Raw genomic sequence first — 287066 nt, 5'->3', positions numbered from 1 at the left:
CATTGCAGTGTCTTCAATTAGCAAATCCCATGTAAAGTGACATCTCAATTGAACCAGGCTAGCTTCAATAAGATTCCCCTTTGATTCCTCACTAGAAAAGCAGATAACAATAATTTATACTTTTTAGGAGCATTCAGTCTAATGGGAATGAAGCAAGCCTGTTGAGTAGTGAAATATTATCCCCCAGTGTCTGTGCCTTCAGTATTTTTAGGCTCCCAGTGTTTTATGGTCATGTTGTTAAGACAGAGAGCAGGTTGACATAAAAACTTTGAGGAAATGCTAGTCATTTTTGGTGCCAACAGGCAGGTTATGTGAACTCTAAAAGGCAACCCAAAGGAGATTAATTCTGCTAATGTCAAAATAATATCAGCAACATCCTCAACCATGCAAATCCCTCTCTCTTGCTGCTCCTTCTCAACACTGTAGCACATCACTAATGCTATCAGAAGAAATGTGGAGAGAGGGTTCATAGAAGGGTAGATTCCTTACTTGTCCTTTCCATGTTCCCAACATAGAAACGTGTTTTGGTTTTTTCACTGCAGGAAAGGGTTCTGAATGAAATATAAGAGCCAAATATGTTTCCAAATGATGAGTTTCATGACTGCTTAAGCTGAGATGGAGAATGTCTAGAGCATCCTGCCTCCTACACCTGTATGAGCTCAACGAATCCCAGAGAGATTGAAAAGTGGGTGGAAACATCTCACAATGACGGGCGTACTGCATGGGAACAGAACTAGGGGGATGAGTGAACATTGCATGAGGTCAGATGTGTCTATGCGAAGTAAGTCAGTCAGTCCCATTTTTGTAATTCAGTGACCCCGATGTCAGGTAGCCCTGCAGTCTAGCGGATGACAGGTATTCAAAATCCCAACAATTATAGTAATCTTTCAGCAACCCATGAGGAAGAGAGAATAATAATGGGTCAGCGGGACCCTAAGTTTTCTTTCCAATATTTCACCCTTGTATGAAGTAGAGCTGAAATCCTGTCTCCCCTACAAGAACACGGGAGAAGAAAAATAAATGTGAAAAAAAAAATCTCCTCCTCTTTTGGCTGAGGAAGACTGGCCCTGAGCTAATATCCGTGCCCATCTTCCTCTACTTTATATGTGGGACGCCTACCACAGCATGGCTTGCCAAGCGGTGCCATGTCCACACCTGGAATCCGAACCAGCGAACCCTGGGCCACTGAAGCCGAACGTGCACACTTTACCGCTGCACCACCAGGCCGGCCACAAATATGTTCCTTTTTTGCATGGTTTGGTTAGAACTGGTGAACTGCAGAAAACGTTTTCTGCTCAAAAGGGTTCTCACCTAATAGAGTTCTCCCATCTGAGGTTACAATCAGTGGGAGAAGAAAGGCGTACAATAAAAACGGCCCTCCTGCAGGATTCCTCTCCAGCACACATCTACACCTGTATTGCAAAGAGACTGCAAGTGAGGGATTGCAATGGAATTTATCACAAAGTCTCTGGGTCTCTCTTTTTAATATAATGGACTGCAGGTCATAAAATGATGTTAGTGATGTCTGCAAGCCCTCCTTCTCCCCCAGCTGTAATAGCGAGGCTCCCCAAGAGATTTTGCAGTGGCCTATAGTTACGTTTGTAGAACCTCCTGACCTAAGGCAGCCTAAGGGAGCTCTGGAGTATCCTAGTTTGAATAAAACCCACATTAAAATACCCCTGATCCCAGTGGTACAGGGACAGAGAAGCCAAGTGAGCTCCTCCTTCCACTCAGGCTCATTAACCAAAATACCTTACAGGAAAAGGACCCAGGGAAATGCCTGACGACTAACGTGTATCTGCCACATACATAGGTCATAGGGGGGTGTGGTCACCACACACATGCACATACTTGTAATTTCATAGTAACACTAAATTCTGTGTGCTCACTAAGTAACAGGAGGACTTTAGGTTCTCAGGGTTCCTATTACAGAGAGTGAGGATACCTCTGTGACAAAATTCTACTCCATAGTCTACCCAGGGCCCAAGCCAAGAAGAAGGTGAAAAATGACACATGTTTATGAATGACAATCTATACAAAATAATGATAGAAAGAACAAGAATTTTCTTCTGACAGGTTGGCAGGGCAGCCCTGTAAAGTTGTTCAAGTCGTACACCTGAAGTTCTGCAGTCCCAGTGAGGGCTGAAAGCCAGTATAGTATACTTTCCACTCATCAATTCATGACACTCTGGCCCTCATTAGATCACCCAAAAGAAGGAGGGCCTCTTTCTACTTCTCACAAATGCTTTGGATGGGCAGAGATTGGGGTACATGTTTAGAGTACCTGGAATGGTTTATCCCAAAATATTTTAGCAGCTCCCTCAGGTCATGTCTCTCTGTGTGGGCGATCTTCCCTGAGCAATGTCTGTCCTCATCATACCATAGACTGCAGTGAGCAGAACGGGAGCATTTGGGTCAAAAAGTTCTTCCTGATTCCAACTCCTTTGGGGATGGTGACTGTTACAAACTCAGGTCAAGATGTCACCCCTAAGATCCGGTGAGGATAGCTTGGGAGAGTGTGAAGTTTTTTGAGGGGGAAACTTGGAAGGAGATGAGAGGCCATATTGAGCGCCAGCTGTATTCACAGAGGAGCAATAAGCCTGAGAATCCTCTGCTCACCTGGATTTTGTGAATTTTCTCTCTTCCTTTATTTTCAGAAGAGAATGTTTCATCGTCTGTTTTGTGATTAATTATGATTAGATGTTATGAGCCAGGATGATAGGATTTACATAAAAATTTATTTTTGCTAGATATTGGGATAAAGAAAAATTCACAAAGGTCCCCTCTGGGATCTTCCCTTAGGCCTAATGGGTAGAAGAGATGTCAAGTATGGAAAGTAAGATAATTGGTTGAGGACACGGAGGCAAATATACCTACGTAGCACGTCAGGGCCACTTTTTCAAGTATCACAGAATATTTTCAAAAAAAAAAAAAAAGAAAAATAGGTATTCCTGATTGGCAGCTGGCTCTCCCCCATACAGTGATTCATGGACTAAGACTCTTTATTTTCTTTTGACTCCACCATCTTTTTTTTTTTTTTTTTTTGAGGAAGATTAGCCCTGAGCTAATATCTGCTGCCAATCCTCCTCTTTTTGCCAAGGAAGACTGGCCCTGAGCTAACATCCATGCCCATCTTCCTCTACTTTATATGTGGGATGCCTGCCACAGCATGGCTTGTCAAGCAGTGCCATGTCTATACCTGGGATCCGAACCAGGGAACCCTGGGCTGCCAAAGTGGAACGTGCACACTTAACCACTGTGCCACCAGGCCGGCCCCCTATTTTTCCTTTTACGTGAGTGAGAAGTAAACTTTTATGTTATCTCCTAAGTTATGTTTCAGAGTTAATGTGTGATAACAGCTTGCATCATCCTAACTAAGAGAGATGATCAGAAAAAGTTAAAATTGTATATACTTTTCTAAATCTCAGATATCATCTGTTGAAATTCAGGTTATGTACTTTTGTTGGTCTAGACAGTACTTTAATTATAAAGAGAGAATTGCTAAAACACTGAGAGAAAGAGACTTTTCAAAAATGTTTCCTGTGAGCTTTTAGTTACTATGGACTGAAATGCCCATGCAGGTTAGATATTAGATATTTCTTTAACTGTTTCAGTGTTTTTTCTTTTTCTTTTTCTCCCTGAATCCCCCCAGTACATAGCTGTGTATTTTTTTCAGTTGTGGGTCCTTCTAGTTGTGGCATGTGGGACGCCACCTCAACATGGCCTGATGAGCAGTGCCATGTCCACGCCCAGGATCCGAACCGGCGAAACCCTGGGCCACTGAAGCACAGCACGGCAAACTTGACTGCTCGGCCACAGGGGTGGCCCCTTGGTGTTTTTTCTGATGGTCGGAAATTTCCAAATCTATCTTGGACCTCTGGCTGGTCTTGCTTTGCTGTAATTAGTGATGGATGAGGGAAGGTGTCTACAATGAGAACTGAATGTTGTCAACATCAACTCCTCTAACTAAAGACCACCAGGAACCAGTCTATGGTTGAGCAAGTTGGATATATTCCCCATTGCAGCAAGGAAGGACAGATACCACAGGGAACCATCGGATGTCTCAATAAAGGTATTAGAAAGGACTTCTCACCACACAATCTTGAGGCTATTCTCTGAGTGGGCAGCCAGCAAGACTAGGATTATGCCAAACACTTCAGCTTAAAGATCAAGAGTTAACCCAAGAAGTTTTTTCTGTACCTCAGGAAAAGATAAACATCCCATCCTCTGTGATTACAAAATGACACATCTACTCCTTTTGTTACAATTAAATTAAATGCTTATGGATCTGTCTCTCCTGCTAGATGGTAAGTCACCTGAGAAGAGGAAATATATCATAACCAGGTCCATACAGAGTGCCTGGCATGTAGCTAATGATCATTTATGGTTTGCTGCCTTTAAAATGATTTAGAACTAATGGCAACAAAGGCTGCCTTGGACATGTCAACAATATGTTTGGATCACAGGCTTCTTAAACATCTTTAGGCTTCCCAGAGCCTTGGGAATGACACAAGTAGTAGAACTTGTTTTTTCAGCCCAATTTAGAATTCTAAATTTCAGTTGCACCCAGAAAATATCTTCACCTCTTTTCATTTCTCTTAGTAGACATGGATTCCCCAAGTCCCAAGATAGTTCAGACAAGTCTAAAAACTATTTGCCTCCGTTTCTCATAGACATTATAGCAGCAGACTATGCAGTGTCTTGGACCTAATTCAATGGTACAAATGGTCTTTAAATGTACATTGACAATCCCAAGTGAATGAATGCTTGACATCTAAAAATGAGAATTCAGTTAGAACTGGAATATGTGGGAGTCAGCCAGAAATGAAAAGCTTAGTGTGCCAAAGATAGCCATCAAGACTCCTGGAATGGTATGAAAATTACTGGACCTTTCACACTAGCGTAGTTCTTGGTGGCTGAGTATTTTCTCTGCGGATGTGATTGGCACATGTTTGCGAACATGAGTAATCTCCAAAGCAAACGTCAGCCTTGCTGTGTAGAGGTCAAAGCAGTTTGATCTGTGATTCCTTTATCATAATGTGTGGATTACAAAGGTGCACACAGGGACACCAAGGCACAGAGAAATGAAGTTACTGACTCCGAGCCTCATACAAAGATAGGTTTGTACTGGGAATAAGTACCTCTCCACCCTTCCATAGCATTTAGGCCTGAGAGGGACCCAGGAATCATCTAAGAAAGTACCTCTCAAACTTTAACACAGGAACAGATTACCTGGACATCTCATTAAAAGGAAGACTAATTTACTAGGTCTGCGGAGGGGCCTGAGAGTCTGCGTTTCTAACAAGCTTCAGTTGATGCTGATGGGGCTGGTCCACAGACCATACTCTGAGTGGCAAAAGCCTAGCTCAGTCTTTTCAAACCATGATTGCACAATAAAATTACCTTGGAATTTCTTTTGTTTGAATTACTGATAATACCTATCCTGGGCCTCACTCCCATAGATCCCAATTCATTAGACTGGAGACACCAGTTTCTTGAGTGTGCAGCTTTTACATCTTAGGTAGTTCAATAAGAAACTTGCCCTTATCTTCTGGGCACAGTGATCTTTGGCTGTATGTAGGGAATATATGTATGTATCTCTGTTCAAAAGGAGCTTAGAAATGCTATTCTCTCTGCCATTCCTTCCCTGTATATATCCCAATGAATATCTCTTTTTGAAAGATATCTGTGTGCTTGTGTCTAAGGAAGACTTTATATTCAAGGTAGAACTTGCTTAGAAGTAACAGATGATGGCAGTAGAGAGCACAGGTAGCTAGCTTTACTTAAGAAACTCTTTGTAAGACTTCATTAAAAAGCATTATCTGTTGTTCATAAGATTCTCCAACGCTTTTTCTTTAACCTCCCTCCTTCAGTTTTTTCCTTAACTTCTTGAAGTTTCTTGGCAAAGATAACTTTAACAAACCAGTTTTCAGGACTCAGCTCTGTGGCCTAGCTCCTTGGGTGTATCATCCAGATGGTTCTTTGAGATTGCCAACAACCTGGGTTGTTGGGTTTATCTTCTAGAACTTCCTTGAAATACATCTTAGCCCTTTCATTGTTCTTTCCTCCACATTATTATTTTGCCAATTCTTTCTCACAAGTGATCTCTGGAGACTGGATTCTCTGACTTGAAAACCTGTTTCGAAACTTTCTGCCTTGGCTATCTGAGTCTGTGAGTCTGAGAATCTTATGTAAGATGAGAAGTCTAAGATAAGAGACTTAGGCAAACATGGTGAGCCAATCATGCAGTAGATTTCATTCCTATGCCTTGTCCCCTCAGACAGTGAATAATCTGAACAATAATGCTTGGCTGCTTTGGCACCAAGCAGGAGAGATTTTCTTTTCTTTGAATATGGGTGTGTCCTCCCTGACATGGATTGTCTTTCAGGTTTGAGATTTTGAGCCATAGACACACTATGAGGTGAAATGTCATCAAAGATCTGTCTTTACTCTCTAAATAGGATGCTAAGCAGTTAAAATTTTCTAGGTTCCCATTCCTTTGCAAAACTGAATAAATAAAGAGCAGTAAGATAGTTCATTCTTGTATGCCTTTGTGATTGCAAAGCGTAACATCAGAGGACCTGTTTGATGAACCAGTTCTACCATTTTCTAGCTGTCTGACTTTAAACAATTAACTCCAATTTCCAAATACTTCATTTGTGATATGACAGTAATGTTTATATTATTGTATAAATACATAAAATATATTTTTATATCTATATAAATTTATATTTTTATACCTAATATACTTTTATATAATTTTTATATTATATTTACATATAAATATAATAATTATTATAGTTCTACTTACAGAACTATAGTGAGAATGCTGAGGTAATATAATCAAAGATCAAGAAAAAGTGAGCTAATGACCAAGCAGAATAAGAAATTAGTTGTTAGCGTTAGTATTGGCATTATCATTTTTAGTGTGTGTATCTGTGTGTGTGAGAGAGATCCAGGCACTCAGTGGATGGGGCAGAGGAGGATGTCCATCAGCAACCAGGTCCAGGCCTTTCCCCAGGTGGTTTTCCTCTTTGGCAATTTTTAGCACTGGTGGGAGGAGCAGCCTAACCTGCCTCTGAGCCGATGGCCTCTGGGAACAGTGGCACCTTGATGTGAGCTTCAGTCAAGCATAGTCCAGAGAGCCTCTCTTGGGCATCTTCAGGTCAGGGGGCTGTGACACACCCAAGCACAGGTCACTGCAAAACCTCTTGGGCAGACTCGCTGTCAAGGTGCTGGGCATCGCCAGGTTTTCTGGTCAACCCCACTCATGCAGGCACATTTAACATCACTCATGACCAGGAATCCATTATGTAGAAAAGCTTAACCTGGGGCACTTGGCAGTGAATTCCTCTTACCATCCCCAAATATGAGCCTGCAGAGCATTTGGGAACCCTTGGGTCTTCCTTCTCTCAGTCACTGAGTGGTCACTAGGATCCTCCATCCCCAGGCAATCAAGCCCTCAATCCCTCCCCATAGATGTTTGGTGGGAAAGCCTTCTTTTTCTCTCATCTCTATCTTTCCTGAGGCTCCATCTGATGGCAGAATTTGAGCGTGTGTATATGCATTTTTAAAATCAAGTTACTAAGATTATACTTTGCATACAATAAAGTGTACCCATTTTAAGTATATAATTTGATGAGTTTTGAGAAATGTGTATACACATGTAACCACTACCACTATCTTTTTATAGGCTCTTTGTATCACCCACAAAGAGTCCCGGGTGTGCCTTCCTAGTCTATCCCAACCCCACCCTCGACCATCCCCAGGCATCCGTTGATCTGCTTTCCATCACTAGAGATGAGATCAGTATTAGAAAAGAGATTAGGTCATTATCTTTTGAAGAGAAATTATTTCCTGCTGCTAGCCAGCTCTCATCAGAGCAATATAAAGTAAACTATATTTTGGGTTTTGTTTTTACAAAAGAAATAGAAAAACCCCCAACTGTGGGAATCATTTCTTCCACTTCCCACCTTGAAGTGATGAGACTTGCAGGGCAAAATTCTACTCAATGTGAGTTGGGTTTGCTGTACCAATTCCATCTGTAATAATATCTGCTGAAGAGAAATGCTTTCTTTTAAAATAACAAGAAGAAAACCTCTTAATCCTTTCAAAGAAAACAGCAACAACAGAAAAGCCCATAGAAAGTAAGTCCCTTCATCTAACTTTGAATCAGCAAACATTGTGCTTGAGTGGATCCACCCACTCCTGCCAAGCCTCTCTCACATCCCAGCTTCTGCCTCCCAGCTCCACCCAGTGAACAGTTCTAGAAGCTTAGGGAGCTTGAGTGTGTATACTAGAAAAAAACCACAGGAATAAAAAGTGCCTATACTGATAAAGGTATGTTTAGTCCATAAACAACAGGACAACTCAGAAACATGCCTACACCAGAGAAACAGCTTACAGTTTGCATTCAAGATCAAGAATGCTTATACATTGGTATTTCACTGACCTCATGACTGCGATCTGTTTCTCTGCTCTTCTGAAAAGCCAGGATCCAAGTCGATTTGCTCTTCGGAAATCTTTCCAGTCTGGCTCAAGTAAGTGCTGCAGGAGCTATATAAAGGGAAAGTGGGGGTGGTAGGAATGCATCAGCTGATGCTTTCTCCCTGTTTCTGAGCTGTTATGAAAGGGAAGGGGAACTGGAAAGTGAAACTGATCTAAAATCAAGAGGAAGGAAATGAAACTGAAGGTTGAGATCTGTGATTACTCAGTTGAACTGCAATGGTTAAAATCATGACTCTGGAACTATAGTTTGAGGGAATGTGAAAGCACTCCCAGACTCTAACCAGAAATCTAGAGTGGGCCCTAGTAAAGTCTGTGGGAGATGCTGCTGCTGGGGTTTCTGGGACCACATAGTGAGAAAAACCATTCCAGAATATTTTGTAAAAAGTAGTTTCATCCAGTAAATATACTTGTGGGAGACAATTTGCTTCTGGAGACCTGGGTTTAATTCTGTGTTCAGTTTACTAGCTCTGGGGTTATCCATGAGTCAAATCACTGAGCCTGAATTTCCTTTTTGCCCCATACTCATCTAGGAAGCCACCTTGGAGTGAACCCCAAGCAGTTTAAATCTTGGAGTTCTAAGGCAGTCATTTAGTTTTCCCAGCTGTAAAATGGGAAGTAGTAAGACATGTAATATTGTTTAATGGCTGGCTGGCTAGCTGCTAAATTTATGTATTTATGCTTCGAGCAGTGAAGGAATGGTATCACTCGGAGAGACTTTGTTTTTCATTTTTATAAAATTTCCTAGCCATGATGTAAATATTCATAAAAACCTAGGGAGTATAGTCCTCATGTCTGAGTTGATGAAGGAATTGTCAGTTAGGTAGGAGAAAGACTCTGTAGGGGAGGAAGAACCATTCCCCTACCCTCTAGGTCCTTCTGGCTGGTCTAAGAATTGAATGGACATGAGACAGAATAATAGGAGAAAATTACACAGAGATGAATAACATGCGTACGTGGGAGAAACCCAGGAAATCTGAGTAAGTTGCCAAAATGGTGGAAGCCACTACCTTAAATACCATCTTCAGCTAAGGACAAAGGAGGATGTTGTGGAGAGTGGTTTGAGACTTCAGAGGGGCAGAAGGCAATTTACATGGAGGTGGAAAGGCAAATGTTGATAAACAAATGTTGACCGTGCCTTGCAAAGACAATGAGAGTTGGAGAGGACTTTCATTAAAAAGGTTCTTGTTAGGTTCCTCCCTGTCTATCATGCCTAGTTTATATTATGCTATAGTTATCTTACAGTATCAGCTCCTTCCAGGAACAGGCCTTCTCTCTTACATTCTTTTAGGCAGTTAGGGGGAAGGTCAAAGTTTCTTCCTGAGTCTTTTGTTCTTAAAAATAATCAAGGCAAAGAGATACATTTGGAGGTGGCAAATTCTGATGCCCCACATCTCCTTCCATTCTGAAGCTGCAGAAGGCAGAGACTTCTGTATAACACAACTGACACACGTTTTTTTTCCAACAACTGGAGTATCGTAAGATACTTTCAGTTGAGAGGTTGTTGTCATGTCCAGTGAAAGTGAGCTGCAACTTGGAAGGACCTATAATTCTGATTGGTTGTCTTCCTTAACAGTTTGTTATCCTGGTAGTAATAAAGTGACATACCTTGATAAAAGTAAACAATACTTGATAAATACTGTGATACTATGAAAGGTATAAATACCACCCTTACACCCAAGTAAGGGGACCCTGCCCTTGGTGCTGTGCTTTAGAGGGCCCCACATTTCACAGACACAAAAAATGTAAATTTTTAAAAGAACACATGGCATCTCTGTTACTCAGAATCTGTTGCTTAATCCTGGCATGGTTGGACTTGGTACCCTGAACGTCCAGCTCAGGGAAAACGTATGTCTATCTCTTGACTTCTTGGCTCAAAACGAAAGGAAATTGAATTGTATCATGAAAGTTTCTGCATTGTGAGGATGCAGGTTTTAGAGACAGACACTGCTTGGAGTACAGAGAAGATGTGAGCGGCAGAAGCAGTTAGATCAGAGTAAAGGAAAATTTACTGAACTGGTCAAAGCCTTCCTCTCAACCTGGATGTAATAGGTTCTTGCATAATGAAGAATTATTTTCCAGCACAGTAGCACCAGCTGCCTATTTTTTTGCTTCTCTTCTTATTCTAATTCCTGGCTCAAGAAGCACTCATGAATTAGTGTGGTGTTTGCAACAGTTGCGTATGGTGGTTGAATAACATTCTGCTTACTAAGAAATTCACAGTACTCTAAAACGTGTACACTTGTAGATTTAGATTTAGACATTGAGTCAAATTTTCTTCTGCATTTGGACTCTTCCTTTGTGGGAATTTACTGATGAATGGTTCCTGGGTGTGGGTGTTTAAAAATAAAATCATGTGGGAACAGATTTTCATACCCATACACTATTCAGAAAATAGAATACAGAATATCTCTAACATATCTATTGAGTGAAAAGCAATGACATTATTTGAAAAGGTGATAAGAAGGGCATGATACAATGAAAAAAAAAGTTAAAAATAGAAGATGATGAGAGAAAAGCTTGCTTTCTTTTTATACATTTGAAACAAGAGTGCTCATTCCCTATTCTATATTGAAATGTAATTCACATACCATACAATGCAGCCATTTAAAGTGTACAATTGAATATCTTTCAGCATTTCACAGAGCTGTGAACTGTCACTGCAATCGTTTTAGAACATTCTCATTACCCCCAAAAGAAACCCCATAATCCTTTGCTATAACCTCCACTCCTCTCATCTCTCCCAGCCAAAGGCAACCACTAGTCTACTTTCTGTCTGTATAAATTTGCCACCTCTGGACATTTCCTGTAAAGAGAATCAAATAATATGTGACCTTTCATGACTGGCTTCTTTCATTTAGCCTAATGTTTTCAAGGTTCAGCTGTGTTGTGCATGTATCAGTAAGTACTTCATTTATTTTTATTACCAAATAATACTCCACTGTATGGATGTACATTATTTAATATATCAGTTCATCGGTTGATGCATCCACTTTTGACTGTTATGTATAATGCTACTATGAACATTCATATACAAGTTTAGGTGAATATGTTTTCATTTCTCTTTGGGTATACACCTAGGGATGGAATTGCTGTGTCATATGGTAACTGTATGTTAAACCATTTGAGGAACTTCCAGACTGTTTTCCAAAGTCATTGCACCAGTTTACATTAGAGATATTAGTCAGCTTCCCTGTTTGCAGCCTCCCAAGAAGGTGTAGATTACCAGCAAGGAGGCAGCTGCTCTGTAAATTCTAAGGAAAATGTCTAATTAGTCAAATTAAGTTAGTCTCTCCCCCAAAATAAATGATGGGGGAAATGGTGGAGGGAGGGAGGAAACAGGAGCATATGGTCTCTACTTGGAACCCACATTTCCCAGATTGGCATCCAAGGTTGAAGATACACATGGTAAGGATCCTAACAGTCTTATTTCTGTTTATCTTTAGGATTCTAACACTTCCATGCTTCTGGTCTTAGTGGAAGCAGATTGTGCAAGTCAGTTGACCAGAGGTGGGAGGAAAGATGAAAGTGGAGCGTGACTCAAGGTTGGCTGCCCCAGGGACTGTGTTTGAGCCCTACGGAAAAAGGCGCTACTAGCAGAGGCTGATGAATCTTTCACTGAGGACTCTGAGGCTGAGGAGTAATTAGTAGTACTTGCAACACAGACAGGAATGAGAGAAATGTTCCTCCCGCCTTCATGGGCACTGAGACACTTGAGAACATTTTTGGCAGGGATATCAGTACTCTGAAGGTGGCAGTCAAATACAGAGAATGATGAGATGTGTTGAAGCAGTTTTGAGGACAGAGGACATTGATGGGTGTGGGTGCTGGAGCAATACCAATAGCAGATGTGATTAGATGATTCTGACGGACTTGTTCATCAACACCGAGGAGACACCTACTGGGGGCTTGTTATCTACCTGGGTGAGGATATGAGGGGAGTCAAATGTCCTGCACTGGGAGGTGTGGTTAAGAGCCAGGGAATTCAAGTCATTCCAATTGATGTGGCTCATTTCTTATCCCTGATAATGAGATTTCAGGAAACATGAGCTACGCACATAATTTTCCTTATTGTTTTTCAGTCATTTCTGTTAGCTTTAAGTCTTCAATTAAATATCAAGTATAATATGTCATATATCTCTTCCCTAGCCTTTCCTCCTCTTTCCTTTCAGGGTCCTGTTCCAGCAAGGGTTTGGGTGGCATGCCATGCAATGACAAGATTACATACACCTGGTGTACCTTCTTTAGCCCTCTACAGGTGCCAGTGGTCCTCTCTCATGGTCAGCTTACCTGCCCATCTTACCTTCCACTCAGAACACTCCTGGTTTTCCTCCCCAGGCACCAGATCCAGTAATAAGTTGCTCAGGCAAAGTGAGCTAAACCTTTCCCCGAGATGGACGCTTGTCCAATTCAGTCCAATGGAATGAGTTTACCTTTGCAGCTGGTGTGAATTGTGTTTTCCACCAGAGGCCTCTTGACAAACAAGAGTGACTTCAGGGCTTTGTGTCTCTTTCTATTTTGTACTTAATAGGGAAAACTCTCCAACATCCTTTAGAATGCCTCCAGGAGGGGGCATAACAGAATTGGCCACACTTCCTCATTCTCATAATGAAGGCTCAGAAGAGGACAGAGAATGTGGACACAGGATGTTAACAAGATATAACAGAGAAGGGCAGCAACCCACCCTCTGTCAGTGTGGGGACAGGGTATTTGTGTATATGAAGCTGTGTGGTGGTGGGTGTCAGGGTAAGCCTGGACTCTTAAGGCTGTAGAAAAAAATGTTTCTTTTGTTCAGTGGTCATGATAGTAGAGCAGTCTGGGTTCTGTGGAGCCAGTTCATCCCCAGGGTAATGTTTCATTTATGCGTAGCTGAGTCTGGAAGACTTAAGGTACAGCAAAATTTCAGAAAAACCAGAACACTTGTTTATGTTCCATCACGCCTAAGTTATTCATTAATTAAATCTGTGTATTGTTTCAGGAATCCATACTTTGCATATTGATGATCTCAAGTGCACACACACTATTTTTAATACAGATAATAACATGAAAACCGTGTTACAGGTGTTGAAATTTTTAATTTAAAAACACCTTGTATTTTATGTTTTAATTGCTTAATAAAATAATATCTACTTAAACTAATTGAAATATAATTTGACATATAACACTGTGTAAATTTAAGGTGTACAGCATGTTGATTTGATGTATTTTTATATTGTAATATGGTTGTCATTGTAGTGATAGTTAGCACTTCTATTACGCCATGTAATTATCATTTCTTTTATGTGGTAGGAATAATTAAAATCTTGTCTCTTAGTAGGTTTGATGATTCTAATACAATATTGTCCCTATAATCACTATACTGTGCGTTAGATCTCTAGGACTTACTTATCTACAAGTTTGCAAGTTTCTACCCTTAAACAACATCTCTCCCATACCTCAGCCCCAGCCCCTGGTAACCACTATTTAAATTTAAGCTAATTCCAACAGGTAAACATTTTGCAACCCAGAGGGTGGCTGGTGATCTCATGATGGCCCAGCTGACTCTGTTTTGCTTCACACTAACCTTGATGTTTCAGGTCATGCAGTATTTACCTAGAAAATCCGAATGACCACATGCATCCCATGAATTTTGTGGTTTCCCTGAAGATTTTCAGGGTTAAAAGAAATATTTGTATCACCTAATAGGCAATATTTCTAATGGGGGAGAAAAACCCTTCATTATTACTGTCATTTCCCAAGAACTCTCACTAGATCTTTAGCCACCAATGATTCCCCTCTTCTGTTGCATTGCTATCATCTTGAACCTGGGCTCATTAAAGCATTTTTGAACAAAGTAAGGCAGAAGTGAGAGAGGGGACACCAGCCCTCTCTAACCTTTGCTCCCTCAGCCATGGATGGACACAGCACATTAGTGTCTCTGCAGGATCTAAAATGACTGTAAGATGGAAAACATTGCAAAAATGGACCACAGTGTTACCAGTGTGAGCAATCTGGCTGCTTTATATCAACATAGAAACATACCCCAGGCATCACCCTATGCAGGGTGACTAAGCAAATGTCCCTGTGCAAACCGATCCCAAGAATTCCATTGGAAAATAGCCCCTTTACCAAGCCCCAGGACCTACCCCCACCCTAATGCCTCTCCCAGAACTCCATGAGCAATTCAAGTATTAACACCTGGCCCAGTAGAATTCTCCATAACCCTGACCTAGTACGGTGGCCAGTGTCTTAGTGCATGCCTATGCCACACCAGTTGTTAAATATTTTGAATATCAACTTGGTTGAGGGGTTTCAGCTCCCTTCTAGCAGTAGCCCTGAGGGCGCCATGCCCGGGTTCCTCATTCCTCAGCTAAAGATGCTGAAGGGATGAGGCTTCCAGAGTCCAAATCCCTTTCAGAGTTTTCATCTGCTTGCCCCGTTTCTCCATTTACCTCCTGAAGAAACGCCAAGAGATGCAAAGCCTCAGAATCGGCTCTGTTTCTAGACAGTCTGGTTTGGGCAATTTTTTCCAGCTTGTTTTTCATCTTTTCTTTCTCCTTGGACTCCTGGTTTATTTTCACACCCTCTATAAAATGGAGGATGGCCTTGTCTTCACACTTCATTTGATACAGCTGAAAGTTCCCATATCGCAGATGGAGCACTTGTTTGGCTACAGAAGTAAGCTCTTTGCTGAATTCTTTTTGGAAGTAATACTCTGCTTCCTCATACTGCCCTGCTTGTGCATAGAGGCAGGCAAGATAGGAGCAGGCATGAGAGAGATTTCCATTGATCTCATCAGCTTTCTTTAAATGATCCACAGCTCGTCCTATTAGTTCCTGTACCTTCTCTCTTTTCCCGTACACCTCATTCTCTCCTACCTTCTGTATTTGGAGGACTTTTGCCCTACAGCAGCACCCAGTACTTATTGAATACCTAGAATATACTTGGCACCATTCTGGGCACTAGGGATACATCAGTACACAAAGATCATTGTATTCATGGAGCTATATTGTAGCAGGAAGAGAAGACAATAAAAATAATATGGACAGATTTGTGCCCCTCCACCCATTCTTATGTTGAACCCCTAACCCCCAACGTGACTGTATTTGGAGATAGGGACCTTAAGGAGGTAATCAAGGTTAAATGAGATATATAGGTTGGGCCCTCATCCAATAGGCCTGGTGTCCTATCTCTTTCTCTTTCCAAGCACATTCAGAGGAAAGGCCATGTGTGGATACAGCAGGAAGGTGTCCCTCTGCAACTCAGCAAGAGATCCCTCACCAGAAACCAACTTTGCTGGCACCTTAATCTTGAACTTCCAGCCTCCAGAACTGTGAGAAAATAAATTTACATTGTTTAAGCCACCCAGTCTGTGGTGTTTTGTTTTGGCAGCCCAAGTCAACTAATACAATAATAAATAATTAAATTAGATAGTGTGTGATAAATGCTACAGCAGAAAAGAGCAAGGAGAGAGGGTAAGACTAATTCTATCTGGGGGGAAGAAAGGAGTCAAAGTCTAACAGCTGCTAAGTGATAGAGCTAGAAACCTTTCTTGGCCTCAATTTCTTCACTGGTAAAATGGGAGTTATATTAATTCTTACCACACAGGATTTTATGAAGATTAAATGGACCATTATATATAAAGCCCTGAGAACAGTGCCTGTTACATAGTAAATGCCCAACAAAGACTAGCCATTACACCTACTACTGCCACCACTACCATCTGGGAATGGCACTTACTTCTAGGGCTGGGGCATTCACCTAAAAGTGGCCTGTGCTGTAATGTGGGGCTTTAACTACAGTGTGGTCAGATATTGGTCACTGCCATTGGGTTGCCATTTCCGATTCTCTTTTTCTGTTGATCCTCTTTCTTGGCCATAGTGAGAAACTGGGATGATACTCCAGAGGAAGAAGAGTTAGGCCTTCCGTACAAAGGAATATTTGTGTGGTCAAAGAGCAGAAAAGTTTAAATCAGACCCAAAATATTTCAGAGTTGGGGAAAATCAAGGTTTGGGAACACTTTAATAGAAAAGAAATATTGCTCTCATAGGGCTAGCTTAACATGGGGCTAGCAGCTATAACAAAGAAACTCAAAATATAAATGACACTGTAAAAGAGGTTTATTTCTTGCTCACAGAACTGTCCAGGGGTGGTGTTCATCGACAGCTGGTAGGTTTTCTCCATGCAGGACACAGGTCTCTTCCATCATGTGGCTCTATCATCCCCTACAGCATAAGAATTGAGAGTAGAGAAGGCACACGTGTTTCTTATCCTCGAAGTGACACACATTCCTTTTACTCATATTTCATTAGGAAGAACTAGTACATGGCCCACTTAGATGTTCAGGGAAGTTGGGAAATGTAGTTCAGACTGGAAGGTCCCTCCCACTGACAACTTCATGGTATGGAAGCAGGAGCACTCATTTGGGTGGGCCAGAGCTGTTTTTATCACAGTATCCTACTCTGGCCCTAAGTATCTTGGACCCTTCTTCCCAAATACAGAGCATACTAAGACCTTCCCAAGGGAGTCAACACAGAGTCAAGGCAATCATTGCACCAGCTCATAGTCAGGGATCTCTGGGTAATGCACCATTCTCCCCAGTGGTCTGGGTGTGACTCCTTGTGATAAAAAAACTAAAAGGCTAGATGAGACTGGGTAATTCATGTGAACCACGTGCAATGGTGGGGCGTGATAACCATAATACACACTCCAAATTGAAAAACGGGAAGAAGGAGGCAACTCAGAGGTCATGAGTTGGTAGCAATGATGAAATGCTGCTGGATAGGCATTTTGAAGATCCTCTACCCTGGCAATGGTAGAAGTTTCTCAGTTAGACCCTGATTCTGCTCTCTGATGGGAACTCTCTTGCCCTCGTTCTCCACATCCCTGCCTCCATCCCCTGGGAGGTTCTTTTTGACATTGATCCTCTCATTCTGACCTCTTGTGCCATGGGGCGGGGGTTCTGTTTTTACCTTGTTGGCCCCAGAGACCCCTGTCCTCATGTAGAAACTTTGTTGATAATATCCCTTTGGAAAGCATTTATTCAAGGCATTAGTGCCCTCGAAGAATGCCTCAAATATTTGTCAATGTTTGATTCTGAGAATAAAAAAGTTTTAGAAGTAGATTATCATGGAAGCATTGGTAGGTAAAAGAGAGGTGAAAAAAAGCCACATAAAGGTACAAGGGACAAGAAGGGTAGTCAGAGGAAATGTGTGGAAATGTTTGTGTTCTTTGCTTGTATATGAATTCTGGATTTCTTTTGATGCTGGCAATGGGAATATTTGCACCTCTCTTATCAGCTACCTCACCAGGTCTCTGGAAGCAAAGCTTCTAGGGTCTTTCACAGTTTCCAACCAGCCTTTGCACCTTTCTTTAGACTCCTTTTGTACTTCCTAACGGGCTAGAGGCAGTGCCCCCCAAACTTATGCAAGTCCAAGCAACACAGGCTAAAATTGCATCTCAGTGTCAGGGGAGGAAGGTATCACTATGAAATAAAAACCCTGGTCCCTGCCTTTCTGGAGTTCCTAATATGATTGCAAGATTAAACTTTCACACACGTTTAACAACAGAGAGGAAAGCCCTTCAAAACTGGAAAGCACATGGAATGGATGAGACATGAGACCTGAGGTGGTGTGTGTTGTCAACAGAAGTACAATATTGTAGTGTGAAATGTTAAAGATATGTACCTTTCATTTTGGTACGCTCTCATTTATCACATTATTGACACCCAGTGGGAGCCCAGGAGAAGTTTGTTGCGGTAAAAGTAAATTCCCTGATACTGATGGTGAAAGAGACAGAGGAGAGTGGTCAAATGGAGAACAGTGGTCAGAGCAAACTTCCAGGAGGTAGTTAGATTTTCAAAAATTAATTTTGCTGAACAAGCTCATGGATTGGTGAAAAGAGTTGGAGGACATTTTGTGTATTGTTGAGGTGGGGTGAGTGGGTGGGTGGTGGTAGAGATTAAGTCATGGGGAAGGACCTGGAAATAGACACTAGTCAATTATGTGCAGAGATTTTCAAACATTGATTAGTGTGGTCTGCACATGATAGGAACTAAATGCAGAGTGGACACCAATGAGGTGGTCACAGCATTCTGCCCTGACCATCTTTGTTTTGAATTTGTTTTGTTACTTACTTTATTTCACTATGTAATATTTGCTCTTGGAATCAAACTCAAAAAGATATACAGTTGAAAGCAAGACTTCCTCTGATACAGACTCCCAGACAACCACTTTCCTCTTTAGAGGCTACTCCAGAGGGAATATATCCTTCCTAAATATTCTGTGCATACTTGTGATATGCCTTTTTTTTCTTTCCTCTCCTGCCCTTCCTTCTTTTGAATAATGTTAGCCTGCTATACACACTCTTCTGCACTTCTCTTTTTTACTTTTTAACATGTTTCAGAGATAGTGTTCTATGTTTTTATATTTAGAACTGCCTTATTATTTTTGACAAAGCTGCTTGGTTGCTCTGTGTATGAAATATTAAAGTTGAGTTAATGAGTTTCCTCTTGATGCATATTTGAGTTTTCAGTCTTGTTATAAACATAGCTTCATGAATATCCATGTACATGTCTTTGTATGTATATGCAAATAGAGAATCAGTTAATAGGAGTGGAATCACTGGGGCAAAGATTCATGTACACTTAATGGCTAGCAACAAATTCCCTCATCTAGACAATGTACAATCTCAATGGCAATGCACAATAGAGCCTGCTTACCCACATCCTTGTTATTACACTCTTAGGGAAAGTTTTTCTTTATTGACCTGAGATGGTCTCCCTTGTAGTGGATTTGCTTTGCTCTTAATAGGAATGACATTGATAATCATTTCATAGGTTTAGAGTCATTTTCATTTCCTGTTTGTGACTTTTGCCCATTTTTCCACTGAGTTGATTTTTCCTTATTGATTAACAGTAACTATTTCAGTGTTAAGGAAGTAAATCTTTTACCTAGTAATGTGTTGAAATAGTATTTTTAAGTTTGTCATTTATCTTTTGACTTTCTAAAGGTATCTCATCTATGCAATATGTTTTAATGTAGTTGGATTTATTAATATTTTATGCCTTCTATGTTTTGCTTCATACTTAGAACTTCTAGACCCCATGATTTAAAAAGTTCTCTCAAGAATTCTTGTAGTAATTTTATGATTTCTATTTTTTAAACATTTACAACTTTGATTTATATGGAATTTATTGTGGAGTTTAAGGAGCAAGGAAAGAGGACCAGTCATCAGAGGCATTCTATTCACACATTCACACAGCAAATATGGAGTGTCTGCTGTGTGCCAGGCCATGTGCAAGGCACAGGGTATGAGTTGGGAATCTGGGTGATGCAAACTGAGAATAAACCAGCATCACATAGTCCCAAAGTAGGTGCTTTCCCTCAAAGGAGCTTTTGCTCAAAATATCTATAGGCCAGAGGAAAAGTGATACTGTATTTCCAGATCTAGATGAGAGAATTTTTGGAACCTGGAAAAAGAGACAGCTGTGTGGCCCTGCTCCTGCAAGTTGGGGCTTTTTCCTTCCCTGTTGTGACCACCAAACCAGGCCACCTACCATCTCTCTTGCTCTCCCTCTTCTCTCTCTGAAGCCCAGAAGCCTGATTATAGACTCTCTTGAGGGCCTCTGCTCTTCTGGGTGGTGGGCCTCACTTGTACCCTTGACCATTTCCTCACTGCCCTTCTCAGCCAGAGATGCAGGGGGACAAATCGGCCAGGGTCTGAGGCTGGATTGTTCAGCAGACATCCCAGTCCTCTCAGAGTCATTAGCCGTTGGGTGCCCTTTTCTATTGGTTCATGAATGAATCTGGAGAGTTGCCAACCTACAGCATCTGAGGCATTTTCAGAGAGTTATTTCTTGGCAGTTCTTCTTAAATTTATGATAGTTTTTCCTTCTCAGTCATTGTCCCGTTTATGTTCAAACCCTCCAGGTAGTGGTGGTTGACAGTGTCATCGCACATCCTCTGGTGCTACTGAAAGTTGCTGTAGCACACGTGGAGCACTTGTCTCTCAACTGGAGTCAGATCCTTACTGAATTCTTTCTGGAAGTGATACTCTGCCTCATCATACTGACCTGTCAGGGCCAAGAGTCAGGCAAGGTCTGAGCAGACATGGGGAGGTTAATATTCAACTCAACAGCTTTCTTAAAATAATCTATAGCATTTTTCATTATTTACTCTAGTTCTTCTTCATTGTCATTAGTTGAGCACTTTATTGACCTCACTATTTGTCTGATTTTTGCTCTGTGGCAGCATCCAATCTGAGATGTTGGCAGACATTGTTTGGCACTGATTCTAAAGCCTCTTAAAGTAATTCTACAGCTGGGTCCAGAGTAACTTTATTGTGGTAAGATTTGGCTGCACTGCAGAGTACATCTGTTGGATATGGTGTTTTCTTCAAGGCCTCTTCCACTAGCTTTTGTCCTTCTACTTCTGTCTTGATCTTCTGAAGAGTCAGAGCCAGGAGAACATTCATATACTGCGGTTCTCAGGGCTTGCCTGGATGGCCCAACTCAGAGGGTAAGTGGTGGTCTCTATTGCTGGCTTTGTTGCCCAGATGACAAAGTGTGATTGCCAATCCCAAGGAGAACTCTGGGTTGGTGGATTGCTTTTCCAGAGCCTTCTCAAAGCACTCCTTAGCCTGTTCATAATACTTTTCTCCTCATTTTAAAAGCACCCATCCTTCTTCATAGTCAATCTCAGGGCATTCAATTCTATGGGAGCTTGCAAACTTCTTGCAAACATTTCCCCCCTTCTTGATGTAAGCCTGTGCTTCTGAAAGTTGGCCCCTGTGATAGTATGCCCAGGCATAGTTTTCCCGGGTGAACAGACTTCTGTTTTTGCCTTGGTGGGCTTACCCTTGCAGGACAAACTCCTCTGCTTGGTGTAAGTATTCCAGAGTTGCCTTGTTCTGGCCTTTGAGGTGTATAACGTAGGCAAACAGAGTGTACATGATTGATTTTAATCAATCTTTAAACACTCTACCTGATCGTACACTCTGTCTTGTAAATCATCTAAGGAACTCTCTTCATCATATAAATACCAGATGAAAGGGCCTTTCGGTTGTGGTAAGACATTTTCCAAGGAATGTTTGGTGATTTCACTGTAGGGGAATAAAAGAGAACATTTTGGGATGTGAGTGAGCAGATGTACAAAGCAGCAGGTTTGGGGCAAGGCCATCTGACCACTTCTGAGAAGAGGTTAGACATGGAGAAGATGAGGAACTTGACAGACCTCTACCCATCCTCACATGCTAGTAACCTAAGCCATGGGTCTCACGGCCTCTTTTGCATGCAGTTTCAAGGTGTCTCAGAGGAAGCGGTGAGAGGATATTATCTGATGGACCAGCCATGGGTCCATCTCCCCACATCTTGTCATACTGATGTGGAGAGTTGGCACTCATCCTGAACAACACTGACTAAAGATTAGCTCAGCAGTCCTGGCCAGACCAACCTATGTGCAAGAGACCATTTCTTTCCACCCAGATTAGGTTCATTCCTGGATTGGACTGAACAGTTAGTTCTTCCTGCTAGTCTTTCTAAATGCATGCATATTAGTCAGGGGGCAAGAGGGCAGAGAGCGAGAGAATGAAGACAAACATGTATCTACTCAGAGTCAGGAGGAAGAGATGGAAAGGGGAAGAAGGTGAGAATGAATCATTTGCTTTTGACAAGTGACTATCCCCAAGGGAGATGAGCACAGTTATCAGTAAAGAGGAAGAGCTCACAATTTTGCTCAATGCCCAAAGAATGATTTTGATTTTTAATGTTATATTTGAATCTAAGTTGTTTTATAATGATTTTGAATTCTTTAACCTCCTAAAGTACACAGTGTGCACCCTTCTCACCAATAGCAGGTGTGCATTTCAAAGGTGTTTATTAAACATACAGAAGCACATTAATTGATGTAAGGAGATGATCAAGCTCTATATCTGAGACAAATGCAGGTTATCATGTATTCTGTCATATGTAAAATACAGTAGAACCTTGGGAAAGGAAATACATAATGATAATGAAAACAAGACCTAACGTTGATTGAGCACTAATTACATGCCAGGCACTGTTCGAGGGGCTTTACATGTATTAACTCACATAATCCTCACCTCACCCAATGGGGCAGGAGGTATTATTATCCCCAATTTGCAGATGGGACACTTAAGAAACTTGTTCAAGGTCATATAGTTTATTTAGTGGCAGATGTAGACTTGAACCGAGGCAGTCTAGCTTCTCAGCTTACACTCTTAACTAGCAGTCTAAAGCTATAGATAGTGGTTATGTAAATAAAATTCACTTGTTAAACAAGTATTTGAAATACACATGTGAGTGTTTGTGTAGGTACATATACATAGCTACGAATGTTTGTTGAACAAGTAAATGAATTTATGTGTCTATCTATATCTCTGTCATTCAGTTCAATAGATATTGGGGCAGGTGTCATTTTAGGCAGTAGGGATAAAAAATAGAAGAAGACAGGTCCTTAGTCTCTCTTGGCTCACATTCCAGTGGGAGAAGACAACAAGAAACTACAAATATGAGACTGTACAAGAAAATATCCTGTTAGGACACTATCCAGTCATGATTACTGCTGTCCTGATGAAATTAAAACTGAATGCATTGGTCGGGATGTGCCTGAGTATTTGGTGGTGATCAGGCAGGAGCTAGAGTTACTTTAAGTAGAGTAGTTGGAAAAAGACTCTCTGAGAAGGGCAAATTTAAGCTGTGACCTAAATGACAAGAAAGAACTAGGTCTTCAAAGATCTGGGAGTTGGGAATCCAGGCATAGAGAAGAGCAATTGCAAAGGCCCTAAGGCAGGAATGAACTTGGCTTGTTTAAGAAAAAGAAGCTGATGTGGCTGGTGCAGGGGGAGGCTCATGTGAGACAAGTGTTAGAATTACACAGGGTCAGATCACATGGGGCCTGTCAGAGGGGATAAGGAGCATGAATGTTGTTCTAAGTGACACATAAAACAATGGACAAGGGTGTGTGTTAAGCAGAGGACTGACTTGATTTTGTATACATTTGAACAAAATCATTCTGGCTGCCGTATGGAGAATGGATTTTAGGAAGTCAAGTGTGGAAACTGCTGGAGCAGTTAGGGAGCTATTGCTGTGGTCCAGGCAAGAAGGGGTGGAGGCAAGAACTTGTGTGATAGCAGAAGAGAGAGAAGTGAACAGATCTGGGATACATTTGTGAAAGTTGGGTCAATGGGACTTGCTGATGTTTGGATTTGGCGTATAGGATAAAGAGAGAACTTAGGATTTCAGTAAGTTTTTGGCTTGAGCAACTTATTGGACAGTAGTAATGCTTACTGAGTTTAGGAAGACAACAGGAGAAATAGGTTTATTGGAGTAGCCAAGAGTTCTGTTTTGGAATAAATTGAGATGCCTATTGGACATCCAAGTGGAACTGTTGAGGCAATATCTGGATAGATGAGTCTAATATTCAGAGGTCACTGCTGGAGTGATAAATCTGGAAGTCCTGACTATGTAGGTAGTTCTGAAAGCCTTGGGTCTGAATGCCATTACCTATAGAAAGAATGTCGATGTAGAAAAGAGGGCATGCTCAACAGAGCCTTGGGGCACCATGACTTTCAGAGATTAGATAGAGGATGAGAAGCAGCAGAGCAGGCTGAAGAGTGGCCAGTGAGGAGGGAAGAAAACCAGATGGTGGTGCTATCCTAAGAACTAGTAAAAAATGTTTCAGAGAGGAAGAGGTGAGATTAGTTCTTGAGAAAGGACTAAAATGAAGTCCTAAAAGTGACCATTGAATTTGGTAACATGTTGGTCATTGGTGACTTTTGTAAGAGATGTGTGTCAAGAGTAATGGAGGGAAATGATCACTTGGAATGAGTTGAGAAGGAAACAAGAAGTGAAAGGGCAATTCTAAGAAGTTTCACGGTGAAATCAGAAAGTTGGGTGGATATAGCTGGAGATAGATTTGGGGAGATTATTTTTGAAACTTGGTGATTTAATGAGTATTTATATGCTGATGGGAGAGATTGAATAGGGATGAAAAAAATGATGATACATAAGAGCTGATAATTACTGGAGAGAAGTCTTTGAGTAGCTCAAATACAATGTAAATCAGAACAAAGTGGTGACGCTTGACTTTTTTTTTTTTTTCACAATACGGATAATTCATCCAAATTATGGAGGGGAAGGCAGGCTAAGGGCACAGATTTAGGCAGGGTGAAGATTTAGTAGTGACAAATGAGGATGGTTTTATAAGTTTGCTTCTTAGGGAAGATATACACCAAAATGTTAGTGATACATTTTATGTTTATTTTCTTTTTGTTTCTCTCTTCTCCACCCATAAGTATTTACTTTTGACCATGCATTTCTGAAAATCAAGTAATATATATATCATAAGATCATGAAATCAGTACTAGACAATTTCCATTTCCTCCTCAGATCTATTCTTCATCCTTCTCCACTTACCTTTGTAAATATCAATGATCTCCACTGTGGTGCCTTCCCAGTGGGTTTGGCCAAAAGGAAACATAATAGGAGATCAGAGGGAGGGAGCAGTATCCTCAAATATTTACTTCTGGGGCTTCCACCCTCCAGAACTTCCCTCTAATGATGTCCACAGTTACTGTCAGTTGTCCCTCTACTTATAATTCTCTCTCTCTTTTTTTTTTAAATTAAGATTATGATAGTTTACAACTTTGTGAAATTTCAATTGTACATTATTGTTAGTCATGTTGTACGTACTCCACTTCACCCTTTGTGCCCTCCCCCCACTACCCCTTTCCCCTGGTAACCACCAATCAGTTCTCTTTGTCTGCATGTTAACTTCCAGCTATGAGTAGAGTCATACAGAGTTGGTCTTTCTCTGTCTGGTTTATTTCACTTCATATAATACCCTCAAGGTCCATCCATGTTGTTGTGAATGGGACGATTTTGTCCTTTTTATGACTGAGTAGTATTCCATTGTATATATATACCATATCTTATTTATCCAATCATCAGTTGCTGGGCACTTAGGTTGGTTCCACGTCTTGGCTATTGTAAATAATGCTGCGATGAACACAGGGGTGCATGGGACTTTTGGAATTGCTGATTTCAGGTTCTTACGACAGATACCCAGTAGTGAGATAGCTGGGTCATAAGGTATTTCTATTTTTAACTTTTTGAGAAATCTCCATACTGTTTTCCACAGTGGCTGCACCAGTTTGCATTCCAACCAACAGTGTATGAGGGTTCCTTTTTCTCCACAACCTCTCCAACATTTGTCACTCTTGGTTTTGGATATTTTTACCATTCTAACAGGTGTAAGGTGATATCTTAGTGTAGTTTTGATTTGCATTTCCCTGATTATTAGTGCTGATGAGCATCTTTTCATGTGTCTATTGGCCATCCGTATATCTTCTTTGGAGAAATGTCTGTTCATGTCCCCTGCCCATTTTTTGATCAGGTTGTTTGATTTTTTGTTGTTGGGCTGTGTGAGTTCTTAATATATTATGGAGATTAACCCTTTGTCGGATAAATAACTTGTAAATATTTTTTCCCAATTAGTGGGCTGCTTTTTTGTTTCAATCCTGTTTTCCCTTGCCTTGAAGAAGCTCTTTAGTCTGATGAAGTCCCATTTGTTTATTCTTTCTATTGTTTCCCTCGTCTGAGGGGTTATAGTGTCCGAAAAGATTCTTCTGAAACTGATGTCAAAGAGTGTACTGCCTATATTCTCTTCTAGAAGAGTTATTGTTTCAGGCCTAATCTTTAGGTCTTTGATCCATTTTGAGTTTATTTTTGTGAATGGTGAAAAAGAATGGTCAATTTTCATTATTTTACATGTGGCTGTCCAGTTTTCCCAGCACCATTTCTTCAAGAGACTTTCTTTTCTGCATTGTAGGCCCTCAGCTCCCTTGTTAAAGATTAGCTGTCCATAAATATGTGGTTTTATTTCTGGGCTTTCAATTCTGTTCCATTGATCTGTGTACCTGTTTTTGTACCAGTACCATGCTGTTTTGATTACTGTAGCTTTGTAGTATGCTTTGAAGTCAGGGATTGTGATGCCTCTGGCTTTGTTCTTCTTTCTCCGGATTGCTTTCGCAATTTGGGGTCTTTTGTTGCCCCATATAAATTTTAGGATTCTTTGTTCAATGTCTGTAAAGAATGTCATTGGGATTCTGATTGGGATAGCATTGAATCTGTAGATTGCTTCAGGTAGTATGGGCATTTTAACTATGTTTATTCTTCCAATCCATGTGCATGGAATGTCTTTCTATCTCTTTATGTCGTCATCAATTTCTTTCAAGAAAGTCTTGTAGTTTTCGTTGTATAGATCTTTCACTTCCTTGGTTAAATTTTTCCTGAGGTATTTTATTCTTTTTGTTGTGATCGTGAATGGGACTGAGTTCTTGAGATCTTTTTCTGTTAGTTCATTGTTAGCGTATAGAAATGCTACTGATTTATGTATGTTGATGTTATACCTTGCAACTTTGCTGTAGCTGTTGATTGTTTCTAATAGTTTTCCTATGGATTCTTTGGGGTTTTCTATATATAAGATCATGTCATCTGCAAACAGCAAGAGTTTTACTTCTTCCTTTCCTATTTGGATTCCTTTTGTTTCTTTTTCCTGCCAAATTGCTCTGGCCAACACTTCCAGTCCTATGTTGACTAAGAGTGGTGAAAGTGGGCACCCTTGTCTTGTTCCTGTTCTCAGAGGGATGGCTTTCAGTTTTTGTCTGTTGAGTACGATGTTGGCTGTGGGTTTGTCATATATGGCCTTTATTATGTTGAAGTACTTTCCTTCTATACCCATTTTATTGAGAGTTTTTATCATAAATGGATGTTGGATCTTGTCAAATGCTTTCTCTGCATCTATTGAGATGATCATGTGGTTTTTGTTTCTCATTTTGTTAATGTAGTGTAGCACATTGATTGACTTGCAGATGTTGAACCATCTCTGTGTCCCTGGTATAAATCACACTTGATCATGGTGTATAATCTTTTTCATGTATTGCTGTATTCGGTTTGCCAGAATTTTGTTGAGGATTTTTGCATCTATGTTCATCAGTGATATTGGCTTGTAGTTTTCCTTCTTTGTGTTGTCCTTGTCAGGTTTGGGGATCAGGGTGATGTTGGCTTCATAGAATGTGTTAAGGAGTGCTCCATCTTCCTCAATTTTCTGGAATAGTTTGAGAAGTATAGGTATTAACTCTTCTTTGAATGTTTGGTAGAATTCTCCAGAGAAGCCATCTGGTCCTAGACTTTTATTTTGGGGGAAGTTTTTGATTACTGTTTCTATTTCTTTACTTGTGATTGGTCTATTCAGATTCTCTATTTCTCCCTGATTCAGTTTGGGGAGGTTGTAAGAGTCTAGGAATTTATCCATTTCTTCTAGGTTGTTCAATTTGTTGGCATATAGTTTTTCATGGTATTCTCTTATGATCCCTTGTATTTCTTTGGTGTGCATTGTGATTTCTCCTCTCTCATTTCTAATTTTATTTATTTGAGAATTCTCTCTTTTTTTCTTAGTGAGTTTGTCGATTTTGTTAATTTTTTCGAAGAACCAACTCTGTGTTTCATTGATCCTTTCTACTGTCTTTTTTGTTTCAATATCGTTTATTTCTGCTCTAATTATTATTATTTCCCTCCTTCTACTGACTTTGGGCTTTGTTTGTTCTTCTTTTTCTAATTCTGTTAGGTATCGTTTGAGGTTGCTTATGTGAGATTTTTCTTGTTTTTTGAGGTGAGCCTGTATTGCAATGAATTTCCCTCTTAGGACTGCTTTTGCTGCATCCCAAATGAGTTGGTATGGTGTGTTTTCATTTTCATTTGTCTCCAGATAATTTTTGATTTCTTCTTTAATTTCTTCAATAATCCATTGTTTGTTCAGTAGCATGTTGTTTAGTCTCCACATTTTTGCCCCTTTCCCAGCTTTATTCTTGTAGTTGATTTCTAGTTTTATAGCATTATGATCAGAAAAGATGCTCGATATTATTTCAGCCCTCTTGAATTTATTGATGCTTGCTTTGTTTCCCAAGATATGGCCTATCCTTGAGAATGTTCCATGTGCACTTGAGAAGAATGTGTAACCTGCTGTTTTTGGATGGAGTGTTCTATATATGTCTATTAAGTCCATCTGCTCTAATTTTTCATTAATTCTATAATTTCCTTGTTGATTTTCTGTCTGGATGATCTATCCATTGGTGTTAATGGGGTGTTGAGGTCCCCTACTATTATTGTATTGTTGTTGATGTGTCCTTTTAATTTTGTTAAGAGTTGCTTTACAAATTCTGGTGCTCCTATGTTGGGTGCGTATGTATTTATAAGTGTTATGTCATCTTGGTGGAATGTCCCTTTTATCATTATATACTGCCCCTCTTTGTCTTTCTTTATCTGTTTTGCTTTGAAGTCTACTTTGTCTAATATAAGTATGGTGACACCTGCTTTCTTTGGTTCATTATTAGCTTGGAGTATTGTCTTCCATCCCTTCACTCTGAGTCTGTGTTTGTCTTTGGGGCTGAGGTGTGTTTCCTGGAGGCAGCATATTGTTGGGTCTTGTTCTTTGATCCATCCTGTCACTCTGTGTCTTTTGATTGGAGAGTTCAATCCATTTACATTTAGAGTGATTGTTGAAATGTGGGGGCCTACCGCTGCCATTTTATCACTTGTTTTCCAGTTCTCTTGCATTTCCTTTGTTTCTCGTGCCATGATTTTTGGATTAGTAATTCAGATAGGTAAATTTCTGTATTGGCTTTCTTCTTATTTGTAATTTGTGTCTTTATTCTTGTTATTTGTTTAGTGGTTACCAGGTGGTTTGTATAAAACCTCTCATAGATGAGATAGTCCATTTTCTGATAGCCTCTTATTTCCTTAAATTAAAATGGTCCATCCCTTTTCTCTTCCCGTTCTAGGTTGTTATTGTAAGAGTTTTTTTTTTTTTTTCCTCTTCCTTCTTGTGCTGTGAGTTTGTGGTTAAAATGGCAGGATTATATTTATTCTTGGTGTTTCCTTCCTTTTATCTTTAATGTTTTATTTAACTTTTGCTAACCTGTTCTGATGGAGAGCTGCTATTTTCCATTATTGTCCTTCTACTTATCTCCTTTGCTCTGGGTTTTGTAACCCCTTTCCCTTTTTTGATTTTTTAGGTATGAGGGTCTTCCTGAGCATTTCTTGAAGAGGAGGTCTTGAGGCAATGAACTCCCTTAACTTTCGTTTATCTGGGAAAGTTTTTATTTCTCCATCATCTTTGAAGGATATTTTTGCTGGGTAGAGTATTCTTGGCTCCAGATTTTTGTCCTTCAGAGTTTTGAATATATCATTCCACTCTCTTCTAGCCTGTCAGGTATCTGCTGAGAAATCTGCTGATAGCCTCATGGGGGTTCCTTTGTAGGTTATTTTCTTCTGCCTGGCTGCCCTTAGTATTTTCTCTTTGTCATTGACTTTTGCTAGCTTCACTACTATATGCCTTGGGGTTGGTCTTCTTACATTGATAAAGTTTGGAGATCTATTGGCTTCTGTCACCTGGAGTTCCATCTCTCTCCCCAGGTTTGGAAAGTTCTCAGCCATTATTTCTTTGAACAGGCTTTCTGCCCCCTTCTCCTTCTCTTCCTCTGGTATACCTATAATACTTATGTTGCATCTCCTAATTGAGTCAGATAATTCTTGGAGAGTTTCTTCATTTCTTTTTAGTCTTAGTTCTCTCTTCTCCTCTGTCTGCCACATTTCTATATTCCTATCCTCCAAATTGCTAATTCTGTCCTCCATATTATTGTCCCTACTGTTCAGAGAGTCCAGACTTTTCTTAATCTCCTCCATTGTGTTCTTCATCTCCAGTATTTCTGATTGGTTCTTCTTTATAGTTTCAAGCTCTTTTGTGACATAGCTCCTGAACTCATTGAGATGTCTATCTGTATTCTCTTTTAACTCGTTGAATTTTTTAATAATGGCTGTTTTGAATTCATCATCATTTAGGTTATAGATTTCATTGTCTTTAGGATTGTTTTCTGGGTACTTGTCATTTTCTTTCTGTTCTGGAGATTTAATATATTTTTTCATACTGCTTGATGGCATGGATTTGTGCCTCCACACAGAGATAGAGGTTAGTTACTGCTTCCACTTGTTTCTACTGGTGTGTGGGGGGGAGCATCTGTTTAGACTGCACTGACCAGGAACCCTGTCAGCTGTTGCTGACTGGACCTGTGGAGGGCCTCGTAGTCACAGTGGTCCTGTGGGGTCCCTCGTCAGCTGTAGGGGCATTCGCAAGGGGGCCTCAGGCTGCTCTTGCCTACTGTTGCAGACCACCTAGATGCACTCTCTCCTTGGGGTCTGCAGCAGTGTTATGGGCTTTTCCAGTGGCCGGAAGCAGGATCACCTATATTCACAGCTCTGTCACTGTCAGAGCCCACAAGATCTCACTTGTCCACTATAGGTCACAGCAGAGTTATGGGTATCTTCTGCAGTCTTTGGTTAGCTCACCTAGCTGTGCTACTTTTGCCCCAGGGCCTTCCAGCCTTGTGATTGCCAGTTGGGGCCTCTCCAGTAGTGCTGTGCAGAAGCTTTCCCTGCCGCTGGTGCGGGATCCTGGAGTTTCCCCCTGGGCTGCTGAGCTGGGCCACTGGAGCTCCACCCAACCTCCAACCACTCCCACGGTATCTCTGGGTGCCCCCTGCCCCCTCTGGGACACAGCCAGAATCCCTGAGTCTGGCGGTAGCTGGCGGGCTGCTGCCCTGCCCGGGATCCTCCTCTTCGGAAGCCTCCCAGCATTCTGAGTGCTGGGTGGGGCCTCTCTGCTAATGGCCAGTAGAGGCTTTCCCTGCCAGTGGTGCGGGACCTTGGAGTTTCCCTCTGGGCTGTGGAGCTGGGCCGTTGGAGCTCCACCCAGCCCCAGACCACTCCCACGGGATTTCTGGGAGCCCCTTGCCCCGTCTGGGACACAGCCGGAGTCCGTGAGTCCAGCAGCGGCTGGTGGGCCGCTGACCTGCCTGGGATCCTCCTCTTTGGGAGCCTCCCAGCATTCTGAATGCTGGGCGGGGCCTCTCCGCTAATGGCAAATAGAGGCTTTCTCTGCTGCCGGTGCAGGATCCTGGAGTTTCCCCCTGGGCTTAGGTGTAGTCATGGGGGGCTTAGGTAGGGCTGTAGTCACCTGTTTACACCGTCACTCCGCTGGTGCGCACACACTCCCGCCCTTGGTGCATGGCAATGCTATGGGGGAGTCCGCTGGAAGAAACTTGCTTGCAGGTACTAGGCTGTCCAGGGGTCGGGGGTCAGAGAGTTTTCACCTATCTCCACCTCCTCCAGGGGGGAGGTCCGTCTGCTTTCCAATGTATACCAGCACGGGTCTCTCAGGCGTCCTGAGATACTATATGGATATCCTTTGTTAACCAATGAATGTCCAATTAGTTGTAGATTCGAAGGGGGAGAGACAAAGAAAACTACTCACTCCGCCATCTTGGTGATGTCATCTCCTTACAATTCTCTTTTTGTGTCCCAGTAACTTCTCCCTTCTCTTGCCCCTTAGGCTTAGTGTATTATTAGCTTCAGGTTATTACATCATCCCTTATTATCTCTAAACTCAACCCACCTCTTTATTCAGCTTTCTTTAATTACTTAGCTTGATTTTGACATCAGTTTCCTGCTAGGAACCCAACTTATACAGAAAAAGAGAGGAAATTTTAAAAATAAGAACTCAGGGCCTGAGGACTTCATGGCAAATGAAGTTAGCACATTCTCTTTGTGACCCTGTGTAAGTTGTTTAAACTCTGAGCTTAGAGTCCTCATATCTTTTGTGAGGACATTACAAGGATAATAAAAGAATATTATGAACAGCTCTATGCCCACATTTTTGATAACTATTGGAGATGGTCATCAAGAGGACATGACCACAAATTGACCCATAAATCGTACCTGGGCAATTGGAGGCTCCTCACTCCCTCCCCTTTCCTCGGAATGTACATTCTGCCCACCATTCCCACACTAGGAGTTGTTTCAAGGCATAGCCTTGAGAGAGTGATGTGTTGTTGAGACCATCTGGACTGTGTATGTGACTGAACCCAGTTAAGGCCTCTATATACACTTTTAATATTCTGGCAGGTGGGTGCAGAGATACACTTGTGTTGCAGCCACCCAAGGCAAACCTTGTCTGTAAGTTCTCTTGCTTATTAAGCCTGCCACCTAAAAATCTGGAGTGGTTTGTCTCTTTCTCTGGTCTCTCCTTGCTCTCCATATACCAGGGATAGTTTGTGAACCAAGACTAAGCTAGATGAAAGGGACCAGTTCCTTGAAATAAACAATACCAAAACTCACACAGGGAGAAATAGATGATCTGAGTGGAATTATATCTATTCAAGAAATTGAATGAATAATTAATAACCTCCCAAAACAGAGAATACCAGGCCCAGATGGTTTTAGTGGTTAATTCTACCAAACATTTAAGAAAGAAATGATACCAATGCTTTACAATCTCTTTCAGAACATAGAAGCAGAGGAAATACTTCCTAACTAAATGTACGAGCCAGCATTCCCCTAATACCGAAACCAGACAATAAGAGTACTGGAAAGGAAAACCATAGACCAATATCTCTAATGAACACAGGTGGAAAAGTCCTCAACAAAATATTAGCAAATTGAATCCAACAATGTGTAAAAAGAATTATATACCATGACCAAGTGGGATTTATTTCAAGTTTATAATGCTAGTTCAACATTTACAAATCAATTAATGTACCCTATGACATCAACAAGCTAAACAAAAAAAATCGTATGATCATATCAACTGATGTAGGAAAAGCAAAATCCAACATCACTTCATGTTAAAAACTCAGAAAACTAAGAACAAAGGGGAACTTCCTCAACTTGATAAAGAACATCTACAAAAAACCTATAGCTAGTATCATATTTAGTCACCATCAAACTTAATGGTGAGAAACTAGATGCTTTCCCTCTACAATCAGAAACAAAGCAAGGATGTTCCCTCTCACCACCCCTATCAATGTTGTAGTAGAATTTCTAGCTGATGCAATAAGACAACAAAAGGAAATAAAAGGTATACAGCTTGGGAAGGAAGAAATAAAACTGTCTTTGTTTGCAGATGACATGATTTCTATGTAGAAAATCCCAAGCAATCAATTAAAAAAACTCCTAGACCTAATACACAATAATAGCAAAATTATAAGATACAAGGTTAATATACAAAAGATAGTTGCTTTCCTATGTACTAGCAATGAACAATTAGAATTTGAAATTCAAAACACAAACCATTTATGTTAGTACAAAAAAAAACACTTAGGTAGAAATCTAACAAAGTGTATACATGGTTTATATGAGGAAAACAACAAAATTCTGATGAAAGAAATCAAAGGAGATCTAAACAAATGGAGAGATTTTCCATGTTCATTGACAGGTAGACTCAACATGGTTAAGATGTCAGTTCTTTCCAACTTGATTTATAGATTCCAGGCAATCCCAATCAAAATCTCAGGAAATTATTTTGTGGATTTTAACACACTGATTCTAAAGTTTTTATAGAAAGGCAAAAGACCCAGAATAGCTAACACAATATGGAGGAAGAACAAAGTCAGAGGACTGAAACTCCCCTACTTCAAGGCTTACTATGGAGCTACAGTAATCAAGACAGTGTGGTATTGGCAAAAGAATGAACAAATAGACCAATGGAACAGAAAAGAGAGCCCAGAAATAGACCCACACAAATAAGTCAACTCGTCTTTGACAAAGTAGTGAAAGTAATTCAATGAAGATAGGATAGTCTTTTTTAGCAAATCGTGCTGGAACAATTGAACATCCATATGCAAAAACAAAACAAAACAAAAAACAAGAATCTAAACACAGGCCTTACACCTTTCACAAAAAGTAACTCAAAATGGATCACGGACCTAAATGCAAATGCAAAACTATGAAACTTTTAAGAGATAACATAGATAAAAGATAAGATAAGAACTGATGTGACCTCCGGTTTAGCTATAAGTTTTTAGATACAATACCAAAAGCACCATCCATGAAAAAGAAATTTTGGTAATCTGGACTTCATTAAAATTAAAAACTTCTGCTTTGTGAAAGACAGTGTTAAGAGAATCAAAAGACAAACCATAGGCTGGGAGAAAATATCTGCAGAACACATATCTGATAAAGGACTTGTATCCAGAATACACAAACAATTCTTTAAACCCAATAAGGAAACAAAAAACCCAATTAAAAAAATAGGCAAAAGATCTCAACAGTCGTCTCATCAAAGATATACAAATGACAAATAAACATATGAAACTATGTTAGCATATGATACTCAACATCATATGTTATTAGGGAAATGCAAACTACAACAATGACGAGATATCACTGCACACCTGTTAGAATGGCTAAAATCCAAAACACTGACCACACCAGATACTGATGAGGAGGTGGAGCAACAGGAGCTCCAATTCATTGCTGGTGGGAATGCAAAATAGTCTAGCCACTTTGGAAGATGGTGTGGCAGTTTCTTATAAAACTAAACATAATCTTATCATACAATCTAGCAATTGTGCTCCTGGATATTTACCTCAATGAATTGAAAACTTATGTTTGCATAAAACCTGCACATAAATGTTTATAGCAGTTTTATTCATAATTGCCGAAATTGGAAGCAATCAAGATGTCCTTCAACAGGTGTGGGGATAAACTGTTGTATATCCATAAAATGGAATATTATTCATCAGTAAAAAGAAATGAGCTATCAAGCCATGAAAAAACATGAAGGAAGATAACGTGAATTTTTCTAAGTGAAAGAAGCATCTAAAAATGCTACACATTATATGATTCCAACTATATGACATTCTGGAAAACGCCAAACTAAAGAAATAGAAAAAAGCTCAGTGGTTGCTAGGGGTTTAGGGAGAGTGGGGAATGGATGAATAGGTGGAGCACAGGGCATATTTAGGGCAGTGAAATTCTTTTTATGATAGTGTAATGGTAGATACACGATGTTATGTACAATACAAGGAGTGTCTCTTTGCCTTGATTATTTTTAAGAACAAAAGACTCTGAAAGGAACATTGACCTTCACCCTAACTGCCCCAAAGAATTTAAGATAGAAGGCCTGTTCCAGGAAGGAATGAATACCATAAGATAACTATAGTATAATGTGAAATAGGTGTGATAGAAAGGCACCAACAAGCCCATTTTTATCAAAGGTCTCTCTCTTGGGTCATATTGTCTTTAGATGGCCCAGAAAACACTTGTTTAACAAACATTTTGCATTTCCATCTCCATGTAAATTGCCCCACCCCCACCCCTTTTGAAGGCCCAACCACTACCCCCAACATCTTCCTTTGCATTTAGCTGAAGATGGTATTTAAAGTGGCAGCTTTGGCCATGCTGGTGAGTTGCTCAGTTTTCCTGGGTTTCTCCCATGCATACATGTTATTAGACTTTTATTTTTCTCCCCTTATTCTGTCTCATGTTAATTTAATTTCTTAGACCAGTGAGAAGGACCTAAGGGTAGAGGAGTTGTCTTCCCCCGCTACAGTTTCATGTGTTCCTGGAGACAGGAGACACCACACTAGGCTATGAAGGCTTAGAAAAAATTATTGACATCATGATGTCAACAAATTCATTCTGTGAGGTTTGAATACTAGTGAAAAGGATTAGGTCTGCCAATGACTTGTCAACACTGCATGGTAGTATATAAGCCTCAGTCAACTTGCCCCCTCTGGGAGCTGCATTTTTTTGTGTGAACTCCATTTGTATGTACATAATTTAAACTATTTTTTCGCTCGTTAATCTGTCTTTCATTAGTTTGATTCACAGGACTAGCCATTGAACCTAACAGGATAGAGGGGAAAAGGTTTTTCCTCCCCTATAATAAAGCAAAGTTCTAACCACCTCTTTGAGTTACACATCACTGAGTTCTCCCAAAAAAGATTTGTTTTCTCCCTTGTACTATAATAAATCTTACCGATAATTATTACTGCATGCTAAGTCTGTGAGTCCTTTTAGCAAATTATCACACCTGAGGGTGTTCTTGGGTAACCCCAATCCCCATGCTTGAATTATCCTGATTCACTGAAATATGATGAAAGCATTGTTTTGGAAAAGGAAGGGTGAAGGGGTAGGGAATAACAAACTTTTTGTGCTTGGTGGCTATGGAGTCATTTGTGATATGCAACAGCAGCTAAGCTACTGTTGTCTGTTGGTAAGAGGTAAAAATTACCTATGGAATTTGAAACTAACAGATGTGATACCAGCTCAACACAAGGTTGACATAAGGGAAGCCATATTGTAGAAAAGAAACCATATTGTAACTTTGAATGACCCCTGACTAAGTAACCCAGCTGGATATGCACCCTCTAGGAGATCCAACTGCTCTGTAGATTTTATGACCCCTGCTTGTGCATGTGCCTCCAAGATGTGATAACACAATAACTTTGTTCTTTTGAGTTCCTTAGGAATGTGAAGACCTCCGACAGAGTCTATCTGGTGTGGGCACTCCCAGTCTGTAACACCAGAGGGTCAACATTCCTAACTCCCTCCACTATAACCCACCGACATATATAACTGCTTCAAGATTCTATGCCTCTCGCTTAAGAGGTTCTTTTGGACAATAGTTGGCCGTCTTCCCCCTTGCTAGCAAGCTGTATTAAAATGCCCTTTCTCTGCCACCATGTTGCCTCTTCACAACTGGCTTTGTCTTGCAGTGAGCAGATGGTACCCTTTGTGTGGTAATAGATGCAACCCCAAGAGAGTTGGCTTGTGGATTGTCTGGCTGCTTTTGGCCCAGCTGGCTGGAGTGAGGAGAAAAACTGTTTAGCCAACCGATACCTTTGGTTTTTATTCTCTTCTCCCAGTTTTAGATAGACCAAAAGTATTAAAAGTTTATATTGCTCTTTCTTCCAAGTAGGAGGAAAAAAAGGTTAAATCAGTTCCCAGGAAAAAAGAAAAAACCCTGAGTCCAGTCATTTCTTCAGCCTGGCTGCTGGCACTGCTATAATAGCCTCCTCCATCCCCCTCTTGCATCCCAGCCCAGATCTCCCCAGACAGCTGACGTTAACCCTATAAGTGCTGAATTTACTGAGAGGAGTGTCAGTAAATTTGCAGTGAGGAAGAAAAAGGAGAAATGGCTTTGTATTTTGTGGCTATAGCATTTGGATATATGATGAAAATTAATGTAAAGTTATATACTTATAATTTCAGAAACGCTAGTGGGATCATTTCAATTAGGTAAAGCTGCCAAATAAAAGAAAAAAAAAGTGTTAGCAAGACATACTTTTCATGTTTTTTGCCCTTTGGGCAGGGGTTGGAATTCAAATTTTTTAAGTATTAGAAACAGAACGTCTCCATAACTAGTGAGTTTTGCTATGAGGCTTATCTTTTGGAGTCTCCAGCAAAAGGGAGATAGCATAAAAAGAGAGGCAATCTCCAGACTGAGATACACTTTTGGAGTTAGAAAGAGCAGTTTTTAGTTGCTAATGAATCCTTGTGAAGTCAGATGTCTGGCATTTAGAGGCTGATGGTTTTCCAGCCCCACGTGCATATTTTTGAGTGGGTCAATTAGGACGCTAAGACTGAAAAGACAAAAAGGGCTTAGGAAAGCCTTGCTTGTCCCTGGGCTTTGGACCACAGCTGTCTGGCCCTGCAGTGTCTTTGCTTTGTTCTTGCCTAAGAAAAAGCAGCTGATTCTTTTGGAAGCTGGAATTCACAGATCCTCATTGTCTGGCCTTGACTCTAAACTGAAACCTGGGGCTGTCTGCTGTTGGGCTGTTTTGACCTTACCTTGTGCTTTGCTGACCTGAAAGTGGGCATAGGCTCAAGAAGCAGAAGTCAGGCTGGGGAACCTCCACCCATTTGCCCATTTAGGATGCTCCTCTGTGGGGTCCTAAATTGTAAAAACACCTTGGATGCTGGCTGGACTTTCTGGGTCACATACAAATGCATACAGGAAAGGGCTTTTCTCTGATTTGACCATCTGTTATCCAGCTGCTGTTCAGCTCTGTAAAGATCTATCAAAAATCTTTTTCCTCTACCCATTTTAGGTTCATTGCCTGGGGCCTTCCCAATTAGACTGACAAAAAATAGATTAACAAGAATAAAACCAACAGAAATTCATTAACATACTCATCATGCATAATCATGGGAGTTCCCAGTGATGAGTAACTCAAAGAGGTGGTTAGAACTTGGGCTTATATTTCATGTTAACAAAAGAACAATAAATTTGTAGAGAAGTGACAAGACAAAGAACAAGGACTTTGAGCTTTGAGAGGCTGTGAAGCGGTTCAGAATAGGCCTTCCCAAGATGTGCCACTTTGGCATATTTTGAGGTTAAGGCAACTGAGACCCTGTGGGCTCAAGAGAAACTCTTATCTTTTCCTTAAAGAATTTATATTGGGGGCCTTGCCCATAATAAGAGTTGTTACCAAAAATAAATTTTTATGACCTATCTGTATGTCAGAGCAAACCTCTAATTACTGGACATCTGTTCTTCTTATTGTCCTGTGAATTGCCCTCCTCCCCTCTGAAGCCTCAGGCCCCTATGCCATTCCTTGGCTCAAGATAGCATATATATCACATTTTCTCTTTGTCTCTGAACCTCTTATGTGTGTGGGGTTCCCATTTGTACATAATTAAATTTGACTTTCTCCTGCTAATCTGTCTCTTGTCAATTTAATTCTTAAACCAGCCAGAAGAACCCTACAGGGTAGAGGAAATTTCTTCCTCCCCTACACTTGGCATGGTCAGCAGGATAAACTTCCCTGGCTGAACTCTGCTCCCTCTGAGCCTGCTGCAGCTGAGAGATCCTGGGATATCAGACAGCACAGGCAGACCGTAAGAGTTCTTGCCCCATCAGTCTCCCAGATATCTGCCTGCTGCATGGTGTATTGGAATTGAGAGTGGTTACAGTCTTTTTTTCTCTTTCCTAAATTTAGATTAGTGGGAGAAAATATTTGTGAAACTATTTCTTGGGCAAAAGTGACTCTGGTAAAGATTTGGGATGAGTACTTTTGTTTTCTGTTGATCCTGTTCCTCTCAGAGATGGTCATTGTTTTCTTTTGTCTCTGACAGCTGGAAGATGCATATGCATCTGACGGGCAACTGAGTAGGCTGTGCATCAGAGCTTAGGGAATCTAAACATCCTGTTCTATTCAAAAGAATGTGAAACATGTGAATTATACCTTGGTAAGAAAAATTGAAACACTTCTTTTTCTCCCTACTTGATCCTTCCAGAATTCAGAAATTGAGTTTTCTTATTTTCATGGCAATATAGTTATTATAGTTGCAGGGTCAATTATGATATTATGAACAAAGGTGGTTTGGGAGAAGATTCTGGGTTGGATCCTGAACTAGAAAAAGAAGATTAGTGGGACAGTTGGTGAAATTTGAATAAGATTTGTAGACTCTTTCATAATATTTTATCAATATTAATTTCCTGGTTTAAAGAATTATACTGTGGTTATATGCCAGCTCTGGTGGTCTAGTGGTTAAGATTTCATGTTCTCACCACCATGGCCTAGGTTCATTTCCGGTCAGGAACCTTACCACCGCTCTTTCAGTTGTCTCACTGTGGTGGCTGCATGTTGCTGTGATGCTGAAAGCTGTGCCACTGGTATTTCAGGGTCACCCATGGTGGACAGGTTTCAGTGGAGCTTACAGACTAGGAAGAAGGACCTGGCTACCCACTTCCAAAAAAATTAGCCATGAAAACCCTGTGAATAGCATTGGAGCATTGTCTGATATAGCACTGAAAGGAGAGAGGATGGTGCAAAAAGACTGGGTAGGGTTCCGCTCTGCTGTACACAGGGTCTCTGAGTTGCAGTCGACTCGGCACTAACAACTATGGTTATATAGGACGTTAACATGATGGAACCTGGATAATGGGCATATGAGAAGTGTGAGTACCATTTTTGCAACTTTGTCTAAAATTATTTCAAATAAAAAAGTCTAAAAACTCAAATTCTAGGCTGACAATTTTTTTCTTCTGGCACTTTGAGAATATTTTTCTACTATGTTCTGGTTGCTGTTGAGCAGTCAGAGCTTAATCTAATTATAATTTCTTTGTAGATATTTCTTTTCTTTTTAGTTGCTTTTAAGATCTTTTACAAAGGCACTTAAAAGACACTACTATGTGTTTAGATGTGATCTTTTGTAGAATTCATGGATTAGCATTTTTCACTAATTCTGAAAATTTCAGTAACTGTGTATTCAACTGTTACATCTCCTCCTTTCTCCTTTGTTTGGCCTTCTGGAACTCTGGCCACATGTATATTTAACTTTCTCACTCTGTCTTCCAGATTTCTGCATATCTCTTCAATTTTCCATTTCTTTGTCTTTCTGTGCTGCATTCTGAGTAGTTTCTTCAGATTTGCCTTTCAGTTCAATAAATTCCCCTTCAGCCATGTATAACTTAGTGTTCAAACAATCCTTTGAGTTTCAAATTTCAATTATTTCAGATTTTATTTTTTGAAGTTCTCTTTGACTCTTCTACAAATCTGATTAGTTAAATTTAATAGATTCATTACTTTGTCCCTTGGTCATATTTAAATTCTTTTTTTAACCTTGAAATTTATTAGACATGTTATTTTATATTCTGCATCCAATATGATCAATATCTGCAGTCTTTCTTGCTCTGATTTTTTATAGTTTGTTTCTGGTAACTCCTACACATTGTGAGTTATTTATTTGTGTGTATGTTCATTGATTTTGTATTATGACCTCATGTTCCTTGGAACATTATATGCTTCAGAATTCTTTGAGAACTATGGAAAAAGTGTTTCCTTTACAGGAGTGTTTTTATTTGTTTTTATTAGGTGTTTGGGAGCACTATCAAACCAGAATTGCTTTAAACTAAGTTTTCAACTTGAGACTTTTTAAGGCCACATAGGTAGTGAGAATTTTAGCCCCAAATAATCATGCTTCTCTACTTAAGATTAGGAATTATCAGGGAAGGATTTTTTTATGCTCTATCCAAGGCCAAAGGTAGAAAAAACATATGGATCCCTATCATCTAGATCTGTGAGGTGTTAGTTTCTCTAGTTCATCCTCTGATTGGGTCCTGGCTTTATGTGGGTTCTATGATATAACCTACCATGTGCAGGCCCCAGGCTTTGTCTTCCATCTCTTTTACAATGGCCTTTTAAAACTCATGATGTAGGCCACCAACATGGGACATGTATCAGCAAAGCAAATGAGTACTTGCTTACTCCTGTGGATTCTCATGTTCCTGTCATTTCTGAACTTCCTGAAATTCTCTACTCTCTTCCCACTGCAACTATGCATTTATAAATATATATCTTGCATACTACACAGCTTTTTTCATTGTGTTATATAGGTTTTTTTTTCTGTATTTATCTGGTCCATCTTAATACTTTTAAGAAAATCCATTTAATCTTCATAAAACAGTGAAAAGTATAACATTTTTCCCAGGTTTTATATAGGGATATCTTATGATCACAGAGATTAACTGATTTTTTTCCCAACACCACAGAGTTACTAAGTGGTAGAGATGAGATTCAAACAGGCCTAGATCCAATACCAGGGCACTTATAAAAATCTTACTGAAATTTGTTGAATGATACTTGGACTAATTCCTGAATCAATCTAGAAATTAATAGGAGTTCCTTCATTTGGTTAGAAAAAGCCCAAAGCAGAAACAAATCATAGTAAAAATTGAGATCAGGAAGCCTCCTGAACACCGCTCCTCATATCAGCATCCCACACCTAAATACTGCACCACCGGGCAGCAGAGAGGAACATTTGCTGGGGGTCAGGCCCTGCTCTCCATTCTGACTCTTGAGTTAGTTGAAAGTTCCCTGCATACTCAGTGACTGATCTCATCCCTCCTCATTGTAGTCTTGGAACTAATGATCATGGTCTCTAAACTTTGCATCTCCCATTCCTGCTCCTGTGTCTTTTGATGCTTTTTACAGGTCAGTAGACTTTTCAGGGTAAAATATTTCTCTTCACCAGCCCTTAAGCCAAGGACAGGGAAAGAAAAGAACACCATAGTGCTTTTTCATATGGTAAAATTGTAAAGGCAGCATCCAATGGCAGCATTTCTGATTGCTCCGAGGCACAGCTAATAGCTGATTTCAGTGCTTCCCACTGCTTGTCAGTGACTGGAGTATAAATGGTTTATTACAAGCCCAGTCTGGCCAATGAATGTGAGTTAGGGCCATTTTGATTGTCAGCTCCTGATTCGGCAGAAAACGTGAAACTGAGCTGGACAAAGATACCGGTCATGAGCTCCAGCATGCAATTAACTTCACTAGTAGATACTAAGGTTTGGATCTCTTTCCTTACCACACCTGGAGAAAACAAGCCATTAGAAAAGCAACTTTGCTTGCTGTAACCCAGGAATTGTATTTCTGAAATATCGTTTCCTTTTGGACAATTGCCATAAATCTTCTCTTATTTGAGGAACAAGGAGATGAGGAAGCTACTTTTTGCTCTTCGCAAAAGTGTTAGAGAGGACCATGGTCTCTTAGTGTGGAAGGAAGCAAGTAGGTCCCCTACAGAACTAGAATATAACTTGTGATCACCAAGGCAGGAGTTAGGAGTGGGGTCCTGTGCTTTTGGGTGGCACATTTTGTGTAGAAACTTTCAAACAGAACGTTTTGAATGGAGTATTCATTCTTAGTATAATATAGATGGTAAAATTTATCTCACTTTCACTGAAAGTTTATAAGCCTGAATTAAAATGTATACCTCAGAGTCTCTTGGAAGCTCTCAGTAAATTTTATCTATTATATTTTTTAATATCCAGTGAAAGAAGAGGTTTTAAAAATAACAAAACAAAGAAAATTCCAAATCCTTTTTGTTTTTCAAATAAATAATAAAAAGCAACAAATTCCAAGAACATTTACCCCAATTCTCTTCTCATTACATCGACTTTGTCAGAATGGACCTAAATATAGCTTCTGTTTCATCTTTGCTGCGTTCCATGCTCCTCTCCCATCCCAGCCCCCAGCTCTGAGTTCTGTGTGGTTAGCCATCCTATACCTTGTCTATTCTGATCCAGTCAAGGAGTCCTACACAAATCAGTATACCCAAGTAATTAACAAGGAATTGAATTAACAGTTAAATATCTATTAATTAAGTCTGTAAACAAATGCTGTCTTCTTCCAAGCAAGACTCATTTGGAATTTGTGTTCAAGAAAACTATTGGGTTAGAACATTTCAACTCAAAAGAACGTGTCATGGAAGAAGAGAAAGAATTTCCCCATGGTTTTGGAAAGTGGTTGTTTGCCACACTTAACTTCCAGAAACAGGCCCAGTCTGGGGATGCTCAAACAAATGCAACACATGACACACAGCTTTTACAGGAAATGTTCCCCATAAAATTCCACAAGAGGCAGAGTCAGAAACTCATCTGTGAGACAAGTAAGGAATGTGAACAGAGAAAGGCTGTGAGATGTACCTGAGGCTGATGGGATGGTAGTAAATATGAAATGGAAGTAGTGAAACAATCACAATGCGCAGAATTTCAGCTCAAAGAAATGAATCTTAAGGATTGTACAGTGCATTCGGATGTCAGGAGCTGGGACCAGCTCTGACCTGCTCTTCCATTCAAAAGCTGTACATTCCTGGCATTGGCCAGTAAAACTGTAATCTGTGTGTCTGGAAGAATGTTCTGGTTGGGCTTTTTTTTTTTTTTGGTTCCGAGAGACATTAGTGCAGCCATTAAGTGCTACAAAAATCTTTATTTTTATGCCTCCATTGGTAGAGCAGAAGTCTCATTCATTTAAACTATATTAGGTGCCAGGTTTCTTTCCTTCACTCAGGACCTATTAGGTGAGTCACTTTCTATCCAATTGGTCATCCAATTCCTCCCCAGTTCTACCTGGAGGGAGAATCTTTAACAATGTCACATTGTTAACTCAGGATTATCCGGGAATGGAGGATGTATGCCCTGGAACTTGGCAAGTACTACAAATTCGGCATTTTTGGTTTTTAGAGAACCATTTGCTAAACATTTAGCAGCACACCCCTAGCTATCTCTCTTGCTGTTATATCAGATGGAGGATTTTCACAGAACAGTAGTATTTTCAGGTAAAAATATTTTCTGCAAGTCACTAGTCCTAATCCATCTATGAGAGAAAGGAATGGACACATGGTAATTCCTGAGTCCTGATGATATCAATCAAGATTGCCAAGTCAGCAGCCAATGGCTGAGTCTTCCTAGAATCCAGTGGCTGAAGTTCCTCCCTTCCGCTTGTTTATGATTGGAGGGTAATTTGTATTATAGGGCTAGGTAGCCAATGATTGAGGGCCAGGGACAATTTTAGTGATTCAGCTACTAGTGCTGCAGGAACCTTGAAACTGAGTCAGTTAGAGACCCGTAAGAACCACAGGGTCAGGAACTAGATCTGCCTGTTGCTTCACTGGTAGATGGCCACCTTCAAATCCCTTTTCTTCACTTTGTTCCTGTTAGATGCTTAATGTGGGATGACTGTACAGAAAAAAGAGTGATGGGGAGGCAGCTCTTCCTGCTGTTAACCTGGAAATATACTTCAGCTGAACTATTCCTTTTCTGGAAAATGTCTTAAATCTCCACTTGCTCAAAGGAAGATGTTTGGAATTGGTGCAATTGCATTCAGTAGGCCACTGAAGAGAGGAAGGAAGTCAAACATCAAGACAAATTGCATCCTACATCAGTCAGGAAGATCTTGGAGCCAGAGACCATTCTTTTACCCAAGTGTTTTCTATTTTTTCTACAGAAACACAAACATCCTAAAGTAAATTCATGGTGACCTGAATTACTGTTGCTGGAGTCTTGAAGTCTACATGTTTAACATGTGTGACCGCCATATTGCAATGGCTATTACCACAGTGATGTTGAGGATATTGGCCTAACATTTAGAAAAAAATAAATCTTTCAGAAAATAATAATCATATAACCCCCCAAGCCTTTTACATTACATATTCAATAATAGAAAAGAAGGCAGGCTGCAAGGCCATTTTTCCTTCCTTCCTTTATTTGAACATTTTTTGCCTGCCTGTCCCTAGGTATCTTATCACCTCCATCATTGCTCTCTTCTCTCAGCCTTCCTCTAGCTCTGTATCATTAAAAGTTCTTTAAGAGGCTGGCCTTATGGCATAGTGGTTAAGTTTGCATGCTCTGCTTTGGTGGCCTGGGGTTCACGGGTCCGGATCCCAGGTGTGTACCTATGTACTGCTCATTAAGCTGAGGTGCGGTGGTGTCCCACATACAAAATAGAGGAACATTGGCACAGATGTTAGCTCAGGGACAATCTTCCTCACACACACACAAGTTCTTTAAGAGTCTTCAGAAAGAGTCTGATTGGATCAAAAAGGGATAAATAGAGCTGCCTGAGTTCCTGAGAAAAGCTGATGATGCATCCAGTTAACAATTGTTTAGTCACTAACAAAACACCAAAGTTAACAGTTAGGAAACATAGCATCTTTCTCTTAAAATTTGTGCTTAAAAAACCAAAAAACAGTGATTAGGAGTTTACTAATGAAACAAATGATTGCATATTAGAGGCAGAGAAAACCTTCAGCTCATGGCTGCTGATCAGGAATCCAGGATCAGCTCCTATCTGACTCACCACTGTGTGACCTTGAAAAGTCATTTTACTTCTGTAGCTCTCAGTTTCCTCATCAGTTAAACAAGTGTCTGGGCCCCATCCCAGATCAATTTAATTAGAATCTCTGGAGTGGAGTCTGAGTCATCCATACATTTTAAATGCTTTTCAGGTGATTTTAATGTGCAGTGAGTATTGAGAACCATTTTCTAGATCATTGGTTCTCAAACTTTTGCATGCATCACCTGGAGGGCTTGTTAAAACACAAGATTCCTGCATCCCATCTCCAGAGTTTCTGATTCAGTAGTTCTGGGGGCGGAGTGAGTCTGAGAATTCACATTTCTTATAGGTTCCTAGGTGATGCTTATGCTGCTCTTCGAAGAACCACATTTTAAGAACCACTGGCCTAGATGATCTCTAATATCCCTTTTAAGTATGAAACCCTGAGAATCTATGGCTTGGCTTCTCATACCTAGTATATGCCCAATTCTCTGAAATACTGTGTGTAGTAGATGGCAAAAAAATGGCCAAAAACTTCTCCCTTTCCTGTATGCATGCTCTTCTACATTGTGACTTTGCTACTTTTCCCATCAAGAGATGGAGTTCATTCTTCCGTTCCCTTAAATCTGGGCTGGCCTTGATTGACCAACAACAGAATGTGGCTGAAATGACGTTGTGGGAGCTCTGAGCCAAAGTTACAAGAGGATTTATAGCTTTTCTTCTCTTGCTGACCTGAAACACCACCATGTGAAGAAGGCCAGGCTTGCATCCTTGGGGATGAGAAGCCACATGGAGAGAAAGACCAAGCTAACAGCTGGCATCAACCATGAGATGTGTCAGTGAGTCCATTTGAGATCATCCAGTCCAAGTTGAGTCACTGGCTGATTGCAGTCACATAAGTGAACCCAGGCAAAACTGGCAGAAGGACCCTCCAGCCGAGTCCAGCGCTTTATAACCCAAGAATTGTAAGCAAATAAAATGGTTAATTTTTTAAGCCACCAAATTCTGGGATGGTTTGTTATAACATAATATAATGGATACATTATGCCTATATTTCCCTATGTGTAGAGGGGACAATGTTAATTTCTGTAAGGTCTTTCTAATCCAAAGGAAAGGCTTGCTGAAAGAGAGAGAGAGTATGAGTAAAAGTGCTTTGAGCTCCATATACTCAAATCTGGAATCTATTACCTTCTAAAATTATGCTTTTTTTCAATTAGTTTCCAGTCTTTTTCACTGAGAAAATTTTAGCATCTAGTAACCATTGTCCTTGAGGTAGTCTAGTGGTTTTCACACACACTCATGTGTCTGGATGGTTTTCTTTTTTTTTTCTTTTTTGGCCCTCCACCCATCCTCTACTGTCTTAAGAGTGTTGATCTGTGGTATTTTTGAGTGATATGTCCCATTACATACAGCCTTTCTTTAGAGTTGTTGTGTAAATAATGACATGCAGAGACATTCCTTGATATGGAAATACTGGGCCTACCAGCTAGGTTTATTCATTAGCTATAGCTCCCTTCTATCAGCCTCTTACTATGTTATTCCAAGTCATGCCTCAGCAAAATCCAAAATCCATAGTAGGTCCAGATCCTTGAGTTCACTTGGGAATGTCCAAGGTGCATGTATTATGTCTGTGAATGCTAGAGGGCTGCTGTGTGGGGGTTCTTGGTATGAGTTCTAAATTCTAAATTCAGAGAGGCAAACTCATTTAGGGCCATAGTCTTTCTACCACTCACAAATCTAGAAACAAGTTTCTCAATGTTAAACCAGCTACAAAATGATTCTAGAATTTATTTGAAATGTTATATTAATTCCCAGTCTAGGGGAAAAGGAATTTAAAAGGAAAATGTCTGTCAGGGAAGTGGGAGAATCCTGCCTCCCCCCACCACCTTTCCTTAAGTTTCTTATGGCTGGTCAAATAATTAAAAAGACAGGTTAGCAGGAGAAAATCAAACAAGGTTTAATAGCATGTATACATGTGAGAAACTTGGGAGAAACTGAGTAACTCAGCCAACTGGCTGAGGCTGCCTGTTTCAGTATCTTCAGCTACAGACAAGGAGGACATTTGGGGTAGTGATTTGGGTCTTCAAAGGGGAGGAAGGCAACCCACATGAAAATGGAAAAGCACAGCAGCCCTGGTCAACAGGGCCAACTGCTAACTGGGCAATGGTCTCAGCTGAGGCCGCTGGGCTGGAGTGAAAGTCAGTTCCCCAAACCCAAGGATGAGCTGGCTACAGTGAGAGTGTTAGCTCTAAGGAGGAGCTAAAATGGACATGTTGAGAATAGCATGGTATGGCTGTAGAAATTACCCATCATCCCTAGCAAGACAAACTTTCGGAATTAATATTACTCTTAGTCACACATGCAAACCACACAATTACTTCTATCCTGAGTTGAAATTTTTAAATTTATTGTAGCATTATCATCAAGAATACATATTTATTGTATTATCACTATCAAGAATACATATAAATACATGGCTGAAGCCAAGAGCAAGTCATAAGGAATTTTCCAGGGTTAGTCAAAAGCTAGTCTTCCAGGAGGCCAAGAAGGCTAGGTAGTAATGGGATGGAGGATGACATTCTGTTGGTAGGCAGTCACCAATTATGACTCCTGGCATCAAGGACAGAGGTAGGGGATATCTGGTGAACTGAGTGCAAACGGAGAACTAATGAGCATCATGCGGGCCTGAAGCACTGTTTCTGCTAGTAAGTAATTATAAGATCTGCAGACTAGAGAACTATGTGTGGTTGGTATGGATAGGGTGGACAAACATGAGAAAACAGCTCTCTAAAATGTATCTTAAAGCAATAAACAAGGTCATCTTGCCCAGAAAACTCAGATTGGGGAACTCCTGCCTTCCCACCCCTCTCCTCATCATGGCCACCATTTCAGGCTCCCTGACTCTCTGTTCCTTTCCCTCTCTGTTTCAGCTCAGGGATTAGGGAGCTCTCCGAGAATGGACCTGTCTGTGCCCTGGCTCATTTCTTCACTGCTTTCTTCAAGCTCAGATGCTGGCAGGAAAAAGCTGCTTATGCCTGAAGGGCTATTCTTTAGTAGGCGGCCCAGTTCCTTCTCATAACATTCAGCTGCTTGTAGCAGATCTCCATTCCCCTTGTGAATTAATCCTTGTAGATACCAAGAATTTGGTGCATTTTGTGGAAGTTGATTTTCAGCTACATTCTGTAGTTGGTTTTTCATCTTTTCCTTCTCAGCTGATTTTGTGCTTATGGGCAAACCTTCTAAATAATGTTGATCAGCAGTGTCTTCAGTCTTCCCATGATACTCCTGAAAGTTGCAATAGTGCTGATGGAGTTGTTGCCTCCCAGTGTCAGGGAGCTCCTTAGTGAATGGTATCAGATAACATTCTTCTGTTTCCAGCTCAGTGAGATCAGAGTATGCATACAGAGAATTTAGTCCCTTCTCCTTAGCTTTAATCAAATAGTCCATGGCATAATCTCTTAGTTCTTTAATCTTCTCGCTATTCCCACTAGCTTCAGATTCTCCTGTTTTCTGAATTTGTTTGACTTTTCCCATATAGCAGCACCCAATCTGGTAATAGAGGTAGCCATTGTTTGGCATGAATTCTAATGCCTTTAGAAACAGTTCAATAGCTTTGTCTAGATCACCTTTTTTTTGGTAAAATTTGGCTGCCTGGCGAAGGACATCTGTTTGGCAAGGAGCTTTCTCTAGGGCCTCTTCAACCAACAGCTCCCCTTCAGCTTCTTTATTCCCCTTCTGCAGTTTCAGGGCAAGGAGAACTTTGACATACTGATTGTCAGGACTCAGCTCAATGGCCTCCTTCAGAACATTGACAGAGCATTGCTTCTGTGGTTTTTCATCTAGACAGTATGTCGCGATGGCCAGTCCGGAGGTGAATTCTGGATTGTTGGGTTTCTCTTCCAGAGCCTTCTCAAAACACACCTTCGCCCTTTCATTTTGCTTTCCTCCACACTTTAGCAGTGTCCACCCTTCTTCACAGTCAAGCTCAGGACACTCAATACTATAAGGATTTGAAAACTTCTCACACACTTGTTTCACCTTGTCTATGTAAATCTGAGCTTCCAAGAGTCTGCCCATGTGATAGTAGACCCAGGCATAGTTTCCCCAGGTGACCAGACTTCTGATTTCTGCTTGGTCAGCGTGCTCTCGCTGGATTAACTCCTCAGCTTGCCGTAAGCATTCCAGGGCTGCCTCATTTTGGCATTTGTGATATTTTATGTAGGCCAACAAGTTGTACATTGTAGCTTTGAACTCAGTGTTTAAAAATTCAATCTGGTTACACACTCTATCTTCTAGGTCATGTGAGATGCCTTCTTTCTTAAATAGGTTCCACGTGAAATGGCATTTTAGCTGTGGAAGGATTTTCTCCAGAGAATTCCTGTTGATGTCACTGTGAAGAAAATAAACATGGTCATTGTGATGTGTACCTGCCAAGCATTGCATCTTGTGATGCAATTATAGGTTAATCTTGTGTGGCTATGATATGCCCACATATCTAGTTAAACGTTAGTTCTAAGTATATCTGAGAGGGTGTTCCTAGAAGAGATTAGCATTTGAATTAGTAGACTGAGCATCATCCAACCTTTTGAGCCCCTGAGTAGAACTAAGAGGCAAAGGAAGTGTGAATTTGCTCTCTCTGCCTGGCTGCTGAGCTGGGACATTGATCTTCTCCTCCCTTCAGACTGGGACTTACACCATAGGCTTGTTCTCAGGCCTTCACACTCAGATTAGAGCTTACACCATTAGCCCTCAGTTCTTAGGCCTTTGAACTCAGAATGGAACTACACCATTGGCCTCCCTGGGTCTGCAGCTTGCAGACAATGGATCATGGGATGTCTCAGCTTCCATAATCATGTGAGCCAAATCCTCATAATAAATTTCTCTCTCTCCCATTCTAAATATATATATATATATATGTTTTCTTTAAATATATATAAAGTATACATTTTAGCTTTATATTTCTATATATAGAAAATATATATAAATGTTTTCTTTAAATATATACTAATATATATTATATATATAAGTATATTTATATATATAAAGTATATATATTAGGTGAGAATCGTTTTAACAAATAAGGGCAGTATAAAAAAGTTTGACTTGAAAAATAAAAAAAGAAAAATGGATAAAAATAAATATCCTTACAAATTATTGTAGAAATAATACAAAAGAGGGTTAAAATTCTTGATGAGGAAAACTAAAGTGTGTCCAATTATATAAAGGCTCTTCCCTTGCAAGAAATAGGGATAACGCTGAAGATCTAGTCTTGTTTCACTGCTGAAAAATGTACAAAATAGAAAAACCAGTCAAGGTCAAATTTTGTTGTGAGCCCACTGCTTATACCTGCCTACTTTTGATGTGAAGAAAATTAATGACCACGGTGCAAGACAGAGCCAATGGTAGGACAGCCAAGAGTTCTCCACCCAGGAGTCCATCCTCCATTAACCTTCAAGTAAAAGCTGAAGAAAAGCAAGCCCTAGTGATGTCTGAGTTCTGCAGTTGGCTGACTGAATTTCCTCCTTTGTAGAGCTCAGAATAGTTCAGTTCTTGGCCAGGAGAAACACGGAAGAGCCTGGAACAATTGTATTTAGCAAATGCCTGCTGCCTCTTCCCAACTTTCGTGGGTTGGTCCTGACATCAACCAGCAGCATATGTATATGTGTATGTATATATATATATATATATCCTATTGGTTCTAATTCTCTGAGAACCTTGACTAATACACACCCCTAAGTTGTCCTAGACAAAAGAAGGGGTGCTTCCTACATTCACCTTTCTACAGCTATGGTCTGTGTAAGAACCTGCAAAGCACATCACTGTGTGAGCAGATATGTAGGAAGTGAGGTAAAGCAGATGAGAGGAGAACACTGCAGTGAGAGGAACGGGGAGCTCTTGTCCTGCTCAGTTACTAAGTCAGGGCTCAGTCCTCCACATGCTGGGTAAGGTTTGTTTAGTCATCCAACAACCCTGCACAGTGCTACCTCTTTGTGTTACTTTGACAAAGCTGGAGGCATCACAATCCCTGACTTCAAAACATACTACAAAGCTACAGTAATCAAAACAGCATGGTACTGGTACAAAAACAGATGCACGGATCAATGGAACAGAATTGAAAGCCCAGAAATAAAACCACACATCTATGGACAGCTAATCTTTGATAAAGGAGCTGAGGGCCTACAATGGAGGAAAGAAAGTCTCTTCAACAAATGGTGCTGGGAAAGCTGGACAGCCACATGTAAAAGAATGAAAACCAACCACTCTTTTTCACCATTTACTAAAATGAACTCAAAATGGATCAAAGACCTAAAGATTAGGCCTGAAACAATAAGTCTTCTAGAAGAGAATATCAGCAGTACACTCTTTGACATCAGCTTCAAAAGAATCTTTTCGGACACCATAACCCCTCACATGAGGGAAATAATAGAAAGAATAAACAAATGGGACTTCATCAGACTAAAGAGCTTCTTCAAGGCAAGGGAAAACAGGATTGATACAAAAAAACAGCCCACTAATTGGGAAAAAATATTCACAAGTTATTTATCCGACAAAGGGTTAATCTCCATAATATACAAAGAACTCACACAACTCAACAATAAAAAAATCAAACAACCCCATTACAAAATGGGCAGGGGACATGAACAGACATTTCTCCAAAGAAGATATACGGATGGCCAATAGACACATGAAAAGATGCTCATCATCACTAATAATCAGGGAAATGCAAATCAAAACTACACTAAGATATCACCTTACACCTGTTAGAATGGCAAAAATATCCAAAACCAAGGCTGACAAATGTTGGAGAGGCTGTGGAGAAAAGGGAACCCTCATACACTGGGAATGCAAACTGGTGCAGCCACTGTGGAAAACCGTATGGAGATACCTCAAAAAGTTAAGAATAGAAATACCTTATGACCCAGCCATCCCACCCCTGGGTATCTATCCTAGGAACCTGAAATTAGCAATTCCAAAAGTTCCATGCATCCCTATGTTCATCGCAGCATTATTTACAATAGCCAAGTCATGGAACCAACCTAAGTGCCCAGCAACTGATGATTGGATAAAGAAGATGTGGTATATATATACAATGGAATACCACTCAGCCATAAAAAAGGACAAAGTTGTCCCATTCACAACAACATGGATAGACCTTGAGGGTATTATGTTGAGTGAAATAAGCCAGACAGAGAAAGATGAACTCTGTATGACTCCACTCATAGGTGGTAGTCAACATATGGACAAAGAGAACTGATCGGTGGTTGCCAGGGGAAAGGTGAGTTGGGGGAGGGCACTAGGGGTCAAGTGGTGTACCTACAACATGACTAATAATGATGTACATCTGTAATTTCACAAGGATGTTAACTTTCATAACCTTAAAAAAAAAAAAATAAAGGCTATCCTGGCCCTCTTTGCCCCCAGGGCTCACAGCTGGTTAGAAGGAACCATGTAAAGAAATGAAAGCCCAGGGATAGTTGCCACCATGCTATGTGATATCTCTTCATCTCTCCCACCACCTCCCTGCAGTCACACATAGACCCTGCAGGCTTGGTTTCAGTCTGACTGAAGTAGTCTCCCTGACATAGGCCAGATCGCCAGAAAGAATGAATTTGTTTCGAGAAAGAAACTAAACAAAATTGACAAATTTGTCTTTTGTAGTTGGAAGACACCAAGAGAGATCGCTTGACTAGATAAAGTTAAATAAGTTATACAAGTTCTCAGTGTGTGTTCTCACATCTTTGTTTGCCTAGGGCCTGAGGTATGTTTTACTGAGTTTGTGCTCCTCCTTTCTTACCAGTAGATTCTTGGCACCATAAGATTGGAAAGTACCTCCAGAAATCACTAAACCCAGTGTTGTTCATATTTTTGGATTTCACAGACTAGCACAATTTCAGAAAAAAGTTATGAACCAAATAGGACTGCCAACTTATTTGGCAATACAGTGATATGGGGAGAAAATTCATCCCCAAAGACATCAATCGTCCTTACCAATATTTTATTTTTATTTTTTTTTAAAAAGGGAGCATTTTTATTATCATTGAAGAAGTAAGAAGGATATAATCTCAGAATAATGGGAAGTTCTTTAAAATGCCAAAATATATTTTGCTTTATGAGGAGCCACTGAGTTTATTTGCAGTTTACCGTGGATCAGCACCGGCCCCCACACCACTGCTGCAAGTGCTCTGATCTACTTGCTGTCTCTCTCTCCAGCAATGCTCATCGAACCATTTCTGACCCAATATGATTACATGTCAAATGCTTTATAGTGAGAGATGCAGAGGCAAGGGAATCAATCCAAGGCAAGAGAAGAGGGGAAAGATGCTGTCTATGTACATATCCTCTTTATATGTGTGCCTCTTTTCTTGGCAGTCTTTTTCATGCTCTTGGTCCCTGGCTATAGCACCACAATGCCAATATCTTCCCTCTCCATTCTAGAGTTTTCCAATTTGGCTTCATCTGAGGATTCTAGTTGCCCTCTAAGGAGGACTACAGGTCATAACTCAAGTTAGCAATTACTAGAAAATAAATATTGAGAAAATTATAAAGATGGTCACTGAACAAATCTCTTTATAACTGTTAATACAACTAAAACATAATAAAGGCATTTTAATGTTTCAACATCAGTTAACTTTACTCATTGCCGAATTAGAAAGTTTACAGAGAGGAAGGAAAAGTGTGGGCTTCAGAGAAATAAAATGTGTCTGCAGATTAGTAGGTGTATGTAAGTGCCTGGAAATAATAGCTGAACATTCTAAGGATAGATAGAGGTATTCATCCAACTTCTCAGTGAGCCTACAGAAAGACAGGTGACTGGATGTTTTTGCTTCAACAAAAACCAGAACCCATCTTGCCAGTTTGATAACACTATTTCTTTTTTCCCCTGTGTTAGTAATGTAGGCTTTGACATAGCCATGTAGGGGAGCAGAATTTGCCTCCCCAAAATATGCCTCTTTGGCATAAGGATTATTTTAAAGAAGCTACAGACACAGAAAAAGTTCTGAAAACTGAGTAAGTTACCCTTTTGTAACAGACATTTACGTTTTATGTAAATGTCATTTACTCCATTTCAGGGTGTTTCTAAACCAGGAAGAAGGGCATGACTAAATCTTTAGAAACTCTTACCAGTGGAGAAGGCAATGACTTAAATTTGCATAACAACCTTACCATTGTTTGCTATGCCTTTCCTGGTATCCACTCATAATTGACTCCCCATCCCCAGCATCTTCTTTTGTCCTTAGCTGAAGACAGACAGCATTTAAGGTGATGGTTTCCACCATTTCTGGGTGTTGCTCAGTTTTTCTGGATCTCTCCCATGTATACATGTTATTAAACTTTTGGTTATTTTTCTCCTTTTAAGCTGTCTTATGTCAATTTAATTATTAGGCCAGCCAGAGAACCTAGAATGGGATAATGAAAATTTTTCCTCCCCCACATCAGTAAACCAGAGGGGTCTTACCAAACTAAACTTTTAAGCATGTATTGATGAAGATTCTCTCTCCAAAATTAAACATATTCCAACCCTGTCATATATAAGCTTTAGGAGATGTCAATTGCTCAAGAAAGAGTAGAGCAAACAGAAAGGCTCACTCAATATTTCTGAACCCATGAGAGAGCCTGAGCATGGAACTCTTGGGGACATTCCATCCACAGAACTACTTCACCAATGTTAGAGCTGACCATGCTAAAAAATTTATGGTTACATTGAATAGTTTATTCAGGAAGGTAGCCAACCATTTATGTGGCTTCATGATTATAATAAAACCTATTGAAACTTGGAATTCAGGTCTGTTGATTTTTCCTAAGCCTTCCTCCCTAGGTCTCCAATTTGATTAGGTATTTGATACCTGATCTCTCCTTGAAGTAAAATTTGGAACAAAGTATATTGGACCAGGAGTGCTAAGATCTGAATAAGAAGAAACATTAAACCCAGAGCTAGAGTCCAGGAGGTTTGCCTTAAAAAACTATTGCCTTGGTGGATGAATTGCTTATAAATCTAGTATAATGGTTAAAAGACAAAAGTTTTAAAAATAACTATAACTACAATTGTTAATGTATATCCAAGATAAAAAGATATAAATTGTGACATCAAAAATATGAAATGTGGGGAAAGGGGAAAGTAAAAAGGAAGAGTTTTAGTATGTGTTCAAACTTAAGTTATCAGCTTAAAATAGACTGTTATAAATATGAGATGTTTTATATAAACCTCATGGTACCCACAAAGCAAAAACCCATAATGGATAGGCAAAAGAACAGACAAAGGAATCTAAGTGTACTACTACAGAAAATCATCAAATCACAAAGAAAGAGAGCAAGAGAAGAAGAACAAAGGAATTACAAAACAGCCAGAAAATAAATAACAAAGTGGTAATAGTAAGTCCATAACTATTAATAATTACTTTAAATATAAATGGACTGAATTCTCCAATCAAAAGACATGGAGTGGCTGAATGGATAAAAAATAAGAGCCAACTATATGCTGTGAAGGGGTTCAGAACAGGCCTCCACAACATGTGCCACCTTGGCATGTGGAATATTTCGAGCTTAAGGCAATTGAAACCCTGCAGGCTCAAGAGAAACTTTTATCTCTCCCTTAAAGAATTTAATTTGGGAGCCTTGCCCATAATAAGAGTTATCACCAGAAATAAATTTTTATGACCTAGCTGTATGGTGGGGCAAATCTGTAATCCTGAACATCTACTCTTCTTATCATCCTGGGAATTTCCCTCCTTCCCTCTGAAACCTCAGGCCTCTATTGCATTCCTTAGCACAAGATGGCATGTATACTTCATTTTACCTTTTAGTCTCTGAACTTCTCATGTTTGTGGGGTCTCTGACTCTCTCATGTGTGTGGGGTTCCCATATGTACACAATTAAATTTGATTTTCTCCTGTAAATCTGTCTCCCATCAATTTAATTCTTAGACCAGCCAGAAGAAACTAGGAGGGTAGAGAAAAATTTCTTCCTTCCCCATAGTTGCCTTCAGCTTTAAGGACACACACAGACTGACAGTGAGAGGATGGAAAAAGATATTCTATGCACAACAAAAGAAAGCAGGGTTAGCTATAGTTATATTGGACAAAATAGACTTTAAGCCAAATATTGTAATAAGAGGCAAAGAATGTCATTGTTTACTGATAAAGGGGTCAATCCAACAAGAGGATATAATATTTGTAAATATTTATACACCCAACATATGAGCACCTAAATACATAAAGCAAATGTTAATAGACCTGAGGAAAGAAATAGCCACCAATACAACAATAGTAGAGGACTTCACACTACCCTTTTTCAACAATGGATGGATCATCCAGACAGAAAATCAATAAGGAAACATTGGATTTAAGCAATATGTTCAATCAGACGGACTTAGACATTTACAGAATATTGCATCCAACAGCAGACGAATGTGCGTTTTTCTCAAGCACACATGGAACAGTCCCCAGGATAAATCATATGTTAGGCCCCAAAACAAGTCTTAATAAAACTTAAGAAAACTGAGATCACATCAAGCATCTTTTGTGACCAGTATTATTCAGCCATAAAAAAGAAGGAAATCCTGCCATTTGTGACAACATGAATGGAACTTGAGGACATTATGATGAGTGAAATGAGCCAGATAAAGACAAATACCGCATAACATCACCAATATGTGGAATCTGAAAAAAAAGTCAAACTCATAGAAACAGAGTAGAATAGTGGTTGGCAGGGGTGGTGGGGTTGGGGGAGGGTGGAAGAAATAGGGAAAGGTTGGTAAAAGGGTATTCAGCTGTAAGATGAATAAGGTCTAAGGATCTAATGTCTAACATGGTGACTAAAGTTGAAAACACAGTATTGTAGAACTGAAATTTGCTAAGAGTGTAGAACTTAAATGTTCTCACCAAAAAAAAAAAGATAAATATATGAAGTGATGGATGTGTTAATTAACTAGACAGGGGGTAGAATCCTTTCACAATGTATATGTATATCAAATCACTACAATTTACACTTTAAATATCTTACAATGTTATATGTCAGTTATACATCAGTAAGCTGAAATTTAAAAAAAAATTATCTTAGCAATTCTTGTCCCTATTTCTTCTATGTACTTTAGGTACATGAAATACTCTGGGTTTTTTGTTCCTTTGGATTTTCATTACATATTTATTATGCATTAATTGACATATTTACATATATCATGTAATCGACCTATTCATATGTTAACCTATTTAACTGAGTAGATCAAAATAAAACATTTGAAAATAATTCTGATTTAATAAAAAATAAATTATTGCCTTTTAAAAACCAATATTCCATTTGCCAAGGTTTCCTCACTTACTAATTTATCTCGTGTGTGTTTCTGAAAGTCATTCTAAATACGCTTTATATGTATATTTATAAAATTTAATAAATTACTGAACAGTAATTAAATTCAGATATTTAAAGGAAGGACAAGCAAGCAAGTAGGATGATGGCTGCAGTAACTTGATAAAGAGAATGTCTAAGTTCAGGTGAAACATGAGAAATTGAATGCCTTTCCTACCTGAAGATTCTGTATCTAGTAGAAAACATCAGGGAGGTAGGAGTCCCTGTGGCCCAGGAAGAGATTTCTCATGGCCTTAAGCTGCAGCCATGAGGTTTTGCTGACCAAAGCTATAAAACAGCATTGCTAGTCCTGAGGAAATCTCATTTATAGTCTTTTATAGTCTTTCCTCCTTCTCCTGTTTGCCTACCAGGATGTTGACAGCCTGTTGGCACTGCCCACAGACTCCAGTGTGGATGCCACATCCCCTTCCAGGGCCTAGTCAAAGCCATTACTAGAGCAGAATCTTGAAATTTTCAGAAAGAGGCACTGTTTAAATGGTAAGAGTAGGAGTTTCCAGGAAAATCTCCTCTGAGGCAGCTTGCACCACAGAGGCTTTGGTTATGCTGCCGCTGACTACGTGAAGGAACAGGCAGACCTCATGCCCAGTTAGTTGGTCAGAACAGGCACAACCCAAGGAGCCCATCACTTCAAATAGTAAGCCAAGGAACTCTCCAGAGCAGTGCTTCTTACACTGTAATGTGCATATGGACCAAATCACCTGAGGGTCCTGTTAAAAATCAGATCTGCATTCAGTAGGTCTGGGATGCTGCCTTTGTAGCAACTTTCCAAGGGGTGTTGGACTGGACCACGCTGTTTGTAGCAAGGTTCCAGGAAGACTTCCCTTTTTGGAAATGATTTCCAATCACCGGTTTCTCATCCCCAAAATATCCCTTAAGCAGGCAAGCCTTGCTTTTATGTCAACATTCTCCCCACCCCTTCCACTCCCCACCCACTTTGGGCTTCCTCTACTCACATTTATACACATACAATGCAGGGAGCATTTAGTGTGTATATAAAGTAACTGTGTTCCTCTTTAAATATGCATTCTTTTTCTAGGCCTTATTTCTGATCCACTCAATCAGGATTTCAAAAGGCAGGGCCCAGTAATTTGTATTCTAATAGAACACTCAGGTTGGTTGTGATACAGGGTGTCTGCAACACAGTTTGAGACTCTGCAGACACTTTCTCCCTATTCATAGTTCACAGGGAAGGTCTAGCAGGTCGGTAAGAAGAAGGGTAGGGAGACATACTCCTCAATTCCGAAAGAGCAAATTTCAAGGTAAAAGCGGCCTTATTATGAATTGGAGTTTTGCAGCGCTGAATTAGTCATTAGCATGTTTGCGGAGAAGTAAGTGTGCTCTTAAAATAATCACAACAAAACTCACAAGCCTCTGATTTAGTCCTTTCAAATATAAGAAACAAAAGAGAGACCAGGACCTCTAGTAACTATCCTCCAGGCCCTAGTCCTCATTGACCAGGTTTTGTCTGAAAGGATCTGAGCATGCTCTCCCTCTAGGCTCTCTCAACAAGCCCCCTTCCCTTCCCAGCTGCCAGCTTCCAGCTCTGCTGGAAACGCTTCCCTCAACGTCCTTACGCTGCCTGACCCTGTAAATCAGAAGGAGCCACAAAAATAAAAATGCATGAATTTGTAAGATAGATTTATGATTTAATTAGATAAATGCATATTTATAAGCAAACACTGAATCAGCATACTTCAGGAAGTTGGATGCAAGAACAAGATTTGTGAGAAATTCACAACTTCCTATCAGAGAAGCAGGGAATATTTACCTCATGACGGCTGTTCCCTTGCTATTCTGAAAAGCTGGGGTCCAGGCTGATTTTATTTTCTGCTTGTGCGTTGCAAGCAAATGCTGAAGAGATTTCCACCTAGGACGCTCTCCCTTACGTGTGTGCTTTTATGAAGGAGAAAAGGAAAACGAAACCGATGCAATGTTGTCTGGATTTCTGTTGAGGAGAAACTGAAACTGAATGTGTGAGAGCTGAGTTTATTCTCTGCTGGGGATATTGTTCTACACAGATTTCTTTTTATTTCCCCAAAGATTTATTTTTTTTTCTTTTTCTCCCCAAAGCCCCCTTTACACAGTTGTATATTCTTAGTTGTGGGTCCTTCTAGTTGTGGCATGTGGGACGCCGCCTCAGTGTGGTTTGATGAGCAGTGCCACGTCTGTGCCCAGGATTCGAACCGAGGAAACACCTGGCCGCCTGCAGCAGAGTGCGCGAACTTAACCACTCAGCCACGGGGCCAGCCCCATACACAGATTCTTAACTGTGTTTGAGAATGTAGGGGATCACATTTGGCCACCCCAAAATGTGCCTCCGGCATAAGGATTATTTTGGACTGGTTACTTTTAAAAACTGCAGACGTGGGAGAAGCTCCCAAAAGTAAAATTTACCCTTTGTAAGAGACATTTACAGTTGTAATGGAAATTTCCATCTGTAAGGGTATCACTCTCTCTGTACCAGGAAGAAAGGGGGATGACCTTATTTCTAGAAACTCTTATCAATGTGGAGGGCAACAACTTAAATCTGCATAATAACCTTATTCTTGTTTACTGTGCTTTATGGTAATCTCCCATAACTGACTTCCCCCTACCCCAACTTCCTCCTTTGTCTTTTGCTGAAGATAGTATTTAAGATGAGATCTTCTGCCATTTTGGTGAGTTGCTCCATTTTCCTGAGTGTCTCCCATGTACATGTGTTATAAAGCTTTGTTTGATTTTCTCCTGTTATTCTGTCTCATGTCAATTTAGTTCATAGCCCAGCCAGAAGGACCTAGAGTGAGTAGAGGAAATGTTCTTCCTCCCCTAAAAGAGTTTGTAAAAAAAAAAGGCATTATAGATCCCTTACAGGGGCTGGCACAGTGGTTAAATTTGCATGTTCTGCTTCTCAGTGGCCAGAGGTTCGCCGGTTCAGATCCTGGGTGCAGACATGGCAATGCTTGGCAAAGACCATGGTGTGGTAGGCATCCCACGTATAAAGTAAAGGAAGATGGGCATGGATGTTAGCTCAGGGCCAGTCTTCCTCAGCAAAAAGAGGAGGATTGGCAGTAGTTAGCTCAGGGCTAATCTTCCTCAAAAAAAAAAAAAAAATAGATCCCTCACAGATTATAGGCCCTACTCCCAGAGATTCTGATGTACTCTGGGGGTAGGCTTGGGCTCAGGAATCTGCATTTTTAGAAGCACTGTGGAAATTGTGTTGCAGGAGTCCTGTACCACATTTTGAGAAGCACGGTCCTCGAGGTATTTTGAAAAGCAGTTTCCTGCTTACTTGTGGGAGATAATGTTGATACCAGCTCAACATAAGGTTGACATAGGGGAAGCCATATTGTAGAAAAGAAACCATATAGTACTTTGAATGACCTCTGACTAACTAACCCAGCTGGATTTGCACCCTCCAGGAGATCTGCCTGCTCTGTAGATTTTATGACTGATGCTTGTGCACGTACCTCCTAGCTGTGATAAGATGATAACTTCATTCTTTTGAGTTCCTTAGGAATGTGATGACCCCCTGAACAGAGAGTCTATACTGATAGCCATCATCAGTGAAAACTGAAAGATCTTGTGTGGCGAATCCTAGGTCAACACTCCTAACCCCCTCCCACTGGCCTATATAACTGCTTCTAGATTCTGTGTCTCCCTTAAGATGGTAATTTTTGAAATCAGTCGGCCATCTTCCCCTTTGCTAGCAAGTTGTAATAAAATGCCCTGTTTCTGCCACTGTCTTGCCTCTTGACAATTCGCTTTTGTCTCCCAGTGAGCAGATCATGCCCTTTGGGTGGTAACAATGTAATGTATCAAACAGTGAGTCAGACAATCTAGAATAGAGGAAAATAACCACAGGACACCTCGATTTTGGTTATCTCTTTGACTACCTCTGGGATATTTGTTGAGTGATATCACTTTGCCTCATTTTCTCACTTTTAAATTGTCCTGGAATGCATTTCCTTTTTCCTTCCATCCAAACTATAAGAAAACTATGCCCTGGGGAGATCCACATTTACCTTCTAAGGTATGGCTCTGGGCACTCTAGGGAGTCACCAAAGCATTAAGACATTTCACCCTTTTGGCCTTTGAACACAGAGGCATAAAATGCTCAGCACTAGACTTTGGGACCTCAGACACTCCACCTGACCTCCTGGGAAAGTAGTTTGCCCTCTGAGCCCTATTTGGCTCATGTAGAAAATAAGCCTAATGAAAAAATAATAGTCCTAGGGGCTGGCCCAGTGGCATAGAGGTTAAGTTTGCATTCTCCACTTTGGTGGCCCGGGGTTTGCAGGTTCAGATCCTGGGCATAGACCTAGCACCACTTGTCAAGCAATGCTGTGGCAGCATGCCATATAAAATAGAGGAATATTGGCACAGATGGTAGCTCAGTGACAATCTTCCTCAAGCAAAACGAGGAAGATTGGCAACGGATGTTAGCTCAGGGCCTATCTTCCTCACATACACAGAAAAATAACAGTTCGTCCTTCTTGGGGCTATTGGGAGGATGATAGGAGATAATGGAAGTGAAGCACTTAATAGAATGCATGACTAACTACTGATCACATAGAAACTGTTACCACCATGATCACTGCTATAGTAGTGTTACAATTTTAAGTATGTGAAGGAAGAAACAGAATTTCTTAGTGGATGGGGCAGAGGAGGACACTCATCAGCCAACTGGCAGGTGCCACGCGTTCCCCAGGTGGTTTTCCCCTTTGGCAATTTTCAATGCTGCTGGGAGAAGCAGCCCAACCTCCCCCTGTCCCTACAGCATCTGGGACACAGGGCAGCTTGATGTGAGATTCAATCCAACATGGTTCAAAGAGGCCCCATTAGACTTCCTGAGGTCAGTGGCTCTTGACACACCCAAGCATAGATCATTGTATTTTTTGTTTGTTTGTTTTGTTTGTTTGTTTCTTGAGGGAGATTAGCCCTGAGCTAACATCTGCTGCCAATTCTCCTCTTTTTGCTGGGGAAGACTGGCCCCGAGCTCACATCCGTGCCCATCTTCCTCTACTTTATATGTGGGACGCCTACCACAGCATGGCTTGCCAAGTGGTGCCATGTCCGCACCCGGGATCCCAACCGGCGAACCCTGGGCCACCCAAGTGGAACATGTGCACTTAACTGCTGCACCACCAGCCGTCCCCGAGCACAGGTCATTGTAAAACCACTTGGGCAGACTGGCTGCCAAGGCTCTGGGCAGTGTCAAGCTATTTGGTCAACCCCATTCGTGCAGGCACAATTAACATAACTCATGGCCAGGAATCCATTATGTAGAAAAGGGTAACCTGAGGCACTTGGCAGTGAATTCCTCTTACCATCCCCAAATATGAGCCTGCAGAGCATTTGGGAACCCTTGGGTCTTCCTTCTCTCAGTCATTGAGTAGTCACTAGGATCCTCCATCCCCAGGCAATCAAGCCCTCAATCCCTCCCCATAGGTGTTTGATGGGAAAGCCTTCTTTTTCTCTGAGCTCAGTCTTTCCTGAGGCTCTATCCAATGGCAGAACTTGAGCAGGTCTATATTCATATTTTTTTAAATCGTTTACTAAGATTATACTTTGTATACAATAAAATGAACCCATTTTAAGTATACAGTTTGAGGAGTTTTGACAAATGTATATACCCATGTAACCACCACTACTATTTCCTTATAGGCTCTTTGTATCACCCACAGAGATTCCCGGGTGTGCCTTCCTAGTCTATCCCAATCCCAGTCTCCACCATCCCCAGGCATCCATTGATCTGCTTTCCATCACTGGAAATGAGGTCAGTATTAGAAAAGAGATTAGGTCATTATGTTTTGAAGATAAATTAGTTTTTTGCTGCTAGCCAGCTGTCATCAGAGCAATATAAAGAGATACTCCATGCTTTGAGTTTTATTTTTACATAAGAAATGGAAAAATGCCCAACTGTGGGAATCATTTCTTACACTTCCCACCATGAATTGATTAGACTTTCAGGGCAAAATTCCACTCAACGTGAGTTGGGTTTGCGCTACCAGTTCTTTCTTTAATGATATCTGCTGAAAAGAAAAATTTCTTTTTTTTTTGAGGACGATTAGCCCTGAGCTAACATCTGCTGCCAATCCTCCTCTATTTTGCTGAGAAAGACTGGCCCTGAGCTAACATCCGTGCCCATCTTCCTCTACTTTATACATGGGACTCCTGCCACAGCATGGCTTGACAAGCAGTGTATAGGTCCACACCCAGGATCTGAACCAGCAAACCCCAGGCCACTGCAGTGGAATGTGGAAACTTAACCACTGTGCTACTGGGCTGGCCCCAGAAATGCTTTATTTTAAAATTACAAGAAGAAAGCCTCTTAGTCCTTTCAAAGAAAACAACAACGGAAAAGCCCATAGAAAGTAAATCCCTTCGATTTGAACTTTGAATCAGCAAACATTGTGCCTGATTGGATCCACCCACTCCTGCCAAGCCTCCCTCACATCCCAGCTTCTGCCTCCCAGCTCCACCCAGTGAACAGTTCTAGAAGCTTAGGGAGCTTGAGTGTGTATACTAGAAAAGCAACAGAAATAAAAAGTGCCCATACTGATAAAGGTATGTTTAGTCCATAAACAACAGGACAACTCAGAAACATGCCTACACCAGAGAAACAGCTTACAGTTTGCATTCAAGATCAAGAATGCTTATACATTGGTATTTCACTGACCTCATGACTGCGATCTGCTTCTCTGCTCTTCTGAAAAGCCGGGATCCAAGCTGATTTGCTCTTCGGAAATCTTTCCAGTCTGGCTCAAGTAAGTGCTGCAAAAGCTATATAAATGGAAAGTGGGGGTAATAGGAATGCATCAGCTGATGCTTTCTCCCTGTTTCTGAGCTGTTATGAAAGGGAAGGGGAACTGGAAAGTGAAACTGATCTAAAATCAAGAGGAAGGAAATGAAACTTAAGGTTGAGATCTCTGAAGACTCAGTCGAAGTATGTTGGTTAAAATCATGACTCTGGGGGCCGGCTGGTGGCCCAGAGGTTAAGTTCGCACGTTCTGGTTTGGCAGCCCACGGTTCACAGGTTGGGATCCCGGGTGCAGACATGGCACCGCTTAGCAGGCCATGCTGTGGTAAGCGTCCCACATATAAAGTAGAGGAAGATGGGCACGGATGGGAGCTCAGGGCCAGTCTTCCCCAGCAAAAAGAGGAGAATTGGCAGCAGATGTTAGCTCAGGGCTAATCTTCCTCAAAAAAAAAAAAAAAATTGTGACTCTGAACTATAGTTTGAGGGAATATGAAAGCACTCCCAGGACTCTGTCCAGATCTAGTCTTGGCCCTAGGAAACTGCATTTTAAAATAAAGGCTGTAGGAGATGCTGCTGCTGGGGTTTCTGGGACCACATAGTGAGAAAAACCATTCCAGAATATTTTGTAAAAAGTAGTTTCATGCAGTAAATATACTTGTGGGAGACAATTTGCTTCTGGAGACCTGGGTTTAATTCTGTGTTCAGTTTACTAGCTCTGGGGTTATCCATGAGTCAAATCACTGAGCCTGAATTTCCTTTTTGCCCCATACTCATCTAGGAAGCCACCTTGGAGTGAACCCCAAGCAGTTTAAATCTTGGAGTTCTAAGGCAGTCATTTAGTTTTCCCAGCTGTAAAATGGGAAGTAGTAAGACATGTAATATTGTTTAATGGCTGGCTGGCTAGCTGCTAAATTTATGTATTTATGCTTCGAGCAGTGAAGGAGTGGTATCACTCGGAGAGACTTTGTTTTTCATTTTTATAAAATTTCCTAGCCATGATGTAAATATTCATAAAAACCTAGGGAGTATAGTCCTCATGTCTGAGTTGATGAAGGAATTGTCAGTTAGGTAGGAGAAAGACTCTGTAGGGGAGGAAGAACCATTCCCCTACCCTCTAGGTCCTTCTGGCTGGTCTAAGAATTGAATGGACATGAGACAGAATAATAGGAGAAAATTAGACAGAGATGAATAACATGCGTACGTGGGAGAAACCCAGGAAATCTGAGTAAGTTGCCAAAATGGTGGAAGCCACTACCTTAAATACCATCTTCAGCTAAGGACAAAGGAGGATGTTGTGGAGAGTGGTTTGAGACTTCAGAGGGGCAGAAGGCAATTTACATGGAGGTGGAAAGGCAAATGTTGATAAACAAATGTTGACCGTGCCTTGCAAAGACAATGAGAGTTGGAGAGGACTTTCATTAAAAAGGTTCTTGTTAGGTTCCTCCCTGTCTATCACGCCTAGTTTATATTATGCTATAGTTATCTTACGGTATCAGCTCCTTCCAGGAACAGGCCTTCTCTCTTACATTCTTTTAGGCAGTTAGGGGGAAGGTCAAAGTTTCTTCCTGAGTCTTTTGTTCTTAAAAAGTAGTCAAGCCAAGGAGACACATTTGGAGGTGGCAAATTCTGATGCCCCACAGCTCCTTCCATTCTGAAGCTGCAGAAGGCAGAGACTTCTGTATAACACAACTGACACACGTGTTTTCCAACAACTGGAGTATCGTAAGATACTTTCAGTTGAGAGGTTGTTGTCATGTCCAGTGAAAGTGAGCTGCAACTTGGAAGGACCTATAATTCTGATTGGTTGTCTTCCTTAACAGTTTGTTATCCTGGTAGTAATAAAGTGACATACCTTGATAAAAGTAAACAATACTTGATAAATACTGTGATACTATGAAAGGTATAAATACCACCCTTACACCCAAGTAAGGGGACCCTGCCCTTGGTGCTGTGCTTTAGAGGGCCCCACATTTCACAGACACAAAAAATGTAAATTTTTAAAAGAACACATGGCATCTCTGTTACTCAGAATCTGTTGCTTAATCCTGGCATGGTTGGACTTGGTACCCTGAACGTCCAGCTCAGGGAAAACGTATGTCTATCTCTTGACTTCTTGGCTCAAAATGAAAGGAAATTGAATTGTATCATGAAAGTTTCTGCATTGTGAGGATGCAGGTTTTAGAGACAGACACTGCTTGGAGTACAGAGAAGATGTGAGCGGCAGAAGCAGTTAGATCAGAGTAAAGGAAAATTTACTGAACTGGTCAAAGCCTTCCTCTCAACCTGGATGTAATAGGTTCTTGCATAATGAAGAATTATTTTCCAGCACAGTAGCACCAGCTGCCTATTTTTTTGCTTCTCTTCTTATTCTAATTCCTGGCTCAAGAAGCACTCATGAATTAGTGTGGTGTTTGCAACAGTTGCGTATGGTAGTTGAATAACATTCTGCTTACTAAGAAATTCACAGTACTCTAAAACGTGTACACTTGTAGATTTAGATTTAGATATTGAGTCAAATTTTCTTCTGCATTTGGACTCTTCCTTTGGGAAATTTACTGATGAATGGTTCCTGGGTATGGGTGTTTAAAAATAAAATCATGTGGGAACAGATTTTCATATCCATCCTCTATTCAGAAAATAGAATACAGAATATCTCTAACATATGTATTGAGTGAAAAGCAATGACAGTATTTACAAAGCTGGTCATAAGAAGGACATGATACAATGAAAACAAACTTAGAGTTAAAAATAGAAGATGATGAAAGAAAAGCTTGCTTTCTTTTTATACATTTGAAACGAGTGCTCATTCCCTATTCTATATTGAAATATAATTCACATACCATACAATGCAGCCATTCAAAGTGTGCAATTGAAGAGTTTTCAGCATTTCACAGAGCTGTGAACTGTCACCATAATCAGTTTTAGAACATTCTCATTACCCCCAAAAGAAACCCCATACTCCTTTGCTATCATCTCCAGTCCTCTCATTTTCTCCCAGCCCTAGGCAACCACTAATCTACTTTCTGTCTGTATAAATTTGCCACCTCTGGACATTTCCTGTAAAGAGAATCGAATAATCTGTGACCTTTCATGACTGGCTTCTTTCATTTAGCCTAATGTTTTCAAGGTTCGGCTGTGTTGTGCATGTATCAGTAAGTACTTCATTTATTTGTATTACCAAATAATACTCCACTGTATGGATGTACATTATTTAATATATCAGTTCATTGGTTGATGGATCCACTTTTGAATATTATAAATAATGCTACTATGAACATTCATATACAAGTTTAGGTGAATATGTTTTCATTTCTCTTTGGGTATATACCTAGGGATGGAATTGCTGTGTTATATGGTAACTCGACATTAAACCGTCTGAGGAGCTTCCAGACTGTTTTCCAAAGTCATTGCACCAGTTTACATTAAAGATATTAGTCAGCTTCCTTGTTTGCAGCCTCCCAAGAAGGTGTAGATTACCAGCAAGGAGGCAGCTGCTCTGTAAATTCTAAGGAAAATGTCTAATTAGTCAAATTAAGTTATCTCTCCCCCAAAATAAATGATGGAGGAAATGGTGGAGGAAGGGAGGAAACAGGAGCATGTGGTCTCTACTTGGAACCCACATTTCCCAGATTGGCATCCAAGGTTGAAGATGCACATGGTAAGGATCCTAACAGTCTTATTTCTGTTTATCTTTAGGATTCTAACACTTCCATGCTTCTGGTCTTAGTGGAAGCAGATTGTGCAAGTCAGTTGACCAGAGGTGGGAGGAAAGATGAAAGTGGAGCGTGACTCAAGGTTGGCTGCCCCAGGGACTGTGTTTGAGCCCTACGGAAAAAGGCGCTACTAGCAGAGGCTGATGAATCTTTCACTGAGGACTCTGAGGCTGAGGAGTAATTAGTAGTACTTGCAACACAGACAGGAATGAGAGAAATGTTCCTCCCGCCTTCATGGGCACTGAGACACTTGAGAACATTTTTGGCAGGGATATCAGTACTCTGAAGGTGGCAGTCAAATACAGAGAATGATGAGATGTGTTGAAGCAGTTTTGAGGACAGAGGACATTGATGGGTGTGGGTGCTGGAGCAATACCAATAGCAGATGTGATTAGATGATTCTGACGGACTTGTTCATCAACACCGAGGAGACACCTACTGGGGGCTTGTTATCTACCTGGGTGAGGATATGAGGGGAGTCAAATGTCCTGCACTGGGAGGTGTGGTTAAGAGCCAGGGAATTCAAGTCATTCCAATTGATGTGGCTCATTTCTTATCCCTGATAATGAGATTTCAGGAAACATGAGCTACGCACATAATTTTCCTTATTGTTTTTCAGTCATTTCTGTTAGCTTTAAGTCTTCAATTAAATATCAAGTATAATATGTCATATATCTCTTCCCTAGCCTTTCCTCCTCTTTCCTTTCAGGGTCCTGTTCCAGCAAGGGTTTGGGTGGCATGCCATGCAATGACAAGATTACATACACCTGGTGTACCTTCTTTAGCCCTCTACAGGTGCCAGTGGTCCTCTCTCAAGGTCAGCTTACCTGCCCATCTTACCTTCCACTCAGAACACTCCTGGTTTTCCTCCCCAGGCACCAGATCCAATAATAAGTCACTCAGGCAAAGTGAGCTAAACCTTTCCCCGAGATGGACGCTTGTCCAATTCAGTCCAATGGAATGAGTTTACCTTTGCAGCTGGTGTGAATTGTGTTTTCCACCAGAGGCCTCTTGACAAACAAGAGTGACTTCAGGGCTTTGTGTCTCTTTCTATTTTGTACTTAATAGGGAAAACTCTCCAACATCCTTTAGAATGCCTCCAGGAGCGGGCATAACAGAATTGGCCACACTTCCTCATTCTCATAATGAAGGCTCAGAAGAGGACAGAGAATGTGGACACAGGATGTTAACAAGATATAACAGAGAAGGGCAGCAACCCACCCTCTGTCAGTGTGGGGACAGGGTATTTGTGTATATGAAGCTGTGTGGTGGTGGGTGTCAGGGTAAGCCTGGACTCTTAAGGCTGTAGAAAAAAATGTTTCTTTTGTTCAGTGGTCATGATAGTAGAGCAGTCTGGGTTCTGTGGAGCCAGTTCATCCCCAGGGTAATGTTTCATTTATGCGTAGCTGAGTCTGGAAGACTTAAGGTACAGCAAAATTTCAGAAAAACCAGAACACTTGTTTATGTTCCATCACGCCTAAGTTATTTATTAATCTGTGTATTTTTTCAGGAATCCATACTTTGCATATTGATGATCTCAAGTGCACACACACTATTTTTAATACAGATAATAACATGAAAACCGTGTTACAGTTAGAATTTTTAATTTAAAAACAGCTTGAATTTTATAGTATAATCCTTTAATTGCTTAATAAAATGTTAATATCTACTTAAACTAATTGAAATATAATTTGACATATAACATTCTGTAAATTTAACGTCTACAACATGTTAATTTGATGCATTTTTATATTGTAATATGATTGTCATTGTAGTGATAGCATGTCTATTACACTATGTAATTATCATTTCTTTTTTTGTGGTGGGAATAATTGAGATCTTATCTCTTAGTAAGTTTGATGATTCTAATACAACATTGTGCCTATAATCACTATAGTGTGCATTAATTAGATCTCTAGGACTTATCCACAAGTTTGCAACTTTATACCTTTAAACAACATCTCTCCCATTCCCCCACCCCCAGGCCCTGGTAACCACCATTTAAATTTAAGCTAATTCCAACAGGCAAACATTTTGCAACCCAGAGGGTGGCTGGTGATCTCATGCTGGCCCAGCTGACTCTGTTTTGCTTCACACTAACCTTGATGTTGCAGGTCATGCAGTATTTACCTAGAAAATCCCAATGACCACAAGCATACCATGAATTTTGTGGTTTCCCTGAAGATTTGAATCCTCTTTCTTTTGTTCTTCACATGCTGTATTATGATTCCAGGCAGGGCAGAGAGGAGGTAAAATTTCCCTGCGTGGCTCCTGAAACCCTGCTATTGTGGTTGCCTGGACTGCATTGCTTCTGCTAGATATGTGCCTTCTAGATTTGACCTGTTCTCTGCTCTTTTTTTCAAACTATGTTCCCACCTCAGTTAATGGGACACTTGAACCCATGTTATGTAGGAGAGTCTAGATTGAGGATTGCCTGGGGAGGAGAAGGGGGAAGGAGGCAGAAGTGAGAGAGGGGACACCAAGCCCTCTCTAAGCTTTGTTCCTCCAGCCTTTGGATGGACGCAGCACATTAGTGCCTATGCAGGGCTGAGCTGTACAGGATCTAAAACGACTCCAAGGATGGAAAAACATTGTAAAAATGGACCACATTGCTACCGGTGTGAGCAATCTGGCTGCTTTATATCAACATAGAAACATACCCCAGGCATCACCCTATGCAGGGTGACTAAGCAAATGTCCCTGTGCAAACCGCTCCCAAGAATTCCATTGGAAAATAGCCCCTTTACCAAGCCCCAGGACCTACCCCCAACCTAATGTCTGTCCCAGAACTCCATGAGCAATTCAAGTGTTAACACCTGGCCCAGTAGAATTCTCCATAACCCTGACCTAGTACGGTGGCCAGTGTCTTAGTGCATGCCTATGCCACACCAGTTGTTAAATATTTTGAATACGAACTTGGTTGAGGGGTTTCAGCTCCCTTCTAGCAGTAGCCCTGAGGGCGCCATGTCCAGGTTCCTCATTCCTCAGCTAAAGATGCTGAAGGGATGAGGCTTCCAGAGTCCAAATCCCTTTCAGAGTTTTCATCTGCTTGTCCCGTTTCTCCGTTTACCTCCTGAAGAAACGCCAAGAGATGCAAAGCCTCAGAATCGGCTCTGTTTCTAGACAGTCTGGTTTGGGCAATTTTTTCCAGCTTGTTTTTCATCTTTTCTTTCTCCTTGGACTCCTGGTTTATTTTCACACCCTCTATAAAATGGAGGATGGCCTTGTCTTCACACTTCATTTGATACAGCTGAAAGTTCCCATATCGCAGATGGAGCACTTGTTTGGCTACAGAAGTAAGCTCTTTGCTGAATTCTTTTTGAAAGTAATACTCTGCTTCCTCATACTGCCCTGCTTGTGCATAGAGGCAGGCAAGGTAGGAGCAGGCATGAGAGAGATTTCCATTGATCTCATCAGCTTTCTTTAAATGATCCACAGCTCGTCCTATTAGTTCCTGTACCTTCTCTCTTTTCCCGTACACCTCATTCTCTCCTACCTGCTGTATTTCGAGGAGTTTTGCCCTATAGCAGCACCCAATATGGTAATGCAGGTGGGCATTGTTTGGCATGCATTCTACAGCCTTTCTAAGCAGTTCTATAGCTTTGTCCAGGGCACCTTTGCTTCGATACAGCCTTGCTGCACTGCGAAGCACATCTGTTGCATGCGGGGCTTTCTCCAAAGCTTCTTCAACTAACCTCTCTCCTTCACCTTCTTCGCCCAGCTTTTGAAGTTTAAGAGCCAAGAGGACTTTAATATACTGGTTGTCAGGATTCAGCGAAATGGCTTGCCTCAGAGAGTTAACGGGATTCTGAGGCAGTGGCCAGTTATCTAGACGGTAGCTCGCAATTGCCAATCCAGGGGTGAATTCTGGGTTCTTTGGGTTCTTTTCCAGAGCCTTCTGAAAACATGCTTTTGCCCTTTCATTTTGGTTTCCTCCACACTTTAACCGTGACCACCCTTCCTCACAATCTATTTCAGGTCTTTCAATTCTATAATGGCTGGAAAACTTCTTGCACACTTGTTTCACCTTGTCTACATAAATCTGAGCTTCCAAGAGTCTGCCCATGTGATAATAGACCCAGGCATAGTTTCCCCATGTGACCAGACTTCTGATTTCTGCTTGGTCAGCATGCTCTCGCTGGATTAACTCCTCAGCTTGCCGTAAGCACTCCAGGGCTGCCTCGTTTTGGCCTCTGTGGTGTTTTATGTAGGCCGATATATTGTACATCGTGGCTTTGAATTCACTGTTCTGAAACTCAATTTGGTTACACACTCGGTCTTCAAAATTATCCAAGGACTTTTCTCCTTCTAACAAGTTCCAGGTGAAATGGCATTTTAGTTGCCTCAGGCTGCTCTCCAAGGAGTTCTTTGTGGTCTCACTGTAGGGAAAAACACAAAGATGGACATTTTGAGACATAGCGCAGATTCGGTTGGCAAGAAATGGGGAGAATGGCAAATAGGATTCTTTTCCTCCTAAAGGGCGTTTGCCCCAATCAAAAAGGAAAATTCTTTTTTTCTCTTTCTATATTTTGGCCTGTGTTAAATGCTGAGGGAAGCAGGAATGGGTGACAATAGCAGCAAAAGAGTAAGGGGGAGGGAGTGGGCAGGTCTCTGAGCCTGGGGCTGTTTTCCTGAGTAAGGCAGTTTTTGTGAGGTAGTGCTGGCCCTCCGCTTTCTGCTTACGAGGGCCTCTGCAGGGGCTGCCAAATCTGAGGGAAGTGGTTTCAGCAGAGGTTAGATTTTAGGTAATTTTTAAGTCTATTTACTTGCTTTTTGTTTCTGTTCTTCATTTTTACCTAGCATTTACTTTTGTATTTTGAAATTTTAATTGTATAATTTTCTATTCTTTTAATGTTTTGCCATCCTGATTTTAATCTCTTTTTATCCATCTGAAATTCAACTCCATTTTTTGTCTTCTATATTTTTAATTCCTTAGTTCTCCTTAATTTGTCTTTTTAAATCTTTATTACTTTCTATTTCCTGTCTAATTATTTGAGCTTGTCATATATCTTTAATTGATTCTTTTTGTTTATCCAAATTTTTCTATTAAATTGTTTTTGTCTTTTTATTATTTTGACATTCTATATTCTCATTTTTTCCTAACTTTGCCATCTTAACCATTTAAATCTTATTTTCAACCACTCTTAATTTTTACTCATTTCCCCTGCTTTTGTATTATTCTACCTCCTAACTTTTTTATTATTATTATATATGTTAGCAATGTCTTAAAATTTTATTTTGGAATAAAATATAATCAATTTTTGCTCCCCCCTCCCCCCTCTACTTCTTAGCCTGGTGATTTCTGTTCTTAGCATGTCTCATTGAATTAATCTATTAATAATTCTACATTTGTTGCTTTAATTTTCTTTTGAAATTTTATTGTTGCTCTCCTGTGGTTTGCTTTCATAATGGGGTTAGAAGTGTGGCTACAGGAGGAGGCCCACAAGACAGCTAGCATCTTTTCTTATGGAAAATGCTCTTTTTCCTTTAGTGCCCTTGCAACTCTTCTGGAAAGATTTTCCATTCTCTTTTGTGTTGATCCTCAAAAGAAACAAACAGACAAACAAATATGCAAAACCAACCAAATAGAAACAGCAAACAAATAAACAAAAAGCTCATCTTGAATAACTTTGGAGATGTGTAGGTTAAAAATCATTAATTGCCTAAAATTGTTTCTCTACATTATCTATGTATTAAAATACCTGAAATTTAGCTTTTTCTCACTTAAAAAAAGTTTTTTTTCATGGTATATATGAATTAACTCTTTTATCAGGAGCTGATATTCTAAATATTATGGATTCTGACATAGAGAACCAGTAGACATCTGGGAAGTCATGTTATGTGGCAAGGATCACTTTTGAAATACTTGTCCAAATGGAAAATTCTATTCCCCCATTTTCTTCCTGCCCCCTATCTTTCACTTTTTATAGCCCCCTTCCATCCCCTAATTTGATTGGACCAGGGCTGGGCACCCAAACTCAAGTGAAAGCTGGAAAGGAAACTGAGAGGGAGTGAGGGAGCTAAAGCCCGTTTTTACATGTTAAAAAGAGTGCTGTGCATGCTGGTGGTCTGATGGTGACCATATTCTGTAATATATCGTGCAGAGTGAGTGACCCAGATGCACACGGAGAAGACACAGAGTCTGGGTCCCTCAAGCTCTCCAGTGTTCGTTCTACTCCTCCTGGGGTTGCTATAGACCTATGCATAGGTCCTGTCAGCCATTCCAGGAACTTTAAATCAGTTCCTGCTCATATCTGTTACTTGAAACAAGTGGAGACTTAACTCCCTCGAGCAGAATAAACAAAAAACAGGAGGGAAAATGGGTAGGAGTTTCTGCTCAGGGAAGGACCCACTGTCCTTTAAAAGCCCGGGGCAGGTCTTAGCGAAGATCCAGGTTGTCTGAGCCTCTCCATGTAACATGGGGGGAGGGGGCAGGGAGCCCAAGAGAGTGCCTGCCTTGGTATCTGGCGTTGTAATGACAGCAGTCTTCCCTTGAAAAGTTCATGTCCAATCTGATCTACTTTCCTTCTCAGTGAGGTTACAGGAAGATTCCCTTAGCACATAAGCTCTTTAGCTCCTGTCTCATTTTATAAAAGTTACAAAGAGAGTGAATACAGTTGAAATGATCTCTAACATATAAAACAAAAACATATGGTTAGTTGTGCATTTGCAGGATAGAGACATTTAATATATACACTTAGATAAAATCCCTTTGAGCAGCCATTCAAAAGGCATCCAATTGCACTGTGTGGTTATGGGTTTTTATTTCCACTGGTAAATCAGAGGCTGGTCCCAGATACTTGCTTCCTGGACTCAGACTTGTCAGACTTCTACTCCTGATAGCTCTAGAAGTTCCAACTGTTTACACAACCACAATAATTTCATCCCCTGCCTCTTGTCTGGATGAAAGCCACAGTGTCACCATTTGCCAGGCTCAGATCTGATGCTGCCACCACAGTGTCTTAGAGCAGTACCAGTACCACTCAGGAGCCTGTTAGAAATGTGCCTCCTTGGATCCCAACTTAGAACTACCAAATCAGATCTGGGGTAGGGGCTTGAGCCCAGGAATCCGTCTTGTAAACTCTCCAGGTGTAAACTCTTAGGCATGCTCAAAATTGAGAACCACTGTCTTAGAGCACAGGGGCAATGCCTGGTGACAGAGCCGATAGCTAAAGAATCAAAGAAAATTACAAGAAAGACTGATAAGTCTGTATTATTATGGCAAAAATTCTAAGAGAAGATCATACTAAAATTCTAAGAAATAGGAACAAGGATTCTAAAGATTCTGAGTTACTATAGAAACAGACATCTGGAAATACCTCAAATATGTTTTTTTTTCTATCAGGCAGACATGCATATTAGCAGAAAAAATATTGTTTCTAGAAGAGAGATCAGGAAACTTATAGAAGGAGCGTACTGTGTCCCCTAGGAAGTAAGAGATGGGGCTGGTGTTGCTGGATTCTGTAAGCCCCCAAGACTGAGGCTTAGGCATCCTCACCCTCAAACTGGAGAAAACAGAAAGCTGCTTCCTACCCAATGAGCTAACACTTCCTCCCCAGGGCAATCTTATGTTGCCGAGTGTGAGAGGATTTTAGAGGCGGGGACTATTTTCTCCAAGCACTCCATTTCCAATTCATAATTCAGATGGGAGGACTTTAGCCAATCAGTAGAATTTTGGGGTAAAATATATTTCGGTTGAATGAATGAATACATTTTACCAGCCGTAAGACAAATCTGAAATGAATGAACACATTAAAAGTAATATCCACCTTAGCATGAAGTAGGGTTGCTTACCTTGAATACATTTTTAACAATATCTGCTAAAAAAGAGATCTTTTGTTAGATGAGAATCTTATTAAAAGCTCCTCACTTAATCCTTTCAAATAAGAAACAAAAGAGAGACAGTCTAAAGGAGCAACTCCCCCAGACCCCAACTTTAAATGAAGCCCCTGCCTGATTAAACATCGCTCTGTCTCTGCCCCTTTCCTTCCTGCCTCACTCCTCTCTGACCTCAGCGCTCAGCTTCCCCAGTAGGTGGTAAGGCTATAAACAAACCCTAAAGCAAAACAATTCTGGAACTTGCGTTCATTGGAGCATGGCTGTTTAGGATTCGCATTCCACATTAAGATTGATTAGACATTTTCACAGAGATTAGAGAAGGGAGAATCCTTACCTCATGATTGCCGTGAACTTCTCAGCTGTTCTGAAAGGCTGCAGTTTAGGCTACTGTGCTCTTCAGAAATCTCCTCTGCCTCAAATAATTGCCACAGAGACCTATATATGGAAGCATCACCTGATTCCTTAGCCTCATTTCCTCTGCAATTGATTTTAGGCCAGAGAAATTGAAACTGGAAAGTGAAATTGGCAGAGCTCTAAGAGAAAATGAATCTTGAGTAAGAGGCAAGACCATTTGGGGCCCCTACCCCCACTCTATGCAGTAAGTCAGAAGAACTTCCTCTTTGTGAACTATATCATGTCTTAGATCAGCTGAAGGAGGGAGCCCAACTTGGAGAAGGATACATTTACCAAGCACCCTGCCTCATTATTGCAATGTTAACCCATCCTCACCGTGCCCACCCTTATTACCAATGTGTCCTGCAGGCCACTGTAAGGAGCAGTTATGTGACCTCCACAGGGCAGGAGTTTTCATCTGTTTCATTCACTGCTGAACCTCCAGTCCCTGCAATAATACCTGGCACATGGCAGGCATTCAAAATGTAGTTGCATGAATGAATACCTGATTAGAACCATGGGCTCTGATGTCAGTCTACCTGGAGTTGAAACCAGGCTCCATTTATATGCTGTGGCACTGTGGAAATTATTAAAGTCTCTGTGTTCTAGTTTGTTCTCCTGAGAAATGGGGATAATACTGCTACCAATTCATAATGGTGTTGTGAGGACCAAATGGGTTAATACATAATATCCTTAGAATAAGGCCTGGCACATAAGTAAATGTTAGTGTTTATTATAATTAAGAACTAAAATCATTACCCAAAGAGACCAGAAGGGAAACTTTTTATGTTTGCTTTTTCCAGAGCTTTAGTTCCTCTAACATTCCACAATCCATCATGACCACTAATCTAAGCCAAACAATTCCTAACATCTCTGCACATTCTTGGCTTCCCTGAGCTCAATAACATTTTAAATCTCCATGGGTTACCCTGGTATTCAGCACTCACACATGGCAATTTGCAGCCATAGCGATTTGTTATGATAGAAGAAATGTGATTTCTTTGCTTTTTTCTTATTCATACACTTAATCACAAAGGGATTACAATGTACATAGACCCAAGGGAAAAAAGGTAATAGCACCAGGTGTCTTTGAGGTCAGGAAATTACACAGAGCATAGGTGAAACATATTCTCTGATAAAACTGAGGTTGCTAAGGTGGGCTATTCAGTCTTGGAGAAAGCATTCATTATTGTGGATTTTTCTGCTTTGGGCAGCGTGGAAGCAGAAGCTATGCTTCTTGACAATCCTCTATCCTTTTATTAGAATACACAGCTAAGCCTATCCCAGTTGGAAACCCTTACTTTTAGATCTCACTCAAGAGTTACAAGTTCTTAGTTCTATTTACAAATTCTATTATGTATTTATAGAAATGTATGTCAAATTACAAGAAATGCTGAAACATGAAACTAGGAACATTGTGGGTTTTGTTTTGTTTTTTGGAATTTGCATCCAAGAAAACTATTGTATAGAAATGTTTAAATCTTATTAATAAAGGTACTGGCTGGGAGAAGCACAGAGAAGGCACATGGTCAGTGAGTTTTGAAAGTGCCTAAAGGTACTGATTTACTCTTCAGAAATCTGTGTGGCCAGTGCCTGTGTATAATGCTACCACGATAGGGTTCTAACAGTTGTGAGAAAACACGGTATGATTGCAAAATAGAAACCGGAAAGGAAAAGCAGTTTTTCCTGGCAATATTGCTATTTTGAGAAAAATGAAACTGACTCAGTGAGAGTTCTGTTTACTCTGGTTGTTACAAATACTGATGTGTCAGTGTCCTAGAATATATGCCTAGGGCTGCCCCTGTCTCAACCTAAACTAAGACTCCGTGTTTGCTGTACCCAGAATGAGGAAAGCCAGCTTGAGGGGCTGCATCAGCTACAAAGAGGGTATAGTATACCAGCTCTCACATGGTCATCAACCACCAGCAGTACCAGCATGATCATGGAACCAGCTAGAAATGCAAATTCTCAGAATCCATCCCAGACCTAGTGAATCAGAAATGCTAGGAGTGGGACCAAGCAATTCATGGTCTGCTTAGATGTAAGGGGCAGTTGGGAAACGTAGATCCAGACTAGGAAGCCCCCCTCGCAGTAACAACTTCATACTATGGAAGCAGGAGCACTCATTTGGGTGGGCCAGAGCTGTTTCTATCACACTGTCTGCTCTGGCCCTAATATCCATAACGTACCCTTCCCAAACACAGAGCATACTCAGACCTTTCCCAAGGGAGTCAACTCAGAGTCAAGGCAATCATTGCACCAGCTCATGGTCAGAGATCTCTGGGTGATTCACTGTTCTCCTCAATGGTCTGGGTGTGACTCCTTGTGATCTGGTGATAAAAAACTAAAAGACTAGATGAGACTAGGTAATTCATGTGAACCATGTACAATGGTAGGGCGTGATAACCATAATACATTCTAATTTGAAAAACAGGAACAGGGAGTCACCTCAGAGGTCACGAGTTGGTAGCAATGATGAAATTCTGCTGGATAGGCATTCTGAAGACCCTCTATCCTGGCAATGGTGGAAGTTTCTCAGTTAGACCCTGATTCTGCTCTCTGATGGGAACTCTCTTGCGCTCGTTCTCCACATCCCCGGCTCTATCCTCTGGGAGGTTCCTTTTGACATTGACTCTCTTATTCTGACCTCTTCTGCTATGGGGTGGGGATTCTGTTTTCACCTTGTTGGTCCCAGAGACCCCTGTCCTCATGTAGAAACTTTATTGGTAATATCCCTTTGAAGAGCATTTAGGCAAAACATTAGTACACTCCAAGAATGCCTCAAATGTTTGTCAATGTTTGATTCTGAGAATAAAAAGAGTTTTAGAAGTAGATTATCATGGAAGCATTGGTAGGTAAAAGAGAAGTGAAAAAGGCCACATAATGGTACAAGGGACAACAAGGATAGTCAGAGGAAATGTTTATGTGTTCTCTACTTGTATATTAACTCCGGATTTCTTTTGAAGCTGGCAGTAGGAGCATTTGCACCTCTCTTATCAGCTGCCTCACCAGGTCTCTGGAAGCAACGCTTTTAGAGTCTTTCACAGTTTCCAACCAGACTTTGCACCTTTCTTTTTTTTCTTTTCTTTTTTTTTTGAGGAACATTAGCCCTGAGCTAACATCTGCTGCCAATCCTCTCTTTTTGCCGAGGAAGACTGGCCCTAAGCTAACATCTGTGCCCATCTTCCTCTACTTTATATGTGGGATGCCTACCACAGCATGGCTTGCCAAGCAGTGCCATGTCTGCCGGGATCCGAACCGGCAAATCGTGGGCCGCCGAAGCAGATCGTTTGAACTTAACTGCTGCGCCACCGGGCTGGCCCTGCACCTTTCTTTAGACTCCTTTTGTACTTCCTAAAGGGCTAGAGGCAGAGACACCCAAATTCATGCAAGTCCAAGCAACACAGGCTAAAATTGCATCTCAGTGTCAGGGGAGGAAGGTATCACTATGAAATAAAAACCCTGGTCCCTGCCTTTCTGGAGTTCCTAATATGATTGCAGGATTAAACTTTCACACACTAACAACAGAGAGGAAAGCCCTTCAAAACTGGAAAGCAGGGGCCGGCCCCATGGCCGAGTGGTTAAGTTCACACTCCACTTTGGCTGCCCAGGGTTTCGCTGGTTCAGATTCTGGGCGCGGACATGGCACCACTTGTTAGGCCATGCTGAGGCAGCATCCCACATGCCACAACCAGAAGGACCCACAACTAAAAAATATACAACTATGTACTGAGGGGATTTGGGGAGAAAAAGCAGGGGAAAAAAAAAAAAAGATTGGCAACAGTTGTTAGCGCAGGTCCCAATCTTTAAAGAAAAACAAGGAAACTGGAAAGCACATGGAATGGATGAAGCTATTTTTGGGAAAGGAGACGACTGAAATTGTGTGTGTTGTCAACAGAAGCACAATATTGTAGTGTGAACTATTAAACATGTATGCTTTTCATCTTGGTACACTCTCATTTATCACGTTACTTGGCACCCATTGGGAACCCAAGAAAAGTTTGTTGTACAAAAAAGTAAATTCCCTAATAGTGATGGCAAAAGAGACAGAGGAGAGTGGTCAAACGGAGGAAAGTGGTCAGAGTAAACTTCCAGGAGGCAGTTACATTTTCAAAAATCAATTTTGATGAACAAAATTATGGGTAGGTGAAAAGAGTTGGAGAACATTTTGTGTATTGTTGAGGTGGGGTGAGTGGGTGGGTGGTGGTAGAGATTAAGTCATGGGGAAGGACCTGGAAATAGACACTAGTCAATTATGTGCAGAGATTTTTAAACATTGATTAGTGTGGTCTGCACATGATAGGAACTAAATGCAGAGTGGACACCAATGAGGTGGTCACAGCATTCTGCCCTGACCGTCTTTGTTTTGAATTTATTTTGTTACTTACTTTATTTCACTATGTAATATTTGCTCTTGGAATCAAATTCAAAAAGATATACAGTTGAAAGTAAGCCTTCCTCTGATACAGACTCCCAGACAACCACTTTCCTCTTTAGAGGCTACTCCAGAGGGAATATATCCTTCCTAAATATTCTATGCATACTTGTGATATGCTTTTTCTTTTTTTCTCCCTCCTGCCCTTCCTTCCTTTGAATAAAGCATGCTGTTCACACTCTTCTGCAGTTTTATCTTTTCATTTTTAATATATCTCAGAGATAGTGTTCTATCTATATTTTTACATTTAGAACTGCTGTTTTATTTAACAATAGGTAATGCTATTCCATGTATGAAATATTAAGTTAAATTACTGAGTCCCCTAAAGATGGATATTTGAATTGTTTTCACTGTTTTGTTATTATAAACAAAGCTTCATGAACATCCATGTACATGTCTTTGTGTGCACATGCAAATACAGAGTAAATTAATAAGAGTGGAATCTCTGGGGCAAAGATTCTTGTATACTTAATTGCCAGCAACAAATTCCCTCAGCTATACAATGTACAATCTCAATAGCAATGCGCAATAGAGCCTGCTTACCCACATCCTTGTTACTACACTCTTAGAGAAAGTGTTTTCTTTATTGACCTGAGATGGTCTCCCTTGTAGTGTTGATTTGCTTTGCTCTTAATAGGAATGACATTGATAATCGTTTCATAGGTTTAAAGTCATTTTCATTTCCTGTCTGTGACTTTTGCCCATTTTTCCACTGAGTTGATTTTTCTTTTATTTAGAGGCAGATGTAGAATTGAACCCAGGCAGTCTAGCTTCACAGCTTACACTCTTAACTAGCAGTCTAAAGCTATAGGTAGCAGCTATGTAAATATAATTCACTTGTTAAACAAGTATTTGAAATACATACACGTATGAGTATGTGTCTTGGTACATATACATGTCTACAAATGTTTGTTGAACAAATAAATGAATTTACGTATTTATATCTCTGTCATTCACTTGTTAAATAGGTATTGGGGCAGGTGTCATTTTAGGCAGTAGGGATAAAGCAGTGAAGAAGACACACAGATCCTTACTCTCAGCTCACATTCCAGTGGAAGAAGACACCATTAAATGAAAATATGGGAGAATACAAGAAAATATCCTTGTGTGACACTATCCGGTCATGATTACTGCTGTCCTGATGAAATTAAAACTGAGAGTATTAGTCAGGATCCGTCTGGGTATTTGGTGGTGATGAGGGGGGAGCTAGAGTTATTTTAAGTAGGGTAGTTTGAAAAAGACTCCCTGAGGAAGAAACATTTAAGCTGCAACCTAAATGACAAGAAAAAACTAGGTCTTCAAAGATCTAGAGGTTGGCGGAACCTTTCCTGGCACAGAGAGGAGCAACTGCAAAGGCCCTGAGGCAGGAATGAACTTGGCATGTTTAAAAAAAAGAAGCTGAGGGCCAACCCCGTGGCCGAGTGGTTAAGTTTACTTGCTTGGCCGGTTTCAGGGTTTCGCCGGTTCAGGTCCTGGGCGCAGACATGGCACTGCTCATTAGGCCACATTGAGACAGCATCCCACATACCACGACTAGAAGGACCCACAACTAAAATATACAACTATGTACTTGGGGAATTTGGGGAGAAAAAGCAGAAAAAAAAAGAAGATTGGCAACAGTTGTTAGCTCAGGTGCCAATCTTAAAAAAAAAAAAGAGAAAAAAAGCTGATGCATCTGATGCAGGGGGAGGGTCATGTGAGATATGTCTCAGAATCAGCCAAGGACCAGATCACTTGGGGCCTGTCAGATGGGATAAGAAGCATGGATGTTGTTCTAAGTGACATATGAAACAATGGATAGGGGTGTGTATTATGGGAGAGTTTAAGCAGAGGAGTGACTTGATTTTATATATATTTGGACAAAATCATTCTGGCTGTATGGAGAATGGATTTTAAGAAGTCAAGTGTGGAAACTGGTAGACAGGTTAGGAAGCTATTGTCTAGGCAAGGTCCAGGCAAGGACTGATGGTGGCCAAGATTAGTGTGATAGCGGAAGAGACAGAGAGAAGTGAACAGATTTGGGGTATATTTTTTTTGTTTTTTAAAGATTTTATTTTTTCCTTTTTCTCCCCAAAGCCCCCCGGTACATAGTTGTGTATTCTTCGTTGTGGGTTCTTCTAGTTGTGGCATGTGGGACGCTGCCTCCGCGTGGTCTGATGAGCAGTGCCATGTCCGCGCCCAGGATTCGAACCAACGAAACACTGGGCCGCCTGCAGCGGAGAACGCGAACTTAACCACTCGGCCACGGGGCCAGCCCCAGACTTGGGGTATATTTTTGAAGGCTGAGTCAACAGGACTTGCTGATTATTGGATCTGGGGTATAAGGTAAAGAGAGAACTTAGGATTATAGTAAGTTTTTGGTTTGAGCAACATGATGGACATAGTAACACTTACTGAGTTGAGGAAGATAACAGGAGAAATAGGTTTATGGGAGAAGCCAGGAGTTCTGTTTTGGCATAAATTGAGATGTCCATTGGACATCCAAGTGGAGCCATTAAGGCAGTAGTTGGATAGATGAGTCTAGAGTTCAGAGGTCAACCCTGGAGTGATAAATCTGGAAGTCCTGACCATATAGGTAGCTCTGAAAGCCTTGGGTCTGAATGCCATTACCTATAGAGGGAATGTCGACGTAGAAGAGAGGGCATGCCCAAGAGAACCTTGGGGCACTGTGACTTTCAGAGATTGGATAGAAGATGAGAAGCAGCAGAGAGGGCTGAGAAGGAGTGGCCAGTGAGGAAGGAAGACAACTCCATGGTAATGCTGCCCTAAGAACTAGTGAAAAACAAGAACAAAAAAAGAGGTTTCAAAGAGGAAGTGGTAAAGTTAGTTCTTGAAAAAAGGACTAAAATGAGGACATAAAAGTGGCCACTGGATTTGGCAACATGTTGGTCATTGGTGACTTTTGTAAGAGATGTGTGTCAAGAGAGATGGCGGGAAATGCTCATTTGGAATGAGTTGAGGAGAAAACAAGAAGTGAAGAGGCAATTCTAACAAGTTTCACTGTGAAAACAGAAAGCTGGGTGGGTATAGCTTGAGATAGAAAAGGGGAGATTGTTTTGAAACTGGGTGATATTAATGAATGTTATATGCTAATGGGGGTGATTCAGTAGGGATGGAAAAACTGATGATACAAAAGAGCTGATAATAACTGGAGAGTCTTTGAGTAGGTGAAATATGATGTAAATCAAAACAAAGTTGTGATGCTTTTTAAAAATTTACAATAGGGATAATTCTTCCAAAATTATGGAAGGGGATGCAGGCTGAGGGCACATAGTTAGGCAGGGTGAAGATTTGGTAGTGACAAATGAGGATGGTTTTATAAGTTGCTTCTTAGGGAAGATATACACCAAAATGTTAGTGATGCTTTTCATTTTTATTTACTTCTTTGTGTTTCTCTCTCCTCTGCCCCTCAGTGTTTGCTTTTGACTATGCATTTCTAAAAATCAAGTAATGTATGTGTCATAAGATCATGGAATTAGTACTAGATAGTTTCCATTTTCCCCTTCAGATCCATTATTCATCCTTCTCCACCTGCCTTTGTAGACATCAGTGATCTCCACAGTCTCTGGCTTCTCAGTGGGTTTGGCCAAAAGGAAACACAACAAGAGATCAGAGAGAGGGAGCAGTATCCTCAAATATTTACTTCTGGGGCTTCCACCCTCCAGAACTTTCCTCTAAGGAAGTCCACAGTTGCTGTTAGTTGGCCCTCTGTTTACTGTTCTCTCTTTATGTCCCTGTAACTTTTCCCTTTTCTTGCTCCTTTAGGCCCAGTATGTTGTTACCACCAAGATATTACATTGGCTCTTATTGTCTCTAAACTCAACCCACCTCTTTATTCAACTTTCTTCAATTACTCAGCTTGATTTTGGCATCATTTTCCTGCTAGGAAGCTGACTTATACAGAAAAAAAGAGGAAACCTTAAAAATCAGAACTCAGGGCCTGAGGATTTACTGAGAAATGAAATTATTGCATTCTCTTTGTGACCGGGAATTGTTTTATCTTTCTGAGTTCAGATTCCTCATATCTTTTGTGAGGATTAAATGAGATAACATATAAAAAGTACCTGTAACATTGCCTGGCACATAGGAAGCATCTGAAAATCTTATTTATTAATATCATTATCATTCTGTGTAACAACAATTTACATTAGTCAAGTGGGCCTTGCACAGGAATCATCTCATTTAATGTTTACAGCAGCCCCAGGAGGCAAGTGGTAAGTATCCCCACTTACAGATGAGGAACTGAGAGAGCTAGTTTCTTACACAGTATCACACAGCAAGAACAGTGCCATATCAATTAACCAAATGTCTGTGTGACTGCACTCCCTGATCCCTTAAGTGTTAAAACACACATGATATTTTGAGATTAGTCAGAATGTAAAGAAGAATGTTATGGTTTGAATGTTTGTCTCCTCTTAAAACTCATATGTTGAAAACTAAATGCTCAAGGTGATATTATTAAAGGTGAGACCTTTGGGAGTTGCGTAGGTCATGAAAGCAGAGTCCTAATGAATGGGATTAGTGACCTTACAAAAGAAGCCCCAGAAAGCTAGCTTGACCCTTCCACAATGTGAGGGTGCAAGGAGAAGTCTGTGACCTGCAAGAGGGCCCTCACCTGATCATGCTGGTACCCTGATCTTGGATGTCCAGCCTCTAGAATTGTGAGAAATGAGTTTCTGTTATTTATAGGCTATCCAATCTGTGGTAGTTTGTCATAGCAGTCCAGATGGACTCAGACAGAAGGGATGGCCTTGAAGGAAGGGGAAGTAGAGGAAATTTATTCCCAAGGGCCATCCTGATTTCCACTTATCTTTTTTTCCCCTAAAGATTGGCACCTGTGCTAACATCTGTTGCCAATTTTTTATTTTTACTTTATTTTACTTTATTTTTCTTCTTCTTCTCCCCAAAGCCCCCTGGTACATAGTTGTGCATTTTTAGTTGTGGGTCCTTCTAGTTGTGGCATGTGGGATGCCTCCTCAGCATGGCCTAATGAGCGGTGCCATGTCTGCACCAAGGATCCAACCTGGCGAAACCCTGGGCCACCGAAGTGGAGCATGTGCACTTAACCACTCGGCCATGGGGCCGACCCCATTTCCCACTTATCTTAGAGAAGGATGTGCACAGAGATTTTGGAGCTCCTAATGCAAAGGGAGAAGTAAATCTCTCAGCAGAAATGCTGTTGGAGAATGGTGTGGTAATTGACTAATAATGTTTAGTGAGGTTGGTTTTTTGTTTCTTCTCTCAAGGATGGAAACCAGGGTGTAGGCCTAAACTTCTGACCCACCAAACTAGTCAGAGGAACTACAGGAAACGCTGGGGCCAAGATGTCAAGAGAAGATGAAAAGGCAATAGTTTGGGGCTGGATATGAATAGATGTCCCTTGGGAGAACTTTCACTGGGATGGAGTCTGCACAAAGCTAGTTCATTCAGATTGGCCCACAGTGAGCTTTTTATACATCTGAAGTTGGTCCAATAAGTGGAGTAACACCTGTGTCACTAACTCAGTTGATTTGCTTTACTGAGCTGGTTCTTAGGACAGATTCAAGAATTGGAACAATAACACAAATGCTCCCCACTCTATGTTGATGGGTACCATCTGATGCCATGAACCACCACCCTTTTGCTTTGGTCAGTGGTCAAGTTTCCTGTAGCCACAAAGGCAATAGTCAGGTTCCCTACAGAGATGGAGGGGAATCTGGAGCAGATGAGAAACATGACAAAAAGAGGCCACACTCAAATTCTTTTCACAAAAATCAAATGGCAAGCTAGAAGACAGAAAATAAATGATTACAACAAGTATGACAAGAAATATTATTTTTAATATGTAAAGGGCTCTAATAAATTATTTATCAAATAGTAATATGAACAGGCAGTTTAAAATTTACCAATATAGGGGCTGGCCTGTTGGCGCAGTGGTTAAGTTCGCACCTTCCACTTCTCGGCAGCCCAGGCTTCGCGGTTCGGATCCTGGGTGCGGACATGGCACTGTTTGGCACGCCATGCTGTGGTAGGTGTCCCACGTATCAAGTAGAGGAAGATGGGCATGGATGTTAGCTCAGGGCCAGTCTTCCTCAGCAAAAAGAGGAGGATTGGCAGTAGTTAGCTCAGGGCTAATCTTCCTCAAAAAAAAAAAAATAATAATTTACCAATATACATGTGGAAAATGGTCAGTAATAACCAAGAAATGCAAATTAAATCAACAGTATTTCAAAGCCATTTAAAACTATTCAATTACAGAATTTGTGTGTGTGTGTGTGAGGAAGATTGACCTGGGGCTAACATTTGTTGCCAATCTTCCTCTTTTTGCTTGAAGAAGATTATTGCTGAGCTAACATCTATGCCAAGCTTTCCCCTATTTTCTATGTGGGATGCCACCACAGCATTACTTGATGAGCAGTGTGTAGGTCCACACCCATGATCCGGACCTGTGAACCCCGAGCCACTGAAGTGGACTGTGTGAACTTAACCACTATGCCACCAGGCCGGACCCAGAAAAAAATTTTTAATCATAGCTGGCAAGAATATGATGAGTTGGACACTCCTATTTATACATGAGTGTTTGGAACATATTTTGATAAAGAACTTGGCCGGTATTGTGGCAAGACTAGGAGCTTTTGACATAAAAATTTGAATTTTAGGAATGTACAGAAAATGAGATATTCAATCTAAGTTTATGATGGTCTTTTGATGTCTCATCTTAGCTAGGCTAAATACAATGCCCAGTTATTGAGTCAGACGTTAATCTAGATGTTTCTGTGAACAGATTTTGTAGACATGATTAAATTCCATAATCAGTTAATTTTAAGTAAAAGAGATTATCCTAGATCATCTGGGTGGGCCTGATTCAATCAGTTGAAAGGCTTTAAGAGAACTAAGGCTTCCCTGATGAAGAAATTCTGCCTGTGGACAGCAGCTGCAGCCCACGCCCCGGAGTTCAGCTTGCCTCTCTTGATGGCTTGTCCTATGGATTTGGACTTGCCTAGCCAGCCCTCACAATCACATAGGCCACTTCCTTGCATTAAATCTCTTAGTATATATCTCCCACTGCTGCTGCTTCTCTGGTTGAACCCTCACTGATACAAAGGTTTATGAACAAAGGATGTTCATTGCAGGATTAGTTACAACTGCTTAAAATTTTAAACAAACTAGATGATAAAGAATATATTTCAAGGTACTGTAGGACTATCAGTTGAACACATGAGTCTGTTTTAGCTCGCTCCTCAAATCCTACTAAAATGACAGAGTTTATGAAGGCTTAAATCCAGAAAGAAAAGAGAATAAAGAGAACACAAAGCAACAAAATCTTCAAAACTCTGAAAGAGATGGATAAGTGGTAATTCCTTATACTAAACCTGAGAAAACTACATCTATTAGCAGTGGAGGAAATCCAAAAAACAACCCAACATATAATGGCAGAATTCCCCAAAGGCTCAGGAATTAGTGGCATGAGGTGCTGCAGAAGTGTGTGTGTGTAGGGGTGAACAGGAGCTAAGAATATGAGGATTGATTAATACTTTTAAGAAGCTATTCCTATAGATTCTGCCTCTGGTCCTTGCAACTCCCACTCCCGAATCTCGGCAGAAGACTGTAGGTTTACTCCATAAAGAGTATAAAATAGAGAGGCCTAGAGACAAGATTAAAGGCACAGTTGAAGTCTGGAGTACTAGGCTGAAATATAATGGTTAAACGAATATTTGCGTATTAAATTTTGAGACCACATCTTCTTCCCTACTCAGCTCCAAAAAATGCTACAGCCAGGCTTATTCTTTCTAGGCAAGAGATTAGAAGACAGTTATGGAGGGAATCAAGGAAGTCCAAGAGAAAAAGCCTAAAGATACTAACATCAGGGATTCCCCAATAATATGGTACAATGAGATCACCTTATAAGGAAGACCAATCATCAAGCCCCACACGTGCTCCAAACTTCAGGTCATGCTTTGGTGTTTCACTACTAATTATGAACCGGCATGAAAGTATCCCCAGACATTTTAGGAAAGACTGTCACATGGAGGACAGCAGCCAAAACAAGCAAATAGTTAAACTGACTTCAAGGGAGAAGAAGAGTTAAAACAGCAACACTATCATCAATAAATTGAGATGTTGGAGAAGACATTGCGTCATAAAATAAAAAGAAGGCTATGAAAAAAATGAACTTTTAAAGAACTTGGAAGAACTCTTGGAAATTAAAACAATAATTAAAGAAATGAAAAACTCAAAAGAAAGATTGGAAGAAAAATTAGAAAAAAATCTTTCAAATAGTTGAACAAATGGATAAAGACAGGAAACATAGGGTACATAAAATAAGAAAATTAGAGGATCAGTCTATGAAGACCAATATCTGAATGATAAGAGTTCTAGAGAGGAAAAAGAATATAAAAGGAAGAAAAGTTATTCAAGAAACTTCTAATTAAAAAAAGAGGAAAATCCAATGAAATTTCCCTGAACTGAAAGTTGTAAGTTTCCAAATGGATAAAAATAAACCTTTATCAAGTACTCATGGTAAACTTCTAGAACACTGGTGACAAAGAGAATTCTACAAGTTCTAGAGGGGAAAAAGGATTTATATAAAAAAGCAAGAATCTAAATGTTATTGGACCTCTCAACAACAACACTAAATGCTAGAGGACAATGGAGGAATGCCTTCAAAATACCATGGGAATATAATTCATAGTTTAGCTTTTGGATGGAGTATGAGGTCAGAACATCGTGCCCCACAGTCCACTGGGGAAGTGGGCATCAAGTGGAACTGAGGGGCTTGCCCAAACCAACAGGCCAGACAGCCTCCAGGTCCAGCTTCGGCCTGAGCTCCTGCTTGGTCTTCCGCATTGCACAAGTCTCTTACTCCCACTTCCAAGTCTCGCCAGGGAAGTCCAAACGTCCAGACCTACATCTCTTTACAGGGCCATCAGTGACCTGGCTGGAGACCTTGTAAGGTAAAAACTTTCCCACATAAAGTGCATATATCAAATGTTGAAATTTTTTTTTAAAGATTGGCACCTGACCTAACATCTGTTGCCAATTTTCTTCCTTTTTTTTCTTTTTTCTTCTTCTTCTCCCCAAAGCCCCCCACTACATAGTTGTATATTCTAGTTGTAGGTCCTTCTGGTTGTGCTATGTGGGATGCTTTCTCAGCATGGCCTGATGAGCGGTGCCATGTCCATGCCCAGGATCCAAACCAGCGAAACCCTGGGCCGCCAAGGTGGAGCATGTGAACTTAACCACTCGGCCTCGGGGCCGGCCCTTCAAATGTTGAAATATTTTATTTCGGGTTGGTTATATAATGGATGATATGAATTTTTTCCCCTTATACTAGCTGATGTTTTTCCAAAGCTTTTTAGTGTGCTTATAGTATTTTTATCCTGAAATGATTCTAGTTAGGTTTTTTTGTGTGTTTTTTAAAGGTCACTGAAGATTAAAAACAAAACAGAAAAGGAAAGGGTGGGTACTGGGACTGATCAAGCCCAGCTTCTCTGGAGGCTTTAGGGGCCCTCAGAAATGTGGATTCGGGTTTAGTGCCAGACTGTGGTTTTTTTGGAAAAGAATTAGCTAAACCCAACCCATCCTTTACTCAGAATCCTATGCTGAGCTCTGATAAAGAGTAGGCTTCCCTTAAAAATTATAATTAAATAACCCCATGCTCCTGACTTTTCCTTTCAAATGAAAAACAGAGAAACAAAAGTCTGTAAGAACATTTCTGTCAGGTTTTCATCCTTACACGTGGCAAAATGAAATAAATTTGCCCCTCCCCTATCCCCCAGAGCCTCCAGGGCCTGCCTTCCTCCAGTCACTGGCCACTTCCTGTTTAAGATTTCTAAAAACTCCCATTAGGGAGAGCCTATGTGAGTACAGAAGTGCTACAGAATTTTAAATGCCTGAAACAATTATTGTCTAGATGAAGGTATGTTAAATATTTAAGCAGATGCTGAAATCTAGCACTTAAAAAAAAATCTGCCTCGAGATTTTAAGAGATTAGACACAATTCAAGGGATCAATGTAAGAAAAAAACCTTTACGTCATGGTTGTAGGCTGAGCACTGCCCAGCTGTCCTGCAGTATTATGGCAAAGGCTAATTTGCTGCTTGGAAATCTGCCTGAGCCGACCGCAGATTCTGAGGACGAGAAGCACAGCGCTGTTGATGAAGGATACCTTTATGTGTCCTTGCAAATATGACATGGAAATTTATCCTGGCAAGCACAACTAACCTGCAGCCACCTGGTTTCTTGCTGGGGGAAAAGAAGACATTGGCCAGGAGAGCTTTGATCTTTCTGGTTGGGAACTCAACTGGGATGAAATGTTTTGGAGGAAGTATGTGTAAGGAAGTTCAAGGGAGAGGAAAATTTCCTAAAAGGTGGACCAGAGATATAGCAGTCAAAGAACCAGAAGTCTAAATGACCACTAGCCTTATGTGGCTTCAGGAGAATTGCTGTCACCAGGAACACCACTAGCTAACATTGACTGAGAATCTTTGCTCAGGGCTTTATAGGACTCATCTGATTTACTCCATTTGATGCCACGTGAGAGGTGGACATTTACCAGATGAATAAGAGAAGACTCAGAGAGCTTGAGCAACATGCCCAAGGAGGCAATCGAGGTCTGTCTGACTCTAGAATCTTAGTTGTTTGATTGTGGAGCTTAAGAGCAAGGATTCTCTGGATATAAACTACACAGGTTCACTTATATACTCTTGGTGGTAATGTAAATTGGTATAGTCATTATGGAAAACAGTATGGAGGTTCCTCAAAAAATTAAAAATTGAACTGCCATATGATCTAGCAATTCCACTTCGGGGTATATATCCAAAGGAATTGAAGCCAGTATCTCAAAGAGATATCTGCACACCTATGTTCACTGCAACATTATTCAGAAGGGCCAAGATATAGAAACAACCTAAGTGTCCATTGTGGATGAATGGATAAAGAAAATGTGATATATATATCACATATCATATATATATGTATACACACACACACACACACACACACACACACACACACACACTGGAATATTATTCAGCCATAAAAAAGAAGGAAATCCTGCCATTTGCAACAACATGAATGGACCTTGAGGGCATTATGCTAAGTGAGATAAGTCAGACAAACACAAATACTGTATGATATCACTTATATGTAGAATTTTAAAAAGCTGAACTTGTGAAAACAGAGAGTAGAATGGTGGTTACCAGAAGCTGGAGAGGTGGAGGAATTGGGGAGATGTGGTTTAAGGGTACACACTTGCAACTAAGTAGATAAATATATTCTGGAGACCTAATGCACAGCATTGTGATTATAGTCAACAGTATTGTATTACAAGCATCAAAGTTGCTAAGAGTTGAGGAGTTGGCTAAGAAGGTGCTCCTGGAGAGAGATTGTGAGAGACAATGTTGGCCAAGTTGAGGAGAATTAGGCTATGGTCTGTGTTTTCTTTGTGAGCTCCCATATAATAGAACCAGTCTTGCTGAGTAAACTAAGACTTGGCAAGATAGCATCTAGATTCAAGATATTTTTTGTGGAAGTACTTATCTACCATCATCATTCTAATTGACCTATTGATGATACCCAAGAGTATGTGTGTGTAGAAAGAGAGACAGAGAAAGATAGATAGGTAAATACATGTATATGTAAATAAACATATAGATATAAATACATACATACCTGTATATCTACCTATCCATTTCTCTGAGAACCTTCAGCTTAGACTCAAGCAATTCTTCCAGTAGGTTACTGGACATCTTCCCTGGGGATAGTTATAAGGCAGGAGCTGGTGAACTACGGTCTGGGGGTCAAATCCATTCCTCTGCCTGTTTTTGTATGGCCTTCAAGGTTGTTTTTTTTTTTTTTTTAATGGTTTTAAATAGTTGTAAATACACAAACACAAGAAAACATGTGACAGAGATTGTGTATGGCCTGTAAAGCCTAACAAATTTACTATCTGGCCCTTTATAGAGAAAAATTGCTGACTTCTATCATAAATGAATTCAATAAGTCTAAAATGGAACTTATCTTTTCCCACGAAACTCCTCTTCTTCTCCTAGTCCCTATATTCATGAAAAGTCCTATAATTTACCCAATTAAGCCACCTAATAAATTAGTAAAAATCTGGAGAAATGTTTTATATTTACTGCCTGCTATGACTGGATTTGCCTAGGGAAAGTTTGCCACTATTTGAATATGTTTTTCTCTGTAGGATGTCTTGTTCCCTCTGTTCCATTCTGCTTGTCAGTGAACCCCAGGACAGCCAGCACGCCTGCTCTGTGGCAGATAGCTGTCTTCACAGTTTATCTCATGTGGCTGAAAGCTGCTGTATTGCAGATGTAGCAATCGTTTCCCTGTAGGAATTAACTCCTTTCTGAATTCTCTCTGAAAGTATCATCTTGCTTTTTCATGCTCTACTGTCTTCATTTATGTATGGGCCAGGTGTTGGCAGGCAGCAGAAATATTCTTACTGGACTCAATAGCTGCCTTTGAAGAATTTATATCACTATGGAAAACAGTATGGCAGTTCTTCAAAAAATTAAAAACCAAGCTGCCATATGATCTAGGAATCCCACATCTGGGTATACATCTGAAGGAAAGAATATCACTATGTTGAAAAGATATCTGCACCCCCATGTTCATTGCAGCATTACTTATAATAGCCAAGACATGGAAACAACCTAAGTGTCCATTGATAGATGAATGGTAAAGAAAATGTGGTATCTATACAATGGAATATTATTTGGCTGTAAAAAAAGAAATGCTGCCATATGTGACAACATGGATGGACCTTGAGGGCATTATGCTAAGTGGAATAAGTCAGACAGAAAAATACTAATGCTGTGTGATCTCACTAATGTGTTGAATCTAAAAAAACCCCAAACTCATAGAAAAAGAGATCAGATTTGTGGTTGCCAGAGGCAGGGGTGCAGGGGACTTGGGTGAAGGTGGTCGTAAGTGCAAATTTCCAGTTATAAGATAAACACGTACTAGGGATGTAACGTACAACACGAGGCCCACTTCTGTATGATGTATTTGAAAATTGCTAAGAGAATAGCTCCTAAAACTTCTCATCACTGCTGAAAAAAAATTTTGTTTATAACTATATGAGGTGAGGTGATGGATGTTAACTAAACTTATTATGGTAATCATTTCACAATATACATGTATGTCAAGTCATTATGCTGTAGACCTTAAACTTAAGCAGTGTTGTATGTCAATGATATCTCAATAAAACTGGAAGAAAAAAAATAAAGACACTTTATTGAAAAAAAAAGAATTTATAGCATACTTTTGAGTCCATATGATTTCTTCATTTTAGTTTGATTAATATGCTTTTGCATTTTGAATTTGTTTGGCTTTTTCCCCAGAGTAGTTTCAGATCTGGTGAAGCAGGTAGGCTATTTTTGGTGAGAATTCAGAAAAGTTTATGAGTAATTCAGAGCTTTTTGCAGATTTCCTGTTCTGTGCTAAAATTTACCCACACTATAAAGTATATCTGTTAGTATGGGGTTTGCCTCAAAGCCTCTATTAATGACCTCTCTACTCTGCTTCTTTATGCTTCTTCTGAAGTTTCAAGAACAAAAGATTTAAAGTATTGTTCATCAGGATTCAGCTCAAAGACCTTTCTCAGAAAATGGAGGGATTTCTCCATCGGTTGATTTCTGTCATTTTCCGTGGTCTGGCTAGAAGCCCTCGTCTGCAAGTCAGGGTCATGGCAGGACCTTAGCTCTACAAATGCATTTGGAAATCTGAAATCCTTCCTAAAGTTGGGAGCCTTCTTTATGCCCATCTTGCTTGTTTTCTACCACCTGCCACTCACATAGAAAGGTAACACCCAGATGTTTCTCTGACATTCTCCCGCAACCTCACAGCTGCTCACGACCTCCACACACTCTTCACCCATCCTTTTCTAGAGAATAGCCCCTTTTAACTAAATTCATTGGAGATTAAACTCTCAGTAAGCTAAGAGGAAGGGAAGAAGGTGGGGGGTATCATAGAAAAGGGCAGAGAGAATGGTGGGAGAGCCAGGTCTCTGTTCATCCTTAAAGCACTAGAGCCTCAAATGGACACCGCACCAAACAGAACCTCATGACCAGGACACCTTAGAACACTTCTCATCTCTCTTTTTTGGGCTACTCTATATCTATTAAGGTAGTCAAAAATGGCAGTTATTCTTCTGGGGGCATACAATTTTCTTGATACCAGTTGATCTTTCACACAAGCAATTCTCTCAAGTATATCTGATATGAGCTGCAGTAAAGCAGCTCCTATAAATCTCTCCTATTCTGTGTGTTTCCATTGTATACATACATTCTTTTACAATGTATTTTATTTATTATAATATACTTATTATTTAGAACATATTTACATATTATTTTGAATTATATAATATATAAAAATAATATTTTATATATAGTATAAATATTTCTATGTAAATATAAATATTATAGCAATATTTAAATATAGAATAAATATATTTATGTCAGTATATATTTTATATATATATATTTTTTTTTTTTAAAGATTGGCACCTGAGCTAACAACTGTTGCCAATCTTCTTCTTTCTTTTCTTCCCAAAGCACCCCAGTACACAGCCGTATATTCTTGTGAGTGCTTCTGGTTGCACTATGTGAGATGATGCCTCAGCATGGCTTGATGGGTGGTGCCACATCCGTGCCCAGGATCCGAACTGACGAAACCCCGGGCCACCCACCGAAGTGGAGTGCACGAACTTAACCACTCAGCCATGGGTCTGGCCCCTTTATCAGTATATTATACAGTATTTATATATTATAATTATATATTTTCTATATAATATATAAAAGTAATATATCTCATCATATATTACATAATACTCTATTTTATATTCTATATAATTTGTATGAGTGCATATATCAGTAATATATATTCTGTGTGCTTCTGTTATTTTTTTTTAACCTAAACTTAACACTTTATATTTTTCAGAATTCAATTATATTTTATGAGATTTCTTGCTTTTCCAAAGCATAAAGAACTATTTGGAGCCTGTCTTTATAATTTTATTTTTTTGGTTAATATTCCAAACTAACACAATATTAATTGTCAAGTCCTCCAGCTCTGAAGTAAAATAGGGCAACTTTCTAGCTGTGTGGCCTTGGGAAAGTTACTTAACCTCTCTGCCTCTGCTTCCTATCACATACAATTGTTGAAAGGATAATTTATCATTAGATAAACCCAGAAAAACCCCAAGGATGGTGCCTGGCAAATTACAAGCTGTTAATAAATGTTATTTCCATTAGGTTATTGCATCATCATCCTGTGGGCCCTCCTCCCCAACCCCCCGATGGAAGCAGAGAGAGCTTTGTCTCATAGGGGTTGTTTTCAGGCCTTCTGGGTACAGTGACTCCAATCCCAGCTCTTCTTGTTTTGGACTTTAGCTTTTGGAGTCAGTCCAGCAGTGGCCTCTCTTGTTTGTCAAAAGTCTTATGTAAGGAGAGCACTAGTCTTGTCACCTATTTTTCTTTTTCTTTCAGCATAGATATGAGGTCATTAGAACTGAGAAAATGAAACCACTGTTGTTATTACTTCTCAAAGAAATGCAGTAAATTACTTTGTATTTGAAAAATTGTTCTTTCTCCTGTTGTCACCCTCTTGCTAGTCTCACTAAGACTCTTGGCCCTGAGCCTGATTCAGACAAAGAACTTATTCTGATCACGGATAGGGAAACTGAAGAAAAGGGGCAGGATTGTATAACATGTTCTCAAAAAATCAATGTCATCTCTTGTCCCTCACATTTATATAGCACTCTGTATTTTCATTGTTACCTTTGTAATACACATAAATGAGGCTGGAACACTGAAAAACAAAACAAAAACCTTGGAACACCAAGAACAAAACAAAACAGAAAAACAAGGGGGCATGCTCCCAAAAGGAGAGCAGGAAGGGGGTTGTTGTTTGTGTACAAATAACCATATAGTAAAAGACACTAGGGAAGTTGAAACTGCGAGTTGTTCTTTCCTTACTTGGAAGATGAATGAATGAATGAATGGATGAATGAATTGAACGAATGAAAGAAGGCACCTTCCTGCCCCTAACCTAGTCATATCCCTAAACCAATCATGAGCAGCAGGGGTTGTTTTAAGTAGTTGCCTCCATTTAAAAATAATCATTGATAATTTGTCAGTGATTGTTCCCTCTCTCTTGTCTGTATTTCTCCAAACAGCTGAGGAGAAATTCAGGAAAGCGGAACTCAGAATACATGTTTTGTCTGTCCGTCCATCTGTCTATCCATCTCTATTCATTCATTAATTCACTCAGTCAATATTAAATTTCAACAATGTGTCAGACACTGTTCTATGCTCCTAATATTTGAATACAGTACAAATAAAAATAAAGGTAGTGTGGAGGAGGGGAATTGGCCACCCCAAGATATGTCTCTTTGGCATGAGGATTATTTGGGGCTGGTTACTTTTAATAAACTGCAGACAGGAAAGAAACTCTGAAAAGCAGAGTTTACTTACCCTTTGTTAAGAAACATTTACATTGTAGAGGAAATCTCCATCTGTAAAGGTGTCTCCCTCTCTGTACCAGGAAGGGGGATGACCTTATCTCAAGAAACTCTTAGTTGATGCCAAAGGCAAGGACTTAAATCTGCATCTTGTTTACTGTACTTGTGTGGTAACCTCTTGTAACTGACTCTCCCCACCCCCAACATCCTCCTTTGTCTTTAGCTGAATATGATATTTAAGGTGGTGGCTTCAGCCATTTGGGTGAGTTGCTCAGGTTGCCTGAGCCACTACCACGTATACATGTTATAAAGCTTTGTTTAATTTTCTCCTATTAGTTGGTCTCATGTGAATTTAATTTGTTCTCCAGCCAGAAGAACCCACAGTGGGTAGAGGAAATGTCTTCCTCCCCTACAGTTGCCAACATTTATTGATCCTTCACTATGTGCCAGGAACTATTTTAGCTGTTCTATATATGCTATTGTGTTTAATCTCTGATTATGATTTATGACATATATTATGATTATCCCCTGTTTAGAGATCAGGAAACAGACACAAAGGGATTAAAATAACTTGCATAAGATTACATACTTTCAAGTGGTGGATCTTTGCTTCAGCCCTGGTAGTCTGGCTCCAGAACCAAAACTAGGACTAGAGTGAGGGGAGTGAGGCCCCTGAGGTATAGAGTTTAAGGAGACACTTGCTCTCAGTTTGGTACAAATGCTGACCCTGCACTTGCATGACAGTGAGAGTGAGTGTCTCCTTAAATGACGTGCCCTCGGCGCCTCACCCCTTGCACTGCCTTGCCTCTGCCTTGTCCCTCACCTCCATTTCTAAACTCTGCCCTTTACAGCTCAACATTCTCTACAAAATTGTACTATGGAATAGGATGGTCACACTCTGATCTGAGCTTGCATTGCTGCCACACAAATTGTGTAGTTGAGGGTTGAAGATAATGTAGAAATAATGAAATCATAACATAATCTCCATACATTGCAGTTAGAAAGCCATTCCTGAAGCATCTGGTATACCTTGGCATAGTCATCAAGTCATATAATAGCCCTTGGGCTTGAAAGGGATATAAGTGAATCACTTGGTAAAACTATTGTACTTTAAAGAAACTGAGGCCTAAAAAAGATAAAATAATTTTCACAAAGTGACAGAAGCACAATTGGCAGAAATGAAACTAGATCACTAAATTCCTAATTCCTACTTTCACTAAGTATTTCTGTGTATTAGTCAGGGTTCAGTGAGAGAAGAGGAGCCCCCAGGAGTTATATATACATATTTCTTAAGGAAATTTGATTTTGTGCAATTGTGGAAGCTGGCTCAGTGGTCTCTGTGAGGCTCTTGTCTTTGTCTGATGTTAGAACTTAAAGCTCACAGGCAGGGAGTAGAGCACGGACAGGTCGGAACCACAGCCAGGACTGCATCCTCACAACAATGGGCTGGCATCTGAGTCATCTCTCACTGCCTCTACCCTCAATGATGTAGGGGTCCTGCAGGAGGAGCTGGTGCCCTTTTCATGGAGCTAAACACACTCCTGGTCCCGGACTCAGAGACACTTAAGGAGGATCCAGGGAAGGTAGAGCAGTTGCAGGCCTGGCACACTAAGGAGTTGAGCCAGGAGATGAGTAACAATGTGTCCGAGCTACAAAAACACCTGCCTGCCCTTCCAGGCATAAAAAAGCAAAATTATTGCTTCTTTTCCACCCTCCAAATCACATGCAAAAATGTTTGCTGACTCACCCTGACTGGAAACATACCAGAAGGAAATTCTGGGAAACACAATTCAGTCTAGCAAGTTGAAACACTACAAAGCTCTCAGTTTACAACTCTACCTCATTTTTGCCTAACTCAGTCATTATCACGTGAGCCTTTGGGCGTGCCTCCCAAGATTGAATGCCTTTTCATCATAACAAAATGTTGAAGAATAAAATGCCTTCTTGATTTCTGGGATAATGGCAGAAGAAGTCATAGCATCAGAAGCCTTTTCTAAAAACAGCAGCAACATCAACAAATTAAGTCATTCTTCATCTATGTATCTTCTGAGAGGAAGAAAACTCCAAGAAAGTCTATCCCTGGGGAAGTCACTTCCCTCTCATAACACATGGAAGTGCTAGTTCCTGCCAGGATCCCTGGCCCCCATCCTTATCCATAGTCTCTTGTCACAATCCCAGGATCAGGGGGAATATTCTTCATCTTAGCAGATTTCAATAGCAATAAACAACATTGTTGTATGAGTCAATGAATACAAGATCTGGGATGCTAAGGAACAGACATCAGTCAAAAATGTTTTTCAAAAAAATCCATTTCATTCCTAATCAAGATACTATAAATTCATGATCTTCCCTGGTTTCTCAGCTGTCCAATGTGGAGGTCTCTCTTTTTAACTTGTGGTCTGCTTTTCAGGACTGGAGCAGAGACTTGTGCATCCTCCCTTTTAGGAAGGACCAACACAAAAGGCTGCCTGGACTCAGGTATCATGGATGTATCCTATCACTGGTCCTCTCCCTCGAGGTCATGTGCCTCCTTCTCTAATTATCCCCAAATGACTGACAGTGATGACATCCATATATAAAGTTTTCCATGATCATTTGGGCACTAAAAGGTGGGGTTTTGCTCTTCTCTAACAGAGACAAATCAAAGCAACAAGTGTGCAAATACTCTTATAGCAGAGTGCAAGACCAGAGACAATCCTTTGCTCTATTCTAGATTCTTATTATTATTTAATTAAATTAGATCTCATAGAAAACATTGAAACATTTCAAATAGCCAAAAAATCCCCCAGTGGGCATTTGCACTTTTGTCCAAGGGTCCCTGGCACACCATCTGCAGCAGTTCCTACCATCTGGTGAATCTCAAGGATTCCAGGAATGTGAATCACAGCTATAATAAAGTTCTTTAGCAGAGACTGCAAACATTTTTTAAGGCCCAGATTGTAACTATTTTCAGTGTTATGGGCAAGATAGTCTCTGTCTAAACTAACTACTCAACTCTGCCATTATAGTGCAAAAGCAGTCATAGACAATAAGTGTTCCAATAAATCTTATTTACAAAAGCAGGGGGCATACGATATTGAGTCCACCAACTGTAGTTTGTTAATTCTTGCTCTATAGCCCGATAAATTCTTCCTGTTCACAGAACATCTTAAGGAAATGGCCCCTAGTATTATTTACTCTACCTCCTTTTATTTCAAATTCATCCTATTAGTACAAACGACCTCAGGTCAGGAATATCTTATTGAATACCACAAACATGCCACCTCTGCCTATACACTGACTAAATCTTTTGACTAAATTATTAATAAAGTCCTGCCAGTTGTAGCTTTCTCCTCTCCTTAGCAAGCTCTTTGCAGCTCCCCACTTTACAATATTTGTCTTAGCAGATCTCTTTCCTAGGTATCAAAAATGTTGTCATCAGCTCTGTTTCCATAGAGTCTTTCTTGATTCTTTAAAGAAGCATGGGTACACTGGGGTAGACATGGTTTCTTAAATAGGAAAGAAAAAGCACTAAACATATAAGAAGTCTTGATGGCAAAACACCACCTAGTGTTGACTCTATGGTACAGAGTGCTCTGAGGATTTAAATGAAGAAGTGATCACATCAAATTCTGCAAGGCAGGAATGGTTAGAAGTCTTTCCTGCAGAGGCAGTTCTTGAATGCTCATTGAAGGATGCTGGAATGTTATGTGGTTGTAGCAATGGTGGAAACTTTCAAAAATTTACATAGTATGTCAAGAACAATGAGGCCTTTATTTGGGAGTCAGAGAGCATATCATTTGACTGAACTCTGTGGTACATATAATTGTTTAGAGCAAGAGATACGTTGGAAGCAAATGTGGGAAGCCTTGAATCATCCATCAAAGGTATTATAAGAGAAACTGCCTTCATGGAGTGGGTAGTGGGGCTAAGCCAAGATGAATGAAGAGGTTTCATCTTGATTATCAACTCCCATGAATTGACAGTGAAAGACTGGAATGGTCTGCTGGGAAGGATTCTAAACTCACATCTGCACAGTGGTAAAAATGCTGTGAACAATTAATGATGTCCGCCATGGTCGTTGGAAGGAGTAGTGGTGTATATTCCTCAGGTGTTTGGATAAGTGACCCCCATGGGCCCTTCAAGTGACAAGATTCTAAGATTCGATGCATCTGAAAAACGTGTTCTTGTTGAAGACTTTTGTTTCTCTATTCTGAAGGTTAGTTTCCATTTTTATTTTGTTGAGAGTATAATAGCTATGCAGTTGATTTGATCTTGAGTATCTTAACTCATTGAAATTCTGTTACAGTAAGAAGAAAGTGAAAGAGAGAAAAAAGCAATTTGGAAAAGGCCAACTTGAGTTGAATGAATCATCTGAAAAACACCTGTAGTTTCCTTTTTCTCTGAGCTTAGTATATAAATTGCATTATCTTTGGCAAGCCATCTAGGAAGAGAAAAAGGAATCATGTTGCCTAGTGACCACTCTCTTTATTCTACCTGCCACTGAAAGAGACCTGCTCTGACACAGGCACCAGGACTCACCTTTTCTAAACAGAAGCTACTGGCCAAAAAAAAAAAAAAAGCAAAAGGAACACTTTTTTCCCAAAAAAAGGACGTGTTAGTTCTGGAAGGTAGTTCTCTTCTCAGCTGCCAATAAAAAGAAGCCTATTTTTTGGTTAACAGCTCAATTCTTCAGCATCAGAAATGTTAGAAACAATAAAGTCAGCAAAATCATGGGCTGGGTGCAATTGTGTGCCTGCGTATTCCTTCAACCATTCAAATTCAAAATAGCAAGATATAGCTTTTGGTTCTTACATTGTTCCTCTAGTGGTGTTAAGCTCTTCCAGAATTGGAGTGCGATCTTCAAAGTGTTTACCTACCTAAAGTCAAAATAATAATAGTATATCAAGGCATGCCAGTGGAAAACTTCAGCTTGTTCCCACCTTCCTTCATCTCCTCCACCCCTCCCCACACTCACTTTCAGCTTCAGAAAAGAGAACAATGGGCAGTACAAAATATTCTTGGAAAAACTTATTAGGTGTCACACATGAAAAGAATCTATGTAAGTCCAGTTACCTGGATGCAGGAATCATGAATGCTCACCTTCTCAGGGCTCATCTAAGCAGTGTGGGGAGCAGATTTAGCTGTCAACTTAGAAGGCTGCTTCACCGAAATGGGGGTGGGGTGGGAGAGCCCCAACACTGAGTTACATTGTGTATGTCTGCCAATTGACTCAAAATCATATGTACTGAGCCTGTACAGTATGCTTGATGCTGCACTGTAAAGATGAAACATGAGGAGTCCTGAGATCAGGGAGCTCTCGGTGTAGCGGAGGAAATGGAAACACAACTAAAATAGCCCAGTGCAACGTGAGAATGGTCACCGCAGTGCCTGGGCACTCCTGGATGGTGTTTTCAAGCAGGAAAGGCCAGAGCTGTTAGATATTTTGGAAGAGAATGTTCAGCCCCCTGAACTCAAAATCAGGTCCAGAGGTCTTTAATGTCATTGCCATAGAAACATCCTCAACATACAAATTTAAGGATCAGTATTTCATCTAAATGATTAAATGTTGCACAGTTTTAAAGCATTTTACATTTCATATAAAGTATATATTTACAAACATGCATATATGGTGATATACACATGTATATGTTTTAATGGACAAGAGAAATGTTCAAGAATTTAAAGTAAAAAAATAACACAAAAAATCTGTATGTGTGTATGTGTATATATATGTATATATATAAAACATAACAGTATAAGCCCAGGGATAAATTTCTAGCAGGACACTTATAACCCAGCCGGATTTTTTCCCTTCCCCCAACTTCCAGGAATGGCTGACCCACCCCTGTCATTCCACCACAGCCTGTGGAGGTGCAAACGCCCGCCCAGATTTCTGCAGCTTCCCCTGGGCTTCCGTGCTCTGGCCTCCGGAGCTCCAGCTTCCTGGACATCATGTTTATGCCACTTGTTTTGACCTAGAAGTGAAATTAACACCTCTTCCCAGCGCCGGAAAATACTCCTTCACACACCGCAGCAAATGCCTCCCCAGAGTCGTCTGGCTTCCCCAGAGCCGGATCCTTTAGTCAGAGGACACCCAGCCCCCACACCCCATCTCTTTCCTTCCTGTACCAAGGGACAAGATGTTCTCCCACGCTGAATCCAGAAAATATATCAGTTTATGTTTCTCAAAAAAAGAAAAAAGAAAGAAAAGAAAAAAATAAATTAAAAAAAAATCAGAACCACGGTCCCCGCTCCAAAAGAGGAATTCTGATGCCGCTTGTTACTTTAAATAAAAAAAATTCAACTCATTCCACACTAAAATGCTAGTGGAATCCCAGTGTTCTGAGACTGTGGGTTATTTTTGAGTTTTTTCCCTTGTGGTTTTCAGTATTTTCTCAATTCTCTGTGTATTCCTTTTCAAATAAGAAAAACAAAAGAAAAAAGATGTATTTAAAACACTCCTGAAAGAGGGTGTGGAGAACTCTTTGGGAAAGGAAAGTGGTGGGGCCATCAGAGCCCAGCTCAGGGAGAGCAGGTCGGTGAGTCGGCCAAGCCTGCCCCCTAGTGGAGAAGCATGATAGCACCTTCCACTCCTCCAGGGTCTGTTAAAATTGCCCTTGCAAAAAAAGCTCCTTGACGTAGGTCTTGGCGATAATTTTTTCATTATGACACCAGAAGCACAAGCAATAAAAGCAAAAATAAACAAGCAGGACTACATCCAACTAAAGCTTCTCACAGCAAAGGAAACATCAATAAAATGAAAAGGCAAACTGTGGAATGGGAGAGAATATTTGCAAATCATATAGCTGATAAGAGATTAATACCCAAAATATATAAGGAACTCACACAACTCAATAGCAAAAAAAAGAAAAAAAGAAAAAAAATACAAGCAAAAAATGGGCAGAGGACTTGAATAGACATTTTTCCAAAGAAGACATACAAAAGGCCAATGGATACATGAAAAGGGGCTCAACATTACTAATTACCAAGAAAATGCAAATCAAAACTACAATGAGATACCACCTCACACTGTTAGAATGGCTATTATTAAAAAGACAAGAGATAACAAATGCGGGCAAGAATATGGAGAAAAGGGGAACCCTGGTGCATTGTTGGTGGGAATGTAAATTGGTACAACGACTACGGAAAATAGTATGGCGGTTCCTAAAAAAATTAAAAATAGAATTGCCATATGATCCAGCAATACCACTTCTGGGTATACATTCAAAGGAGATGAAATCAATATCTTGAAGAGATTCCTGCACCCCCATGTTCATTGCAGCATTATTCACAATAGCCAAGACATGGAAACAACCTAAGTGTCCATTGATGGATGAGCAGTTAAAGAAGATGTGATATATATATATATATATATATATATACACAATGGAATATTATTTAGCCATAAAAGAAGGAAATCCTGCCATTTGCAACAACATGGATGGACCTTGAGAGCATTATGCTAAGTGAAATAATTCAGACAGAGCAAGACAAATGCTGTATGATCTCACTTATATGTGGAATCAATCTGTAAACATTGAATTCACAGAAATAGAGAATAGAATGATGGTTGCCAGGGTCTGAGGGGTGGGGGAAATGAAGACATGTTGGTTGAAGGGTATAATCTTCCAGTTACAAGATGAATAATTTCTGGAGACCTAATATACAGCATGGTGACTATAGTTAACAAAACTGTATTGTCTACTTGAAGATTTCTATGAGAGTAGAGATTTAATGTTCTCACCATAACAACAACAACAAAATGATAATTATGTGAGTGAAGAATGTGCCAATTAACCTTATTGTGGTAAACATTTCACAATATATGTCACGGTTCATCATATTGTACATTGTAAACTTGCACAAGGTTATATATCAATTATATCTCAATAAAGCTTGCAAAGGTAACCCAGTCTCCCCCTTTGAAAGCCAATGAATGACCTTTTCTCATCCTCATCCTCAGCTTGCCCCTGCTGACAGGAAAGGGGGGAGGCCGTTGCATTCTGCATGTACAAGACCCTGCCAGGAGGGGGCCCTGGCGGTTAGGAGGATGCAGGAGGGGGACAGCAGAAATGTAGAGCCGCTTCCGAGGCCACTTCCTTTCTTTTCTCCGTAAGAAAAACAGAAGAAAGAAACAAAACCCTGTTTCTCCAGCTCCAATTCTACCCACAATAGCAGAATCCAGCCCTGCCCTAGCCCACCCCCCACTCCCAAAATACGTCTGGGAGCTCCATGGAATGTTCTCAGGGTTTCTCCTCCCTGTCCCATTTGCCATGGCCACGCTCCTGCCCCTGCTCCCTCCAAAGCCCAAGCCAAGCCTGGTGTCGGCTGCTCTGGTCCTGTGTTGACTCAGCACGTGGCCGAGTTACCACGTGTGGAAACCGCAGTAACAAGGAGCTTTAAGGTTCTTTTATTTCAGTCTCCATCCTCAGGCTCTGGCACAAGTGCTGAGCACAGGGAGGATGGGCAGGCGGATCTAGAACGCAGTTGCTCCCGCAGCCTCCCCTCCCTTTACACACTGAGCCGTGTTCCTCAGACCAAATTTGTATTCTCCCATCCTCTCTTCCTTTCAATTCTTTCCCAAAAGACTCCTAGTCATTTCCGCAAATGACCCCCAGAAGGGCGCCACCCCATACAGTGGCACACCAGTAACAATTGGTCCCTGAATGCCCCAACGGCATGATGGGGTCAGACTCAGCTTAGCACAGCTTAAGTTTTGAAGCTGAGATCCTGCTTCTCTTGCCTAGACACACACACAATATTCACACACATAAATGCACACAGATACACACATTACATATTTGTCTATTTGAAATAGTTCTATCTCCAATTACTCTTGACATTCTACTGGTCACCCACCACCCCGCCCTCCTAACCTTTCATAGGATGATGGAAAATATATTTGTACAGCATTAAATCAGATAAGTATAGTCACTCCAATTGATTTTTGGCCCCTTGATACAATCTTCTGAATGAACCAGGAAGAAATCATTGCATCTTTTGGTGCCTCTAACTCTACCATAAAAGTAGGAGAGTGGGGTGGGAGTGGGGGAGATATATTGAGAATAGCTAGAGAGAGACAGACAAATGAAGACTGAGAACCAGTTTGGGCTGTCCTTCAAATCAGTTCAAAATATGATGAAGCTGCTCCAGAATGTACATCAGCCACTCATACCATCAGATTGGCTGAGCACTGGCGTCGTGCTTTGCACTGTATCAGTGCGGAGAAATGTGTAGTAGATTTGCTGTGGTTGCTATAACAAATAATCCCAGACTTGGTATCACAAAACCAGAGAAATTTATTCTCTCCTGTTCTGGAGGCTAAAAGTCTAAAACCAAGGTGTTGGCAGGGCCACGCTCTCTCTGAAGCCTCAACGGGAGAATCCCTTCCTGCCTCTGCTAGTTTCTGGGAGCCCCTGGTGTTAACTTGACTTGTAGTGGCATTACTCCAGTCTCTGCCTCTATCTTTACATGGTCCTCTTCCCTGTGTGTCCCTGTGTCTTCTCCTTTTCTGTCATAAGGACACTGTCATAGGATTTAAGGCTTATCCTAAATCCAAGTTGATCTCATCTCAAGATCTTTAACCTAATGAAAAATAAAAATAGTAGCTACATTATAGTGTGCTACATGCCAAGCACTGTACACATATTTTGGCTAATTCTCACAACAGCCCTGCAACCTTGGAAACCCTACAAAGTTGGTGTTATTAGTCCCATCTTACAAACAGGAAAATTGAGGCTGAGAAAAGTTGCCCAAGGTTTACAGAGCATACCCCTTGACTGTTACATCCTTGTTGCCAACTTCATTCATTCATTCATTCATTCCACAAACATTTATTGAAGGCCCACTGCATGCCAAGAACCATTCCAGGTACTGAAGATAAAACAAAGAACAAAACAAAAATTTCTGCTTGCACAAAGTTGATATTCTAATGAGAGAGACATACAGTAAGCAAATACGTAAAACATATAGTATTTTGAATGGTGATATAGCTATGGAAAATCATAAAGCAATGTGTGCACCTTGTCAAACATATCAACTAACAAAATATCTTTAAGACAACTGGGAAATTTGAATATATACTTGTATATCATACTGTTAATTTGTTAGATTTGATAATGGCATGGTGGCTGTGTTTCTAAAATAAAAGTCTTTAAAGATGCAGACTGAAGTATTTATGGATAAACTGTGTTTGCAAAAGTGTTGCTAATTATTGATGTTGGATGATAGATATGTGAGAAACGGCCTTTATACTTTTCTAATTTTGTGTAAGTTTGAAAATTTCCATAATACAAAGCTTTGGGTAGAGGCGGCAGATAAAATATGCAAGGGGTTTTATAAGACCAGATAGATAGATCAGGTAAGATGTCACTAAGAAGGTGACATTGGAGAAAAGACTTGAATGAGGTGGAAGAGGGAGCTGTGCGTATCTCTGAGAAGGAAAGTTCCAGGCAGAAGTAGGAGCTAGTATGGAGCCCTGAGGTGGGAGTGTGGGAAGGGAGGAATGTCCTCCAAAGAAACTGGGTGAAACTATAAGAAAGAAATGAAAATATTATAATTGCTAGGTTCTCCTCTGCTTTATCGATATTAATAATGTACCTTATTGTGTCTTATGCAACAGAACATTTTGCACAGTATCACAATGCCTATTAAGTTGTGGCATCATTTTGAGACCAATCAGACTTTAAAGAACAAGGTATTGAATATTTTAAGTGTAGACATTATGAGCTCTTTAAAAGCCAAAAATTATTGCAGCTTTTCAAACTATAAAAGGCCACTGAAGCATCCTACAGGTTTTAATTTCTAATAAGGTAAATATCACTTGCTATAACCCACATAAACAAAAAGTTCTTTGGGGTCCTTAATTTTTTTTTTTTAAAGAGTAGGGGGTTTTGAGACCTAAAAGTGAGAAAATCACTGTGGGTTGTCCCAGCCTTGTTGATAGGTCCATTTCTTCCTATGACCTCTTATGAAACTGTTGCTTTGGCGCTCCAAGTACCTCCTGACATCCCTGGCTGGGCCCAGGTTATTGGTCCTTCCAGCTCAGGAAGCTGCAAAGACCCGAGGGACCTGGATCACAGTTAGCTTGTTTCCTCCTTGGCATTTTTGTCTGGTATTTTCTTTTTCTTATTTCTTCGTTTTTCTTTATTCTTCTTTTCCCTCATGTTTCTTTTGCTTTATTCTCTTTTCTTTTTCCTTTATTCTTTTCACTCATTTCTTTTTTAGTTTGTTAGTATTTATTCAGGTTATTTTTCTTTTTGTCTGGCATCATGGTTCCCTTAGAAAGACCAGTTCCTTAGCTGAGCTTCGAACTGACTCTCTTTTGAGGTGATCTGGACCCAGCCTCCCGACAGCTCTCCCCAAACTTAAGCCGACCGTAGGCCCCTCGCCTCCAAGTGCGGCAGTGAGTCCAACACATTGCGGCCCCTCAGCCACCTCTGCTGAGAGGCTCATGCTGACGGCGTCTCCGGGAGACCACTGGGGAGAGTCACGCCTGGGGTGAAGGGGGCGCAGCACATCCTGACTGGGGAAGCGAGAGCCGGGAAGGTCAGTAAGGAGACTCGCCTCCTCCAGTCCAGAGACTGTCCCACAGGCAGGAATCGTGAAGGCTTGGATCATCCCAACATAGTGAAGTATCTGAAGTGACGGCGGCTGAGGAAACTCTCTGCCTTGTTAGGAGGGGCGCTGGTGGAGGAGGGGTGTTTGAGTCCCTAGGGCTCATGGCAGCAGGAAAGACGAGAGGCTGAAGGCAAATTCCACCAGACGGTGTCTGCTGTGCAAACTGTCACCAGAAGCGTATTGTCCATAGAGACTTAAAGGCAGAAAAGGTGCTCGTGGATGCTGCCATGAATGTCAAACTTGCATACTTCGGCTTCAGCAACAAATTCACCTTTTACAACAAGCAGGATATCTTCTGTGGCAGCCCCGGAACTCTGCCAGGGTCAATGTCTGACCTGGTGGTTATATGGAGTCTGGAAGTTATTCTGCATGCACGGGTTGATGGATTCCTGCCTTTCCATGAAGAGAACTTCTCAGAGCTGTGGGAGCGGGTACTGATCAGCATATATCACATTTCTTTCTAATCCACGGAATGTGAAAATCTGCTTAAGAAATTTCTCATTCTCAATCCTAGCAAGAGAGGCAGTCTAGAGCAAATCGTGAAGGATCCATGGGTTATTGTGGGTCATGAATATGAGGAACTAAAGCCCAACGTGGAGCCACTCCCTGACTACAAGGACCGCCGCGGGCTGAATTCATGGTGTCCGTGGGTTACACACGGAAAGAGAGATCCAGGACTCACTGATAGGCCAGAAATACAATGAGGTACCGGCCACATAGTGCCCACACTGGCGCTAGACCCAGAGATTTTGCCCGAAGGTGAGACCCCAGCTCATCCCTATGGCTATGGCCACGGCGGCAGGAGGCCACTGGTTGCTTCTTCAGGAAGTTCAAGATCAAATCCACAGGAAGAAGTCTGTGTTTAAGGTTTGCCGGAATGAACCTGAAAGCAAAGACAGAGGGAGGACATGCCTCCCTCGCGCGGTGGGCAGGGAGGCAGGGATAAGAAAATCCAAGGCTTTCCAGCGGCCAAGCCGGCTCAGGGGGCAGACGAAGGTCCCAGCTTCGCGAGCCAGGCGATGATGCGGGAGACGCGGGTCTCCCCGCCCGGGGGACTCGCGCGCGGTGGGGCAGTGCACACGCCACGGGGGCGCCCCCTGGCCGGCCAGCGCCACGGCCTCCGGGAGCATCGCTCCAGTAGAACCAGCGCCTGGGGACAAGAGGAGAGGCCGCACTCGCCCGCCTGGGCCGAACGCAGCCTGGCCGGTGCTTCCCCGGAGCCCTGCTCTCTGCCTGGCTGTCTCCGTCTTCTCTTCCGCCTGGTGAGGGAGGACAGATGGCTCTGGAAGACAAGCAAATACAGTTCCAGTGAGGACAGGCAGAGGCTATGACTCAGAGCTCGCTGGAGCGGGGGTCGGCCGCCATCTCTTGGTTTGGCAGAGGCTCCAGGCAGGCAGGGCGGCGGGAGAACTTTCTCGTGAAAAGGAAGGCTCCACGGGTGCAGACTGGAGGCTGATAGCACCGCGGAAGCTAGAGGAGGACTAACTAGAGTGGGACATCTTATGTGATTGGTTTGGGGAGCATATTTGGCTTTCTCTAGTTGGACCCGAGTTGGAAGGGGAGTGTGGGTGTGGAGGGCATAAGAGAAAAAAGGAAGCTGGCAGTCCTTGACCCAAGTTCTGATGCCTGTTGCTTTACTGGAATAAGAAGCCCAAAGCAGCCACATAGCGATTTCAGCTTCCAGGTTAATGGAGCCATGAATCAATGTAGATCCATAACTCTGGACATCTCTCCTTCTAGGAACAATTAATATCTAGGTGAAGTGTTCAGAGCTCTTCCAATGGAAGAGAACAGCTTATAACCACTGTCCTTCAGAACCATCCCTAAATTGGGCTGGAGTTCTGCACTTGTATACTTGGGGGCAGTACCAGCATATCCTGCAGAATTGTCTATAAAGTGGCCCAAATAGTCTCTTCCTCAGTCAACTAGTCACATGGAAGTGCCTATGATGGCACAGGTAAAGACTGAGTGAAGAGACAGTGTGATAGAAGTGCAGGTCGTGGGAATCTTACTCGTTTGACTTACTTGAGACTTTAGGTCCGAGAAGGGCTCAATTTTGTATATACCACTTCTACTAGATGATGAAGAGCTCCTGTGCACACCCTACTTTGTAGTTGATGGGTCAGACTACACACAATTCATGATGGGTAGTCAAGTAGTATATGACTTGGTGGCCTAAGGTCAAACATTCAGTTTCTGCTAGAGCCCTGGATAAGCCAGACACTGTTCCTTAAAGGAGAAAAGTAATTTGCAGAGGATAGAGTAACTGCTCCAAGGTCCTAAGGGTGTATTCTGTGACTCACGTAACAAAGTCTCTGTAGAGCATCTCTATCAGTGACAGATACTTTGGGCATCATTAAATCTGCTGGGTCATATGGCATAAGTAGCAGAGCAGCTTGCCTGCAGCTCAGACCTATTGCAGACTCTTCTCTTGTTCTGAGCTCAGGCAAAACTGGTAGCCTTTAGGTTATTCAGAAAATGGGTCAAAGTAGCAGGATGTGTTGTCTCTAAACTCCAAGGAGGCCTGCTAGGCTCAGTGCCTCTTTCTCAATGGGAGTAGGGAACACACGCAACAACTTGTCCTTCACGTTGGAAAGTACATGTCAACAATGCTCCAGACACTGGACTCCTAGAAATGTCACTAAGGTGGCAGACTTCAGAAATTTTAAGAAGCTTATTTCCTACCCACTGATACACATGTGTCTTACCAAGGTGTCTAGAATGGTCACAATTTCCTGCTTACCAGGTCCAAATCACCATAATACTATCAATATCACAGCAGACTAGCATAATGTCTTATGAAATGGAGAAATAGTCACAGTCTTTGCAAGCAAAGGAAATAGTGGCAGAGCACTAGAGACTTATATATGCCTGAGATAGGATGGGGAAGGTGCATTTCTGGTCCTGTCTGCTGGACGCAAACTGCTTCTGTTGGTCTTTACTAACGCAGATAGATGATACGGTATTTACCAGATGCATAGCTGTACACCACATGCCAGGGAATGTGTCAGTTTGCTCTGACAACAAAAAGACATCTGGAACAGCAGCTAAATTGGAGTGACCATCTGATTAAGTTGATAAAAATCCACTGTCACCAAGATCCATCTGCCCTTTGCATAAACATAATCGAGCAATCCTTTAAAGAGGAAGAAATTGGCATTAAGACCACACAACTAATAAATGTCTGAGCAAAGTTCAAACCCATCTGTCTGGCTCCAAAGTCTAAGTGCTCATCCCTACACCATAAGACGCCAGTGACTCTGTAATCACATCCAATTGGCACCACAAATCTGGACATGCAGATTCATTACTGGGAATTAGTCTCATTTTTTGGTAAAAAAAAATCTCCCCCAAATATTTAATAGATTGCACAGTAGTTACCAAAAATAAGATCCAATCCTTCTGCAATATTTGAATGGTTTCTGGTGGAAGTCCAAATCGTGACTGGCTTTCTAGATGGCAATTTGGTAATGTATCAATGTCCTTAGCGGCCACCGTGGGCGCAAGCAGTGGGGCTACCCAGGGGCCATGTGTCCACAGCCCGCCAGCCTTACCCAGGATGTCCTTGCAGTCACGGCTTTGAGCCCCAGCTCCCAGGACTCGGGGCAGTTGAGTTTGGTGGAGCTGCGGGAGGCGTTGAAATGCCAGGAGAGACTTTGCACAATGAAAAAGTCACTTGCAAGTTGCGCACCGAGGGTAAAAAGATCTTAAGACTCTGTGGCCAAACTGCAAGTGGCCATTGCAGAACGTGAAGGACTTGGAGGTACAAGGGAACGGTTTCATCCCATTAGATTAGACTGTAAGCTAAGGTGAGAAGCTACTGCAGGAGTGGATGCGGACTCAGTTAAGGTCCAGCATTCTGACATTAATGCTGACATTTCATGACCAGTTTCTGGCTCATCCTTTGTAGATACAGCAGGTCATCTAAAGGCCTGTTAGACTGTTCATCTCCACAAAACGGATGGAGAGACTTCAGAGGCGGAGTCAGCAGTGGGCAGGGGCAAGGCTTCCAGCTGCAGAGCCGGGACACCTGCCTTATCAGAAGCTGGTGGGCACCTCCCTCAGCATCTGTGTACAAGTCAAGTGGAAGATACTTCAGCTCTGACAACCTGTTTACTGCTAGGTTACAAAAGATCGCAACTGCAACCACAGTGAACACCACACAGAAGAAATCACAAGTACTATAACTTGATAGGCCTTCATAGTGGAACTCAGAAGAAGCCACATTCATGGAAGTGCTAGAAATTCAAGCCAAAAACCCAGCCCCCATCACATAAATTTTTAAAAAATGTATAACCTTTCCAAAAAAATAACTCATCTAGTCGTCATCCAAGAAGAGGGGCTCCTGTTTCCTCAGAAAGAGGGCACAGGGAGAAGAGGCATCTTGAAGACATCACAGCAGCTGGACTGCTGCCATTTCACAATGTTCCTACACAGCTGCTTTCCTAGAAGGATCTTTGGCCCTTCAAAAACAGTTATGAGGAGATGCAAGCCAAGCTCACAGGATAAAAATTAGCTGAAAGATTGAATATTAAAATGCAGAGCTCTAATCCGGAAGGGGAGACTTCAGGCGAAATACTGAGAAGTGAGGGATGAAGACGGCAATCAGTTCTCCGATGATGTGTTCTGAATACAGGCATTGGAATAATCTCCTACATCTGTCACTGTTGAGATGAAGTTATCTTATATCAGACTTTTTAACAAGTATCAAGATTAGTGTCAGACACTATTGAGGGCAAGAATTTTATAAAGTTACACTAAGGGACCTATAAACAAATGCCCAGTTCATCTCATGAAGATGAGTTTCATGTGCTTGAAAAGTTTAATATTTGAATATTCTGTTTAACCACATTGCATTAAAGCTTTGCACTATGTCATACATTTGTCTGACTACTGCTTATGGTGGAGCACTCTCTTTTTTTCTTGAAGCTAAATGAAAGCAGCTAACTACTTTTTGACTTATTCTCAGGTCTGTCAAATATTATTTATTATGGGTCTTTCAGTGAAATACTTAGTTGTGCCAAGCATCACCTACAATGAATTAAGAAGACATAGCACCCTTCTTTTTTGGATACAGAAGGAAGCAGTCTAGAGAATTTTATGCATTTTTTGCATGGGGTTGTTGAAATATTGGATGTGAAGTACCTAGGAAGAAGCTCATAGGAAATGCTTAACAAATGTGTATTTCCTCCTTCTGTCTTCCTTTAGGAAGAGTGTTACCTTTCCTCTGGTTGGGAATAAGGAGTACTTCTAGTAGAAGCTGAAAGGTGGAAGGTCTTCCTAGGTGACCGAATTTTCCTGGAGCAGCCTGGGTTAGGAAAAGTCTAAGATGATGGATGGAAGTGAAGGTTGTGCTCTTCCTGTGTTGAGTTCTTTGATCTAACAGATGATAGGTTCATTTACTGGACATTAACATTTGGAAAGGAAATTAATATTTTCAAAAGCTACATTTGAATTGTTGTCTTGCCAATACATCACTTTAAATTTCCCTGAAACGGGCACACATTTAGGCTGCAGAAAACTTTGTCCCACATATATATACTTTCATGTCACCTAAAGTATTATATAGTTGTCTCCAGAGAAATTAACACTTATGTTATTAAAGATTTATTTGTCTAATATGTTGGTGACTTTAAACAATTTTGAAAGAAGAATAAAATATTAATCAGAGCAAAAATGATAAATCCTTAAAGGAGTGCCTATGTTAGACCTACAAGTTTTATTTCTACGATTGTATCATAGATATAGCTTATATTGGTTTTTAAAAACGGAAATAATCTAAACATCCAACAAAGGGGATTTGTTAGATAAGTTATTGTACCTCCAAATGACAAAATCATACATGCAACCATTAAAAATAATTTTTAAAATATGTTGAATAACATAGAAAAATTTGCAATATTAAGTGGGAATAAAAGTAGATAACTAGGGGCTGGCCTGGTGGTGTAGTGGTTGGATTTCTGCGCTCCACTTCCACAGTCCAGGGTTTACAGGTTCGGGTCCTGGGCACAGACCTAGCACTGCTTGTCAGGCCACGCTGTGGCAGCATCCCACATAAAATAGAGGAAGATTGGCACAGATATTAGCTGAGCGACAGTCTTGCTGAAGCAAAAAGAGGAAGATTGGCAACACATGTTAGCTCAGGGCCAATCTTCCTCACAAAAAAAAACCAACAAAAAATGAAAGATAGCTAAGTAATATGTATACTATGAGCCCATTTTTGTGAAATTCTGTATGCAGAGGAAAATAGGGTTGGAAGTATGTACACCAAAATGGAAAATATATTGAACCTATATAATAACTAAAAGCTATTAATAATAAGCAAATAAATCAAATTTACAGAAACAAATTTACTGTAAGGAAAAATGTAAAAAAAATAAAAACAATTAACATTTATTGAGTGCTATACGTCAGGCACTATTCTAAGTACTTTACACATATTATCTTGTCTAAACTTTGAAATGGCCCTAGACACTATTAAACCTCTTTTACAGATGAGGAAACTGAGTCATAAAGAAGTTAAAAATCTTGCCCAAGTTTGCACAGCTCGCAAATTGTAGATGCTGGCTTGAACTTGGGCAGTCTGCCTCCTGGGTCTGCACTCCTAACCACAATCCTGGACTTCCTCCTACTTCCCTCTGCCAAAGTAGACTGTAGAAAGATCATGTGAACATTATCTTGCATTTTCCCCTCTAGCTCCACTTTCAATCCTTCTCCACCCAGCCCTGTGAAGTGGGAGGTTACTGAGTAGACTACATTAGTAGGTTCCAATGTCCTCCGGCTAATGGTTGTGTGTTGTCAGCGGGGAGTACCTACAACAGATTGAAAGGAGGGAGACAATGACAATAGAGTGTTTATTTCTCCCCTGCTGGAAGGCTGCAGGCTATGTCATCCTACTGAAGGATACTGCTGCTTTCAAGGAGGCTTCTGAGACTCTCTCTTTCCATTTTCCAGTAACCAACTCATCTCTTTGGGTCTAGAGGTGGTTAACATCTAGGCTGCTACTATTCCAGGTTACTGTGCTGTCTTGTGGTTTCCTTACCCCACAGCTGTTAAATAGTCCCCTTGTAAATCAGCTCTCTTTTAATCATCCTTTTAAGTGTCCTTGTTAGATTACTGACTGATGCAAGTTATGATCTCTATTTTCAAAAAGCTCACATTAAGTATTTTGGGCACGAACCATATGAATAGGAGGGTTGAAGTTAATATAAAAATAGATCATCTGTAGGAGTAAGGTTAATGTTACAAGCTAAGACATTATGTTTCATGTTGATAGCCACCCACACCTTATTCTCCATTCCTTATCTCTCCTCTCCTAGAGAGACAGAGTAAGCTGTAGAGATGTCTGGAAAGTGTGTTGCATGATGATCTGAATGCTCTCTGAAGTTTTCAGTCTCGCTGCCATAAGTAATTCTATCAAAGCAATTCTCACTGCAGTTCTATGACATTGAGTCATAGAGCGTTTTATAGATGGCTCTTCACTGGAACAGATTTATGAGGTCACTTGGTAGAACCTCTTTATTTAAAAACTGAGACATAGAAAATTGAGACAGACATGAGTCAAAATGTTTTTATGGAATCTCATTTCTACTCAAGGTAACATAAAGTAATAACAACATCAGATCTTCCCTGCTTTCTTAGTACTCTAATGTTGAGGTCTCCCTCATAAACTGTTGAACTAGTTTATAAGTCGGAGCAGAACAGGGATTCGAGCACTTGCAATTTAGGAGAAGCCAAGAGAAAAGGTTTATCTACGGTCAAGCACCATGGATGGGACCTGGTCACTATTCCACTCCCTTGAAGCATCTGCCTCCTTCTTTTGTACCCAACATGATTGATAGTAATGACATACAAAAGTAATCTTTTTTTTTTTTTCATTTGGGACAGGGAGAGATGGGCCTCCCTACTTTCTAGTAGAAGTATTACAAATGGATCAAATGGGCTTGCTTTTTATGTAAGACACTCCACTGAGGGAGTCTTAGAGGTGGTGGAGGATGATGTGGAGGATGGTTAGGAGGAAGAGAAGAGACAGGAAAAGCCAAAGTGGTCCTGATCCCCTGACGTCTGTCTTGTATGGGAAGAACAGTTCTAGGAAGAAAAGGGAGAAGAAACTCATGGAGACTTGATGGACTCTCTTGCTGCCTCTTGCCTTTATTGTGCCTCAGCTGTCAACAGTGACATGTTAGCATGCTTTAAGGTGACTTCAATAACTGCAAATGTTCTTCCTAGGCTTGCCAGTTTATACTGTCCCCTTCCCAAAAAGTGATGGTTACTTGAGAAGAAATGCTAGACAGGGGCCCATTAGGATTTCTTTTGAAATGTGAGCAGAGTTTGGAGTCGTCTTAATGAAATTTACCAGAATAATATGGAAAATGTATTTAATATATAAATGAATCTCTGAATTGGAATCTTGCAAAGTGCTTCTCAAACATTCCTCATATGAGGCATCTGAGAATCTTGTTAATATGCAGATTGTGATTCAGTAGGTCTAGGGTGAGGCCTGAGGTTCTGCATTTCTTACACACTCCCAGGAGATGCTGGTCCGTGGACTGCTCTTTACATAGCAATGTTGTAAAGGTTGGAATTGCCTGATAATATCAACAAAATGGAGATATGAAAAAATCAAGGTGCACTTGGAAAAGCTGTGACTCAGACAGGAAAAAAGATATTGCAATTCCACAACACTTTGCTCATCATGGGGTCATATAGGAGCCCTAGACTATGGGCAGACAGAGCCCAGGAAAGAGAGATTCCAACAAATGCTGAATGGAGAATGGAGGGGCCTAGAGAACAGCCGTGAATAGAGTCCAGGGCTGGACTGAGGCCACTGAGGAAAGGATTATAGAGACCTAGTCCCATTAAATAATGCCTCTTTGCCTGCATGATGGTTTGCAGCTATCAGATGGTATGTCCTAAATTTTTGTTTTGGAAAGCTCAGTCTAATGGTGTGTGCTAAATGAGAGCTAGCAATTGTATGCTCGCTCATAGAGTACTAGGGGTATGTAAGTCCTCAGCACCAGCTGAGTAAAAAAAAAAAAAATAATCTCCCTTTCGTATGATCTCATCTGATGCTAGCTTGTAGAAGCCAGCAGCAGGGATTGGGGATAAGTGAGTAGGGAAAAGCAAGGGGTGGGGGAAGAACAGATCACACCCCTCTCATGGCTGGACTCCATCTCAAGGCCCGTCTGAGATGGGGAAGGGGAGAAACTTTGAATTGCGAATTGAGATTGGAATTGGATCCATCAGGGTAAGAATAGCCCAAGAGATTTTTAAGGGATAGGGAGGGGATTTCAAAAATAGCACATTGGAGCACAGTAATGGGAGGGAAAGAATGTTGTTTCCCAGTGTATCCCAACAAATTCAGCACATCTAATATAAACTAGTATCGGATGCACAGGTTTGAACAAGGAAGAATAAGAATAGATTGGAAAAGGTGAAGGGTGGGAGAAGGAAGGTCCTTTTCTCCTCTGCCCTGAAGGGAGGCTGGACTTGAACACAACCTGGGGGTTCTCCCACAACTTTTTTTTTTTTTTTAGGAAGATTAGCCCTGAGCTAACTACTACCAATCCTCCTCTTTTTGCTGAGGAAGACCGGCCCTGAGCTGACATCCATGCTCATCTTCCTCTACTTGATACGTGGGACACCTACCACAGCATGGCTTTTGCCAAGTGGTACCATGTCTGCACCCATGATCCGAACCGGCGAACCCTGGGCCCCAAGAAGTAGAAGGTGTGACCTTAACGCTGCGCCACCAGGCCGGCCCCAACCCATGTATCTTTTTTGACAGCTTCATTGAGGAATAATTCACATACCATAAAATTTATCCTTTTCAAGTGCACAATTCAGTGGTTTTTAGTATATTCACTAAATTGTGTAGTGTTTAACAATACTACTAATTTATTTAATTCCAGAGCATTTTCATCATCCTCCAAAGAAACCCTGTATCCATTAGTAGTCACTACCCATTTCTCCCTTGCCTTTGTCCCTGCCAACCATTAATCTACCTTCTATTCCTATTGATTTGCCTATTCTGGACATTTCATATAAATGAAAGCGTACAATAGATATAATTATGAATGGCTTCTTTCATTTACCATAATGTTTTCAAGGTTTGTCCACATTGTAGTATGTATCGGTACCGTATTGCTTTTTATTGCCAAATATCTTTCTATTGTATGGATATATCACATTTTATCTATTCATCAGTTGAAGGACATTTGGGTTCTTTCTATTTTTTGGCTACTATGAATAATGCTGCTGTGAATATGCATGAACAAGTTTTTGTGCGAACATAAATTTCCATTTCTCTTGGGTACATATCTAGGAGGGGAATTACTGGGTCATCTGGTAACTCCATGTTTAGCCTTGGAGAAACTGCCAGACTCTTTTCCAGTGCAGCATTTCTTAAAGTGAGGTTATCACATGGTAATTAGGATCCAACAACAGTAACATTCACTGAGTGCTTGCTATGGAGAGGCACCATCTTAGCACCTTATGCGGATATTCTCTGTGCAGCCTCCTGATAATCCTATGAGGGAAGAGGTGCTATTAATAACTTCATTTTATAGACGAGAAATTAAGGAACAGCCATGTTATGTGCGTTACTTCAGGTACACGCTAGTCAGCGTCCCCTTGTGAGCTGGACTACAAATACACTGCACTCTTAACGAAATTAAATGTCTCCAAGCGACAAGTGTCTGGTATTTCTCTTTAAGCGTACATATTAAAAATAAACTTTAGCTAAAAAAATGCCGCTAGTATCAGTATATCCTGCAAAACATTTAACAATTGACAGAACTCTAGCGTTTTCATCAACAAGGCTTGTGAACTGTTCTAACACAACACTCTAAAAACTATCTTCCCAAATGTTAGGTAAATTATAAATTTAAAACATCAAAGGTACTTAGAAAAAACTTGCTTTAAAACAAAAAGGGATAAAATATTAAAACTTTTCTCAGAATGTATACCATAATCAATGATTGTAAACTTCTATTTTCAATAAATTTATTTTCAGACAATACACCAGATATTATAAATCTCAGAAATATGTCCAAAAAATCAGACGACCTAATAAGTCAAAATAAGTCAGACATAACACACACAAACACATAGTCACACAATCCTAAAAAAGCAGGGTACAAAATTTTATATATAAAATGTTCCATTATTATAAAAATGAAATGGTTGTATGTGTGCAGAAAATAGGTCTGGAGAGATACATAGCAAATGTTATCAAAGGTTTTCTCTTGGTGAGATTATTGTAGATTTCTTTGTTTTAGTTATTCTCATTTTCTATTTTTTTCTTCAACTAAGTCAAATTACTTGTAAAATTACAGGAATATTACTTATGTAAGTAAAAAACTGAACTAATAACAAATAACAAGTGAGTATGTAGTATTTTCTAGATAATGTTTAAACACTTCCCATGGATTTTTAAATATAATACATAGGAATAAATAACTCATTTAATATTCTTTTTTTTTTTCTGCTTTATCTCCCCAAACCCCCCTGTACATAGTTGTATATCTTAGTTGTGGGTCCTTCTAGTTGTGGCATGTGGGACGCCGCCTCAAAGTGACCTGACGAGCAGTGCCGTGTCGGCGCCCAGGATCCGAACCCTGGGCCACCGCAGCGGAGTGCACGAACTTAACCACTTGGCCATGTGGCCGGCCCCTAAATAACTCATTTAATATTCTTAAGAACAATATTAGATGAGCATTCTGGTAATCCCCATTTTACAGATGAAGAAACTGAGACAAGGAAAGGCCCCAGAAATATTTGAAAAGTGAACAAAAATTACTAAAAGATGCATTGAAAGTTGCAGAAAAATCTGCATGGTGCTCACCAACTTACTAATGCGTTAAAAATATTCAGTTACTGGAAATATTGTTTTTGACTAGTGTTTTGTTTTAACAATTTGTTTTTGACCAGCCCATCTGGAGTCAATATATCTGGGGGTGAGATAAGGGGCATGTGAAATGGAGAAGCAGTTTTCATTGCGAAGGTATTGTTTGAACTGAATCTTCAAAGACCACTAGATGTTCACCAAGCTGTCATGTTGTGGGGCAGGGGTCTGGGATGGAGGAAGGCACTCCAAGTAGAAGACACAACCCATAGAAGAGGTGACCTCTTAGAGACTGGCTGGAATTGAGGGTCTGAGGGGATGTGTGACCAGAAATGGGACTGGAGACATAAGCAAGGGCAGACTACGGAGAACTGTTGTACGCCCTGCCTGAGTCTAGACACCACTAGTCCAGGCGCCTGTAGAGGCAGACAGATATCCTCCTAGAGTGAAGCAGAAGAGTGGTGCCATGTAGCACTTGGAAGGCACATGCCTATTTGTACTCAACACAGCAGATGCTACTCATCTGCTACATTGTTGTCATGAGGGAAGGAGGGCCCAGGGTCCCAGTGTTCCTTTACGTTTTTCAAGAGAAGACAGAATTATGGATTTTTATGTGAGCTTTTCTGATTTTTAATTAATGGCCACTAATTCAGATTTCTAGAACACTCTGAGGGTCCAGCAGTGTTGGCAAATGAAATACATCTGAGGGCTTCTGCACATGACCTCTGGATTAGGCAACATTCCCAGTTACTCACAGTCATGTTGGAGGGCACTCAAGGCTTGGACTGAGTTATTTCTATGTCCTCAGCTCAGGGCTTGGACTTGAGTAGGTGTCCACAGACGTTGCTAATGGCAATCAAAGGCAATTAGTGCTGGGAATAATTTCTAGAAATTCTAGAAATTCTTCTGGTGCTGAGATGTGCCACTGCTGGCCACCATTCACTTTTTGTGATGGAACTAACTGGGAAGCCCGGTTTAGGGAAAGGAAGAAGCAGCCCTTGCTCACCTTCTCAGGTCAAAGCCTAGAGTGTCCAGGATTCCTGAACTCTGTGCATTCTCACTGTGGCTGCTCCTTCCCCTCACCCTCAAATCTATTTTACCTGGTAGTTTCAACTGCATGCCAATAGGCCATTTATCAGAGCTTCCAAAGGAAACAGAACGAAACTAGGTAACTTTAAATTGCCTCCGTTGGGGAATTTATTGAGCACATAGAGATGGAGTCCCTGAGAATCTTAAGCATTGAAATGTGTGTAGAGGTAAGGGGGATGATATGGATGGGGATGGGAAAAATAGGGCCAAAGCCCTATGAGACCCTGAGGCCCTGATTGCCAAAATGGGACAGGACCTCCCTGTGTGAAGCCTAAACACAGAACCCAAGTTTTCTTGGGTGAACTGCTGCCACCAACTGGCAATGAAGGGTGAGACAACATTCAGTTTTAATGGCTGAAGACAGCTCAGCCTATGACAGTCCGTCCAAAGGCCAGGAGAGCTGGGCCTTCCTGTTTTGTGGCTCCAGTTCCCCAACTCCCTGCCTCTTGAGCTATACTCTGAGGACAGGAGGCAGCTGTTGTTCAGTTCTGAATCCCCAACACCCAGAAGAGTGCCTGGCGCTCAACAAAGAAGTGATGAACGGAAATGGTTTGCCGTTCTCAGGTAGTGAATAAGAACTGGGTCTTAGGCATCAGGCTATTTGAGTTTGAATGCTATCTTCAGGACTTTAACTCTATATCCTCATCTGCAGAAACGAAAAATAATTCTGTTGGGTGGTTAATGATTCAACAAGATAATGAACATGAACTATTTAGGATTGTATCTCGCACATAGCAAGGGCTAAATAAATGGTAGCTATTAGTATTTTTAAACTGGTTTATTGAGGTATAATTGATGAAAATTAAACTGCACATATTTAAAGTGTACATATCAATGAGTTTTGACATATGTGTATTGCCATGAAATCATCACCACAATCAGGACAATAAAGATATCCATTCCCTCCAAAAGTTTCCTCATGCCCCTTTGTAATCCAACCTCCTCTCTTCCACAAAAGTAATTCCCTCCCCAAGCAACCACTAATCTTTTTCTGTCAATGTGGGTTAATTTACATTTTCTAGAATTTTCTATAAGTGAAATCATACAGTATGTACTCTTTTTGTCTTCTTTATCTCAACATAATTATTTTAAGAATCATGCATGTTGCTGTGTGCATCAATAGTTCATTATTTTTATTGCTGAGTAATATTCTACTGTATGGATATACCACAATTTGTTTATCCATTTACCTGTTGATGACCATATGTATTGTTTCCTTTTTTAAAAAAATTTTTTTGCCTATTACAAATAACACTGCTATGATCATTTGTATACAACGACTTTTCATTTCTCTTGGATAAATGCTTAGGAGTAGAATAGCTGGGTGATATGGTAGGCATATATATAACCTTTTAAGAACCTTTCAAACTGTTTTATAAAGTGGTTGTTCCATTTTACATTCCCCCCAGCAATGTGAGAGATTTCCAGCTACTTCACAGCCTTATCAACACTTCTTAATTTTAGCCATTCTGGTGGGTAGAATAGTGGTATCTCACTGTGGCTTTAATTTGCATTACCCTGATGACTAATGATGGTGAGCATATTTTCATGTGTCTATTTGTCATCTATATATCTACTTTCATGACATGTCCAAATCTTTTGCCCATTTTTGATTGGGTTTTTAGCCCTATTAAATTGTAAGGAGCGCACCTTATTTTTATACAGTTTTCAAAAAGAGCTTTATTGAGATTTAATTCACATACCATACAATTCTCCCATTTAAAGTGTATAATTAAATGGCTTTCAGTTTATTCACAGAATTGTGCAACCATCATCACAATTAATTTTAGAACACTGTCATCACTGCAAAAGACACCCCATACCCTTTAGCTGTCAACCTACATTCTCTCCATCACCCCCACCCCCACCATCCCTAGGCCACCACTAATCTAGTTTTTCTATATATAGATTTGCCTATTCTGGACATTTCATGTAAATGGATTTTTTTGGGTGACCGTTTTTTTTTCACTTAGCATGTTTTCAAGGTTCATCCACGTTGTAGCATATATCAATACTCCATTTTTTTGTTATGAATTAACATTCCATTTCATGGATATATCACATTTTATTTATCAGTTGGTGGTTGTTTCCACTTTTGGGACATTATGAATGATGCTCCTATGAACATTTGTGTACGAGTGTTTCTATAGACACAAATTTTCATTTCTCTTGGGTGTATATGTAGGAGTGAGATTGCTGCGTCATTTGGAAACTGTATGTTTAGCCGTTGGAGGAACTGTGGACTGTTTTCCCCAGCAGCTGCACCAGTTTACATTTCCACCAGCAGAATATGAGGCTCCCGGTTTCTCCACATCCTCACCAACACTTGTTGTTATCTGTCTTTTTGATTATAGTCAGCCTAGTGGATATGAAGTGATATCTCATCGTGGTTATAAAGTGTCTTTTTAAAGACAGTTGTTTTTCTTTTGAAGAAGTCCAATTTGTTGATCTTCTTTTCTTTCGTGGGTTGTGCTTTTTATGTCGTATTTAAGAAACTTTTGGCAAACTCAAGATTTTCTCTTCTTTTTTTTACCTGGAAATTCTATAGTTTTACTTCTCAAATTTATGTTTATGATCCACTTTGAGTTAATTTTTCTATGAGATGTGAGGGAAGGGTGAAAGTTCACTGTTTTGCATTTAGCTATCCAATTGTTCCAGCACCATTTGTTAAAAAGACTATTCTTTCCGGGGCTGGCCCCGTGGCCGAGTGGTTAAGTTCGCGTGCTCCGCTGCAGGCGGCCCAGTGTTTCGTTGGTTCGAATCCTGGGCGCGGACATGGCACTGCTCGTCAGACCACGCTGAGGCAGCGTCCCACATGCCACAACTAGAGGAACCCACAATGAAGAATACACAACTATGTACCGGGGGGCTTTGGGGAGAAAAAGGAAAAAATAAAAATCTTTAAAAAAAAAAAAAAAAGACTATTCTTTCCCCACAGAATTGTTTTGGCATTCTGGTGACAGTCAACTGGGGTCTGTTTCAGGACTCTTATTTTTAAGCAGCCCTACTCCAGGGCTAATTTTGCTCTAATACTGATGTAATATTCTTATGAATCTTCTACCTAGTGCCTTGTGTTTTACAAGGCTTTCCCACTCTGGCCAGGTGTAACCTGAACTATTCCCAGTCCTGTGTGAACTTGGGGGATTTTCCCATTTGTTTCTTTCAGGTGGTTCTTTCCCTGGTCTAGTGCAGTTTCTTCACATGCAAGCTCCAATTAGTACTCAGCCCAAGACTTGAGGAAAACCCGTTGCAGATATCCAGAGCTCGCCGTCGTGTTCTCTCTCTCTCTTTCTCTCTCTGCAGCCCTCTCCACTCCAGTACTCTGCCCTGCAAACTCTACTACTTTAGTCTTCCTGAATTCTCATCTGTCTCCTTCATTCAGAGAAACCACTGGATTTTGCCTAGGTTCCCCTCTCCCTGAACTGCAGCCTGGAAATTTGGGGCAATTGAGGGCTCACTTCATTTGTGTTCTTTTTCTCAGGGATCACTTTCCTTTACCGTCTGTTGCTCAATGTCTGAAGCCATTGTTTCATACTTTATTTTTCTAGTTGTTTAAGGTGGGAGAGTAAATCTGGTCATTGTTACTTCATCTCAGCTGGAAGCAGAATTGCTTGTTTTGTTTCAGTCTTCAATCCCCCAATCTGGCTTATAAACAGCCCATCCCAAACACCTTGTACCTCCTGTCTTCTATAAAGCTTTCTCTTATAGTGAAAGTATGGGTCATTCGCCAGACATTGTGGATTACAATAGCCCAAAGCGGGAAGCGGGGAAAACCCTCCCTTAGCTGGGTGAAGGAACTTCTTGATTGTATTTTCATTTATTCATTCATTCATAGATGACAAACTGTATTTAATTTGCCTGGGTTAGATTTTGGGCCACATCTCTTGCTACCTTTATGATTTGGGGCAATACATTTCCCCTTCTAAGCCTCCATTTCTTCACCTGTAAAATGGGGAGATGGAGGTAGTTTTGAGGATTGAATGAGACATGCTATGTAAAGGGCTCAGCACAATGTCTGATACATAGAAATGTTGCTAAATCTGATGCTCATTTCTCAGTGCTCACCTTGCCCAAGCTGTCATTGGCATTGCCCAGGCCAATCATTTCCTCTTTCTTGAAATTTTTTTTCTTCACTGGATGTCAGGTACAACACTCAGTTCTCCTCCAAGCTCACTGTCTTCTGAGCTTTCATATCTTCTGAATCTCTAGGTACAGTCTTTGTTATTTATGCTTACTCTGTGGGAGACCTCATCCAGTCTCATGGCTTTCAATACTGTCTCTAGTTATCTCTAGCCTGGAACTTGACTTTGAACAGGAGACCTGTATATCCCAGTGCTGACCTTTGCCATTTTGTCTCCAGATCCATCCTCTGTCCTTCCTCTGTTCTACTTTGTATTACAGAGGGTGGAGGGGCCTGACCCCTGCAGGCTGCATTTCTTAGGCCTCTGTGTCAGCCAGCTTCAGGCTGCACTGGACCCGCAGGAGGGCCTAGTGGGAGATCAGAAGGCAGGAAGAAGGAAAAGCCACAGTATTTTTAGCTCCCCTCTTTTGGCCTTGGGCACTGTCTCTGGCAGAGGCTGCTGCTCAACACTACAACCTCTGGTCCCTGGTGGCAAGTTCCCTCAATACTGCCTCAGCCCTTCCTGCTGTTGCTAATCTCTGTGGGGCCTGCCTAAGCTCTGTTTGGCTTCCCAGCAATTCCACTACTGTGCAACCATTGCCTCTGTGTGCAATACTGAGAGTAGGTTCTGTTTCCTGATGGGGCCTTAGCTGATAGAGTTCTCTAACAGGGTCTCAAAATCAACACATCTGGAACAAACTCTTCATTTCCTTCCCAAGTTGCTCATCTTGGTACTTTCTCCATTTGAATTCATGGCCATCCCACTTTACTAAACCCATTAGTGCCATCCTTGACACCACTCTCCCTCTCATACCTGTATCCAACCACCAGCGAATCCTATTGGCTCGACTGTGAACATACCTAGAGTCAAGTGTTTTTCTCCACCTCCCATGCTCTCATCACCCTGGTCTAAGCCATCATGAACTCTTGCTTGGATTATTGCTGCAGCCTTCTGAGGAGTCACACTGCTTCCACACTTGACTCTAGCAGAGTGATCTTTCTAAATTGTAAACCAGATTATGTTGCCTTTCTATTGGAAATCTTCCACTGGCTTCTCATCTGAAGAAAGAATAACGTCTTTACGCTTGGCCCCCAAGGCACCCAACTACCTCTAGGACTTCATGTTCTATCACTCTCCACTAAGCACATTCTGACCAGTGACACCCAGTGACACTGACCTCCTTGCTCTTACTAGAATATTCTTGCCTTGGGGCCTTTGCACGTGCTACTCTCTCACCCCAGAATGCTCTTTCTCTAGTATCTACATGGCTCTGTCACCTTCCTGTCTATGTTCAGATGTTGCTTCATCAGAGAGTGCTTTTCTGATTATCTATACATAACATAGCATCCTCCTTCATTATCCCTTTAGTCCGTGTTATTGTTCTTCGCAGCACTTTCTATTATATAGTTATTTATTCATGGTGTGTCTCTTGCCACTGGAATGCAACCAGGAGGACAGGGACCTTGTTTGGTTGGCTGCTATAACTCTAGTGTCTCAATGATGCTTGCCATTTTAGTAACAAAAATAAAATGTACAGAAAGATTACTTTGCATCAGGCACGATGCTAAGCGCTTTATATGGAGCATACAATTTCTTTTCATTAACAGAGCCTACGTACTCTGCTAGGGGCGGAGGGTGCAGCCCTGCAAGGAGATCCTGGAGCAGAGCAGCGAGGAGCCGCTAGGACACCAGGTCGCAGCGCGCGCAGATGGAGCTGGGTATCTGCCCGCGGCCGCGCGGCTGCGGCCTGGCGGGACGCCTCTCGGCCCTCCCAAGGCGCATGCTCCGCGGAGCCCGCTTAGAGGCCAAGGTGCTCGGCGGGGCGGAGTCTCCGCGCACTTCCCGGCGCCGGCTCCTCTGACTGGCGTAGCGAGCAGCCTGAGGCGCCGTCCGGGCGTCTCCGCCTCCTCCAGGTCTCCTCCCCGCGCCCCCGCCCCAGCGCGCGGGCACTGCGGCTCTGGACAGCGGCGCGGGAGGACAGCGCCAGGTGAGTGCCGGCGACCGCGGCGCTGCCAGGGGTGGGGCGGCAGCTCCGGCCTGCCTCCTCGGGCTGCACGGGGAGGGCGTGCTCCGCTCCTGGGGGGCAGACCCGTCGCCCCGGAGCCTCTGCAGGTCGGAGGGACCCGATGCGCTTGGCCCCCGACGTCTTGCCTGGAGCACCTGCGGATGCCTCCTCTGCGGGCGGTGTCTTGACGCATCTCCCAATGACCCAGGAGTCGGGGGCTCTGGAGTTGCCCGCCCTTCCCCGGGCGCCCTCTGGTTTCCTGGACAGCGCAGTCGCCGCTCAGGAAAGCTGCCAGAGCTCTCGGACTGCGGTGACAGCCAGGAGTCCTGATTCCCAGCTCCCTTCCTTCCTCCTCGTCCTCTACTCCCGTTAGCTCCTGCAGGCAGCTTGCCCGACCTCTCTAACTTGTTAGCCCACGGCGTGGTCAGGAGCGGACTTTGGCATCGGTCCTGCTGAAAATCCTGGCGATACTCTTTAACCAGTTGGCCCTTTGCTTCCAGTACTTAACCTCAGTTTCCTGAAGAAAGGATTTCATGGTGCTGCATAGCGATGGTGGAGGAGTAATTAACATAGTAGGTCGGAAGCGCTGCCTGTGGTGTTAGGCGCATAGCAAGAGATTAAATGTGAGCCGAAATTGTTGTTGTAATTATTATAAAGCTAAATCACAAGCTGCCTTGGAGCTTTTCTTTTCTTCAGCCACTGAACTGTTGGACTGCCGCTAACCCATGTTTCAAAACCTGTATTGCGCCAGCCATTTAATATGCGCGTGGCACTTGCATAGGTCCTGGGGTTCAAAGTTGAGTCAGTCACCTGCTCTGCCTACGGGCTGGAGAGAAAAGACGGCAGACAAACACTTAACTGCATTGTTACAATATAGAAAGAATTGAGATAAAGTTGCTCAGAGAGCCCAGAAAAGCATGGGGAATCCAGGCTGGAGGGGGCTTTTCCTCCATTTGAACTTCTCAGTAATCCTCCTTATGAGAGTCACTTGACTTGTAGGTTGAGACACTTGCTTAACGTTGTGTTGGAAGGAAAAGTTAATTGGGTGACATTTTCAGTTGAGCAGCCTCAGCTGTTATACCCTCATGGCGATTGTGGACAGCTGGTCCGGGTTCTGTCGGCTAGGCTCTCAATGAAAAGCAGCTACTGCCACATGCTTCACTGCTTTTAAATTGTGGTTGTAACCTTTCATTTTTCCTTTTCAATCTACTTCTTATTCCCTAGTAATAATGAGCTTTTGGGAGGTTGTGTTTATGATAAAAGCTAGCCTGGGACTGTACAGCCCTTCCCAAACACCTCCAAGAAATATGAAGTTGTGGGCGGGCTGTGGCGGAGTGGTTGAGTTCTTGAGCTCGCTTCTGGGGCCCAGGGTTTCCCTGGTTTGGATCCTGGGCGTAGACTTGGCGCTGCTCGTCATGCCTCGCTGAGGCGGCATCCCACATGCCACAACTAGAAGGACCAACAACTAAAAATGCACAACTATATACTGGGGGGACTTGGGGAGAAAAAGCAGAAAAAAAAACGTCTGGCAACAGTTGTTAGCTCAGGTGCCACTCTTTAAAAAAGAATAAAATAAAGTTGTTGTGAGTAAAGGCAGTGGGCTTGCTGTGCCAATGCAGATTCAAGATAACATTCCCTCCCGTGTGGGAGTTCGGGGTTCACCCCTGCCTGGAGGAGTAGCTGCAGCTTCAGCAGGAGCTGCATCAGCAGAAAGGATCACTTGTGCGATCTTCTGAGAACCAATTTTTTAAGATTTGTGGAATACTCAGTTTAAGCACAATATTGTATTGACATACAATAACAACACATATTTTAAATGTACAACTTTACAAGTTTTGACACGTATACAGCTGTGAAACCATCAGTAAATTCAATGTAATGAACCTATCCATCACCCCCAGAAGACTCCTTGTGCAAACCCCTTTGTAATCCTTCCCTCCCACACCTTTTCTCCTCAGGCATTGATCTCCTCAGACCATTGATCTGCTTTGTATCAATACAGATTAGGTTGCGTTTTCTACAGTTTTATGTAATTGGAACCATACCTGTTTGTTCTTTTTCTTGGTCTGGCTTCTTTCACTGTAATTATTTTGAGACTCATCCATGTTATTGTGTGTTCATTCCTTTTTATTGCTGAGTAGTGCTCATCATTATCCATTCACCCATTTGGGGCATTTGGATTTTTCCAGTCTTGGCCTATTATACTCAAAGCTGTTCTAAACATTTTTCTATAAGTCTGTGTGTGGGTTTACACCCGTGCATCTTTTTAAGTGATCGTATTTATTTAAAAAAACGCAGGAGGTCTTGGCTGTAGTCCCAGCTTTGCCTCTAACCATGGGAATATCCTTGGGAGACTCACTCCGCTTGGCCTTTAACATCCATCCCCAAGGTCTTTGCTATGCTGTGATTTTATGCTATCACTGCCAGAAACTAGATGGTCTTTGTTGGTGGTTGGAGGGTCTCAGAAGGAGAGAGGGGTGGTCTTCTTTCCCTCTGTTTCTCTTGTAGGCTGTCTGTTCTGCCATTTCACTTTTTTTTCCTTGGGTGACAAATTTGAATCCTGATGTGTAATTTTGGGCAAGAATGGAATGTGTAGATAGGGGCAAGAATTAATATTGGCTGAACTTAAAAATGTTTAAGTCACAATTAGAGGAGAGAAGGTGGGAGGTTAACAGGCCCGGAATTTTGTGTGGATCTCCCTTTTTCTTAGCCTATGCTCTTCTAAGTCCTCTCTTTTCTTATTTCTCCAGACACAATTTGCCCAACCTCGTGGTGAGGAGGTGAGTGGGTTTGCTGGGCTCCAAGGGTCACATGTTAACTGGGGGTGGTGGGTAGAAAGGTTTCCTAATGAAAAAGAATTCCTCAGTTTTTTGCATCCAGATGTGGCTGGAGTCATTTGTTTCATGTTTGCTGTTTGCCTCACTTTTACTTGACCTAAACGTGGTTAAGGACTTTATATTGGAGTTAAGTTATGTACCAACATAACTTTTTGTAGTAAAATTCGGACAAATAACAATAGACTGTTTTATACAGAGTGAAAATGCACCATTTGCGGTTGGTGGTCTGTTTGGTCCTTGGGACCCTGCATTCCCAGGCATCTAGAGGGAAGCTGGCACCTGTGGATCCTGAGACAAATATGAATGTGGTAAGTTTCTCAAAGTTATCTGCTTCTAAAATGCATCTGTGACAAATGTGACTGATTTTCTTCAATCCAGTTATGTGGTTACATGAAGCCACAAACTCTGTTATCTTGATATCTCATTATGCTTTTCATGTTCTCTGAATCTTAGATTCAATTTGTTAGACTTTTCCCACTGGGTGATATGTATTTTACAAACCTCATCTTACTGTTAAAACTATATACTTCTTAATGAGATAAATGATATTTTTATAACTTCATTTCATTTTTAAGTTTCAAGACAATAAAACAATAAAAAGTGTCAAAACTTTGCAAGAACGTTAATACCGAGTGCTGCTTTAATAATATATTGAACGGGGACTGTGGTTAACAATATCCAGGGAGCACAGTTCAATACAACAAAGTATCTGAAAAAAATTGCTGGAACAAATAAGCAAAAACAATCCCTTGAGTAATTAAAACATTTCAACATTATTAATCTTAAGTAAAAAAAAGTCTGGAAATACCTCTTTTAGGCATAAAATATCAGGGAAATACAGATTACTAAAGAAAATGGCAACTTTAAAATAGACGATGAAGTGACCCGACTGCAGAATTAGGCAGCCTTAGAGACTAAGGTAAATTCATAGTGACCCAAGAGAGTCTGACCTGATACCAGGGTTGTAAGGTTAAGTTTTGTTTCTTGCCTCAGATCTTTTCTTTTATGTCCCTTCTTTTAATTTTTTTCCTGTAAGAATGATAAATTTAAATCCTTTCAAGTATTTATGGTAAAGAGGATAATGAGCACTTATATACATTAAATTTTCTGGATAATTGAGTTATCTATACCTCACTGAGCTCTTGATTACCCATTGCCCAATGGATCTTTCCTTATGGAGTAGTGGACTTGATCATAATTCTCTATTTTTTCATCCCCACCCCCAGTTTTAGTGAGATATAATTGACATATAACATTGTATTAATTTTAGGTGTACAACATAATGATTTCATATATGTATATATTGTGAAATGATTACCGAAATCATTTCATCTTTTCTTGTTCAATTCTACCTTGACATTCTGGTGTAATTTTATTAGTCCACTGATAAAAACAGATTAATACTTTTTATGCTTTATTTCCCAAGAGGGCACCTCTTAAAACAAGGAAAGTGCTAGATTACAGTATTAACTGGCATGTTTAGAAAAGAAAGAAATGAGTGTTTATTTGTGCCTGGGAGCCAGGATGGAAACAGAGAGGCCCAAAGCTGTGGTAAAATTAGACACACTTGGTGTAGAACATGCTAGAACGGCGAAACCAAGGTTTAACCAAACGCCTATGAGTAGAACACATGGGTAAAATAAGTGGAAGATTGACTTTTGTGATGGCATGTTCGCTACTAGATTGAGCAGACTAAAATTAAAATAACGATTGATTTCTTAAATAAAACCTGGAGAATGTCATTGACATTTTGCTTTCTCATTTGCTCTGCAGAGTGAAATTATCTCTCACTGGGGATTCCCTAGTGAGGAACACCTGGTCGAGACAGAAGATGGATATATTCTTTGCCTTCACCGAATCCCTCACGGGAGGAAGAACCGTTCTGACAAGGGTATGGCTGTTTTCTGTGGTGACATAGGAAAGCTCTGAAAAGTAACTGCATTGCTGGAATTTGACCAGTTTTTATGTCAATAACCAAGTTCAGATTTAACTTGAAAACATTGAAATGGGATTATTTTTAGACTAAAGTACTAAAAGTGTTACATTTATGCAAGGCATATAAAAAATACTTCTTTTAAAGAAGTAAGGGCAAGAGTAATTTAATTTCATATGTTGCTTAAAGATTCTAAGGTCAGACTTGGTTGAAGATATGCCGAAATCTGTGCTTTCTTTGTTATAAGGAAGCATCTTAATGAAATGTTTTGAGCATTAACTAAATAGCTTTTGCTGTTTGAAAGTTATTTAATTCTTTGAATAGGTAATACAGTCACATAGTTGAAAACTCAAAGAGAATAAAAAGATACATGATGAAATACTTCCCTCCCTTCTCATTCTCCACCTCCCCAGTTTTTTATATATCCTTCCAAAAATCTCTTTATTTTTAATTTGTCTCTAAAAATATCTGTTTAGAAGCAAATACAAACATAGATTATTAGTTTTCCATACTCCCCTTTTAATACAAAAGGTAGCATATAACACACATATTTTTGTTCCTTGAATTTTTACTTAATATTTTGGAGATCTTTTCATACAATGCATAGAGCACTTCATCCTTCCTTTCTACAGACACATGGTATTCCCCTGTATAGCTGTATCATGATTTATTTAACAAGTGTCCTATTAATGGGCATTTGGGCTATTTCCAGTCTTCTGCTAACAAATATTCCTGCTGTAAATAATTTGTATGTATTCAAGTTTATTTATAAAATGCATTTTCAGAAATAGAATTTTTGAGTCAGAGGATATATGGGTTTGTGATTTTGATAGATGTTATTAAATTGCTTTCCATGTGGTCTTGTTCTGGTAATTACTCTCACTAGGAATATATGAAAGTTCTTATAGCTTTGGCTTAAAATATATATATTTTTATATTTATATATTTTAATATGTTTAATAAATATATATATTTTTTCTCTCCCTCTTATAACTAAAGCAAAACTGCAATTTCCAATGTGATTAAGGAATTTCTGGATAGACTACTTGAAATTGTTAAACAGATATCACTAAGGATCTGATCCTTCTTCAATCAGCTCTCCAGATATAGCTTATTCTTTAACATTTTCTGTTTCTAGAAATTTTCCTTGGGAAGTTAAGATTGAGATTAAGGTAACTGGATAACTGTCTCTTCTTCAATTAAAATTTTACGTGAGCAGAAGGGCCTTCTTTGCCTCGATTCCTTCCCAGATTATTATTCAAAGAAAACTTAAAAACCCTATGTTAATGTGAGCTTTGTATTGTTATCTGTTTTTTCTAATATAATTGGATTTATCTATTTTTTTCTCCCATAAATCCTAGCAGTAATAAAGCTTTTAATAATGCTTAAATGGTCAAGACAGTCAGTACTCTTTTTGGAATTTAATTTCTGACTCTTGATGTTTTATGGTTTACAGATCATGAAGGAGCTTCCCTCGTGTGAGCGTGTTACGAAATGAGTAGAGAATTACAGTGAGGGCTTCTGTTTTTTCCTTTGCTCAAAACACACAAAAGATGTTTTATTCCAGAGTGAACATATGATTTTGGTTTCCTTCCTTTTTTAAAAAAATTAAACCCTGTATACTGATTTCAGATCCCATATAAAGAAAAATATGTATTGATATTATTTCTCTTAAAAGTGGTTAGCTGACTAATTAGTAATGTGAGTCATTATTGAAAAATGCAGGGAATGTCAGTAAAACATGCTTGGAGAACTCGCCCTCTCTTTTTTCTATATCCACCTCCAGGCTTCTCTGTCCTTACAGCAGTTAAAGCCAATATTGCCGCATACCCTGCGTGTGTGTATCGCGACTGTTGCAGGTCTTGAAGGTGCTGTGCCCTGGAATGTGAGGAAAGTGGGCATGTGTCTTGATTTGCTCCCAGGTGGTAGGAAGAAGAGTTAGGCGACCTCAATGCTAGGTCTGCCCCCAAGTACTTGTGTGCTTTCTCCTCTGTAGGCCTCGGATTCCTCATCTGTGAAAATAGTCCATTGGCTGGGATGATCTCCAAGTTCCTCTTTAGTCTTCATCACTCTCTGGTTCTACGGGTTATATTCTGTATTCTTTTCTTGGTAGGGGTGTGTAGGCTGGGGTGGTGGACACCCTTGGTCTTCGAAATGGGGAACGCAGACTGGAAGTACTTTAAACTAAAGCTGGCCACGGCACTGGGTCTCCAGCTTCTTCCCCTGTTCTGCAGACGCCTCCCTGGAGGGAATCAGTGATGTGTATGTAACACCTACTCAGGGGAATTTTAAAGGAAATCTGTGACAAATGACTCTGTTATCTAGGGGGATTTGTCATTTTCCTCAGAACTGCAGAGTTGCTTCTCTGACGGTTTGCTTTTCTGTGGTCCAAGGTGGAGTGTGGAACTGAGGCTCTTCACTGTCCCTCGCTCCTTTTCAGGAGCAGTGTTGTCAGTGGTGTTACTTTGACTTGTTTAAGCCAGATAGACAAAAAGAATACATTAGGTCCTTCACACCCACCATGGAGTTCATGTTCTCATCCGTGACAATCCTCTTCTGACTTCCTCCTCTATTAATAACACTGTGGTCCTCCTATTGACCTAGACCAGAAACTGCAGAATCATTCTTGACTCTCATCCTCAAGTAGCTAGCAAGTCCTCTCTAGGCTACCCATGTTCTATGGCTTCAGTTCATCTTTTTCTTCGCTTTGCCAGGCGCCACCCTACCTTAGGCTCTCATTGCCATTTAACTGGACATCTGAAGCAAGCTCTGAACCTGAGAGAGGCTTGAGCTACTACCATTTGTGAGGCTTCCCATATATTGAAAAAAGAAAGAACTTCAAAGCAGGAATATGAAAATTCAGTCTGTGTATCTTTTAAGAAATTAATTCTTTTAATACACACAAAAATAAGCCTTACATCTGTACTATTTACAGGTCATCACAAGATACATTAAAACATTATTCATTTATCAAGGATAAAGTGAAACCGTTCCTCTCATCCTTTTTAATGTAGTTTTTCTCAGTTTTTGTGCTCGACTGTGGTGCTGCAACCTTACTCCTGGGTTCCGGGGTTCTAACAAAGGCATTCTTGTCGGAGGATAGTTGCTAAATTGATGTTTCTGTGAGAGGACTAGGGCTGGGGACCTCCTGTCCTGGAATCTTGCTAATGTCACCTCCATTATTTGTTTATCAGTACCACATTGCTTGTGGAACCTGAGTTTAAAGCTGTATGGAGAGCATCTTTCAGTCCTGTCTCAGTGGTCCTCTCTGATTGTACGCAGAGCCTCAGTTGGAGATCATCAGAGGTTTCTTACGATCACGGCGCTGGCCACATGCCTCCTCTACCCATGGCAACTGCTCTCCTTTCTGCCAGCCTCCCTGTTCTTGTCCCTTTTACATAGTTTGGCAGGATTAAGCTTCTTAGAGCCCAAGTATGATTATGTAATATTGCTGCTGAACAATCTTCAGGGGCCTAATAAATGAAGATAACACTTTTCTTTAATATTTTGTCCTAGCTGTTGTCTGTGTGGTTCACTCTCCTTTTATACAGCAGTAGACCTTTGCAGTTCACCACGGACAGGTACAAAGAACTTCGTGATTCCCAAATTAGTGATTACAGTTAAAGGCGATGATGTTTATGCTGTCTTCTTCTGTCGATTGAGGTAGAATACCTCTTTCACAAGCTTTATGAGGAATGCTTGAGAACTATTGGTTGCCAGCTGTGTTTACCCATTATCTAAGAAGCCTTTATTATTTATCAACAGCACAGGCTTAAATTGGCACCATAGCTGAATTATGAATGATATAATTGAAGTTGCATCTGTTATATTAATAAGTATGAAAGAACTACTCTCTGACACTCTCAAATCCAAATGAGTTATTTCCTTTTTGCTAAATTCTCCCTGGATGTCAGCTGGTGACACCCCTTGAATGATGCTCACGCTGCCTACCATGTTCATTTCTATATATGTTTAAAAACAGTCCTTTCCATCCTTTCAGGCCCAGCTTTACTGCCAGCTCTCCCTGATTGCTTGAACAGGAAGGAGACACACACTTCCTCTGTGCTCGCAAATGCCTAACACCCCTCTTGAGGTGCTTTTCTTATTCTGCTTTGGGATGGACTTGTTTGTGTACTTCTCCCTCCTGCCATCGCTCCCCGCAGCCACTCTTTGAAGGCAGAGGCTGTGTCTTTGTCCTCTTTGTATTCATCATAGCAACTAGCAGCACCATGTCCTCTGCATGGCCGGTGTAAGTGACAGTTATATCAGAACAGTCTTCAGAATTCGTGTTCTTAACTAGATGAAGGCAATGGACCTTCTCTCTAGTAAAATAAAATAGACACTTGTGCACACAGATTTTACATATAGTTGCAGAGAGTTTTTGGATCCACTAAAGAATCATTTGCCTGTCTGGTCAAACCTCTACTAACTAGGCAGCTTAGAACGCATTTTTAGAAAGCTCTTCGTGACCCGTGGAGTATATGTGTGCTTTTTCCCAATGTTAAGCAAACTTCTCTTTCAAGTGTTGAGCTACCCCCGCTTTTCACTAATTCCATAAAGGAATTGAAATTCAGAAATACATCATTTATGGGGAAGTGGTTCTGTTTTCATCTGCTCAGCCTTATTTCACAAAGTCATGAGATATTAGTACTAGGAGGATCTCAGTCCTGCTTGGGCCATGGATTTAGAGAGCTTGCATTTTTAACACACTCCCTGGTGGATTTCGAGGTAAAATCCTTGGATTTGGGAATCGGTGTTCTAGATCAACACCCTCATTTTATTTTGTGAGACAGCCAGGTCCAAAGAGGGAAAGGGGATTTGCTTTAGGTTAAAGGATCGTGGCCCGGCCAGTCTGACTGCAGATTCACTGTTCTTGGAACTAGAGAACGCGGCGTTATACAAGAAGTGTTGAGCAAGTTGATCCCATGATGGTCAGCATATTTATTTTATTTGGCTAAAACAAGGAAATACATATAGGCCTTTCCTAAAATACATAAATCAGCAACAACAGGGCAAACTGACCCTTGCCTAACTGGGAAATGAATTGCCAAATAAAGCACCAGTAGTGGGACATTTATATCTGACGAGTTACGTGTCTGATGGCCTGACGAGTGAAGTGGCATTCTGGGATGTGAATAACTGCCTTTGAACCGTGGCCTAGACAAAGGCTTCTCAGGGGTTGCTCACTGAGCTTTTTGAGTCGTAAGTGAAAATTCACAACCTGACTTGTGAATTAGGTATCTGAGGGAAAGGCCATCGGCTGTGTTTTCCTTTGATTGTTTTAGGATTCTCACTGATTGCTGGATATTCTGTTCTTCCTTTACATGTGGCTCCTAGAGAAACCATTTCCTGAATGCAGTGTTCTAACAAACAAACTCCACAGAGGCCTTGGTAAGCTGGGTTGTCATTCCTCACCTCCCAGCAGCACTGGACAGATCTGGGGTCAGTAATCAACACCCGGGCTTATTGGCTATGGCTGACTGAGCTCACACCCACGCTCGCTTGGCACTCTGATGGCACGTTGGGAGGGGATTGTGTTCAGACCCCTTGCCTAAAGGAGCAACATAGGTCAGTGTCAGCTTCACAGTTTGTCTCATAAATGCAGGTTAGGGCTGGAGAAAAGAGCCAGAGTGGAAAGGAAGAGAGGGCTCTGCCTGGCACCCCTGCCTCCTCCAGTGTTCTTGCTCTTCCTCCTGCTTAACCACGCTTATCCATTCTCTGTTGTCAACCTCAGTGTCACTTCTTCAGGGAGGATTTCCCCAGCTGTTCACGCCAGGTCAGGCCCCTGGCTACATATTCTCGTATTTCTCTGTGTGCTTCCTTCATAGCAGTGAAGACAATAAATAATAACTTATTGTGTAGGTGGTGGTGTGTGTAACCTTGGTCCCCCTACTAGACTGTGAGCTCTTTGAGGCCCAAAGCCTTTTCTGATTACTTAGTAATCACTCTGGCCCAAGGCTTCAGTCTATCCAGAGCTCCTACAGTCCTGCAGCCCTTCTGGGACTGGGCTGAACAAATCATCGACACTTGGTAGTGTTCCTTGCTCAGGACCACATGGGGTTAGCGGGTCCCTACTCCTGATCTCAGAGGCACCTAGCCACAACTTGAGGGCTTCCTGTGGTGAGTAAAATTAGAGGCTGTACACCTAGTGGTTAAGTGGGAGCATGTTAACAGCACCAGCCTCGGGTTTAAGTTCTGGCTCTACTACTTTAACTAGCTGTGTGACCTTCACAATTTATTTAACCTCTCTCAGTTTTAATTTCTTCATCTGTTAAATGAGAAGATTGATGCTTGCTACTTCATAGGTTGTTGTGAAAATTAGATGAAATAAGGCCTATAAAACATCTCACCCAGTGTAAATGGAGCTGTAGATTCTGTTTTTAATTTTTAAATATCATCGCGGGTTTGATGGCAGTCTCTGATGTCCACTTCCTCAGTGTCCAGTCCTCCCTGACAGAGTGTGCTATAGAGTGAATGTCCATGTCCCCCTAGGTTCACATGTTGAAACCTAATGTCCAGTGTGATGGTCTTTGGAGGTGGGGCTTTTGGGAGGTGATTAGGTCATGAGGGCAGAGCCCTCGTGAATGGAATTAAGGCCCTTATAAAAGAGACCTCAGAGAGCTCCCTTGCCCCTTTTGCCATGTGAGGACACAGCAAAAAGACTTCTGTTTATGAACCGGGAGGTGGGCCCTCACAAGACACCAAATCTGCCAGGTCTTGATCTTGGACTTCCCAGCCTCCAGAACTGTGAGAAATAAATTTCTGTGGTTTATAAGCCACTCAGTCTATAGTGTTCTATTACAGCAGCCCGAACGGACTAAGGCAGAATGTATTCTAAACCATAAGGAAGGGAGGAAGATGTTTGTTAGGATTTGTTTACTGGGGGCAGAAGTTGCTGAAGTGAGAATGTGATAGAAAGAACCATGCCTAAGGGTTAGCGTCGCCATCATGGCTGGGTGCCCTCCGGTGTGTACCTCCCTCTCTGGACTTCTCTGTTCCTTCTAAGTGAGCATTTTGGATTAGTGCTTGATAATTTCCCAACATTCATCCAACTGTAAACCTCCGTGAGCTCAGGATGCTGCAAGCTGAGGCTGTTTGAAGGTGGGCTGTGGTAGCAGAGAAGGGCAGGGGAAAGCAGGAAGGCAGTTTGGCATGGAGATGGCAAGCACTTTGGTGTCATGTGGCCTGGATTTGGTTCCCAAATCCACCATGTAATAATTGTGTGTCCTGGGGCAAATTCTTTCTTCTCCATAAGCCTCAGAGTCCCCATCTGTAAAGTGGGAAGAATGACGTAAACAGCTTAGCGCCCTCCTGGGTACAGAGTAAACTCTAATTATGGCAGTGCCCTGGAGAGTCCAAACGGTGTGTACGGTGTGTGTGTCTCTGTGTGTGTGAATACGCAATGTTTTTTATTTCCTTCTTTATTGCATTTATTCATCAAATTTGTATGGAGTGAGCACCAAGTGCCAGGCTCAGTGTGGTGTGCTACGGACACTGCAGTGACTGAGACCAGATCGCTGCCTTCATGTTGTTTAACGGTCAGTGACTGTTGCTGGGGGTGGAGAGAAAGATTCTGAGGGATGGGGTGGTTTTCTTCCCTGCTCTGTGATCCTGTAGAGGGTCACCCCATTTTCATCAGAGTGACTGTGAATGTGAGCACAGTGGTCTGGACAGTGGCAAAGTATGCACACCTTTCTGAATGCTTCCTGTGGATGGGCCAAGTGCTGCGCTCCCTGTGGATCATCAAATGAATTTTCATGCAACTCCTGACTGTGGGAACTCTTAGTACCCCATTACAGGTGAGGAAACCAAGGTTTATAGGGGTTAATTAATTTGCCTATGGTAACACAACTAGTCAGTAGTAAAGACGGGATTCCCATGGCTTGTGACTGAGTTCTGACCCACTTGGCCCTTGCGGCTGTAGTGGTGTCCCTAATAAAGCCACAGTGTGGAAAGTGCTTGATTTAGACAACCTGTATCCTAGCTTCTGTTGCTTAAGTTCCTGCTGGTAAATGCTTTGGAGATTAGCCTCCCCTTATTTTCTCCAGTGAATATAAGTGTTACGGCTGAGGCTTCCCACTAAGGTGATTTGCTTATAGTGTTTTTGGCTGTTTTTTGAGGCCAACTTTTCAAACTAGAATTAGACTACAAAAATTCACTCAGTAGCTCCCTGCTTTGGATAAATGAAAGTCTACTCAATAATTCTTGAGAAGGAGGCCCAAGAACTACCTTGAGGGGCCTGTTAGATGCCAACCAGGGATCTCCACGTCTGATTGGCCTCTTTCCTGGGCCAGCCTGGTGCAGAAGAGGACTGGACAGCCTCCCTTTAGACGAGTCCACGTTGAACACAGCTGTGAATGGGCTGTGTGAGAAAAGCCAGGGAGCTTGTCAAAAATAAGTATTTCCTCGCTCTGTCCCTGGAGTTCCTGATTCCCTAAATCAAGGCCAAGGCCAGAAATGAGTGTGTTGTCTAAGTGTCCCAGGTGATTTTGATATGCAGCCTATTTTGGGAAATAGAGCTTGGCTTGCTTTGAAATGGCTGGGTACCTATGGAATACTTATACCTCCTCTCCCCCACCACTTTATTTTTTAATGAAATTTTTTTTAGAGTAGTGCTTAAAAGCAAGGACTTTGGAAGGAGGCCCACTTGGGTTTCAGCTCTGACTCATTGTTAGGTGAGTGTTCTCGGGCGGGGTACTTAACCTCCTTCTCCAGGCACCCGCATGTGGGTGGACGGCAGCATCTCTGTTGTAACAGTGTAAATCCCTGTGAAACACGGTGCCTGGCACATAATTGGTAGCTGTTATGACAAATACTAGTAATAACAAGTCAACCAGAGGCCAGAATGCTTGCTAGGGTTTACCTTAAGTGATTGGGGCAGGTTCAGGAAGCCCCCCCAGGCCCAGAGCTTTGGGTGATCTAAAGCCTATCTTAGAGATGCTTGAACCAGCCCTTGGACTTTGGGTTTGTGCAGAGCCGAGGGCCTACTATGCTAGGTCTCGAGCTTCCTTGAGTTGTCCAACTCTTTGATGATTGCAGTGAGGGCTAAAGCTAGGGGGATTCTGACTTTGCATCACTCAGTATGAAGTGGTGGGAATGTGTGTGCACCATAAGCCACATCTTTGTTGCCGTTTGTCTACAACCTGCCTTTGCAGAGGGAAAGGGGTGCCCTTATGCAACTTACAGCCTATCTTCTAAGCTATTCTGGAAGGTTTTAGGTTATATAGGCTTCTCCCAAACTAGCAAGGAGCCAGGTCTGCCTCTCCTGTAGGTGCAGGAGACATACTGCCCGGCTGAGCCCTGATTTGGGATTGCTGGCTGTGCAACTATGCACAGATTACTTAGTTATGCTGTGCCTCAGAGTCATTATCTGAAAAATGGGGGCAAAAACTTGTGCCCAACTATATTAGTTTTCCATTGCTGCTGTAACAAATTATCACACACTTAGTGGCTTAAAGCAACACAAGTTTATTATGTTACAGTTCTGGAGGTCAGAAATCCTAAGGTCAAGGTGTTGGCAGGGCTGCATTCCTTCTGGAGGCACTAGGGGAGAATCAATTTTCTTGCCTTGTCCAGCATTTAGAAGCTAACCATTTTCCTTGGTTTCTGGCCCCATCCACCATCTTTAAAGCCAGCAGTGTAGCATCTTCCAGTCTCTCTCTCACTCTGACCCTCCTGCCTCCCTCTTAGAAGGACCCTTATGATTACATTGGGCCCACTGGATAATCCAGGATGGTATCCTCATCTCAAGATCCTTAATCACATCTGCAAAGTCCCTTTTGCCATGTAAGGTAACATATTCACAGATCCTGGGAATTAGGACGTGAACATCTCTGGTGGGCCATTATTCAGCCTACCACACCAACTCAGAGAGCTGTTAGGTGGCTCATCTGAGACAATGCATGCAGAGTGCTTACCACTGTCCCTAACACAGTCAACACTTAGTATGCTGTTACTGTAACTGCGATTACATTCTCTTGGCTAAGGAATGCTACTTCATTTTATCTTTCTTCACATGCTTGTGTTCTAATAATATTTTATTGTATTTATTATTATTGTTATTAGGAATGACTGTCATTTGTTGAGCTTTACTGTGTATCAGCCACTGTATCATTCCTCGTTTAGAAAAGGGCCCTGGACTTGAGAGAGATGGCGTGAACCCTCCAAGGTTTCATGTCTAGTGAGAACCAAGGTCTGTTTCACGTCAATGCCCTCACCCTTGTGATCTTCTCCTTGTTCTTCTTTCGGTTCTTTGTTGGACCTCAGTTGATTTCTCACAACGTTTTAGAGCATAGCGGAGGCCTGTCTGGACACTGTCCTGATAGAGAAGGCCAGTGTCTTGGGAAGCAAGAGGAACTTCCCCGGCTGCCCAGCCCTCTTCCTCTTGTGAGACTGCGGCTCAGCAGATTCACTTTCGGAGCCTGAGAAATCCCCTGCTTGCTTCCACCCGCGTCTGGGCGGCACTGTGGTAGGCCATCACCAGCTGCTTCTCTTTGCCCTCTTGGTGCTAACTTTTTGGGTGACCTTTGGCCCTCTCTGGGCCAAGGTGCTCTTAGGCCTTTCAGCCCCCAGCCCACCTAGAACCAGTTCAAGACAAACAAGCCAACTGTAGGGGACAGCTGGGGAAGGCAGCCCTTGTCCTGTTGTACTGGTTTGTTGCTTGGAGAGCAGGCCTCAGGTGCTGGAGTGCGTGGACTAGGCTGGTCCTTGGATGCACCGCTTGAGCAGGCACATTTGAGTGTGGTGTCCCTGCCTCCCATTCTCTGTGTCCATCTCCGAGCTTCCCTTCTTTGGCATGTCATTCTCTGAGGGTCTTCTGTACGTTCTAGAATGACTTCTTTCTGGTTAACCTTTCCCATAGTAAAGCAGTTAAGAGCGTGGGCCCTGGTCTCAGACATACCTGGGTTGGAATCCCAACTCCCCCATTTACTAGCTCACATTCAATTTTGCACAAATTACTTGACTTCTCTTAGCCACAATTCCCTGTTCTTTTAAATGGGAATAGTACCAACCCGATGGGATTTTCAGCACAGTACCGTAGAGCATATATGTGCACAATAATAGCTAGCTGTTATTTCAGTCAGCTTCCACTCAGCAAGGTGAAAAGAAATCCGATTAAAATAATTCACTGGAAGATGTGAATGGCAGTAGGTTTAACCCTACCAGAGAGAAACTTCTTTTGCCAGCAAATCCTTAAGTCCTTGATTGGGACTGGGATAGGAAAGAACAACATAATACCTTTCTTTCTTTCCCCTGGTGGGAGCAGGTAAGAGAAGCTGGCAGGCAGGTGGGCAGGCCTGTTTCCAGTGCCCTTGTCCATTCTGGTACCCGTCTGCATTCACTGAATGCCAGAGAGAAGGGACAAGCAGTTTAGCACTCATTTTCCACCCTAGGCCAGGCTTTGTTAATATTTTCCTCTTTGCTGATGACCCATCATGTCTAAGGGAAACATGGGTGTTGCGCCCTGGGGTTATATCCTCGCAGCTCCCTCCTCAGAGAGGCCCTTTTGTTCTGGGAGGAAAGGAAACTGGCCCAGCCTGGAAGGTGTGCACCCATGAAGTCCTTCAGATCCCCCCTATTCCCAGATCAAACAAGGCACTGAACTTTACCAGTGGGTCCCCAACCTGCCTGTGCATCAGACACATGCAGGGAGCTTTTAATGTGCACTCTGGGGTCCTGTGCAGCTGGGGCCTGGGGTGCAGTGTCAGTTCTCTACAAATCCAGCCTCCTCTGTCTTCATCAGAACACTTTGTGAGGCACTCTGTCTCTTACATGTGATCCAGCTCAAATATTCCCCCTGGGTGAGTGACTTTCTCTTTCCTCTGAGCTTTCCTGGGTGGTGGTCTGGCCTTTTTCTTGCTGGGCTAGAAGGTGTGTCTGTCTCCTTGACCAGAATGGAGCCTGGCTTGCCTACCTTTGTGTCCCCTGCATCTAACACAGTGGCTAAAACATAGTAGGTACCAGGAAAGGTTTACACAAAATGTAGCTTGTTTTGAGTCACTTCTTGATTTTTTTTAACTTCTAGTGCTCTACTTATACAGCAGGTTCTCAGTAAAAATTCTTAAAGTGAATGAGTAGGACACAGCTGAGGGCCTAAAGTTGCTACCAGGCCATTCATTTATCAGCCATTTACCTCTGATGTCAGCCCCTTCCTCACTTGCTGGCATTTCCCTTGAGAAAACAATGGGGTCTGCGATGCCCTTTGCAATTCTTGGCCCAGATCCTCCAGATTTGAAACAAACATCTAGCTTTTGAAGAACAGATTCACTATTTTCTTCCTATTTGGTACCACCTTTTGTATCTGTTGTTCACTGAGCATTTGCATTTAGCTTAGAGTGAGGGATGGGAGAGCCCCAACAAACGAACAGGAGAATTAGAAAAAAAGTGACTTTGATCCACTCCCTTTCTCTATTGCAGACGTCTTAACAAATGATTTAGTTTTGTCTACCTGCCACCGAATGGCTTTACTATCACTCTGGGGTCCACACGAGGGGGTCTGTTGTGTGTGTGTATGTGTGTTTGTTTGTATGTAGCTGTGTTCCCTTTATCCATGTGTAGTCACTTTCATTTTGTAGGTACCCAACTATTTGTGGCATATAGTTATAGAGGTAATGAGTATCCACAGATTACCCCTTAATGTAAATAGTTTATCAAAATTATAACTAGGCTGTAATTAAACTATTTTCTTTGTTCCTTTTTCTATTAAACATAGACCCTTTCTAACCTGGATTGGAGTAGTGGTTGTTTAGGCAAAGCCACGTCTATGGAAATTTAATGTGTGGGGCAAGTATGGGAGCTTTGGGAAACCCTTCCATGGAGTGTAGAGTGAGGGGTCTGGGACTGTTTTAAGAAGTTCTCTTGAAGGATAAAGTTACTCTTGGAGCTAAGCCTTGGACAGGAGTGAGTGGTAGGTGAGGGCTGAAGTAGGGGTAGTTATAGATGTTGTTCGAAGCCCCTAAGGTGCCATAAGCAGCACACGTGCATGGTGAGCACATGCTTGAATTGGCTGCCTGCATTTCCTCAGCTTCACCTCCACCGCCTGGGAAAGTGCCCATGGCTCCTCGTTGCCCCGTTGCTGTGGGAATCCAGGAGTTATTTATTGGTGGTAAGAGTTTCCTGGTATATCTTGAACTTGCCACCTCCACATTTCTCCCTTGAAACTCCTTGGGGGTTAGGGAGGAAAGTACAGAGAGATTTCAGGGGAATTTTAAATATTTGCCATCAAGAAAAGATAGAGAACTGAGGCCTGGTGCCCATAAACGGGCAGGTGCCTCCCCTTCCAGCCTCAGTCCTGGCTTAGCCGCCCCACTTGGTATCTGCCCCTCCCTTTCCATTCGCCTTCCCCCTTTTAGACCATTCCTGCCTTTCTCAGTACTCTGCCCTGAGGAGTCAGCTGAGCAGCCTCAGGTTTTCCACTAAGTGTCTGAAGAGGCACAGGTTGGCCACCTGCCTGCTTTCCTTCTGCATCACTCTCACTCTTCTTTCTCCAGGGGACACCACTGCATGGCAGACATCAGGTTTTGTGTTACTGATGCCCCAGTCGTCCCCATATGCTGCCAAAGTCTTTCCTTGGTAAGCTTGACTTTCTGGTCTTTTAAGGACAAATCTTCTTCTTCATGGCCCAGCCCCAAAGCACCGTTGAGGGTGCAAAGTGTCTTGATGTGCCGAAGGAAACCGTTAGTACCATCGTACAGCTCCCGGGCTCCCTTCACTCTCCCAGTGAGGCAGCCCTGCTTTGAAGGCACTGTTATTTAAAACACATTTCATCAACTCCAATTTAATGAGGGGTTAATTTCAGTAATCATTATTGTCACTTACGGTGAAGTTTATAATTTTGAGCTTTTTATGATTATTCCTGTTTCCCCAGCTGGATTATCATCTTCATTCAAGGCAGGGAGCCTGCTCATGAGATGCTGTATATACTACAGTGCCTTGCACATGCAAGTTTCACACTACATTTAGTCTTGTTAGTGGAGCGCTGCAATGAACAGTTCAAGGCAGAGAAGTGCACATAAAGCTGCCCAGTCTTGGCTTATTGGCTTTCTATTCTCTCCCCACTCATAGAAGGTCACCTACGTGACTCTGGTGCTCAGAGGGCTGCCATTTTGTGATTAGGAAACCATAGGAGTCATTTTGGACCTTTGTGTGGGAGGGGGGTCCTACTATTTTCACAAATGCGGGGAGCAGCACCCCACGCTCATAGCTCCAGCGGTACCATTTGTGTTGTCAGGGGTGTGGAGAAGCTCCTGGAGTTGTCTATAGAGGCCACCTTGCATCAGAGGAACTGTCATTTAAAAAGCAATTCATTAGTTACTAAGTCCATATTAGGACTTAAACAGAAATAAAAATTTGTCAATTCACTTCTCGTCTGACTCTCCTGACAAATCAGTCTTCCCATTTTTCTGTGATATTTTACACTCCTTCTCATTTGCAGGCATCATGCTGCCTAGCTGGACTTCCGGAGTAGGCTGTAATTTTGTACTTGGTTTTTTTTCCCCCTTCAAGGTTAAGTTATAAGCTTTTCTTGGTTGCCACAGTCCTTGTCATTGTTGATGGTTTAATTATAGCACCAAGTGGATTACAATTATTTGATCACCTGACAATTACCTTATTTTTAGCGTTTCACTATTATAAAGAATGGGTAGGAGGCAGAGGGAGCTCTTATTTGTTCATTTTGACCTATGTGTCAGTCATTGTGCCAGACACTTAATTATCTCATTCATTCCTCTTAAAAATTATTTGTGGAACTAAGACTCAGGCAGATTAAGCACCTCAGTAATACGAGCTGATGTTTATTGAACCCTTACTATGTGCCAGACACTTTGCTAAGAACTTTTCCTATGATCTCTCACATCGCGTTACTCCCTATGAAGTACATATTACATATCCATGCTGCAGGGCATGTTAAAATTCCAGGGTTTGTTGAAATACCTTGCTTGAGGTGGCACATCGAACTTGGAGAGGACAGATTTGAACCCAGGTTTGTCTGACTCTAAAACTCATGGTCACTATAATGTCAGCTCCATGAAGGTGAGTTTTTTCCTCCTGTTTTTGTTTGCTGCTGTGTTCCCAGTGCTGAGAAGAATGCCTGGCACTTAATAGTTGGTGCTTAATAAATGCCTATTTGACCAATGACTGAATAGTTTTAACACTGTGTAAGCAGCCAGAGGGCAGGCTTCTTCACCTCCCAAGTCTTTGCTTTTCTACTGCGTCACTGTCTCAGGTATAGGTGAGTAGAAGATAAATTTGCATATATACACACACACACACGAGTATAGATAGATATATATATATATATTTATGAATTTGTGTGGGTATATGTGATCTTTTTCTTTCTTTTGATTTATTTGTCAGGATACATTGTAAGAAGTGCAATTACTGAGGCAAATTATAGAAACATTTCATAAGTTATTAAGAATATATTAAAATTTTTTTTGATGGTTTAAGTCAGTGTCTTGTTACTAGATATGTAAAAATAGTCCACTGTCACTGCTACCTTGCCAGCACTGTTTAAAAATATTCTTTGCTAATATTATATAGGAGTACATTGCTACCTCAATATTTTAATTTGTTTCTGTTTCATTATTTGCTTTGGGATCTGCTATGAATTATCTGTTTAGCAAGATATCCTGTTTGTTTTGAAGCTTAGTGCTGCTAACTCCTAAACCTGAATGTTTTTCAGGTCCCAGACCGGTTGTGTTCCTGCAGCACGGCTTGCTGGCAGATTCCAGTAACTGGGTCACAAACCTGCCCAACAGCAGCCTGGGCTTCATTCTGGCAGATGCTGGCTTTGACGTGTGGATGGGGAACAGTAGGGGAAACACCTGGTCTCGGAAACACAAGACTCTTTCGGTTTCTCAGGATGAATTCTGGGCCTTCAGGTATGTTTGAATTGATTATGACAAAGGTCTGTTTCCCTAGGACCCTTAACCCAGACACACGAGGAGGCAAATAGATGGGTAACTGAAGATCATATGAGAGGAGAGACTGATGGCTCATGAAAGGTTTTAAACCTTGTTAAGAATTTAATAAATCGCAGTAAGGTAAATGATTACATTTAAGAATTAGATTCACATAGGGATTTTTGGTTATTTTGGTATTCCTGGCAGTGTGGAAGCTGCTGGGTAGATTGTGTCCCATAACCTTCGTCCTTCTTCCATAAACATGCATTTCAGATGTTCACTTTTTTATTTCCAGAAACTTGCCTCTTCTCTCTCTTACTTCTGGTTCTGCCAATTAATCACGTATGACATTGGGCATGTTGCATTGGCCCTCTGTGCCTCAGTTTTCTTTTTGTAAAATGGAGATAATAAATACCTATCCCATAAGGTCACTGGAGGATGAAAGGAGAGGATATGGAGAAAGGGCCTGGCACATCATAAGTGGTGGTAACAATCAGCTCATCCATCTCCTGATGACATGTGCCCAGGTCCAGGGCTGTGTCGGTACCAGCTATTAGAGAAGGTCGGTACTGTGGACTCCTTCAGGCTGGTTTCCCATCTGTAAAACCAGAGCCTACCTAAGGACATGAAAATACAAGAATGAGAGCTTTTACCAACGGCGGCATTTACTAGAATATGTTTATTGTCACACTATTTGTAAAAGTGAAAAATTGGAAACTACTGAATGCCATCAGCAGTGAATGGATAAATTAAGCGTCGTATATTTACACAATGAACAACCCACAACTATATGCGACAGCACGGATGTAGCCAGATACAAAAGAATATGTACTGTTTGATCCTGTATATAGAAGAGTTCAAAAATGGGTAAAAGTAATTTATGGTGAAAAGATGAGGATAACAGTTACCTTCAGGAGGCACGATTAGAAGGGAGCTCTGGGGGGCTTCTGTGGTCTTGGTATTGTTCTGTTTCCTGCGTTCAATGCTGGTTTACCCAGCTGTGCTCAGTCTGTGAGAACTCATTAAACTGTGCACTTACCATTTGTGAGCTGTTGTATTTGTCTGCAATGCCTTAATGAAAGCGTTGCTTTTTTGAATTACAGTTTTGATGAGATGGCAAATTATGACCTACCAGCTTCAATTAACTTCATTCTCAATAAAACTGGCCAAGAACAAGTGTATTATGTGGGTCATTCTCAAGGCACCACCATAGGTATGTATGTTATAAAGATCGGAAGTTAATGTCTTATTACAGAGTTTGCATTAGTTCTTAAAAGTGAAATATAAAAAAATGTTAGTTGAAATACTGTTTTGTTTTGATTTTTTAATACGCAGCAGATAGGCCGGCCCCGTGGCACAGTGGTTAAGTTCACACGTTCTGCTTCTCGGCAGCCCAGGGTTCACCAGTTCAGATCCTGGGTGCGGACATGGCACCGCTTGGCAAAAGCCATGCTGGGGTAGGCGTCCCACATATAAAGTAGAGAAAGATGGGCACGAATGTTACCTCACGGCCAGTCTTCCTCAGCAAAAAGAGGAGGATTGGCAGTAGTTAGCTCAGGACTTCCTCAAAAAACAAACAAACAAAAAAGAACAAAATAATACCCAGCAGAAATAATGAATAGGGCAAGGAATTTTGGTAATATTTAGTCTTCTCTAGAAATTCAGACTTTAACATAAATAGATAAGCATGGTGTATGGTTCTCTTGAAATGGAAGGAATTAGTGTAAGCCACAGCCTATTATGTATTTTCCTAGTTAAGCAATATGGGGATTTGAGAGGGAAGAAAGCAAGAGGTTTTATAAGCGCAGAGACTTATATAGAAAACAAAAAGACACTGATTTTTAAAGTTAAGTGGAATAAAACTACGAAGATGCCATGTTACACTTTATTTACACTTTTTAAAAGTCATATGAATTTTTTATTCTGATTATAAAAGTAATGTGTGTTCGTTGTAAATAAAAATATAAAATTTAGCAAAGTTTAAAGAAGAGAAAAATTGCCCATAATTCTAGCAAACAACAGTTCCTCTGGTTAGAGACTAAGGACCTGTCTCGTTAGTGGAGTTAAGCATTTTTCTTCATTTATATTCCTTCTTCCATGACTTACCTACTTGTGTCCTTTGCCCCACTGCTTTCTATAGTGACATTCTGGGGCCAAGTTTAAGGCAAGAAGTAACCTGAGAGGAACCTAAAAGATATTTAAAGCTAAAGCATTCTAAATGTGTGGGTTCCTTTTGAGTCCTTGGTGACTGATTTGCAAGCCTCTGTAAATCATTCACAGGACAGGCAGGGGGCAGTGGGGGATGGGGCGGGGGGATGGAGCTGTTAGGAATAGTAGTCTTTCCTTCGATCGCCTTACATTATTAAAGGAACAGGGAATATCTTCTGGTTCTAACAACCTGGATTTCTTCCAGTGCATATCTACGTTGAAATCTGAAACAAGCACTTAACCAATACTTGATTTACTAGTTTAACCAAAGTCGGTGTTTGCGTACATTAAAGTTCAGAGGACCGCGTTTAAAGTGTTTTGCCACATGGTGGCGACATTGTTTGCATGGTTCTCAGGTGGCTACTAGAGGGCGCAACGCGTGACAGCCGTTGGCTTTTCAGAGAAAGTCCCAGAAGATGGAATTTCTATCATCTTCCTTTTGTTCCCACAGGTTTTATAGCATTTTCACGGATACCTGAGCTGGCCAAAAAGATTAAAATGTTTTTTGCCCTGGCTCCTGTGGCTTCACTTGAGTTCTGCACTAGCCCTATGGTTAAATTAGCAAACTTTCCAGATCTTCTCATTAAGGTACTTTAATTCCCTCCCCTGACCCCGGACGCCCTCCCACCCTCCCGCCTTGCCCCACAAATTTCCCTTTCAGATCTGAAGAATTGGCCATTAAAGGAAGAATCTTTGCCTTCCTTCTCTATGTTCTTCTATCAGTGGAACAGTGGGATTTCTTCTCTCCATGGTTTTTCTTCCCCTCTTCACCCCTGCTTCCAGATCCTGGGGAGTCAGGGAAGGTGTATCATTAATTCTACACCAGAGCCCCACATTCTCATGGTGAACATGTCAGTGCGACTCTATACCCACCACACAAAGAGAGCACAAGCAAGTCTGGGAGAATGGAGCTTAAACCTTTATTCCAGGCAGGGAGCCGGTACATGGGATGGGAGACAGGGACTGTGCTGTTCCCACATGGCTAACCCTGGCCACACTGTGGGCTATCTAAAGACACAGTTACTATTATATTTTATAATGTGGTCCTGAAACACAAGCCACTAACTTCATCGGGGTTCAGCCCTAGAGCTGTGTGATCCCCAAGCTCTGTTCAAGGAGGAAGCAGTTTTATAAGAAGGAGTTGACAGCCAGCTGAGGCCAGATGGTCCATTATGCATGCACTATATATGTTTTATGTATGATATATCTATACACACACCCAGCCGTGAAATCCCATACAGGAATGTATACTTAAAATCTGGTATAACATATTCCTGTGGCCATTTAAGAGACTTTCACAGGAAATACAGACTAGACTCTGACCTCAGAATCCAACTCTCACCTAAAATGGGATTCTCTGCACTGGTGACCAGACATGCAGATAAGATGTGTCCCCTCAACCAAGTTGATTGATAATGCCTTGGGTAATAGAAGCATTGATTTTCATTATGAACAACTCAGAGATTACAAATAAAGTACCCTTCGACTACCAAGGCTTCTTTTAGCGCCTTCCTAAGAATTAAGCACAGTGCTCAGCTTGAGATCATCTCCTATGGACCTTGTGTGTGAATTTACATACATACATACATAGGTCCAGAGAGAAATGTATTATTTTGTTTTAACGTAGACGGTATCCAACTATGTATGTTGTTCCTCGGGCTGTGGTTTTCACTCTTGGAGCGCTATCATGTTAATACATGAAACTACCACATCCTTTTTAACTCTGCGTAGTAAATTTTCCATTGTAAAGAACTGCTACTTACTTAACCAGACTCCTGTGGTAGACATTTAGGTTGTTGCTAATTTGCCGTTGCTGATTCCTTGTGCCCTTTTTTATGGAGAACTGAACTTGCTGTGTTTTAGGAATCTTTTTAATTTAATTTAATCCTCAGAGACTGTAATTTAGTAGCTTTGCAAAGACACAAACTCCCACTCCCCACCTGGTAGATGGTGACTTGTTAAATCTGGAGTGGCGCCCAGGATCTGTGGTTTTATGAAGCACCCTACTTGATTCTAAGGTAGGCTAAGTAGACTGATATTTGGGAATCACTGTTCCAGACATCAGTGTTTTGTAATATCCTGGGACAGTGATAAGCGCAAGAATAAGTGTTCATAAAACCTTTCAATTAGTTGCTCTGAGTATATGTTGCTTCTATGAAAGTTGAGTGTCCTAACTCATTCTCAGAATACACAGTTATAAAGACATCACAGTTGATATGAGCAGGGCTGTAACTGTGTAAGGAATTTTTTTCTGTATATACGGTCCTGCTTTGATGTAATCTTCAGTGGAGTTTGCCATAAGTGTTTCGGTAACAGTTCTGAAGTGCAAGGTCAACTTCGCCTTCTTTGTTGGTCAAAAGGAAAGCTTGGTGATTTAAGTCAGTGATGTATTATCCTATTGTTTTTAATAGAGAATCTCAAAAATATATGCATTTTTCACACGTGACCATTACGTAGACTCAAAGCCAGGAGTTTTAAATATTGGTGCCTTTTCCTGTTGCGTCATGTCTGCAGGTGATATTTACTTCTTGGTTCTCCCCAGCTAATCTTAGTGTGATTAGTCTGGAGAAGAGGAACATTCAAGAAGGCCTGGTATCTGTCTTTAGAGATTGGTTAGCTGTCTTGTAGAAGACAGATGTGACAGAGATCACAGGTTGTACGTGGATGGAAGTTGCCTGCAGACATGTTGAATATGGTCCATACAATGTTATAATTTTAAATTGCTTGCATTTTTTAAAAGCAGGATATTTAACATTGAAATCTTTTTTTTTTTGAGGAAGATTAGCCCCAACCTAACATCTGCCGCCAGTCCTACTCATTTTTTTTTTTTTTTTTTTTGCTGAGGAAGATTGGCCCTGAGCTAACATCCATGCCCATCTACCTCTACTTTATATGTGAGACATCTGCCACAGTATCGCTTGGTAAGCGGTGCGTAGGTTCGTACCTGGGATCCGAACCTGTGAAACCTGGGCCACCAAAGTGGAGTGCACGAACTTGACCGCTGCGCCACTGGGCTGGCCCTTTAACATTGAAATCTTGAAAATTATATTTTGGGGGAAAAAAAGAAGCTGTGTATCACAGAGCAGTTGTACACGTTAGGCTGAGCAAAGGCTTTCCAGTTCACTGCAGTTCCCAGCACTCCCTAATCATCCCTCTGGGCAGGGTGGCGTTTTACATTTGCTGTTTTACTCGTGTACATGTACAGGCCTGCCTGTGTTAGTTTGTTAGGACTGTGAGGAAGGATCTGTTCGATGTCTCTCCCTGGCTTCTGGTGGTTTTCTTGGTGTTCCTTGGCTTGTAGAAGCATCACCCCGATTTCTGCTTTCATCTTCACATGGTGTTCGTGTGTGTGTGTGTGTGTGTTACCGTGTCCAAATTTCCCCTTTCTGTGAGGACACCCATCATACTGCGTTAGGGCCTACCCTAATGACTTCGTCTGAACTTGATTACCTCTATGAAGACCCTATGTTTAAATAAGGTCTCATGCTGAGAGACTGGCGATTAGAACTTCAGCATATCTTTTTTTGCCGAGGGTGAGGGGAGACACAATTCAGCCCATAAAACTGCCTTTGTAGGCATTTGAATTTTTCATTCATGCTTGCCCCTCCAGAGGGTAGGAATCAGCAAAAGCGTAAATTATAAGGGGACAAATTTAGGTTCAAAATAAAAAAAATATCTTTTTCCTATTTCTTGTTGCGCAATTACGTGAAGATCTGCCTTGGGGGCATAGTGATTGCTCTGGAAATACTTGAACACAAATTCCGTGGCCATCGGTCAGGGCTGACGTAGACCAGGAGTCAGCGAACCTTTTCTGTAAAGGTCCAGACAGTAAATATTGTTGACTCTGTGGGCCCTGTGGCCTCTGTGGCAACTACTGAGCTCTGCCATTGTCGAGTGAAAACAGCCAGAGGCAATGTGTAGAGAAGTGAATGTGGCCGTGTTCCAGTCAAACTTTGCTTATAAAAACAGGCAGTGCTGGGGGAGGAGGAACGGGCAGTTACTGTTTAACGGGACAGAGTTTGAGGTATTGAAAGAGTTCTGGAGATGGATAGTGGTGGTGGTTGCACAACAATGTGAAAGTCCTTAATGCTACTGAACGGAACACTTAAAAATGGTTAAAATGGTAAATTTTGTGTTATGTGTGTTCTACCATAATAAGAAAAAGGATTAAGAAACAGGCAGTGGGCGGGATTTGGCCCACTGGCCAGTAGAATTGGATTAGTTGTATGTGCTTGATCCTAGTCTGAACGTCCACTGGTTACCGCTTCTCTCCTGAGGCCATCCGTGGAGACGCTTGGCACATGTCTCTGCTTCTGAGGCGGGTCGTGGAGGCCGCGTACCGGAATGAAAGGCTGAGGTATTCTTGGGTTTCTTTTTATTTTGTAGGACTTATTTGGGGTCAAAGAATTTCTTCCCCAGAGTAAATGTTTGAAGTGGCTGAGTATCCATGTTTGCACTCATGTCATTCTGAAGGAGCTCTGTGGAAATCTCTTCTTTATTCTGTGTGGATTTAATGAGAGAAATTTAAATATGGTATGTATGTTTATGGTAAGACTTGCTGCAAGCTTTCGGAGAATTTATTGTATCTATGAATGTGCTTATTTATGTTGGAGGATGTGGGAGAGGCAGGAAGGACCTCCTTAGACCTCTAAAGGATTTCGTTTCAAGAGGCTCAGAATGAGCTTCGGCAAGTGCCTGGAGTACCATCCACTGCTGTCCTTAGGCCAGCCCTTGTCAACTTCCTGCATTGTACCTGTATGGAAACTATTGAACGAGGAGGTCTGTCATAGTTTAAGTCCCAATATTTATATTTATTCTAGTGATTTGTTTCTTTTAAAAAATTACTATAAGTCTGTTTAAACTTGGAATGGCCATTTTTTATACATTTGTGTATTTTGTAAAATGCAAACCCTTGGCCAGCAATATGCTGATGTTGCTAAATATGTTTGTAGTTTGTAATGTAGCATTTTGAAAACAGGTTTTAAAATTCTGGAATGAAGGCTCTGTGGAATTTTTTTTATGTGATATTAGTTTTCCTTGTTTCTTTTTTTTAAACCTTTTTTTTTTTTGTGAAGATCAGCCCTGAGCTAACATCCACCACCAATCCTCCTCTTTTGCTGGGGAAGACTGGCCCTAAGCTAACATCTATGCCCATCTTCCTCTATTTTATCTGTGGGATGCCTGCCACAGCATGGTTTGATAAGCGGTGCATAGGTCCGCGCCCGGGATCTGAACTGGCGAACCCCAGGCTCCTGAAGTGGAATGTGCAGACTTAATGCTACGCCACCAGGCCAGCCCTTAAGTTTTCTTGTTTCTGATGATAAAGGCAAGGTGTGATTATTATATAAAATTTTGGAAATTCACTAAAGTACGAAGAAGAAAATAAAAATCACCAGTAATCTTAACTCATGTAGCTCCATGGTTACCATATTGCTATATTCCTTCATATGTACTCTGTGTGTGTGGTTATACATATTTTTATAGGACAAAATTTTTTTCCAGCTCTTAATCCCATGTATTTGAGATTGTGGCTCTGTAGTTTTTAATGCATTAAAGTGCAAAATATGTTTATCATCAATGCCTCCTTAATGCTGCTTTCATTCTTTATTTCAATTTGTTTTGCAGTCTAGAGTGGCTGTGTATACAACACATTCTCCTGCTGGAACTTCTGTGCAAAACATGTTACACTGGGGCCAGGTAGGCATTCCAGGAGTGCATTTGGGGTTTGTGTAAAGTCAGCGTTAGAAGGATCAATGCATTCTATGAAACACTTCTCTGCAAGCCCTTCCCAAACGGAAAGAGCCTGTGCACAAATCTGAGCTGGCTTCCTTGCCCGGAGTCCTGGGTTCCTGTTATTGTGTTTGGGTTGCTTTGTTATCCTTCCTGGGGCAAACTCTACTATGTGTAAGTTCACCAGACAGCTATTGGGGTTGACTTCTTTCTTTTCTTTCCCTTCCCTCTGTCAGTTTTTCAGCAAGTCTCAGATGTACTTTATTTCTGTGTGGCTTCATAAAGCAAGATTTTAGAGCAGCTTTGGCGATAGAAGCTGCTATTTCAACATTAACCCATGGGCACAATATGCCTGAAATATCAGTGGAGCTAAACCAATGGCGGACATAAATGGGAACCACCAGCTTTTAAAACAGAATTTTGATTGTTTTATCACACTTCGCAAAAGTAATGTATGTTCACTCTAGAAAATTTAGAAATTACATATAGGCAAAAATAATAAAAATTCTCTTAAGATAAAAGATAAAATTATTCTAATCTTACACAGAGATAGAAAATGTGTACCCAGAGATACGAAATGTCTCTGAATTCTACTCTGTACCTCTTGCTGCATATCACTTCAGAAAGGTGTTAAAGATATAGATGGAAATAGTAGTTGTCTAAATAGATTAATTACTCTTTTATAACCTTTTTTTCACCTAACAGTATATCAGAGACTTATTTCTACTTCAGGACATATTTTTGTACAATTTTTTTCTCCGCAACTTCTTTTTAAATAAGAAATAACTCACCATTTAAGCTCCCAAGCAAGATACTATGGGTATCTTAGATAGCAATTTCCAAACAACTGGCAGTCACTGCCTGTGTCAGAATCATGTGAGTTGCCTTTAAAAGTATACCTTTTAATAAAATATTGTTTAAAAAAAATAAAGGGAGTTGGGTTCATGGTAGAGCAATTGGATTGGCTACAATCCAGACTTTTAGAAACAAAGATTCCTCGTGTCCCATTCCTGGAGATGCTAATTCATTTGGACTGGAGAATTGGTAATTTATTTTCTTAAAACAGCTTTATCGAGGCATAAGTGACATATGATATTTAAAGTGTACAATTTAGTATGTTTTGACATAGGTATACGCCGAAGAAACCATCACTACAATCAAGACAGTGAACATATCTATCGCCCCCAAAAGTGTCCTCATGTCCCCTTTTGACACCCTCGTCTCCCTCCTCTCCCCCTAAGCTATGACTGATCTGCTTTCTGTCATTATAGGTTAGTTTGCATTTTCTAGAGTTTTGTATAATTATGCAGTTTATACTTGTTTTTGTCTGGCTTCTCTCACTCAGCATAATTATTTTGAGATTCAGCCATGTTGTCATGTGCATTAGTAGTTCAATCCTTTTTTTTTTTTGCTGAGTCGTGAGAATTTGTACTTTTTAGAAAACTCTGCCCAGTAGATTCTTCTGCCCAACTGGATCTGGGAAGCACTGATCTGGAACATCACCGGCGCTTTAGTATCCTTCCTCAGTTGTCCCAGGAACCCTGTCTGTTAGGAGGGCCGTAGTTCACCTCTTCCTGGGCTCATCCCTGAGGAACCAGGCAGGACAGTGGCTGAGGCTCTTAGCCCCATGTAGTGACTGTACGGCCCAATGTTTAATGCCAGTGACTCAGTGCCAGCGTTTGCTGTGGCTGAGAAGAGGGGCATCTGGACTGTAGGTCATTCACGACATGCTGAGGAACACACTCTTCCCTCTTCAGGAGTGTCCTGAAACCTTCACAAGTCCTCAAGTTCACAAATGTTCAGTCAGCCCCTCTTTTTTCCTCAGCCACATTTCTGTTTATAGCCACTTGTTTTCTTTGTGTCCCCTGTCATCAAAATACTCCCACCCTTTGAGCATTTTTACCCTCTTACCTAATGGACATTTTTCAGAAAGGCCCAATTTTGGTCGCCTCATGGGTTACTGCGTTCTTAACGTGGAGGATGACTGAAGGTAGAGGCTGAGCTTAGTGACCCACCAGCTTCGTGACCGTTGCAGCCCACATATGGTATGCCACATGGCTCAGCAAAGTACAAATGACCACCAGACTCCACCTTTCAGGGGCTTTGGGAATGTGGCAGCCAAGGCTACTCTGTTGTATGTTACAGAATGGTGACCATTCACCCTTCGGTGTCACAGGCCTCCCCTGGGCATTGGGTTGGCAGTAGAGCTCTTGGATCAGCTGCAATCCAGGCCTCCGCTCTTGTCCCAACCCCTTTTATTGAGCAGCTGGCCGGGCTCAAAGGCTGCAGGCTGAGGTTCAGAACACTGCTCTGGGGCCCAGTTGTGACCTTGTGGTTTTAGGTGCTAACCACATTGGAATGTGCCTCATGAACATTTCCAAAGCCCAGATTCACTGCGGGAGGCAGCCCTGACCTTTGCTCTTCTGCTCCGTGTGTCATCCCTTTATCAAGAAGGTAGTTGCTTTGTACTGCTGTTTCATAGGACCTCCTTGAGTCTCCCTTCTCTGGGCTGTTGGCCAGGGGCTACCACTCTCTGCCTATCAAGGACATGCTGGTGCAGGCAGCCCTGGTATCTGCCAGGAGAGGCTTCTGCTGAAGGTGTGCTGGGCCTGGATGCTGGCAGGCTGAGGACTACAGTTCAGGGGTGAAGTTTGGGGGTTCCTGTGGCAGGAGTTTGGAGGTGCCCTTAAAAGGCATTTTCTTCATGATACATTCAGAAGTTTACTTTTTCTTTAAATAATTAACATTCTTTTTAAGTGTTCTAAAACCTGGTTCTTTGCTGAGGGTTTTTTTTTTTTTTTTTAAGATTGGCACCCGAGCTAACATCCATTGCCAATCTTTTTTTTTTTCCTTCTTCTCCCCGAAGCCCCCCTGTACGTAGTTCTGTATTCTAGTTGTAGGTCCTTCTGGCTCTGCTGTGGGGGATGCTGCCTCAGCCTGAGTTGATGAGCGGTGATAGGTCTGCGCCCAGGATCTGAACTGGCGAAACCCTGGTCCGCCGAAGCAGAGCACACGAACTTAACCACTAGGCCACAAGGCCAGCCCTCTTTGCTGAGTTTTTAAATTTAGTTTCTAATTCTTCTTACTCTCCTTATAAACCTGACAAGTTTCAAAGACCCCCAGAGCCAAGACTCTCATTACTATCTCCAGCTCCCCTGTTGGCTGTGCCCCGAGCCCAGACACTCGCTCCTGGTTTTTTTATTTTTTGAGGAAAATTACCCCTGAGCTAATATCCGCAGCTGATTCTCCTCTTTTTGCTGAGGAAGACTGGCCCTGAGCTAACATCCATGCTCATGTTCCTCTACTTTATATGTGGGACGCCTTCCACAGCATGGCTTGATAAGCAGTGTGTAGGTCTGTACCTGGGATCTGAACTGGTGAACCCCGGGCTGCCGAAGCAGGGCGCACAAACTTAACTGCTGCGCCACCAGGCTGGCCCCACCTGTTTGAAGAAGGCCAGTCCTAACATATCTTTACAGTATTATTCAGCATTACTTAGGGTGCTGTAAGAAAATACAGGTTCTTGGGCCTCCTCAAGACTTAGATTGGGAATCACAATTCCGGGGGGTATGTCCCTGGGATCTGCATTTTAATGAGTACCTCATATGATGTGATGTTCTCTTTTACTTGAAACTTACTATTTGAGAAGACAAAACAAAACAAAATATACATTAGGTAGGCTCTTTAAAACATTGTAAGAAGGCATTTAGTATAATTTTTATTATACATGTAATATATGTTCATTATGAAACTTTTAAAAATATGTGAGTACGAAGAAGAAAATACTTCACCCATATGTCTGCCACCAGGGATAACAACTATCAGTATTTTGGTATTGTAGGGGAGGTAAAATTTTTCCTTCACCCTCTTAGGGTTTCTGACTGGAACTGACATAAAACAGATTAGCAAGAGAAAAGCATACAAATTTTGTTTACATGTACATGGGAGCCCTCACAAGAAAAATGAAAACCCAAAGAAGTAAATAGGCCTAAATGCTTATATACTAGGTTGAACAAAGAGTAGCAATTGTGGAAAAGTAACTAAAATATATGGGGAGATTTAAAGGAAGTAAAAGCTATTTTAAAAACAGATTTCTCTCAGCTTCCACTCTTAGTCTCTGGAGTTAAGAATATTTCTTCCTCCTGATATAGGGAGGGCTTCTTTCACAAGGGAATTTCATCTCCTGCTTTTAGAAAGAAAAAGGAAGGTCAGAGTACCCTCCTTGTGTCTGCTGTTTTTCAAGTGCCTTTAATTCAAAATAATCAGTATGCCAGTATGGCGTATTTTGGAATGGCGTGTTCTGAACTCTTACAGTATAATCTTATAATTTTTTGGTATAATCGTTTCCATCACAAAAGTAGGATCATGCTATTTGCACTTTTTGGTAACTTTCTTTTTTATTTAATGAAACAGCAGTATATTTGTTAGATACAGGCTAAGTTGCTGTATCAGAGATCCAAAATATAGCCTCTAAATATATAGTTTTTCTTTCTCATGATACAATCCAGACATCAGTGGTACAGGATTGTCCTCGAGCAGGTGTGACTGTGCTCCAGGAAGTCATGCAGGGACTCAGTTCCCTCCATACTGTAGCTCTGCCATCCTTGGGCTGCTGTCCTCTTCCGCCTGGTTAAAGCTGGGTCACCTCCACGTCTGTTCTAGCCCACAGGATGGAAACACATGAGGGATGTGGTTCCTATCCTGGCAGCCATATGCTGAGTGAAGCTTTAGGGATTCTGTTACTGAAAGGGAGAAGGCATGAATGGGCCCGGGGAGGGGAGTGGGTAATTAGCGGTCTCTGCCATAATCATAAATATCTTTCCAGGTCAATAACTAAATTTTAAAATATTTGTGTTCGAGGACAGTTTTCTATTTCTTGAACTTATTATTATTTTTGCTATGATAGGTTTTTTTTTTCAATAGTAAAACATTCTGGGACAACTATTATTGAATTAGAGATCTGTCCTTATACATTAGGCAGATTACTTGCTAAGGATACCGTCGTAGAAGTAGACTTAGGGGTCGGAAGGAAAGTGTACTTTTTTTTTTTAAAGATTGGCACCTGCGCTAACAACTCTTGCCAGTCTTCTTTTTTTTTTTCACTTTTTTCTCCCCAAACCCCCCAGCACATAGTTGTGTATTTTCAGTTGTGGGTCCTTCTAGTTGTGGCATGTGGGATGCCGCCTCAGTGTTGCCTGACAAGTGGTGCCATGTCGGCGTCCAGGATCCGAACCAGCAAAACCCTGGGCCGCAGGAAGCGGAGCGCGCGAACTTAACCACTCCACGGGGCCGACCCCTAGGAAGGTGTATCTTTAAGACTTCCAATGCATGTTGTACTTTAGAAAGGTTGAACCTATTTACATTTTCATTACCATTTGAGACCTAAAAATAATTTTTAAATGTCACTGTAAAACTGTCTATCCTAATATTGTAAGCATTTCCTCCTGATCTTTATCCACATATGCTTATTCCAGAAGTGTAACCAAATGAATGTTCAACTTCATTTTCTGACTTTTTCCCAACTTAATATTATTTGTAAACAGTTTTTCTATTTTATTATGTTTATGTTTGTGACAGGGGCATACTCTTGTGTATATTGATGTAATAATTGGAATGTAGCCTATTCCCAGCTTTTTGATACTATAAATAATGTTTACATTTCCCTCCTTCTGAGACGCCCTTTCAAGTGGATAGTTTGAAGTCTTATGCCTCTGAGCACAAAAGTCAAGTCTGAAGTTTAGTCTGAGCTCTAGGCAAGTTTTTCTTTTGTATTCTATACTCACTCCAGGTACTTTATATAAATGCTACAGGACATGTGTGAGAAAGTGATAAACTGATGTCTGTCTACAGTGGCAGAACAGCTCGCATTGATATATTTTCACTGACACCTAGAGCTGGGGAACAGATGCACTAACAGGTGCTGTAAATCCATATTTTATTCTGCTTGTTAAATACACTGCAGGTATTAATATCTGTCATTTGCAGTGGCAAAAGCAGATGCTAATCATTTCTCCTGTAGTATGTAATCTCACACTTTTATTACATTAAACAGCAGAATTTTATGCAATTGATAAGAACTGAAACTTCGCATAAATTAAAAGCATTTCTGACAAAGAATGTCTAGATTTTTCCCCTTTACCAGGCACCACCATCTGACCAAAGCTTAAACAGTTTCCAATTCATTTGACTTGCCAATTTTAGATTTAATTCTTGACATATTTTTAATTTGGGGATATCGCATTATTTCAAAATAGGTGACTTGTTAATAAATTTTATATCATACTATTCTCAATATGCATAAATTGAAATTTCATATACGATATCAACTCACGGCTCTAGTATCTCTAACTAGGTAGAATTATGCTGCTGTGCAGTACAACTTGGTGATTGTACTGGTATTCAAGAAAAAGTGTCAAATAATAAAGTCATTAAAATGTTAATGTAGAAAAGTGTTACAGTAGAGTGGATATACAGAAAATACGGAGATTATATATAATTTATGTTAATATATTAATTTAAATATAATATAGTGTTTACACTGATCCCTATAGGTATGTTAATATATAATTAATATATTTACATATAATGTAAATATATTTATATTAATCCATAGAAATGCATATTAATCCATATATAAATATATATTAATCCATAGATTATATGTAATATGTATTTCTTTCCCAAGTAAAATAGTTAACACTTTGAAAAAGTTTAAGATTCAAGTTTCAGTAAAATACCTCAACATAAAGTTGATCAAATGAGTATAGCCGTTGATCTAGTATGGTTCACAGCATGTGTGTGTGATTGCTTTATTGTGTCATGTAATAGCTACTTTCCAATCATGCAATGAGAAATTGAGTCCTTTAGTAAAGGAGAGCAAAATAATTCCATTTTATTTTAAATTGCACTTTGGGAATGAAGAGTAAATCTGGGTATCGGTGTAAAATTGATTTCTGAGGCCATGGCTAACTCTAGCAACCTGTGAGGTTATCTCAGACTTCTTTGTCAGATAACGTTTTTCCAAATTATCTTCTTTTTAGGCTGTTAGACTCCAAAAGTTCCAAGCCTTTGACTGGGGAAGCAGTACCAAGAATTATTTTCATTATAACCAGGTAAAGTCTTAAAAGTCTGTAGAATTAAATTTGGCCCTGAAAACTTCTCAAGGAAGCTGGCCTGAGTTAGGAGGGTTCTGGCCAGACTCAGGTGCTGTGGGAAATTTGGGGAGTTGACTGGATAGCATTTGTTTTCCCTCAGTCAGTTCCAGAACAACCGAAGCTTTGCGGTTGGTGTTGTGGATTAGGCCTCCCCTCTATGGTTTCTCTGGCTCCGTGTAACAACCATCACTGTCATCATCATTCCTAGTGATCAGGGACACAGACTTTGGAGTGAGACCAGCCTAGGTCTGTTACCTGGTAGCTGGGGGGCCCTTGGCCAAATTACAATGCCTCAGCATTTTCTTCCATATACAAATAAATTGACCATTTTTGAGTGCTAAATGCCCTAAAATGGGCCCTTTGCCCAAGTTCTTCTTCTTTAATTCTGACAATATCCCTGTGACATGGATGTGATTATTATCATTAAAGATAAGGAAACTGAGTCTTAGAGAATTTCTGTGACTTGTGTTACAGCCCAGAGGGCAGGGAGGTAGGAGCGTGTGACTCCAAAGTCCCTCCCTGACCACTTGGTTCTGTCACTTTGCATCTGCTACCTGGAGAACAGCGCCTTCATCTCTAGGGATCAAACACTTGTTACTGTGCCCGGCGCAGGCCAACAGCTCAATAGCCAGAGAGCCAGCAGTTACTATAGTCATATTCTTTCATTGTGGATTAGGTTTCTTTCTGTTCTGGTAAGTATAATAGTAACTTGAAAAGTAAACTGAGAGTGATTTTCAAAATTTAGTCTTTTATTCTCAGATCAAATTTACTAATGAGTGTTTAATGGAAATTGTGTTGATTGTGTTTTTGTAAATTAAAATAATGCCAACAAAGCTTTCTGTGGGTTTTCACTATAGAGTTACCCTCCCACTTACAATGTGAAAGACATGACCGTGCCAACTGCCGTCTGGAGCGGGGGCCATGACTGGCTCGCGGACGTCAAGGACGTGAATGTCTTACTGACCCAGATCACCAACTTGGTGTACCACAAGTACATTCCTGAATGGGAGCATCTCGACTTTATCTGGGGTTTGGATGCCCCGTGGCGGCTCTATAATGAAATGGTGAATCTGATGAGGAAATACCAGGGAAAGCCAGACTGGAGAAAGTTACCATCAAGTCAATGATCAAGTCATGTTAAAATTTGTTTGCTTCATTTCTCTAAAATACTTGTTTTTCTTTCCCAGGCCTTTTGTATTTTTATATCCAAGAAAATTATGATGTTGAAGATGCCCAATTCTCTCCAGTTAGGATTAGAAACACAGTTGCTTTTTTGTTTAATCATGGCCAAACATGAAGCTAGTATCTGTAGTCTCTAAGTCTTTTGAAAATATCACTGACTTGTAAAAAGGTCATCATTATCATTCTGTTTATCCTTATAATTTAAAATATGCTATATTGCCTTTTTAGTCCCCTACAGGACACATTGACATACGTATTGGAATTTTCAAGCTGTTTTGCTCATTGGTAAATCTGACACTGACTTGAAGACTACTCAGTGTATGAGTACCCACTTCTCATTTCTTTGCCTTAACGGGCTGTCCAGTTGAATGGCCTTGTATTCAGGGATCTCAATGACACTTTCTCATGTTCTCATGAAGCAGGTGCAGAATCAAATCCAGTGACCCCCCCGCCGCCGCCCCCACCCAGCTGTGCCAGTTATAAAGATTCTGTAGTGAATTTTATCAACCTGTGGTAGCCATTATTTAGCAAATGTTTAAATTGCTCAGACCAAAATAATTTGCTGGGGTCTTCAACAATAAATTACACTCATTAAAACAACAACAACTATAGTTTAAATAGCTTGAAGACTGATGCATTCAGCCATCTGTGTTCATGAACTCTTAATTGTGTGGCAGGCCATAAATCCACTTGCTTGAAAAGAAAAGTCCTGTGGAGAGACAATACCACTGTTTTTCCTGAAATTAATGTAACTCTCAACCAGCTGCTGTAGCTCAGTGATGGCGTGTGAAGCAGAAGCCCTGAGGCTGCCCATGAGGAGCGAACTAATTCATTTTCACACAAAGGAAATGTGAGTGTGACTGTTTGCAGATTGAAGCGCAGGGATTCGTTTTGTGTTTTAGTTTTGTGCGTGGCCATATTTTTCACACTCCTGATTGTGTCCCTGTGTCAGGAAGGCCACATTTACCTGATTTTCTTGCGGCATGGTGTCCTCAGACAGACAGAATGACAATTGCTATGCTTTTCCGATATGGTGACTTTAACTGCAATAATAAACCCTACTTGGTATTGGCTGAAATGTGCAGACAGCATAATACCACTTTGTAACATTTAAAAAGTCTTTTCTAAACTTTTCAATAAAACTCAGTGAGCCTCACAGACCTGAAGGATTGTGTGTATGTGTGTATCGTCGTTTGTTTAATAGTCATTCTCTACTTCCCTTTCTCTCTTAGCAGGACTTATGCTTTTCTTTCTCATCTTCTCCCCCTCCTGCTTACTCCTTGTAAGTCACAGTGATACTGCCCATGAACATTTGATCCTCTTCCATCGTGAGGTGAAAGTGGTCTCAAACCTCAGGAGGGATAGGGGGTGGTGGAAACACAGGCTTTCAGGGTTATCCTGCAGGGTCCACTGAGCGAGGCTGTGAGTGGAGACTAAGCTGTGATTAGCCCCATTGCAGGGAGTATCTGGCTGCAGGCAGGACCCTGGATTCAAGGACTGTCCATCCAACTCTCTCCTCAAACAAATGAAGCAACTAAAGCCAGCAGAGCCAAGTCACACCATTGGGCCTTCAAAACATAGATTTGAGAGTCAAACGTGATCTCTCACTATTCTGTGAGCTTGAGGGCAGAAGACATATCTTACTCATCTCTGTATACCCAGAATCTAACACAAAGCATGGCATATAGAGTCAATAAATATATGTGGACTGACAAAATATGTGAAAAATGATGGACCTCGCCATTTAGCTAAAGGAAATTAGATGCACAAATAACATCTAGGAGGGTCTAAGGACTGAAGTGGAATCTGTTTTTTCATGGCTCTCATAGAAAAGAGTAAAATTGTACTAGATACAAAGGATATACATTCCCAGGAGGATGCCACTCTCCTTGCTGGCCTTAGGTGCCCCCTAAAATCCTTCTTTCACCTTTGAGTTTGGCCAACCAGCACAAGATTCTTGGGTAGGGCTGGAAAGAAAGAAAGAAAGGGACAGTGAGTAGTTGTTTTTGTTTGTTGTTTTCCACCCGTAGTAGGAGAGAGCTTGCCAGAGAATGGCCTCAGTGCCATAGATGACTGAATTTTTCTAGCTTTGGTCGCTGCCATGGGGGCTTCCATGAGAACCTGTGGTCAGTAAAGCTCCCACACACTGGACGATGGGAATGAGCAGGGGCCTCGTTCTACAGTCTACCTTTTATTGGCGTGTTTTTCTCTTCCTTTCCAAACTTTTCTCTGGGGATTTTTCCTCAGTGTGCCGGCCAGTCTAGAAGTGGAGATATTGCATGGCTATTCTTGCTGCAGTTGGGTTACACTGCACATTTGTCTTTGGTGGTGGTCTCTTGCTCTTGACATAGCTGCATAGGTGCTTGGCATCCTTATGACCCTGCTGCATTAATGCAGTTTCGTTTCATTGTTGGCTGAGGGTGCAAAACAAGGTTGGAATTTGTGCCTCAAGAAGACCTGTAATAAGTTGGTGGGAGTTCTGACTCTCTTCAACTGGGTTTGATATATATTCTTTTGAGCAGAACACAAAGATCTCCACAGACCTCTAGGGCAAGAAGAAGACCAGTTAATATTATGCCAGCTTGGAACTCTTAAGATACTGTGTTTACTTGGGCAAAGCCACCAGATGAAGTCACAATTGAGAACAAATTCATGATTTTCATTCACCATAAGAGGGCACCATCGGCTTTGCTTCTGAACCTTTTGTTTTCATAGGGAAGCCTTCTTTAGTCCCTTCCTCTGGGAAAGGCCGATAACATTGTTGATTTACGAGCCAGTTGGTAATTTGAGAACTGGTAAGAGCAGCCATGTCTGTGGTCATTTCTATCCAGGCTTATGATTAATTCTTGCCTGATACACAATATATGAAAAATGTTCTCAAGAATAGCTGTGCCCCAAATGTGACATGAAAATAAAAATTTGCCTAATGGGGAAACAAGTGGTCAGAACCTCAGACTTGGGGGAGGAAGTGAAGAAGGCTTTAACTTAGGCCTCACATTTTTTGAGGACCAACATTTAGACTATTGATATTATCTCCAGATAAGATCATTTTGTGTTTGTGGGTTTTAAATGTGTTAATTTGTTAAATGTATACATTTAAAATATACTGTAATTTTAACTCATCATTTTTTAATATGTGGAGAGACTTTCAAAATGTGACCCCTGAAAGGCAACATTGGATTGTAATAATTATTCTTATTTTGAAAACTTTGTCAGGGGCCTGGCCCAGTGGCAGTGTGGTTGGGTTTAGGCACTCTGTTTTGGTGGCCTGGGGTTTGCTGGTTTGGATCCCGGGTGCAGACTGACACATGGCTCATCAAGTCATGCTGTGGCAGTGTCCCACATGCCAAAAAAAAAAAAAAAAAAGAATAGAGGAAGATTGGCACAGATGTTAGCTCAGAGACAATCTTCCTCACCAAAAAAAAAAGGAAAAAAAAGTTTGTCAGAAATGTATTCAAGAATATTTATTGAGTATTGCTTTGTGCTAGATGCAGATTTCAAGTTCAACTGCAAACTAAGCAAGTAAAACTCTTTGTCTGCAAACTTGTAACATTACTAAAAAGAATATTTTGCATTTTACATTATGCCTTCCGGGGTTTTAAAGCCTTCTCTGTAAGGTTTTGATCTTTGCAGCAACCCTTTGAGAGGTGAGACAAGTATTTCCTCTGTTTTACACACAATGTATGCCTTTTAACAGGAATGATTTTATATGCTTTAAATATTTTAAAGAGGTAGATGAGAGTTCTAACAATATCAGCAGAAGCACTTACATGTGACCCAGATGTATCAAAAATGTAAAGAGAAAGTGCTTAAACCCAAATATGCATCAGCATCTGTGACAAACAGGGCAAGAAGGAGTCTCTTGGGGGAGCTAACATCTCCCACATTCTTCATTTGCATCCCCTACTGTTTTCGTGGGGATACTTAATGTCCTCCGAGTCTTTAGTAAATTGTCGTATAAATGCAACTTTGATGCCCCATTCCACCACCAAACTCCTCCTGCAGAGATCCCTTGAAACTGACAGCTTCTGCTCTCAGTTTGGCTGCAACTTTCTAACCCTAGCTGGTCTTGACTTCTCTGAGACTGAGACTCTTCATCTTGACAATGAGGAATTAGATTCTGATCTTTGAGATTACCCCACCCTTTATGAGTCTTAACGTATTACTACTGTAAGATGTTACAACACTGCTCACATCTGACATCCAGAGATAATCATTTTGGTTAGATAAATGCCAAGACAGTCTCACCTAATTTTGGAAAGGAAAAAAATCGTAAAGTTCACACAGAAAAAGAGATTATGTCATTGGTAATGGGCTTTGCCAACTATTTTGGGGGGAGGGGACAGTATCCAAAGTCTTTTGGTGAGTTGGTACCAAATAATTTTGAGATTGTGTTAAATATGCAGAGACTTGATTGTTGTACTCTCAGAAGAGTAATTTGATCTCTGGGATAGTTGGAGGAGAAAGGATTCCTGTCCTCCAAACCAGTAAGCTTTCCTGTAAAGTTCTAGGTGCTTTTACCGTAAGCATTTTTGCCATGAACATCTTTGCCGCAAACATTTTCACTGCGTAACTAATTGGCCACAAGGCAGTTTTGCCATGAAAGATAAAATAACTGCTTGACAGTTTGGTTTCAACTGGAAAATACGGTGATAAAACTGAGTGGAAGTGTAAAATAAGAGTGTAAAGCCAGACTACATACCATACAAGAAAATAACGCATCAGTTTGCAAGTCCTTTGTTGAGCACAGTCAATCCCTCCCACTCATCAAAACCAAAAGTTTACTAAGCTATGGCAAATATAAAAGAGGCAGCTAGTCATTCACAACAGTCTTCAAGAGCATTAATTATCGATTCTTTAGCTAATTTAGATACAACAGCTTGTTCTCTACTAAATTTATCGCGCCATATTGGAAGCCGGCGGCAAAAGAAGAAGCAACCTCCTCCTCCTCCTCTGACTCCCTCCCGCAAAAGAAATGGCTATGTGATTCCTGGTGAATATTAGTTTCTTGAAAATGTGAAAAGTTTTTGCTATTTGATAATGGAGAACATGATGTGAACAGAATTTTGGTTTTTGGCACAGAATCTGGCTTAGACGATTTGGTGAAATATAAGGACTGGGTGTGTGATGGAAAATTGAAATGTAGTCCAGATATGTAGTATATGTTTTATTGTGTCCTTTTTAGCATCCCTCTTTTATTTTTTTGTTACTTTATCTTTTACACAAAATTGCCTTACAGCCAATTAGCTAGGTGGCAAAAATCTTTGCAGCAAAGACACTTACAACGAGAATACCGGACACGTGTCAGAAAGACAATGCCAAGATAAAAATGATGCACAGGAAGTCATAATAAACTGGAGAAGCAGTGTCAAGCAGTCTATTAAGAGATGCTGTTTTTGGTCGCCCAACATGTTGTGTCTACTTTTTCCATGACATAGAGGGGACAACTGATGAGATTTTAACTGACTGCTTTCTCTGAGATGGTTGTACTTGAATATTGGACACAAACTTGTGTCCTGGGTGGAAAGGCAGAGAAGCTGGTGGCTCTTTTTCAATGTGCTGCGAGTAAGAGGAGAGCCTGGGCCCAGCAGGCTGAAGCTGTGGCTTCCAGATCTTGCTGCACAGGGCTTTATGGAACCAGCCCATAGAGAATATTCTTAGTGATAGAGGATGGCAGAACCAAAGAAGGAAAAGAATGGGTTGGTTGGGGCTGAGGGCTCAAAGGAGACAGTCCTGACAGCAGTCTAATAGCTAAATCCAAATTAAGCAAACGTGCCAATGCCACCCACAAAAGAAATCTGTGAGGGCATGCAAAGCATCCAAGCATGATAGCTGAAACCAGGAGAGAAGGACAGCATGTGCTGAACGGAAACTTGAGGGTTGACTTAATTTCTGTTGGCAAATCTGAGTGATATTTTACTTCTGAGCAGAATTCATTTGTAAGTCTGAGAAAATGACCTTTGATGGTCCCTTTGGACCACTGAGGGGCCTAAGAGTGAAGGAGAAAAAGCCCTTCCTGTTCTCTCAGAGATGCTGCTTGAGCCATGCAAAATTCAAGGACAGGACGATGTTTACCAGGAATGAGAAAGGGTTGCCCTAAAAATGAACTGGAAAGAGCATTGGGAGAAGGCAAAGACTGAAGAGGAGCCTAGAAAGGACAGGTTGTCTAACTGGAAGAAACCCACCAGCAGGGAGGCCAAGCGCTGCATTGTACCTGCCTCTGCTGCCATCTAGACATCCAAGCGACGTTAGAAAATTCTCTCTCTTTCCTTTTTTGCACTGGCTGTCAAGAAGCTCAGACCTGCCTCTCAACCTTACTCTCATTAACACATAAGCAGAATATCATAATACTCTATGGCACACCGAGGTTTTTTTTTTTTTTTTTAAAAAAAAAGGCTGCAGCAAGGCCAGAGGCTGGGGGCTCGAGAGAATGGGCATCTGAGGAATATCCGTGTTTCATCAGTGGCAGTTACGGGACACACACCAGTTGGGAGGTTCTGAATTATGAATTGGCCTATTATAGATGTGTGTGTGTATCACATTCTATATATCCCATATATATCCTATATATTATTAATTATATATTATGAATTGGCTTATTATATATCATATGCATAATATATAGGATATATCCATATATACATATCCATATATTATATTTCTGAGCTGATATATTGGTCTATACTTTTGTATTTATTCTTTCCTCATAATATATGGCTTTATAGCTTTACTTTCTCTTTACATAATTTTGATTTTAAGTGCACATTTCCTCAATTATTCTTTAAGTATAATGTGGAGTGCAAATTTAAAGTAGTACGGATCTTATTTTGTATGTTTCCAGGCACTATACTTTTACTTCTGTAAGATCACAGCAATTATTATAATGCCTATTTCTTGGCGACGAGAGGAAACCAGCTCTTCTAAGGACTCGATGAAATCGTTTCAAGAAAAACACTTAGCTAATGCCGGGCAGACATTTCATGGTAGCCTTATTATTTTCCCATTTAATGCTGCAAATAGCCTCATGAGGTGGCTTCCTTTATTATTTCTCGTTGTGAGGGGCGGATAAGAAAATGCGAAGCTTGGAGGAGTGGAGTGATGGCGCCAATCTCACAGACACAAGAAGATGTAAAACTAAGACTAGGAGTGTTCTCTGGCTTCAAAGCTTTTGTCCAAAACGTCTATCCTCTAGGCGGTCCTTTGTGTCCCTGACGGCCAAACAGATCAAACGCGGAGGTGGTTTACGCTGGTCCCGGGTCTCCCTAGAGCTCTCCAGTACTCACCTCCCTGCCCTCAATCCTGGGTCAGTCTACTCCTTTGACGGCGGAGAAACGCAGGGATGGGGCCAGCCTCACAGTCCGACAGGGATGATTTGGGGAAGATGGGGGTCGAGGATGAGGAGCAAGTTGGAGTCGCGAAGCCAGCCGAGAGAAGCGCAGGGTAGGCGCGACATCATCTGCCCCGTCACCAGCCTCCCGGAAGGCTTCGGGAACGCACAAATATTCCCTTCAGGAACCAAGCGGGCGGTTTACTGATTTCATTGCTTCCACCCCAAACTAAGATGCAGATGCTTTTGAGCCAGATTTGGGTAGGCTCTGGAGGTCAAACCCAGCACTTAACTTTTTTTGTTTTGTAAAGCTAAGGCTAGCAGCTGCAGTCCCCATTCTTGCCACTGTGTCTGCCCGTTCCCTTCGCAGGTCTGGGAGCCCCGGAGGCGCTGCGGAGGGACCAACCGCAGTTCCAGATTCGCGGACTCCTCGGTGCGAGTGTGCTGCGGCCGGTTCTGGCGCTTGTCGCGAACTGGCGGGGATAGCTCCTCTTGGGAGACGCTTGGAACTGGGGGAGGCTTCCATCCCGCCTCCGTCCCGTTTGATTTCCTGCGATGACCGTCGGTGAGCGCGGCTGGGGACCCGTGGTTCCCTCTGCGAAAGGTTAATTTGCCACGCGCTGCTGGTTAGATCAACAAAGGGTGCGCAGACAGGAAAGATACGAAATACAGAAGGCATGTCACTTAAAAAAAATTTTTTTAATGCAGTTATATTTGCGTCTCTGTGAAAACACATACACGCAATTATATACCCGTATTTAAAAATACAAGTAATTCTGCATTGATTGCAAAGGAGCTCTTTCTGGTGGTGATGGAAATATTCTCTGTCTTGTCTGGGGATGGTGAGGACGCTGAATTCAGTTGTCAAAACTCTTAGGAACTCTACACTGAAGATCTGTACGTTGTGTGTAAATTGTACGTCATATAAAAATCAGAACAAAATTCCGCATGCATATAAAAAGTTACGAAGTGCTATTGCATATTGCATTTATAAATGCCTATTAAATGCAACTGTAGATATGTATTTACAGTAACTAAGCCCAATTCTGTGGACTTATTCATTTATGCAAGCTCCACGCAGCCGGGAAAGGGAGAGAAACCGCAGCTGACGTCACTCGCGGGCGGGGCCGCAAGTCCTAAGAAAAGCCGATGGATCTCGAGCCGCAGCCGGGGCCAGGCACAGCCTCACTATGAGCGGCCACAACAGCTCCGAGCTCCATGTCCTCTGTAGCTCCAGCCAGCTGTTCCTGCAGCCGCTGTGGGACAGCCTGAGGACCCACGAGGCCCTCACCCACTCGCCCTTCTTCCCTGTGATCTTCTCCATCGCCACTTACGTGGGCTTCTGCCTGCCCTTCGTGGTGCTGGACCTCCTGTGCCCCTGGGTGCCCGCGCTGCGGCGCTACAAGATCCACCCCGACTTCTTGCCCTCGGCGCGCCAGGTGCTGCCCTGCCTGGGGCAGACGCTGTACCAGCACGTGGTGTTCGTGTTCCCTGCGACGCTGCTGCTCTGGGCCCGCGGGCCGGTCTTCCTGCCCCTTGAAGCCCCCGAGCTGCTTCAGCTGGCGTTTCACGTCGTGTTCTGCCTGCTGCTGTTCGACACGGAGTTCTTCTTGTGGCACGTCCTGCACCACAAGGTGCCCTGGCTGTACCGGACCTTCCACAAGATGCATCACCAGAATTCGTCCTCGTTCGCGCTGGCCACGCAGTACATGAGCATCTGGGAGCTGTTTTCCTTGGTCTTCTTTGACATCATGAATGTCACGTTGCTCGAGTGCCACCCGCTCACCATCCTGGTCTTCCACGTGTTCAACATCTGGCTGTCGGTGGAGGACCACTCGGGCTACGACTTCCCCTGGTCCACGCACAGACTGGTACCTTTCGGGTGGTACGGGGGCGTGGCCCACCATGACTTGCATCACTCTCAGTTTAACTGCAACTTCGCCCCTTACTTCACACACTGGGACAAAATATTGGGAACTCTGCGGTCTGCTCATGCCAAGTAACATGCACCCCTCCCAGCTTGGTGGTGTGGCTGCAGTGGGCAGTGGGTGCCCCTCAGACCCTGTGCATTTCACACTTGACTCAGGAGAAACACACCTGAACTTTTTTTTCAAGTAACTTATTACCTGATGGAAACTTATGGATAAAATCTGATGTATTTTCAAAAGCTGATAAAGTAATATATGTAATGTTTATATATCAACAATTGTATTCTTGGTGTAGAATTTTAGCTGGCTCACTTCAATAGCCTTGATTCCTGGATATAAAGTAGACATTCATCTCTGGATTATTTAAATCATCTCTAAAAGGAATTGCTTGTAGAACAAGGAATTTCCTATATTTGAAAGTGTCCTAGAATGAAGCTAAAAGAGCATATTTTTATGGAGAATCTGATGTCTGACTCTATAAACAATGAAACATTCCTGCTGGACAGTTACCAAGATTATTGTACTTTTTTTCTATTTTTTCATAGAACTGTATATTTATATTGAAAGAAATGTTATTTGTACTTAAAAAGAAAGAAAGAAAGAAAGAAAATACACCAAATAAGTACTGGCTGCTCTTTCACTGGCATTTTGACTGATAAACTAACATGGGAGGACGGAGCTGGGATGGTAGGTGTTCTTGAGAGCCTCTGGCAGTCCTACCATGGAAAGAGAGGAATCCGGTGGTAGGGTGTCTTGTGGGGGGTTATGGGAGAGAAGGAGGCAGGAGAAGGGGTCTGTTTGCCTGCTTTGGTCTAGAGATTCCACAGAGGGAAAAACACTTTAGTTCTAAGCGAACTGAATGAATTATCGTTTGATTATCTGGGGAGAGGGCGATGTTGGGGGATGAATAGATTAGCAGTGCCTTGCTTTGCAAAACTGGTATCAAGTGTGTGCATTAGAGGGGCAGATAGAAACCCAAAAGATCTGAGTAAGCCCCCTTTTCATGAAGCCATCTAGTACAAATGACTGTCATACACATTGCCTCTGCAATCTGGGACTTTTGTATATTCACTTTTCTTAATTAAAACATACATGGAAACTGTTTACCCCTTTCTCAAAGAAATAAAAAGTGAAACGTGGCCCCAGATCCGTAGTCCTTCATCTGTGAAAGGAGATTGTGTCCCAAATGTTCTCGTAGATTACTTGTGACAGAAAATGTCCCTATTACAGCACATCTGTCACCCATCATGTAGCCCATCTGGCTGCTGCCTAATTGTTTTAATTTTATCTTTGGAACATAGTTTAGATAGGGGAAAGTTAAAAAGTCAAGACAGTTTAGACAGAAAAGCATAAAGAACAGCAGCTTTGTATGTAATTCTAGGTTCATTATAAATGAACGAAATTGTCTTGTTTAAAGGTGAAAACTCCATCTAAAGACCTAGTCTCCACAGTCTGCCAAATGAGAGTCCAGAGAAATAGGTTTGCCCTCCAAATCTTTGGCAAAGGCAATCAGAATGTCCGGCCGCTTGGCTAATTTTCTCGCATTCCCTCCCAGTGTGTGTGTTCTCTGGCCTCTTCACTGAAGTCGCCTCCTCCTCTGTCTGCAGCAGGACCGTGCTGGGACTTAAAGGTTATATTGATGAATAAAAGTGAAACCACGAAAGCAAGTAGTGAGACGTAAGGGGAAAATGCTGCATTGGAGGTACTTCATTAACATCGTGATCAACATGCTGCATGGAGAAAGAAAAGAAGGATGAACAGGCAGGTGTGGAGTATGTGCCGTTGGTTGTTTTGAGCAGCCCCAGGCCCCCAAAAGCTGCCTGCAGATCTTAGATAATGACAGTTCAGCACAGCTCACTCTCATAGAATTTTTTAAATGTGTCGTGTTCACTCACTGTATAAGGGAATTTTGCATTTGGGGAAAATCATACTCGTGGAAATTGTTTAGGTTTAGAAACACTTTCTCAGAATAGGATGTCTTATCAGTTTTTAATACCTTGAGAGGTGGAAGTGGGGAAGTGGAGAGGATGAGCAATTTTTCAGATAGTTTGAGAGTCTAAAAATGATGATGATGAAATAGTTCACATCTGCATGCACTTTCACACGTTGTTTCACTCGCTCCTTACAACCCTCTAAGGGATGTGGGGTAGTTATTATTATCATTATCAGCTCATGTTATGGATGGGGAATTGGTACCTGCACAGGTTAAGTGACTTGCTCCAGTTATAAAATACTAGAAGTTGGAGGCAGTTCTTGAACTTAGCTCTTGTAGCGTACACTGTGCCTCTCTTTGGATGATGCCTATAATAATCTTCACAACTGCCAGAGAGATGCAAACCCTGCAGCTCCAGCAAATGGCTTCTCTGTGCTGTTCCTCCTCAGCCACTGCCCCTCAAACACAGCGTCACCCGGCCCACTAAGATGGGGATATCCCTGGATTCAAAGTCTGCTTGGCAGGGGAGAAAGCCAAGGCAAGTAGGTCTAGGTCAGTCTAAGCAGGACTTGGCAAAGCATAAGGCAGGTCAGGAGCTCTGCTTTCTATGTCCCTCATTGCACATCAGGTAAGAGCACACAGGCTGAAGCCAGACTGCCCCGGGGGTACCTTGACTCTGGGATTTATTAGCTGAGTGACTCTAGACAAGTTACTTAACCTCTCTGTGCCTTGGCTTCCTCATCTGTAAAGTGTAGATAACCATAGAACTACCTTACAGAGTTGTTGTGAGAGATTTTTGAGCTACAATATGTGAAGTGCTAGATGGATCGGAGGTCTGGAGATATTCGTGTTTGCTCTGATTCATGCTTCACCACTGGAGCACCAGGACCGCAGTTCACAACTGTCACCTCCTGTCCACAGATGCGTTTGAGTTTTCCCGTCTTACAGGAAACCAAATAAAGCTGAGTTTTTGATTTTGCTTTCATCAAAGCTGCTTCCCTCATCATCCTCTCAAGCCAGAGTGTTGAAAAGAGGCAGAAGTCTGTGTTTGTCTGATTCTACTTCCTCACCTCTCAGTCGTCCCTTGCTCACCTCTTCCTGAAACTTTCCCTCCCTGGTGGCTGCTGTCTTCCTCGTTATCAAATCCAATTGTTTTCCCCCTTGGTTTTCCATCTCTTTGGCTTTTTTTTTTTTTTTTTTAAGGTATTTGTTTTTGCTAACCAGCCTCTTGTTAGAATGTGGTTCTTGCTCGGTTTTAGTGAGGTTTCTTTAAACTATTTCCTTCCTAATTCTCCAGCTGTGTCCTTCCTTCAATGGCTCTGCTCGCTCCTCAGCAGGGAGGCAAGGCTCAAAGTGCTTCTCTTTCTACTAAAAAATATCTATATTGTGTGTAATGAATGTCCTTCCCACCATCTTCTAGTGCACTCTCTAAATCTTCACTTGCATAGCATTCTAGTACCTGCACACAGACAATGTATATGTACACATGCCATGTATATGTGTGTATATGCACTGTACATGGATACACACTATGTACATACTATATATGTATATACCAAACACAAACTGTCCACACTCTATTATATGTACACAGGCATGCATTTGCACTCTATATATGTATACAGGCACATACACTATATATGCATGTACACTATATATGTACAAACACACTTTGTACACACTATACATGTATATACACTCAAATATATACACACACTATATATATGTACAAACATGATATACATATATATCACTATATGTAAACCCACAGTATATATATATATATATATACACACACATAATGATATATATATAGTGATATATATATATATATATATATAAATGCCCTCCTCTCCCCTTCTCTATACACACACACACACACACATACACACACACTATCATTTCTGTCCTGTTTACCATTTATCTCCACCCCTAGTAATATGCTCCATTCTTGATAAGTATCGACTCAGTGTTGCATGAATCCTGGAAGCAGTAGAAACACAGCTTTGCCCTTAATCATGCCTTTCTTTATCTGTTCCATCCTCCATCCTAGCTTCCTAACTAAGGCCATACTCACAGCCCATAATCTCTGTTCTGGAGGTCACAGTCTACCGGGAAAGAGAGTTAGGCAAGCAAATGCATCTAGTCTACGTCACCAGTGTTACAATAGGGGGGCGGGTATTACAGATTGTTAAGGAAGCTCAAAGAAAGATGTGTCATTTGAGCAATAGAAATCGTGAAGGATTTGTATGCATTCACCAGGCAGGGTGAAGGGCATGCTGGCAGAAGAAACAGCACCTCAAATCAGAGAGGAATGAAAGAACTTGGCATGCTTGAAACACGAGTGGAAGCTCAGAGTGCTGTGGGGACAAGAAAGGAATGTTAAGCCATATTGTCTTGCCACTTGACGAGGTGTTGAAACTGCTTAGAACTGTTTGCTCATCTACCTATGTCACAGGGCTTTTGGGAGATTGTATATAAGAGTGCTTTGAAGCCAATGTTAGGGCTTGCTATTATTTGTTGGTTTATAATGAGTACCTGGATGAATGCATTGAAAATTGGACTTGGAAATGACATGCTAAAAAGCTTAGGGTGTATTCTCTGGGCAATGGAGTTGAGGTGGGGTGAGAGCTCCACAGATTTTAAGCAAAGGAGTGATACCATTAGATTTGGTGTAAGAAGGTAACTGGCAGCAGACACTGGTGGTAGTGATTCCACTTAGGAAACTGTTACAAGTACTGTCTGGATTCCAATCCCATCTCCACTGCTTATGAACTCTGTGAGCTTGAGTAAGTTAATTAATCTCTCCAAGACTCAGTTTTCTCATCTGTAAAAAGAGGGTGGTAGTACCTACCTTTTGAATTGTGTTGAGGAATGAGGAAGATATTTAAAGAATATAGCACTCTGCCTCACATAGAGCAAACACTCTGTAAACAGTACCTCTCTGGTTACAAATTGTTACAAATGGGTTATAATTACAGATGAGAGATAATAAGCCTGCTCCAAAACAACCGGAGAAGAGGTAGAGAGGAAGAAATCGACTTCTCTTTTATTATAACAGTAAGGCATGCTCAGGGAAGAATTTCAAACCCTAGAGACCCGTGTAAAGTAAGAAATAACTTCCATCCACTGCAGACGTAATCAAAATTAACCCTTTTTTGGTACCAAACCAGAAAGTCAGTCATCCAGTCTCTCTTTCTCTCTTTCAGCTGCGAGGCATTAAATGATTCTGAAAAGTTAAAAAAAAGCAAGTCAGTGTGAACAGAAATTCTTTAGACAAAGGCCCAAGGGCATTTCCTCCCTCTAAATTTCTGTCACTTATTTCCCTTTTCTCTACCTTTTGATCACTATTCAGAACAAGAAGAGAAACTTAAGTCGTCTCTCTTCCACAGCTTCCGTGGAAGCCTTGCTCCGTGGTGAGACTGACCTGTACCTGAAATGGCAGGCTAAAGGCAAAGCATGCTTTTCCTTGCTCCCTGCAGCTGGAAGAGCTGGAAGTTTCCTTGCTCTCCTCTTCTCTTGGCTACAGCTCTCCTGTGGCACCTCTTGCAGTGACTTCACTCTGCCTTCTTGTGAAGCAATTGCCTTCTCTACCAGAGTGAAGCTCTGAAAGAAGAAGCCGTGTCTTATGGATCTTTGATTCCCTTGAGGATCTTACACTTGGAAAGTGTTCTGTAAATGTGTCTGGAGTATAGGCACTTGGGTTTGGAGTCTGAAGAGTCTGGGGCAGAGCTGCCTGATTTTTTGTTTTGGGGGAAATCTTGGATCACTCCGAACATCAGTTTCCTCTCTGTAAAATGGGTGGAAGTTGAGGTAATAGTAACTGTCCTTGCCTACTTCCTCAGGCTGCTGTGAGATCAAATGAGATAGAACAGTAGGATGCTGAGTGGATGAGTGAATGCTCTGCATGCCGACTGACAATGAGGACCTTATGCATATAAGAAAGCAAGAACGTGCTCCAGCTCCTGTCTCTTTCCCTCTCTGCCCTGATGACACTCCTTCACGGCTTCCCTGCTAAGTCCCAGGAGAATATAGGAGAGGAGGGACGCCTCGGGGGGACCAGAGTTAGAGGAAGCTGGCTCCAGGGCAGCGCGGTTTGCAGAAGTAGCTCAAGAGGTAGAAGTTGTAGCAAGTCAGAAGTAGCGTTAATCTGAGACACGCCAGGAGAGGGCTCTTCCTTCTTTCTGTACCAAGGACGGGCTGCAAGCCAAGAGCTGCAGCCTGCTAGATAGGTAGAATTTGGCAGTGAAGGGCTTTCAAAAGAAGAAGCCTTTTGGAGTTGGACATTAATTGGAAAAAAGTCACCCCCTACTCAGCAATTTGAGTTCCCTGTTAGGTGGAAAAAAGGAAGAGTGGCTCATCCTTGGCCGTGGGTTTGATCCAGCAGTACTGAGGGAAGACAGTGCACATGCTGACACTGTCAAGCTTGGAGCTTCTACGAATGCTAGAGCTGAGACACCACTGGCTGGCTTCCCTATTTTATTAGTAAGGAAACTGAGGCTCAGGGATGGGAAATGACCTTCCCTGGGTCACACAACTGGGCTAGGACCCAAAGCCCTGTGCTCTTCCTGCTTTTCCCTGCTGCTTCCCTCCCACCCTCTGGGTCCTTAAAGCAACTTCGGGCTGTCTCTTGCCGAGTAGCAAAAATGCAGTTCTGGGACACTGCATAGAAATTGTTGCAATCCGTATTCTTTGTTAATCATTTGCATAAACACAACACAAAAAAACTGCTGATTTGTAGCAACTTGAGCGAAGCGGTTCTTTTAAATTTTGCTAAGATCTATCCTGCCACACACCTTTGTGGGTAACTGGTGTGAACTTTTGTCCCTGTGAACTCTGAGAATCTCTGTTTAGAAAATGTTTAAGAAAGCATCCATATGATGGAACACATCTCAGTAATACGTGTGAGTTAACATGCAAAACCACGGATGAATCCTAAAGTAATTATGTTCAGTAAAGGAAAGCAGACCAGAAAAGTGTGCACTATATGGTCTGTTTATATAAAATAGTGTGTACTATATAGTTCCATTTATATAAAATTCCAGAAAATGCAAATGAATCCATTGTGACAAAAAAGTGGGTGGGTAGTTGTTTGGGGAGGGAGAGGGGCCCCAAAGATGGATCACCAAAGGGTATGAGCAAACTTTCAGGGATGATAGATATGTTCACTATCTTGATTGTAGTGCTGATTTCATAGGTGTGTACATATGTCAAAATTTATCAAATTGTACACTTTAAATATGTGCAGTGTATTGTCTGTCAATTATACTAAATAGTGATGATGATGATGATAAGTTAATCAAGGACCTCATGTTCTGAACTTTGGCTTTGAAGAAATTTACCATGAATAAATATGGCAGGGGAGTTGCTAACATCACAGGCACACACAGACACACAGAGTCTAAGATCAGTCCTTTGCTCGTCTGTCCCCCTGACCTATCAGAGACAGCCTCAGAAGGAAGACCTGTTTGAGAGCTTGCAGAGTCTAGACCCCTTTCTCCAAGGGTCTCTCCATCCCTCCCCCACAACCCCAGCCTCCCCACACAGACAGGTTAGGCCCCTGTAGCCATGTTATATTATATGATCCCTCTATTATGGCCACAGCTTTCTAGACCTGGGTTGGAAATCTGATCCATATAGGAATAAGTAGATTATCTCCCAGGAATTTAGGATGTGTAAACAAGGAGGTTGAGATAACCATTTTGGGGCTACCATCTTGTGCCATTGAATGGAGACGCGAAGAAAGTTCATCTGCAGAACCAATGGAGGATGAGCAGATGTTCAGGCAGGAGAGACGAGACACACACAGCCCTGAAAGAGTGTGGGGGAAAGGAGAGGAAGGACAGCAGTGGGTTGCCTCGGTTTCTGGAGGTGCTCCAGGCCCAGGTTCCGGGCGATAAGCCTGCTATACTTCCTGCCTTTGCATTCCATGACTTTCCAATAAATTTCTCTTCTTGGCTGTTTAAATGCCCTTCTGGTTCTTGTATACGAAGAGAACATTGGTTAAAACATGAGGTTCTGTGGCATCCTTCTGCTTTTAGATTGAAGGAGGAAATCCCTTAGGTGCAAACCAGTCTAGAAGTTATGGCGGTTGTCATCAATGGACAACAAATAGACACATCCTAAGTGATGGCCAAAGGCTGTGTGCTGCACGGCCCAGGTGGGTAAACTATGTGTGGTTGTTAGGGGCCAATGTGAAGCTCAAAGTGAGTGCTCTGACACTGTGTAGTAGCAATAAACTCCATCTTGACCTTCCGTTACTCAAGGTGGGCAAGTGCTGCTGTCGTATAGCAACTTGAGTACAGAGTTAATTTCAAACTTGCGCTGAGATATCCCAAGTCCCATCAAAGAGACTTTGAACTAAAGCCAACTTGGGAGCCCAAAGCTTACCCGAACCCCATTCTTCCTGCAGAGAACATATCTTTATTTTCTAACAGATGTCTTACAGGTAATGGGTCCAACAGTGGCACATTGGGTTCTCCATGGGTTTGAGGTCTCAGCTGATGCTAGCAGCTTTCTAACACGTAGCCCGACTTCCTCTGCTGGGCTAACTTCCCACTTGATGCATCTCGGGATTTTCCTTTTCTCTGTCTATCTGTCTCCAGCTGTGTCTCTTTTGGTGCCCTTTCCTTTGGTTTTTGTCTTGTTTTGTTCTCTGGCTGACACATCAAATGTTTGCTGTGTGCCAGACTTTATTTGATTCCTTTTATATTTAGTAACTCATTTAATTCCTCACAGCAACCCCATGAGTGGCACAGAGAGGTTAAGAAACTTGCACCACATCACTCACTAGTATGTGGCAGAGTCGGGATATGTACCAGACAGACTAGTTCCAGAACCTACACTTGTCGTCTCTGTGCTTTGCTGTCCTTCAGTACCTTGTTGTTTCTTTGTCACATCACATTCTCATGCTTTTTTTAATTTGTTTTTCTTTTTGCTGAGGAAGATTCTCCCTGAGCTAACATCCACTGCCAATCTTCCTCTTTTCGTATGTGAGCTGCCACCACATCATGTCCACTAACAGACTAGTGATGTAGGTCCATGCCTGGGAAGCAAACCTGGGCGGCTGAAGCAGAGTGTGGCAAACTTAACTACTGGGCCATGGGGCTGGCCCACATTCTTATGCTTTTATAGTAAAATGAGCCAAAGGTTGCTTAGAAGAGTTTGTATTTGGCTTTTTCTTTGTGGCCTTGTCCTTCTTTCTGCAAGTAAAAGGTGAATTCTCACAAGCAAGGATTATACTGTCATCAAGGGAAGCTAGACCATGAACTCGTTCAGGGGGACGTTTCCACAGGCAGCTTTTCCCTTCAACATGTGAATCTGGGGGGACGCAGGCATTCAGTCCTAACAGTACTTGTAAAGAATATGTATTCTGTTGGGTGGACTGTTCTGTAATCATCAATTGCATCAAGTTAACTAAAGTGTTACCCAAGTCTCCTATATCTTTATTTTCTTTCTACTTGTTCTATCAGTTATTGAAAGCGGGTTTTTGAAATCTCTGACTATAATTGTGGATGTATCTATTTCTCCTTTTAGGTTTATCAGTTTTTGCTTCATATGTTTTGAATTCTTTTATATGAGGTATAGAAACATTTAGGATTATTATGCACTCCTATTTTATTGAGCACCTACCACGTGACAAGACATCTTCTATCTGCTTTCCATACATCAACTTCTTCATTGTGAAGGGCTTATTCAGTCATTAGTGTCTCAGTTTTAGAGAAGAGAAGAAAACTGATGCGCAAAGTGGTGAAGAACCATGCACAACGTTTTACACCTCAGGATAAAACCTCAACAGTTAGATTTCAGGCTCCTCAGTTTTGACTAGTAAGCTATTTTAGGTGTGGAGTCAGGATTCGAGCTTTGGGCAAGGTCGGGGGAAGGAATGTGAGCAGACTGTAAGCTCTCTTGCAAATTTGGCCTTTTGTTGTAGTTGTTGAACTGGTTCAAATCCTGGCGTATCATACACTTCTGTTGTCAGATGAGAAAACAAAACAAAGCACGTTTCCTGGTAAAATAGAAGTAATTTTGGTTACAGCCAACGTTTAACTTCCACATGTTTGTCTTCCTTTCTCTTGGTGCTTCTGAGTGGCCTGAAAGCTGATCTCTCTCTTCGTGTCCCTAGGTTGTACAAAAACAGTCTCAAGGCAGCTGATGAGAAAAAAAGGAAGTGTCTTAAACAGACTGTAGTGAGTCCATGACATCCATTAACAAGAAGCTCAAGAGCAAAGCCCACTTTGCTAACAGAGCTTCATTCAAGTGCCTCCCCCCAACCCCTTCGTTTCTTGGTCAACCACTCAGAGATGAAGTGTTGGACTTTCATCAAAAGAAGGGATTTGAGGGCCAGCCCCATTGGCCTAGAGGTTAAATTTGGTGCACTCCGCTTTGGCGGCCAGGGTTTGGTTCCCCGGCGTGAGCCTACACCATTCATCTGTCAGTGGCCATGCTGTGGTGGTGGGTCACATACAAAAAGTGAAAGATTGGCAGCAGCTGTTAGCTCAGGGCAAATCTTCCTCAGGGGGGAAAAAAATGAAGGGATTTGAGCTTTGGCTTTTTCACTTACTAACTTTGTGACTTTGGGAAAGTGACTTAACTAATCTGTAAAATGGATCTACTAATAGTAGATCTGCTAATAGATCTACCAATATTAATACATAAAATACTCCTTACATGTGGGGTACTAGTATTATAATTATTATCTCTCTTTATAAGTAAAGGAGGCCTGCTGCCTCCAGGATCTGCTTGGCAGACTGCATAATACTAATAATTGTCAGTTACTGAGTCCCTTCTGAATATCAGGCACTTTTATCGACATGATCTTATTTAGCCCTCACTTAACCCAGCAACCTTGTAGGATCTTCTTCATCGTCATATTTTTACTGAGGAAACTGAGACTCAGAAAGGTTACATGATTTTCCCAGAATCATGCCCAGAGTATATACAGAAACCAAGATACAAATTCAATCTGTAAGTAATGCCACTTTCTTCCACACACTTCCCCTCTACTCCCTCCCTCAAATGATGGAGAGGGTCTCCTAGCCTGCCTTGTACAACCATGCAGATTGTATATTGAACAACTCCAGGGAGTGTCATTCTCACAGGTATTAACGTGAATGGCGCTCCACTGGAGGTATGTGACGCACAACTTGCAGACACATGTGAGGAGGCCCTGGAGCGGCTAATGTGTTTCATTCAGAGAGGAGAGAAGATTTTTCTGACAACCACATTCTCACCCCTGCATTCTTCCTTTTACTCAAACTTAGAGGTGCTTTCCCTGCTTTTATAATTCTGAGCAAATGACCTGAAGGGACATGACCACGCCACCTCTTACCATGTGATGTGACTTTTTCCAACAAGACAGTGATGAATATGCCTGCATTTGTACTATTCTTTGGGTATTTACTTTCCACATGCACCTACATGCCTGCCACCTTCCAAAAAATGACTGTGAACAAAATTGCCTCACTGGATTTGGTAGTGTGATGCCAAAACACAGGCAAAAGTGAGCTACTCTCTTTGAGTTCATCTTGTAAGATTTCCTTTGTGTACTTGTGTGTGCTTAAGCCACTAAAAGTCTTAGAGGTAGTCTTCTATGAAATAAACTCTTTTGTGTCTCATTTTCTAGAAAATGCACCTTGGCCTTGATCTGTGCCTTTGGCTATGAGATATGCTTTTATCTATTTATGAGAGGAAATATGAGTTCACGGACAAGTTAGAGGGCATGAATAGTTTTCATTTGGGCATGTTTCCTTCTTCCCTAGGGCAGCGTCCTAAATGCTTGGTCCACAGAAGTCTTTCCCTACCAGCTTAGCTTTCATAATGGTGTTTGCATTCAAGGGAGCTGGAGGCAGTAGAAATGCAACTTTCAGTGGGTCTGAGAAGGGTTTATGGTCTGGGCTGGGCCCAGCTATTGGTTTCATTTAATTACAACAGTAATAGTTACAAAGGATTATTATACTTCCTTTGCATTTCTGTAGGGTTTTGTAGAGTGCTGTCAGGAACTTACATTTATATTATAACCTTGTGAAGTTGCATGGATAGATAATTTGATGTCTTGTAGAAGAGAAATCTGGAATATGAGGGTAGAGATGTCAAACAAGATGTCCAAATTCACAAAGCAAATACGCGTCTAAACCCTGTTTGAACTTTCCTTCCCAGGATGCTGTAGCAGTCACTGAATCCATTTGGAGGTCATGGAACCTTAAATCCTTTGCTTTTCTCAATTCCTAAGCCCAAAGATTCACAACAACAAAGTGGAGAACATTTAAAACCTCTCCAAATTAGTATAGTGATTTTAGACGAGCTAAAGTTGAGTGAGTGTTCCAGTAGAATAAATCCATGTCTTTGTAAATTCCCTCATCCAGAAATAGCCCTGTCTGTAATCCTTTATCTCATCTACAGGGCCAACACAAACAGTAAGGGGCAGAACTCCAATTGCTGTCTATTAAGAATTGCTTCATCAAGAACTACCCCAAGACCAAGTGAGTATTCGTAGCCCGATGTTAGCATGCAGCCCTCATTGGCCTACAGAGTTACAGGGAGGTAGAGTGCAAACAGCTCAGTCTATTGATCATCGCTCAGTCACAATAGAATGCTATATTCATTCCGGGGGACTTGGAAATAACTTTATCATCTCAGAAATCTGTGCTTACATCCCCCAAGTGGTCCCCTCTATTACTTCTGTCCTAAAATGTGGTCTCCTGGGGGCATGAATCCTTTGTGTCTAAATGTGTATGTTGATAGAACAATACACGTTAATTTGTATCATTAATTGATGACAAATCAAGAGGCCCTTCTTGTTCTCTTTCAACATCTTATGAACAATTGAACAAACTTGAAGGTAGACTCTTAACGTGAAAGGCAAATATTATTTTAGACAATGGACATGTCTTTTAATTTAGTGGAAGCCAGTGCTAATCCACAGCCAACAGGGAGTATAGCGAAGAGATTAGCCTAGACCATGACTGGAGCAGGTTGCAATGAGAGAGAGAATTCAGGAAATGGGAGAGTTAAGGTTTGTGGTTTCAAATTTCCTTGTGTGACTTGACATGGTTCCAAAAATTTCTTCCTCCAAGTGAAACATCAGGGTAGTAGGTTCCACTGAAAATTAGTGTTTCTAACTGCCTCCAGCTCCCTTGAGGGCAAATACCTTTATCAAATCTTAGATGATGGGGAAAGAGTTCACGACACGTAAGCACCATTTTGAAGTGTTGTCTCTGATGAACCAGAAACATCAAAGAAAACAAGAAGGGGAGAGTGAAATGTGGCATTGGAAACTCATTGTTGGAGATAAATACTCGAAAATGTATCTATTCTAGAGTGATGTTTTACAAACTTTCTTTCTTGTCTTAACTGAAATTTCCTGTGGGCTTGTAATAAAAAAATAAGTAGAGAAAACTGAGCTGTTATGGTTGAACGAGAGGTAGTTATACAGAGCCTTGTTGATCTGCCACCTACATAATCCTTTGAGGAACATCTGCGGCTCTTCAGAGCTCTAAGGAACACAGTGGAAAATCAGTAGACTAGGAAATTTGTAGAAGTATTTTGTGGGGAGTGAGGTGGTTGTTTTGTAACAATTGCTAGAGCAGGCCAGGAAGAAAGGATTGGACTGTGAACTCTTTGATGGGAAGGATCCTAACTTATTTATATCTGTATTTTTAGTGACAAGTACAAGACCTAGCTCAATTAGCTAAATTAATTTAGCAATTTGTTAAATAAATGGCTATATTTTTAAAAATCTGCCTTTGAGTGACAAAAGTAGCTAAAATCAAGGGAACACGGGAAAGTAAGTACATTAAAGAGAATGAATGTGGGCATTATGTGACTTGATATCCTCATAATTCCCTACCTGGAGAGGTGCCTCTTGCTATTTGTTCTTAATGAGGAATGAAATACGTAACACTAATGAATCTTCCAGCTTACTGAAACTTTACTCTGATACGTTGTCAGGTCTAGATCATACATGCCCTGGAAATTAGCTTTACGAACCTGTGAAACCATGGTTCTCATTTTAAAATGCATAAAAATCACTCTAGGAAAAAACAGAGATTCCTAGGTTGTACTGTCAGTGTTCTGATTCAGCAGGTGTAGAGTAGGGACTAGGAGTCCTTGTACAAATGGTTCATAGGCTGCAATTTGAGAACCCCTGACTGCGCTAGATGAAAGGTGCAGGAGATGAAAGGTAACTGCTTGTTCTCAGGGCTGACATCTCCCCTTCTAGACTTTGTGAATTCTGCGCAAACTAAGAATCCCAACACCAACCTTGAAGGCAGCAGTAGAAGCACCCCCGGTCCTCCAGAGCTTCCAGAATCATACCTTCCACCTTGCAGGCTTTCCAGTTCACCCCTGCTGTGGAGCTTGCAGGGCTCGAGGCCTGGGAAGATGACCCCAACTGCAGCTGTAGTCTGGATTTACTCTTTTGACACATTTCTATTCATAGCTTGGAATAGTCCCAAAAGTGTCAAGTAGTAGTTGAAATGTGTTCAAAATAATGTGGAAAGAATGACAGAACAACAGAATGCAGATCTCTGTAAACCACATTCTTTCAAAGAAAGCCATTTTAATAGCAAAGTCTATTGAAATCTACCAGCAGGACAGAATGGAAAACCCAAATTCTTTTGTGATTATGATATTTTCCTAGTTGCTGGAGGTTATGGTTACCACCCAAGAGCGGTCCTCTGCTCACTGTAAGACGTGCCAATAGTCAGGAGGCAAGGTGGTGGGAAAGGAAGGACTTTATTACAGCTTGCTAGCAAGAGGGAAGATGGCCAACTCATGTGCTCATGTCCACAAGAACCATCTCTCAGAACAAAGACTTCAGGCCAGTTATATACGGGGCTGGTCTCCAGGAGGGGGAGGTGGGTGGCTGGTCTCTGAGTGGGGCAGACATCTGGTCCCAGTTCCTGATAGTGCTTTGTTTTACCGGATATGCATCAGAGAATGCAGCAATGCCCTATACCCTGATCTTTCTTTTATTTATTTATTTTTGAGGAAAATTAGCCCTGAGCTAACATCCGCCCCCAATCCTCCTCTTTCTGCTGAGGAAGACTGGCCCTGAGCTAATATCCGTGCCCATCTTCCTCTACATTTTATATGTGGGATGCCTACCACAGCATGGCTTGTCAAGCAGTGCCATGTCCGCACCCGGGATCTGAACCGGCGAACCCTGGGCCACCAAAGCGGAACGTGAGCACTTCACCGCCACCGGGCCGGCCCCTACCCTGATCTTTCAGTTGTCATTGATGGTAGCTATCAGCATAGGCTCTCTGCCTAGGGGTCATCACATTCCTTAGGAACTCAAAAGAACAAATTTATCATCTTAAAGCAGCTGGGAAGGGCCACAAAATCTACAGAGCTGGTCTGCGCTAATTAGAGGTCATTTAAAGTTATAATGTGGGTATTTTCTACAATATGGCTTCCCTGATGTCAACCTTGTGTTGAGCCGGTATCATTATGACTATAAAGGCATGAACTTTAGATGACAATAACTGATACTTGTTTACAATAACTGTTTACAAAGAGCAACTCTAATCAATTAGTTCACAAAGAAGCCTTGAGAGGTAGGTATGGCAGATTTGATTTTAGAATATGTAGTCAGTTTTTTAAACAAAGAAACATCATCTTAAATGATGTTGATTCCATAATCAGTTCCAATGTCAAAAAAAGTTTTAATACCTTAGAGGATGGTTGAAAAAATATGCAGCAGACAAAAGCCTCTGAAGGTAGGTTAGAAAGGGAACCCCTCCCCCCAACTCCAGAATGTTCTGAGCAACAATGGCATCTTTACCGAAGGTATAAATTAGTCCCATCCGTGTCGTTGGAATGGATCAGTTATGGTATCTTTGCTTCAACAAAATACTGAACAATCAGTTTTTCACAACCAAAATATTGCAGATTATTAATGAGTTCTGTCATCCCAGCTACCCCTCAATCTTGTCAGCTCTTACTCAGAAATAGCTGAATGGAAAGCACCATAACAAAATTCATAAAATCTATAAACATAACTTACACACATTTCTGAGGGAACTGAGAATGCCTGCCGAGAAGCCTTTTGATACTTTATTAGAGTTCTCGTATTAAAACAATGTTTTTCAAATTTTTGTTTCCCTTTTAACTAACATTAAAAATTTCAAATTCCATCTTGCTCCAATTCATTGCCTCGTCCTTTCTTCCTTTGAGAGTCACTGTTTTTCATGGATGGAATCTTCTGTTAACAGGGATCCTTAAAATTAATTGTCAGCAAGTGGGGAATAGAATAAAGCTGTGCGATAAAGAACTCTAAGGTAGAAGTTTAAAAAAAAACAATGGCTTTTGTTCATCCCTATGGTCCTACCCGTACCATATTTAGCCTTGTACAATTCACTTCCCTTTTTGGTCTTTCCCATTTTTCATTTATGAACCTCAATCTCAAATTTCCTTCCTGTTCTGATTTGTTACAATACGCCATAAGAAATACGACAGAATTATAAATTGTGATCCTGACTAGGGGGAAATGTAAAGTAGGTGGCTTGTTTCCCAGTCAGATAGTTTTCTCAGATGGGATTCCAGAGAGCAAGAACACTGCATTGAAAGGAGAGGAAAAAGTATTAAGAGTTATGATCAGTGTTAGTCTATTGTCTAGATAAGATCTGGTACAGGAAACATGGATGCAAGCATATCCAAGTGACTATAAAGCCAAATTAGTCCAAGAGGAAAACCACTGTTCCACTGCCCAGAAGACTTTGAGCTCTGCTCCAATCCCTGCTGCTAATAAAGTCATCCGTGATGGAAGATCCCCTGGAATGGGAAGGGTCTGGAAGTGTTTTCTTTCCCTGGCACATAGGTCCTGGCAGTTTGTAGCAGTCCTCTTGGCAGAAAATGAATGCGCGTGTGTTCTGACAAGGACTGAGCGAGTGGTTCTTACTCTCTTGGGACTGCCAGCTAGACTGTTTTCCTCGTGCTGTCTGATACGATGAACGAGAATTAAGCAATGACAGTACAGGCTGAGGGCTCTATGGAGACAGGAAAACGGCAGGAAGGGCCTTAGGGATCGAACTTCCTTCTAGATAATTGTTGGCATTTGTATAAAATTTGGTCTTGACTGACACCTGCCTTCCAATCTTGTAATAAATACTCCACAATAAACACCACTTTTTAAAAATATTTACACTAGGAAGTCACTAGGAAACTATCTTCTTCATCAAAGAATTGCATTATATGCTTTTTATCCCTAAAATTATATACAAATGTCTACAGCATTTGTAGATCCTTAAAAAAAGGATACAGTTTGTAATATATTAAGTCTAAAATATATACACCAAATTTTTTAAAGAGATATCTCTGGGTGATAAGATTATAATTGCAGTTTTTCCTATGTTCTTTTCTTTCCAATTTTTCAAAACATAAGCATATATTATTTATATATTAAGAGAAATACAAATGTTATTTGAAAACAATGTAAGGATAATTGCTAACAATTTTGGAGAGCTTTTTCTGTGCCAGATTCTAGACTTGATACTCTGCATCCATTGTGTTTTAATTCCCCTGAATACCCTTTGAGAGCAGAACTTGCATTGTCTACATTTAACCAATTCAGAAGCAGCCTTATCAAGGTCCAATGACTTACCCAAGGTCATATACGGTAAGCATATGGCAAAGCCAGGATTTGAACCCAGGTGTTTCCTGACTCTAGGGTCTTTGGCCTAAACTCCATTAATAGAATCTTACACCTCTTCAACTTTGCATTGCTGTCAGATCCTAACCCTCTCAGCAGGCTCTAAGCACTAAAATAATCCTTCTAACATGGCCAATTCTGAATTCTTATCTCAATAATCAGATTTTTCCTTCACTTCTTACCATTTTGCTCTCTCTCTCTCTTTTTTAACTTAACCCCCAGAACTTAGTATTTTGAAAAATCTATAAAAATCTTGATTCTGGAACTCAGTCTTATTTGTCAGGACTCTAGATGTTCTAGGAGAATGGCTGAAAATTCATGGATGTCAGATAATTCGTCTCACAAAATCTTTTATTTTTCCTGTGAATTGCCTCTCTCTTTTTAAAAGGAAAGAGCTCACACACTTTTTATTGAATAAGTTCTTTTGGTGAGTCCAGCTCAATGGAGGACGTATTATATGCCCCGGGGAAAAGCACGGGCACTAAGCAGGCAGACTGGTAGTCTTCTGAGTCATGGAGGCCCTGCTGGGCCTTCAGTTCGTAGATGACAGGGAAGTCTAGAAGGGAGGAGTAAGCAGGGAGAGGACAGGGCAGCCCAGGCAACACGAGGACACTCCAGGAGTAGGACTAGTAGCTGTTTACTAGAGAAGCTGGAATTACAGTTGATTCTCGTTATTTGTGGCAGTTATGTGCTATAAAGTTGCTGTGAAAGCTGAATTGGCGAGAAATCACTCTGGGGAGAAATTCAAGGTTAGGTTCCTGAGAGCCTCTGGTCGCAACATCTTTGTCAAGTGATCCACAATTAACCTTGTTTTATGTGCGTTTCTGTTTAAAGACACATTATTTAATATATATTATTGATTCATTAACATTGAACTCATGGCCAACAGCCCTATAACTCAGGCCTGAACTAAGCTTATTTTCTCCATTAGTACCGCACAGCGTTTTTCTGCCTAGGAACACTAGACAGAACTTCAGCACTATGCATAGGGGCCACGTAAAACAGTAAAATCACCCATAAAAAGTGCAAAAATGCGAAAAACTTAGCACTACACAGACCACGAAATGGACACTGGTTTACAGTAGGAGAGCTGAAACAGGAAGATAGTGTCACCTTGTTCCACCTCAGCTGGGAGCGTGCATGTCAGCTGACTCAAATGTTTTGCTGCTCTGCGCTTGTCCACAAATGGCCATGAAAATGCCGCAAGAACTGATTTTGGGGTTACAATAAATTTTAGCAAGTAAGCAAATTTGTAAATACAGAACCTGAGAGTAATGAGGAGCACCTGTATCTCAATATTTTAATATTTGGTAAAACCATACTTGTGCGTGGAGCTGAGCATCAGCAGTGGAATACAATTCCATGGGCTTGGGGGGTGTAGCCTGACTCTGCGAGGCTGACCTTCTCCCTCGCACCTTATTCTATCATCTGTGCCTCTGCTCTGACTAGTTACTCCCTCCTTTTTCCCATTTAAATTCATCCTAAAAGCCTGTCAAACATTCAACCTCCTCCATAGATCATCCCTAATAACCTTAGACAATGTTAGCACCCCCTCCCCGTGCCATCATAAACACCACTCCTTGACCACATCTTACTGCTTAACACTGGGGCTCTTTCTTCTACATCCTCCTAAGGGTTGCTTAACAGCCTGGCTCCTTTGGGACCGTGGCCTGTCGTTTTCATGTCTCCCCTCTCCCTCCCCTAGAAAACTTGCTTTCACAGAGTTTAATAAGATTAATTCAGTAAGTTATAGGATGGAAAAGCTCTCATTAAAAGTCATACACATAGATTAAAGTTTCATTTACTTGATCTACCATAACATTTTTTTAACGCTTAAGTCCTTAATAGAGCCAATTCAGTTCGGCCACAGACTGCATAGTTCCTTAAGCTCTGAATTTTGAAGTTGTTCAATGCTACATTTTTAGAGGCTTATGTTGGTATTTCCAATCCAGATTGAAGCCACTTTCTCTATAACTAGGCTATGAACTTCATGCAGGGAAGGACCATGTCTGACATAGTCACCACTGAATCTCCAGTGACTTGTATAGAATAAGTGAATATAGCCACTTAAACTCTCAGGTAAAGACGCGAGTCTCAGATCAGTCCAATCCTGACTAAGCAAATACAAGCCTGCCTTTCTTGGCACAAAGTGACTGCTCATCACACATTCTTAGCCTTCTCAGCCTGCCTTGGGATTTCCATTTCCCCTTCCCTGCCCTCTTTCGTGGCACTCATCACATACTGCCTTGTGTTACAGTGATTTGTGTGCATCTCCTCAGAACAATTAATACCTCAAAGACAGGAATTGTGTTTCAGTGGATTTTTGTTCCCACTCTAGCCCTCAATACCTAGCAAGTATGTAAATACGTTTTCATTAATTTGTTAATTCATTCACAGAATGAGCACCTACTATGTGCCAGAGATTGTTGTAAACACTGGGGGAGAGTTGTGAGTAAACGAACACCCCATCCCTCAAGGAACATACGTCATAGTGGGTGGGGCAGAGAGACAATAACCAGGATGAATAAATAAAGTGCACATTTCATCAGTGTGAATGCGTTTTATTTATAAATAAATAAAATTAAAACCAAACGTTTGAGATTTCTGAGTGCTAAGGGGAGTAATCAAGCAAGGAAAGAGTAGAGGACATGTTGGCCAGGATGTTGGTGGGAGTTGTCACACAATTTCATGTAGGATAGCCAGGGGAAGCTTCACCAAGAAGGTGACATTTGATTAAGAGCCTCGAGGAAGTGAGGGGACCATGGACCTAACTGGAGGGAATCCAGGTTACAGGGATTCCCAAGGGTAATGCCTTGAGGTGGACACATGCTTCAAGCTTGTGAGGAACAGAGAGGTTAAAGTGCAGTGAGTGGCTGGGAGTGTACAGGAAAGGTGGGCAGAGAGGCCAGATCATGGAGATCCTTGTAGGCTATTGTGAGGACCTGGGCTTCATCCTTCCACGGAAGGCCATGGGAGGGGTTCGTGCAGAGGGATAACACATTCTGGCTCTTTAACATGCTCGTTCTGGCTGCTGTGTGGTGAATAGACTACAGAAGCAAGGTTAGAATTGAGTAGAGAGACCGTTGTGGCTTGGACTAGAGTGTAGCAGTGAAGGTGATGAGAAGTGCTTGGATTCTGGATAAGTTTTGAAAGTAGAACAGACAGGATTTACTAACAGATTGAATGTAAAGTGTGAGAAAAATAGAGGAATTTGGCTTGAGAAACCGGAAGAATGGAGTTTTGGTTTACTAAGATGGGCATGTTTATGGAAGCAGCAGGATTTGGTATGGTCGAGAGACAGAAGCTCAGTTTCTAAGATATTAAGTTTTAAATGTCTGTAGAAATCTAGGCAGAGATGTTATTTAGGCAGATGGATATAGGAATCCAGGATCCAAGGGAGAACTGTGGGCCAGAAATATAAATTTGAGAGTGATCAGTATATAGAAAACATTAAAATCATGAAACTCAATGAAATTCACAAAGAAAATAGCATAGATAGAAAAGAGAATATATCATTCCAGTACAGTAATGCACTGCATAATGATGTTTTGATCAACGATAGACCGCATATGTGATGGTGGTCCCATAAGATTAGTACCATATAGCCTAGGTGTGTAGTAGGCTATACCATCTAGGTTTGTGTAAGTACATCCTACGATGTTCGCACAATGATGAAATTGCCCAAGGATGCCTTTCTTGGAAACTATCCCTGTCATTAAGTGACTCATGACTGTACTTAGGGTGAGGAATGAACAAAGAAGACTGAAAAGGAGTAGACAGAGGGATAGGCAGAAGACCAGGCAAGTGTAGTCTCTTTGAAGCCAAGTGAAAGGATAATTGCTAGAAGGTGGCAGGGAGCTACTGTGTCAAATGCAGCTGATGGTTCAAGTGAGAAGAAAACTGGACACTGACCACCATATTTTGCTGTGTAGAAACACTGGTGATCTCAACAAGAGACGTTCTGGTTGAGTGGTCAGAGTGAAAGTCTGATTGGAGTGGGTCCAAAAAATAATGGAAGGAGAGAAATTGGAGACAGTGAGTTTAAGCAATTTTCACAAAATTTTTCTATAAAAGAAAGGAGAGAAATGAGGAAAGTAGAACCAAGAATTTTTTTAAAGATAAGTGAAATAACAGCAGATTGTATGGTTATGAGAATTATTGATGGAGGAAAGAGAAGAATTGCTAGGGCTGTATTCCTGAGGAGTTGCGAGGAAGAGGGAGCCAGAGTACTTATGGAAGCGCTGGACTTCACTAGAAGCATGGGAAATTCTTTTCCATGCTAGCAGGAAAGCAGGCAACCACGTGGCCTTCATGAAGATATGTGGTAGATGTGGATATCATGCCGCTATGTAGGTAATGTTAGCAGCTTGTGGAAGTTTCTTTAAGATTGCTTCTGTTTTCTCAGTGAAGCACAAATCAAAATCATCAGCTGAGAGAGAAAATGAGAGAAGAGGGGCTGGAAGTTTGAGGAAACAGGAGGGAATGAAATAAACATCCAGGAGAGTGGAAAAGTGAATGGACTAGGGGAAAAATGGTGTAACTGCCAAGCAACATTAAAGTCCCATTTGGGGTCAGTAGTCATGAATTTAAAGCACGGCCAGTCATCATGATTGTGCGTTTTTCTACAGTCTAAGTAGTTGTGTGGGTGCAGGTGCAAAGTAGGTGGAGAGTTGGATCCCACAAAGCTTGGGGTTTTGCCAGGCAACTATGTCAGACAGTAGAGGGTAAGGAAGATGAAGAAGCAGGGGAAGAGTTGTCCTAATTGACCATGGCATTTAGCCTGGGGAAAGAGGAAAGCAAGACTACAACTGCTGACGCTACTGAAAAGTGAGAAGAACCTATCCATTATAGATCTTGGTGGGTCAAAGGACTGATGGAGCTGGGGTTTTAGGGAGAGTGAGGTGCAAAGATAGGTGGTGGGGTGGTCAAAAAATGGGATAGTTGAAATTAGATTCTGATGGGCAAGCAGTTATTGGTAATGACAACATCTAGGTTATGACTATTGAAGTGAATGACTAAGGCAGTGTGGTAAAGAAGATCATTGTAGGGCAGGAGGGCATGAAATTCAGAGATCAGAGAATTAGAAAGATGATTTTTTGTAGAGATTTGGAGAGAATAGCAGTGAGCCAGGAGCTAAAATCTTTGGGGAATGAGAAGGAGTGTCTCAGGGATCTTTAGATGACTGTAACAAGGTTGGATAGAGGATGGTAGATCTGATGACATAAGAATCAAAGCCAGGTGATTTGGAGGAGGAAGGAGAGAAAATGATTGAAAGTAGCATTAAAGAGCAAGAGGCACTTCCTCACCCATTTTCAAACCCAGTATACAGAGCTGGGAGGGTATCGTTTAAGAGGGCTTTGGGGGAGCCATATTCACAGGAGAGAGCCAGATTTCAGTTAGGACATGGAAGTGAACGGCATCCTCACACAAAAAACATTGAGGACAAAGTAAATTTTGCTGATGATGGGTGAGAAGTCCAAGAGCTGATTTGTATTTCAGTTTACAGAGGAGAGGTGGGAGATGCGGTCAGAAAAGGTGGTGAGGATTAGAGCACAGTACCTTGAAGACATGAGCATCTTGCCTCTTTTTGGATTATCCCTTAAATTCTCCTTCTTGCAACAAACCATTTGGTCCTGTTTTGTTCAAAGTCTCCTCCTCCCTATTCCGCACACAGAGCCAGAAGCTCAATCTCCACATTAATAATGGAGCCATCAGAAACACCATGGAGAATTCGAGATCCAGAAGCTCTACAATGAGTGGGAGAAGAAAGGAATTTATTGAGGTTGCACACACATGCCAAATGCAAACCTCGTTTACCACAATTTCCTCTAAAAAATTTGATTAGAATAAGGACAAGACATAGACATTTCTGAAAAATGTTGCCTGAGAAAATGAATCATGGATTACAAACCAAGCAGAAAAAAAGGATTTCTGACAAACTTACGTAGACGTTATAGAAATACGTGATAAGATTGATCTGCTTCCAAATCTTCAACTATTTGTTGTGAAATACGACAAATTCTTTTAAGACGTTTCACCAACAGCACAGGCTAGGTTGTGAGAAGGATGATAGATAGCTCCTAAGAACTGCTAGCTAGCACAATTTAGAGTAGTTAAGACAGTGTTGCCAGAGGCCAGTCTTGTACCCTCTCCCTACTTTTTTCCTGTGTGGTCAGGGGATTGGGGCAACGTTAGTGTTTGGATCTCTCCATCTCCCTGTGTCTGCCCTCTCCTTTGGTCTCTGTGAGTGTCTCCCTAGGGTCCTTTGGTGGGCATTGGCTTCCAGAAGGACTTAGTTGGACCTAGGTTGTTCCGAGCCAGGATGGAGACATCCCTCATCAACAGCGCCCTCTATTGAAGAGTTTAGATATATCCCGGCAGAGGCAAGTTGAGGAAGGCGGCCATGCAGCCCTGCATGGGATCACAGTTCTAATGGCCCTCAGCAAACTTTCCTTTGGTCTGATTTGAGGTTCCTTCTCTGAGATTTGAGGTTACCTCTTCTGACTCTTTGTTCAGGGTGACTCTCTTGTTTTCCTGGCCACTGTGCCACCTTCCCTGCCTGCAATTGATTTTGGGATGTGTGTGTGTGTGTGTGTGTGCACTCTACTGACTCAAAGGTTGAGGGTAAAGTGCTGAAATCTTTCCCCACGGTTTCTTCACGTTCTTCCCCACTGGAGACACAAATGCGTGAAAACCGTAAATGAAGCCCAAACCAGGATCCTTCTGTACCTCACTTTGAACTGGCAATGTCCTAGTCCTTTCAAACTGCTATAACAAAATACCAAAGACTGGTGGCTTATAAACAAGAGAAATTTCTCTCTCACTGTTCTGGAGGCCGGAAAGTCCAAGATCAAGGTGCCCATATGGTTGAGCGAGAGTTCAGGGGCTCCCTCAACATCAGGTGACTCAAGACACCCAAGGATAAAGAAAAGCACATACTTCAGTGATGAGGACGTGCTTAGTGATTAAAATTATATTATGTAAGTATCATTAATTTTTTTCCTGGTTCCTAGATGGTGACTTCTTGCTGTGTCCTCACGTTGTGGAAGGGGCTAGGGATCTCTGTGGGGCTGCTTTTACAAGAACACTAATCCCATTTGTGAGGGCTCCACCCTCGTGACTTAAGAAACTCTCAAAGTCCCCAAGTTCTAATATTATCATCTTTGGGGGTTAGAATTTTAACATATGAATTTTGGGGGGTTACAAACCTTCAGACCATAGCAGGCAGTATTTGATCTAAAGTTTTCTGCGAGGACATTCTATTTGTCCTTGGAGGAGAACTGACGTTATGGCTGGAGACTAGTTTTCCTCTACATCTCTCTCCCCAGAGTCAAGCCTACTTAGGGCTATGAAAATATGAACTTGGAGTGTCATGAGTGGCAGTAATTCATTCATTTTGTGTAGCTTCTTGAAGGTTACTACTGTTCAAGGCAGGGAATTGATCTTGGAAATTCCATCTGTTAATGGAAGAAGTAGTGGAGGCCGTGGTGAGATTTACTAAAGATGGACCATCCTGAGTTTCATTCTAGCATTTCTCAATGAATAAAATCTCCAGCCACACTTTTATCACTGAATATAGGAGGGACCAGAATGAATTTAGCAGAATCAGCAAAACTGACTTCACTTTCTTTTAGCCCATTTTTAAGGAAAACATGTACAAAAAATACTGCCCAAAACATAGAAGTGCAGATAGAATTTTTGCTTCAAAGTCTTCTCTGAATATTGGTGAAAACACTTGACTATTTGTTGTCCATGGATTCCCCATGAGGTTTTAATTCTTATGCTCATTTTATTAATTTGCTTTTCTGGCTTGTATTTACTGCTCTGCAGTGTACAATCCTAGAATGTATTGATCCTGAAAAAAGGCACAAGCCACAAATGTGTAATTCCATCGTGCTTGGCATCCCTCTGGCTGATGCAGAATTTTCACTACTTATTGAAGTTACTGTGACTTTTCTTCTTCCAAAAGTTATTCCAGCTGGTTCCCACATGAAGATCAGGAATCGTACTGGCTGGCTTCCAGAGCTCCTGATATCTTTTGAGAATGGATAAAAATAGCTAACATTTGTTGAACGCTCACTATACATCAGGGAGGGTACCAAGCACTTTACTATAGCACGTTATAATATTTAAACCTGACGACTGTTAGAGGAAGTTACAGTAAATATCATCCTTGTTTTGAAAGTGGAGAAAAGAGAAGCTTGAGAATATTAATCAGCCCACTCAAGGCCACATGGTCAGTAAGAGGCCAGAGCCATGATTCAAATCCACATACACTGCGCTCCAGCCCCCTTACCTCTATTCTCTACTGCTGTTTTGTGGTTTGTTGCTTTTATCTGAGGTTACCTTTAATGTAGCTTGGGATGAGTGGATTTGGGAGACAAAACAGCTATAAACGCTAGATTTCAAGCTTACTGAGGAAAAACTGTGCTCCAGCCAGTCACATATAATTAGGTGCCAGGAGGTCAAAAGATCAAAGATGAATGAGACAGAATGCTAGTCTTCTTTGTGCTTATAATCATGTGTGAGAGAAAGACACGTAAAATATGAGAAGTAATTCTTTCTTGTGTGTGTGTGTTGTACGGTGTGGTGTGTGTGCATGTGGGTGGTGTGTTCCTAGTGTATTTGTGTGTATGTGTGTGTAACAGAGAGCAATGCATGTGGTGTGGGGTTTGTGTGTGGTGTTATGTCATGGGGTTGTATGCAGGGTTGTGTTTGAGAGGTGTGTACGTGTCTTTGTGTCTTGTGCACATGTGTCTTCCTATGTGTGCATGTTTCACGCTTGTGTGTGGTGTGCTTGCGTTTGTGTGTGCTGTTTGTGGTGTGTGGATGTGCAAGTGTGTGCTGGGGCATATGGGCATACTCATGAATTTCTGCACATTGGAGAGTTGTGCTGATGGTGGCAAAGTGCAATGATCCCACTGAACAATTTTGGACTTTATTTTCTTCTCAGCCTTCAGACTAGGCTTAAATTTTTAATTTGGCATGTGCCCTCAGTAACAGAGAAAACTGGAAATATCTTCAAGGAAATGATCATCTTAAAAGAATTTAAGGAAATACTTGTGACTAAAACTCACCAGCTTTTCAGAGAAAGCAATGGTAGAGTGACACAGTTTACAAGGAAAGCTTAGCTCACAAGGAATGTTCTGGGATCAGAAAGTGTCTTTAGTTTGTGTGTATAATGAGAGAGGAATCTGATGTCATTTCTGTTACTGGTAAAGCACAAATGAAGTGTCCTCTGCCGTCCCATTCAATTCATTTGGCTGTGTATTCAGTGATAGCTTTCCTTGAATTTTGAGGGTGGTAAACTGGATTGCGTATAGGGCTGGGATGACAGTGCGTGGTAAGTAGATTTCCACACCCTGCTCTCACAAACGTTCATAATCCATCTCATAGTTTCTTTCCCCCCAGTCAGGAGCTGTCTGCCAATTTCTGAATGCTTGGCTCCTTGGCTCAACCTCAGTTGCAGCCTCTGGCCTTTCAGATTTACTGTTCTTCATGTGTATCCTGGCATATGGATAATGGCCACCTCTAATACTCTGTCTTTATTTACACTTTTGCCTATGCATCTCCTATTTTCTCACGTGGGAAGTTTGTGTTCCAATCCAAGAACTTAATGGAGCATCACAAATCTTTTGGTTGGCATCACTTTGGGCCAACTCTGGCTTTGGCAACATTTGGAGACCTGACTCATCATATATCTGTTTGGTTACATCTTACCTGGGCATCTATACTGGTAAGTGTCTAAGGCAGGAATGAAGCTTCATATTGCTTCGATTTCCCAAAATGTGTAGCCAGCATGGATTCTGTCTTACATGTATTTGTGTTCCTCATGGTGACCTGCAGAGGGGTTGGCCCATCTTCCCATCTGCAGATACCTCAGTGCAGATGCTCAGTGACTGCCCAATAAATATTAGTTCCCTGCATGCTACCCTCGCTATCTGGACTGACTTTCCTTGCTCAAGAGCCCATTCGATGGCTGTTCCTGGACACTCAGGGTTTGCTGCTGTAACACTCTCCCTTTACTCTGAATTTAATTGTTCTGCAGGACCTGCCTTCTAAGGTGATAAGATACTCATTCAATTCACATATGTATTGCATATCACTGAGCATTAGGCACTCAGCTTGACATGTGGGACACACGCTTGTCAAAACACTTTGTTTATCACTCAGAAAATTAGTCTAGTGGGTCAGTCGACAGTCTACGTGGGACTTGACAAGAGACCAGGAGCTGAGAATGTTATGAGACTACTGATGGAAACAATGACACTTAGCAGACTGGGGAATAAGATGCTACCTTTTGTGTAAAAATGAGGGGAAAAAAGGAGATATATATGTATATTTATATTTGCCTATATATGTATAAAGAGATCTTGAAAAGATTCACAAGAAAATAACAGCAGTGGTTACCTGCAGTGGAAGGACAGTGGGTGAGAAACGGTCAGATGGGGGCAGGAGTGTGTGGGAGATTTTACTGTATTCATTATTAAGTATTTTTGAACCATACAAATGTAATATTGATTTAAAAATTAGGAAACAAGATGCAACACATTTAATATAAGCACTCTAAAGGTAATTTAGGATATGAAAAAAAGAAAGAAAAGTGTTCCCAAACTCAGCTTTTTAATATAACCAATGTGAACTCTTCAGTATATTTCCTTTCTCTCTCTCTCTCTCTCTCTTTTTTTTTTTTGTACTAGGAATGAGATTTTTAATACAAATTTCCTTAAAATAAGCTAGGAAAGGAGGGTAGTGGGTAAGCCAGAAAAGATTTTTCCGATGTCAACATTTGAACCTATGGATATATATATATATTCTCAGGACTGAAAGACACCTTTGGGGCATGCCACCCAATACCAACTCCATTTTCCTTGTCATTTTTTCTTAAGACTTGAGCACTTTCCACTTAGGATTTCATGTAGCCTCTTATATTCCTATCAGCAAAAGTTTGATAAAGATATAAATTATTTTTTTCTTAGATATCTAAACAACCATTTTCTCAGCATTATTAATAGAATGTTTCTTCTGTTAGTTTACTCAGCGGTCAAGGTCCAGAGTCTGCCCAAGGCTAAGTGTGTATCTCTGTATTTGTAATTCTGGTAAATCATGCCAAATTGCTTTCCACAGGGGTCGTATCAACATGCCCTTCCAAGAACAATGCATAGAAATACCTTTTTCTCCTATAGTCTTTACAAACTTATTGTATTCTTCTAGTCTGATGGGTAAAAGATGGTGTTTCAGTGTAGTTTTCATGTACGATTCTCTTATTTTGAGTGAGGTTATGCATTCCTTCATAGGCTTAAGAGTCATTTGTATTTCTTTTTCCATAAACTGTCTGTATTCTTTATCCATTTTTCTCTTGTGTTGTTCTCTTTCTTAACTACTTCTGGGAATTCTGTATGTATTAGAGAGATTAGTCTTTGCTGTGATGAATTGTTAATAGTTTTCCCAGCTTGTTAATTTGCCATTTGATTTGTTTATGGTGATTTTACCAAGCAGAGTTATGTTTTTAAATTTTTATGGAATTGAACTTCTTAATTTTTGTAATGGTTTTTTGATTTTGAGTCAAGCAGTAAAGGCCTTCCCCACTACTATAACATTATAAAGAATTCTTCTTTCTTGAGGCTAATTGTGGTTTAACATTTTATACGTATATACTTATATAGTATAATAACATTTTGTGAGAAAAGAAGCCAATTTCACATTTTTCCAGATAGTGATACAGTTGTCCTAACTCCATTTATTGAAATTATTTTTACTTTAATTTGCCTGTCAGCCTATTTAGTACCTGTTAGTTACCGTAAGTTTGTAATATGTTTTAATATCTGGTAAGACTAGTCACCTCTCATTGCTACTCTTTTTTCAAAAAATTTTTAACTATTCTTGTTTGTTTATTTTTCTTTATGAACTTTCAAATAATTTGTTTTGGGTCCCCTCAACCTCCCAAAACCCTGTTTCTCATGGATGGAAAGAAGTGAATTAATGTCTCTCATGTCTATCATATTATTATTTCTCGTCATATTGCCTGTATTTTGTACTTATCAATGTCCTTACAATATAATTTTATCCACAGATATTTGTAATGGTTATATATTACTGAATTACTCTTTTTAGCATTATAAAGTGTTCTCTTTTTTATTTCTCGTTTTACACTTTTTGACCTGAATTTCACCAGGTCTGATATTAAGATTATAACTCCCTACTTTCTTTTAATTTACCTTTTCTTGGTATAACTTTGTCTGTATATTTGCTTTTAATTTTTCTGGTTTACTTTGTTTTAGGCATTACATATTCAGCTTAGAGTTGTGTTTTGCTTTATGTTCCACTCTGAAATCCTTTTCTTTTTTTTTGAGGAAGATTAGCCCTGAGCTAACATCTGCTGCCAATCCTCTTCTTTTTGCTGAGGAAGACTGGCCCTGAGCTAACATCTGTGCCCATCTTCCTCTATTTTATATGTGGGACGCCTACCACAGCATGGCTTGCCAAGCAGTGCCATGTCTGTACCCGGGATCCGAACCAGTGAACCCTGGGCCCCTGAAGTGGAACGTGTGTACTTAACCACTGTGTCACCAGGCCGGCCCCAAGAAATCCTTTTCTTTTTTTCTTTTCTTTTTTTTTTTTTAGCAGTTCTTTTTTTAAATTTTTTTAATGTTTTTCCTTTGTCTCCCCAAAGACCCCGGGTACATAGTTGTACATTCTTCGTTGTGGGTCCTTCTAGTTGTGGTATATGGGACGCTGCCTCAGCGTGGTTTGATGAGCAGTGCCATGTCCGCACCCAGGATTCAAACCAACGAAACACTGGGCTGCCTGCAGCGGAGCACGTGAACTTAACCACTCGGCCACGGGACCAGCCCCAGAAATCCTTTTGTTTTAATTGATGTGTTAAATCGATTTACATTTATTGTTGTTACAAATATATTTAATCTTACTTCTGTCATATTACTTTATATCATGTCTTCTGTTTTTATAATTTACTTAAAAGTTGTTGACTATGTTGTCTGTTTTATTTGCTTTGTTTTTAATTCTTTTGATATTTAGGAAGATTTGTATTTTAGTTTTAGTGATTTCACTTTTAATTTTACATAATACTTTAAGAGCTCTCTTTCTTTAGCCATTTTATATTACTTCCCATCACTTCATTTTGGCCAGTGACATTATGTTTCTTAATGTTTATATTCATAATATTGCCATGTTTACACATCTGTGATTGATTTTGTCAGCTTTAAATATCTCTGACTCCCAACTTTGGCAGATGAGGCAATCAGCAAAGTTACTTACTACCTTCCTTCCCCCTTCTTGTTTCAATTTTTCTTAGTTTTTTCATGTTTACGTGGTCAGGGTCTATAACATTTATATTTCACTACATATCCCTGTTGCCCAGTCAGTACATATGTTTTATTCTTAGTTCTATAGTGAAATATATTAATTGTTTATCACTAATCTTGTTTTCTGTAGTTTACCCAGTTACCCATTGGTTGGATAAAATTCATCTTCTTGTGGTTTTCTGAAGAAGGGCTCACTAGAAAACTATTCCTTGTGCTCTCACATATGCAAACCTATTGTTCTGTAGTCTTCACATTTGGAAGGAAAGTTTGGATGGAAAGGAAAGTAAAATCCTTAGTTCACATTTTCTTAAACATCTTGTAGTCTTGCTCTACCCTCTCCTGGAGTTGAGTGTTCCTATGGACAAATCTAAGGCCATACTGATTTTTTCCCCACTTAGTAACTTGATCTTCCTGTTTGGCTGCCCAAAGGAATGTGTCTTTATCTTTGAAGTACAGTAACCTTATTAGGATATGTCTTCATGTCCAAATAAATTCTGGCTCAATTTTCCAGGGCACATGGTGCTCTTTCAATGTGAAGATTTGGGACTTCTTTTATTTCAGGAATTAAAAAAAAAAAATTATAATCTTTATTATGTATCTTGATTTCTTTGTAAATATTTATTCTGTTCCTTTGTTTCTGTCTTCTTTGAGTTTCCTTTTCCTATTTCTATGTCTATTTATCCCTCCACTCTTGTTGAAAACAAGGCTTCTGCCTTTCAAACTGAACTCTTCTCTCTTAGGAAATTTATCTGCTGGTACATTCTAAGATCTGTCACTGCTAAGCCCTCCTATGCTTCTTTATGCTTCATCTTGTGTAACTTCTTCCCAATCTCATCTACATTTTGAGACCCTACACATATGGACTATTTTAATATCAATCGCCTAGTTTTACCGAAAATATACTTTGTTGTTGTCATTGTTGTTGTCTTTTCTCCTCCTCCTCCTTTCTCTGCATGATTTCAGGAGTAGAAGAAAAATGCTGACTTGTGAATCCATTTTCATGCGGCAAGATTATATTAATTTTAAAAACTGGATAGATATATCAATCTTCAAAAATGTCAAATATGGTTTTACTTTCCATACTTTAATCTTCTAGTGACACTTGTTGATAATAGTGGCTCTTGTACTGTGGCCCCTAATCTCATAAACTTCTCTGCTCTTCCTTCTCTCTTTTCCTCTTCTCTCCTTTGTCTATAAGCACAGCAGTAGAAATGCTGTGTGATTACCTTTGTTGTTTGGTGCCCTGACAGTCATTCCCATTTCTTTTTATTCTTTGTGTACCTCTTACTAAGAGGTTAAAAAAACTAGATGCTCACCTCTCTCAGTCACTCTCTCTCTCTCAGCTCTTGCAAGCTGTTTATAATGAACTGATTACGGCTGTTGATGGGAACTCTCTGACTTTTCCAGCAGTTGTTTTAGTGTAGATCAAAACTTTAAGAAAGTATACAACCCACATGTGATTTCAATTGGCCGTATGCTTTTGATTCTTGTTTTTTATTGGCAAATAATAGATGTTGTTCGTTTTCTTTTTGTTTGCTAAATAATTGCCACAAGGGAATAGGAATCATCAAAATAGTCCTGAGGACAAAATTATGATGTAGGAGTGAGTCACGGTACACACACACTCTGTCCCTGCCTCTCCCTTTCAACTCCCAGGCAGTATCACCTACTCCGATGGGCGCCTTCTTCCTGTGCCAACATTGTACAAGATGTATGACCTTAGGCACGTTACTTGACCTCTCTGAACATTAATAATATTGGGGCTAAGCATTAAGGAAACAATACGTGTAAACAGTCTGGTACTCAGGCGCTACACAAACGTTTGTTTCATATAAAGTATCGTAGTTAGCATAAGGAGACTAGGGTCATAAGGTACCAGTTGTATTTATGTTAAGCTGGCAGTGAATGGGGGTGAAATAATGGAAAGATAGTTCATAGAGGAAGAGGATATTCCATGCTCTGTAATATAGATTCAGACACATGATGGGTGTATAGCTCTTATGCTCTGTTGATCGTTTTGAGAAGAACATTTCCTGGGTCACTGCTGCCCCTTTTTCTGTGCCCCAAAGTAAACATACATGGTACAGACCTGAACCAAACCCCTAGTCTGGAGCCAAACCTAGTTGAAGTATAGCCTGAAGCACAAAATTAGCCCTGTACAGATGACCTGCAGACCCACGTGGATAAGAATAAGTGTTTTAAAAATCTCTAAGTTTTGGGGTGGTTTGTAACTCACAAGTCTTATAGGAGACTTTCCCTAATTAAACCAGATCCACAAAGGACATGACCTTTGGCCTAAAGGAGAGTCAGAACTGAACTCTCCCCTCACTTCCTCAATTCTAGGGGACTTTAGAGAAGGTCATTGTGGGAGGAACAGAAAATAAGAAGAAAAGGAACAAGAAAGAAATCCCCAAGAAGTTATGGCTGCAGACCGCCTCTCACATAGATTTGCATCTCAGGTTTACATAACTTACAAGTGCCAGGGAACCTTGAGTGATCAACTTGATTTGAGGTTGTCATCAACTATTAGCACTCAAGGTATATTTATAAAGACTCTCTGAAAGAGGGGGTACTCAACTTCAGGCCTCAGCGTACTCTTAGAAGTAGTTTTTCAAGGGGCAATGACCAGCATGTTGTAAATTTAACACATATACAGGGAGACCAGGCTGCATGGCCAATACACAAGAGAAACAATAGATAGCAGAAGAAGACTCTTATTGACTTCAGATATTGGAATTATTATTTTAAGAATGAAGGTAAAATAAAGGAATATTTGGAAAAAATTAAATGTAAGAAATTTAGTAACCAGCAGATGCCAACTACAAAAACTCCAAGAATGAACCTGAAATGATGTACTTCACGCAAAAGGTAATTTATATTAGATAAAAGATTTGATATGCAAAAAAGAAAGAAAAAGAAAATGTAAATATGTGGCCCAAAATAAGACAGAGAGTCCAACATGAACTTCACTAATGAGGGTGTCCATATAGCCATTAAACATAGGAAAAGCACTCAGCCTAATTAATAATCAGGGGATACACATTCAAACAACAATGAGATATTACTACATATGTATTAGATTACTAAAAGCTTTTTTAAAACTCTGACAATCCAACTATTCAGGAGGATATGAAGAGATAATGTTCATCCCACTGTTTTTAAGAATATATGTTGGTAAAACTACTTTGGAAAACTGGATTATTTAGTAAAGTTGAACTTACGAAGATCTTATGACTCAACAATCCCATTTCTATGTATATGCCTTAGAGAAAAGTATATACATATGCATCTAAGGAGATTGTACAAGGATGTCTATGGCAGCGTTTGTCATTATAGCCTTAAAATGGATATAACTCATATGTCTATCAACAATAAAATGAGCACATAAGTTGCTGTTTATTCATGAAATGCATTATCGTACAGCAGTAAGAATGTACATACAGCTACATGTAACGGACTTAATGTTGAGCCAAAGAAGAATAAATATAACAACACTCCATCTATATAAATTTCAAAAACAGGCAAAACTAAACAATATTGTATAGGAATGCACGCATAGTGGTAAAGAAATTAAAAACAGAAATAATAATAAAAATGAAGATAATGGCTACTCCTAGGCAGAGGGAAGCTGTTCTGGTCTGGAGTCATGCACCAGGGTTTTTTTAATGCAACGTTCAATTTCTTGACCTGATTGGTGGTTATATGTGTGTTCACTTTTAACTGTTAAAATAGCTGTTCATATATTTTTTACATTCTTGTCTGTCTGTATGCTGCATATTACAATTAAAATATTTTTAAAAGGAAAACAGGTACTCTCCCTCCTACCCCAGTCTCCCTCAACCCCCTGGTGCTCCTCCCTAGAGACAACCCCTCGTCGTATTTTCCAATATTCTGTCCCTTTTCTCCTTTATTAGTTATTCCTAATTCTCATTTTAAATGACTGATTTTTTTCTCCAGGCCTAATACTTTTGTCTTCACTAGCACATGTCATCCCATTTGTTGTTTTCCTTTTGAGGGAATCGTCCCGCTCGATGTCTCTCTTGCCTTGGGTTCAGGTTGGCTGCTCTGGTAACTCTTATTGGGGAAGAGCCAGACCCAGACTCTAGTCCAGTGGTTCTCAACCAGGGGCAATTTTATACTCTAGAGGGCACTTGGCCACGTCTGGAGACATTTTTGATAGTTTCACCTCGGGGGAACGACTGGCATCTGTTGGGTAGAGGCTAGGCATGCTGCTAAACATGCTACAAGGCACAGGACAGCCTCTCACAGCAAAGAATTATTTGGCCCAAAATGTCAATATTGCTGAGGCTGAGAAACTCCGCTCTAGTCTGTCACCCTGGCAAGTTCAAGGAGAGGGAAGGATATGAGCCCTAGGATTTTTAAAACCACAGTTAATCAGTCTCCTTTGGAATCACCCTAGCAACCCTCTAGCAGCTCTTCAGTCTCGTCAGGGCTTCATTTTCAAACTCTCAGAGAAGGGGATGCCATCTTGGATTTTAAAAGACCAGCACTGGGTGCTTGCAGGGGGTACAGTGGAGGGGTGGATTCCTGAAACCGTTCGGTCCCACATGTTTTCTTCATCTCCTCCACCATCTGGGCTTCTGCTCTGCTGTGATTTTATTTCCCAAGTCTCCTGCATCCCTGCTCTGGCCATTGCTGCAGTTTTCTGCAGAGAGAGAGCAGGCAATGATTGTCCTAAGAAAAGGAATGGGGGAGGCAAGAGCAGAACTTACTCTGCTTTTCTCCAACTTATTCTCTCACAGAGCCAGCCACCTCCCTCCAAGGCAGCAGCCATCACTCACTGCACTCGCCAAGACACACACACACCCCCCCCCCCCCCCCCACACACACCCAGTTCAAAAGAGTTTTCTATCCCCCAAGGGGTTTCTTCTCTTCCTCACCCTCTTTCACTCCTCCCTCTTTCTTCTTCTTCTCCTCTGCCTCCCTTTCCTCCTTCGCCACTCTCCTCCCTTCTCTCCCACCTCTTCTTCTTTTTCTTCATCTCCTCCTCCTCTTTATCCTTCTCCTCTTTGTCCTCATTAATTCCTAAAGTCTCTACATATCATCTATTGTTTCTTTGGGTCTGATTTTACTGCATCAGCTGCATCCCACGATAATTCACCATCTTTGCCAGCATCCTGGCTATTGTGATGACAGCAAGGATTGGGCTGGCTATTTTGCAGTGTTGTTTATTTTGGTTCATATCATGCAATGAATCCCTTGAAGATCAGTAGAGTTTTGGGCAGTGTCTCTGCAAACAGTAAGAACACATTTGTTCTGTTTTTCTGGCTAACTTTACTTGTTTCATTTTTCTGAATAAGACCCTGAGATATAATTGACTTTGTCTGGAACTATTGCTGAGAAATATAAAACAACAACTTAACCAAATGCTTTAGTTAAGTCACAGAAAAAGCTTCAGCTACTTAAAAGGTTGCGATAGTTAATTACATACGTGAACTTGGTTAGGCGAAGGTGCCCAGTTGTTTGGTCAAATACGACAGGTCTACATGTTGCTGTCAAGCTGTTTTGTAGATGTGATGATTACAATCAGTTGATTTTAAGTAAAGGCGATTACCCTCTGGAATGTGGGTGGGCCACATTAGTTGAAGGCCTCAAGAACAAAAACAGACTTCTCAGAGAAGAAAGAATTCTGCCCCAGGACTGTAGCATAGAAATCCTGCCTGAGTTTCCAGCCAACCAGCCTGCCCTACAGATTTAAGACTGGCAGCGTCCACAGTCACATGAGCCAATTCCTTAAAACAAATCTCTCTCTATAAATACAAGCACATTCTGTTGTTTCTGTTTCTCCGGAGAACCCTGACTGATACACAGGTTATACTACTTCTTTTCTTGAAAGTGAAAAAAGCTTTTAAATTAAAACTATTCAGACAAAGTTCTCAGGTATCAGTTTAGCAGGGGTGAGAAGAAGCAGGTGGTGCTGATGCTTGATTGGACCTGCCTCACTCAACAAAAGCTCCATAGGACAGCCTCCTTTGGAGCAGAACTCAAAACCAAAGTTACCCAAGGTGAATTGACACTTAGATAAGAGGTAGTGAGGGAATCAAATGCTTTTTCCCAGAAACATATTTTTTTGTCCAAGCTAAGTTCATGCTTCTTGAACCATAACCAGTAGCCCTTGAAGCTCTGCGCTTCAGCTGCTCTTCAGCTGCGTTCATTAATTCCTACATTCATTCATGAAACATTTGTTGAATAGGGCATGAACTCTCTCTGTCCTGTTCACCACTGTGTCACCAGCATATAACACAGTGCCTGGGACGTGGCAAACATTCATTTAGTATTTGTTGAATGAATGATATGCTCCAAAAATTGCCTATTTATGTGTCAATTTCATAAATAAGGAAACCAGAATATCTGTGGAGGGTTTTAGCTTCTTAGTTTGTTCTGAGTCAACTCCTGTTGTAGGCATGTATGACAACTTCCCTTTTCCCTTGCTCCCACATTAGAAACTCTCAAGTGGAAGGCACTTGGGTCCTGTCTGCAGGCTAATCCTGACTCCAGGTTTGGGTCCAGTGCTGTTCTTGAAAGGCAGAATTTCAGAAGCAGTAACTCAGCAGCTTGTTCCTGGGCATGCTCTGGCCCTGGACTTCCATGTCTGTGAGGAGTTACTCGCATTCCACTCGGTTAGGGTACGCTTCCACCTTTTACCCCTAATTATTAGGGCCATAGTAGATGGTTTCACTCCAAAAACGCAGTGTGGTGCAGTATAATGGTCACGAGCTTTGAGCTCCCTCAGACCTGTGTTCAAATTTATGTCCTGCCTTTTATTAGCTTGAGCCCTGGTTTCCTCACGTGAAGAAATGCACATGTAAAGGCCCCTCTTGCAGACTTAGTGTAAGTGCTAAGTGCTAACATAAGCTTTAAATCTGAAAAGCACATACAGGTCACTCAATAAATGTTGATTCCTTCTTCCTCATTCTGAGATTTATGTCTCTCTTGATTTTCCTTGTGCTTACAGTGAATGCCATGACTTTGGCAAGCTAGTATACCTCTGTGGGCAAACATTCCCATCTCTACAAGAAAAGGTTGAAACTGGGTATTATATTCCAAACTACATTGTGTGAAACAGCAGATATCTACTCAACAATTGGTTCACAAACACTTACTAAGTGCTAAATTTGTGCCAGATGCTTCTACGCACTGAGGATTCAAGGAAGAAAAGCTTCATGCTTATGTGGAGCTTACTTAGCATGGAGAAAATTAAAATAAGTGCCACTAAAATATGATAGAGAGGGTTGATGGCTGCTTTACATTTGGTGGTCAGGAAAGTTTCTCTGAAAGGCGCCATTTAACTTGAGATCCTAACAACAAGGAGTCAGTCATGTGATGATTAGAAGGAGGAGGATTCTGGGCAAAGGAAATGGCTCCTTCAAAATCCTAAAATATGTTGGTGTCGTTGAAGAAACTAAAGGAGGCCATTATGGGTCAAGCATAGTAATTGTATGTAATTGTATGTAAGTAATTGAGGGAAGATCTTAATGTGCTCTTGTGAAACGCAAATCTTCAAAGGGGTGAGTTAGTTTGCAATGTTTCCTAAGCTCATTGGACCACAGAACTTTTTTTGCATAAGGGATCTATTAACATCTCTTGGCAAATAGCATTTCAACACTAGTTTCTGATTTATTTCTGTTTTCGGACCTCCCTGCCCTTGATCCAGCTACAGTTCTATTTGAACACTGTTTGGAGAGAAGGATTGCTAGGACTTTCTTTCCAAGTCTAGATTCCTGTACACCTTTGGACTGCTGTGCTGAATTTGAAGGTTGGTTGGGGAAGGCCTTTGAGGTTTGTTTGAATCTCTGGCTGTGGTAATCTACTGCCTCCCTATCTCAACTTTATGTGATTGTCCAGGCTCATTCTCCCAGTGAATCATCCTGTTTAACAGAGAAGGTGGCATATTGCTATTCTTATTCTTGTATAAGTAAAATGACTACTTCAAGTTAGGTACAAGGTACTTCCAGATGAAGAATCCTCAGCAAAAGCTATAGTACCACAATTAGTAATGATGGAGAGAGCCTTAAGCCAGGACTTTCAATTCCAAAGATTGTTTTCCTTTATATTATACTCTGCTACTTTCCTAAGATTTAAGAATTCCCTACCAATCAGACTGATGATCTGTCCCTAGTTTACAAACTCTTTCTTTTTTCTGAGGAAGATTTTCCCTGAGCTAACCTCTGTGCCAGTCTTCCTTTATTTTGCATGTGGGTCACCACCACAGCACCGCTGCTGCTGAGTGGTGTAAGTCAGTGCCTGGGAACCAAGCTGGGCCACAGAAGTAGAGCATGCCGAACTTAACCACTAGGCCACAGGGCCGGCCCCTGCAAACTCTTTTTTATGCCTCCACATTCTTTGTGTGTCCACCACATACTGAACAGTAGCTTTTTGTTTTTTCATTTTACTATTTTCATTACATGGAATAAAGGATGAAGGCAAGCTTCCCTAGTGGAGTTGTGTCAGAACCTCAGAGAGAACAAGGCCCTTCTGATAATCCCTGATGAATCTAGTCCAATATTCCATTCCTAACAGCTGCATTAAGAGATGATTGAACAAAGGGCATACCGTGGTTCTTGAAATTAACCACCAAAGGAAGCTGCTGTTCCTCCCTCATCCCCCATCCCACCCACAGCTGGAGCCTCCTGTAGCCTCATCACCCAGGATCATGTCTAATATATTTATTTCCTCCAATCTCTTCTTGAACTAACTTATTTTTTCTCTTGTACCATAGCTTAGGAATCCAAAATATCATATATTTATTACCTATCATGTAAAAGAGTTCTCTGTGAGATAGTAGAGTGTAATCTGACTTCTTGTGACTGGCCTCTGCTGGGTCCTCAGTGCTCTTTTGGGGTCTGAAAGAAGGTGCTTGGTATGGCAAGGTTTCTTGGGGCGGGGGGGGCAACTGGCTGCCTATGAAGAAATCTTATGGGACAAAATTGGATAGCAAACTCCATGAAAGCAGGATCTTTGTCTTATCCATCACTCTTCTCAGAACCTGACATGATGCTGGATATGTGGAGCTCAATATTTGCCAAAGCAAAGTGAATCGCCATTGCATAGCATCCAATACGCAGCCCAGACTCTGCACTTAAACTGTAAAGCCAGGTTGTTAGCTTTGCTGACAATTCCCATGGATTAAATAGCCCACATTTTTTTAATAAGGAGGGAGACCCTTTGTCTAGGACATGTAATTTCTAGATTTCAGTATGTAAGAAGCTGAACTAGGAACCAGATAGTTGCTTGTTGAATACTGAGCAACTTTAGCTACATTGCCCCTCATGAGCCATCTTTGCCTCGTCTGTGCCCCTGCACTTCTCTAAATTTTTAACCCCATCAGTTGCAATATTCCTGCTTTACTTGAATTGTTATCCTTCATTCATTTAGATAGCCATTTTCACTGAAGTAGTTATTTTTATGGACTTAGAATATTTTCTTCCTCTTCATCCTAAAAGTGAAGTTCATTCTCAAATGGCAAGTTGATCTCCTTTATTTCCTAGTCCTTGGGGATAATGGGAGTGTTGCATTCCTGTACTCCAAAATCCCCCCAAGGAAACTACCTTTAGTATTCATTTTCAGCATTAAACAGAGATCTTTTCTTATATGGTTTCTTTCTTGGCTCTATAACAGCAGCGACATTTGGTTACTCGTAATAGTCATTGCCATCAGAATTCTTTCTTCCTGGATTTCAATTCTAGATTCTTAGTGTCCTTCTTGCTTATAAGAAAGCATTTCTCAGGAATTTGAAACTCACGTAGAAGGACTGGGCATGCTGCTTGATCCTCTGAGTCATCTTGGCTGTATTATGTTCGAACAGCCTGAAGATATTTGGGGAAAATGAAAGAGACCATTTCATCTATTTGAGTCATTCAGGCACAGACTTCATTTTACTTTTCCCATGAATTTAAACTCAAGCGAAGGTGCCAAATTTCATATGGTTGCACTTGGCTAAGAGTTCAAGTTACATACAAATTAGTGTAAACCATATCAAAAATACAATTTTAAGCTTAACTTTAGCAAATATGAATGCAAAGCTTTTTCTGTATGTTCCAAATTACGCATGTAGATGGAGGACCAGAAAGGAATCTTAGACCTATGTTCTCCTTGAGGGCAGAATAGAATGATAGGATAAATCTCCTCAGTCTAGGTATGACGTTTATCTTTATATGCCTGAGTTGTTGGCACACTTGCTTTTTTATATTGCATCCCTTAAATTTGACCTTTTCCTCCTGCTGACTAGGATCTTTTTGAATCCTACTCAACTTGGCTTTTTGTCTCCTGTACATTTGGATGCACAGGTTCTCTCTGACTGCATTTCAGTCATTGGAGAAAAAGTGTGAAACAGAATAGGCCTGAGGGCAGATCCAAGTGATGGGTCTCCTCAATTCTCCTACCGTCTGTAGAGCGGCTGTTCCCTCCCAGTTTGTTCTTCTTGAATCCCAAATGTCTGTAGGGAGAAATAAGGAATATAAACCCTATGTGCGGGGCCTGGGGGGAGGACAAAAGGAGGGATTAGGCACACATGTCTGGTGATGGACTATAATTAGTTTTTGGGTGGTGAACATGATGTAATCTACACAGAATTCAAAATATATTACGATGTACATCTGAAAGCTATATAATGTTATAATCCAATGTTGCTGCAATAGAAAAAAAAAAAAACTTAAACCCTATGTGTGACCAAGAGAGAGAAAGGGAAGAAATATTTCTTGAGTGCCTGCTACTTACTTACTAGGAGCCTACCGGGCTGGATGTTTTATGTTAATTGTATGTTGTCTTATGTAATCTTCATTACAACTCAAAGGGAAAGGTGTTATTATGACTACTTTACAGGTAGGGAAACTGAGGGTACAAGAAATGCAATAATTTGCCAAAGGCCACTAGGCAAATAAGTGACGGAGCTAGGACTCAATCCTAGGTCGTGAGGTGCCATGGTAAACCTCTTTATATCTCTCTAGCTCCTTCGGCTTCTTCCCTTCAAACCTCATTGTCCCCCAAACTCTTCTGAGGGTGCTCTCTCCTCCCCCTGACTCAGCAGGGGAGAGCAATGACCTAAAGATTAGGTAGCTCACATGAACACGCTCCAGGAAGACACCCACATGGCCACATCAGGTCTCCACACAGTTGCCACCGTTCCCACTGCAGGACTCTGCTGACGGGAAGTGCTTGGGCTCCTCCTTACTGTTCTGCATTTCTTCTCCCTCTGAGGGATGAGCCTCGTGTCTGTCAGGATATTCTGTGAGGCAGAGTTTACTTTTGCTTCTTTTCTTTGAAGCAATTTTTGTACTCCTCTTTTCTCCTCTTCTCCTCAGCATCCTCTTCCCCTTCCAACTCTTCCTACTCTTCCTTCTTCGCATTCTTTTACTTTCCTTTATATCCTTGGCTTTGATGTTCTTCAATGGTATCATCAGTATTTTATGTAGCATGGGACACTGCTTCTTCATTTATTCACCGAATATTTCTGAGATGCTCATTATGGACCAGGCCTTCAGCTTGGTGCTAGGATTATGACAGTGAATAAGGCCCAAACCTGCCTTGATGACTTTTTCACACCCATGGAGAGAGAGACAAGAAAGCTGATGATAACAATATCATATAGTAAGGGCTATCTTAGGAGTAGGAGAAGGCGCTACACCAGTACACATGGTGGCTCTCCAAGTCAGTGTTCGGGGTGGAAGAAGTTAGGAAAGGCTTCCCAGAGGAGCTGGCACTTCAACTGGACCTGAAAGTGCAGATATGTCCTCTGTGTGCAGAGAATCTCATACACACTGTTAGTTCTAGTAAACAAATGACAAGCAATAGGATATACTGGAGTATATGAGGAAGCCATTTGGTGTAAAACTAATTTGGCCTGACCTTGTGTTTCCAAAAGAGCCTGATGTGGCCATTGAGCATGCATTGTACATCTGCTTTAAGCATTTACTATGCTCCAAAGACAAGAACAATGTCTTTAAAGATAAAGATGTAACTTCCCCACATCAGCATTTCCTTAAGGATAAGCATCTCTCTCTAGGCTAGAAATTGATTGCTGGCCTGCTGTGCTCACCCCATGACCATCCAGCTCCAGACCACAGACCTGCTACCTGCTACCTGTCATTGTCTTGGATGACAATACAGAGAGCTTGCCACCCTCCTCTGGTGCTGGCATGAACTAGGAAAGATGGTAAATACTTAAGAGAAAGACTAATTCTAGAGATTTTGACCAGCTGAAACAAAGTAGAGAGTTGGACATCTTTAATTAGAAAGATCTTCCTTCTTGGGACCCAAAATTTGTCTCTCACTGTGGTACCAATTTTAGCTTCGGAAATGACATGGAAACATTCTTTCATTTGGTTAGTTTGTCAAGCCTTTCAACAAATATTTTATGAGCATTTACTGTGTGCCCAGATAGTGTTTTAGGCTCTAGAATTAAAGCAGTAAATTAAAAAGACAAAACTCTCTGCCCTTATGTTTATTTTCTAGTTGGGGAGATACTTAATAAACAAGGAAACTAAGTGGAATATATAGTATGTTAAACAGTATTAAATGCTAAGGAAAGAAATAAATCAGGCAAAGGGGGAAGAGAAGAGTTAGGGAGTTGGAAACTGATCTAATCTTTTTATTTGACAGCATTTCAAATATTTTAAAATAGCTGTCAAGTCCTCTGGTTCCTGGTTCCTTTAACTAGACAATGGCTTCCTTTGTATATATTCTTCCTGACATAAATTGAGACAGGCTATATCCTTGATCTACTATTTGGTAATGTGTTAAATTACATGACCTGTTTTAGATGAACTTACATGGCTCTGGGGATTATCATTTTCTCTTTTGAGTGTTCACTAAACACCTACTACTAACTAACTAGGCTTCTGATTGGCTCAATTTCAAATTCAACAGAGAGATTTCAGATTTCACCTTGTCCATTCTCCACTCTTGTAGCGTTTCTTCCATTTTCCATAATTTCTCAATAATTTATAGACACCAGTTCAACAATTGCATCTGTACTTTCTCTTAGCATCCTGGGACCTATTTTAACTCCAATAGAAGACCTGGCTCATTTTGAATATTTAGTGTGCTTTCAAATGAACTTTAACTTCTCCTTAGCAATTTTTCTTGCCTGAAAATCCTTCTCCTTTTCCCATTATACCATGTGTCTCCAGCTAAGAGGCCTACACCTTCCGTGAGTATCTTCTGTAAATACAACTGTAAAGGCTCCTTTGAGGACACCAACTTTCTGGAATGTGTTTTGTCACTTCAAGTGTAGTCTACCCTTTGATCAAGCAATATCACTTCAAATATTGATCTTAATGAGATAATTGCACGTGTGACAGGTTTTTACTTCAAAGATGTTCATTGCAGCGTTATTTATAGAAAAATTAGAAACAACTCAAAAGTTCAATAGTAGGATAATAAATAAATAATATGTGATAAGCCCATAGTATAATAATGATCAGTAAAATTCACATTGATACTTGATGACAAAAGGTAAGATATACAATGTGTTACTGGATGAAAAGGAACTTGAAAAGCTCTTTAGAGTAAAATTACTTTATTTGTAAAAACATACATAGAAAGGAGATCTGTAGGTGAGATATGGAAATGTTAACCATGATTATTGATGGATGTTGGGATCATGAGATGATTTTGTTTTCCAATTTCCATATATATATATATAAAGAGAGGAAATCTTCTACAATGAACTTGTATTACTTTAAATTAATAAAATTATTTGTAAATTCCTTTTTTTGACCCTAGATTTTGTCTGAGCTTCAGCTTTTTGAGATTCTTCTTAGGAAACCTATTATGTACCTATGACATGCATTTTCCTTTCATATTTTCTACCTGCCCTCTAAACATCAGGACATAGTAAAGAGCTTCCCATCTAGTCTCAAGGTTTCTTTAGCTGTCTTCTCCTTTATTTCTGACATGACTTTATTGTGTGACTTCTTTAAGAATGTTCCATCTTACTAGACCATCTTATATTTTAGATTCTCAGGTCATGGGATCTCCCTATCTTTTCCTACCACCTTTTTTTTTTTAACCAGAATTTATTTTTTAGATAAATTTTATTTCACAGCAAAATTGAGAGAAAAGTACAGAGAGTTCCCATATATCCCCTGCCCCCTGTTCCAGTCTCCCTCCTATCAACTTCCATACCAGGGTGGTACATCTGTTACAATTTATGGATCTATAATGACACATCATTATCATCCAAATTCCACAGTTTACATTATGGTTCACTCTTGGTGTCGTGCATTCTATGGGTTTTGACAAATGTATAATGTCATGTGTCTACCACTACAGTATCATATAGGATAGTTTTACTGCTCTAAAAATCCTCTGTGCTCCACCAATTTATCCCTCCCTCCCCCATAATCCCTGGTAATTGCTAATCTTTTTATCGTCTCCATGGTTTTGGCTTTTCCAGATTGTAATAGAGTTGAAGTCATACAGTATGTAGCCTTTTAGATTGGCTTCTTTCACTCAGCAATATGAAATTAAAGTTCTCCATTTCTTTTCATGGTTTGATAGCTCATTTCTTTTTAGTGCTGGTCAGTATTCTACTGTCTGGATGTACCACAGTTTATTTATCCATTCACCTACTGAAGGATATCTTAGCTCTTCCAAGTTTTGGCAATTATGAATAAAGCTGCTGTAAACATCCATGTGCAGGTTTTTAGGTGGACGTAAGTTTTCAAGTCATTTGGATAAATACCAAGGAACATGATTGCTGGATCATATAGTGAGAATATGTTCAGTTTTGTGAGAAACAGCCAAACTGTCTTCCAAAGTGGCTGTACCGTTTTGCATTCTCACCAGCAATCGGTTCCTGTTGCTCCACATCCTTATCAGTATTTGGTGTTGTCAGTGTTTTGTATTTTCACCATTCCATTACAGATATCATACCTCTTAGTGTGTAGTCGTATCTCAGTGTCGTTTTATTTGCAATTCCTTAATAATGTATAATGTTGAGTTTCTTTTCATATGATTATTTGCCATCTGTACAAATTCTTTGGTGAAGTGTCCATTCAAATCTTTTGCTCGTTCTTTAATTAGGTTGTTTTTTATTGCTGAGTTTTAGGAATTTTTTGTATATTTTGGATAACGGTCCTTTATCAGATACGTCTTTTGCAAATATTTTCTTCCAGTCTATGGCTTGTCTTTTCATTTTCTTGATAGTGTTTTTTGCAGAGAAGTTTTTAAGTTTTAATAAAGTCCAGTTTATCATTGATTTCTCTCATGGACCGCGCCTTTGGTGTTATACTAAAATGTCATTGCCATACACAAGATTATTTAGATTTTTTTCCTCTGAAATCCAGAGCTGTTATAGTTTTGCATTTTACATTCAGGTCTATGATCCATCTTGGATTAAATTTTGTGAAGAGTATAAGGTGAGTTTATAGATTCATTATTTTTTCTATGTGGATGTTCGATTTTTCCAGCACCAATTGCTGAAAAATCTATCTTTTCTTTGTTGTATTACCTTTCCTCCCTTGTCAAAGATTAATTGACTGTAGTTATGTGGGTCTATTTCCTCCTTATGAATTAGAATTTAACCTAGGAATAGCTTTCATTTCCTTTACTTTCTTTGAAGTTAACTTCTCAAAACTAAGGTCACAAATGTATTCAATTCTCTACATTTAGCTAACTTAACCAGAAGTCCAGATAGAAGAGGTTTTTCACCCTGTGCTGGTTTAGTGATCTTTGTCAGGAATACCTTTTTTTTTTTTTAAGATTGGCACCTGACATAACATCTGTTGCCGATCTTCTTCCTTTTTTTCTTCTTCTCCCCACAGCCCCCCAGTACATAGTTGTAGATCCTAGTTGTGAGTGCCTCTGGTTGTGCTATGTCGGATGCCGCCTCAGCATGGCCTGATGAGCAGTGCCATGTCTGCGCCCAGGTTCTGAACCAGCGAAATCCCGGCCCGAAGCAGAGCGTGCACTTAACCACTCGGCCTCGGGGCCGGCCCCAGGGATACATTTTTATGTCCCTCATCTGGTGGGTAAAGATTCTAGAATTTATTCACTTATCATTATTTCTGTACTTTTCTCAAGTTCACTAATTCTCCATCCTCAAGTTTATGCATTTCCTCTATGTATACCAACATTTAGAAACGCCCATTTTTATATCAGTGTTAATATCTTTCAGAGATTGAGAGAGGCATAAAGCATTTAAAAAATTTTGAAGTTAGTGGATTATTTAAAAATGATATAAAGCCAAAATACAGTGCTAAAAATCATGGTATATGTTAACTCATTATGTTTTTAAAAATATGGCTTTTCATATACAGAAAAAATAATTACCAAGTAATTAAATTGAATACGTGGTAAATAATTATAGGAATAATTTACAATATTAATTCCTATTGTGATACTCAGTTTGTCTGCCCAATATCGTTTTCCTCATTTATTAACATAATTTTTTTTTCAGAGCAGAAATGAGACTAGCTGAACAAATAGATTTCCCAGGCAGTAAGGGCTAATCTCTGACAACTCTGTTCAATGGAGATAGCAGATGGCCCTGGGGGAGGGAGTCCCCTTTTGAATAAAACAAGCAGCAATCTTTGCTGTCTGCCCATCACTCCTCTGTTTCTTCCTACCTGAAATGTGGACATAAAGGTTCCAGTTGCAATAGTTATTTTGTCAAATATAGTGGAATGGAGAAAGAGAAAGATTCTGGGAAATAAATAAAATTCTCAGTTGTGTAAACCACGGTTTTTTCAGTTTTTCTGTTTGTAGCTAAACACATTCCTAAACTGTACACGTGCATATATTATGTGATGAGGGTCTTCTCTTGGTCCTGCCCAGGAACACCCCCAGACTGTTCATGTAAACTCATTTTGAAGACCCTGGCCAAATGGCCCTCGAACTGTTCCCCCAACAATCATCAGATCTGTTCTTCTTCTAGCATCACATCTTGGTTGTGAATTCCATTTAATAAAATAATCTTGATTAGTGATAATTATGGTATTAGGCTTGCCTCTTTATGTTAAGAACTCACACGCACTCTATGTTCCTCATTCTGTGCCTTAGCAGACGGACGTCTGCAGCTGAAAGTGTAGTTTCTTTTTTATTTTATTTATTTATTTCTTATTGTGGTAAAGTTGGTTTATAACATTATATAAATTTCAGGTATACATCATTATATTTCGATTTCTGTGTAAACTACATCGTGTTTACCACCCAAAGACTAATTGCAATCCATCAGCAAACACATATGCCTAACTACCTCTTTCATCCTGCCTCCTCCCCACTTCGCCTCTGGTAACCACTAATCCAATCTCTGTCTCTATGTGATTGTTGTTGTGTTTACCTTCTATTTATGAGTGAGATCATATGGTACTTGACTTTCTCCCTCTGACTTATTTCGCTTAGCGTAATACCCTCAAGGTCCATCCATCTGGTCACAAATGGCCATATTTCATCATTTCTTATGGCTGAGTAGTACTCCATTGTGTAAATTTACCACATCTTCTTTATCCATTTGTCTTTTGATGGGCACCTAGGTTGCTTCCAAGTCTTGGCTATCGTGAATAATGCTGCAATGAACATAGGGGTCCATGTATCTTTACGCATTTGTGTTTCATGTTCTTTGGATAAAGACCCAGCAGTGGAACAGCTGGATCCTATGGTAGTTCTATTCTTAACTTTTTGAGGAATCTCCATACTGTTTTCCATAGTGGCTGCACCAGTTTGCACTCTCACCAGCAGTGTATGAGAATTCCCTTTTCTCCACATCCTCTCCAACACTTGTTTTTTCCTGTCTTGTTGATTATAGCCATTCTGATGGGAGTGAGGTGATCTCTCATTGTAGTTTTGGTTTGCATTTCCCTGATAGTTAGTGATGTTGAACATTTTTTCATGTGCCTGTTGGCTATCTGTGTATCTTCTTTGGAGAATTGTCTATTCAGATCTTTTGCCCACTTTTTAATTGTGTTGTTAGTGTTTTTTGTTGTTGAGATGTATGAGTTCTTTATATATTTTGGATATTAACCCCTGATCTGATATATGGTTTGCAAATATCTTCTCCCAATTGTTAGATTGTCTTTTTGTTTTGTTGATGATTTCCTTTGCTGTGCAGAAGCTTTTTAGTTTCATGTAGTCCCATTTATTTTTTTATTGTTTCCCTTTCCTGGTCAGGTATGGTACTTGAAAATATGCTGCCAAGACTGATATCAAAGAGCATAGTGTCTATGGTTTCTTCTAGAACTTTTATGGTTTCAAGTCTTATATTCAAGTCTAATCCATTTTGAGGTGATTTTTGTGCATGGTGAAGGATAATGATCTGCTTTCATTCTTTGCCATGTGGCTGTCCAGTTTTCCCAACACCATTTGTTGAAGAGACTTTCCTTTCTTCATTGTGTGTTCTTGGCTCCTTTGTGAAAGATTAGCTGTCCATAGATGTGTGGATTTATTTCTGGGCTCTCGATTCTGTTCCATTGATCTGTGTGTCTTTTTTTGTGCCAGTACCATGCTATTTTGGTTACTATAGCTTTGTAGTGTATTTTGAAATCAGAGAGTGTGATACCTCCAGCTTTGTTATTTTTTCTCAGGAATTCTTTGGCTACTTGGGGGTCTTTTGTTGCTCCATGTAAATTTTAGGATTCTTTGTTCTGTTTCTGTGGTAAGTTTTGTTAGAACTTTGATAGGGATTGCATTGAATCTGCAGATTGCTTTAGGAAGTATGGACATTTTAACCATGTTAATTCTTCCAATCCAAGATAATGGAATATCTTTCCATTTCTTCATGTCCTCCTCAATTTCTTACAGCAATGTTTTATAGTTTTTAGTGTACAGATCTTTCACCTCTTTGATCAAGTTTGTTCCTAGGTATTTTATTCTTTTTGTTGCAATTGTAAATGGGATTGTAATATTAATTTCTCTTTCTTCTGCTTCATTATTAATGTATAGAAACGCAACTGATTTTTGTATGTTGATTTTGTATCCTGGAACTTTACTGTATTCCTTTACTATTTCTAAAAGTTTTTTGGTGGATTCTTTAGGGTTTTCTGTATATAAAATCTTTTCATCTGCAAATGGTGACAGGTTCACTTCTTCCTTTCCAATTTGGATCCATTTTACTTCTTTTTCTTGCCTAAATTGCTCTGGCTGGGACTTCCAATCCTATGTTAAATAAGAATGGTGAAAGTGGGCACCCTTTTCTGGTTCTTGCTCTTAGTGGGATACATTTCAGTTTTTCTCCATTGAGAATGATATTAGCTGTGAGTTTGTCATATATAGCCTTTATTATGTCCAGGTACTTTCCTTCCATACCCATTTTATTCAGAGTTTTGATCATTAATAGATGCTGTATCTTGTCAAATGCTTTCTCTGCATCTATTGAGATGATCATGTGATTTTTATTCTTCATTTTGTTAATGTGGTGTATCATGTTGATTGATTTGTGCATGTTGAACCATCCCTGCATCCTTGGAATAAATCCCACTTGATCATGATCTTTTTAATATATTGTTGTATTTGATTGCTAGTATTTTGTTGAGGATTATTACATTGGTGTTCATCAGTGATATTGGCCTGTAATTTTTTTTGCGTGTTGTCCTTGTATGGTTTTGGAATCAGGGAAATGTTGGCTTCATAGAATGAGTCCAGAAGCTTTCCTTCCTCTTCAATTTTTTGGAAGAGTTTGACAAGGATAGGTATTAAGTTTTCTTTGACTGTTTGGTAGGATTCACCAGGGAAGCTGTCTGGTCCTGGACTTCTATTTTTGGGGAGGGTTTTGATTACTGTTTCCATCTCCTTACCGGTGATTTGTCTATTCAAATTCTCTATTTCTTCTTGATTCAGTTTTGGAAGGTTGTCTAAGAATTTGTCCATTTCTTCTAGATTATCCATTTGTTGGCGTATAGCTTTTCATAGTATTTTCTTATAATCATTTGTATTTCTGAGATATCTGTTATAATTTCTCCTCTTCCATTTCTGATTTTATTTATTTGAGCCTTCTCTCTTTTTTTGTTGTTGAGTTTAGCTAGTTTGTCAGTTTTGTTTATCTTTTCAAAGAACCAGCTCTTAGTTTCATAGGTTTTTTCTAATTTTCTTTTTTAGTTTTTATTTCATTTATTTCTACTCTGAATTTTATTATTTCCTTCCTTCTGCTGACTTTTGACTTTGTTTGCTCTTCTTTCTCCAGTTCCTTTAGGTGCACTGTTACATTGTTTATTTGAGATTTTTCTTGTTTGTTGAGGTAGACCTGTATTGCTATAAAATTCCTTTTTAGAACAGCTTTTACTGTATCCCATAAATTTTGGCAAGTCGTATTTTCATTTTCATTTGTCTCAAGGTATTTTTTGATTTCTCCTTTGATTTCTTCATTGACCCAATCATTGTTCAGTAGCCTTTTGTTTAATCTCCATGTACCTGTGGCTTTTCCGATTTTCTTCTTGTAGTTGATTTCTAGTTTCATGCTGTTGTGGTCAAAAAAGATGCTTGATATTATTTCAATATTCTTAAATTTATTGAGACTTGTTTTGTGACCTAATATGTGATCAATTCTGGAGAATGTTCCACGTGCATTTGAAAAGAATGTGCATTCTGTGGTTTTTGGATGAAATGTTTTGTAAACATCTACTAAGTCCACCTGGTCTAATATGTCATTGAAGGCCAATGTTTCCTTATTGAACTTCTGTTTGGATAATCTATCCATTGGTGTAGGTGGAGTGTTAAAGTCTTCTACTATTATTGTGTGACTATCTATTTCTTCTTTTATGTCTGTTAGTAATTGCTTTGTATATTTAGGTGCTCCTATGCTGGGTGCATAGATATTTACAAGTATTATATCCTCTTGTTGGATTGTTCCCTTTATCGTTACATAGTGCCCTCTTTGTCTCTTGTTACAGTTTTTGTTTTAAAGTCTATCTTGTCTGATATAAGTATTGCTACTCCAGCTTTCTTTTCATTGCTGTTTTCATGAGGTATCTTTTTCCATCCCTTCACTTTCAGTTTGTGAGTGTCTTTAGGTCTGAATTGTGTCTCTTGTATGCAGCATATATATAGGTCTTGGTAAGTCATTCATTTATTTATTTATTTGAGGCAGATTAACCCTGAGCTAACTGCTGCAAATCCTCCTCTTTTCGCTGAGGAAGACTGGCCCTGAGCTAACATCCATGCCCATCTTCCTCTACTTTACATGTGGGATGCCTACCACAGCATGGCATACCAAGCATTGCCATGTCTGCACCCTGGATCCATTCCAGCGAACCCCGGGCTGCCAAAGCAGAACATGTGCACTTAACCACTGAGCCCCTGGGTCAGCCCTGGGTCTTGTTTTTCTTACCCAATCAGCCACCCTATGCCTTTTGATTGGAGCATTTCGTTCATTGACATTTAAAGTAGCTGTGATAAGTTTGTACTTATTGCAATTCTGTTGCTTGTTTTCTGGCTGGTTTAGTAGTCCTTCTCTGTTCCTTTCTTCTTCTCTTGCTTTCTTCCCTTGTGGTTTGATGCCTTTCTTTAGTATTATGTTTGAGCTCCTTTCTCCTAATTTTTTGTATATTTATTATAGGCTTCTGGTTTATGATTTCCATGAGGTTCATATATTATAACCTACATATATAGCAGTCTATATTGAGTTGCTGGCTTCTTTAGTTTGACCTCTTGCTAAAAGCTCTACTCTTTTACCCCCTTCCTCCCCCATTTTATGTTTTTCATATCATATCTCATCTCTTTTTTTGTGTTTGTGTATCAATTACCCTCTTATTATGAAAATAGATAATTTTAGTACTTTTGTCTTTTGACTTTCATATTATCTTCATAGATGGTTGATCTGCTACCTTTACTGTATATTTGTCTTTACCAGTGATTTTATTGCTTTTTTAAAAAAACCTTTTTTTTTATTAAGATTATGATAGTTTACAACCTTGTGAAATTTCAGTTGTACATTATTGTTAGTCATGTTGTAGGTGCACCACTTCACCTTTTGGGTCCCCCCATTCCACCTTTCCCCTGGTAACCACCAATCAGTTCTCTTTGTCTATAGGTTTAACTTCCACCTATGAGTGGAGTCATACGGAGTTCGTTTTTCTCTATCTGGCTTATTTCACTTAACATAATACCCTCAAGGTCCATCCATGTTGTTGTGAATGGGACGATTTTATCCTTTTTTATGGCTGAATAGTATTCCATTGTGTATATGTACCATATCTTCTTTATCCAATCATCAGTTGATGGGCACTTAGGTTGCTTCCACGTCTTGGCTGTTGTAAATAATGCTGCAATGAACATAAGGGTGCATGGGACTTTTGGAATTCATGATTTCAAGTTCTTTGGATAGATACCCAGTAGGGATGCTGGGTCATAAGGTATTTCTATTTTTAATTTTTTGAGAAATCTCCATACTGTTTTCCATAGTGGCTGCACCAGTTTACATTCCCACCAACAGTATATGAGGGTTCCTTTTTCTCCACAACCTCTCCAACAATTGTCACCTTTTTTTTGGTTATTTTTGCCATTCTAACAGGTGTAAGGTGGTATCTTAGTGTAGTTTTGATTTGCATTTCCTTGATGATTAGTGATGATGAGCATCTTTTCACGTGTCTATTGGCCATCCTTATATCTTCTTTGGAGAAATGTCTGTTCATGTCCCCTGCCCATTTTCTGATCGGGTTGTTTGATTTTTTGTTGTTGAGCTGTGTGAGTTCTTTATATATTATGGAGCTTAACCCTTTGTCGGATAAATAACTTGTAAATATTTTTTCCCAACTAGTGGGTTGTTTTTTGTTTCAATCCTGTTTTTCCTTGGCTTGAAGAAGCTCTTTAGTCTGACAAAGTCCCATTTGTTTATTCTTCCTAATGTTTCCCTCGTCTGAGGAGTTATGGTGTCTGAAGAGATCCTTTTGATACTGATGTCAATGAGTGTACTGCCTATATTCTCTTCTAGAATACTTATTGTTTCAGGTCTAATCTTTAGGTCTTTGATCCATTTTGAGTTTATTTTTGTGAATGGTGAAAAAGAATGGTCAATTTTCACTCTTTTACATGTGGCTTTCCAGTTTTCCCAGCACCATTTGTTGAAGAGACTTTCTTTTCTCCATTGTATGCCCTCAGCTCCTTTGTCGAAGATTAGCTGTCCATAGATGTGTGGTTTTATTTCTGGGCTTTCAATTCTGTTCCATTGATCTGTGTGCCTGTTTTTGTACTAGTACCATGCTGTTTTGATTACTGTAGCTTTGTAGTATGCTTTGAAGTCAGGGATTGTGATGCCTCCAGCTTTGTTCTTCTTTCTCAGGATTGCTTTAGCAATTCGGGGTCTTTTCTTGACCCATATGAATTTTAGGATTCTTTGTTCAATTTCTGTAAAGAATGTCATTGCGATTCTGATTGGGATAGCGTTGAATCTGTAGATTGCTTTAGGTAGTATGGACGTTTTAACTATGTTTATTCTTCCAATTCACATGCATGGAATGTCTTTCCATCTCTTTATGTTGTCATCAATTTCTTTCAGGAAAGTCTTGCACTTTTCATTGCATAGGTCTTTCACATCCTTGGTTAAATTTTTCCCGAGGTATTTTATTCTTTTTGTTGCGACTGTGAATGGGATTGAGTTCCTGAGTTCTTTTTCTGTTAGTTTGTTGTTAGAGTGTAGAAATGTTACTGATTTATGTATGCTGATTTTATACCCTGCACTTTGCTGTAGCTGTTGATTATTTCTAGTGGATTTCCTAAGGATTCTTTGGGGTTTTCTATATATAAGATCATGTCGTCTGCAAACACAAGAGTTTCACTTCTTCCTTGCCTGTTTGGATTCCTTTTATTTCTTTTTCCTGCTGAATTGCTCTGGCCAAAACCTCCAGTACTATGTTGAATAAGAGTGGTGAGAGTGGACACCCTTGTCTTGTTGCTGTTCTCAGAGGGATGGTTTTAAGTTTTTGCCTATTGAGTATGATTTTGGCTGTGGGTTTGTCATATATGGCCTTTATTATGTTGAGGTACTTTCCTTCTATACCCATTTTATTGAGTTTTTATCATAAATGGATGTTGGATCTTGTTGAATGCTTTCTCTGCATCTATTGAGATGATCATGTGGTTTTTGTTTCACATTTTGTTAATGTAGTGTATCATGTTGATTGACTTGCAGATGTTGAACCATCCCTCTGTCCCTGGTATAAATCCCACTTGATCATGGTGTATAATCTTTTTAATGTATTGCTGTATTCGATTTGCCAAAATTTTGTTGAGGATTTTTGCGTTTATGTTCATCGGTGATATTGGCCTGTAGTTTTCCTTCTTTGTGTTGTCCTTGTCAGGTTTTGGGATCAGGGTGATGTTGGCTTCATAGAATGTGTTAGGGAGTGCTCCATCTTCCTCAATTTTCTGGAATAGTTTGAGAAGGATAGGTATTAAATCTTCTTTGAATCCTTGTTAGAATTCTCCAGAGAAGCTGTCTGGTCCTAGACTTTTATTTTTAGGGAGGTTTTTGATTACCGTTTCAATTTCTTTCTTGTGATTGGTCTATTCAGATTCTCTATTTCTTCCTGCTTCAGTTTTGGGAGGTTGAAGGGGTCTAAGAATTTATCATTTCTTCTAGGTTGTCCAATTTGCTGGTATATAGTTTTCCATAGTATTCTCTTATGATCCTTTGTATTTCTGTGGTATCCATTGTGATTTCTCCTCTCTCATTTCTAATTTTATTTACTTGAGTCTCCTCTCTTTTTTTCTTCGTGAGTCTCGCTAAGGGTTTGTCAATTTTGTTTATTTTTTTGAAGAACCAACTCTTTGTTTCATTGATCCTTTCCACTGTCTTTTTCGTTTCAATATTGTTTATTTCTGCTCGAATTTTTATTATTTCCCTCCTTCTACTGACTTTGGGCTTTGTTTGTTCTTCTTTTTCTAATTCTGTTAGGTGTCATTTGAGATTGATTATCTGAGATTTTTCTTGTTTATTGAGGTGAACCTGTATTGCAATGAATTTCCCTCTTAGGACTGCTTTTGCTGCCTCCCAAATGAGTTGGTATGCATGTTTTCATTTTCATTTGTCTCCAGATAATATTTTATTTCTTCTTTAATTTCTTCAATAATCCACTGTTTGTTCAGTAGCATGTTGTTTAGTCTCCACATTTTTGTCCCTTTCCCAGCTTTATTCTTGTAGTTGATTTCTAATTTCATAGCATTATGATCAGAAAAGATACTTGATATTATTTCAACCCTCTTGCATTTGTTGAGGCTTGCTTTGTTTCCCAAGATATGGTCTATCCTTGAGAATGTTCCATGCACACTTGAGAAGAATGTGTAACCTGCTGTTTTTGGATGGAGTGTTCTATATATATCTATTAAGTCCATCTGGTCTAATTTTTCATTTAATTCTATAATTTCCTTGTTGACTTTCTGTCTGGATGATCTATCCATTGATGTTAATGGGGTGTTGAAGTCCCCTACTATTATTGTATTGTTGTTGATGTCTCCTTTTAGTTTTGTTAATAGTTGCTTTACAAATTTTGATGCTCCTGTGCTGGGTGCATATATATTTATAAGTGTTATGTCGTCTTGGTCGAGTGTCTGTTTTATCATTATAAACTGCCCCTCTCCTCTTTGTTTATCTGTTTTGCTTTGAAGTCTACTTTGCCTGATGTAAGTATGGTGACACCTGCTTTCTTATGTTCATTGTTAGCTTGGAATATCGTCTTCCATCCCTTCACTCTGAGTCTGTGTTTGTCTTTGGGGCCGAGGTGTGTTTCCTGGAGGCAGCATATTGTTGGGTCTTGTTCTTTAATCCATCCTGCCGCTCTGTGTCTTTTGATTGGAGAGTTCAATCTATTTACATTTAGAGTGATTATTGAAATGTGGGGGCCTAATGCTGCCATTTTATCATTGTTTTCTGGTTCTCTTGCATTATCTTTGTTTCACATCCCATGATTTTTGGACTACTAATTCAGGTAGGTAGGTTTCTATATTGGTTTTCTTCTTATTTGTAATTTGTGTCTTTATTCTTGTTATTTGTTTAGTGGTTACCAGGTGGTTTGTATAAAACATCTCATAGATGAGATAGTCAATTTTCTGATAGCTTCTTAGTTCCTTAGATTAAGACATTCCATCCTTTTCCTCTTCCCCTTCTAGGTTGCTATTGTCAGATTTTTTCCTCTTCCTTCTTGTGTTGTGAGTTTGTGGTTAAAATGACAACGTTATATTTATTCTTGATGTTTCCTTTCCTTTTATCTTTAATGTTATACTTAACTTTTGCTAACCTGTTCTGATGGAGAGCTGCAACTTTCTGATTTTGTCTTTCTACTTATCTCCTTTGCTCTGGGTTTTGTGACCCCTTTCCCTTTTTTGATTTTTCAGGTATGAGGGTCTTCCTGAGCATTTCTCATAAGGGAGGTCTTGTGGCAATGAACTCCCTTAACTTTTGTTTATCTGGGAATGCTTTTATTTCTCCATCATATTTGAAGGATATTTTTGCTGGATAGAGTATTCTCTGCTGCAAGATTTGTTCTTCAGAGTTTTGAATATATCATTCCACTTCTTCTAGCCTGTAAGGTATCTGCTGAGAAATTGGCTGACAGCCTTATGGGGGTTCCTTTGTAGGTTATTTTCTTCTGCCTTTCTGCCTTTAGTATTTTCTCTTTGTCATTGACTTTTGCAAGCTTTACTACTATATGCCTTGGGGTTGGTCTTTTTACATTGATCAAGTTTGAAGATCTGTTGACTTCTGTCACATGGAGTTCCATCTCTCTCCCCAGGTTTGGAAAGTTCTCAGCCATTATTTCTTTGAACAGGCTTTCTGCGCCCCTCTTCTTCTCTTCTCCCTCTGGGATACCTATAATCTTTATGTTGCATTTCCTAATTGAGTCAGATAATTCTCGGAGAGTTTCTTCGTTTCTTTTTAGTCTTAGTTCTCTCTCCTCCTCTATCTGCAGCATTTCTATATTCCAATCCTCCAAATTGCTGATTCTGTCTTCCATATTATTGACCTTACTGTTCAGAGAGTCCAGATTTTTCTTAATCTCCTCCATTGTGTTCTTCATCTCCAATATTTCTGATTGGTTCTTCTTTATAGTATCATGCTCTTTTGTGACATAGCTCCTGAACTCGTTGAGTTGTCTATCTGTATTCTGTTTTAACTCATTGAGTTTTTTAATGATGGCTATTTTGAATTCATTGTCATTTAGGTTATAGATTTCATCGTCTTTGGGATTGTTTTCTGGGTACTTGTCATTTTCCTTCTGTTCCGGAGATTTAATATATTTTTTCATACTGCTTTATGGTGTGGATTTGTGCCTCCGCATAGAGATAGAGTTTAGTTACTGCTTCCACTTGTTTCTACTGGAGTGAGGGGGGAGCAGCTGTTTAATCTGCACCGACCAGGATCCCTGTCAGCTGTTGCTGACCAGACCTGGGCCCCTCCTCGTAGTCACAGTGGTCCTGTGAGGTCTCCTGTCAGCTGTGGGGACAATCGCAAGGGGGCCTCAGGTTACTGGTGCCTGCTGTCGCAGACCACATAGACGCGCTCCCTCCTTAGGGTCTGTAGCAGTGTTATGGGCTTTCACAGCGGCTGAGAGCAGGTTCACCTAGATTCGCAGCTCTGTCACCGTCAGGGCCTGCAAGATCTCACTTGTGCTCTATGGGCCACAGCAGAGCTATGGGTATCTACTGCAGTCTGTGGTTAGCTCACCCAGCTGTGCTACTTCTGCCTCAGGGTCTTCCAGCCTTGTGATTGCCAGGCGGGACCTCTCCACTAATGCTGCACAGAGGCTTTCGCTATGGCTGCTGTGGGACCATGGATTTTAACCCTGGACCATGGAGCAGGCTTGCTGGGACTCCAACCTACCGCTGCCCACTCACACAGGCTCACTGGGTGTCCCTTGCCCCCTCTTGGACCCAGCTGGAGTCTGTGAGTTAGAGGTGGCTGGCAGGCTGCTGCTCCACCTTGGATCCTCCTGCCCTGGGGTCTCCCAGCGTTCTGAATGCTGGGTGGGGCCTCTCCACTAATGCTGAGTAGAGGTTTCCCCTGCGGCTGCTGTAGGACTGTGGATTTTCCCACTGGGCTTAGGGACAATCACGGGGGGCTTAGGTAGGGCTGTTGTCACCTGTTTCCACCATCACTCTGCCGATGCATGCACACACCCACCTTTGGTATGTGGCGATGCTATGATCGTGTCTGCTGGAAGAAAGTTGCTTGCAGTTACTAGGCTGTCCAGGGGTCGGGGTGAGAGAGTTTTCACCTATCTCCATCTCCTCCCAGGGGAAAGTCCGTCCACCTTCTGATGTATAGCAGCACGGGTCTCTCAGGCATCCTGAGATGCTGTGTGGATATCCTTTGTTGATCGATGAATGTCCAATTAGTTGTAGATTTGAAGGGGGAGAGACAAAGAAAACTGCTCACTCTGCCATGTTGCTGATGACACTCTTGTGCTTTTTGTGTGTGTGTGTGACAATTTTCTTATTCCTATTTGTGGTCTTCTCTTTCCCACTTAAATAAATCCCTTTAGCATTTCTTGTAGGGCTGGTTTCTTGGTGACAAACTCCTCTTGGTTTTGCCTATCTGGGAAACTCTTTATCTATCCTTCCATTCTGAATGATACGTGTCTAGGTAGAATATTCTTGGCTATAGGTTTTTTCCTTTCAGCACTTTAAACATATGATGCCACTCCCTTCTAGCCTGTAAATTTCTGCTGAGAAGTCAGCTGATAGCCTTATGGGGTTTCCTTCGTATGTAACTTATTGCCTTTATCTTGTGGCTTTTAGGATTCCCTGTTTATCTTTAATTCTTGGTGTTTCAATTATAATGTGTCTTAGTGTGAGTCTCCTTGGGTTTTTCTTGTTTGGTGCTCTCTGTGCTTCCTGTACCTGGATATCTGTTTCCTTCCTTAGGTTAGGAAAATTTTCAGGTATTATTTCTTCAAATAGATTCTCTGTCCCTTTGTCTCTCTCTTCTCTTCTAGGACACCTACAATATGGATGTTAGTGCACTTGATGTTGTCCTATTGGTACCTTAGACTGTCGTAGTTCTTATTAATTTCTTTTTATCTGTTCAACTTGGGTCATTTCCTCTAGTCTTTCATCCAGCTCGCTGATCTGTTCTTCTGTATCATTTACTCCCCTGTTGAGTCCCTCTAGTGAATTTTTCCTTTCCAGTACTGTATTCTTCATTTTTGATTTTGTTTTTATATTTTCCAGTTTTTTGTTGAAGTTCTCTCTGAGTTCATCCATTCTTCTCCCAAGATCAGTGAGCACCATTATGACTTTTTGTTTGAACTCTTTGTTGGGTAGATTGTTTATTTCTGTTTAGTTTAGTTTTTTCCTGGGGTTTTGTCCTGATCCCTTGCTTGGAACATATTCCTTTGTCTCCTCATTTTGCCTCTTTCTCTGTGTTTATTTCTATATGACCTATTATGTAGGTCAGCTACATCTCCTGATCTTGGAGAGGTGGCCGTATGTAAGAGATGACTTATGAGGTCCAACAGTGTGCTTCCCTCTTACCATGAGTTCCAAATGTTCCAGGAGTGTCCCTTGTGTGGGCTGCATGTGACCTTCTGTTGTGGCAGGGTTCCTCTTGCTGCAGGTGCCCATGGAGGCTAGGCTGTTTCCCTGGCTGGCTTGCTGTAACGCTCAGCTGCTTGTGGCTGCTATAGGTCCTTTAGTCACCTTATCAGGTGTGGGGAGCCCCAGCACAGTTGGCTGCAAGGTCTATTAGGACATTCCTGTTGCAGTTTTTCTGTTAAGTGAGTAGGTCCCAGCATGTCTGGTTGCTAGACTCAGGGGCTTACAGTTGCTATAGACCTTCATCCTGCAAGGCTGTTGTCAGCTCTCTCAGCATTGCAGCTGAGTGGGACTGGCCCCAGGCATGGGAACACCCAATTGTTTCAGGCTTTGGAAGGTGAGGCTGATCCCCTCTGTGGTTGTTTGAGAAGCACAGGTGTGCTGCAGCTGACAAGTCTCACTGCCCACAGAGCCACACACCCTGTTAACACAGTCCTGCCCCATGCATGTGCCCCAACACACTGAAGCAGACCCAGTTGCTCCACTGCAGAGGCCCCACAGACTACACCTGCTCCTCGTGCATGACCTACCCTGCAAAGGCAGATCTACTTGTCTGGCTGCAGAGGATCTGGGCACCTAGCCTATGCAGGCCTACAAGTTGCCTGAGGGCTTCCTTTTGTTTGGGGCTAATCCCTAGTGCTGGCTGCTTGCCCCAGCTGAGCTGCATTAAATTGATGCTCTAGTGGGTTGGGAAGATCACCGGGCTAACAGGCCAGGGGAAGAATTCTGATGGTGTCTGCCTGCATCTGTGTCAGCACACCTGTACTAGGTCACAATAATGGCTGCCACCAATGTCTCAGTCCCTGGAGAGGTCTCATTTCTCACTGAGATGCTCCCAGAGCCTATCAGGTGAGACTCTTTTCACCAAAGGACCATGCACCTTTCTTTCTGGTGATGTTATGTTACTTTCAGCAATGAGGGAATTTGTGCACGGGCCCTTTAAGAGCAGGCTTTTCTTTCCCTTGTGTCTGATAGCTTTTCTGGGGGTATTTCCCATTGTAGTTAACAGCCAGCAAAGCCAGATATTATGACACTTATCTCAGTTGTGCTGAGCTCAAAAGCTGCTGTGGCTCAAAAAGGTGGGTTTTTCTCCCTAGAAAGGAATGTCTGCCTCTTCCACCTCAGTCAACATTGTCCCTTGTTTCAGGGGATCTTTTTATCCAGTTTTCAGTTCTCTCTCAGGGGTAATTATTCCAAGAATAGTTGTAAATTTGTTGTGTCTATGAGAAGAGGTTAGTTGAGAGTCCGCCATCTTGACACTGTCCACTGAAAGTATAGTTTCTAACTCCATTTATTTCCGTTCAGTAAATGCTTCCAAGTGATTTTTTTTCTTCAGGTGACTTCCTGAAGTTTCTTCCACTGATAACCTCTTTCTCCATAAATGACCTTTAAAGTTCTCCACACTGCCACCCTCATCATGGATTATACAATGACCAGAATCTGTTTTCTTTCCTTTTCCTTCTTTCTTTCTTTATTTTCCTTTAAAACTCTTCTCTTGGGGCAGGCCCTGTGGCTGAGTGGTTAAGTTTTCGTGCTCCATTTTGGTGGCCTGGGGTTTCACCAATTTGGATCCTTGCCACGGACAGGGCACCGCTCATCAAGCCATGCTGGGGCGACGTCCCACATGGCATAACCAGAAGGACCTACAACTAAAATATACAACTATGTCCTGTGGGGCTTTGGGGAGAAGAAGAAGAAAGAAAAAAGGAAGATTGGCAACAGATATTGGCTCAGGTGCCAATCTTTAAACAAACAAACAAAATCTTCTCTTGCTTTTCCTATTAATTTTTTCCATTCTTCTACTTCTGATATCCAATTATAGCAGTCACTGTGGCCCTGGCATAATCCAGGGGAAATATCCTAGGCTCAGTCTACTCAACCCAACCCTGCTGACTACCACCCATTATGAACTTGCTGTAATTGCTTTTACAGTTAGTTCTCCCTCTTTCTCCATCAGGTTCTACTGGGCTGGTGTCCACACCCTGTCTTCTGTCTCTGTATTTTCTGAAATGCCTCCATCCCAGTCACTTGCCATTTGCTCCATTCTAATCACTGTGGATGTTCTTATTTATCCCTCACGAGTCTTCCAGATGTGTAGTGTAATATCCACATTTTACAGATGAAAGTTCTAAGAGAGAATAAATTGCCAAGAGTCACACTGCACAAAAGAGGCAGATTTGGGTCTCCAGTAAAGATCTGTATAAAATAGAAAATATGAAAATGGAAAATGTAGGAGAAATATTTTTATGTTTTTCGGGGGAAGAAACCTTTTTGCACTATGGCATGCAGCCCATAAATTGTAAAAGAAACTAATGACTGGTGGAACTAATTGAAAACATTGCTTGGGCAAAAGAAATCATAAACAAAATTAAAAGGGAAATGGCAACTGAAGAAAATTTACGATCTAGATAACAATGAGTTAAGATGTATAATATATTAAGAAACCAATAAGCCAATAAAGAAAACAAATAAACAAATGAAAAAATTAGGTTAATAATATAAATATTGCTTTCATGGTAAGACTGCTAACGTTACTGACTAATAAAAGTCAAAACCGTAATTATTGTTTCTTAAATACTATATTTTCAAATTTTAAAAATGTTAGTGTCAAATGTCAAACATACATAAATATTAACAAATTATTTTGGGAATCCCAAAAGGTAGATGCATGAATTCAGAGTGGACGGACATGTGACTTAAAAATAGTATCTGTGACAAAGTATTGTGACGAAAATGATTCAAAAGTATGATGTGGTTACCTACATAGTCAACGCTCTCTTGGGGGCCGTTAAGACAAATATAGGTAGTAGACATATATGTTTTCAACTTTAGACACCCATTCAAGCCACTTGGGAGCTTTAACCAAAGTCTGATTTAATTGGTGTAGGAGCATCCTGGGCATGGGAATTTTTAAGAGCTCCCCACGGCTGTGATTCTAATTAACAACTTAATTGCCTTTATTAGCAGGAAGAGCTATATTAATGACCTTTGCAGATTGGTTCTTTTCTTCTCCAAAATGAGCTTAGTAGAACCATAGCAGCCTTTAGTACTTTGGGTCTTAACTACTACATGTAGAATTTAGCAAAAACAGTTCATCCAGGAAGAATGCAGGCATTTTTCAGTAATTATTAAAGTATTTACAGCATGCGGGGAAAGCCCAAAAGCTGAAGATGGTGGAATAGTCGTAGCTAATTGTCCCATTCCTGTAAGAATTATAAAAGAAAGACATTGACATTAGGCAATTTAGTACAAGCCTCAATTTTGCAACCTACTGGCCATGTGACTTTGAAAAAGTTATTTACTCTCTCTTAGGCTTTATCTTGAAATTTAACATGAAGTTAATTCTAAAAGCTACTCATGGAGTTGTGATGATTAAATAATATAATATATAGAAAGTGCTTGTTACGTTGCAAATTTTTGTTTTTATTAATATTGCTAGGTATCTTTGGACCTAATTACAGATGTTCTTTGACTCCTGACAAACCCATTGCAAGTTGGAAATATTAAGTTGAAAGTGCATTTAATACACTTAACCTACCTAACATCATAACTTGGCCTAGCCTACCTTAAACGTGCTCAGAACAGTTACATTAGCCTACAATTGGGTGAAACCAACACAAAGCCTATTTTATACTAAAGTGTTAAATATCTCATGTAATTTATTGAATACTGTACTGAAAGTGACAAACAGAATGGCTTTATGGGTACACAATGGTTGTAAGTGTATTGGTTGTTTACCCACATGATCATGTGGCTGACTGGGAGCTGTGGCCCCCTGCTGCTGCCCAGCATCACCAGAGAGTATTGTGCTACATATCACTAGCCTGGGAAAAGATCAAACTTCAGAATTTGAAGTGTGGTTTATACTGAATGTGTATCACTTTCACACTGTTGGAAAGTCAAAAAAACTGTAAGCGGAACCATTGTAAGTTGGGGACTGTCTGTACTTTGACGGAGTGATTCGTGGGTTATAGGCCATGAAAGGTTGAGCTCTACCACAGAGCTCTTTCCTACCTGTTCCTAAATCATCTTTCTTCTGTCTCATTTCTAGCTGGCTTTCATTTCTTTTTTCCTTCTTTTTTCCTCTCCCTTTCTTCCTTCTTTCCCTTTCACCTTCCTTTTTTCCTTCCCACCTTCTTTTCTACCTTCCTCCATTCCTTTCTTCCTTCCTTCCCTCCTTCCTTCCATTTAGTGACATCAATCAACCTATTTCCCAATAAATAGACCCATTTCCCTAAGAACCTGGCAAAAAAGTTAAATATTTCATGCAGCTAGTAAAATACGGGAACTATTCGAGGGTGAATGGATTTAGTCATGTTAGAATATATGCTTATTGTAAAACAAAAATGAATAAAATGTCAAAATACATAAAATTAAAAAGGTCCTTCCTTGCCAATCCTTCTTCCTAGAGTGAATAAATGCATTTTCAAGTTTACTTTATTTATTAAATATCTTCATTAAATTAGTAGCAACAGGAATTTTTCCTAAGGTTAGAAACATATGGAGCCCTACTGTCCATTAGATTAATTCTTGGAATTTGAGTCTTATAAAAATCAGACAGTAAACTGTTTTGGATTCTATCATTGCTTAATCCTGATCTGTTTGAGGAAAGAAATATTTTTCAACATAGGTCTTTTACTATCAAAATATTACTTTATTATTATTGAGTTGATTATTGTTAGTTAAATAAAATTACACTTTTAAACTCTTTGTTTAAAGAACAAATATAACAGTCATAGATTTTTTACTTGATTTTTATCTTCTAGCAGTGTGGGAGAAAAGGGAATTTCCAAATAAGGGTCTCACTTAACAAAGGAAACTCAAAGAATTTATTTCTTTCAGGAAACAGAGATACCAATTTAAATATTATTATCAGGGTATAATATCATTAAATAAGACAGCCAATCAAAATTAAATACTCTTTAGAGGTTAAGATTACTTTTACAGGACATAGAAACAATCTTTGAAGGCTGTTATCTTATGGACTAGTTATCACAGAGGGAGAGAGGGAGAGAGAGAAGTTCTAGGAAGATCAAAACTTACAATGTGGGGAAAAAAGGGGAGAATAGAAAGATGAACAAATGGAATAGCACATAACATTTTGTATCTACATTACCAAGTCCTAAAATTGTTAAAGATCCATGAAATAAAGACATATCTTTCAATATATTACAATAACATTCTTGAGAATTATCAATTTATACATCCAGTAACAAATATAAAATTAGATACTACTTGAGAAAATTTTCTCAAAGATGAGTTTAAAATTAATTAGTTAAAAAAATTCCAGTAAATGATGTCACATCTTAGTAAAGAAAATGTTGGTATGCCACTGGCCAATGCTTTTTACATGTAGTGCTGACAGGTAATCCTTTCTTTTCTCTAGTCCATCATCAGCCCAGTGTGTGAGATGACTCTCCTCTCTCTTCAATCTGCAACACCTTTTCTACCTTTCTCACTCTCATTTGATTTTTTCCTCGTTTCACTGAGAAGAAGAAAGTAATATGAACAAAATTTTCTGTCACTTCCACTACCACATCTCTACACCCACCTGCTTAATACTTTGCTTTCTTCTACATCCCTACCTAAGGCCAACTCCATTTGTCTCCTCGATCCCATCTTCTCTCTTCCACTAAAACCTACGTCTTTTGCAATTGTGTCCTCTTTCTTCAGCATCACTCATTTTTCCTCTTCTTATTGGATCATTCCATTGAGCTTCCAAACATGCTTTCATAGCCTCCACCTTAAAAAAAACAAAAACCAACAAATCAGTTCCTTGATCCCACCCACTCCCCATTCAGTTCCCTCATTTCTCCTTCAGTTCCCTCATTTCCTTCCTTTATTTGGTAAAATTTCTTGAATGTGTTTTCTACACTCACTGTCTCCAATTCTTTTCCTTCCTTCTCCCTTGAACCCACTCAACAAGGCTTTCACCCCTACTCCTCTGCCTAAACAGTCCTTTTCAAGGTCTCTAAAAACCTCTACATTGCCACATTCAAAGATCAGTTGTCAGACTTTGATTTACCCTACACACTGGAAGTAGCAGATTATTTCCTTTCTATGGAAACACGTTCCTCCCTTGGCTTCCACAACTTGCTCTCCGTAGGTCTTTTCCCACCTCACTAGTGTCTCGTTCTCATTTTCCTTTGTTGGTTCCTTATTTCCCCATACTCTAAACTTTGAAGTGTCTTGGAGCTCCATGGTTTAATTTCTTCAATTTTCTATCAACACAGACTGTTTAGGTAAACTCATCTAATCCCGTAGCAGATAACTCGCAAATTTGTAAATCTCTAACCTGGACTTTCCCTCTGATTTATGCTTGCCTATCCAAATTCCTAATTGACATATTTACATTGTTGTCCATTAGGCATCTCCCACCCTAGTACATCCAAAACTGAGCTCTTCCTTATTCGTCTTTTTTAAATTCAAGTCTGCTCCTTTCCATGGTCATTCCCATCTCAGTAAATGACATTTCCATTTTTCTCCTTGCTCAGTTTAGAAAACAAATCCTTGACTCTTTTCTTGCAATCTTACCATATCTAATCATCAGTAAATTCTATCAGCTCTTCCTTCAAAATCTATCCAGGATCTGACCACTTCTCTACTGCTACTACCTTAGCCTAGTTTACTATTTATTTCTTTCATGTGGGCTCTTACAATTGTCTCCTAACTTGTCCCCTTCTTTCCCACTGTGCCTGAAATGAAAATATCTCAATAGCTTCTCATTTCATTCACAGTAAAATTCTAGTCCTTTCCATAGCATACCAGGTGCTTCAATACCCTGCTCCTTGTTCCTCTCTGAGCCATTTTCTATGACTCTCTGCTTGGACACTCTCCTCCATTCATTCTGGCCTCTTTACTCTTCCCAGAAAACATCAAACACACTCCTGCCTCAGAGCCTTTGCACTTCCTCCTTCTGCTTCTGGGAACGTTTATCCTTTTATTATTCCCATGGCTCTTTCTCTCATTTCCTTCATGTCTCTGTTCAGATGGTACCTCATCAGAAATGCCTTCCCTACTTACCTGATACATACTGGCACCTGTCATTCGCTATCAGCCTCTTTTCTTCTTTAATTTTCTTCATTATACTTATTATGTCTTGACATATTAGATATTTGTTTGTTTCTCTGTTTATTGCCTATCTCTTTCTATTATAATATACATTCCTGGAATTCAGGGATTGTATTTTGTTGATTGCTATATCCTTAGTCCTATAATAGAGGCTCAGTAAATAAATACTTAAAGAATGAATAAGTGAATGATAGCTACCAATTTTTGAGCACTTGCTATATGACAGATACTATACTATATCTACATTATCTTGTTTAATCCTTTTTTTTTTTTTTGGTGAGAGCTAACGTCTGTGGCAATCTTTCTCTGTTTTGTATGTGGGACACCACCTCAGCATGGCTTGACAAGCGGTGTGTAGGTCTGCACTTGGGATCCGAACCTGCGAACCCTGGGCCACCAAAGTGGAGCATGAGAACTTAACCACTACACCACCAGGCCAGCCCCACATTTAATCCTTTTAATAAACTCCTGTTGTTATTCCCATATTATAGTTGGGGAAACTGAGGTTTAGGAAGATTAAGAAAGTTGTCCAGGGGTGCCGGCTCCGTGGCTGAGTGGTTAAGTTTGTGTGCTCTGCTGCAGCGGCCCAGGGTTTGGATGCTGGGCGCGGACATGGCACTGCTTATCAGGCCACGTTGAGGTGGCGTCCCATATCCCACAACTAGAAGGACCTGCAACTAAGATATACAACTGTGAACAGGAGTGGTTTGGGGAAATAAAGCAGAAAAAAGAAAAAAAGATTGGCAACAGTTGTTAGCCCAGGTGCCAATCTTTAAAAAAAAAAAAAGAAAAAGTTGTCCAGGGTTGCTCTGTAGTAAATGGAATCTGTCAGACTGTAAAGTCCATGCCTTACATTGGTTTCTTTGTATCATTGATCCGTTAAAACTCATTCTCACACATGTTATCTTATTTTTATTTTGATCCTCAAAAGAACTCCATGAGAGAGGCAGGGAAATATTTTATTATCCTTGTTGAAACAGTGAAAAAATTCTGGCTCAAAAGGTTAAAATATTTACCTAGGGTCATGGAACTAATAAATGTCACAATCAGGATTTTAATGACTGTATCCCAAGCACAACTAAAAATTTATTTCAAGTTTGTGGATTTATTTTATTAAATGGCTTGAACATTTTTAAATAGTTTATGTGGAACTATTTTTAAATAGTTTAAATAAAATTACTTTTATTGGTAAGAATGCAATTTTATGTTTTAAAAAACTGACAGAGACCTAGCCTAGGGACTTGTGTTAATAAAGGCTCGGTAAACATAATCTGTAAAATTTTGTTAATGTTGTGTGCAGTCCTAGCCCTCTATAGCAAAGTTTCTGGCTTCCATTGATGGAGGGTACATATTCAGTATAAAGAGATTATTTACACAGCATTAACCCCCAGGAGAAATGATTGGGTAGAGATGAGTTGGTTGCTTCCTTCTTCCTTCCTCTCATCCTCTAAAGAATTTTCTACCCGCTGGTTCCCAGCATCTCCTCATACCGTTCCATACCAGCCATTCCATTTCACTCTCATTTTAGTTTGTAGCACCAAGTCCAGCCAGGTCCCACAGCTTACTCCATCTCTACCTTCCTCTCTTATCTCCAGGCTTTCTTCCAATTCTTTCTCTCATATGATCTTAGGCAAAACTGAAAGGTGGGTGAAATAGTCTCCTCAGTCTCTCATTCCTTCTTCTGGGGTAACTCTTAACCTTCTTGGTTACCCAGCGACCTGATGGTCTTTTTTCCTGGAATGAGGAAGACATAACGGTGAGGGCTTCACTGAACTACATATGAGGTGTGGGGGCTTGGGAATAATTTAGACTTTTTGTTCTTCAATTTCTGTGCCTGTGCAATGGTAACAGACATAGTGCCTACAGCATAAAATAACAGCACTTTCAATGAGGAGAGATGGGAAATCTTTGTGATGCCATTGAATGAATCATCAACATCTCACAAGTGGTTGCACCATTTATTATAAATGTCAGATGAGCAACTAAAAGATGTGAGAAGCACTAGTAAGCATATATTATTGTGGGTTAAAATATCTGACGCTCACTTTTTATTGCACAACCATGTGCAATACCATGAGAAAAGGCGATGTGCTGGAACCTTATCCAGCATTTATCTGAGTGCTGGGAGATATCACGTGGTATTGTACTCAACTAGTTATTCACATGAGCAGCGGATATGGATCAGCCTGAACTCTTTGAAACACCATGAGTTTCCTTTCTTGACGATGACACATTTCTAAGAAATACGATCGTGAAGATAGTGGGAGGAGCTTTATACTAAGGCTTGTGAAAGGGAAAAGAAAAAGTAATCAATTTGGCTACATGATACGAAAGAAAAAAAATGACTAAGCTTTATTTAATACTTGTCATGTGCCAGGGACTGAGCTACATGATTTACATTCATTCTCCAATTTCACTCACAAAACCACCCTAGAAATAAACATTGCTTTTTAAAATCTAAAAGATAACACATAGATCTCAACTTTTTTAAGTTTAAAAAAGTATTTTATCCTACAACTCAATAACCAAATAACCAGATTTTTAAATGGGCAAAGGACTTGAATAGCCATTTCTCCAAAGAAGATAGACAAATGAAAAGATACTCAATATCACTAATCATCAGGGGGATGCAAATCAAAATATAATAAATATCACCTCACAACCATTGGGATGGCTACTATCAAAAAACCCAGAAAATAATGTGTTGGCAAGAATGTGAAGAAATTAGAACCTTTGTATACTGTTAGCGGGACTGTAAAATGGCGCAGCTGCTAAGCCAAACAATAACGGAGTTTCCTTAACAAGTTAAAAATAGAGCTACATCATGATCCAGCAGTCCCACTTCTGGGTATATACCGAAAAAGAATTGAAAACAAGATCTCAAAGAGATATTTACACACCCACTTTCATTGCAGCATTATTCACAATAGGCAAGATGTGGAAACAACCTTCCACAGATGAATGGATAAAGAAAATATGGTATACATATACAATGGAATATTATCCAGCCTTAGAAGGAAATCCTGTCATATGTTACAACATGAATGAACTTTGCGGACAGTATCCTACGTGATATAACCTGTCCTCAGAAGATGAATACTACATGATTCCACTTATATGAGGTATCTAAAATAATCAAACTCGTAGAAGCAGAAAGTTGAATTGTGACTGCCAGGGGCTGGGGGAAGGAGAAAAGGGAGTTGCCCAATGAGTAGAGAGTTTCAGTTATGCAAGATGAAAAAGTTTTAGACATCCATTGTACAACAATGTGCATATAGTTAACAATACTGTACTGTACACATAAAAGGGTGTTGTGGGTCAATTTATGTTATATGTTTTTTACCACAGTAAAAAAAAGTATTTTTAACTGGAATTGAAATTAAATCATTTGAAAACCACTGATCTAGCCCAGATGCCTCATTTTATATTTGAGGAAATGAAATCCAAAGGGGAAAGTGAGTTGGTTCAATTCACGTGGGTAAACGGAGACGAGGTGAAGGAAAGAACTCTCATCTCGGCACTCTCAGTGCAGTGCCTTCTCTGAGACAACGTCATCAAATTTAAGTTAAATCAGTGAGCCCGGAGGATAAGCCCAACACTGACTTACTTGGGAAGATTTGTTTATCCAGTTCTTTCCCTTGGGTTTCACAGATAGGTATCATCCAGCTTTCTCAATCTGATAACCCAATAGGATTCCCTTTCACAGTGCCATCAGATCAACGCATCATCAACCCACAACTTCCTCTATTTCAGAATTTCCGGAAATGCACAGGTATGCAAAGCCTTGTAATTGGTCTGAGCTGGTACCATCCCCAAACGAGGGCTTAGGAGAGCACACAGTGTTGTGGAGTCAGAGTTTGAAAAGTTAGTGTGTGCAAGGCAGACATGTTCAAGTGGCTGCACCTGTGTATGTGTATAATTATGTTCTTTCCAAAACTTACAAAGGTATCGCATAGCTTTTATCGATATATGAATGTTTATGAACATATCTATTTCTTACATTCTAAATATACATCTTAAGTATTTCCTTGTCTAAATCTTATATGAGTTAGAAGGCTCCCTAAATTCTCTACCACAGATGCAGAGGGACAAAGGCATGGGCCAGGGATGGAGCCCCGGGTGAGACACAGAGTCAATGGAGGTGGAGAAACAGTGATCTCAAACTTGACTTCCTTCTGAAATAAAACCCAGGCTATGGATTAGACAGAGCTGATTTCTATTCCCAGCCACGCTGCTTATTTACTGTGTAACTTTCCTATCTCTAAGCATCATTTTCATTGTCTGGGAACCACAATAAGCTCTTACTGGTGGGCTCATTGGATGAGTTGGATGAGATGATACAAGTAACTGCCAATCCCAGTGTTAGGGGCCCACGGGGCACACTTAATAAGGGATACCACCATTCACTCTCAGTTACCTTTCAATACTTGAAAGTCATTTTCACCCCAAAAGAAGCCACTAAACTTAAAAGCTAAGTGCTCATCAACAAAATCAAATTAACCATTACTTGTGGAGCACTTTACACGCATGACGCATTATAGAGGGATCCAGAGCATGACCTAGGAGAGAATTGTTGTGGTGTCCAATTGGTGACCAACTGCTGACTCTAGGATGTGTGGAATTAACAATCTTGCCTCATAAAGATTTTCCCCACATTTTCTAATCACTTATATGAAATGTGTAGTTGATTCTTTCCCCTGTCTTGCCGTCAGCAATTAGCCCTCCCTGGGAAATGATTAACATTTTATAGGTGACTCATGTAACAATCCTTCTGAAACTCATCCCCAGGCACTTATTTCAGGGGAGTTTCGTTTCTAACTCTGACTCCCTCCTGCCTAGTGAGATCAGACACCTCTGGTGTCTTTGCTTCTTTATTATTTTTTTCTGATCAATTGAATGCAATTTAAATCTTCGCTTAATCTTGCAAGAAAATATCTGAGGTGTCTTCAGAATACATCCATTTCTTTAAAACTTTCTTGAGTCATCTCTCTGTGTCTCTGTCTTCAAAACTCTCCTTTTTCTTTCTTTCCATGCTCCCCAATTTTTCTGGACTTCCAGCGTACACGATGTTTTTCTTCTTTCCTTCCTGCTTGCTTGTCTTCTTTCCTTCCTTCACTATTAAACGTATATTTCACTTTAGTGTTAATTACATAAGTCATGCATATATAATTCGTGTTATAAAAATTCAAATAATTCAGATAACCAAATTGTCCCTTTGAGCACCAATCCCTAGACCCATTACATGCTCAGAGATAATCACTATTATCAGTTGACATAAATCCTTTTATATCTTCTCCTCTATAATTATTAGGTTGGATTAATTAAAATTTCTATTTTTGTAGATCAGAAATGGTCAAATATCAGCAATAATGTATGATTTAACCTACTTTCCTTCTCCACACACACACACACACACACACACAAACATAAAAGTATACAGTGTTATTTTGTGGATTTTCAAAACATAACTAGAGGGGCCAGCCCTGCAGTACAATGGTTAAGTTCGGTGTGCTCCGCTTCAGTGGCCTTGGGTTCGCAGGTTTGGATCCTGGGAGTGGACCTACACACTGCTCAACAAGCCATGCTGTGGTGGCATCCCACATACAAAATAGAGGAAGATTGGCACAGATGGTAGCTCAGGGCCAACCTTCCTCAAACAAAAAGAGGAAGATTGTCAACATGAGTTAGCTCAAGGCCAATCTTCCTCACAAAAAAACAAAACAAAACATAAATAGAATCATATTATACATTATCTTATTGCAATTTTTTTCATGTGGTCATCCATCCTGGAGATCTAGTTCAGTGCATGTAGCTCTACCCTATTCATTTTAACTGCTGGTAAAATTGTTCAGTGTGCATCATTAATTTAACTTTTCCACTTCCCACCATCTACCTATTTATTTGTTGCTATTATAAATCCCCCAATACTTGTACATGCATCATTGCTTATGTGAGAATAACAAACATTTATTTTCTAAAGCTAAAGTTTATGTAAAGAAACAAATTAGAACTGGGTTAAGTATTATTACCTACAGAATTGGTCCATAAGCTGGGGTTATAGTAGTTAATTTTGGATCCACTATTTTACTTGTCCAGCTGGGTGTGAGACTTAAGCTTGAGATGGCCATGGTCAAGCAAGTGATACTATTCAATTCTCTTTGCCTAAAGGTGCTCTTCCTGGGTTCAACATTTTTTGGTCTGGCTTTGAGGGTCTTCCAGTTCTGTGTGTCTCCTCTGCTATTTGGGGTTGCAAGTGGGCCTTCCTTTTTATAGTAAACACAGAAACAGAATCCCAATAGCAAGATTCCGTACTTCTTAATTTACTAATCTGTTTCATTGTGCCACGGAGTTTAAATGACTGAACTGCATCACTCCAAATTTTTCTATCAATCACCAATGCCCCTCCCCCTGAACCTTTTGTGTTTTTCCTAACTATAGACACCTCCGAATTTAAAGAATTTCCTTTTGGCTATCAAATAGCATCTGTTAATCAATACATTTGACTTTATAAGTATTTATCACAGAGAAATATATCAATCATTCTGACCGGCATGATTGTACCAGTGTGGCTGCACAGTTACTATGAGTCCAGTTCAAAGTGAAGAAATGTCATATTTGAGTCCATCTCAGATCTTTTTTGATGGTTGATGTATCATTTCATTAGGCTATTCAAAATATTGAAAAAGTCTGTGAGTCTGTCTACTACTCATATCAAGTGAATAAAAACTAGGGCTTCACATTGTTTTTAGCACAGAGTCTCATTCAAAGAAACAGTCTGCCAAATGAAAGTGATTCAAAGCATGTCAAATGTTTCTTAGAACCCCCTATAAAATATCTATGAGACTCCAATTTACAACCCCCAGTAAATTACTCACGCCCCTTTCCTTCATAAAATTCTTGTTCTCCATTTCTCTCGCTCTCAGGGTGTCTCTCAATCCACTGCTACCATGAAGAGTCTTCACCTTTCAATTTCTCTTCCATGAAAACTTCCTCCAAACCCAGGCCTGCCTGGTTCTTGACTTTCTTGTCCTTCATCTCTCTCTTTTACCTATTTTTCCCCTAAAAGTTGCCCTCCCTCTCTTGTTACATGATCATCTCAGACTTCCAAGGCAAGAAACCCCTGACTTAGAAGATTCTCAGGAAGGAAAAGAGGAAGATTGGCTTGTCCCTAGCTGTAAGAAACAGAAAGAAAGAAGGCTTCTCTGTCTTTCCTGGAAGTTGCTATTTTAGCAGGAGAAGGTAGCTGAAGTGTGTGAGGCTGTAGTGATTTTTCAGTTTTTAGTACCTGAAAATAATGTGTGTAATACAATTTTGACCATTTTATTGGCACTTTGGAGGAAACAACAGTAGCATAGAATTCTATGTGTATTCTCTGGAATGTATATAATTTTGCTCCTTGTTGATTTCCCAAAGAAGAAATACTATGTGTTTCCTGGGGGAGCAGGGCCTATGTGTTTCTGCAAAGGCCCTTAGGTTCCTTATTGGGCCAGAGGAGAAGAGAGCGAAAGGACTGGAGACTGGAAGCTTAAGCTTCTGGGCACAGATTGATGGGAAACTGAACAATGGTTTGGGTTAATGTTGGTATTTCTCTTAACCCTGCCTCCACTCCTTCTGAAGTCCTAGGAGAAGACTGTTGGAACATGAGAAAACAACATTAGAACTTTCATTCTTACTTTTTCATCTAATCTTTTAGTTTCTGTTTTGGTGTATGTTTTCTAGTATACATAATATGTATTAACAAAATAGCATACAAATATAATAACTAAATACGTAAGTGTACATATACTAGGGGTGCTTGCTCAAATTTTTTTACCCACAGAGTCACATTATCAAAAATTGCATTTGCACATTCATTCACTTATTCATTATTGAATTCCTGCTATGTGTCAGTATTTTTGAGGTGATGGGGATGCAGCAGTGAAAAAAATTCGAAAATTATTCTTCCATAGGGATGGTTCAACCAGCCTTCAATCAGTAAGTAATGAGACTTTTGCTTCAACTACTTTTGATAGATGGACTAGAAACAGAATCAGCCACAAACTTTGGAAAAATTCTTGGAAAATGTGAGTAAATTCTCCATGAGGCAAGCATCCAAACCTAAACCTCTGGATTTGATTAGTGTAAACAGATGGTCACTTCTCTTCTCAGAAGAAAGAGAAGCCTAAGAGTAAAAGGGAAAGACAAGCTTGCAAAAGGACATAAGCTTCTGGTCTGCAGAGGTGGGCAAACTCTTCCTTCTAAATCTCCTGTGACCGCAATATTAAAGTATAAAGCAGATTTAGATAAATTATTCAGCCAAATAAATATTTGGTGTAGGCATACTAAGTGAGAAGAACAGTGTTAAGCTTTTCACATGCATCACCTCACCATCAGACTGGTATTAGTATTCCCATTGTCTAGATGAGAGCACTGAGATTCAGTTAAAAAAAATTTCCCAAGGCCCCAGCAGCTGGTTAGCGAGGCTGGTTTACACCCAAGTCTGATGTTAACTCCATGCTCTCCCCGATTATGCCATATCACCCGAGGTGCAGGGAAAAGCTGGAGGGATTAAAACAGAGATCGAGATGGAGGCCAGAAGAGGCAAAATCAAGGAGTATTGTGATTGCTGATCCTTTTTCTCCTGAGAGGTCCTCTCGTAAATTCTTTTTCTGTTTTTGGTCCTTACGAGGAAACAGAGAAGAAGAGGATTCAAAGAATCTCTAAGTATACCCACAGTGAAGTTCATGATTAGCTTACAAAAACCCGCAACAAAGGCTGGAGGCATGGTTGGGGAACCCTGTTGGATGATGGAGGCGCTGTTCTGCAAATAAAGGGCTTTTTGGAGTTCGGCTTGAGCTGGGATCTTCCTTGGCCGCTTACTGACTATATGAACCAGAGTCAGTTCTGAACCTGAGTTTCTTCAGCTCTGAGATGGAACTTAGAGTCTCCATCTAATTCCACTTACCTTAGAGAGTTAATATGAGAACTGGAGAGAATACCTGCAAAGTGTTCACACAGCAATATCACACTCATCAGGACTCTGTAAAGCTCTTTCCTTTTTCCCCAAGGAAGCCAATCCTTCTGCTTTGCTGCTGGAGTGAATATGCAGCAACAAATACTATACAAATACAAATACAAACAAGATCTTGTTTTACAGCAGTCAGAAACCAGTAGGCTTTCATATCCAACTTGCCCTAAGCTCTTATCTTTAACGCTTGCAGCAACCCTCCAAGGTAGTGCTATTCTTTCCATTTTAGAGACAAGGAAAATGAAACAGAGAAGTCCAGATTGCACTGCTGGAAAATAGCAGAACTAGGACTAATACTTTTTGCACAAGTTGTAGTCCCTTCATATGAGTCCTGCTCCTGCGGCCGCAGTGGCAAGAAGAGGCAAGGAGGGAGCTGGCCCGTGGCCGAGTGGATAAGTTCGCACACTCCGCTTCGGTGGCTCAGGGTTTCACTGGTTTGGATCCTAGGCGTGGACCTAGCACCGCTCATCAGGCCACACTGAGGCAGTGTCCCACATAGCAGAACTGGAAGGACCTACAGCTCGAATATACAATTATGTACTGGAGAGCTTTGGGGAGAAGAAGAAAAACAAAACGAAACAAAGATTGAGAGCAGATGTTAGCTCAGGGCCAATCTTAAAAAACAAAACAAAACAAACAACCTTGTTAGCAACCTCTTAAAAAAAAAAGAGGCAAGAACATTTACTTCTGTCTAGTCAGAAGAAAGAAGCAAGTGTGTTTCCTGATGTTCTAAACTCGACCTTATGTTTAAGGGAGGCGTAGAATGTTACAAACCACTACTTCCTATGCTTGTTCTGTGGGAAGAATATTCTAGAACTGTTTATGGAGGCGGAGAACAGAGTGGGTGACAGGAAAGAATGAAGCAGAAACATTACACATTTCCCTTTTTGCTGATTCAAGTGCTCTGAAACAGAGTTGGAAACACGAGGCCTCAGGCAAGATGTCATCCTGACACTTCTTTATCATTTGACCACATTAACACATCTTGGTAGAAACTGCGGTCCTGCTCAAGAGAATAGCACTGAATCACCCCAAACATATTATTTACCAAGATGAAAACTGAAGAATTAAAGTGACCATATAAAACTTCTTCAGACAGAGGCAGTATATGATGGTGATTAATAATAAGAGATTTGCTGTCAGAATAGCATTCAATTCACAGCTTTGCAATTTATTAGCTCTGTGACCATGAGAATGCCCATCCTGAAGTTGTGTTCCTTCAACTATAAAATGGGATCATTTGGTCATTCGCTGATTATTGAGCAACAACTGTATACCATGCACTATTGTAGGCCCAGAGGATAGAGTAGAGAACAAAGAAAACAGAAACTCTTGCTTCTTGGATCTTACATTCAAGGTGGGGGAGAGAAATAATAAATAAGATATAAAAATAAAAATATATAATATATTAGACAGTGATTAATGCCAAGAAAAACAAGTAAAACAGGAGAGGAAGATGTGAATTGTTGGGCAGAGGGAATTGGAATTTTAGGATGCCCAGGGCAGCCCTCACTGAGAAGGTGACTTTTTTTTAATGTGTTCTTCTTCTTTTTTTTTTTTTTCATTTTCGGATGTACATCATATTTCAAATTCTGTGTACATTACATCATGTTCACCACCGGAAAACTAATTATAGTCCATCCCCTCACATGTGAGCTTAATCACCCCTTTTGCCCTCTGTCCTCCCCCCTTCCCCTACGGTAACCACCAATCTAATCTCCAATGCTATGTGGTTTTTTGTCATTGTTTTTATCTTCTACTTATGATTGCAATCATATGGTATCTGACTTATTTCACTCAGCATAATACCCTCAAGGTCCATCTATGTTGTCACAAATGGCCGGATTTCGTCATTTCTTATGGCTGAGTAGTAGTCCACTGTGTATAAATACCACATCTTCTTTATCCATTCGTCCCTTGATGGGCACCTAGGTTGCTTCCATGTCTTGGCTATCGTGTATAATGCTGCAAGGAACATAGGGGTGCAAGTATCTTTATGCCTTTATGTTTTCAGGTTCTTTGGATAAATACCCAGCAGTGGAATAGCTGGATCATATGGTAGATCTATCCTTAATTTTCTGAGGATACTCCATACTGCTTTCCATAGTGGCTGCACCAGTTTGCACTCCCACCAGCAGTGAACAAGGGTTCCCTTCTCTCCACACCCTCTCCAACATTTGTTGTTTCCTCTCTTGTTAATTATAGCCATTCTGACCAGAGTGTGTTGATACCTCATTGTAGTTTTGATTTGCATTTCCCTGATAGCTAATGATGTTGAGCATCTTTTCATATGCCTGTTGGCCATCCGTGTATCTTCTTTGGAGAAATCTCTGTTCAGATCTTTTGCCCATTTTCTAATTGGATTGTTGGGTTTTTTGTTGTTGAGCTGTACGAGTTCTTTGTATATTTTGGATATTAATCCTTTATCTGATATATGGTTTGCAAATATCTTCTCCCAATTGTTAGGTTGTCTTTTTGTTTTGTTGATGGTTTCCTTTGCTGTGCAGAAGCTTTTAGTTTGATGTAGTCCCATTTGTTCATTTTTTCTTTTGTTTCCCTTGCCCGGTCAGACATGGGACTTGAAAATATGCTACTCAGACCGATGTCAAAGAGCATATTGCCTATGTTTTCTTCTAGAAGTCTCATGGTTTAGGGTCTCACATTCAAGTCTTTAATCCATTTTGAGTTGATTTTTGTGCATGGTGTAAGGAAATGGTCTACTTTCACTCTTTTGCGTGTGGCTGTCCAGTTTTCCCAACACCATTTATTGAAGAGACTCTCCTTTCTCCATGGTATGCTCTTGGCTCTCTTGTCGAATATTAGCTGTCCATAAACATGTGGTCTTACTTCTGGACTCTCAATTCTGTCCCATTGATCTATGTGTCTTTTTTTGTGCCAGTACCATGCTGTTTTGGTTACTATGGGTTTGTAGTATAATTTGAAATCAGGGAGTGTGATACCTCCAGCTTTGTTCTTTTTTCTCAGAAATCCTTTGGCTATTCGGGATCTTTTCTTGTTCCATATGAATTTTAGGATTCTTTGTTCTATTTCTGTAAAAAATGTTGTTGGAACTTTGATAGGGATTGCGTTGAATCTATAGATTGCTTTAGGAAGTATGGACATTTTAATAATGTTAATTCTTCCAATCCAAGAGCATGGAATATCTTTCCATTTCTTTGTGTCTTCTTCAATTTCTTTCAACAATGTTTCACAGATCTTTCACCTCTTTGGTTAAGTTTACTCCTAGGTGTTTTATTCTTTTTGTTGCAATTGTAAATGGGATTGTATTCTTAATTTCTCTTTCTGCTACTTTGTTGTTAGTGTATAGAAACGCAACCGATTTTTGTACATTGATTTTGTATCCCGCGACTTGACTATATTCTTTTATTATTTCTAAAAGTCTTTTAGTGGAATCTTTAGGGTTTTCTAGATATAAAATCATGTCGTCTGCAAAGAGTGACTGTTTCACTTCTTCTTTTCCAATGTGGATCCCTTTTATTTCCTTTTCTTGCCTGATTGTTCTGGCTAGGACTTCCAATACTATGTTAAATAAGAGTGGTGACAGTGGGCATCCTTGTCTGGGTCCTGTTCTTAGAGGGATAGCTTCCAGTTTTTCTCCATTGAGAATGATATTTGCTGTGGGTTTGTCACATATGGCCTTTATTATGTTGAGGTATTTTCCTTCTATACCCATTTTATTTAGAGTTTTTATCATAAATGGATGGTGTATCTTGTCAAATGCTTTCTCTGCATCTATTGAGATGATCATGTGATTTTTATTCTTCATTTTGTTAATGTGGTGTATCACGTTGATAGATTTGCAGATGTTGAACCATCCCTGCATCCCTGGAATGAAACCCACTTGATCATGATGTATGATCTTTTTAATGTATTGTTGTATTTGATTTGCTAGTATTTTGTTGAGGACTTTTACATCGATGTTCATCAGTGATATTGGCTTGTAATTTTCTTTTTTTGTGTTGTCCTTATCTGGTTTTCGTATCAGGATGATGTTGGTTTCGTAGAAGGAGTTTGGAAGACTCACCTCCTCTTCAATTTTTTGGAGAAAGTGACTTTGAGCAACAAGATGAAGGAAGCGAGACGACGAGTTAGCAGGTTGCTGTAGATGGCAAGTGGGTGGCTGTGTACATGGGTTTGTTGTTTAGGAGAAAAGTTCCAGGCTAGAGACATAATTCAGAAGTCATCACCTAATAGGTGATATTAAAATTAAAGCCATTAGATTAAATGAGGTCACCAGGAGCAATTATAAATAAAGAAAAAAAAAATTGGTCCGAATACTGAGCCCAACAGCATGTCAATATGTACAAGTGTGAAAGAGAAATATGAGCAAAAAGGACTGAGAAGGAATGGCAAGCAATGTAAGAGGATAACCAGGTGAGTGTGGTGCCCTGGGATCAAAATGAAAAGGTATCTCAAAGCAGAAAGAAAGCTGTTCATACTGTAAGTAAACAAGACGAGGACTGAAAAATGACCCTTGGATTCAGCAACATAGCAATCACTGATGTCCTTGGGAAAAATTGTTTTTGGTGGAGGGTTGGGGACCAAAACTTACTTGGAGAGAGTTTAAGAGAGAAAGGAAGGAGAGAAACAAGGAGAATGTGTCCAGATAACTCTTTTAAGATGTGCTGTAAAGGGAAGGAGAGAAAGAAGAGTGACTATGATGAAGACAAAGAGGGATCAGGAGAGAGTTTTATTTATTTATTATTCTGATGAGGGAAAAACATCCCAAACAGGTTTGTATGCTAGTGGAAAAGATCCTTAGAGCAGGAAAAACTGACAAGATTTCCAAATAGTGAGAATTGGAATAATAATAATAACCACCATAAAATTATAATTGCTCTTTTCTCTTAAATACCTGTGAGTCGGGTTCTGTGTATTTATTATCTCCCTCTAAAACACTCTGCTTATTATTCTCATTTTACAGACAAGGAAACTGGGGCTTGGCATGTTAGTTATCATGCTGTAGACCAAGGACTCTCAACTTCAGAGTGCATAAGAATCACCCAGGGATTTGTTAAAGTGCAGATTTTAATTTTGTAGATCTGAGCTGGGTCTTGAGACTCTGCATCTCTAACATGCTCTCGGGTGATGTTGATGCTGCTGGTGCTAGGGCCACACAATGAGTCACAAGAGTCTAGAATAGATTGTGTGGACAGTTCTGAATTCTTGGCCTATCTGATGAAAACCCCAAGTTTTTTGTATTGTGCCATGTGTCCTCCCATGCTCTTGGTCAGGCCACAGATTAGAAAATTAAAATGAAAGAGAAACCCAAAGAAGCAATAGAGGAAGGAAGACAACCATCTCTTTTAGTCTCTTGTTAGAAGAAACCTGAGGAAGGTGAGCCAAGGCAAGTTTGTAGCACAAAGCATATGCATAGTATTGGTCCATCTGAAACACCAAGATTCTTCCACTGAGCCATCTCAGTGTCTGGGCTAGACACGCTTTTCTAGTCATGACAAAATGTCAGCTCATTCTAGTTAATTCTTACTTAGCCTCATTATGGTCTCTGCCTATGTAGAACAACATATCAAAGTTAGCCCCATATGTAGGTCCAGAATGGAAAAATACACAGTTGACCTTATTATAGTTCAACGTGAAAGCTTGCTCTTTGCATCAGCGAGATGTGGTGCAAGGAGAAATACCCAGATTTGGGAGTTAGACACAGTTGGGTTTAAACTCTGGCTATGCTATTTATTAAATGTGATCTGAGCACATTTTGAACCTATACATTTCTGGAAGTTATCGTAAACGCAACCTTTTTTCTTAACATTGCTGCGTGGTGCTGTATAGAAATACAAATGATTTATTATTCTGATTTTATATTCAGGTAAACTCTTACAAGTTCAAATAATTTTAAAAGATTCTTTGAGTTTTCTAAGATTATAATTTTATCATCTAATTAAAGAGATTTTTACTTCCTCCTTTCTAATCTATACCCTTTTATTCTCTTACTGCATTGGCTAGGACTTCTAATACAATGTGGAACAGACAAGATGGTGATAGAAGGAAGCCTTGTCTTAATGTGACCTAACAAGGAAAGCTTCCAGCATTTTACTAGTAAGTATGTTTACTTTACCTATCCTTAGTGATATAGTGACCTAAGCTTATTTGGTCATGTACAAAGCTAAGAATAGATTATATAAGCTATTTTAAATTCTTTATATGTGGGACTCCTGCTACAGCATGGCTTGATAAGTGGTGTGTAGGTCTGCTGCTGGGATCTGAATCTGTGAATCCCAAGCTGCTGAAGCAAAGCACGTGAACTTTGCTCTGCCACTGGACCGGCCGCAGGGCTATTTTAATATTAATCCAATTTTATATTCCTAGGATAAATTGAAGTTGGTCATCACGTATCACGTGCTGTACATTACTATATTCAGTTACATGAGAGTTTGCTTAGGGTTTTTGCATCTATCCTCATAAGCAAGATTGGCCTGTAATTTTCCGTTTTAATACTGTCTTTCTGAAATGTCAAAATCTGCCTCTTCAAACATGACCAACACAGCCTGTTGATGAGACAAAGCTGACAATTTGATGAGACAATTGCTTACAGGCATAAGAGAATACTAGTTCTGCAAAGCTTTGGCAGTGTCTATGAGAAGAGAAAAGTAAGGTCAGAATTTACTGAATTGAAGTTTTCGTAGAACAGAAGTTTTTAATTTTTAGGAAGTCCAGCTTACCAATGATTTCTTTCATGGATTGTGCCTTTGGTGTTTTACCTAAAAAGTCATTGGCATACCTAAGGTCAACCAGATTTTCTTATATGTTATCTTCTAGGAGTTTTGTAGTTTTGGATTTTACGTTTATGTCTGTCATCCATTTTAAGTTAATTTTTGTGACAGATGTAAGGTCTATGTCTAGATTCAATTCATTTTTTTGACGCAGGTATCTAGTTGTCCCAGCAATACTTGTCCTATTTTCTCTTAAGGTTAGCTGTATATTTAAAAGGATGTTTAATTTTCCCTGTGATTTCTAGATATTTTATAGTGATATATTTTTCAGTGTATCTTTCCTATCATGATGCCAGATAAAAGGAAATCCCCTATAAATGTTTGTGGAAATGAGCAAGTCACATGACAGAGAAAGTATACTGAATGTTGTGTCTGTTAGAGGAAAAAAGAAAAGAGATGAATTAGTAAATTCAGCAGTTTGGTAGTTTTTTATATAATTTGATTTCCAGGATTTCATCAGGAGATACCCTGCTTTACATGAAACCACAGACATACCATGGTGTTACTTACCCTTAGCCGAGGGCATGATTTTCCTGGCTCAGATCCAAGTTTGACATCTGTGGTGAGTTCAGATCCTGTTTGTGGCTGAAGTGGGGGAGGTTGCAAAGTTACATGGGGTCGGAAAGTGGTAGCCATTTGGCCCACAGAAAGAAGAGAACAAAAAATAAAAAGACCTGCCATGTGGCTCTAAAGAGAGAATTCTCACTGTTAAAAGTTTATTTTCAAAAAAAGCATAAAATCATAACTCTTATAGAGATGGAAAAGTGAACATGTGTTAAGTATTTTATTTAACTCATAATGGGTCATGCTGATGTTATAGCTAGTTCAAAGGAGAAATCACAAATTTAAATGAAATAAAAGAATGAATGTATACGGGTAGAAAACACTAGCCTCTTCCGAGTCAGGGAGGGAAGTCAATTGAATCTTTCCCGGAGAGGACAGAATTGGCAGGACAAGCATTTATTTCTATCGGTTATCTATAATTTTCAAAGTCGTAAAATAGCTTCCATAGAATTCCAATGAGATATCCTGGAAGGGTGTGCTATACACACTGCATAGTTTTCCACTGAAGCACAGATTTTTCTCTCTATCACCAACACTGAGGCAGATCCTTTGTCTTGGGGCAGTTTGTCAATCCATGAAATGAGGATAATTCACTAAAAATAAGCTCCTTCCAGCACTGGAAGTTAATTCTCTGAAATATGACTGATCCAGAAACCTGGTCTAAGTGAAATGGAGAAGGAAATGAGAACATGATGTGTTCATGTTTCCCTACTGCGTTGGCCTGCTAAAACTCCTGACCATAGCGTCTCATCCACTCAAATCAGGATTTATTGAACATTTTGGACCACAGCATATAGTAAGTGTATTTTACATTGCAACACAGTACAATCACGCGCACACACACACACACAACTGAAACAAACGTTTTACTACTACAAATCCTACCTTTATTATACAGAATACCCTCTTAAGTTTTCCATTCCACTCCTTTTATAAAATGCTGGTTGTGAATCATTAAATTAATGTTAATACCTACTAATTTAGTGGTTTTTGACTTTGGCTGCACATTATAGTCACCCAAAGAGCTTTCAAAAGTACTGATGCTTGGGTGACACCCCCAAAGGTTCTGATGTAAATGCTCTGGCTTGTGGCCTGGGCATCTGTGTTATTAAAAGTCCCTCAGTGGTGGCGAGTGCCTTGTCCTCGCCCCCGTGGCTTCCATGGTCCTGCCAAAGCCAGCAGATGTGTGAAACTCACACAGAGGATGCCCCCTTGAGCACCGGGCTCTGGTGGCCAGGAGGGATGGTGTTTCTGGACCCACAGGTCTGAAACAGTTGGAGAGACAGTTCAAGAAACAACCAAAAGCCAGGGCAAGATTAAACGATAAGGTTCATCTCCTACACAAGGCCACTCCTTCAAGACTGGGAAAAATAGCTGTTATGCCTAATATAAACAAACACAGAGAGTCGAGCAAAACGAGGAAAGAAAGGAATATGTTCCAAATGAAAGAACAAGGCAAAACACCATAAAAAAAACTTAAATGAAACAAAGACAAGTAATTTACCTGACAAAGGGTTTACTTTAAAAGTAATGGTAAAAAAGATGTTCCCTGAATTCAGGAAAAGAATGGATAAATACAATTAGACTATAATAAAAGACAAATATGACCATTACCTAATGATAAAGGGATCAATCCAACAAGAAGATATAACATTTTGTAAATATTATTCACCCAACGTAGGAGCACCTAAATATATAAAGCAAATATTAATCACCTAAGGGGAGAAACTGACAGCATAACAATAATAGTAGAGGACTTTAATACCCCTCTTACATCAAAGGGTAGATTATCCTGACGGAAAATCAATAAGGAAACATCAGCCTTAAATGACACATGAGACAAGATGAACTTAATAGATATATATAGAATATTCTGTCCAAAAGCAGGAGAATACATATTATTCACAAGTGCACATGGAACATTCTCCAGGATGGATCATATGTTAGGCCACAAAACAAGTCTCAATAAATTTAAGAAGATTGAAATCATATCAAGTATCTTTTCCAACCACTATGATATGAAACTAGAAATCAATTACAAGAAGGAAACTGGAAAAAATCAGAAATACATGGAGATTAAACAACATGCTACTGAACAACCAATGAGTCAATGAATAAATTAGAGGGGAAATTAAAAAATACATTGAGACAAATGAAAAATGAAATACAACATACCAAAATCTATGAAATGCAGCAAAAGAAGTTCTAAGAAGAAAGTTTATAGTGATACAGGCCCATGTCAAGAAATAAGAAAAATTGCAAATAAACAATCTAACTTTACACTTAAAGAAACTAGAAAAAGAAGAACAAGTGAAGCCCAAAGTTAGTAGAAGGAAGAAAATAATAAAGATCAGAGCAGAAATAAATGGCTAAAGGAAACTAAAAAAAAATTGAAAAGATCAATGAAACTAACACTTGGTTCTTTGAAAAGATACACAAAATTGACAAGTTTTTAGCTAGACTCGCTAAGAAAAAAGACAGGGCTCAAGTGATAAAATCAGAAATAAAAGTGAAGAAATTGTAACTGATGCCAAATACAAAGGATCATAAGAGACTAGCATGAACAATAACATGCCAAAAAAATTGGACAATCTAGAAGAAATGGATAAATTCTTAGAAATATACACTCTTCCAAGACTGAATCACGCAGAAATAGGAAAATCTAAATAAATCAATTACTAGTAAGGAGAATGAATTGGTAATCAAAAAACTTCCAAAATACAAAAGTCCAGGACCAGATGGCTTCTCTGGTGAATTCTACCAAACATTCAAAGAAGATTTACTACCTATCCTTCTCAAACTCTTCCAACATTTTGAAGAGGAGGAAATGCTCCCAAACTCATTTTACAAGGCCAGCATTACATTGATACTAAAACCAGAGGATGACACCACAAAAAAAGAAAATTACAGGTCAGTATCATTAATGAACATAGATGCAAAAATCCTCAACAAAATATTAGCAAATCAAATTCAACAATACATTGAAAGGATCATACACTGTAATCAAGTGGAGTTTATTCCAGGGATACAAGAAGGATTCAGTATCTGCAAATCAATCAATGTGATACACCACGTTAACACAATGAAGGATAAAAACCATATAATCATCTCAATAGATGCAGAAAAGCATTTGACAAAATTCAACACCCGTTTATGATAAAAACTCTCAACAAAGTGTGTATAGACAGAATGTACCTCAGGAAAATAAAGGCCATATATGACAAACCCACAACTAACATCATACTCAATGGCAAAAAGCTAAAAGCTTTTCCCTTAAGATAAGGAACAAGACAAGGATGCCCAGTCTCACTACTTTTCTTTAACGTAGTGGTGAATGTCCCAGCCAGAGCAGTTAGGGGGGAAAAAGAAATAAAATGCATCCAAATTATAAAGAAAGGAGTAAAACTATGGCTATTTGCAGACAACATGATTTTATATGTAGAAAACCCTAAAGGTTCCACTAAAAAACTGTTAGAATAAATGAATTCAGTAAAGTTGCAAAGCACAAAATTAATGCAGCAAAATCTATTGCATTTTAGTACACTACCAATGAACTATCAGAAAGAGAAATTAAGAAAACCCCATTTACAATTGTATCATAAAGAATAAAATGCCTAGGAATAAATTTAACCAAGGAGTTGAAAGATCTGTGCACTGAAAACTATGACCCTGATGAAAGAAATTGAAGAAGACACAAATAAATGGAAAGATATTTTGCGCTCATGGATTGGAAGAATTAATATTGTTAAAATTACCCAAACCAGTCTGCCAATTCAATGCAATCTCTATCAAATATTCCAATGGCATTTTCCACATAAATAGAGCAAACAGTCCTAAAATTTGTATGGAGCCACAAAAGATCCTGAATAGCCCAAGAAATCTCGAGAAAGAAGAACAAAGCTGGAGGCATCACACGCCCTGATTTCGAACTATATTACAAAGTTATAGTAATTAAAACCATATGGTATTGGCATCAAAATGGACAGATGACTCAATGGAACAGAATAGAGAAGCCAGAAATAAACCTAGGCATATGTAGTCAATTAATTTTTGACAAAGGAGGCAAGAATATACAATGGGGAAAGGACAGTCTCCTAAATAAATGGTGTTGGGAAAACTGGACAGCCACATGCAAAAGAATGAAACTGAACCATGATCTTACATTATACACAACAATTAACTCAAAATGTATTAAAGACTTGAATGTAAGACAAGAAACCATAAAACTCCTAGAAGTAAACATAGGTGGTAAGCTCCTCAACAACGCTCTTGGTGATATATTTTTGGATCTGACTCCAAAGTCAATGGCAACAAAAGCAAAAATAAATAAATGGGACTAAATGAAACTAAAAAGCTTCTGCAGAGCAAAAGGAAACCATCAGCAAAATAAAAAGGCGATCTAATGAATAGGAGAAAATATTTGCAAATCATACATCTGATTAGGGGTTAATATCTAAAATACATAAAGAATTCTCAACAGCTCAATAAGAAAACAAAGAATCTGATTGATTAAAAAGTGGGCAGAGGACAGTTTTGGGCATTATTCCAAAGAAGACATACATATGGCCAATAGGCACATGAAAAGATTCTCAATATCCCTAATCATCAGGGAAATGAAAATTAAAACCATAGTGGGATATCACCTCACACCTGTCAGAATGGCTATTCTCAAAAGGTCAACAAATAACAAGTGCTGGTGAGGATGTGGAGGAAAGGGAAGTCTTGTACACTGTTGGTGGAAATGTAAATTGGTACAACCACTATGGAAAACAGTATGGAGCTTCCTCAAAAAATTAAAAATAGAACTGCCATATGATCCAACAATTCCACTTCTGGGTATTTATCTAAAGGAAACAACATTAATTCAAAGAGATATCTGCACCCCTATGTTCATTGCAGAATTATCTGCAATAGCCAAGATACGGAAACAACCTAAATGTCCACTGATGTATGAATGGATAAAGAAGATGTGGTATATATATACAATGGAATACTACTCAGCCACAAAAAAATGAAATCTTGCCGTTTACAACAACATGGAAGGACCTTGAGGGTATTATGCTAACTGAAATGTCAGACAGAAAAAGACAAACACTGTAGGATTTAACTGATATGTGGAATCTAAAAACAAATAAATAAAATAAAACTCATAGAGAGCACAGATTGGTGGTTGCCAGAGGGGAGAGGGGTAGGGGAGTGGGTGAAATGGGTGAAGGGGATCAAGAGGTACAAACCTCCTGTTATAAAATAAGTCAGTCCTGGGGGTGAAATGTACAGCATGGTGACTATAAAAAAAAAAAAAATCCCTCAAGTGATTTGCTTTATAGCCAAGGTTGAGAACTCTTCCTCTAGACAGAGCCACAACTTTCTAGTCCTTTTCTCTGTGTGCCTGGCCTGCATTCCATGGCTAACCACAGTATTAGCAATGAGCCACGGTCATCAAATAAATCAAACCTTGTTTATAGAATGAGATAATCATTTTGCTTTAAGCAGGGCAAAGGGAACCTGTTCCTTAATAAGATCGAGGTGGCATGGTACTACTGATTATTGAAATGTTAGGCATCTAACTTCCTGAGGCAACCAAAACAAAATTCCTCATCATTATTTTCTTCCAAATTGAAGAATTGATTATTCTTTTTAAGCCAACCTTCTTACATCTGCAACTTCTGTGATCCATTGATTACTGAAATTATGCTCTATTTGCCTTCCTAAATTTCCCAAGTCTACATTATGATTAGGATTCTTAAATTTGCTTCAAGTTGAGGAGTTTATTCTTGAATCTTCCACCCGCCATCTCTATGACGTTGGGTAAACACTTACCCTCCCTGTATGTTGTTTTTTTCATCATAAAATTCATTTATGCCTCATTGCTCTCACAGTATTGTTGGATAAGACTTTTAACTTAGAAAAAGACATAAAACTGGTAATAGGGCATTCAACTGTCTCAGAAGCTCCCTAATTTAATTTCACTCATCCAGAAGATGTACCTTTATGGAACATTGACTATGCGCCAGCCACTGTTTTAGGAACTAGGTTACAAAGGTAAATAGGTCACCACCCTTGCTGCCAAATTGTGCACAAGTGGAACAATAGACTGGAAAACAATGGTGATACAAGATGATGTCTGCCAGACTAGAGTCTTGTTTCCTACACAATGGAGCTAAGGGAGTGTGTGACCTGAGTTTCCTTGGGAGCATCAAAAAGTTTCCCAGGGAAGCCTGTTCAGAGATAGTGAAGGCTGATCTGATCACTCTATTCACACACGCTAATTTGAAGACATATTTGAGTGCTGGAGCTGAGCTGCAGTCAGTGTAATTTTCTTTTTCCTATTATCAGATCTGGTGAGGATTTTTGTGTAACTACTGTGTTTTCATCAAAACCACACTGAAGCTCCAAACCGTTATCTAATCTTTTAATCTTAGATACTTTAAACAAACTAGAAATGTCTTTCCTGGCAGGGATAAGAACTTCCTAAAGCAGAGGAATAGGGTGAGTGATCAAATGCCATCTCTCCCTTTTAAGGCCATCTCATTCCATAATGTTGTGTTTTGGTTTTTAACCCACTCAAGGACTGGAGTTTAATCCAGCCAGCTGTGGTTGAAAAGATGAAAAGATCACTAGATTAAGCATGGCAGACCAAATAGTAATAAAACTTGTCTAGACAGGACTTTTAGGTAAAGACTTAAGCTAGTGCATAAACAATTTTTAAGTCTTTACAAAATTTAGCTTAATTCTCCTCAGAGTATCTGAATTGGGCATGAGATTGGTTTCAGAAAACTTATCTTCCAGATATTGATTTGAGATTGGGGTCTATGGGATGTCATTTGACCAGAAGACTCAGATATAACTAAATCCGACCTTCGAAGTAACAGAGAGCGAATTACAGCTGAGTACCAAGGGCAAGAAAAGGGAAAATAGCACTTATACATACATACATGCATTATAAATCTTACTGATATAAAGGGTGTGTAGTGCACAATTTAAAAATAATAAAATATGCAATATTCTTTATTGTAAATTTCATATAAACAATTGGTTCTCAAAGACTACTTTCACTGATTTTGGCTGAACTCTTGGATTTGTAGTCAACCTTAGTCACAACTGAGAAATGAGTGTAGTTCTGATAGGAGTGCTTGTTGATATTTTCATGTACCTTAATGAATAAGTTGAAAGTGAAACAGCAAAGACATATATTGCAACCTTACCCATCAGTTGTGAGTGAATTAATTGTTGAATTGGATAATGGTTTTAGAGTACTGGAAGAATAATCCTCAATTTTTGGTACTACTCACAACAGTTATTGCACGATTTTAAGTTTAATCTGGATTGTTAACATTTCTCCATTACTTTCTTAAGTCTAGACCAAGTATTGTAAAATTATAACCAAATCTGCCCCATTGCCCCAACCCACCTTGATTTTATTAAAAAAAAAAGTTTTATTGGAACACAAACATACCTATTTATTTCCATGTTGTGTAGGGCGGCTTTCAAGCTACAGCTAGAGTTGAGTAGTTGTGAGAGGGATGGTCAAAAGTCTAAAATATTTATCATCTGGCTCGTTACAAAGAAGTTTATGGACCTCTGATTTAGACAATCAACAAACAACCAATCACACTCTCTTCCGTAGTATTTGCCAATTTCCATGTTGTAAATACTCCACGGCTCATTTCAAGCTGCAAACGTGACATCACTGAATGTGAAGTTGGGAAGAGATGCACAGTGGCACACTATTATATTTATACTATACAGTTGCCATTGACATAAATAATCTCAAGGGCATGGATAATAGTAAAATACGGTAAAATAATCAAGAAATGATGAGTTTTATTCTTTGTTTTTAATAAAATTTAATTTTCAATCTTAAGAGGAATTCTTTTTCATTTTTTTTAAAGATTCGCACCTGTGCTAACATCTGTTGCCAATCTATTTTTTTTCTTCTCCCCAAAGCCCCCAGTACATAGTTGTATATTCTAGTTGTGAGTGCCTCTGGTTGTGCTGTGTGGGACACCGCCTCAGCATGGCCCGATGAGTGGTGCCATGTCTGCGCCCAAGATCTGAACCAGTGAAACCATGGGCTGTGGAAGTGGAGTGCATGAATTTAACTGCTCTGCCATGGGGCTGGCCCCCAAATTTATTTAATTTTCAGTTTATAAACTTATAAAGTAAAGTATTTACTGTATTTAGGTTTAACAGCTGACTCGCCAAATTCCTGAACATTTTATAATCAGTTCCCAGGATCTGGTATGAGATGGCTCCAGCACACCATTCTAAACAGCACTCTTGTGCATGGGGAACTGCCAGTGTAGAGGGGGAGGGGTGCCTAGTTTTGTACGTGTGTTGCACAATTGTCTGACTACTGATTAGGAAAAACTTTGAAAAGGGGAAGGTGGAAGTATAAGATGGGGGATCCTTAAAGAATGAGTAGGAGTTTGACTGAATAAATCATTTTTATAAACATTTACTGAGGACCTACAGGGGTTGACTCACAGCTGGAGAGACAGAGATGAGTAAGACGCAAGCCTTGTCCATAGAGTTCACAACTAATGGAAGAAGATATTCATTCAGTCAATCAATAATTTCTTGCTGTCCTACTGTGAGCCCCATGCCATAGATTCAATAGTCAATAAGGTATCACAGACAAATAACTAAGTTGCAAAATGTTACACGCCACAATAGAGATATGGGAGGAAAAAAATGTTATGAGAACATAGAGAAGGATAGGATTAACTTTATCTGGAAGGAGCGGGAAGAGCTTTCATAGAACAATTTGCGGTACATTCCATATTTGCATAACACTCTTTCCTTCCATACTAATTATCTCACTGCCTCTGAAAATGTTATGGGCTTCTTATCTTTCATGGCTTTTATTCTTCATTTGACCTGGCTTCTCTTACCCCATCTGCCTATCCAAATCCCAACCACGCCTGATGACTCCTTTCAAATCTGACCTCCTTCTAGAAGCTTTCACTGACCTCTGCCAGACCACAGTCCTATCTGCCCCTCTGAGCCTGTATATAACAAAGCCTGTTGTATACACTCCTGCTTAGCATCTTGGCATTGGCATCAACTCTTAAAAGCTGACAACAATTTACTGATTCAGGGGTAGGATTAAGTCACTGTACCATATGTGGTAGGCAGAATAATGGTCCTCCTCCAAAGTGTCCACATCTTATCCCCAGAACCTATGAATATGTTATCTTTTCACAAAGTCCTTAAAAGGTGGAAGAAAGAAGCATGAGAGTCAGAGAAGGAGACTCAAGGACAGAAGTAGAGATGGGAGTGATGTGATTGCTGGTTTTGAAGATGGAAGAAAAGGCAATGAGGAATGTAGGTAGCCTCTAGAAGCTGGAAAAGGCAAAGAAACAGGTTCTTTCCCAGAGCCTGCAGACAGCCTACTCCAGCCCAGCACTTGATTTTAGCCCAGTATGACCCATTTTGGATTACTAATTTCTAGAATTGTGAGATAATAAATGTCCATTGTTTTTAAGCCACTAAGTTTGTGGTGATTTGTTACAGTGGCTACAGGAAAGTAATGCACTGTACCTTTCTCCTACCTAGTGAATTATAATGACTCATTACTGCCTGCCCTGCCGAGTCCCCACCCTTCTGCCTGTTTTCCAGGGCCTCTGTCATCGGAACCTTTGTCTCTATAAGAGCCTGAGCACTATTTATTTCTTCTAGTCAAATTAATGCCATCCCTCTACACCACCCAGAGCACAATATGTGAACACACCCACACCCACACACACCCACACCCACACACACCATTCCAAAATAGACAGTTTCCTTCTCTCCACATATGAAAATAACCAAATTCTCCGAGTTCTTCCAGCTTCATATCCATTCCAAAAAGGCTTCCCTATTTCATCCTCACTGATCTCTCTTGTTACGAAACATTTATAACCAGTTCTACACAGTTTGCTATTTGATAATTAAATGTATGTGAGAGGGATAGGACACATACCTTATTTTCCCCCTACAACTCCTTTGCTCCAGAGCTAGATAAATAATCAAACTCAGAAAACACTTGTTGCCTTAATCATTCTTCTGAACATGCTGGGCTTTAGTCCTGTGCTTCTTGTTGAGCCTCAGCTCCTGCTAAAGTATTACAACTTCAAGTGTCATAATACAAAGTATCATGGTTTCTAAATATATCAGGTGTATGGTTTCTAAAGAACTTGGATTCTTGTATATGATTCTGAGTAGTGGCCCAGGCAGTTTCTGGCTAGTAATAGACCTATAGCCAACATGACCATGGAGTTGCTTGATAACATGGGAAGTCCAAAGTCACGCACCAATCTGTAAAGACCCTGCTACCAAAAATACTTGTTCTCTGTCCTGTCTGAATTGATTGCATCAGCCTCACTGTCTCCCTAAAATTGACTGATAGTCCTAGCCTAGTTTAGTGTTGACTTAGAAAATAGCACCCACTAGTTTTGCTTCTGTAAGTAACGTGTTCCTCATTTGGAATGATGTTTTGAACATGCTTACACAGCTGGTGTGCTTTCTCTCTCTGTGTCTCTCATGAAAGTCAAGTACCATGTTTTGTGTTCTTTATCTACATCTCACCAGTATTTTCTGTGAAATCCAAGATTTGCAGACATGAGGCATGAACCTAAGATTTTACTATTGCTAGATGAATCCTTATATTAGCATTATTTTTCAGCAGAGGAAACATAAATGAAGTGGAGACAATGGCAACACTGTCCCTGCTGACTACCCCAAAATTATTACAGGAACCACTTCCTCCATGTGACTTACAAAGACTCTTTGCTCAACTTCAGCTATTAGCGTTTGGGATTCTACTGTTTCTTAAAAGGGAAATAAATGAAGAACTTTGCCTTGTATGATGAGACGAAACTCTCCAGTTCTCGCCTGATTAGATCAATTATCTTCAAAAAGCATATACAAGGGAAGCCAGATTTTAGTTAATTAAAATAATTCTGACCTCTTTAGAAGGCAACAAATGTTGTATTTGCTTCCAAATAATTTCTGTGTTTAAAAAAAAGGAAAAAGAAGCAAGTGAGAAAAGGAGTGGTCCAGCCATATGGAGATGGGGTAACTCAAAGGCAGCTCCCTCTCAAACGGCCCAGTTACTCACCAACAGAGGAAGCAATCTCATGGAGAGCACAGTGAATATGTCTATGTCATTAGATTTGAGGATGGAAGGAAAGGGCAGGAGGGTGTCCCCGTTTTGCTAGTGGGCCTCTATTAAGCTGCTTGCTTATAAGTGACGGAAACTCAATTCAAATTGAGTTCAAGAAAAATAATTTTTAAAGGACTTATTGGATATCTTAGTTGAAAAAGTCAGGAGTAGGACTGACCAGACATGCCTCAATATAGATACTCAAAGGATATCATCAAATGATATCTCTATCTCTCCCTCAGCTCTGTCTTCCTATTCGTTGGCTTCATTCTCAAGCAAGCTCTCCCATCATGTGGACAAAATGGCTGCTCACTGCAAAATGATTGCCCTAATTCATATCTTTATAGCCCAGCAACCCTAGTGGAAAGAGAGGTTCTCTTTGCCAAAAGTTCCAACAAAGTGCTAGGATTGTCTCATTGAACCAACAAGGGTCATGTGTCAATACTTGAACGAATCATCATGTTCAGGGAGTGAAATAAGCTGATTTCACTTATTATTATTATCCAGGCTGAATCATCCTGGATCTTAGATGAGGGGGATAGAGGCTAGAAAGCAGGCAACTCCATTTGGGCCTGGTGGGCTGAGAGATAGGGAACAATGGTCCACCAGTGCCATGGCAGTGTCTGGCTGACTCCTTCCCAAATCTGTTTTCTCTTCTTCCTAGATATACAATAAATTATAGTTTTCATCCTCCTTAGCAGTTGAGTGCATCCACATGACTGAATTCTAGCCAATGGAAGGTGAGAAGTAATATGTATTGCTTGTAAGTCCATCAAAACCTTCTAGCCAAATTTGGAAGCCGTGAATAGAAGATGATGGGAGCACAAAATGGAAGGAGTCTGAGTTCCTAAATCTTTACCACTTGGAGAAAAGCTACCCGCCAAACATGAATACTCATTATGGACATTCTATCTGTTTTTAAAAAAAATTTCTTTTTTTATTGAGATATAATTGACTAATATAACACTTTATTAGTTTTAGGTGTATAGCATAATGATTTGACATTTGTATATATCACAAAATGATTACCACAATATGTCTAGTTAACATCCATCACCATATAGAGTTACACATTCTTTTCTTGTGATGGGAACTTTTAAGATTTACTGTCTTAGCAACTTTCAAAATATAGAATATAGTATTATTAATTACAGTCACCATGCTGTACATTTCATCCCCAGAACTCCTTTATTTTATAACTGGAAGTTTATACCTTTTCACCACCTTCACCCATTTTGCCCCAGCCCCAGCCCCACCTCTGGCAACCACCAATCTGTTCTCTGTCTTTATGAGCTTGGTTTTTGTTTTGTCTTGTTTTAGATTCCACATATAAGTGAGATCATACAGTATTTGTCTTTGTCTGACTTATTCCACTTAGCATAATGCTCTCAAGGTCCATCCATGTTGTCACAAATGTCTAGAGTTCCTTCTTTTTCTTGCTGAATAATATTCCATTGTATATGTATACCACATCTTCTTTATCTGTTCAACCACTGATGGACACTTAGGTTGCTTCCATGTCTTGGCTATTGTAAGTAATGCTGCAATGAACAAGAAGGTGCAGATATCTTTTTGAGTTAGTGTTTTTTTCTCCTTTGGAAAAATACCCAGAAGTGGATTTGCTGGATCATATGGTAGTTCCATTTTTAAATTTTGAAGAAACTTCATACTGTTTTCCATAGTGGCTGCACCACTTTACATTCCCACCAACAGTGCACAAGAGTTCCCTTTTCTTCATATCCTCATCAACACTTGTTATTCCTTGTCTTTCTGATAACAGCCATTCTAAAAGATGTGAGGTGATATCTCATTGTGGTTTTGATTTACATTTCCGTGATGATTAATGACGTTGAGCATCTTTTCATGTACCTATTGGCCATCTGTATGTTTTCTTTGGAAAAATGTCTATTCAGATTCTCTGCCAATTTTCCAATTGGATTGCTTGGTTTTTGCTGTTTAGTTCTGTGAGCTTTTTATATGTTTTGGATATTAACCCTTTCAGATATATGATTTGCAAATATTTTCTCTTATTTGGTAGGTTGCCTTTTCATTTGTTGATGGTTCCCTTTGTTATGTAGAAGCTTTTCAGTTTGATGTAGTCCCACTTATTTATTTTTGCTCTTGTTGCCTTTGCTTTTTGTGTCAAATTCAAAAAAATCATCCCCAAGACCAATGTCAAGGAGTTTACTCCTTATGTTCTATTTTAGGAGTTTTGTGGTTTCAGTTCGTATGTTCAAGTCTTTAATCCATTTTGAGTTAATTTTTGTGTATGCAGTAAGATAGTGGTCCAGTTTCACTCTTTTGCATGTGGCTGTCCAGAGACTGTCCTTCCCCCACTGTACATTCTTGGCTTCTTTGACATAAATTAATTGACCATATATGCCTGGGTTTATTTCTGGGCTCTCTATTCTGTTCTATTGAGCTACGTGTTCATTTATATGCCAATACCACACTGTTTTAATCACTAAACTTTCTAGTATTTTTTCATATCAGGAAGCATGACGCCTCTAGCTTTGTTCTTCTTTCTCAAGATTTCTTTGGTTATTCAAGATCTTTTTTGTAGTTCCACACAACTTTTAGGATTGTTTGTTCTATTTCTGTGAGAAATGCCATTGGAATATTTGATAGGGATTGCAATGAATCTGTAGATTGCTTTGGGTAGTATGGGTATTTTAAGAATATTAATTCTTCCAATCCATGAACACAAAATATCTTTTCATTTATTTATGTCTTCTTCAATTTCTTTCATCAATGTCTTATATTTTTAGCAAGTTTGACTTTAAATTCTCCAGCAAAAGAAAAGAATGCTGGTTGGAAGAATAGATCAAATAAAGCATTAGAAAGTTGATAGATTTTGGATCTTGGTGATGGATTCATGAAGGTTCATTTTATTATTCTCTCTACTTTTGGGAATATCTGAACTTTTCTATGATTAAAAAAGTTTTTTATGATAAAAACATTTTAATAAAGCTTTTCTATCTTTAACTGTCCCTTTCTGAAGTTTTTCTGTCTCAGAGCTTGGATTTGCTTTTTTAAGAATCAGTCTACCTTTACATTAAATCATGGGTGATTTCTATCATATTCAGCTTCTACTGTCAGTTCAGTTCTTACCTGGATTATTCTAAGTTCCCTAGCTGTCTCCCTATTTTCAGTCTATATAATTTCTTTTCTGTAGCCAAAATAACTTTTCCTAAGATGCAAACCATATCATTCATGCATTCATTTCATCAGAAATGTTGATCTGAATGTACAGTAACAGTCATATTATATAGTGTCCATATATTCTTAGGTTTAATTTTCCACCCCCCAAATTACATTATAAGGTGATACATGCATACCAGCTCCTGGAATACATTGTCTTGCTAGTTATTGCATTTGATTTGGCTCTTTCTAGCTTTCTGGACACAAAGTTTTTCCTTCTTTGGACCCAGGAATTCTGTTTTATTCCCAAGCGCTACTCTTCTCAAACCAAAACTGACCCAAAATTTGTTTATTTTTATTTTACTTTTTAAATTTTTTTGAGGAAGATTAGCCCTGAGCTAACATATGACACCAATCCTCCTCTTTTTGCTAAGGAAGATTGGCCCTGAGATAACATCTGTGCCAATCTTCCTCTACTTTATATGTGAGATGCCCGCCACAGCATGGCTTGCCAAGCGGTGCTGTGTCTGCATCCAGGATCCAAATGGGTGAACCCCGGGCCACCAAAGCAGAACATGAGAACTTAACCACTGCGCCACTGGGCTGGCCTTGCATATTCTTTGAAGACTTTTTCCTGACTCATCTTCCTTTTCCTCTAATTCCAGACATTTGAATTCCTTTGCCCTTCACCCCCATTGTTCTCTATGCCAGACCAACATGTAAAAAAATAAAAAGCTTGAAGATTAATAGATTATTTGGGGGGTCATTTAAAATTATTTCCTTTCAGGCTTGACGTGGCTTTTTATTCCTAAATCCAGAAAATTGCAAGTTATTCTATTATGCTACTATATGTGTGATTAGCAATATATTTATTTATCTGTCTTCCCCACTAAACAAACCAATTTCCTTGAGGACAGGAGCTAAGCTTTTATCTCCCTATCTCTAGGGCCTACACATAACAGGAAGAGTTAATTGAATGAATGAATTTTATAAACATTCAGACACATTCAGTGTCAGAGATCAACTTGTTCGATTCATAAAAAATTGGGGAAATAAATTAGCGAAAAAAGTAGTGAAATTTTAGTATGGGCACATCCAGGGTCAGTTAAGTCCTGGTACTTAGTTACCAGAATGCTTTTGTGTACATTATCCCTTAATGCCTGGATTTTTATTCAGACAGCTCCTCTCCAAATATTATCTATTTCTTCATGCTCAGCTCAAGTACACCTCGATTCTTCCTTGATCATCCCAATTATAGGTGATCTCCCTCCCTTCTTTGAATTCTTATTGCTCTTTGTATTACTTTTGTGATAATTCCCAACATACCATTGAATCTAGCATACTACCCTGGATTCCTCCCAGCGGTGAACTCATTTTATTATAAACTCAAGATTGTAAGTTCCTTGTATATCATACAGATCGATTTTATTTACTTTTGTATCTTGTATCTCGCCAAACACAGAGCTTTGATCTAGGTTAATGATGACTGGATGTTTGCTGAATCAATAACATCTAGCTATATTTGTTCTGTTACCCAATTCCGCCTTAAGCAATTGCACCTATGACACTGCTTCCCAATGAAAAGCAGTGTTGAATTTGAGGGCTGCTTTAGTTTACTCTTACCCTTTCACTTTCTGAAGATAATAGTGTATGTTAGATGGGGTTCTTTATCCCTTGAAAAGTCTATTTTATTTTCTCAGGTATGACTTTTGTCAGAGTCAGCTGGAGAACCATTAACCAAAGTTTTACAGTCCAATCTGGAAATTTAGGCAATGTCTATGTGATGCTTGGCAGTGTAACTGAAGGCTGAGTTACTTACAAGTAGCTGAATGTCTTCCAACTTGCCTTACTGGTTGATTTTTCTAATGCTCATACCAATGTCTTGGTGTAGCCACAGCAGTGGTGGACAGACCCAACTTATGCTCTTCCTTTCCATGGAGCTTTCACCTAGCTACTGCAAACTAGAGTGATAGCTTGGGGGATGGGAGACATTATATATAGATTAAGAGCACCGTTCTGGAGCTAGGCAGGCTCAAGTTCAAAATTTTGCTCTGCCACCTACTAGCTGTGTGACAATGGGCAAACTACAAATTTATAGATGCTTCAATTCTCACATCTCTAATATAGAGATAGCCTGGTACTAACTTTATGGAGTTCTGTTGAAGATTTAATGAGATAATTTATGTGTACAGCATAGGACTATGCCTGGCACTGTGTAAGTACCCAATAATTATTTGCCATTATTTTAGTCAATTTCAGGTAGAACAGAGGACTAAGAATGAAAGTTTTTTGAATGTCTATCACATTCCAGCCTCTGCACCAGGCACATGCTTACATTACTTCACTTGAATTTTCATTACCAGAGAAAAAATTTTCATTTCCTGTAGGTTTTCATAAAAGTTATTCTCTTTGGGAATTTAAAAACTCTATGCCATTGAAATTACACTTTGTTGGACAAAAGTGCTTTCCTCCATGAAAGGTTGCATTCCTTTAGTATCTTCAATTTACTTCCTGCTTAAAAAATATTATTTTAAATTAAAGAATTAAATTTAAATCTGAGTAGATAGGCACTGACACTAAAAGAATTTCTCTCACTATTTATTACTGTAATTCATGAAAGGGAATTCTCTCTTAGGACAAAAGCACATGACTCATAGCTAGATTTCCCTTTTGAATTTCTAGATAAACTCTCATATGTACGATATTCGTTCACATTTGAAAATATTTTTTCTTAAAAGTCTCAAAGTTTTACATCTTGGGAGTTTCAAGACTTGAAAGACTTTGTTCAGGACTCGCAGAAGAATTACTATACTAGGAATAGGTTTATTGCAGAAAAAGGAACCAACAGAAATAAAGCGTGACTCTTTCTTACTGGAAAGAAAGGGCAGTTTCTTGTGAGACTGCAAATTGCTCCAAACAATTAGATATGGAAAGGCAGAAGGGAAATAGGAGGGCAATATCCTAAGCTGATAAACAACCACCACGTTAGTTTAACAAATGCAAGCCATAGCATGGAATGCTTTAATGATGAGAACTATCCTACATCAACCATTTTGTGTGTGTGTGTGTGTTTTGGGAAGAAAACAAAAAATTTCTTCTAGGAAAACTACAAGGACTACAGTGACTTAAATGCAATGATTTTTCCATCAAGATTATTTTTCTAATTGTTTTTCAATTCAATAAAAACAAACAAATAAATAACAACAAAAACAATTATTGGGCATAATTTTATGGCAGGCATTACACGAGGTTGAGGATACAAAGTTGAATAAGACGTAGGCATTACTCTATGAAAGCTTGCAGTCTGGTGGTGTGAGGGTAACTCTCCCCCCAAGTTCAGTGGCATGATTATTTTCATAAGATATGAAGAAAGATTTATATCCTAGAGATATAAACAAAATGCTACGTGACTACAGGGAAAACTTCTGAGGAGAGAACTTGAAGCTCCTCAGTGACAGAAAGGCTGTGTTATTAATCTTTGTATCCTAAGACCAGACACAAAGAAGGCCTTCAGAAATAACCACTGAACTGAAGTAAACATTGGCAGTGAAGAATGGGCAGTTAGAGATGTAGATTAAAGTAAGATTTGGGTGAATCTTTCCACTTAGCACTCTTCTTCATGGGATACTTGATAGCTAAATTGAATAAAAGTGCTGCTATGTTAATTGCCTGGTGAGCATCTTTTCAACAATTCTGTGAATACATGTTTTACGTGCAATTTTACAGAACAAGAAAATGAGGCCTAGAGAAGGAAATGACGTGATTATTAAGATCAGACTTTCCATTACACTCCACTCCTACAAATTTAATTTAATCTCCTTCCTGATTCCAGCTACCACTGAAACCTTACAAACCTTATATTAGAATCAACCCTTTTGTTGCCCCAGGCTGAATGTATACTGTCATGAATAGCTATACTTGTCTTGCTTTCTGCTTCCTGGTCACCAGGGCTTAACATCTGCAAGTCCACAGTCTATAAAGACACTGATAGCCTGTATCGAAATCCCAACTGTCGTATCACTTTTCTCTAATCAGCTTGAGAGTGTGAGCCATGTTTAATTCATCTGAGTATCCCTAATTTCTAACACATTGAAATGCTTCCCGAATAAACAAAACAGGAAAACATAACTGCTGTTCAACGGAAGATGCCTGATTTACTGCCATTGGCTGTTAATGTACTCAGTTGCTTCATTAGTATTTTATTTTTTTCCTCAGGAGTCACAATTCTCTAAACTTTATGTGTCACAGTTTCTCAAGCAAAGGTACTCACTGGATTATGGAGCACACTAGAGTTCAATTTAGCTTTTGTTTAATTGAGCTACAATTGACATATAACGTTATGTTAGTTTCAGATGCACAACATAACGACTCAATATTTGTATATATTGCAAAATGATCACCACAATGGCTAGTTAACATCCATCACCACACATGGCTACCAATTTTTTTCTTGTGATGAGAACTCTTAAGATCTAATCTTGTAACAGCTTTCAAATACACAATGCAGTATTATTAACTATGGTCATCATGGTGTGCATTACATCCCCAAGACTTATTTACTTTATAACTAGAAGTTTGTATCTCTTGACCACCTTTAGGTTAGTTTTGTTTTCAGCTTCAATACGTTTTTAACTTTTAATTTCTCATTTTTAACTTTGCAACATTTAACCATAAACAGAAAATAATATAATAAACACCATCTTTCTGAGTTCAAATCATTTTTCCTGAAATATATTCATTCATTGCTCTTTTAGCTATACGTGAGTGATAAACTCAGTCTTTGTCTGAAAATGCTTATAGTTTTCCTTCATTCTGTACAATAGTTTGGGTGGCACAGAATTCTTGCATCACATTTCCTAGATGCTCTCAAAATGAAAGTGGCTTTGCTGGACCTTTGAGTCACAACATAGAGCACGAAAAAAGCTTCTCAAAACTTGGGCACAGAGTGTTTATTTAAGGAGGCATTTAAACTTAATTTGTAAACCACATTATGTCTTTGTTCATTTGAGTCATTTACCTAAAACACTTGTTATTATGTTTCTTTCTCATGTTTTCTGTATTTTCTCCAACTCTTATGATTACTGATTCATGGATTGTTCATAAATTCAGTGATTTGTTTTAGATGCAAACAGATGCCTTATTTAGCAGAAAGTCAAAACAAAATTTCCAATGAATTCTTGTGAAAGCAGAGGGCGGAATGGCAGAAAGGGCACTGGACTTGGCCCAGGAAGGCATTGTTCAAGTATGAACTTTGATATTTATAAGTCATGTCAACATCAGCAAGTCATTTCCTCTCTTTGGATTTTAGTTCCCATATCGGTAAAATTAGATGTTGACCTAAATGATTTTGCATTAATGTTCTATATATCTAGGTAGAGGTTAAAATCTAACAAATGCTAACTCCCATAGTATGGAAGAACAATTGGTAAATCCACAGATTATGGTTCTGTGTACACTCTTATATCAACTGGTCCTTGGTGTCTTCTCTGAGCCTAAGCTGATGGGAGGAGGTGGACAACTTCCTTCTCCTTACATATCCATGTGTATTTGGGGCAATTGGTATTGGCCTTCCGTGCCTCACCTCCTCTCTCTATTCCTAGTCTCCAATTTTCATAAAAAATAGCCACAAAGTAATCAGGAGTCTGGGCTGGTCAAGGCCTAAGGATGAGGGGGCTTTAGATTCCAGCTGTTGCATACAGCCAAGACTGACCCACCCTGGAAACACAAGTATGTCTTGGAAAAAATGGATGTATGTAAATGTCAATTAAAAGAACTCTCTCACCAGGTTCTGTAACACTTTGGTATCAAGGTTACTTTGCTATGGGATTCCACTTGAATGAGTATAATACAGGGTGAGAGAGAACCCCTCTTACATCTCAAGGGCGTGGCTGCCTGAGGGAATTGACAGAAGTCTATAATGATGCCAGGTTGTGCATGAAGCTTAATCAGAGCTGTGTATATCTCTCTTTGTTTTGGCACCTGAGCTGGGAACTGCTGGCAGGGGTAGTGGTAGGTTTCTGACTATATCAGTAGCTGCAAGATATAACCATGTGGCTAACCCTGTCACAGCCTATACTCCGTTGGCTGTCTTGGATTCCAAGTTCTGCAGCCCAAGCACCAATGCATACATCTGAGTTTATCAAGACAGCAGCAAATATCAACCATGGATGATACTTCAACATAAATAAGCAGCCTTTAAAACATCCTGAATATTTGAGGGGATAGGACAACTCTAAAGGTATGGATTTCCTACAAGCCAAGGAAGGGATGGCTGGGAGCATGTTTATTTGAGGTGATAATGTAAATGTTTTCTCATTTATTCCAATAAGCAGGTCAAGCCTAGGACATAGGGGTTACACTTCTATGACCTACTTTAGTTATTTTTGGATCCATTTGCCAAACTACTGAGATCAGCTCTATGTTCCGTCTAATTTGTAGCTACATTTACAGGCCCTGGAGTCTAAAGGTTGTAGATTGTTGAAATAGAACCGTGATTGAATTTCAACACCATCATCACCACAGTCTTGCTTCCACCATCAACGTCCATCCCTGTGTGCTGCCTTGGCTAATTTAAGGAGTAATGCGGAAAGGGGTAACTGGTGGCATAAAGAAGGGCCTTGTTGAGGGGGAGCCCTACAATGGTTGGTGACATGTGAAGAAGTACCAGTGAGGGTAGTTTCCATCAGCTTCCTCTTTGATTTTCCATATCCAAAGAAGAAGAAGAAGAAAACTAAAGACAATTTTATTACTTGATGGAGCATACTAGCTGCTCACCATAACTCATTCCCTCCCTCTTCCACAGCAGGAGAATTGAAAGTGAACATATCCTGCCCAGTAACACTGTTTCCCAACCTTTGTGTATGAATGTGGCCATATTATTAAATTCCTGCCAAAAGAATGTGAATGTAAGTAATGGGCACCACTTTTGAGCTGTAGCCTGAAGAGAATGAATTTTTCTCCTCCACAATGTTTTCCACTTTCCATTGACTGGAACCCATTGCAATTGAGCCTTGATTATGAACATGATAGTAATGCCTGTCTAGGGGATGGAAGGAACCTGGTCTGTAAATGACAACTTAGGGCAGAACCCGACCTTTCTGTGTAAGAGAGATAAAGACTACCTTCTCCAAAATATTATTGAAATATCTTTGTCACAGATGCTTAGCTTTACCCTAAATACTACAGTTAACTTTCATTACTGTTCCTGAGGGAAATTCCTTTATTACTTTAAGCTTCTGAATTCATTTGACTTGGTTTTTGAAGGAGAAAAAATTTTACAGTTAAGGTAGGGTTTGGGATTGTGTTCCAAATAGTGGAGACAACCAAAAATTCTTGCTGAAGCAGACTAGTCTAGTCACATTAGATGAAACTAAGCATGCAATGTTTGTGGTGTCCTCAGAAAAACAGTAGTTTGGAAGTAAATTTTGATAACTGAGAGCTGACTGCACACAACACTGGCGTCTCGTCCATGTCACAGATAATTCTTTTCAAAGGTTGGAATAACTTCTTGGTTTAATTAAAGTCTCATTTCCTAGTTTCAGAATTGAAACTAAATGCAAATTCTTTTCCTTTGAATGGGCATTACACAGACAATGCAGACCTACCAGGCATTATTAAACTAAAGCAAGCTGTATTATCGTCTAGTCAAATACCAGACACTGCAGGGAGGGAAAGGAAGGATTTCTAGCCCAGGAAAGAGTAGGCGGCAGTTGCTCTTCTGGACCTCAGGGCAAGGAATGGCACTCATTCCTTTGAAAGAGAACATTCTTTCCTCATGGCTTGCGGAGCCCTGGGGAGTGCTGAGTCTGTCTCCTTTGATCCTGGAAGGACAGTGATTCTATCTGTAGGTTCTGCAACCTTGAGAGCAATAGTACAGTCTAGATCCAGAGCAAAGACCACAAAGCTCCCTTTTATGAGGCTAACTGGGTATAGTTGTGGATCTTTCCAGAGCACCTAGGCCTTCAACTACTAGGCCACACAAACTCAAGTAGTACATCAGTCCCTTCAAAGAACATAAGTGAAAATCAATTGTACTTTTGCTTAAAGTTACTACTTGTCCCTAAATGAAATCTCCACACTATTACACATTACATTATCTTCTTTTTAAGTTTAGGCCTATTGGCTTCAATTGATTTAGCAGATAGACTGGTGGCCAACTGGTGATGAAACAAGAAAATTTTGTTATACATCAGCTTTCGCTGGGAAGGTCTAGGATCCTCCGGGTTAATCTGGATGGTCTAAATTAGTGTTCTTAAAACTCTTTTTCTTGTTAAAATATCCCCTAAAAGAATTTTGAAAATCTATGTCTCCTCTTTTACCTTTTAAAGTTCAACTAAGGCTAAGTATTGCAAGGGTGTAATTTGTGGTATATCATAATTATTGACATTTTAAAATAAATCTGTCAAGCCCTGATGTAATAATTGATTCAGGCAAGAATCATCAAAGGATGATAAAATCATTGGCTAATAGGTTGATGGGGAACAAATGCTTACATGGTATTAAAGAATGACCCCACACTTATTATTCTATCAATACCTTTATTAAATACAATGGGAAAAATACAGTGGAGAGCTCTCGGGTCACCACCTTAGCCAAGTGTTCAAACTTAGCATCCCCAAAGGTGAGACCATCTGATTTAATGTGCTTTCCGATATGATCAACTATATAGTATTTCTGTCAGAAAAGTTTAACTCGAATCTAACCATGAGGAACAACCAGACAAATTCAGAATGTGGGGTATTCTATAAGTCAATTGACATGGATTCTTAAAAGCAACAACAAAATCCATATCGTGAAAAGAACAGTTGGAACAACTGTTTATATTGAGGAGACATAATTAATAAATACAGAGTATGAGCTCTGATTGGATCCTAAATTTAAAAGAAATAAAGCAATGAAGTTGTAAACTTGGGGGGGGAACAATTCAAGAAAAAAATGGAATATTAGATGATATAAATTAACTTTAATTTTCTTAGATGAGATAATGATATTGTGGTTATATAGGACAATGTCCTTATTCTTAGGAAATGCATGTTTAAGGATTTTTAAGGATAAATGTAATGACATCTGAAACTTTCAAACTGTTGAACAACAAAAAAAGTGTGTGTGTGTGTGTGTATGTGTGTAGAAAGAGATTGAGAGCCAAAGAGAGGAAGTGTGACAAAATGTTAACAATTGCTGAATCTAGGTAAAGTACATATGGGAGTTTATTCTGTATTTTTGTTTTTAAAACTTAAAAGTTGGTGGAAACATGCAAGGATCTGGCAATTGATTCCCTTAAAACTACCCAGGGCTACTTACTGTTCGCAAAGTTTCAAGTGCCCCGAGAATTGAGCAGTAGCACTGCCATCCATAATTCTGACTCCTTTCCTTTTGCCTTTCTAATGCCCTGTAGACCGAGCTGTTTTCTTTTTGCTCCCAGGACACTTAGAATTTTCTTCCTGCTTATGTGAATGTTTATAGATCCAAGTTCCTGGAGAGGCATCTCAATTGTCAGGAATGTCTAGACTAGCGAGGATGTAGGAATGGTGCCAAGGAAGCAGCACAGTTTGCTCTTCGAAACATGCTCCCAGAAAGTGAGTGGAGGCATCCAACAAGTTGAATTTGAACCTAAAGGACCAGCTTTAGCAAAGAGGTAAAGAAGGGGAATTCCTAGTCTCTACTTTCTAGACATTTTCTCTTTCCATTGTAGCATTCTCTCATCAAATATTCTCATAGTATTTATTTTTATTTTATACTGAGCCCCTACCACATACCAAGCAACATACTGGGTATATGGAAATGAATGAGATGGTCCCTGTCCTCAAGTCATAATCTCACCTATTCTGAATTTCCCATCTGGAGTGAAAAAAAATAAGACTCCTTGAGTGGATCCTCTGAGGTCAGGTGGAGACGGGTGAAAATTAACTCTAAGGAGTGATTCCAGTGGCATCATTTGAGGTATTGGTGTGTGAGAGATGGAGGCTGCTTAGAATAGGGGTCAGGGAACTTTCTCATCACACAGGAGCCAGTTGCCTCCTCTATTTATGCACTGTAATCAGGAAAAGAACACTAGGCAAAGATAACAGAACGCAGTGTCCTGATATTGTGATAAAGAGGAGACTAAAAGCTCTGGGAAGAAAAGTATCTCTTTGGCGAACAGGAGTTCCATAAGGGAAAGTCTTCAAAACAAAAGACCAGGTGAGTAGTTCCAGGGCCTGCTGTGAAGGTGGGTGTGATCTACATAGGCTAGCTGCCAAGGAAGTTAGCATGAGTAATTCCTGAGGTGTATCTTTCTTATCTTTTTGTATTTTAATGATCTTGGTTACTAATTCATTTCATCACAGTAATTAATACAGTAGACTGAAAAGGAGTATATCCTTCCCACATTTTTAACAATATGCCTTAAGGGGCTTTGAACAGTACTTTCCAAATGCTGATTTAATTATGAATCGATGATGCTTATGATGAAAAGATAGGACATCTTTGGGTGCAACTCTTTTCACAGCATAAATTTATGGTATTGAGAAAATCTTCAGACTTATTCTGTCAGTCCAAACCTAAGTTGAAAACCTCTCTGGATATTTCAGATCTTGCTTTGTTCTGGAATGATATTTTCACTACCATTGAGTTTTATTGTCTGAATTCTTCTGGCCAGGCCTCCCTTCCTGACCTGTACCCCCGCCCTGATTAATCTTACTCTACCACTGTATTGTCTTCCGGACTACAAAAACCGAGCCGTTTTGAGACGTGGTAAATTCTATGTTCATGTCAGAGAATGCTGTCGTTGTTCTTATATGGGAGGAAAATGTTCCAAATAATGAGGGAGAGTATTATATACATATCAGTGTGTAGGCTAGCCCCATTTGTTACTCTTTTATGTCACAATATTGCCATTCTTGTAATATTTTTGGGGGTATATTCATACATGTTTTATGGAAATTACCCGATATCCTGCAACTGTTAAATTCACTAGGCCTATTTATCTAAGGTACTCTTCTTGAAATTCTCTTTCTCATTATGTCAACAAATGGAAACTAGAGAAACAAATTTAGGCAATGATTTAGTAATGCTAGTAAGAAAGTTAAAGTTCTGACCAAATGCATGGAAATTATAGCAAAAGTAGTTTGCAGCTTGAATTTCTCCCTTTATTTTGTTCAGATTGTGGCCACTGACTATTAAACAATCATATCCCATTCAAGAGGACAATTTATCTTATGACTGAGTGGCCACAAATTGCCTTCAATCTCAATATCAAATAGAAACCTAGGTCTTATTTCATTTAATCACTCTTTACCATGACTGTGTTCTGCTTTGGTTCAACCACAAAACCACATTTAAAAAAAGAGCTCAATAAAATCAGCCACCTACAGGTGGAAAGGTTTTGAAATCAAGGAGATTTTCACCTTCTACTATCTGCTCACATTCCACTGCTGACTCTCTGTTTGGAAGCCCTCTCAAGAATAAAGGAAGGAGCCACATGTAATTTCCTGTGTTCCACGTAGTGAAGCTGAATAAAGGACAGAACTACTTGAACCATTAGTAAGCTTGAGTGGAGGCAATGTTCTTATGAATTATGTGGATGGGAGCCAGGAACACGACCCACGCGCTTCCAGCGAAAAATTTTTTTTCCAGGGATAATGATGGCTATAAATTATTAAGTGTTCACTGTGTGCAAGGCACAAATGATAAATATCATAATCACCTTAACTATAATACATATAAAATAGGTATTATTATCCCACTTTACAGAAGAAGACAAGAGCTTAGAGAGAGGTGAAGTAAATTTCCCACTATTAAACACCTTGAAAGTTGTGGTGTATAGTATATAAACTCATGTTGTGGTCTTAACACCAATGTTATTCTTCCAGTTAATCAGTTTGTTTGCTTAGTATTTGGTTACTTTTTATGGTTGTGAGAAGACAAAAATTATTAACGTGCAAGTGTTCCAAGATTTACTCACGAATGAGTTTTGCCTCTTCAGCTCTTCCCCATAAGATCTGGGAAAGGTGGAGAGTGAAGAGAAGTTCACGCTGGCTTGGATATGGAGGAAGAGTTCAAAAAGTTTAGAGAAAGAGAAATAGGAGAGTTTGTGGTGTGAGGGGAATTGGATGTGAGAAGAAGTGAGAATCGTCCTCATGGTATTTGAAAAAGTCATTTTATCCAATAGAAATGCTACAGGAGCTGGAGACTACAGATTGACCAGCCACAGCTACTCCCTAGGAGAGAAACTCTGGAGTGAGGGGCTGGAAAACAAATCAGGGGGCAGGATCCTCCAAAGGAATGTGACCCCCCACAAGTATTAGAGAAACCAAAAAATCATAATATGCTTGGCGAGATTGGATTTCTGGTAGAAAATGGCAAAAAGATAAGATTGTTGCCAGATCAAAAGTGCCTACGCCTCAGGTCAGCACAGGAGATAAGGGGCAATGAAGAAGTAAGATCAAGAATATCTAGATATCATTAGGTGGGTGCTGTATTAACACAGGCTAAGACATTGGGGATGGGAGTCAAATTTTAAAGAAAACCACCAAATGCTAGGGAGATCTCACATGATTCCTGGGTTATCTTTTTGAGTCACGGCTTTGATATCTAAATGAAGGTGCATTTCCTTGCCACATCTGTGACAACATTTCTATCACCCAGAATTCAGCCAGGTGTATGCCTTCACTGTGACAGCCAAACTGTTGGACATGAGTAATTCTGCATGGGCCACAATGGTCTACAGAATGTTGTTGAGTTTCCAGGTGTCAAGGTGGTCAATTAGGACAACGAGTCAAACTGAAAATAACAATCAAAACTTTAATCACTTAGTGTGACAGCACAAGCAAGAGCCCTGAAAGTGAAGCACTGGCCCCCTAGTATTCCATCTTTCCCCATGAGATGGCACTGGGCAACGATCAGTTGACATGCCATGTAGTACAGATAGAGAAATTTGTCTCACTGCTGAAGGACCCCTAACCAAGGGCTCCTCACTCTTTATGGACTTCAGGGGCCGGGGTAGGAAAAGAAGGAAGGGCTAGGAGTGAAAAAGTACAATAAGGAGGCTTCTGAGCTAGGGATGCAGATGTCAGCAGGAGCATGGCCGGCCTTAGGGGGAGCTGTGTGCTGAGGGCTTGACTGAAACTCCCTTCAGAAAACTGCAATGCACTTACTAAACACCAAGTCTCTTGTGGGAGGGCAGCTACACCCAAAAAGCCTGCCGTGCGAAACCCGCAATCATCTATGTTTGAGCCTGATGGAATTTTTGCCTGTAGCTGGACTCCCCAAATGCTACACCAGTGTTGGACAGAAGTTGTGGACATTACAGTGCAATAAGCCGTACAGGCCTTGAGGAAAGCATCATGCAGGAGTTCACACTCCTGGTGGAGATTGGGTGTATGCAACATTCTGCAAGAGTAGTAAGAAACTCATGAGAGGAGAAGCTAGAAGTTAGTATTCGTCCAGGCTTCGTGTATAAACTGTTTATTAACTTAGAGCATTTCTTGAATGAGGGCAGATACACTTGCATTGATCCATGGGCTTTTGTTTTGCCTGCCAAAATAGGAATCACTGGAGACTGGGTGAACCACTGATATAGAGAAAGCTGTGAATCATTCACTGGAAATCCTGGTCAGGGCTACACGCTACAAGAAATCCTAGACATTTTGGGTATTGTAGTACCGGATCCTAAGGAGATTGATTTTGGGTTGTGGTTAGGACAGGTCTCAGACTTGCTTGGGATGTATCTTAGTTTGGGTACTCCTCAGAGCAAACACAGAGATGAGGATTTGGCTGTAAATTTATTTTGAAGGTGATCCCAGAAAGCATGCTAGCATTATGGGAAAGTGAGACAGGGCAGGGACAAGAGCCAATAAAGGCTACGTTAATCAGCAGGTGACTGCTAAAGGTAACTGGGCGTCAGTCTCACTGGGGGCCCTCTGAGGAACTGCAGAACATGCTTCAGAATTGTCCAAAGAGGGGCAAGGAATCTCTTCTTTCTCAATAGTTGAGGATCATTCATGAGACCTTACTTCCTGGCACTTCCCGCCTGTCCTATCCACTCACTGAATATAAGGTGAATGAATGCTTACAGGTAGAGAGCTGCAGAAAGCCGCTGCCCTAAGTGGAAACTGTCTGCAAGTGTCCTTCATGGTGAGCCATGTACAAATAGAATCTGCTATAGGGAACCTGACCTTGGAGATCGAGAAACAAAGGTTGTCAATTACTCTAGAGATTTTAGGGTTCAACCTTAAAAAGTATAATCCATCACGAAAG

The 287066-nt window shown here is 40.4% G+C and overlaps 5 protein-coding genes and 1 pseudogene across 7 annotated transcripts in view; 2 read left to right on the top strand and 4 right to left on the bottom strand.

Annotated features, from left to right (window-relative positions):
- The window catches only part of LOC124234600 (interferon-induced protein with tetratricopeptide repeats 5), a 20273-nt gene extending 11666 nt beyond the window's left edge, over positions 1 to 8607 (bottom strand). Inside the window, exons 1-2 of the mRNA XM_046651934.1 lie at positions 8453 to 8607; positions 7 to 91 (exon numbers count right to left, since the gene is read on the bottom strand). Coding sequence (XP_046507890.1) covers positions 7 to 91; positions 8453 to 8457 — 90 coding nt within the window. The 5' untranslated portion in view covers positions 8458 to 8607. The remainder of the gene's footprint in view (positions 1 to 6; positions 92 to 8452) is intronic.
- A 6092-nt stretch (positions 8608 to 14699) lies between these two features.
- Positions 14700 to 21662, bottom strand: LOC124235229 (interferon-induced protein with tetratricopeptide repeats 2-like; annotated as a pseudogene).
- A 26339-nt stretch (positions 21663 to 48001) lies between these two features.
- IFIT3 (interferon induced protein with tetratricopeptide repeats 3) lies at positions 48002 to 65117 on the bottom strand. Its single transcript, XM_046651938.1, has 2 exons — positions 64979 to 65117; positions 48002 to 50347 (listed from the first exon to the last, which is right to left on the bottom strand). Exons 1-2 carry the CDS (start codon positions 64981 to 64983, stop codon positions 48889 to 48891), a joined length of 1464 nt encoding a protein of 487 aa, XP_046507894.1. The 5' UTR covers positions 64984 to 65117; the 3' UTR covers positions 48002 to 48888.
- Positions 64940 to 166665, top strand: LIPA (lipase A, lysosomal acid type). Of its 3 annotated transcripts, XM_046651959.1 has the most exons (11): positions 128193 to 128543; positions 131312 to 131341; positions 131595 to 131706; positions 133172 to 133289; positions 149014 to 149212; positions 150337 to 150446; positions 151893 to 152029; positions 155828 to 155974; positions 157067 to 157138; positions 164212 to 164283; positions 165183 to 166665. In XM_046651959.1, the coding sequence occupies exons 3-11, from the start codon at positions 131602 to 131604 to the stop codon at positions 165450 to 165452; spliced, it is 1230 nt and encodes a 409-aa protein (XP_046507915.1). In that variant the 5' UTR covers positions 128193 to 128543; positions 131312 to 131341; positions 131595 to 131601; the 3' UTR covers positions 165453 to 166665. The 3 variants fall into 3 exon arrangements, with proteins under 3 accessions (XP_046507916.1, XP_046507915.1, XP_046507908.1); XM_046651960.1 differs by lacking the exons at positions 128193 to 128543; positions 131312 to 131341 and adding an exon at positions 64940 to 65066; XM_046651952.1 differs by lacking the exon at positions 131312 to 131341.
- On the bottom strand, positions 70278 to 77105 carry LOC124234622 (interferon-induced protein with tetratricopeptide repeats 2-like). The gene is made up of 2 exons (XM_046651948.1): positions 76946 to 77105; positions 70278 to 73151 (listed from the first exon to the last, which is right to left on the bottom strand). Exons 1-2 carry the CDS (start codon positions 76948 to 76950, stop codon positions 71750 to 71752), a joined length of 1407 nt encoding a protein of 468 aa, XP_046507904.1. The 5' UTR covers positions 76951 to 77105; the 3' UTR covers positions 70278 to 71749.
- A 7244-nt stretch (positions 166666 to 173909) lies between the features above and the next one.
- On the top strand, positions 173910 to 176398 carry CH25H (cholesterol 25-hydroxylase). Its single transcript, XM_046654374.1, has 2 exons — positions 173910 to 175449; positions 176318 to 176398. Exon 1 carries the CDS (start codon positions 174025 to 174027, stop codon positions 174835 to 174837), a length of 813 nt encoding a protein of 270 aa, XP_046510330.1. The 5' UTR covers positions 173910 to 174024; the 3' UTR covers positions 174838 to 175449; positions 176318 to 176398.
- The last annotated feature ends 110668 nt before the right edge of the window (positions 176399 to 287066 follow it).

Source organism: Equus quagga, chromosome 2 (genome assembly GCF_021613505.1).
Source record: "Equus quagga isolate Etosha38 chromosome 2, UCLA_HA_Equagga_1.0, whole genome shotgun sequence".
Taxonomy (NCBI): domain Eukaryota; kingdom Metazoa; phylum Chordata; class Mammalia; order Perissodactyla; family Equidae; genus Equus; species Equus quagga.
This window is presented reverse-complemented; position numbering and strand designations above follow the sequence as displayed.

Excerpts from the sequence above, each read along its gene's own strand:
- LIPA (XM_046651960.1), top strand. The coding sequence starts at position 131,602 with ATGCACCATTTGCGGTTGGTGGTCTGTTTGGTCCTTGGGACCCTGCAT. Across the intron at positions 131,707-133,171 it reads CTGAGACAAATATGAATGTG|AGTGAAATTATCTCTCACTG; the intron begins GTAAGTTTCTCA and ends TTTGCTCTGCAG. Across the intron at positions 152,030-155,827 it reads TTCCAGATCTTCTCATTAAG|GACTTATTTGGGGTCAAAGA; the intron begins GTACTTTAATTC and ends TTTATTTTGTAG.
- CH25H (XM_046654374.1), top strand. The coding sequence starts at position 174,025 with ATGAGCGGCCACAACAGCTCCGAGCTCCATGTCCTCTGTAGCTCCAGC.